This window comes from Taudactylus pleione, unplaced genomic scaffold (genome assembly GCF_031769625.1).
Source record: "Taudactylus pleione unplaced genomic scaffold, aTauple2 ptg001031l, whole genome shotgun sequence".
Classification (NCBI taxonomy): Eukaryota; Metazoa; Chordata; class Amphibia; order Anura; family Myobatrachidae; genus Taudactylus; species Taudactylus pleione.
Genome location: NW_028285432.1, coordinates 119,356 through 407,713, shown reverse-complemented (window position 1 = coordinate 407,713; position 288,358 = coordinate 119,356). Strand labels below are relative to the sequence as shown.

General features: G+C 44.8%; 3 protein-coding genes across 5 annotated transcripts; 1 reads left to right on the top strand and 2 right to left on the bottom strand.

The window, feature by feature from the left end:
• Positions 1 to 90,412: 90,412 nt before the first annotated feature.
• CDC42 (cell division cycle 42) lies at positions 90,413 to 159,576 on the bottom strand. Of its 2 annotated transcripts, none has more exons than XM_088461238.1 (6): positions 159,476 to 159,576; positions 114,046 to 114,199; positions 103,104 to 103,176; positions 102,792 to 102,901; positions 100,155 to 100,352; positions 90,413 to 91,733 (listed from the first exon to the last, which is right to left on the bottom strand). In XM_088461238.1, exons 2-6 carry the CDS (start codon positions 114,148 to 114,150, stop codon positions 91,644 to 91,646), a joined length of 576 nt encoding a protein of 191 aa, XP_088317364.1. In that variant the 5' UTR covers positions 114,151 to 114,199; positions 159,476 to 159,576; the 3' UTR covers positions 90,413 to 91,643. The 2 variants fall into 2 exon arrangements, with proteins under 2 accessions (XP_088317364.1, XP_088317365.1); XM_088461239.1 differs by lacking the exon at positions 90,413 to 91,733 and adding an exon at positions 91,946 to 93,331.
• AP5B1 (adaptor related protein complex 5 subunit beta 1) lies at positions 159,341 to 224,805 on the top strand. 2 transcript variants are annotated; one of them, XM_088461236.1, is made up of 3 exons: positions 159,341 to 159,991; positions 161,778 to 161,967; positions 220,791 to 224,804. In XM_088461236.1, the coding sequence occupies exons 2-3, from the start codon at positions 161,818 to 161,820 to the stop codon at positions 223,416 to 223,418; spliced, it is 2,778 nt and encodes a 925-aa protein (XP_088317362.1). In that variant the 5' UTR covers positions 159,341 to 159,991; positions 161,778 to 161,817; the 3' UTR covers positions 223,419 to 224,804. The 2 variants fall into 2 exon arrangements, with proteins under 2 accessions (XP_088317362.1, XP_088317363.1); XM_088461237.1 differs by lacking the exons at positions 159,341 to 159,991; positions 161,778 to 161,967 and adding an exon at positions 178,876 to 178,938 and having other exon boundaries at positions 220,791 to 224,805.
• A 23,153-nt stretch (positions 224,806 to 247,958) lies between these two features.
• CUNH1orf50 (chromosome unknown C1orf50 homolog) lies at positions 247,959 to 268,429 on the bottom strand. The gene is made up of 5 exons (XM_088461240.1): positions 268,295 to 268,429; positions 265,169 to 265,284; positions 253,097 to 253,183; positions 252,273 to 252,404; positions 247,959 to 249,933 (listed from the first exon to the last, which is right to left on the bottom strand). Exons 1-5 carry the CDS (start codon positions 268,326 to 268,328, stop codon positions 249,748 to 249,750), a joined length of 555 nt encoding a protein of 184 aa, XP_088317366.1. The 5' UTR covers positions 268,329 to 268,429; the 3' UTR covers positions 247,959 to 249,747.
• Between the last annotated feature and the right edge of the window lie 19,929 nt (positions 268,430 to 288,358).

The following is a 288,358-nucleotide window of genomic DNA, read 5'->3' as shown; positions in this document are numbered from 1 at the left end:
CGGTGGGAAGGTCCGTACCAGGTGCTGCTGACGAGTACTACATCTTTGAAGGTGGCTGAGAGAGATACCTGGGTCCATTCCACTCACTGCAAAAAGGTCTATCAACCGGTGGAGAAACAAGTCGGAGACAAAGCTAATAGCGTGGACCTGTCGCTCGCGAGCTTGTTCCGGGAGGATTGAACAGGTCGTAGTAAGATACCTGAACTGAGAGAAATTTGCAGGTCTTGTTGTGACAATGGACGGGCCTGCTGTGTTCATTTTCATATTCTCTTTTAGAGTGTTCACCATCCTGGTCAGTCTGGGGATGTCCAGTGTCTGTGATGGGGGACCGATTGAGGAAACAGGAGCTGATGGCAGTGCTGATGGAGTGGAATCAGGAGGAGTGCAATGCCAATCAGGGGAGTGTCTTTCCAATCTTAGTACTGTTATTGTTAAAAGAGCTGTCATTCCGGATACTCGGGGAAGGTGTGGAGGGTTATCGTCTGAAGATTCCTGTATTTGTGAGCTTTGTGGGTCCCTAGTTGATGAGAACTGTATCCAACGGTGCCAACCGAAATATAATCCGTACTGGGGTGGGTATCCTCTAGAGGATTATCATAGCATGGTAGGCAAAGTGTTAAATCAAACTGATTGCTGGGTGTGTTCACATGTGCCCCAGGGACAGCATAAGGTAGGGTTGGTGCCATTCCCGCTGAATATCACGGAAATTTTAGAATTGCAAAAAGGGAAAACATTGGATGGAAAATTCCTCTCATCCAAACCACCTCATTTCAAACTCTATCAATTCCAAGTAGATAGATCACTTTTGTGTTTAAACATAACCAACCCCAATAAACCCGGGAGTTGGGAAGTGACGGGGAATAATCAGACAATGACCTTCTCACAAAGAGCTGATAATGAGTCCATAAACCATGATCTGCTGCACTCCACTAAGTCTGGTGGGAAACATTTTAGGTATCGGTATACATTGAGTTCCACCAAAGAAATTATTGGTAAGGTGCCAAATGGTTATTGTGCTAAAATAATACAGCCAGAAACTTGCATGTACCAGATGGAAGAACCAGAAATAGGATTGTTTGCAAGGGAAATGTGCTTAATGATAATGATGCATACCATTCCTTATGTTCTCCCTGATAATGTATATTTCATCTGTGGAAGAAAAGCGTATAAATGGCTCTCCCCGAGTTCCGAAGGTTTGTGTTACCTGGGAAGAGTAGTCCCAGAAGTTATGACCCTCACACATGTTGAAATGCTGGGTATACATAAAAACACACCGTCACCATATCTTCACACAATATGAACACAGAGGCAAAAGAAATATGGTACCTGGTGATATACACAAAGCCACTCAGTTAATCAGTGAGACAACTGGCTTTCAAGTTCTGGTCGCATTGGACCCCACCAGGATCACTCAGGGTACATTAAATTTCAGATATATCCAGGAACTTGCTAAATTAATAGATAATATCACCGAGATGTACGATGACACATTCAGGTATACAGGGAGAGAATTGCAAGCATACAAGAAAGAACTGGTGCAACACAGGCTAGTGTTGAATTATTTAACTGCTGTTACTGGAGGGTATTGTGTAACATTGGCCACCCAATTTGGAGTCAAATGTTGCACCTATGTCACCAATGATACCAGCGTCCCTAAGGAGGTGATAGACCGGAAGATGGATGAAATTCTGCAGCTAAAGTGGGAATTTCGCAAGAACCATAACGCTTCAGTGGCTGAAATAGGGGAGAAGACAGAAGGATGGGTTTCATGGCTGAACCCAGTGAAATGGTTCTCAGGTCTAGGGGAATGGGTCCAGGAAGTGATCGCCAGCGTAGGCAAATTCTTAATCCTTATACTAAATGTCATCATAATAATTGGCATATGTGTCCGGTGTGTTCCTATTGTGTTGAAGTGTGGAAAATGTAAAAATAGAGTAAAACGAAAGAATGAAATCATGATGGTGGCCAGTATGAATACCGAGGTAAATACAGAACTGCATTACAACCCTGAGCTAGGAAACACCATTATTTAATGTATTATATTTAGACATGCATAGAATGTATTATTGAAATGTTATTCAAAGAACACCTCAGATAATGTAAAGTCTCAATTCCCCTTCAAGACTGCTTTTATAAGACTGGTGCATTCCCACACCTTTCACATGATCTTCCAAGATCCGCGGTGTGCGTATAATAGTAGTTTTATGTCCCCACTCAGAGACACATTATTGTATTGATGGATTAAGAACCACCTTGTGCCATCCCATAATAACACCAAATAATATGTAAATGTAAGCCTAAATTAAATTCTAATAGCAGATTGTGATAGCATGTTGTTTGCTATCAAAGGGTGGACTATCGAAGCTGAATAATTGGCTGAGACAAGTTCAGTTTAAAATTTAATCGCGGCGACGCCATCTTGCGACTGGCCGCAAGATGCCATCTTGAAAATGAGATCGCAAGGTGCCATTTTGCGAATGGCCGCCTAAGCGCCATTTTAGATAAACTCACATTTTAGTACATGTGGCGATGATACTATTAGCACCATGCGATTGCATTTTTCACCATTTCTCATACACACATTAATACGCACAATTGCGCTGTTAACTAGTCGCATATTAGCGAATGCATAGGACTTTGCATGAAACCGCTGTTTTATTAGCTTTATGCGCATGCATCTGCCCCAAGTTAACTAGCATCCTTATATCAAACCCTCAATACCCACACATTACATATTCACACATAAGGTTCAATAAGCTTTAAAGTGTATGATTTAAGTTGGTTCAGTTACTTTAAATGCAGAGAAATAAAGAGATTTGATAACTAAGGTATTATACATGCTAAACAAGTCATGTTTGGTCTTGTACTGATGCGTACTCTTTTTACAGTATTCCAGTGTTATTGGTGGGGAGGTCGCATCATGCAAACTCAAGTTATGGATCGCAGAGCCTACAAGCAACAAAATGTATATTTCATGAACAACTGTTAGAATGTTGCAGGGGGCATGAAGAGGAAGATCCCCAGCTGTTAGAGGCAGGGAGAGTCTATTTGAACCAGCCTGTTAAATGTGCTGTAACAGATGCTTCTCCCCTAGGAACCAATGACATCAGCAACTAACTTCCCTATTGTCCTGTTTATTCTGGGGGGGTATAAATATGGGTGCACGAACGCTGGTTCTCAGTCTTCGTGCTGAATGCTGTATGACTAGGGGTCTCTTGTTGATGCCCATCTCTGGGTCCGGAAGCGCCTGCGTATGTATACTGTACTTGGGTCTGTATAATTTTCCTTTTGCACCTAAATTGTGTCTAGATCAATTGCGTGTAACTGTCTGAACTTTTACCTAAAAGTCTTTATTTATGGTATGACTGCATACGCAAATTAGCATCATCCTTAGAAGGTATAGGCAGGATATTAGAAGGTATAGGCAGGACATTAGAAGGTATAGGAAGGTGTGCATAGAGGTTCTGATCCAGTATCGTTACCTGCCATGCACAGCACCGCAGCCCCCCCAACACAACACAACCGTCTCTGGCTCCGCCCTTGTCATGACAGCCCGGGCTGTTTGGACCCAAAAGCTGAAGCCTCCGGGACCCAGCAGGTAGCCCCAACCTCTCCGAACACACAAATTGCCACCCACTATGTCCCTCCCCCCATTCCTATATAATGCTACATAAAAAATGGATCAGCAATCACTTTGATGTATGTAAGGGGGGGGTGTTGGCCAATAATGTTGTGTCTAGGTGTGGCATGACCCTTAAATTCAACACCAATTAAAATGCATATTGCCACCATGAACTGGGAGAGATTGAAGCTGAGGGCCTGATTCAGAGATGGACACAATACTGATGCTTACCCAGTTGAGCGATTATCGGTAATCAGCGCATGCATCTGAGTTGCACTGCGTATGCATCAAGTTTAACTTTCCTTGTCGCTCACTGTGAGGATTTATTTGTAAACTGATTGACAGATAGATACCTTTTATGGGCACCAATGGGGGGGTGGAAACTCAACAGGGCATGTCTCAGCCTGTGAGTGCGATCCCATATGCAGTAAAGATGGCTCTGGTTTCTCATTTCCTGTGGCCATTCTGCGCGACCATAGGATTACGCACAGTGCCGATTATCTGCGACTGATGCTGCATCTTTTGTATGCAGTCACTTGGATATATGAAGCCGCCGGTTGGGGTGTCAATAAAAGTTCAGACGGCTGCAACATTTGCATATATTTGCACAACTGTTGCGCATGGAATTGCAGTGGAGACGGCATTTGCATCAGGCCCTGGGGACGTTCTTGGTCATTATTGCATGTGAGCATTACATGATGGTCTCACATTCACTAAAATGAATCTGTAATCGGCAGGTTGAGTCCATCACCTTTAAATAACCCTTTTTGGCCATGTGAAATGTTGTCTTCAGCTACTGGATAGTTACTGGCTATAGCTACACTATGTAGACGAAAGTGATTGGACACCCCCGCGCGCTCGAAATGCATACCATGTGCACAAGTTCCAAATGGTCACTAATGTGGCGGTTTTGACAAGAACACTTCATAGGGAGACCCATGCACTTGCAGTTCTAGGGAAACAACAAATATTTTTATCAGGACAACAATGCCACCTGTCATTTTTCCAGGGAGACACTGGACTGGTATACAGAAGATTCGATAACCCGGATTGACTGGCCAGCTCACAGTCCAGAACTTAATCCCATTGAGAACCTCTTGGACGAATTGGAGCGATGGGTGCGTTCTAGGCCGACTCAACCTTCTTAAGTGTCACTGTACTTTAGGCGAAGTGTCAAAACTTACAGCCTGATGTTGTCCAGGAACTTGTGGACAGTTTGCCAAGAAGGGTGTCTGCAGTAATCACACCACGTGGTTAACCTACAAAGTACTGACATAAAAAAAATCGCATTGATTTATTTGCTGTCAGTGTCCAATCACTTTTGTCTACATACCCTGTAATCAAAGGCCTTCTAGACGTTTTTAACTCAGGTCCCTTGATTTTTTGGTAGCCAAAGGAAACTTTGCCTGTGAGCGGTTAAGTCATCACACGCCTGCTTTGTAAGTAAGCTGTCTCTCGACTACAATCATTATTATTGTTTGTTTGTGGAAATTTATATATTATTATATAATTCTGAATATTGGACACAATGCTAAAGGTACTGTTTTATTTTTTGAGTTCTATAAATAACATTTACGTGGATAATTTAAAATGCATGTAATATAAAAAAAAAATACAAGTACAGTAAACATGTCATTGTGGGAAATGTAGTGCAATATAGCCACCATGCTGCCCTTGACATGCTTAAGTGCATCCACTCAGTATATAAGTGTCTCTGTAATCATATAAAAATGCACATACTACATCATCACATGGTGCAATCACATTGCTGGTATCAGAGCCGTACTAGGTATTTTGGTGCCCTGTGCCAGAAAGATCATTGGTGCTCCCTCTATATTGTAAACAAGGATAGTGCGTGGTGAAGACGTGCACGAAAAATAAAGGGGCGTGGTCTCACAGGGAAGGTACATGGCCACACAACAGAACCAATTCACATTACACTGCACAGTAGTGTCCACAGGGGCGTATCCATAATGGGGGCCCCACACCACACACCCTGCACCCATATTTTTACTTACCTCTCCAGAGTCCCACATCGGTGTGGGGGACCAGCGCTGTAAAAATGACTGGAAAATGGCCACCGTGGCCATTTTCCTGTCATTTGTGCATGCACAGTACAAGGAAAAAGGCCACTGCCCAGCGCATACTCTATAGACTCTGGGCGCACTCTAGTTCCCAGAGTCTATAACTCCGGCGCTGGCCGCGCACAGCTCAGTGCGCTGCTGGCCACCGGACAGAGAGGAGGTAGCACGTGTCGGAGGCTGCACACGGGCCCCCTCCTCTCTAGAAACGCCCTTGAGTGTCCGTTATTCACATTACACCGCACAGTAGTGTTTGTTATTCACATTACATCACAAATTAGTACCCCAAACCCCTTATACACGTTATGCCACACAGTAGTATTCCTGATACACGTTACGCCACACAGTAGTACGCCTGATACATGTTAAGCCACACAGTAGCACGCCTGATACACATTATGCTACACAGTAGTACACCTGATACACATTACGCCACACAGTAGCACGCCTGATACACGTTAAGCCACACAGTAGCACGCCTGATACACGTTAAGCCACACAGTAGTACGCCTGATACACATTATGCTACACAGTAGTAGTGCTCTAAGGGGATTCTCATATATTTAACTCATAATTCAATATTAATAATCCTCCCCTCAATCCCCCACCCAACCCCCTCATATGCTTGCACTGTGACTAGTCTGACTGCCAGGGATCAAACACTCTCCCCACTCTCACTGTCACACACCTGCTGGTGCTGCTGTCCGCCGCTGCCTGTCTGTTTAGGACTTGCTGCAGACAGACCTTACTGATGGACATCGCGTCGCCGCCTATCATACTATATCCCTGAGCACCAAACCCTAGGAACTGTTGGAGCAGAGGAGACGTCTAGCGACAGGCGTCAAGAGACAGTGCGCAGTGGGACCGGGTTGGGAGGGAGGCTGAGACTAGGGTGCATGAGTGACGTGCCCCTTCAGTGGAAGAGCCAGCGGTTAGAAATTGCGGTGGGCATCCGGATCCACCCTCAGAGTTGTTGCGCTCTGTGTGGTGGCATCGGCCGCATCACCATAGTTATGGACCTGCCTGAAATAGTCAATTATATTGCAGTAAGGAAAGGGGCAATGGAGTGACACTGCAGTACCCATCCTGCCAGATGGCACCACAAGACCAGCTGAACTCTTGCTCTTTCCTGTGATCTAAGCTATGGGCCATTCATTTATCCACTGCTGGCTATATGTACTATGTGACTGATTACTCTTTAATTCATATGCTTCATTCTCCGGAACATTGATTCAACCCACAATATGGCAGCCTCCATGTGTGGGCACTTGGTATACTTTAATGATGTCATGTTTTCAAGTGCCATGTCATTGGTGTCTGCTCTAGAAATGAATGGGTTAAATCATCAGTCTATTGTGTTTGTCTTTGTATCCTTAAATCCCCTTTGTCTCCCAAAATAGATTTTGCTATCCTTTGAACTTATTTATGGTATTTCCTTCATTAAGCAGCTAACGTTTTCAATATGCCTTCAACTACATGTTCTATTTGCTTTTAGCCTTCCAATTTATGTCAGCGAACAGAACATCTTTTTCTGTTATCTTTAGATTACAAAGACCTTTCATGGTTTTAAATGTGTGTATCAAAGAGAATCGGCTGCTTCATCTTTAATACAGGAATTATCCGAGACTGGAGGGAGCTGCACTATACAAGTGACTTCACATGTCACAACCTCACTGTGAGTCATTGACATGTGGTACTATTCCATGCAGAGTACACCCCACTAAAGCGCTTGGTGAAAGCAACACTGCATTTAGCAATAGCTGGCTTATCAAACGCTGTTAAAGGGGAATGGTCATTTGTTTATAAATGGTATATATTGGGGACTTTGAGATTGATAAAATCATTATTAATATGTACCTGACATGTAGATATGTAAATTTCAAGTATTGATATCAAAGTCCAAAAAAAAAAACCATAATTGCACACCCTTTTCACATTATTTTAGTATCACCTACAGTTACTATAGGGCAATTGGAGTAGAATTCATAAAATTCTACTACAACCCCTAAGTATCACTTATTTTTAGTAAGCAGATCGCATTTCCCATAATTGTAATGGGAAATATGTTCCGACCGAAGTTACTAAAAATAAATTGTAAAAAAATACTGTGATAATAACGCTACCTGGAGGTGACGTTATCCAGGGTCTCCCCTGGTTACCGGACTCCTGCTCTGCTCTAACGGGGAGAGCAGAGCCGGGAGTCGGTCCCAGTAATCAGCTGTGTGGTCTAAACAGACCGCAAGCTGATTACTGTAAAAAAAAGAAAAAAAAATTGTCAAAGATTTTTTTTTACTTACCTGACTCAAGGGACCGGTGATCGGGCCTCCGGAGATATCTCCCCTCCGGTCAGCTGATCTCCCATAGTGCACTGCGGCCCGGTCATCAGGTGATCGGGTCCCAGTGCAGTATGGGATATCACCTGACGGATGGAGGACATCACCGGAGGCACGGATCATGCAGGTAAGTGCTATTAAGGGAGGGGGGGTCGCGGAGCGTCAGCAATCATGCAGGGCAGGGCTTAGCGCCAGGGCCGTGGCTTGGCGCCGAGCGGGGGTAGCAGCGGTGGCCAGTCGGCGCATGCGTGGGAACTTTGTCACAGTATTTTTTGCGAAAATACTGTGACTAGTGTGCGGATGGGATTCACAGGGACAGAGCTTTAACGCAAGCTCTGTCCCTGCAAGGGATTTGTAGTAAATCCCTGTGATATTGCCTGAATTCACAATGCGAATTCAGTCGATAATATCACACTACAATCTGCATTCAATATGCGAATTGTAGTAAATAGAGCCCATAGACATTTCAGATCACTGCACTTTAGTGGGACCTGGACAAAAATGTAGGGATGTTGTCACGCCCTGTTGTGAATGCTGGGCTCTCCATGCTTTGGCTATATGTTGTCTCCTGTACTCTTTAAAATGAATATCCCAGACTTATACGCAAATTAATTATTTGGTCACATAGTTTATCTGTACAACTGACAACAATGATCCCTATGTGAACTCTGTCACCTCCCTGAACTAAAGGCTGTCATGATAGAGATAGATTCTGTATGCTGTAAAATACTATCTGGATCTAGCAAACCTTGTATATCCTGTTACCCGAGCCGTAACTAGAATTTTTGGTGCCCTGTGCCAGAAAGAGCATTGGCGACCCCCCTCACATTTCAAAGGGACATAATGCACCCAAAAAATGGGGAAGGGCCAGGGAAGAGATAGGGGTGGTCAGGAAATGCTGGGGATGAAATATTTGGAAGCTACAAGCAAGATTGATAATAAAAGAAATTTGATAGGCCCAAACAGCGCCCCCTGACCTGCGGTGCCCTGTGCGATGGCATCGGCCGCACTACCCTAACTATGGCCCTGCCTGTTACCACACTTTTCCAGTATTAGTCCAAAGATGGGTTGGTCTAAATATCTGAGATTCTAGTTGAGGGCATAATGGGAAAATAATGACTATTTCCTTTCAGAAAGAAGCGCTGACAGAACAGTAGCAGTTTCTGACAGGTTTTAGGCCTGGGCTTGCAGATAAAGGGAGATAGAGGGAGTGCGAGCAGCTCTGCAGTAAAAGCCTTTTATTGCACTTCCCCGTCTGTACATAGAGGGAGTAGTGACTAGGGGATCTATTCATCATTACTTAAAATTAGGGATGAGCGGGTTCGGATTTCTGAAATCCGAGCCCGAGCCCCCCCGATCCGAGCCGGATCCGAGTCAGGTTCGAGTTTTCCCGCCTGACTCGGATGTGAAATCGAGGCAAAACGTCATCATCCCGCTGTCGGATGTCGCGGGTTTTGGATTCTATAAAAGGTCCCCGCCTCGGTGCCATTTTTCACTCCGGCTGTGGACAGTGAAGAGGGAGGGTGGGAGTTGTGCTGCTGTTGTCCATAGGGGCTGTGTCCACTCCAAAGTCCATAGGGGCTGGCTGGCTGTGTTGTGCAGTGTCCCATAAAGGTTGTAGTCCTAAAGGGGTGCTGTAGTGTTATCCAGGGGGTGCTCTGTCCATCAGGGGTGCTCCACCCAAGTGCAAAAAAAAACAATTCTTTTTTTTCTGTTTGTGTGTGCTGTAACCGCACGTGCATCAACAAAGTAGCAGCGCCAAGCGTGTGCCTGTGTCATAAATCAATGCCGGCTGGCTCATCTGTTGAAGGGTGGTGTAACCCCCAAAGTGCGCTAAAAAAAAAAATGTTTTTCTGTGTTTGTGACTTGTGTGCGCTGTAGCCGCACATGCATCAACAAAGTAGCTCCATGCGTGCGCCTGTGTCATAAGTCAAGGGCCGGCTGGCTCATCTGTTGAAGGGTGATGTAACCCCCAAAGTGCCTGAAAAAAAATAAAAAAAACTTTTTCTGTTTGTGTGCACCGTAGCCACACGTGCATCAATATCACATAAATGGAAGACAAAAATTTGTCCGATAAAAATAAAATAGGGAAAGATCAAGAACCACTTCCTCCTAGTGCTGAAGTTGCTGCCACTAGTCATGACATAGACAATGAAATGCCATCAACGTTGTCTGCTAAAGCCGATGCCCAATGTCATAGTAGAGGGCATATAAAATCCCAAATGTCACACGGTCATGCTAGGGCAGAAGATCAAACATTCCATTTGGTCTGGAAATATTTCTATCCAAATCCGGACAACAACTGTCTTGCCATATGTACCATATGTAAAGGTGCAATAAGTAGGGGTAGGGACGTTAACCACCTAGGAACATCCTCCCTTATACGTCACCTGCAGCGCGTTCATAAAAAGTTACTGTCAAGTTCAGAAACTGTGGCTAAGACCGTAAGCAGTCCAGGGACACCTAAATCCCTTTTTCCTGTTGTGTCCAAGCACCTGCAAACCACACCGTCAACTCCCTCCTCGTCAATTTCCTCCTCAGTCAGTAGTCCTGCAGGCCATGACACTAGCATGACTGACTCTCCTATCCAGGATTCCTCCTAGAGGATGCTGCATTGCTATGCCTACTGCTGCTGCTGTTGCTGCTGGGAATCATTCATCATCCCAGAAAGGAAGTTGGAACACCACCACTTCTTTTACTAAGCAATTGACCCTCCAACAGTCCTAAGTGAGGAGGATGAAGTACGACAGCAGTCTTCCTGAAGCACAGTGGATAACTGAGGCCTTGACAGCTTTGTTGGTGTTAGACGTGCATCTGGTATCCACCATTAGTACAGTGGGATTTAGACAATTGATGGAGGTAGTGTGTCCCCGGTACCAAATCCCATCTAGATTCCACTTCACTAGGCAGGCGATACCGAGAATGTACAGAGACGTCAGAAAAAGTGTCCTCAGTGTCCTAAAAAAGGCGGTTGTATCTAATGTCCACTTAACCACGGACATGTGGACAAGTGGAACAGGGCAGACTAAGGACTATATGACTGTGACAGCCCACTGGGTAGATGTATCGCCTTATGCAGCAACAACAGCAGCGTCACCATTAGCAGCATCTCAGAAACGCCAGCTCGCTCCAAGGCAGACTACGCTGTGTATCACCGGCACACCGCCGACAACCTCTTAGAGAAACTGAGGGAAATCATCGCCCAATGGCTTACCCCACTTGACTCTCCTGGTGATTTGTGATATGTGACAACACCACCAATATTGTGCAAGCATTACATCTGGGCAAATTCCAACACATCCCATGTTTTACTCACACAATAAATTTGGTGGTGCAGAATTTTCTGAAAAACGACAGGGGCATGCAGGAGACTCTTTGGGTGGGCCGAAAGATTTCTAACCACTTTCGCCATTCAGCGACTGCGTGCCGAAGACTGGAGCACCAGCAAACACTCTTGAACCTGCCCTGCCATCACCTGAAGCAAGAGCGGTGGAACTCAACCCTCTCTATGCTTCAGAGGATGGAGGAGCAGCAAAAGGCCATTCAAGCCTATACATCCACCTATGACATAGGCAAAGAAGGGGGTATGCACCTGACTCAAGTGCAGTGGAAAATGATTTCTGTGTTGTGCAAGGTTCTCCAGCCCTTCGAACTTGCCATACATGAAGTCAGTTCAGACACTGTCAGCTTGAGTCAGGCTTTTGCAGAAGCAGCTGGAGAAAGTGAAGGAGGAGCTAAGACGGAGCGATTCTGTTCAGTATGTGGGACTTGTGGATGTTGAAATCAGACCACTACATTTTGGCCACCGTGCTCAATCCTAGGTTTAAAGCCTACGTGGTGTTTCTCTTTCGGCCGACACAAGCCTGCAGAGTTGCAAAGACCTGCTGGGTGAAAACACTGTCAGCTGAAGTGGAACGTGACATGTCAACAGCTCCTTCTTCATTTTCTCCCACAACTGGGGCTGCCAGGAAACAACTTAGGTATTCTAAGCAACCCGCTGACGGTGTGTGATGCAGGGCAGACAGGACCAAGTTTGGACATCTGGTCCGGACTGAAGGACCTGGCAACAATTTCTGACATGTCTACTATCACTGCATATGATACTGTCACCATTGACAGAATGGTGGAGGATTACATCGGTGACAGCATCCAAGTAGGCATGTCAGACAGTCCGTACCTGTACTGGCATGAAAAAGAGGCAATTTGGAGGCCCCTGTGCAAACTGGCTCTATTTTACCTAAGTTGCCCCCCCCTCCAGAGTGTACTCCGAAAGAGTGTTTAGTGCAGCCGGGAACCTTGTCAACGAAAGGCGTAGGGAGTTGCTTCCACAAAATGTGGGAGATGATGTTCATCAAAATGAATTATCATTTCAATTAATCAATTCTTCCAGGGAACCAGCCTCCAGAAAGTACAGAGGGACCTGTGGTGGTGGATTCCAGCGGGGACGAATTAATACTGTGGGGATGAGGATGTACACAACCCTGAAGAGAGTGAGAATCGGTGGATGAAGAGGATGAGGACGACATCTTGCCTCCGTAGAGCCAGTTTGTGGAGGGACAGATTCATTGCCAGCTTGTTTTGTGGGGGCCCAAACGAACCAACCATTTCAGCCACAGTCGTGTGGCAGACCCTGGCGCTGAAATGATTGGTTTGTTAAAGTGTGCATGTCCTGTTTATACAACATAAGGGTGGGTGGGAGGGCCCAAGGACAATTCCTCTTTTTTTTCTTTGCATTATGTACTGTTTGGGGCCTAGTTTTTCAAACTGCCATCCTGTCTGCCACTGCAGTGTCATTCCTAGATGGGCCACGTGTTTGTGCCGCCCACTTTGTGTCTCTTAGCTTAGTCATCCAGCTACCTCGGTGTAACCTTTTGGCCTAAAAACAATATTGTGAGGTGTTAGGTGTTCAGAATAAACTGGAAATGAGTGGAAATTCATGTTATTGAGGTTAATAATAGCATAGGAACAGCTGTTTTTATGCTTTTATCCATAAAAATACAGATCCAAAACACAAAACCCAGACCCAAAACACGGAATGGTGGTTTTGGCAAAACCAATCAAGATCCAAAACACAAAGCAAAAAAACAGCTAAAATCACAGAATTTGTAGGTTTTTCTGCTCTTATGCTATTATTAACCTCAATAACCTTAATTTCCACTCATTTCCAGTCTATTCTGAACACCTCACACCTCACAATAGTGTTTTTATGTCCAAAAGGTTGCACTGAGGTAGCTGGATGACTATGCTAAGCGACACGAGTGGGCGGCACAAACACGTGGCCATCTAGGAGTGACACTGCAGTGGCAGACAGGATGGCAGGTTTGAAAAACTAGGCCCCAAACAGTACATAATGAAAAGAAAAAAAAGAGGTGCAAAATGGAATTGTCCTTGGGCCCTCCCACCCACCCTTATGTTGTATAAACAGGACATGCACACTTTAACAAACCAATCATTTCAGCGCCAGGGTCTGCCACACGACTGTGGCTGAAATGATTGGTTCGTTTGGGCCCCCACAAAACAAGCTGGCAATTAATCTGTCCCTGCACAAACTGGCTCTACGGAGGCAAGATGTCGTCCTCATCCTCCTCATTCACCGATTCCTCACCCTCTTCAGTGTTGTGTACATCCTCATCCTCACAGAGTATTAATTCGTCCCCGCTAGAATCCACTACCACAGGTCCCCCTGTACGTTATGGAGGCTGGTCTCCCTGGAAGAGTTGATAATTCATTTTTATGAACATCATCTTCTCCACATTTTGTGGAAGCAACCTCCTACGCCTTTCGCTGACAAGGTTCCCGGCTGCACGAAACACTCTTTCGGAGTACACACTGGAGGGGGGGCAACTCAGGTAAAATAGAGCCAGTTTGTACAGGGGCCTCCAAATTGCCTCTCTTTCCTGCCAGTACATGTACGGACTGTCTGACATGCCTACTTGGATGCTGTCGGCGGATGCAGGTGCGGCTACAGCCCACACAATTCACAAAGACAGAAAAGAAAATAATTTTTTATTTTTTGTGGAGTTCACTTTGGGGGTTACACCACCCTTTAACAGACAGACGCACGCTTGTCGCTGATGCTTTAAGGATGCAGGTGCAGCTACAGCCAACACAATTCACAAAGACAGAAATTTTTTTTTTTTTATTGTTTGTGGAGCGCACTTTGAGGGTTACACCACCCTTTAACAGACAGATGCACGCTTGTCGCTGCTGCTTTGAGGATGCAGGTGCGGCTACAGCCCACACAATTCACAAAGACAGATAAAAAAAGAATTTTTTTATTGTTTGTGGAGCGCACTTTGAGGGTTACACCACCCTTTAACAGACAGACGCATGCTTGTCGCTGCTGCTTTGAGGACAGTATCATATGCAGTGACAGTAGACTTGTCAGAAATTGTTGGCACGTCCTTCAGTCCGGACCAGATGTCCAAACCGGCCCTTGACTTATGACACAGGCGCACGCTTGGCGCTGCTACTGTGTTGATGCACGTGTGGCTACATCGCACACAAGTCACAAACAGAAAAAAAATAGTTTTTTATTTTTTGGAGCACTTTGGGGGTTACACCACCCTTTAACAGACTTATGGGACACAGGCGCACGCTTGGCGCTGCTCCTTTGTTGATGCACGTGCAGCTACAGTGCACACAATTCACAAAGACAGAAAAAAAAGAATTATTTATTTTTTGTGGAGCGCACTTTGAGGGTTACACCACCCTTTAACAGACAGACGCACGCTTGTCGTTGCTGCTTTGAGGATGTAGGTGGAATCTAGACGGGATTTGGAACCGGGGACACACTACCTCCATCAATTGTCTAAATCCCATTGTACTAATGGCGGATACCGGACGCACGTCTAACACCTACTTCCTCTCTGGGATGATGAACAACTCCCAGCAGCAGCAACAGCACTAGGAGGAAATGGTTCTTGATCTTTCCCTATTTTATTTTTATCGGAGAAAGTTTGGTCCTCCATTTATGTTATATTGATATATACATGCGGCTAAGGCGCACACAAACACAGAAAATTATTTTTTATTTTTGTTGGAGACTAGTGCACTTTGTGGGTGACACCACCCTTTAAGAAATGAGCCAGCCGGCCCTTTACTTATGGGACACAGGCGCACGCTTGGCGCTGCTCCTTTGTTGATGCACGTGCAGCCACATTGCACAAAATTCACAAACACAGAAAATATTTTTTTATTTTGTTTGGAGTGTACTTTGGGGGTTACAGCACCCTTTAATGGACAAGCCAGCCGGCCCTTTACTTATGGGACACAGGCGCATGCTTGGCGCTGCTCCTTTGTTGATGCAAGTGCAGCCACAGTGCACACAATTCACAAACACAGAAAATATTTTTTTATTTTGTTTGGAGTGCACTTTGGGGGTTACAGCACCCTTTAACGGTCAAGTCAGCCGGCCCTTTACTAATGGGACACAGGCGCACGCTTGGCGCTGCTCCTTTTTTGATGCACGTGCAGCCACAGTGCACACAATTCACAAACACAGAAAAAAAAAAATATATTTTTTGCACTTGGGGGGAGCACCCCTGATGGACAGAGCACCCCCTGGACAACACTACACCACCCCTTTAGGACTGGGACACTGCACAGGACTTTGGAGTGGACATAGCCCCTATGGACAACTGACTGCACAACACAGTCCAGACAGCCCCTATGGACTTTGAAGGAGTGAACACAGCCCCTATGGACAACAGCAGCACAGCACTACACTACACAGCCCAGCCAGCCCTAACTCCCACCCTCCCTCTTCACTGTCCACAGCCGAGTGAGAAAATGGCGCCGACGCGGGTACCTTATATAGGATCCAAAACCCGCGAGACCCGGAAGGCGGGATGATGACGTTTTGCCTTGATTTCAGATCCGTGTCAGGCGGGAAAAGTCGAGCCTGACTCGGATCGGCCTCGGATCAGGGGGGTTCGGATTTCAGAAATCCGAACCCGCTCGCCCCTAAAATATATATATATATATATATATATATGCACACTATACATATTTGGGAGTTTAAAATATATATATCTTATAATTACTATCCTTTGAAAAGACATTACACTGCGTAATTAAACAAAACACTTTATATAGTGCACCCCTCTCCCCCCTTCTACTTCCCCCCTTCCCAAAGGCCACAATGTCCTCCTGGATCTAAGGCAGTGACAGGCAGCATGACAGGTGAGTGATCACTGCTCACTTTGATTTCTACTGTAAGTAACATGTGGGCGTCCTACGCAGTGGAGGGCTGGGCCGGGGAGCAGGGTGCCATGTGCCCCCTGGGCCGCAGCGTCATGCGGGCCATGGGCCGCCTGTGTCTCTGTGACCCAGGCTGCACCGCGTTTGTAGTGCTGACCGGACGGAGTTCGGTCAGTGCTACACAAGTGACAAACACATAGCCACCAGCACCGGCAGCTGTGTGTTTGTTTTGATCAGCAGCCAATGAGAGTCTGACACTACAAGGGGGAGACCACTACTGGGGGCACTACAAAGGGGGGGACTACTACTACTGGGGGCACTACAAGGAGGGGACTACTACTACTGGGGGCACTACAAGGGGGGGACTACTACTACTGAGGGCACTACAAGGGGGGACTACTACTACTGGGGGCACTACAAGGGGGGGACTACTACTACTGAGGGCACTACAAGGGGGGACTACTACTGCTGGGGACTACTACAAGGGGGGCACTACAAGGGGGGGACTACTACTACTGGGGGCACTACAAGGGGGGCTACTACTACTGTGGACTACTACTACTGGGGGCACTACAAGGGGGGGGCTACTACTACTGGGGACTACTACTACTTGGGGCACTACAAGTGGGGGACTACTGCTGCTGGGGGCACTACAAGGGGAGGGGACTACTACTAGGGGCACTGCATAGGGGGGAGGGGACTACTACTAGGGGAACTACATAGGGGGGCGGGGACTACCACTGGGGACACTGCATCGAGGGACCACTGCTGGGGGCTCTATATAAAGGGCAATACTGGGGGCACTGCATGTGGGGTACCACTATTGGGGGCACTATATAAGGGGCTTACTACTGGGGGCACAAGGGGCACTGCACAGGGGGGACCACTACTACTGGGGGCACTATATAAGGGGCTTACTACTGGGGGCACAAGGGGCACTGCACCTGGAGGACCACTACTGGGGGCACTGTATAAGGGGCACTGCATAGGGGGGATCACTACTGGGGGCACTATTGGAGGCCTGCATAAGGGGGACTTCTCCTGGGGCACAGGGGGGCACTGCATATGGGCACTATGACAGGGGGCTGCCCCTAATCTTTATATTTACTTTACATTAATCCCATATGGTCCCGCCTCCTCCCTGGAACACTTCAGGGGGGGGTGCCGTAGCATGCACGTTCTTTGGGCACCCTGGCTACACGCTACTCCTCTGCCAGGGCCACCTGCATGCATTTTCCCCCCAGGCTAAAAGTTGCCAGCCAGCCCCTGGTCCTAGGCGGGGCATCAGTGTGCAGCTCCTCATCACCGGCACAGTGACATCGGTGATGCTCAAGCAGCAGGAGAGCAGGTGGGTGGCGCCGGTGTGACGTCACCACGCCACATTGCACAGCCAGAGGAGGCAGAGCTGCAAAGTTAAAAGGAAGCCATAGGCCTCCCGGTCAGTAAATCTATTCCTGACCGGGCGAACGGACCGGCAGTCTGTGCTCCGGACCACCCATTAGTTCCACTTCAGTATCTGGGGTCACGTCGGGAATGGAACTGCGGCCCGGTGGCTTCACGGTGCCCTCTGCCCACTGGTGCTCTACTCGCTTGCGTATTTGGCGTAACGGGTGGGCCGGCCCTGTCCAAAAGGACTGAGTGGCACCCACTAAGTATATACAGAAATTGGATCTTTCACTTTACAACTATACCCCATACACAGGTTTAGGTATACTTGCCTACTCTCCCGGGAGTTGTGGGAAGCTCACGACTTTTTGGGTAACCCCCCACACCCCCGGAATAGTAGGCAGATCTCCCACATCCGGCCCACTTCCTAGTGAAGAGGGCAGGATGTGGAGATTCTCAGATAAATCTGCGGGTCTGTAGGGAGGGAGCCGGGCTAAAACCGCCCCCTCCGTACAGACCCGCGAATCATACAGTTTTCCTGTAAAAGGGACGGGGCCTAATGACAACTATAGTCTGGCCCCCAAATCCCTCCCCCCCCCCCTGAACTGGGAGCAGCCGGACCTCTCCAGCTGCTCCCAGAAAAAAATACAGAAAAGTAGGTATGTTTGTAGGTTTATCATCATTCCTATGATTGTATATTGTATATGTGCCTGCTGAATGTATTTTAGATTGCACATTGTGCTTATTAAATCTACTGTTTGAATTATTAGTTTGCCCACACAGTCTTTATTATAACACATTTGTACAAAATGTAGATAAAGAAAGCAACCGCACCAGTCTGTGATATACCCTCCAGAAATATTTACTTCTATTATTTAATATTACAAATAGGAGGGGTGCTACCCACTATGGTTTAGTATCTGATATAGAAAAAGAGAGATAGTTGTATGGAGCACCAATCACATTTATATGAACTCATAAAATATAACTTTTACTAATTCTTAAATAAAAACTTATTAAAAAAAATGTGGTGAAATATTTTTATTACTGTTTTAAATCTTATATATAAAAGATCTGTAATGAGGTTTGTGTATTCAATACTTCAGAGATTGAAAATTATATGTTGCAGTAATTTCATGTATCATAACATTACTATCCACTACTGCACAGATACTCAAAATATATTTTCTGTGGCTAAAGCCATCCTTACTTTATTTAGTATCTGATTACAGTGTGTTCATTAAATATTGATATGACAAATCTCTGTATTGAACTGCTCAAAGAACGTGCACTTTATTTTCTATACCGTGGAATAAAATGTATATTGTGTATCATATACATCATCTATGTCTATTATATTTTTCCCGGATACAAATGTGATCTCTTATCACTAAAGTAGATTGTATTTTTGACTCAATTTCTCACTCGAAGAATGATTCAATTGCTCACTTGTGGAGAGTCTATTGCAAATGTGTCTAATAGTCAATGATATAAATTATGTGGTTACAATTATTTATTGTGCTTATTTATTAACAGCGTAATGTTGAATATTAACCACTGATTTGCCACATTCAAAACTGTTAGTTGCTCCCATCAGGAGATTTGTATGGGCACAAATTAATTTATTGTCACTGTGGATATATGAGGTAATTATTCCTTGATTCAATTTGTATATTATACTTTACAAGTCCTCAAAATAATCCTGGATAATGATCATGCATTTGCTTTGATAATTATTTATAGTACCACCAGTCATTCCATTGTGACTGAATAACTCTGCATAAATACTAGTTTATGTTTGCTGCAGCATACATTCAGCCTAATTGTGTGGTAGTTTAACAGAGCAGGTGAGTAATCAATGGCACAAATGCATGTGTTAGCAATTTGTAACATAACATGGAATCGATCACAGGAACACTTCTCTGCTTTTAAAATTGCATCAGTCTTGTCTAAGTTGCGGCATACATTCAGCCAGATAAATGCGATGATAGACAAGATTGATTTAATTATAGACACAGTAAAGATAGGTTAAGGGGCAACTGTTAATGCTAGATGAAACACATCCCCAGCAGGCTCCTCCAATGTACGTTTCACCTAAGCTTCCATGAGTTATTATTACATATTTTTGTATATCATTATCATCCACACTGTTTATGCAGAAAGCACTGATCTCTCTCCATTCAATTTTTTTATTGAGTCTTGTTCCATGCTACAGTATGTGGTCAGTTGCAGAAATAATTTATTATAACAAAGGGCCTGATATATTGTACTACACTGATCACCAGATATCATGTATGTATGTTCTTCTGCTTGGCTTTGCTGCCCTCTGCTGTTGCATTTTGAATAATACTTTTTCCTTTAGAAGAATGTATGCATATTTGTACATAAGTAAATAGAATGAATGGGCAAGCCAAAACACTAATTAACAGCAGTGAGTTATGCTGGTCCTACATTTTTACCAAATTGGCCCACAACTGTATTTCCCAACATTTTAAATGAGAGACACAGAAATTTTAATATAATATATAACTCTTTTCTTCCTACTATTACAGTTTTTTTCATGCTTATAATATATAATTTGGAATGTAGTTATGAGACCGGCGGACAAAAAATTTGGCACTCTGGATAGTGAAATAATTCGGGATGCCTTCCTAAATAAATGTACAGCAGATTTTTCCTATCATGATGCCCTGCAGCACCACAATAATAAGAAAAGAGAGAGGCGGCACTCCCAATTGGAAAACAAATCAAAGAGTGTTTAAATAAGAAAATGCATGGGTACAGATAATACCAACGTTTCAAGACCCTAAGGTCTTTTCATCAGGACTGTACATACCAACAAAGGTGTAAAAACAGGTGCTTACCTTTATAAAGAAAGTGCTGAAATCAGAATGCTGCAGCTCGGCGTGCCCCAGCAGCACTGCCAGCGGGGCATCCGGCGGAAGGCAGGAACTCCAAGCTCGTTGCCTAGCAACTGCGACGCCTGGCAGGTCGCGTCATCGGGGAACCCTGCTCAGCAACTATGTGTCGTGCATAGTGGGAGAAGTGTCAAAACGAGTGGTGCAGTGTCTGTGCTGTGTGTGTGGAAGATGTGAAAGATATATAGGAGAATATAGAGTGCCATGTCGGATCCTGCAGCATAAGGTGGAGAAGAGAATCTCTTAGATAGTAATAAAAAGCTTAGTGATAATAAATAACATATAAATAAATTTAAATGAAAGTACTGAAAGAGGACCAAAAGCATCTACAGAACAAAGAAACTAACTAATAAGTCACCTAAAATTGGATCACATAGAGAATAATGTACAATGGATAATATGTATATACAGTCTGGTGCATAAATATTGGGACATTGACCGAATTTTCATATTTTGGCCTCTATTCACCACCACAATGGCTTTTAAGTGAAACAAACAAGATGTGCTTTAACTGCAGACTTTCAGATTTAATTTGAGGGTAATTACATCCAAATCAGGTGAACGGTGTAGGAATTACAACGGTTTCTATATGTGCCTCCCACTTTTTAAGGGGCCAAAAGTAATGGGACTATCAACTCAAAAGCTGTTTCATGGACAGGTGTGGGCTATTCCCTCGTTATTTAATTATCAATTAAGCAGGTAAAAGGTCTGGAGTTGATTCTAGGTGTGACATTTGCATTTGGAATCAGTTGCTATCGACTCTCAATATGAGATCCAAAGAGCTGTCACTATCAGGGAAGCAAACCATCATTACGCTGAAAAATCAAAACAAACCCATCAGAGAAATAGCAAAAACATTAGGTGTGGCCAAATCAACTGTTTGGAACATTCTTAAAAAGAAAGAATACACAGCAGAGCTCAGCAACACCAAAAGACCCGGAAGACCACCGAAAACAATTGTGGTGGATGGCAGTAGAATTATTTCCCTGGTGAAGAAAAATCCCTTCACAACAGTTGGCAAATCAAGAACACTCTCCAGGAGGTAGGTGTATATGTGTCAAAGTCAACAATCAAGAGAAGACTTCACAAGAGTGAATATAGAGGGTTCACCACAAGATGTAAACCATTGGGGAGCCTCAAAAACAGGAAGACCAGATTAGAGTTTGCCAAACAACATCTAAAAAAGCCATTACAGTTCTGGAACAACATCCTATGGACAGATGAGACAAAGATTAACTTGTACAAGAGTGAAAAGTATGGAGAAGGAAAGGAACTGCTCATGATCCAAAATATACCACCTCATCAGTGAAGCATGGTGGTGGTAGTGTCATGGCGTGGGCATGTATGGCTGCCAATGGAACTGGTTCCCTTGTATTTATTGATGATGTGACTGCTGACAAAAGCAGCAGAATGAATTCTGAAGTGTTTCAGGCAATATTATATGCTCATATTCAGTCAAATGCTTCAGAACTCATTGGACGGCGCTTCACAGTGCAGATGGACTATGACCCGAAGCATACTGCAAAAGCAACCAAATAGTTTTTTAAGGCTAAAAAGTGGAATGTTATGCAATGGCCAAGTCAATCCCCTGACCTGAATCCGATTGAGCAGGCATTTCACTTGATGAAGATAAAACTGAAGGGAAAATGCCCCAAGAACAAGCAGGAACTGAAGACATTTGCAGTAGAGGCCTGGCAGAGCATCACCAGGGATGAAACCCAGCGTCTGCTGATGTTTATGCGTTCCAGACTTCAGGCTGTAATTGCCTGCAAAGGATTTGCAACAAAGTATTAAAAAGTGAAAGTTAGATTTAGGATTGTTTAGTTTGTCCCATTACTTTTGGCCCCTTAAAAAGTGGGAGGCACATATAGAAACCATTGTAATTCCTACACCGTTCACCTGATTTAGATGTAATTACCCTCAAATTAAATCTGAAAGTCTGCAGTTAAAGCACATTTTGTTTGTTTCATTTCAAAGCCATTGTGGTGGTGAATAGAGGCCAAAATATGAAAATTCTGTCAATGTCCCAATATTTATGCAGCTGACTGTAGATTAACTGAAAATGACAATGGGAATAGGAAAAGAGGGGGGGAAGAGGGAGGGAGAAAAGGGAAGACCGGGGAAGGGGACAAATAAGGGGAGGAAACGAAGGGGAAGGGGGAAAAAACGGGAAGGAAACAGAAGGGGATAGGAGGGGAAAAAGAGGGGAAAAGGTAAAAGAACATAAAATATAAAAGAAAAAATGGTCAAAATCTGAAAAAATGTTTCAGAAATTGCTTCAAAAAAATAAAAAATAGTTATAAAAAAATGTTCCATCAAAAATTTTCATTGTGCCCCCTGGGGCTAATGTTGTCCAGTTTGTGAATCCATTTTGCTTCTCGTTGGCTTAGCTTCTTAGCTCGATCTCCCCCACGGATATCAATGGGAATATGGTCCACAATTTTGTATCTTAAACTTGAAAGTTGATGGTTTGCATGTTTGAAGTGTCAAGCAACGGGTTGATCCATCTCTTTCCCATTTAGAGCAGCCCGAATAGCAGGCCTGTGAAGGGCCATCCGTTCACGAAATGTGTGCGTGGTTTGTCCCACGTAGTACAAACCACAAGGGCACATGATAATGTAAATGATGAATTGAGACGTGCATGTTAAAACATGACTAATGGTGAATTTTCTTCCAGTATGTGGATGTTTGAAGTAATGGCCACTTTCCATATAATTGCATGTTGTGCAACTGGCACATTTGTAACAACCATGTTTCCTTGTCTGAATGAAGGGAGTCAAACCCGCCGGTTGTATTATAACATTGGTTTTGACCAGAATGTCTTTTAAATTTCTGCCTCTGTTGTATGCAGGCATCAATCTTTTGTCACCAAACATAGCTTCTATCATACTACCAAAAAGGCAGCTGACACAGGATAATATAAATGAGTTTGCACAGGGGTGCATGAGAAAACTGTGATCACAAAAAGGTTAATTAAAAGTAGAGAACCGACCTCACCCGAACTTAGCAGATACGAGGCAGATCCGAGCCGGCTCGGGTTTTCCTGCCTGACTCGGACCTCAAACGAGGCAAAACGTCATCATCCCGCTGTCGAATTCTCATGGGTTTTGGATTGCATAAAGGTCCCGCGATCGCCGCCATTTTTCATTCCAGCTGTGGAGTGTGAAGAGGGAGGGAGCTGGGAGCTGTGCATAATTGTGAGGTTATTCTGTCCATAGGGGCTGGCTGGCTGTTGTCCATAATCCATACCATATATGGGTTGGCGGGCTGTTGTCCTGTCCATAGGGGCTGGCTGTAGTCCATAGGGGCTGGCTGTTTTGAGGTTGTCCTGTCCATAGGGGCTGGCTGTTGTCCATAGGAGCTGGCTGGCTGTTGTCCATAATCCATGTAGAGGCTGGCTGTTGTCCTGTCCATAGTGGCTGGCTGTAGTCCATAGGGACTGGCTGGCTGTTCTGCTGTGTTGTCCAGGGGGTGCTCTGTCCATCAGGGGTGCTCTTCTTCATCCCCAGTGTGTAAATAAAAACAATTTTTTTGGTGTGTGCTGTTAGCCTGCCACACCACCAGTGTGAAAATAAAAACAATTTTTTTGGTGTTAGCCTGTCACACCACCAGTGTGAAAATAAAAACAATGTTTTGTGTGTGCGTGTTAGCCTGTCACACCACCAGTGTGAAAATAAAAACAATGTTTTGTGTGTGCGTGTTAGCCTGTCACACCACCAGTGTTAAAATAAAAACAGTTTTTTGTGTGTGTGGGTGGTTGTGTGCGTTACCCTTAACTTAGCTGCGCTATAATTGCTTGGTGACACTGCTGTAAGACCGCAGTGAGTATGGAGGACAGTCACATGACAGGAGAGCAGGATCCACATACCAGTATTGTAGCTGCCAGCAGCAGTCATGATGATGATGCAAGGCCGCCAACATCATCTATGAAGGCCGATGTACCAGGGCTTAAGTCAGGCCAAAAAGTCAGGCTAAAAAAAATCAACTTTTACACCGTTAAAGAAAAAAAAATCTAAAGCTAAGTCAGCTTTTGAGAGACAAAAAATTGGCACTATGCCATTCACTACACAAAGTGGCAAGGAAAGGATAAGGCCTTGGCCTTTATTTATGATTGGTGGTTCTAGTGATGATTTAAGCCCCTCTGCTTGTAGGAGAGGTACAAAAAATTAATTAATAATTAAGATGAGTAAGACACTGAAACGAACTGTGTGCTCTGGAAAATCACAAATCCCTGAGGAGAGTCCAAGTGTGTCCGCGGTTGCCATGTATGAGCCTGACCTTTTGGATCCTCCTTCCACCATTTGTGTGCCCTCTGCAAATGTGAGGATGAGCAGCACAAGTCAACATGCTGAAATCGAGGATGCTTCTGTGGAATTGCACGAGGAGGAGGAGGATATTTATGTAGTTGGCGATAACAACAAGGATGATGAGGATGTTGATGTTTGTGTAAAACTGTAAATCAGGCAACAGTTGTTGCCATTCCTGGGCAAAGGACCAAAAAATCCACATCTCATGTGTGGAATAATTTCCACCTATATCCGGACAACCTTTGCCAAGCCATTTGTAACCATTGCCATGTAACAGTGAGTAGAGGTAAGGACCTTAACCATCTTGGAAACTCCTCCCTATTACATCACTTGCAGCGCATTCATCAAATTGGAAAGGGTATAGAAACTTTTGGGACAAAAAAACGAACAACAAACAGTCCATTGTCACCTAGCTGCTCTCTTCTATCTGGATCCAAGCTCCTGCAATCTCCACCACCAACACCTGCATCATCATCAATATCCTCATTCGTGATCGGAAGTAGTCCTGCATCCAATATCATAAGGACTGACTCCTCTCCTATCCAATTGTTCCTCAGAAAGATCCTTGAGTGTTACGCCTGCTGCTGCTGTTGCTATGAGTGGATCTTCATCCCAGAAAGGGACCAGGAAGAAGACTACTTTTAGTAGTTCAAGTTCAACCAAACAATTGACTGTCACACAATCCTTTGCATTGATGAACAAGTATGACAGCAAACACCGAGTTGCACAGTTTATTACTGATGCCATAACAACTATACTGGTATTAGATGTGTGTCCAGTGTCTGCCATTAATGCAGTGGGTTTTAGACAGTTAATGGAGGTCCTGTGTCCATGCTACCATGTCCGTTCTAGACTCCACTTCTCTAGAATAGCAATTCCCAATCTGTACAAGGACATTAAAAAAAACCTTATTAATGTCCTCCAAAATACCATTGTGCACACTGTCACTTAACCACAGATATGTGGACAAGTAGGACAGGACAAACTAAAGATTGCATGATTGTGACAGTCCACTGAGTAGGTGTATTGCCTCCAACAGTGCAAACAGCAGCAGCATTTAACAAATGCCAGCTCATTCAGAGGCAGGCTACTCTGTGTATCACCGGTTTCACTAAGAGGCATACAGCTGGGAACCTCTTAAAGAAACTCAGGGAAATCATTGCAAAATGGCTTACCCCACTTGGATTCTCCTCAGGATTTGTGATTTCTGACAATGCCAGCAATATTGTGTGAGCATTACATGTGGGCGAATTCAAACACGTTTTGCTTACACAATTAATTTGGTGATGCAACATTTTTTAAAAATGACAGTGGCGTGCAGGAGAAGCTCTCGATGGCCTGTAAGATTTCTGGACATTTTTGACATTCAACAACTGCGTGTCGAAGATTGAAGCACCAGCAAGAACTGTTGAATTTGCCCTGCCATCAGCTGAAGCAAGAGGTAGTAACTAGGTGGAATTCTACCATCTACTGTATATGCTTCAGCAGATGGAGGAGCAGCAAAAGGCCATCCAAGGCTAAACTACAGCTTATGACATAGGGAGAGGAGCGAGAATGCACCTTAGTCAAGTGCAGTGGAGAATAATTTCCGTGTTGTGCAAGGTTCTCAACCCTTTGAACTTGCCACATGTGAAGTTGGTTCAGACACTGCCAGCTTGAGTCAGGTCATTCCCCTAATCATACTTTTGCAAAAGCAGCTGGAAAAACTGAAGGAAGAGCTGAAAAGAAGTGATTCCGCTAGGTATGTCGGACTGGTAGATCAAGCCCTTCACTCGCTTTGCCAGGATCCAAGGGTCGTCAATCTCTTGAAATCAGATCACTATATTTTGGCGACCATACTTGATCCTAAGTTTAAGTCATACCTTGTGTCTTTCTTTCCAACTGACATAAATCTGAAAAGATGTAAAGAGCTGTTGTTGAAAAAATTGTCAGCTCAAGCGGCACGTGACACGGCATCTTCTCCTTCAGTTTCTGCAGCTGTCAGGAAAAAACTACATTTTCCTAAGACACCCACTGCTGGTGGTGATGCAGATCAGTCAGCAAAAACTAACGACATCTGGTTGGGTCTGAAAGAACTGCCTACAATGAGTGACATGTCTACCATGACTTTGTCTGATACGGTCACCATTCAGAGAATGGTGGATGACTATTTTAGGGATAGCATCCAAATAAGCATGTCAGACAGTCTGTTTCACTACTGGCAGGAAAAAGTGGCAATTTGGCGTCCCTTACACAAACTGGCTTTGCTGTACTTAAGTTGCCCACCCTCCAGTGTGTACTCTGAAAGAGTTTTCAGCGCAGACGGGAACCTTGTCAGTGATCGGCATAGAAGATTACTTCTCCAGAATGTGGAAAAGATGATGTTCATCAAAAATTACAAATTCCACAAGGAAGACCTTTACCAGCAATTAAGTAAAAAACTACAGAAGCATCTGTAATGGTGGATTCCAGCAGGGATAAATTAATATTGTGTGAAGAAGAGGATGTACACACTGATGGGGATGATGATGACGACATCTTACCTATGTTGTAAAGCCAGTTTGTGTATGGGATCATTGCCACCAATGACCACTGCACATTGGCAGCTTGTTTTGTGGGGGGTCCAAACAAACCAATAATTTCAGCCACAAGTGGCAGTCCCTGTTGCTGAAGCGGTTGGTTTGTTAAATTGTGAATGTCCTGTTTCAAATATACAACATAAGGGTGGGTTGGAGGGCCCAAGGACAATTCCATCTTGCACCTTTTTCCTTTCCATTATGTGCTGTTTGGGGCATTGCTGCCAGACATTTTTATTGTTATGGTATATGAATGTCCAGAAATTGTAATGGCCACAGACAGCATCTCCTGTATGCCCCTTTCATTTTTTTAAAGAAAATTCTGAACCAACTGCTGCTTGTTGTGTCAACCCGGCAGCACAAGTCACACAACAGTGACATTCCTCCAAGGGTTCTCAGCCCTCAAGGCTGCTTCACAGCCCTCAAGGCTGCTTCACCTATCGTCACTCCTCACCAGCCCTCAAAGCTGTAACGGGCGCAACTTGCCAAAAGTTCCAGCCATCAAGGCTGTTGCAGGACTGGTTCCATCCTAATTATAGCTCTGTATTCCACTACTACTCAGCCCGGAGGCTGCATCAACAATTAACTATCAACTATCAATTCTTCAGCCAGTGGCTGCACCAATTATCAAGTATCAACTCTTCTTTCTTCAACCAGTGGCTGCACCAATTATCAAGTATCAACTCTACTTGCTTCAGTCAGTGGCTACACCAATTATCGAGTATCAACTCTTCTTACTTCAGCCAGTGGCTGCACTAATTATCAAGTATCAACTCTTCTTACTTCAGCCAGTGGCTGCGCCAACTATCAATTCTCTAGCCAGTGGCTGTACCAATTATCAAGTATCAACTCTTCTTACTTCAGCCAGTGGCTGCACCAATTATAAAGTATCAACTCTTCTTACTTCAGCCAGTGGCTGCGTCAACTATCAATTTTCAGCCAGTGGCTGCGCCAATTATCAAGTATTAACTATTCTTACTTCAGCCAGTGATTGTGTCATTTATCAACTATCAATTCTTCAATCCTCAAGGGGTACCCCAACCATCATCTTTGCACAGTCCTCAACTCTATGTATCACTCAGTTTTGATTCTGCCTAGTAATCGTGACAGCCAGCTAGCATCCTTTTGTCCCTTAACTAGATGAAAAAATCAATATTGTGAGCTTTGAGGTGGTCAAAATTGACTGTAAATGAGTGGAAATAAATGTTATTGAGGTTAATAATACTGTAGGAACAAATGCAGGCCCATTTTATGTGATTTTAGCTATTTTTATGATTTTTTAAGAAAAAATTCAGGTCCAAAACCAAAACCGAAAAACAAAACACGGAGGTGAGGTTTTGGCAAAACCAATCCAGATCCAAAACCATGGGAGATCGATCCAAAACCAAAACACAGGGGTCGGCGCATGTCTTTAATTAAAAGTTAGCCAAATAAACAAAGTCCGATATCCACTGCACTCGCCACTCCCAGATTTGGTGTGCAAACATGAACTCGCCATTCCCAGGCCCGGGGAGCAAAGTGGAGAATGGGACAAATGGGGTCCTGTGATGTGGGCTGCAGGCTTAAATGCATTAATCAATCCATGAACCAAAACCCCATTATTTATGTATTATTATGGTGAGTGATTTAACAATGGCAAGTGCTGAGTTTTGTGTTTTTATTTATTTAAGCAATCTGGTCAAAGGCCACTTTGCCCCCCAGACCTGGGAATGGCAAGTGCAGGTTTGCACCCCAAATCTGGGCGCGGCGAGTGCAGTGAATTTCTGACTCTATATATATATATAGGTGTGTATATACTGTATATATATATATATATATATATATATATATATATAGGGGCGGATACAGGAAAATATGACAGGGGGGGCACCATGATTGACGTGCATGGCTGGGAGTGTGTGGCCCATGTGCTCGCTGTGAATAAACCATCTGTCTGTAGTTAATTGTGTATAATATAGCATATGATCTATAGTTGTATTTTTATTTTGAGCAGCTCAATGGAATAAGTGGGAAAGTAGATATGCTGGTTTGGAAATTTAAAGTAAAGGGCCGGGGTCTGGGGGCCACCTTGGTCCCCAGAAACTTAGGAATGTTGATAGTGTGAAATTAAGTTTAAATGTTATTTTTTACATTCTGTCCAGCAGCTGCAGCTCAAATATTAGGCTACTTAAAAATAAATAAAGCTACCTGCTTTTATTAGTCTGTTACCCTCTGCAAAAGACATGGGGCTATATTTACTTACTATATTATTTTACAGTAGCTGTCATTGCAGTCTGGCTCCACCCCTGCTGTGTTAGGGGGCGATGCTATTTTGATGCCTAGTAGCTGCTGTGGAAGATTCGGTACTGTAGATTAAAATCATGGGTGCTTGGTGGGCAGGGGCTGGCTGTCAACGTTTAGTCTGGTATTTATATAATGAGGACTTTTAATAGTGTTCTATTGCATGGGAATCGCACAACGCTAATAATAACATCGCCGTATGTACTGATATTGTGAGATTCGCTAAAATGGCGCTGGGTTGCCATTCGCATAATGGCGTCTTGTTGCCATTCGCAAAATGGCGTCGTGCAGATTTTAATTTTAACAGATTCTATCTCGGCCAATCATCCGGCTTTGACAGTCCACCCTTTGATAGCAAACAATACGCTATCACACTCTGGTCTTAAATTTAATTTAGGCTTACACTATGACATATTATTCAATTTTATATTATGGGATGGCACAAGGTGGTTCATAAACCATCAATAATGTGTCTCTTGGAGGGACATAAAACTACCCTTATATGCACACTGCGGATCTCGGGAGATCATGGGAGAGATGTGGGGATGCATATAACCTATAAAGGAAGTCTTGAAGGGGATATGGACTTACATTATTTAAGATGTTCTAAAATAACATTTAATAACACATTTCATGCATGGCTAAATTTATACATCATCCGATGATACATTCCAGTTCAGTGTTGTAATGCAGTTCTTCATTTACCTTGGTATTCATACTGTTACTACTGACCACCTTCATATTTTCATTCCTTCGATTTACCTTATCTTTACATTTTCCACATTTCAACACAGTAGGAACACATTTGACACATAAGCCAATTACTATGATGACAACCAATATGAGGATCAGGAGTTTACCTATGCTAGCAACTATTTCCTGGACCCACTCTCCTAGGCCAGAGAACCATTTCACTGGGCTCAACCAAGAAACCCATTCTTCTACCTTCTCCTCTACTTCAGCCACTGACGCATTATGGTTCTTCCAAAATTCACATTTTAACTGCAGAATTTCGTCCATCTTCCGGTCTATTACCTCCTTGGGGTCACTAGTATCGTTTGTGATGTACGTGCAACACTTTACACCAAATTGGGTGGCCAAAGTTACACAATACCCTCCAGTGACAGGTGTTAGATAATTTAACACTAGTCTATGTTGCACAAGTTCTTTCTTATAAGCTTGCAACTCCCTACCTGTATACCTAAACGTGTCATAATACATCTCGGTGGTATTATCTATTAATTTAGCAAGATCTTGAATATATCTGAAAGTTAGAGTACCCCTAGCGATCCTGGTGGGATCCAATGCTGCCAAAATTTGAAAGCTAGTTGTTTCACTAATCAGTTGTGTGGCTTTATGTATATCACCAGGTATCATGTTACTCTTGTCACGGTGTTCATACTGTGTGTGAAGATATGGTGAGGGTGTGTTTTTATGAATACCCAGCATTTCACCATGTGTAAGGGTCATAACTTCTGGAACTACTCTTCCCAGGTAACACAAACCTTCAGAACTCCGAGAGAGACACTTATACGCTTTTCTACCACATATAAAATATACATCATCGGGGAGAACATAAGGAATAGTAAACATCATTATCGTCACACACATTTCCCTCACAAGTGATCCTATTTCAGGTTCTCCCATTTGACTCATGCAAGTTTCTGGTTGTAATATCTTGGCACAATATCCATCTGGTACCCTACCAACCATTTCTTTGGTGGAACTTAGTGTATATTTATACTGGAAGTGTCTTCCACCTAATATAATTGTGCGTAAAAGTTCAAGATTTATAGGTTCATTATCAGCTCTAAGGTCTCTATTTATTAACATTATTTTGACTAAAATAAAGTGAAAAAGGGTGTTTCACACCCTTTTCACATTATTTTAGTATCACCTATAGTTATTACAGGGCAATTGGAGTAGAATTCGTAAAATTCTACGCCAACCCCTAAGTATCACTTATTTTTAGTAATCAGATCGCATTTCCCATAATTGTAATGGGAAATGTGATCCGACCAGAGTTACTAAAAATAAATTGTAAAAAAATATCGGGGAAAGCCCTGTGATAATAACGCCACCTGGAGGTGGCGTTATCCAGGGTCTCTCCCGGTTACCGGCCTCCTACTCTGCTCTAACAGGGAGAGCAGAGCCGGGAGTCGGTCCCAGTAATCAGCTGTGTGGTCTAATCACCGGAGGCCCGGATCATGCAGGTAAGTGTAATAAAGGGAGAGGGGGGGTCGCGGGGGGTCCGCGATCGTAAGGGGATGAGCTTAGCGCCGGGGGGGCAGCAGTGACGGTCAGTCGACGCATGTGCGGGGCAATGGTCATGGTATTTTTTGCAAAAATACAGTGACTAGAGTGCGGAGGGGATTTGCAGGGAAAGAGCTTTCTCGCAAGCTCTGTCCCTGCAAGGGATTTGTAGTAAATCCCTGTGATATTGCCTGAATTCGCAATACAATATTATATGAGCTGCATTCAATATGCGGATTCTAGTAAATAGAGCCCTTAGTGAGAAGGTCATCGTCTGGTTATTCCCCGTCACCTCCCAACTTCCTGGTTTATTGAAGTTGGTGAGGTTCATACATAAAAGTGATCTATCTACTTGGTACTGGTGGAGTTTAAAATGAGGTGGTTTGGACTTTAGAAATGTTCCATCCAGTGCATCCCCTCTTTGTAATTCTAAAACCTCAGAGACATTTAATGGAAATGGCACTAACCCTACATTATGCTGTTCTTGAGGCACGTGAGAGCACACCCAACAGTCAGTTTGGTTTAAAACTTTGTCCACCATGATATGATAATCCTCTAAAGGATACCCACCCCAATACAGGTTATACTTAGGTTGACACCGTTGGATGTAATTCTCATCAATTTGGGACCCACAAAACTCACACATACAATAATCCTCAGACGATAGACCTTCACACTGTCTCCGAGTTTCCAAAATAACAGATCTCTTAACAATTACTGTACTGGGTTTGGGCAGATACCGCCCTTGTGACTGTATTGCTCCTACTCCCAACACCACTCCATCGATATCACCATCAGCTCCCCTCTCCGTCCTCTGTCCTCAGTAACCAGAGATCCCGAAACAACCCAAGATGATGAAAACTCTGGGAGAAAACACAAAGATAACCACAGCAGGCCACTCCATTGCTGAAAACAATGATCTACAAATATCTTTAGCTCAGGTATCTCACTGTAACCTTTAAGCCTCCCGGAACAGAATCACAATTGACAGGTCTACGTTATCTGCCTCGATTCCGCCTTGTCTCTCCACCGGTTGGTTGACCTTCTTACAGTGAGTGGAATGGACCCAGGTATCTCTCTCTGCCACTTTCAAGGAAGTTGTACTTGTCAGCAACACCTGATACGGACTTCCCACCGATTTGTCCGACAACCTGAATGCAAGAAATTCCTGATCACAACAAATTCCCCAGGTTCAACATCATGACAGTTTGTTTCTGGCATATCATGTGACAACAATTTCAGTTTCTGCTGTTGCTGCTTTAACTGTTTACTCATTGTTATAAGATACCTTACAGTAACCTCGTTATTACTTTTCAAATCTTCCTGCAGACTTATAATCAAATGAGGTCGTCTACCAAACAGTATTTCAAAGGTGGACAGATTGAGAGGGGGTCTAGGAGTTGTCCTGATACTGTGGAGGACAAGTGGTAGTGCTTCTGGCCACCCCAGTCCAGTTTCTACCATGACCTTACTTAATTTATTCTTAATAGTACCGTTCATCCTCTCCACCTTTGCACTGGCTTGCGGTCGGTAGGGGATGTGAAGTCTACTATTAATACCTATCAACTTACACATGTTTTGGAAGACAACACCTGTGAAATGAGTACCCCTATCACTTTCAATAATTCTAGGGATACCGTATCTGCATACCAACTCCTGTACTATTTTCTTAGCAGTAAACGCAGCAGTATTAGTGGCAGCCGAGTATGCCTCAACCCAGTTAGAAAACACATCAGTGCACACTAATACATACTTGAGATTCCTGCAGGGTGGTAATTGGATGAAATCAATTTGTATTACCTGAAAAGGTCTGTAGGTCGGAGGAATGTGGGATGGCTCGGTAGGGATTGTTTTCCCAATGCTTTTCCTCAAGCAGGTCAAACAGGACATTGCTCTCTTTTCCGCTGGGGAACAAAAACCCAGTGCACACCAATATGCTCTCACCAATTTGCACATACCTTGTTTTCCCAAGTGAGTCAGACCGTGCGCTGCCTCAGCCAGGCTTGGGCAGTACGCCTTGGGAGCCACTGGCTTACCTTGTCCACTTCTCCAGAGTCCAGAGGACTCTTGCCCACATCCCTTGGTCCTCCAGACTGTCTTTTCCTGAATAGAACACAAATTTTGCATCTCAATTAATTTATGCATATCAATCATTTGAAACATCATTTGGTTAATTGGCATGTTCACTTTTAAACCTACTGCCCATTTGGCAGCTTCGTCTACCCTGTTATTGCCCAGTGACACCAGATCATCCTCACATGTATGGGCTTTACACTTAATTACTGCCACTTCCTTAGGCAATTGGATTGCTGTCAGTAGTCCTTTTATATGTCTGGAATGTGTGACTGGTGTGCCTGCTGCTGTCATAAAATTTCTCAGACGCCAGAGACCACCAAAATCATGTACTACCCCGAAGGCGTACCTAGAGTCAGTGTAGATATTAGCAGATTTGCCTTTTGCTAATTCACACGCTCTTCTTAGTGCCACCAGCTCCGCCACTTGGGCCAAGTGAGGTGGACCTAGAGGCTCGGCTTCTATGATGTCTTCGTCATTTACAACAGTATAACCTGTACATTACTCTCCAGTGTCAGTTTGTCTATGACAACTCCCATTCCATGTAAAATGTCACATCTACATTTTCTAAAGGTGTATCCCGTATGTCAGGTCTTGCAGTAAAGGTCTGATTTAAATATTCCATACAATCATGTGCATCAGTATACCTGCAGAACTCACCTTCCACCAGCGACTCACCTCTCTGCACCCTTTGTGCATCCTGAGGCAAGACTGTGTACTTTCCTCTACAGTCACCATTAGCCACGGTGTACCCCCTCTGTAGCTGCCCTGGACACTGTACCTCCCTCTACAGTCACCATTAGGCACAGTGTACCCCCTCTGTAGCTGCTCTGGACACTGTGTACCTCCCTCTACAGTCACCATTAGGCACGGTGTACCCCCTCTGTAGCTGCCCTGGACACTGTGTACCTCCTTCTACAGTCACCATTAGGCACGGTGTACCCCCTCTGTAGCTACCCTGGACACTGTGTACCTCCCTCTACTGTCACCATTAGGCACGGTGTACCCCCTCTGTAGCTGCATTGGAAACTGTGTACCTCCCTCTACAGTCACCATTAGGCATGGTGTACCCCCTCTGTAGCTGCCCTGGACACTGTGTACCTCCTTCTACAGTCACCATTAGACATGGTGTACCCCCTCTGTAGCTGCCCTGGACACTGTGTACCTCCCTCTACAGTCACCATTAGGCACGGTGTACCCCCTCTGTAGCTGTCCTGGACACTGTGTACCTCCCTCTACAGTCACTATTAGGCATGGAGTAACCCCTTTGTAGCTGCCCTGGACACTGTGTACCTCCCTCTACAGTCACCATTAGGCACGGTGTACCCCCTCTGTAGCTGTCGTGGACACTGTGTACCTCCCTCTACAGTCACTATTAGGCATGGAGTAATCCCTTTGTAGCTGCCCTGGACACTGTGTACCTCCCTTTACAGTCACTATTAGGCATGGTGTACCCCCTCTGTAGCTGTCCTGGACACTGTGTACCTCCCTCTACAGTCACCAACTTTGTTATAGGTTTTGAAACCTTGGGGGTCATTCAGACCCGCTCGCGAGCAAAGTTCGCTCGCTAGTGGGTCGATGTTGTTAGACTGCGCATGCGCATGACGGAGTGGGCTCCGTTTGTGCGCATGCGCGAGACCCGGCGAGCGACGAGAAATACTTCGCTCGGGTTCTCGCACCAAAGGGGGCGTGCTGTCGATGGTGACTGACATGGCGTGGCGGCCAGACGGAGGCGTTCCCATGGCAACGCCTACCGTCTGAGTCCGGCCCCACTGACATCAGTAATGATATCAGTGGGAGTCACTTTGGCTCTGATAGAGCCAAAATCACTCCTGGGCTTGCGGCACTGAATAGGGAGGACCACTACAGGGGGCACTGTTTAAGGGGCACTGCATAAGGAGGATCACTACTGGGGGCATGCATAAGGGGGACCACTACTGGGGCACTGTATAAGGGGCACTACTGGGGGCCTGCATAAGGGGAATCACTATTGGGGGCACTATATAAGGGGAAGTAATGGGGGGCTGCATAAGGGGGACCACTACTGGGGGTACTGTATAAGGGGCACCACTACTGGGGGCATTGCATACTGGGGGTACTATATAAGGGGCACTACTGGGAGCCTGCATAAGGGGAACCACTATGGGGGCACTGCATAGGCTGGACTGTATAAGGGGTTCTGCATTAAGGTGCATTTGGAATGGAAAGGAATGTTCCCAGAGTGAGGAAAAAGGGGTCATGTTGACACACCCCATTTTCCACGCCCCTTGTGACCACGCCCATTTTCGGCACACGCTGCACATAGGGGGGGGGGCGCTCCATTTTGCAATTTGCCCTGGGCTCCAAATACCCTAGTTATGCCACTGCTTTAGTGTGTGTTCTGTAAATAGTGTGATATTTGAATGTTACAATTACTGATGTCAGGTGACTGGCCGTTGTGTCATGTGACGTCCATTCGTTTTTTGTCCTGTTTTGTAGTTAAAGAAACAAGTCGGTATGTGGCTTAGTTACTAAAATAAAGGGTGAAACGTAAAAAATACTGTACTATTTTGTTTTTATTGACAGCTTACCTGCAGCATATTTTCTGCTGTAATTAGTGGATCAATTTGTGGCATGTGCTAGCTCTGCCTCCATCAACACGCAGAAGGGACATACACACCTACTTTTGAAAAAGCATTTCAGGGAGATTGTAAAAACAACACCTACAGTATGGGCGTGCATTAAAGTGGGCGTGTACTGCTACATTTGACAGGTGTGTCATAAAATTGACTTACATTCACATGTAAATGAGCCCAAAAGCAGACTTGCCTACTTTTGAAAAAATATTTCAGGGAGATTGTGAAGCAAAGACCTATAAGCACGCTGTAAAGTGGGCGTGTACTGCTACATCTGAGAGGCGTGTCATAAAATTAATTTACATACAAATGTAAATGAGCCCCAAAGCTGCAGAAAATGCATGTAGCCGTAGGGATCATTGTGCCTTCTAAACAACGCAGGGAAATTATACTAATTATCCCATTTCAATGTATATATCTCTGTTTTTTTTGTATATAACAGCTTCATAATAGGGGTAATCTTCAGGGAATCAGGGAGATCAATACTATTTCAGGGAGTCTCCCTGACAATGAGGGAGAGTTGGCAAGTGTGAGAAGGCAGCATCATTATCTTATAGAAATTCATTACGTAAACCTGTTTATTTTAATCACTATGTGGCATACTTGCCTACCCTCCCGATTTGGCAGGGAGCCTCCCGAAAATCGGGTGCCGCTCCAGGCCCCCCGGAAAGGCAGGCAAGTCTCCCGGCCCCCAGCGACGTGTCCGCACCCCCCCACAGTTGTAAGTTTAAACCCCGGCAGCGGGGGGCCGGGTGATGCGATTTGCGCTGAATCGAGTCATCGTGGCTCCGCCCCCGGCTGCACAATGCCATTAATCATGGCATTCTGAAAAGGGGGCAGAGCCACTATGACGCTGTCACGCCCCCATGCTTCGCCCCCAATGACGCGTCACCGGCCGGGCCCCGCCCCCTTTCACCGCATCACACCCCCAGCAGTGTAAGCCCGACAGCTCCCTCCCGGAAGGAGGGAGCTAAATGTCGGCAAGCCTGCTATGTGGACCCTGGTAATACACACCTGTATACACCTCAAAGCCATTGTACTGTGGCATCACTTATGCAACATGGTGTTCAACTGGCATTTAAAAGGTATGCAACAAAGCAAGGGAAACAGGAATCAATGAAGTAGGAATAAGTTGGTTTCTAAAGGCTCTATTTACTACAATCCGCATTTAAGATGCAGTTGTAGTGTGATATTTCCAACTAAATTCAAACATTCACATGCAGGGACAGAGCTTCAGAGCTTGCGATAAAGCTCTGTCACTGCAAACCCCTTCACATACATTTCACTGTATTTTCTGTAAACAATAGAGTGAAAATGTGTCCGCGCATGCGCAGCGGGCTGCCACTACAACCCACCCCCACCCCCCGCAACCAACCCCCTCCAGAGATCTGTAATATCCTCTGGGGCTCCGGTCAGCTGGTCTCCCGGCCTGCCCTGTGACCCTGGTCAGCTGTTCTATGCAGCAGCTGACCAGGGTCACAGTGCAGGAGCTGGAAGGCCAGCTGACCAGAGCCCCAGAGGACATCACCGTAGCACCGATCACTGGCAGAGGCGTTTCTATAATGGGTGCAGGGTGTGCCCACACCACACACCTGGCACCCATACTTTCTAATACTCACCTCCCTCAAGTCCCACATCAGCTTGAGAGGTGCTACACAAAACGCCTGGAAAATTACAGCCGCGGCCATTTTCTCGGCGTTCTGCGCATGCGCAGTAGGGAAATCATCGTAAAAAAAAATTCCCGCTGTACTGCGCATGCGCAGTAGACTCCGGGCACAGACTAGTGCCCGGAGTCTACTGAACCTGTCAGTGCACTGCAGCCACTGGAGAGAGAAGAGGTGGCCCCGTATGGTGAGTGAACACAGGCCCCCTCCTCTCTTAATGCGCCCCTGGGCCCTGGACTCAGGTAAGTGGGGGTTTTTTACTTTTTTTTTTTTTTTTTCCTGTGATCAGCTGATCACTGTAGCCCGGCTCCTGTTAGAGCAGAGCAGGAGTCTGGGAACCGGATACCCTGGATAATGCCATCTCCAGGTGCTGTTATTATCACAGGGCTTCCCCCGGTATTTTTTCACAATATATTTTTAGTAAATCTGTCCAGATCACATTTCCCATTACAATTATGGGAAATGTGATGTGCTTACTAAAAATATGTGATAATTAGGGTTTGGAGTAGAATTTTACGAATTCTACTCCAATTGCCTTTTAGTAAATTTATGTGGTACTAAAATAATGTGAAAAGGGTGTGAAAATACCCTTTTTCACTTTATTTTAGTAAATATAATGTTAAAGGTGCATACACACACACAACGATTTTTTGAACGATTATCGTTAAACAATATCGTTTAACGATAATCGTTTGTAAAAATCGTTCACTTTCTGAGTCAAACGATGAACGATTTTCGTTCATGCGCATTCACGTTTGTAATTTGTAGTTCAGTCAGACTTGTCAACTCAACGATTTTCAGTAAGGGAATATGCAAAAATCGTTTGTAGTTCTAAAAAATCGTTCATTACATTTAAATGAACATAGTAAATGAACAACTTTAGTAAACGATTTTAGTTAATTTTTTCAAGGGAGAAAATAGTTTACTAAAATCGTTCATTAACTAAATCATTGTGTGTGTATGCAGCTTTAGGGGTAAATTTACTAAAGTGAGAGTTTTTAGAAGTGAGTTTTAAAAGAGATGTTGCCTATAGCAACCAATCAGATTCTAGCTATTATCTTCTAGAAAGTGCTAGTTAAATGTTAAGTAGAATCTGACTGGTTGCTATGGCAACATCACTTCTAAAAACTCTCACTTTAGTAAATTTACCCCTAACACTGTATGTCCTGAAATCTAAATTCAATACTGCTCTCTAGTGACAGAAATTTCTATTGAATTATTTCAGCATTAGTAGAAAAACTATGGCCCTGATTCAGACCCGGACGCAAGTGGCCGTTCGTTCGGCGTACGAGCGAAAAAATGTAAATTCAAGCGCTCGCTCGTATGTTCGCTCGCAGCTAATCTTCCGCCCCATAGTCTTCCAACCCCTCCTCTAGCTAGCGAACGTTCAAAATAGTGACCGTCCGTCTCCTCTTTGGTTGCAGGGAACGCACGCACAAGTCAAATCCGGAAGTGGGCCTGTCAGTTTTCGATTGCCTGCTTTCATTCAGCAAACATACTTGAATCGATTAATAGCAATCAGTATATTCATTAGCTTAATTGGTATTCACATCTTTGCAATCCGTTTTTTTTTACACTGTCAATAAACTTTATTATTGTTCGTGTGTGTCATTCCTTCTGCAGAATACGTACGTTTGTACCAAGGGGATGGTTTTTCAAATTTTAAAGTTTGTTTGAATGCTACTATTGTTTTGAGTTTGTTTATATGCAGATTTTTCATCTTTAGTAATAATATTTAAATTAGCTTATGCATGTCACTGCATCAAGCCTATCATATTACTCGCATTATATTTGTGAGGGTGTAGGTCACATGACTCATACAATAACCAATAGAATGCTTTCTGTTAATTTTCAAAGTACATTAGCCAATCAAATTTTTTCTGGGACCTTTATTAAAACTGTTTTGTGTTGAAAAAATCATTGCCATCATGAGAGCCGCAGCATTTTGTCGTCGCGAACTCCTGGTCCTCACAGATGTGATGGACCGGAGAATAACAGATCATCCGGCCCCCATCACTAACTGCCACAAGCGGCAAGCCTATGCGGAGGTGCGGCGCCGGCTGCGTGCGTTGGGCTACCGCCACAATATCGGCCAGCTCGAAAAGGCGATGGTCAGATCTACGCCGCAGATCCCCACGCCTTTTGGCCAATTTGCGTCAGCAAATTCAGGAAAGTAAGTGTATTTTTTTTACATTTTAAATGTAAGCATACCTGCGTGTGCATGTTTTCCGTGTAGCCCTGTTTCTTTATTTAGGACATACCTGCGTGTGCATGTTTTCTGTCTAGCCCTGTTTCTTTATTTAGGACATACCTGAGTGTGCATGTTTTCCGTCTAGCCCTGTTTCTTTATTTAGGACATACCTGCGTGAGCCTGTTTTCCGTCTAGCCCTTTTTCTTTATTTAAGACATACCTGCGTGTGCCTGTTTTCCGTCTAGCCCTGTTTCTTTTTTTGGACATACCTGCGTGTGCATGTTTTCCGTATCGCGCTTTTTTTTTTGGGGGGGGGGTGTAAATTTAAAAAAAAAAAAAAAAAAATATTTAATAATATAAATTTTTATTCATCATTTAGGGGCTGAGCGCAGACTACGACGTCGGGCTCGTCCCCTATCCCCCACTCCCGCCCAAACCTCCTCTCCCCAACCTTCCCCCTCCAACCCAGACCTGGCAGACCGTGATGCCCCTCCCTCTCATCACATTCCCATCCCTCAAAATTCACCCTCCCCTCCACCCCCCCCTCTCTTTTCATCACCCTCCCCTCCACCCACCCCTCTTTTTTACTCACCCTCCACTTCCAGCCAAATCACCCCTCCTCCATCCGACCAGCACTGGCCCACCTCTGACGAGGACGATGTCGGGGCTCCAGGCCCAGTCATCATTATGACCGGTATGTTTCCCTTTTAAACTATGGTTGCTTTTGCATTATTTTGTTTTTGGTTGATGTTGTTCTTTTGCCTGTGCATTTCCAATTTGTTAAGTATTTCTAATGTTTGGGATATATATCTTTGTCAAACAATGTCTAGGATGTTTTCCCCTTACACATAAGACACATGTCCAAACACTCATACTTGTGTCTTTCTTGTTTACGGTACCAACAAATGTAGTATTTTTGCGTAGTTCTCCCTATTTTTTGTTGTATTTTTATGTTTAATTTTTTTTTATTATTTATACACTTTGCGTTTGGCATTACTTTGGTGTTGTTGTTTTTCTTTCTCTTTTTTTTAAGTATAGTCTGATTTTTAAGTTGTTCGGTAACATAAATTAAGGTGTCATTTTAGTAATCCACACATTTTTTTAACCCACAGAGGACCAGAGGCGGAACCAAGAACTGTTTTCCGGCTTGCAGAGCTTGAGGGGCCATGTAGTAGGCATGCTAGTGGCCCTGGATCATTTGTTGGTGCTCCAGCGCCACTAATTTTTTTTTTTTTCGCCCTAAAAATGTTTAAAAAAATAAAATATATTTTGATTTATTAAAGTCTCATTCCTTGTCTGTAAATATTAGATTGTTGAACCTTACATAAGTCGACTATTGTAGCATGTTTTTTTAAGTAATGTAAATTAGATTGTAGAAAGCTCAAGTAAGTATGTAAGCTGGCACATTAAACACCTAACAATACCAATAGGTTTGTCGAATTAACAGCAATTTTTGTTAAAATTTTTTTGTGGGTAATGTAAAAATGAAATCAAACCTGCTTAGGCCTAGATTAGAAAACATACTGATTCACCATCATACCTTTGGTGTTTGTTTTTAGCCACAAAGCAGGGTAAAATACTTTACAATTTAACACATTACAGGATTAGCCAATAAGCAAGTTTGCCTTTTTTGGACCAGGTTACACTTGCTTATAATTTACCAAGGAAATGTTTAACGTTAAACAAAAATTTAATGCACACAAATAATAAACACAAAGCGAATTGTCACAATCAATTCACACAGTGAAAACACACTCAAAAATACAACCAACACCAAAAAGAACAAAATAACAACAACAATCAAGAACAGTTTGAAGAAGTAGCATGCCAACATGAATCCACAAATGAGGCGAAGAAATCATTGTTCCAGAAGTTATATCCAATGTGGCCACATGAAGTCAATTTTTTGGATCAGGTAGTAGGCATCGTTTTTTAGGTTAATTTTATGGAATAAAAGACAAAAAAATATAAAACACAAATTAAAATTGGCCATTAAAATCTTACATGTCTACATTGTGTCAATTAACTTAATTTTTTTAAATAACTACCTAAAAAATCTGGCCACCACATCATCGCGTATGGCCCCCCCACATACTGACCTCCGACCAACCTTGGGGGGGCCATCCTCAGGCAAGGCATCCTCTGGCTGCATTGGGACACCACTCCTTATGGCGATGTTGTGAAATATCCCACACAGGACCACAACTTTCAAAACCATATCCGGCAAATACATGAGCTCGCCACCAGAGCGGTGGAGGCATCTGAATCAGGCCTTTTAAAAGGCCGATACAGCGCTCCACCACCTGCCTGGTGGCTGTAAGTGCGGAATTATACTCACTTTATGGCCCTGGTGTGGGAACCAAATAAGGAGTGAGCAGCCAGGACGTGCAAGGGTAACCACTGTCTCCTGTGAAAATATAAAAACAAACATCAGAACCATTGTGTAACAAGCTTTGCATTGGTTTCAACAGAAGGTTTCAACTTACCCAGAAGCCACGCATCACCAGCTTGTAGGTTGTTTAATTTGTGCCAAATCCCTGATTGCCGGATGACGAAGGAATCATGTGCACTGCCGGGGAATTTGGCATTCAGGGACAGGATCTGGAGGGAGGCATCACATACCACCATTACATTCAGTGAATGAAAGTGCCCGCGGTTCCTAAAAATAGCCTCCAGCCTTGCTGGAGGCTGAAGTGGTATGTGAGTGCCATCCACAACCCCTATGATGTGTGGGAAGCCAGCTATTTGGTAAAAATTGTCCTTCGCCACATTAAGGGTACCCATATCCAATGGCATTTTAATAAAATGATGGAGGTGTATAAAAGGGCCTCCATCACTGCCCTCAGGATCCTTGAAAAGCAGGATTGGGATATTCCCGCAACTATTCCCACATTGGTTTGAAAGGATCCTGAGGCACAAAAATGTAACACCGACATTAATTGAGTAAGTGGTGGTATTGCTGTAGGACTTTCAATTTGCCGTTCAAGATCACTCTCTATTAATGAGAGAGTGTCTATGATGATTTGTGGCGGCAGACGGTATCGCCTTAATACCTCATCATCTGGCATTCCAAAAAGGGTGACACGTGTTCTATATATCTGGGGCCTTGCACGCCTACGAGGCCTACGCCTGGGACGAAGTTGAGGTTGGTCGGGTTCTGGAACCATGGCCAATATAATACGACCAACATCAACCTGAAATTGTAAGCCAGGTAGTTATTGTTTTAGACAAATGTGTTAAGAAAAATATACTTATCTTTTCTCAGAAATCCAAAGATGCTTACAGGCCTGGGACGTGTCATGTGCAGAACACCCTACATTTCAAAAGTAGAAAATATGTTTAAGATTCATTAAATAAAATATGATTGTAAACAAATTGTTTTCGTGAAAAAATAAAGAAGGGAGCACACATTAGTTCAGAAAATACTACGCTACATTTAGTGTTAAGACAAGATTTTACCCTGAAAATTTAATAAAAAATTACAATATAAAATTCTTTAAAGTGACACTAGCGCTTAAGGTTAAAAAATATATTTAATGATTATAGAATAAATAAAACAAAAATTTCCCACATTGCTTAAGTGAAAATTAATAAAAAACAAATAGCAGCAGAGTATACAGTGAATGTACAGTACATGTAGATAAAGCAGCAGAATATGCAATGAATGTAAAGAACGAAGTAGTCCATAAACTTAAGTCCAATATGTGATACAATGCATACCGTGTGACGTAGGTGAGTGTCTATTTAGGTGGGGAAACAGGGGATCCGGATAGCACCCTGGTCCAGACACTCACAGGCTTAAATGATTTTACAAAAAGATTCAGTTTTATCTACGGTTTTACCTTCCAACCCTGTTTTTATATATAAGAAAGCTGATAACCTAAAAAGCAAACTGGTTAGAAGTGCTCTTGACCAAAATAGCATTAACCCCATAAGAATGAAGGAGTTCCATCGTTGTGGATCATGCATCATGTGCAAAACAGTACCAAGAAAAGAAAACAAGTTTACTAGTTTTACTGTAAAAGGAAAGAATTATTCAATTAATGACTTTATTACTTGTCATACAACCAATGTTGTTTATTGCATTGAATGTAAATGCGGATTATTTTACATAGGCCGCACCTCCAGAGCCCTTAAGACAAGAATGGCTGAACATACACGTAATATTAAAAAAGGCCTTGATACACATGCATTATCATGTCATTTTAAAAATAAACATGCATGTTCTACAAATGACATTGTTAATTTTATGGGAATAGAAAATGTGAAAAATAACTGGAAAAACAGAGATAAGGAAACAAGATTAGCACAAAGAGAAATGGAGTGGATTTACAAACGTAAAACTTTAATCCCTCATGGTCTTAACAAAGATTTCGAACTCAAATGGTTTTTATAGTTATTATTTCCCTACTTATGTCTCTTTTTAAAAAAGAAGTCTGCATATTATCTGTTTCATATTTTAACCTTTTAGCCTATTTTTTAACTATTAATAACAATTTTCTTCTTTCCTTTATTATATGGCAATTCATCCTAAAATGTCCCTGAAAAAATCCTCCAAGAAAATGGCCGCCAAGACACTTCCTGTATCTATACACCAAAACCGGAAGTGATCGGCCGCGCACTTCCGGTTTTTGCAGACAAATGAATAGAGCCAATAAGAGAGAGTTTCAAGTTCTACCAGTAGTGGGAAGTATATGGACACCAACAAAGAGGTGTGGGAGGCTTCTCACACGTTTTCCACTGAAATCGCGGAACCGGAAGTGAAATCGCGGAACTGGAAGTGACGCAGGAACCACTTCCGGCGGCAAAATTAAGACACACTATAAAAGGAGAACTCATGCTGACCTGCACACAGCCTTGATAAAGAGCTTCCAGCTCGAAACGCGTCGGCGCTAGTCTGCAGGATCATATCCTTTAAGCCTGTGAGTGTCTGGACCAGGGTGCTATCCGGATCCCCTGTTTCCCCACCTAAATAGACACTCACCTACGTCACACGGTATGCATTGTATCACATATTGGACTTAAGTTTATGGACTACTTCGTTCTTTACATTCATTGCATTTTCTGCTGCTTTATCTACATGTACTGTACATTCACTGTATACTCTGCTGCTGTTTGTTTTTTATTCATTTTCCCTTAAGCAATGTGGGACATTTTTGTCTTATTTATTCTATATTCATTAAATATATTGTTTAACCTTAAGCGCTAGTGTCACTTTAAAGAATTTTATATTGTGTTTTCTATTCCTGGGGAAAGGGATTACCCCATTTTAAAGTGTCTAAGCTGCTGAGGTTTTTTGCGCTAAGCGATCCACCTTCTCACCTATTAATAAAAAATTAGTTCGTAAAATACTACGCTACTTTTACAGTTAAAACAAGACACATTAGTTCGTAAAATAGTACGCTACTTTTACAGTTAAATCAAGACAATTAGTTCGTAAAATAGTACGCAACTTTTACAGTTAAATCAAGACACATTAGTTCACAAAAGAGTACGCTACTTTTACAGTTAAAACAAGACACATTACTTCGCAAAATAGTACGCTACTTTTACAGTTAAATCAAGACACATTAGTTCGTAAAATAGTACGCTACTTTTACAGTTAAAACAAGACACATTCGTTCGCAAAATAGTACGCTACTTTTACAGTTAAATCAAGACACATTAGTTCGCAAAATAGTACCCTACTTTTACAGTTAAAACCACTCAAACATTATTTCGCTAAATAGTATGCTACACTTAGTGGTAAGACATGATTGTTCCCCGAAAAAAAAAAAACATTACTTTGCAAAACATATGCGAAGAACAACACATCTAATTTGTCAAATCATGAAAACAAAAACACTTACCAAAAACAGACAAATATCCCAAAGTTCAAAAACTTCACTGGGGCAATGCCAAACTAACTGTAAACCCAAATAAAAAAATATTAAAAACATTTGAAAACTATTTACTATTTTTTTACGGTGGTTTTTTACAATACTTACTCCAAAAATCACCAAAAAATAGCCAAACAATAAAAAAAAAACAACGGAAAAGAAAGAAGCTAGAAAAAAACCAAAATATCACAACGAAAATGTCCTCCTTCTACTCAATAAGCCAACAATCCACTCCAACGCCAAACCTCCAAGAAACAACATGCCACATCGACTCCAGTCACACCACGCCATAAATAGTCTTTATTTTCCTGCTCAAATTAAGGACGGACAATAGGAGCGCACAGTCAATGATGCGGCCGAATAATGCTGACGCATGTATATCCCACCCCTGTGTCACTGGAGCTCACAGATTTGGAGGAGATGGCCCAGGGGTGTGTGCAGTATGAGGAGGTGTTTGGCGTGTCGAACATGGATTAAAACGGATCAGCAGACCGAGATTCTGCTGAGGATGGACGCCAGTCTGCTACGGGTGGCAGATGCCCTGGAGAAAAGTGCTGCGGCCAATGTGACCATTGCTAAGGCCCTGGCAGAAAATACTGGGGCCAACGTGTGAATAGCAAATGCCCTGGAGCAGCTCGCTCGCCAGCACATGTTGGAGCCAGCCTCCCTTCCTGCCGGAACATCAGGACCCTCCACCTCTGGCACAACAACAGCCATCCCTCCAAATGTGCCTAGCCCTATGCCTAGTCCAGAGGCCACAACATCTGCCTCTGGCCAGGCCAGCAGAAGGACATCCCGGACCCGTTCAGGCTCCCTCCCTACCCCGGCCAAACGGGCCAAAAGGCGATGACAGCACTGGCTAATTTTCCCACAATCCTTCTCAGTGTTTGCCCCATATTCCTTATTGCCCAAAATCTCCCTCTCCTTTCTTGTGAATTTTTTATTAATTGTGTTTGTTTGTAGATTTCAAATGCCACTTATTTTGTTTGTGTGTTTCTAAAATCATTTGTTATTTGTTTTTACGTTATCAAGTTTTTTTTAGTTCCCCAAAATTTTTTTACAAAAAAAAATTAAGTTGAAAATCTGCACAATTCTATTGTTAATTTATTCAAAAACTGGTTAAAAGGTAATCCCGCAAACAACATTACAAACAATAAAATGGAAATCTAAACATTATTTTTGATTAAAAAAAACAAGGGTTAAAAACAATTTATGAGTTTGAATTAACACTTAGCAAAAAACAAAAAGGACGATTGTTTTCTTGGCCCCTAAAAAATGAAGAAAAACAACAAACCTGCGTACTATATTGTTGCCCTAGAAAAAAAATAAAAAAAATTAGGCAACACACAAATGTAAAATAAATTTGAAAGCTAATTGATTGTCTAACCCAGAAATTAGCAGCTGAGTAGTTCACCTGCGTACGGTTTTTTGCTACTAAAAAAAGGCTATTGGCTAAACACCTTACAAGCATTTTTGCAATTTAAAACTGATTGTTTTTGAGGCCTCAATTGATAAATCGGAAAACCATCGATGAGCCTCAGGAAGAACGAAGAGACCATCGTCATTGCAGTAGAGAATACCAGACCACAAGCTGAGCGAGCAGTTTGAATGGAAAGTGGATCAGGCAGTGACGTAACCCTTGTTCCGTTCACATTGGCCGTTCGCATCAGATAATTTATGTACGCCCAAAAAATGCCTCGGCACGCCTGCGTTTTCCCATCTCCACCCCCGTCACCGCCCCAAAACGGACAGTTCTGTCAATCACATTTGACATGTCACTTCCTGTTCGCTATTCGACGAACGACTGAAAAAATGATCGCAATTAGCCGTACGCATATGTGCACTGTTACACCGACGCATGCGTGGTTTAACAACATCGGATGACTACGAGCGTACGACCGCTGACGAGCGGCTCTGAATGAGGGCCTATATACCATCCACAACCAACACTGGCACTCACTATATATGACTTGCTAACTCACAGACACAGGGCCTGATTCAGTAAGGATCGCTATTGCGATTGCAACAGCGATTATGCACGCAGTCTCACTGCGAAGATATGCTAATGATTGCAATCGCAATGCCATCGCAGCCTAACTTAAGGACGCCCACTTTACCTTACATCCGTAATACTTAGCAAGTCTGCAAAACAATTGGGAACATTGAGTACAATCGGAGCCTCACGCACACTTGCACAAGGTCTGACCTTACTCAGGAATTGCTAACCTCATCTCACACAGTGAAAGCCCAAGCTGCGTATGGCATAGCAGTGGCTAATTTATGCATGCCCCTGTAACGGCGTTCAAACGCATTGGCACACCTGCGTTCCGCTGACCACGTCGCCCCCCCCCTCCTGTAACAACCCACTAATGGTCACTTCTTGTCAATCGCAGAGTGGATGGTCTGTGTCTATTCACAATCGCAGTGGAGTCTTCGTGCACACACTCTGATGCATATTCATGCGCAGAACACAACAGTCGGCCGATCACTAATGAATCAGACCCACAGTCACACTTCATTGGAAAAATAAATTAAACTGAAATATGTATTTTATGTGGATCTAGCTTTTTCAATGTATTATATGCAGATCTGGCTTTTTCAATGTATTATATGCAGATCTGGCTATTTCAATGTATTTTATGCAGATATGGCTTTTTCGGCACTTAACGCTTTATGCTATGCAGCAAGAAGGAAAAATGTTAAGCAAACTCTTGGCATTATATAAAGAAAATTCCAAAACTGCAGGGTCAGATGGATATTTTCCCATCAGTCCCTGCAACTCTTCCCTATCAAACTTTGGACTAATAAAACCAGTTTCTTACCGCTCTGGTGCCTGTTCAGGCTAGTGCTGAGGTTCGTTTGCGCTGTGCATCACTGCAGGATAACACAGAGGTCCGCTCACGCTGCACATCGCTCCCGGCTGGTGCTGAGGTATGTCTGTGCTGCTCCTGCCCCATCCGCTCAATGTCCTGTTACTGAGCATGGAGATGGATTTCTGTAGCTCCTTGCTCACACCGTGTCTTCCCAGCATGATGGCCCACAGGCTGCACGCCAGAGTTCCCTCCTAAACCACAGTATGGGCACAGCCATGTTGGCTCTTCCTCCACTCAGAGCGTTGCTCCCAGACTAGCTCATCGCAGCAGAGTGACTTCTGTTGGAAGTACAACGTTGTTTCTTACTGAAGTTACAGCTCAGTGCTAAGCTCCCAGGTACTCTGTATCTGAATGATCCCAGGGACTGATTCAGTAAGGATAGCTATTGCGATCGCAATAGTAATTACGCACGCAGTGTCACTGTGAAGACACGCTAATGATTGCAATCACAATGCCAAACGCAGCCTAACATAAGGACGCCCCCTTTACCTTACACACATCCGTAATATTTAGCAAGTCTGCAAAACAATCGGGAACATCGAGTACAATTGGAGCCTCATGCCCACTTGCACAAGCTCTGACCTTACTCAGCAATTGCTAACCTCATCGTACGCAGTGTAAGCTCAAGTTGCATATGGCATCGCAGTGGCTAATTTATGCATGCCCCTGTAACGGCATTCAAACGCACTGGAACGCCTGCGTTTCGTCAACAAATCCCCTTCACCACCCCCAAACGGTACTTCCTGTCAAGCTCTCTGCGATGGTCTTCTTAGTCAGTGAGATCACAGTCCCGATCGCAATGGAGTCTTTACGCATGCACAGAACGCAACAATCAGCCGATTGTGTGAGTTATCGCAGTTGCGATCGGTAGTGAATCAGGCACCCAGTCCGCTATATACAGTTCCTGAATCTGGTAAACAAGTCTCCTATACCATCTTCCACACCAGTCTGTTTTTACCACAGAGGGCCTGATTCAGCTTGGATCGCTATTTGCTGCCGCAGCACTGCATAAGGACGCCCACTTCATCTTACACATATGCGTTATGTTTAGCAAGACTGCAAAAACATCGGTACAATCGAGTACCATCGCAGCCTCACGCATACTTGCACAAGCTCTGACCTTTCTCATGATGCGTAGGGCTTCGCAGTGGCTAATTTATGCACGCCCATGCAATGGCATTCAAACACCCTTGCACGCCTGCATTTCTCCGACCATCCCCCCCCATCACCACCCACAAACGGCACTTCCTGTCAGTCACTCTGCGATGGGTCTGTGTAGTCACTGCGATCGCAGTCCCGATCAAAGTGGCTAGTTCGCGCACACGCACTACAATGCATACACAGTATGCAACAATTGGCCGATTGCATGCGTATTAGCAACTGAGGGCCTGATTCAGCAAGGGACGCAAGGGAGAGAACGTACGCACTCAGCCGATGTTTTTGCATTGCACATGTATCGCACTGCGCATGTGCAAACTAGCCAGTGCGATCGGGTAAGGGTATGCAGACTACATGCAGTGTGTACACAGATGATATTAATTGACAGGAAGTGCTGTTTGTGGGTTTTGACAAGGGTGTGGTTGGGCGAACACAGGCATGCCTGTGCGTTGGGATGCTGTTATACTGGCGTACATAATTGTGGCGGCATACGCAGCCTGATGACTCAATGCACGCAGAAAGTGGCCAAAATCCTGCACCAGGTCAGGTCATCCTCCATTGTGCATCTGGATCCAATGGTTCTTGATGTTACCGATGTTTCCGCTATCCTGTGTACTGATTGAGCATTGAGTAAAGGGAGATGGGCGGCACTATGTATTGCTGGGCGTCTGCATCCTTGTGCTGCAGATGCCATGCGTATGCATTGATTAGCATATACACGTAGCGACTGAGTGCGTGTGATCTCTCACTTGTGTCCCTTGCTGAATCAGGCCCTGAGACTTGGGTGTAAATTTACTAACATTCGATTTTGCATTTTTAGTGATTTGACATTCGATTTGCATTCGATTTTGCATTTGATTTTGCATTTGATTTTGCATTTGATTTTGCATTTGGGTATTTACTAAAGGCCAAATCAAATGTAAAATCGAATTTAAAAACGAATTTTACTCAAATCGAACATCGGAAAAACATCGGTACTTTTACATAGACCAACACACAAATCCATTATTTACTATCATTCGATTTGAAATTGAGCACTAAATCGATCAACAAATCTAACTTCAAATCGCAAAATGAATAGACCTGCTTCATGCTTTCGATTTGAGCATGAGCAGGTCGGATTGACACAGATACATGCATATATCAGTGAGATGCATGCATGTATCTTATTGTAAAATGCTAAGAAAGTTAATTTCTTGAAAAAAATGTTGTGGGGTGACCCCCTAAAACAGAACCAGCCCCGGACTTTTCATAGCCAGTCCTGGTTGTTTAAGTACAGGGAAAAAATACATATGGTTCCACGGTACTTAATACAACCAGCACTGGGCTCTGGGAACCGTCCTGGTTCTGGATTTACAGGAACAAATTGTGCAGGGTTCCCCTGTAAGATCCAGAACTAACACCGGACCCTTTCTAGCGGGGGACTGATGCCACAGCCATGGGAGCCCTATCACCGGGCCCCCCAGCCGCAGCATCAGCCCTGACAGCCCAAGTCAGCCCAGGCCAGGGATCTCCTGGGAGTTAGGAACCCCCCAATAAAGGGATCCCCCTCTCCAGGGCACACCTAGCCTAGGCTGGATAGCCCGGGGCTATCCCCACCACCCCTTGGCGGTGGGTGGCGGGTTGATAGTGTAAATGTAGTGCATTTTATATAGTTTTAAATATTGTCTTTTGCTGTTGAACTGCAGGTCCCAGCAAGCCTCCCCCGCATGCTGGTACTTGGAGAACCACAAGTACCAGCATGCAGGGCATTACGGGCCCGCTTGTACCTGTAGTTCCACTGCAAAAGCAATATTACAAAAAAAGATAAACACACCGTACACAGTATAATTTTATTAAACATACATGCACTCACACATGTACACACACATGCACACACACATGTATTCATACTCACTTATGTATCCCTGTGGCATCGGTCCACTTGTCCCGTAGAATTTCCATACGGTACCTGTGGAAAAAAAAACATACTCACCTTCTACTATGCGTGGTTGTGTCCTCTTTGTTCCAAAGTAGGTATCCAAGGTCTTCTTAAAATAAAAATACGAAAAATGCGATCCACGCAACTGATAACAACCAAGTTGGTTGTTATCTCCCGAATGAAGAGCTCAGATGGCTCTAGCCTTTGTAGAGCCTTATCTGATAGTTCATTGGCTAAGAGAGGTGAGTACAGTGTACAGCATACCTCCCAACTGTCCCGATTTCAGCAGAACAGTCCCGTTTTACAGGCGGTGGAGATGTTAGGGAGGACACCCTCACACCGCTGCTCTGCATATGGTGCGTGCAAATGTCCCTCCTCACCAGGTTAAAAAAAGTTGCGAGGTATGTGCACAGTATGTAATGTGTCGTTGCTGTGATGTATGGTAGTGCTGTACATTATATATAGCAATGTTTTATACTTTCTACAAAATTAATACTTACTGTTTAGTGTGAGTAGGAACATGCGTTTGGTTTGTATGCCACTGTGGTTTCTCCCTCAATTACAAATTGATAATTCACTGTCAGAGAAGACTAAGGGTCTGATTCAGCAAGGAACACAGTTGCGTATATGCACGCAATCGGTTGATTAATTCACACTGCGCATGTGTATACATCGCAGTGCGCGAGCTAGGCGCTGCATTAGGAATTGCATTCGCACTTATTATTCAGACCCATGGCAGAGTGATTGACAGGAAGTGCCATTTGTGGGTGGTGACGGGGGGTGGTCGGGTGAACACAGGCATGCCAGTGCTTTTCAATGCCACTGCATGGGCATGTATAAATTATCTACTGCAATACTAGATGCCGCCTGAGGTCTCATAGCGTGCGCAGAAGTTAGCAATTTTTGAGTAAGGTGAGGGCTTCATTAACTGTCCGATGTTACTCGATGTTACCGATTGTTTCCCTATTTTGTCAAAGTATACGGATGTGAGTAAGGGGAAGTGGGCATCCTTATGTCAGGCTGTGATCGCAATGCGAATGCAAACATTTACATATCACCGCTGATATTAGCAACGCAGTTGCGTGTGTATTAGCAGAATAGCGATCCGTAGCGAATCAGGCCCTAAGAGAATATATATATATGGGTATATTAGGGGAAAGTTTATACTGCGTAGTAGTGATCTAGTACTGGCTTGTTGAAAAAGTTTATACAGGTAGATCTATATAGAAGAAGGGTTACAGCAGGTTGGTGAAGCATGCACAATATGCGGCATAGGAAGCCAGTCTTTTTATGAAAAGAATGTTGGTGGGGACTTCGCAGGGTCAGCGTGTTACACAAACGCTATCCCTGAAAATATGTTTGCTGCAAGGCAGAATAAAGTAAAAAATGCCATTAACCGCAATGATATTGTACAAAAATATTTGAGCCAAGATCATAATTATTGCTAAATAGACCCCTGTGTGTCCCCAGCTTGTGTGGGGCTGCCAGCAGCGGCACAGCTGGCCCTAACCAATTTGATGCCCTAGGCAAGATTTGGGCTGGTACCTCCTAGCACCACCGCTAGTTCCGCCTCTGACCCAGCACCCCTCTCTCATGAGTACAGATCACAGCAGCAGCCAGCAACACCCATCACCCTTCACCCACAGCAATCCTCATCCAGCACCCCTTCTCCAGCATACCTCATCCAGCACAGCTGCCCTCACCCAGCAGCACAAATCAAAGCAGCAGCACTCATCGCCCCTCACTCGGCCAGCATACAGCACACTTCACAGCAGTCAGGTCGGCCCTCTCACTCATACATGCTGAGGTGACTAAGGACTTCATTCAGACCCGGACGCAAGTGGCCATTCGTTCGTTCAGCGTACAAGCGAAAAAATGTAAAATCAAGCGCTCGCTCGTATGTTCGCTCGCAGCTAATCTTCCGCCCCATAGTCTCCCAACCCCTCCTCTAGCTAATGAACGTTAAAAATAGCGACCGTCCGTCTCCTCTTTGGTTGCAGGGAACGCACGCACAAGTCAAATCCGGAAGTGGGCCTGTCAGTTTTCGATTGCCTGATATTTCATTCAGCAAACATACTTGAATCGATTAATAGCAATCAGTATATTAAATAGCTTAATTGTTATTCACATCTTTGCAATCTGTTTATTTTTACAATGTCAATAGACTTTAATATTGTTCGTGTGTGTCATGCCTTCCGCAGAATACGTACGTTTGTACCAAGGGGATGGTTTTTCAAATTTGAAAGTTTGTTTGAATGCTACTATTGTTTTGAGTTTGTTTATATGCAGATTTTTCATCTTTATTAATAACATTTAAATTAGCTTACGCATGTCACTGCATCAAGCCTATCATAACTCACATTATATTTGTGAGGGTGTAGGTCACATGACTCATACAATAACCAATAGAATGCTTTCTGTTAATTTTCAAAGTACATTAGCAATCAAATTTTTTCTGGGACATTTATTAAAACTGTTTTGTGTTGAAAAAATCATTGCAATCATGAGAGCCGCAGCATTTTGTCGCCGCGAACTCCTGGTCCTCACAGATGTGATGGACCGGAGAATAACAGAACATCCGGCCCCCATCACTAACTTCCGCAAGCGGAAAGCCTATGCGGAGGTGCGGCGCCGGCTGCATACATTGGGCTACCGCCGCAATATCGGCCAGCTCCAAAGGCGATGGTCCGATCTACGCCGCAGATCCCCACGCCTTTTGGCCAGTTTGCGTCTGCAAATTGTTGAAAGTGTTTTTTTTTTTAAACATTTTAAATGTAAGCATACCTGCGTGTGCATGTTTTCCGTATAGCCCTGTTTCTTTATTTAGGACATACCTGCGTGTGCATGTTTTCCATATAGCCCTGTTTCTTTATTTAGGACATACCTGCGTGTGCATGTTTTCCGTATCGCCCTGTTTCTTTATTTAGGACATACCTGCGTGTGCATGTTTTCCGTATAGCGCTTTTTTTTTTTTTTTGGGGTGTGTAAATTTTTAAATTAAAAAATAAAATATTTAATAATATTAATTTTTATCCATCATTTAGGGGCTGAGCGCAGACTACGATGTCTACGATGTCAACGACGTCGGGCTCGTCCCCTATCCCCCACTCCCACCCAAACCTCCTCTCCCCAACCTTCCCCAAATTCCCCCTCCAACCCAGACCTGGCAGACCGTGATGACCCTCCCTCTCATCACATTGTCATCCCTCAAAATTCACCCTCCCCTCCACCCCCCCTCTCTTTTCATCACCCTCCCCTCCACCCACCCCTCTCTTTTCCTCACCCTCCACTTCCAGCCAAATCACCCCTCCTCCATCCGACCAGCACTGGCCCACCTCTGAGGAGGAAGATGTCGGGGCTCCAGGCCCAGTCATCATTATGACCGGTATGTTTCCCTTTTAAACTAAGGTTGCTTTTGCATTATTTTGTTTTTGGTTGATGTTGTCCTTTTGCCTGTGCATTTACAATTTGTTAAGTATTTCTAATGTTTTGGATATATATCTTTGTCAAACAATGTCTAGGATGTTTTTCCCTTACACATATGACATGTCCAAACACTCATACTTGTGTCTTTCTCGTTTACGGTAACAACAAATGTTGTATTTTTGCGTAGTTCTCCCTATTTTTTGTTGGTTTTTTTTGTTTTTGTTTTTTAATTTTACAATCTTTGCGTTTGGCATTACTTTGGTGTTTGTTTGTTTTTTCGCTTTTTTAAGTATAGTCTGATTTTTAAGTTGTTTGGAAACATATAAATTAAGGTGTCATTTTAGTAATCCACACAATTTTTTTAACCCACAGAGGACCAGAGGCGGAACCAAGAACTGTTTTTTGGCTTGCAGAGCTTGAGGGGCCATGTAGTAGGCATGCTAGTGGTCCTGGATCATTTGTTGGCGCTCCAGCACCACTAATTTTTTATTTTTTTGCCCTAAAAATGTTTAAACAAAAAATATATATTTTGATTTATTAAAGTCTCATTCCTTGTCTGTAAATATTAGATTGTTGAACCTTACATAAGTCGACTATTGTAGCATGTTTTTTTAAGTAATGTAAATTAGTTGTAGAAAGCTCAAGTAAGTATGTAAGCTGGCACCTTAAACACCTAACAATACCAATAGGTTTGTCGAATTAACAGCAATTTTTTTTTTTTTAATTTTGAGGGGTAATGTAAAAATTAAATCAAACCTGTTTAGGCTTAGATTAGAAAACATACTGATTCGCCATAATACCTTTGGTGTTTGTTTTTAGCCACAAAGCAGGGTAAAATACTTTACAATTTAACACATTACAGGATTAGCCATTAAGCAAGTTTGCCTTTTTGGGACCAGGTTACACTTGCTTGTAATTTACCAAGGAAATGTTTGTTTAATGTTAAACAAAAATTTAATGCACACAAATAATAAACACAAAGTGAATTGTCACAATCAATTCACACAGTGAAAACACACTCAAAAATACAACCAACACCAAAAAGAACAAAATAACAACAATCAAGAACAGTTTGAAGAAGTAGCATGCCAACATGAATCCACAAATGAGGCGAAGAAATCATTGTTCTAGAAGTTATATCCAATGTGGCCACATGAAGTAAATTTTTTGGATCAGGTAGTAGGCATCGTTTTTTCGGGTAATTTTATGGAAAAAAAGACCAAAAAAGATAAAACACAAATTAAAATTGGCCATTAAAATCTTACATGTCTACATTGTGTCAATTAACTTAATTTTTTTAAATAATTACCTAAAAAATCTGGCCACCACATCATCGCGTATGGCCCCCCCACATACTGACCTCCGACCAACCTTGGGGGGGCCATCCTCAGGCAAGGCATCCTCTGGCTGCATTGGGACACCACTCCTTATGGCGATGTTGTGAAATATCCCACACAGGACCACAACTTTCAAAACCATATCCGGCAAATACATGAGCTCGCCACCAGAGCGGTGGAGGCATCTGAATCAGGCCTTTTAAAAGGCCGATACAGTGCTCCACCACCTGCCTGGTGGCTGTAAGTGCGGAATTATACTCACTTTGTGGCCCTGGTGTGGGAACCAAATAAGGAGTGAGCAGCCAGGACGTGCAAGGGTAACCACTGTCTCCTGTGAAAATATAAAATCAAACATCAGAACCATTGTGTAACAAGCTTTGCATTGGTTTCAACAAAAGGTTTCAACTTACCCAGAAGCCACGCATCACCAGCTTGTAGGTTGTTTAATTTGTGCCAAATCCCTGATTGCCGGATGACGAAGGAATCATGTGCACTGCCGGGGAATTTGGCATTCAGGGACAGGATCTGGAGGGAGGCATCACATACCACCATTACATTCAGTGAATGAAAGTGCTTGCAGTTCCTAAAAATAGCCTCCAGCCTTGCTGGAGGCTGAAGTGGTATGTGAGTGCCATCCACAACCCCTATGATGTGTGGGAAGCCAGCTATTTGGTAAAAATTGGCCTTCGCCACATTAAGGGTACCCATATCCAATGGCATTTTAATAAAATGATGGAGGTGTTTAAAAAGGGCCTCCATCACTGCCCTCAGGATCCTTGAAAAGGAGGATTTGGATATTCCCGCAACTATTCCCACAGTGGTTTGAAAGGATCCTGAGGCACAAAAATGTAACACCGACATTAATTGAGTAAGTGGTGGTATTGCTGTAGGACTTTCAATTTGCCGTTCAAGATCACTCTCTATTAATGAGAGAGTGTCTATGATGATTTGTGGCGGCAGACGGTATCGCCTTAATACCTCATCATCTGGCATTCCAAAAAGGGTGACACGTGATCTATATATCTGGGGCCTTGCACGCCTATGAGGCCTACGCCTGGGACGAAGTTGAGGTTGGTCGGGTTCTGGAACCATGGCCAATATAATACGACCAACATCAACCTGAAATGGTAAGCCAGGTAATTATTGTTTTAGACAAATGTGTTAAGAAAAATATACTTATCTTTTCTCAGAAATCCAAAGATGCTTACAGGCCTGGGACGTGTCATGTGCAGAACACCCTACATTTCAAAAGTAGAAAATATGTTTAAGATTCAATACAGAAAATATGATTGTAAACAAATTGATTTTGTGAAAAAATAAAGAAGGGCGCACACATTAGTTCAGAAAATACTACGCTACATTTAGTGTTAAGACAAGATTTTACCCTGAAAATTTAGTAAAAAATTAGTTCGCTAAATAGTACGCTACTTTTACAATTAAAACAAGACACATTAGTTCGTAAAATAGTACGCTACTTTTACAGTTAAAACCACTCAAACATTAGTTCCCTAAATAGTACGCTACATTTAGTGGTAAGACATGATTGTGCCCAGAAAATAAACAACATTACTTTGCGAAACATATGCTAAGAACAACACATCTAATTTGTAAAATCATGAAAACAAAAACACTTACCAAAAACAGACAAATATCCCAAAGTTCAAAAACTTCACTGGGGCAATGCCAAACTAACTGTAAACCAAAAAAAAAAATATTAAAAACATTTGTAAACTATTAACCTTTTTTTTTTTTACGGTGGTTTTTTAAAATACTTACTCAAAAAATCACAAAAAAATAGCCAAACAATAAAAAAACAAACAACGGAACAGAAATAAGCTAGAAAAAAAAAAAAAAACGCTCCGAAAATGTCCTTCTACTCACTAAACCACAAAACCTCAAAACCACTCCAACGCCAAACCTCCAACAAACAACATGCCACATCGACTCCAGTCACACCAAGCCATAAATAGTCTTTATTTTCCCGCTCAAATTAAGGACGGACAACAGGAGCGCACAGTCAATGATGCGGCCGAATAATGCTGACGCATGTATAAAAACGTCACTGAAAAGCCAAATCGGTCTGCTGTAGTGAGACCTGAAAGTCCAAAATTACTACAGAGCAGCAAAGCACTGGCCAAGAGGCGCCAGGTAAGTATTTCTATTTTTTGGGCAAAAGGATTCTGTTTAGCAATAATTTTGGGAACATTTTACATTATACATTTTAATCCCATTTTAAAAAAAGGTGTTGAGGATGCCATGGAAGAGGCTGCTGGGCCTAGTAGGCCAACTAAATTCCCCCAAAAAAGGCAGCCACAATTCACAAGAAAGGAGATGGAGGTTTTGGTGCAAATGTGCAATGACAACCTGCCACAGGCAGCAAGGAATATGGGTGCAAGCCAGAAATGGAAAATGTGGGATGACATAGCCAGTGGTGTCAATAGGGTGGGTGATTTTGAACGTTCAACCCGGGAGGTCAAACACCGGTACGTAAAAACTACATTTTAGTAAAAAGTGTTTACAGGTCCAAATACTGCAGGAATAATGCCAACTTTTTACCCCACAGATGGAGCGACTTCAAATATCGTCTTAAGCAAAAACTGGCTGATAGGGCTAGGCATGCAGGGGGGACAGGTGGGGGTCCCACCCGTGTCAATGGAGCTCACAGATTTGGAGATGGCCCAGGGGTGTGTGTGCAGGATGAGGTGGTGTTTGGCGTGTCGAACATGGATACCGACATGCCAGACTTTGCGGCTCCTCATGTTGCCCCAGGTAAACGTTGTAATGTTAACAACTCAGAAATGTGTTTGGGCCAATATCTAGATTATAATGTTACTCTTTTCTCTTTTTTCTCACAGAGACACAGGCGGATGAGTCTGCTCCAGAGGGGAGCTTTGGCCGCAGAATTTCTGCTGGCTCTGCAGGGGAGGAAGCAGTAGATCCGGCTGGGGACCCTGTGGCAGACAGTCCAGGGCATTCCCCCTTGCAGGCAGTGGGCCTCCTCACTGATCTCAATATTAAAACGGATCAGCAGACCGAGATTCTGCTGAGGATGGACGCCAATCTGCTACGGGTGGCGGACGCCCTGGAGCAGCTCGTTCGCCAGCACATGTTGGAGCCGGCATCCCTTCCTGCCGGAACATCAGGACCCTCCACCTCTGGCACAACAACAGCCATCCCTCCAAATGTGCCTAGCCCTATGCCGAGTCCAGAGGCCACAACATCTGCCTCTGGCCAGGCCAGCAGAAGGACATCCCGGACCCGTTCAGGCTCCCTCCCTACCCCGGCCAAACAGGCCAAAAGGCAATGACAGCACTGGCTAATTTTCCCACAATCCTTCTCAGTGTTTGCCCCATATTCCTTAATGCCCAAAACCTCCCTCTCCTTTCTTGTGATTTTTTTATTAATTGTGTTTGTTTGTGGATTTCAAATGCCACTTATTTTGTTTGTGTGTTCCTAAAATCATTTGTTATTTGTTTTTACGTTATCAAGTTTTTTTTTTTTCCCCCAAATTTTTTTGAAAAAAAAAAAAATAAATAAATAAAATAATGTTGAAAATCTGCACAATTCTCTTGTTAATTTATTCAAAAACTGGTTAAAAGGTAATCCCGCAAACAACATTACAACGGAAATCTAAACATTATTTGTGTTAAAAAAAAACAAGGGTTAAAAACAATTTATGAGTTTTAATTAACACTTAGCAAAAAACAAAAGGACGATTGTTTTCTTGGCCCCTAAAAAATGAAGAAAAACAACAAACCTGCGTACAATATTGTTGCCCTAAAAAAAATAGCAAACAAATTTGGCAAAAACACGCAAATGTAAAATATATTTGTAAGCTAATTGATTGTGTAACCCAGAAATTAGCAGCTGAGTAGTTCACCTGCGTACGTTTTTTTGCTACTAAAAAAAGGCTATTGGCTAAACACCTTACAGGCATTTTTGCAATTCAAAACTGATTGTTGTTGAGGCCTCAATTGATAAATCGGAAAACCATCGATGAGCCTCGGGAAGAACGAAGAGACCATCGTCATTGCGGTAGAGAATACCAGACAACAAGCTGAGCGAGCAGTTTGAATGGAAAGTGGATCAGACAGTGACGTAACCCTTGTTCCGTTCACATTGGCCGTTCGCATCAGATAATTTATGTACGCCCAAAAATCGCCTCGACACGCCTGCGTTTTCCCATCTCCACCCCCGTCACCGCCCCAAAACGGACAGTTCTGTCAATCGCATTTGACATGTCACTTCCTGTTCGCTATTCGACGAACGACTGAAAAAATGATCGCAATCAGCCGTACGCACATGCGCACTGTTACACCGACGCATGCGTGGTTTTACAATATCGGATGACTACGAGCGTATGACCGCTTACGAGCGGTTCTGAATGAGGGCCTAAGAGCCTGATTTATAGATGTAACCCGATGGTCGCTTATCTCTCCACAGCATGATTGACATGCTGCACCTTTTGGGGTGCACAATGGAGGCGTGGCTGACTGCCAGTCCCGGAAAAGCTTCTGGGAGAGACGAGGCCAGGGTCTGCGTCAGTAGGTGCAGATTTCCTGGTCTCGCAACTGCCTGGACCTGCCCAGGCAGCGGTAAGCTTCAGCCACCACAGACTGGCTAAAGGGGCAACCATCGCAACCAATGGTCACAATGGTGATCCCAGGCTGTGGCCTCGGTCGCAGCGCTGGGATCGCAGATGCAGCAAGGAGGTGTCTGACACCTCCTGCTGCATTTACATTTTAGATGGATGGAATTGTACAATCTGCAATTCCATCCATCTCCGAATCAGATCAAAAACTCACTCGGGGCCTGATTCAGAGCCGGACGCTCTGAAAGGGTGCTCACTATGAATCAGGGCATTTTGTTTTGTGCGGCCTCCTGACCGCCCGCTTAGTTGTGGGTGACCACCCACAGCTATTGTGAGTGGCCAGGTGATGGTCGCGATGGTCTCGACCATCGTGACCATCGGCACTTGCGACGAGACCGTTGTGGTAGGGTCCCGTTCCCGCAAGCCCCAGTGAGCTTTCGGCTCTATTAGAGCCAGAAGCTCACCCACGGACCTCTACAGCCAATCCACCTTTAGGGAAACTGCACATGAAGATATTCCCTAATAATGAATCCATAATCTCTTCATCCTCTGGTAACATGCTGCTGTTAATGTTCCATCAATGTAGAATGGACCGACAATATGGGTACCCCACAAAGCACACCGTACCAACTGTTTTGCTGAGGCTACAATCCTACAGGCACCCATCTAATGAGGGTTTGTCTCTGACCAGTACCTGTGGTTCTGTTTGTTTATCTAACTACTATCAAAGAAATTTGCTTCATCACTAAACAATACCTGGTGTGGAAAATGGGGGCTAAGTTGAAGTTGCTGTGTTACCCAGTGTGCAAACTCCACCCGATAGTCTGGTCATCCTCATTCAGGTGTTGCAACATCTGAATGTTGTAGGGGTGCCATTTATGCGTAGACAAAATTCTCAAAATGGCCGTACGACTAACCCCACATTTACGAGACAGACGACGAGTGTTACATTGTTGGCTCTTTGAAAATGATGCCAGCACAACAGTTGTTGTTGCTTCACCTGTTACAGTTTTTGGTTGTCCACTTTTTGAATTATCTGCAACTGATCCGCTTTTTTTTTTAATTTGGCAAGGGGTTTAGCAACTGCACTGTGAGTAATGGGTGGCCTATTTGGGTGACGTTGGTTGAAATAATTTGCAATAGCACGTGTGTTTCATTCTCCAAATATCAGCACAATCTTAACACGTCCTGTTTGTGTTAGTGCCATTGTCATTAATGTCACTACCTGCAAAACAAAGAATACCATTGTTTTTTAAATTCTGCATCTGTTACATGAATATTTATTCATATATATAGATATATATCTATCTCTATATATGCACACACACAAATACAGTATAAATATATAATTTACAAGGAGCAGCCAAGACAGGATAGGCTCGGCTGTGCTGGGCTGGGTCTCTCGTCTCCTTTCTGGTTTTTTTTTTTTAGAACCAGGGACAGTCACAAAACGTCAGATCCCCAGCGGAAACTGTAGGAGAAGACCCACTCGGAGAGGCGGCGCCAGGGGAGAGATGACCAGAGGTGAGGGGCCCTAATTATGAGTCAATCTGACTCATTATTAGTACCTGGCTAGTGCGGCCGGCTTCATATCGGCAGGCCCCAGTGCAATGCACCAGCTGTACCACCGCTAGTTCCGCCGGACCAGCAGTCATTTTAGTTGCTGTCGGCTGCATGATAGCCTGAGCCACCATCCAAGTGCCCCATCTTCTGCTGGCCGTAGGCTTGGAATGCCCCGAGGCATTTGCCTAGGTTACCTATACCTAGGGCCGACTCTGAGCAGCGACATGGGATGGTAGTCCCAGGTTTCTATATCCTCTATTGTGTGAACCTCCTTGGACTGGGCTGTTGCCAAGTGGCTGCATTGTGTGTGTCTCATTCATAGAAGGGTAGGGTGCATTTCACAATTTAAAAAACTGACATGGCACAGCTCACCGTTAAAAGTGCCTAGCTGGAAAGGGTGGGGGCGTGGTATGGCTGGTAGACAGAACAGAAGTGCCCTCTGCCTCTGGCTGCTTCTGTGACTTAGCCCCTACCCGAGTACCTCTCCGTCGGTGTCCTCCTAAGTCCGGCAACACCTGAGTCCGGCATTATCCGTGGAGGACCTCTCCTGACTACCCATGCTGAGGCCTATATCTGGCTGAAACGTGGACTCAAGATGCAGGCCGTGGCCACCGAGCATCTCGTGACCAGTGGTGATCCTGCCTGCGATTCTCCCTGCCTGGGTCCTGCTGTGCATCCTCTAGAGCCTGCTAGACTACCTGGGCCACTAGACGAGGGACTCCCTGAGGCTAGGGCCTGGCGTCCCTGCACCTGGCCCTCAAAATGCCCGCCATCTTGAAATTCACTGGAGGCTTCAGGTACATGCTGCAGAGCCTGCTGTGGATATCCCTCCGTCATTCTCCCATACTGTACTCCCCATTGAGAGTTTACTTCAGAAGCTTTGACTCTCCTTCCCTCTGTGTGCTGTCTGGATGCAGCTGGCTCTGCTTGGCTGCTGAGAGAGACCAGGAGTAGGCAACCATTTTACAGCTTACCCTTTGCACCATCTCTCAGCTTGCTGCTTCCCTCCCCCTGTCCCTGTATCAGTTAGTGGCCATATTACTACATTCTCAGCCGCTTGTTCTTCTGCACAGCGGCATTGCTTCAGTGGAACTGGGTGTACTGTTCTGATTGCTTGTACACAGCTGAGAAGTTCTGCTGCTGGAATTAACTAAGGAGTTTCGTTTCACAGAGACTGTCCCTCTTCTGGTATGCAGCACAGTGGCATTCCAATACAGAGATATAGTGGACTGCCTTACTACATTGCCCTACCCTGACTCTGTCCACTCGACACTAGTTGCAGGGTCTGATGCAGTGGCGTATTATAATTTCGTGACCCCCCCCCTAGTCACAGCCTCTGACTGTAATATAGCAATTCGCATGCAATCAATAGCTATAGATAGACAAAGGCAGCAGCTGATGGTCTGACATGGAGCTCTCCACTAGTGTATGGTGGCTTCTCAGGTGCCGGGATGAAGTGCCATGTATTGGGCGGCTGTGACGGTACACTCTGGGTACATAGTTACAGACCTAAGTGGGATGAATATGTTGTGGACAATGGAGGAGGTGCCCCTTCACAGCTGGAGCCCAGCGACAGGCGCCTCCATTGTCTCCCATAGTTCTGCCCCTGGTCTGAAGCTCATCCCCCTTCTACACTAGCCACCCATATAATGCTGACACCAGTGGCCTCATGTAGGTGCTGAATGTGACCTTTGTCATTCACTCTGTCAACAATACTACCTTCATATATAACTTCCCTTATCACATTTTCCTAATGAAATGAAAAGACAGTTCTGGTGCTTCCTCTTTCTTGTGTTTGGTCAAGGTATTCTCAAATGGAATTAGTATGATTAGCCAGCGGCTATGAATCCCGACAGCGGAAGACAGGGTGGATCAGAATGCCGGCAGCGGTGAGTAAGTAGGCTAACCTACCCCTACCCCCCTAACCCTCACTTAGTTGTTCCTTACCCTAACCTCCTTTAGGGGGTACCTAACCCTAACCCCCCTCCCCGCACCCTAAACCTAACCCTCATAGGGGGGTGCCTAACCCTAACCTCCCCCCAGTGGGGCCTAACCCTAACCCTACTTCGTCTAGCCTAACCCTCCCGGGGGGTGCCTAACCCCCCCCAGTAGTGCCTAAACTTAACCCCCTCTTCCTCTGGGAATTTGCCATTACTTACCCGTCTGGACGATCAGGATTCTGCTGCTTCGAGATGCCGGCGTTGGTATTCCTTTTACTGTGGGGATATCAGCGTCGGTATATTGCTGGGTGGCATTCCATCCGCCGGCAATGTGACTGCATACCTTCTCAAATGATCATATATAGAAGAAGTGTAAAAAAACAACATATACTGTAGTGTGTAACATATTACAGCGGAAGATTCTATTCAGGAAAAAAATGCACTCACCCTTTAGAAGTGAGTAGTACGAGTTGGACACAATTTACACCATGGTCCTACGGTGGTTGTAAATTCAATGTCCCAAATGTTTTAGAAGAACTACTATTACTATTTTTCACTTTATTTTATCCATTCAAATTCAGGTTAATAGGTCCTGTCAATCTTCATTACACACATTGTTTCCAATTTAAGGATCAGGTTGTTCATTCCACAGTCACCAGCCTGAGGAAGCAGACGTTGGTTCTGTGAAGTATGTTGCTATATACTTACCTATTAACATCATCCATTCATTCATTTATTCCTTTTTATATTTTTATATTTGTATGTTTACAAAAAAAAACATTACATTTTTTTTTTTACACAAAATATTTTATTGGAGAACATCATGAAAATGCAAAAAACAAAAACAAAACAATACATTGTCTTGAATATGAAATAGATTGAAACACATTCAAACTGTATAATTTTACAGAAGTAAATATACAGTAACAGCATAAATATCTTGGTGGTTAACATATTAGCCGAAATCAGCAAAAGTAACACCGATCATTTACTGAATATTATAATCCATGTCGCCCCAAAAATTTTATATTATAACAGAAAAGATAAGAAGAAAAACAAATAGAAAGGGAGAAAAAAAAAAAGTGAGGGGGGGGGAATTCAGAGGGAGGGGAAGGAAGAGGGTTTTAGGGTAGAGTAATCAACGGATTCCAGGAGTAGAGCGGGCCTGAGAATGGAACCATGGCAACCAAATCAAATTATATTTTGGCACCAAGTTATTTTGTAAGCTGGAAATATATTCCATTTTATTTATTAAACAAGCAGTGCAGTGCAGTACACTTGGGTACGGTGTACCGTTAAGAATTTGGCTGACGGTACACCATACCACCCGCACACTTTGTAGTGCCCATGGCCATTACTGCCAGCTGCCAGACTGCGCCAGTGAGCAAGACCATGGTGCTCGGCGGTGTGTGGCAGGCATGAGAGCACCTCCGCTCTTACTATTCCAGGGACCTTCTAAGAGGAGCGTGAAGGTGACGTCATAACGGCGCATCAAGCTCAGAAGTTCCAACCGCCTAGTGCGAAGAGAGGAGCCCTGGGGGGCTGGGGCCGGAGGATGCACTTCTCATGTCCCTCCCTTGCTGGATTCACCGCTCCTGTCTCCTCCTCAAAATGACAGAGCGATGGATGTTGGTTGTTATTTAAGCTGGGAGTAGTGGGTGGGTGGAGAGGGCTGTGTGGTTGTTAGTGATGTAGGGATTAGTGGGGGGAGTTGTTAGTGATGCAGGGGGTAGTGGAAGGGGGGTTGTTAGTGAAGCAGGGAGTAGTGAAGGAGGTTAGTGGTGCTGGAAGTAGTGGAGGGTTGCTAGTGATGCTGGGAGTAGTGGGGAGGTTGTTAGTGATGCTGGGAGTAGTGGGGGGTTGCCAGTGATGCTGGGAGTAGTGGGGAGGTGTTAGTGATGCTGGGAGTAGTGGGGGGTTGCTAGTGATGCTGGGAGTAGTGGGGGGGTTGCTAGTGATGCTGGGAGTAGTGGGGGGTTGCTTGTGATGCTGGGAGTAGTGGGGTGGTTGTTAGTGATGCTGGGAGTAGTGGGGGGTTGCTAGTGATGTTGGGAGTAGTGGGGGGTTGCTAGTGATGCTGGGAGTAGTGGGGAGGTTGTTAGTGATGCTGGGAGTAGTTGGGAGGTTGTTAGTGGTGCTGGGAGTAGTGGAGAAGAGGGGATTGTTAGTGTTGCTGGTAGTAGTGGGGGAAGTCCCAGGAGGTGTCCCCAGGGATGTGCAGCCTACAGATGGGCTCTTTGCATATCAGGAACCTGCATGATAAGCCTGCTGATGGTGAAATCAATATTATTTCCACGTGACAGGGAGAAGCCTGTCAGCAGGAGGAGGAGAGAGTGCAGGAGACAGGGAAATAAGGCAAGGATTGTAGACAGGACTGACTCGCCAGACTCTCCCACTAGAAGACACACTGGACCTCTGGATCAGGCTGCAGGTCAGTCCCTTGCTTTCAATCCCTATTGCACTCACACTACACTATAGACACTGACCTGCTAGAAGTGTGCGGAGACTGGGCACAGGGGGCTGTACACTGCCAGCCAACTTCTCCCATCATCATAATTGACTACTGTCATTATAATGGCTGCATTTGCCTGACCACCCCCCGTCACCACCCACAAACGGCACTTCCTATCAATATCGGAAGGGTCTGCGTACACACTGCGTGTAGTCTGCGTACCATAACCAGAACACACTGGCTGGTTCGCACACGCAAAAACATCGGCCAAGTGCATGCATTCTCTCCTTTGCGTTCCTTGCTAAATCAGGCCCATAGTGCAGATCGCATAGTGTGTACCCCAGGAAAGGGGTTTGTAGCAGCACTAGCATGAAGTCGCAGACGCCACTGCAGCAAAAGAGGCAAGGATGGGCGTGACTCCGTCTCAGAATGAGGCCCTATGAGGAAGTATCCCACCCCCTACACACATCCCGCCTCCATTAGGGCTGGTTCCAGAAATTTCCCAGATTGGTTTTACATCCCAATATATCACTGCCGTCACTCACTTGAACTAGCGGAATTAACTATACTGGGTATCTTCCAAATGATGCCGCAGTTGCTGCAGCTTCATAAGTAATTTAATAGACGGCAGCACTCTGGACAAATCAATGGAGACTCACCACAGAATTTTCAACACCCTTTATTTAGTGCATTTGTCAGGAATAGTAGTTTGCTATATTTATACATACATACAGAAACCTTTCTGCAGCACTGGGTCTCCTGTATTTCCAGTAACGTTCATTTATTCTAAGTTCCGGAGTGCCGCCAAAAGATACCTGTTTTTTTGCATGCTCCAACATATGGTTCATGGCGGAAGGCACCCTGGCACTACTGTATATGCATACCAAGTGCCGGACATTGTATCATTGTGTGTGTGTATATATATAGCTATTTATATATACACAAAATAATAGTGAAGGCTATTCAGTTTCCTCAATGCACAATGGGACAGCCTTAGTTGTGGATAAGCAGTAGGCGGGGCAAGTATGGGATCAGGGAGGTTGGGGGGGGGGGTCTGAGCTGTAATGTAACACATAATCATATCTGGTGGTGCCAGGTGAACAAACTGCCTGTGTTTGAGAAGTGCAGATATTTCCATCAGCCAATCAGCAAGAGAAAGGATCTCGTTAAGTGTGCAGGTAGCGCAGAGCTGTGATCGGAGGGATGGGGAGAGATGGGGGGGGGGGGGGTCAGGTAGACACCAGAATGGGAGAATTGGGTACTGGACAGAACCGTAGGGGAGGGTGAGATAGAGCAGCAACAGTGGGGGGAGGGGGATCAGGATGGATATAATTATATATATATCACAACAAGTAAGAAAACTATAATTAGCAACATTTTCAGTCAGGATCAGTGAGACAATGAGCACAATGAGCATACCTTCCTCCGGGGCACTGCAGGACACGGGCACCCCGTCCACGACCAGCAGCAGCAGCCGCCGGCAGGCTGCCCCCGATCATCATAAACAGCCCTTCAATAGTTGGCTGGCTCAGTCACGAATCCGATCACCTGGCTGCCTTCCCAGCGCTAAGCTTGTATGCTGCAGCCATTTTGCACGGCGGTAGGGCAGCACTTGCATCATGCCACACATGACGTCATGGCACAGGTGAGGCACAGAGAAACTGTGCGCCGCAGGGAGGGCTTGTGCCGCATTCCACTGCACCGCCATTAGCAAATTTGTTATGCCAGCATTGCCCAGTACATTCAACACCGGGCAGAAGGTGGTGGAGGGAGGGGTTAGGGGTTGCGGTTAGAGTGGGTGGGTCCTCTGGCGGCTGCTGCCAAACTGTAACAGGAGAAAATTTTTTCCTGTTTCCAATGCAGCACAGCAGTTGTTCTGGGCCTATTTTCTTAGAGGGCCTAGAGCTGCAGCTCCACCCACCCCATTGTTAATCCGGCCCTGACCTTGAAGGTGTGGAATTAATGGTACCCATCTACAGATCCTCCAGGACCTCCTGTGGTGGAGGCTCCAGTAGCGGAGATTGCTGAAACCTCTTACGCAAGCGCTCCGCAAATGGGATCTGAAATACCGATGGGGATTTCCGCGTTTCATTCAGGTTTCTCATGCTGGCAAGCTTCTTACTCGCCAAGCTCCCTCGGATCTTCCCGACTTCTGGTCTGCTTTGGATCTGAATAACATAGCCCTTCCGGATTGATAGGCCCTTTCCCTTCCAAACACCTTGCATTCTAGTACTCTACATGAACTGAGGCTGTTTTGCTATTTGTTCTAGTTTTGTGACTCTGATGTTTTATTTCGGAGTTTTATAATTAACCTACTGAGAGTCATCATGTCCTCTCACTGGGACATCCCTAGCCGTAATGGTTAGTTTCACTCAAATTTTCCCACAGTATTAGTCTGCCAGAGGATATATTAGGTCCCTCTGTTCTATTGTCAGCGATACTCATGCCGTTTTCTATAGTTTCCTATGCCTTTGTTTCACAATGTATGTCTTAATCTTGTTAGCATGGAATGCTTAAATAGATTATTAAATGCTCTATCTATGTGTATGTCGCTTTAAGAGTGATTTTAAAAGTTACATAAGTTTGAAGTTTCAGAAAAACATGTTATTCACCATACAGTCTGGAGTAGAGAAGATAAAGTACTATCAGGGGTGGAGACCCTTCGACAGTCTGAAGATAACAAGATAGAAGATGTTGACCAAGACGGCAGGCGAGGAACACAACAAGAATATGCATCATAATGTCTTATGTTTATCTTATCTATATGTCCAGCCAGTATTGGGGGGTACAAACAAGTTGTTTGTGCCCATGCATAAAGCTGACTCATGGTGACTGACCTTTTCAAGACCCCTATAAATAAAGCCAGCACTCGTACTGTTCCCCAGAATGGTCTACGCAGTGCTATGATGTGTAACTACATCGTTGTCTGTGTCTGATTTGTTCTCCAGCCATGGTTGTCTGTTTGTCTGCTTGCTTTGTCTTGTAACGTAAGCTACTGCTGATTCCAGATACATTGAAGGAAGTAGTACAGCTCTCAAAACTACGCTCACAACTTGGTGTGTTGGCCGGGAAACCTCAACATCTGGAAACCACTGACAGATCATCTCCTGGGATGCCGAGGACGAACTGAAATCCAAATCCGCGGTAAGTGAAAGATATGCATTTGCATCTCCTTACTCTATTCGGTTCTTCCTTGGGATCTCTGGGAGCGTTCAGTTGGTCCGGATAAGCAGGTATTCCAAAAAGAACCTGATGTGTTTGGAATCTACTGTTTTATGTGTGTGTGTACGCTTAAACTATCTTTTTTCCTGCTCACTCTCACATTTCCTCATCCAGTATCCTTATCTTACCCCTTTGCAGACGGGGTTTTTGTAGGTAACTAAAGATTAAAAGTGCCAATTTGTGGCATTTTTCCAGTATAACCTCTCATATTGCACATATTACAATCTTTAATTAGACATATTTTTAAGCATTATAATAGCACCATCTTGCGGTATTTACAGAAGTAAATTAAAATGTAATGCATTAGAGATCTTTATAAGTCTAATTAAATGGCATAACAGAAATACAGTAAAATAACTAGGATTGTTACAAGGGACATAAAGAACTGTGTGCATGTTGTAGTGAACATTTTAAAGTTATGATTGGGAATATTTTTTATGGGGAAATGGTGAGCAGAATGGTTAGAGATAACTTGTAGAAAGTGTACATGAAATGTTTCGATGTTTATGTTTTTAAATGAGAACTGCTAGAGAATATAGTTTAAGTATTAAACAGTAATTAAAAGGAAACAATTGACATTAATGCTTGTTAAATGTTATGTAGGCATTAGAAATTGAAGTATTGATAAAATGTTTTGTTTAAATTTCATTGCACCAAATGTACATATTGCTGGGTAATGTTAGCCAGAACAGACGCACTAGGAAAACTCACAATGCGTATTGTAAAGAGAAGACAGTACCACCACCAAAGCAAGGTGAAAAGGAGCTTTCAGTGGTCATATAGTGTGTTCATACACTGACCTCAGAAGCAGGATAGCTGCTCACATAGAAGCTAGTCTTTTGTCATAATAGTAGCACCAACTAAAGTTAACCAAAGTACACTACATTAGAAGTGGGGTGTGGCATACCTCTAGATAGGTGCCTTCCTTGAATTGTGCACAAGTAAAGAATATAGATATATATATATATATATATATATATATCTCATAATGACACTGCGACTATCCAGACGTGGGAGCACAGATACAGACATGCCGGTTAAAGTAAGGATGATCACTGGCCCAGTGGCGACTGTTACAGTATATTGTGGCTGTTGATTTGTTCTGAAACAGTATACGCTAGCAAAGGCGGCCAGTGTATTGCTGTCTAAAAATAATTGGCAGCATTCGGTGGGTTGCTTACATACACCTCCTACCAAGACCTCCAGTAAATAGGGAGCTTTCACACAAAGTCCCTGCATACATTCACATACAATACACATACACTTACGAAATAGTAAGAAATCAGATGAACCGCTACAGATCATGACAGATAAGGAAGGCACCAGACGCCTATAGGAGGAATACTGGTCATATTCCTGCAGGCAGGCTTCACAGATGCTAGAACGTGGCAAGTTTTAGCAGGTTAGCTCAGGTAGAGAGGCATGAATATCACAGTGTGGCAGACTGTGAGGTAAATGCTCCATATACCCCTTCACCACAATGCATTCACACCACCAGCAAGACACCCAGATGTACAGCGATACATGCGTTACATAGAATTCCCCCCCAACATGACTGTGCGCAAAGTCAGAGAGGGGAGGTAAGATACAGCTTACGCAATGGGAAATTGAGAACCACAAGAAAGGACACTTAGAACAGGCATTATACACAATTAAAAGTAATAGTTGTGTTAGATAACGTAAACAGTAATTAACAAAGGTTTAATGTATATTTATTTGGCAGTGCTTTATATGTATAAGAAGGTACCTTTTAGTTTAGATGCAATTGCATAATGTTGAATGATCCTGCGAGCAAGTGGTAGTCTGTCTCCTCCAAATGCTGCTAAAGAAATTGACTAGAAGAAGCGGCTAGCAGAAAGAGAGGGGGGGAGTGACTAAGTCACGTCAACTACCAAGCTGTTGATATAAGATAAGAAATTATTAAAAGTTTTTGTGGCTGTGTACATCATATATAATAAGTGAATGCACGACCACAAATAAGGAAGGTATGTCACTTTTTGCATTCTTTTATGGATAGCACAGTTAATGCAGGTTTATGACAGGAATACAGAATAAGAAAAATGTTTTAAGTATATAAAATGTAAAGTACGTACAGGATTAATGTTTTATTAAAGAATGGTCGACCAAAAAGAAAGTAAACGTTTATAAAGTTAATGGTCAAGGTTTAAAAATATTAGAAATTTATTTAGGATATATTGTACAGATGATAGCTATGGTTTGTTTAGCTGTGTGCTGCTAAAGGATGTTTCAGATGATCGCAAAGTCACATTATGAGTTATATCTTAGAAGCTCATTGTATTTTTTTAGGACTTGTTGAATTGATAATCTGAGATATAGAGAGAACAGCTACATCCGACAATATCAGTAAGCAAGAGATTGCAACCAGAGCTAATGGCAGGGTCAGAGAAAGCTCTAGCTGATATGACAGCAATAAGCACGGGCACCCCAGAACCACCACCAGATGAAGTGCCTCCAATATGTCCTACCCAACACTAATGTGTTGTTGACGAAGCAGGACACTTGGAAGGAACACAAGAGCAACGCAGACCCTGGGCATTGTCCGGTATGCAAGATATAGTGGCTTTGTTCGCGCCAGACCTCCGTAACAAGAATAACCAACTGATAGAGGCAACGAACAACATAGAAACCACAATTGATACAGGAGCTAGAACAGCAAAGCAAAAAGGGAATCTCGTTCCAACAGCACCTAACATCGAGCAAAATTTAAAGCAATACTGTAACCAGTCTACACGAACACCTGAAGATTTCTTCATGACAGATCCACAACGTGAAAAGAAGTATAAGACTTGATTATTGAAACTATATGGACAATCATATCCAATAGAACCAGAAGCAGGAATAATGGGAGTTCCCTCTTTACTTCAAGTAGTGGAAAATATAGATACAGAGAGCAAGAGAAGAATAGTAGACAAAGAGAAAAGACTACAGCACAGAAGATAACAGTGCATGTGGTACAAGACAAGACAAGATGGAAAGATCGTGCAGAAAATACCAAGGGGAAGACTCCTTTGGATACTGAGAAAATTATGAAGCTGGGCTTATGTTTCTTCTGCAAGCAAAGAGGTCACATGAAAAGAAATTGTGACAAATACAAGAGATGGCAGAAGAAGCAAAACAAGACCCAGGCATAGGATGTAGGTGCTCCCTTGTACCTCCCACTTTATACTGCTGACCAATTTAATCAAGACAAGAATGAAGCAAAGAGAAATGAAGCAATGACTTTACCCACTGGTCAGCAGTGTGAATGTTTAATGAAGAGCGGAGCAAAGTGAACTAGCCTATGATGAAGAGGAGGTACCAAACAATCTATTATCCAATAAAGTTTTATCAGCAACTGGACTTGAAGGAAGAGAAGTCAACTTACAAGAAAGTAAGCCTGTATTAATGAAGATAGGATCTGAGCAACTATAGGTCCCAATTAAGTTTTTGATTTCACCTAAATGTCCAGTTAACCTACTGGGAGCAGATGTAATATTCAAGTTAAGAAGTATGCATTAAGGGGGTCATTCAGACCCACTCGCGAGCGGCAGTACGCTCGCAAGTGGGTCGATGTTCCCCACTGCGCATACGCACGACGGAGGGAGCTCCGTCGTGCGCATGCGCGAGACCCGATGAGCGAAGGACTTTCCTTCGCTCGGAGTGTCTCATCAAAGGGGGTGTGCTGTCGATGGTGACTGACAGCACGCCCCCTTTGGTGGGCGTGCCGGGGGCGTGCCTGCCAGATGGAGGCGTTCCCAAGGGAACGCCTACCGTCTGAAGCCGGCCCCACTGACATCACTAGTGATGTCAGTGGGAGCGATTTTGGCTCTGATAGAGCCAAAATCACTCCTGGCCTTGCGGTTGAAAAACCCAACCGCAGGCTTTTACTCGCAGTTCCGATGGTCGCGATGGTCAAGACCATTGTGACCATCATTTTGCACGCTCGTATATGCTGTGGGTGGTGACCCACAGCTATACGAGCGTCCAGGAGGACGCTCCATATTAATGGAGGTGGGCCCTGATTCAGAGCGAGCGCTCTGGTCAGAGCGTCCGGCTCTGAATCAGGGCCTAAGTACACTCCGGACAGAGTGGTACTAACTTCAGGTCTCACAAAAGAACAGAACAAACAGTTGACCGCAGCTATTTATTATTCTCAGCAGAGAACCCCACAAGTTACATTATTATCAGAATGGATGTCCAAGCTACCTGATAAGCTATTGTCCAAAGGAAAGAAGATGTGGGACGTCTAGCAGTACAGCCGGTTCAACTTACCCTGAAGCCAAATACTCTCCCAGTACCAATAAGATAGTATCCACTGACTCAAATACAGAATGAAGAAAATGAACCATGCAAATTCTAAGTTGAAAAATGTAGGAGTATTTCCAGTAAAACTGAAGAAGCTGAATTCAAGACCTTATACAGTAATTGGTCAAGAAAGAACCAAGCACCTGTCCGCTGCAAGATTAACCAGGTATGCAGTGGCTTTGTTAAGCACATCTCATATAACCATCTTAAGGTACACAAGTTCCCAATCCAGTAACTCATCTTCCTATCAATGATTCATGAGAGGGGAAATGAGCCTGTGAAATAATCCCTCAAACAGGAAAAAGTACAGATGAATTTGAATCATGGGGATAAGGAAGAAGGTACTGAGATTACAGATGAAGACAGATCATATAATAAGGAGGAAGAAGTTGTCAGTAAAGGTAGTAAAGAAAATATACATACTTTTTTCCCTCATCATGATTGTTTAGCTCTTATGTAAGTTAAAGTCAGGGCTCTTCATCATGTAATGGACACTCCTTTACAGAATCCTGAATGCAGATGGCTCCAGATACTATGTTAATGAGAGCATACACACTGGATATGCAGACACTTCAAATACAGACACCTTAACTTATACAGCACTACCTCCATAGTGCTCAGCACAAGAAGAAGAATTGTGTGCACTCAAGGAAGCTTGAATCTTGGCAGAAGGACAAGCAGCCAAACCTCTACAGAAATCCCAGAAAGAAGCAATTGTAAAGATACAGGCCCCTACCAAGAAACAGCCACCAGAAGTAAAAGGTAACGCTATTGCAGATACAGCAGCAAAGGAAGCAGTTCAAGTACAATAAGCTCCAGTCCATGAGGACACCTTACAGCACTTCCAGGAACAGGTTTCCAAGGGAGAGAAGGAATCGTGGATAAAACATAGGAGCCGTAAAAGAAAGAACAAGGTATATGGGTAAAAAGAACAACAAGGGTGTCTACCAAGGGCTTGGCATCTAATCATGTTACAGATAACGTTCAAAAGCCAAATTGTGAGGCAGCAATGGATGGCAGCAGAATTTGATGCAGCAGGTGCATGTATGAAATATGTAATCCAGGATAAAGAAAATAAAGATTTTCCAGAAACAGATTCCAAGGCCACTCTAACCTTTTCAGAAGCTGCAGAAAGATTACCTACAGCTATTTAAGAGAGGGCCTTACACACCAGTATAAAAAGTAATAGGAACAGGTAGGCCCTGATTACAATGTCTACCAACAGTTTTGTTCTCTATTAGAAACACCTCTATAAAGACACACAAGCTTTGATACAGTACCTAAAACAGGGTGTTACTTCCCTCAGCAGTTACAGCATAATTATGAAGATTTAACTGCCTATGGGCCTGATTCAGACCCACTCGCGAGCGGCTGTCCGCTCGCAAGTGGGTCGATGTTCTGGACTGAGCATGCGCACGACGGAGGGAGCTCCGTCGTGCGCATGCGCCAGACGCGACGAGCGAAGGAAAGTCCTTCGCTCGTTGTGTCCGATCAAAGGGGGCGTGCTGTCAATGTTGATTGACAGCACGCCCCCTTTGGTAGGCGTGCCTCCCTGACGGGGGCGTTCCCACGGGAACGCCTCCCGTCAAAAGCCGGCCCACTGACATCACTAGTGATGTCAGTAGGAGTGATTTTGGCTCTGATAGAGCCAAAATCACTCCGGAGCTTGCGGTTGAAAACCTCAACCGCAGGCTCCGGCTCGCAATTTCGATGGTCGCGATGGTCACGACCATCGAGGCCATCAAAATGCACGCTCGTATAGCCTGTGGGTGGTGACCCACAGCTATACGAGCGTCCAGAAGGACGCTCCATTTTCATGGAGGCCGGCCCTCATTCAGAGCGTGCGCTCTGCTCAGAGCGTACGGCTCTGAATGAGGGCCCATGTACAAGCAATGTGTAAAGTTTTAACTAACCTCCATTGTCAAGTATTCTCTTCCCTTCCAGATCCAGACTCTGATGACAGTACTCATTCATTGAGTCCAGGGGACTGGATCTATTTCAAGAGACATGTGAGAAGGGCACTTAAACCTCGATACGATGGCCCATTTCAGGTGTTGCTGACTACACCTACTGCAGTAAAGCTGGAAGGAAGAGACACTTGGGTTCACAGCATCGCACCATAACAAGTGAACAATGGAGATAGAGATCAAGCAACTGTCCGGTTGTGCATGACACTGTCTATATTTTATTGTATCTTATCTTGTATTTCATATTTATTAAACATTAAGAACATACACACACTGTATACCAATTATTAATCATATGTTGCGCTAACAAATAGACACACAACTTCTTTTACTTTATATTATATTCTTGGTGATAATGGGGAAATCACCAGTGTCTATAGCTGCAGCATAAACCCAATCAATTTTCCATATCCTACTCCCAAGTAGCGCATTACACCACTATATACATTTATTGGTGTACTATTGTTTCTTACCACAGAAATTTGGGGGGCTTTTTGGAGTTGTTGAAAGGCAAATAGATTGATGTGATGTGATTACGCTATCGTTGACACTAGAAGGCTATATTCAGATTGTGTGGATGCCAAATTTTCTGCAATGACACCTCTTGGCCGAATGTAATCACTGAGATTCATTGATCTATATGGTAAATGCAGTGTCAGTATATTCTAATAACTTATCTGTATAAATAAGTCAGTTTGGCATAGAGGGGTTTTTACTTGCTGTACAGTGTAATCGGTTAGTTTGAGTTACTAGGCTTTTTATTATTTTTAGTCATTATTAATCATTCTAAACAAATTAGCACTAGTGGACATTATAAATAACTATGTACGGTTTTGTGTATGTTTTTCGGTGGACCCATTAGTAAAAAAAAAAAAAATTCTTGTATTATTTACTATATGAGTTATTGATATTTTTAATAACACATTAGGAACATTATTTTTACATTAGGCTCAATGTAACTAATACATAATAATAAATACTAATAAAATAAAAGTAAAAAACTAAAACTAGTAACAATTTAAACCTTGTAGCAACATGTATTATTGGGAAGAATGAAAATAGAAAAAATAATTGGCATGTGTGGGTTTTGAACCCACAACCTTCTGCTGATTGTGGAAGACTATAAGGGCCTATGTACAAACAATCACAGGAGTGCTGCAATATTTGTACAACGCAGCAGGTATATTTTTTAACATCATTATCCCCACTATGTACAAAAGTTAACTTGCAAGGACAGCAGTAGCGATAACCTCTGTCCCTGCGAGTTACTGTACATCTCCGGCATATCAGAGGAGCCTTTCCCATTTTTTAAAGATTCCTACAGGGAATCTGACATTGTGCATGCACACAGTGCCAGTTTCTGTTGCTGGATGGAGGCTGCAGGAGAGGGATCAGAAGCTACATCCCCTGTGAGATTGCCTCCATAGGCTTAAAGTGGTTTACTCTATCTGGGTATGGCGTACACCAAAGGGGCCAAACTCCAAATAGCTTTGCTTTTGTACATAGGGGTCATATCGCATTTGCCATTGGTGATGACTGCGATTTGCACGGATAGTTAGCCTTTTGCAGATTTCTGTGAAAATTCCAGCATTAGGCTATTAGTACATAGTACTGATACACAGTACTATATTTTCTGCATTATTTTATGGAAAAACTCTTGATAAATAGGCCGTTTATTCCTTTGCGCCATCAGGCTTTTCCTTTTTTTTAAAGTGTGGAGTGTCCTGTCTATTTAAACTTTAAGGGAGAATTGTTTGAAGAACAAATCCATGTAACCTTGCGAGAGCAGTAAATTGAAACAGTTAAAATGAGAAGTATGCATATTTGTAGATAATTAGAGTTATGGCTGACTTACCTAGATAACTCATTTTCTTCGAGGTCCATAGGGTCCACAGGGATACCATGGGGATATTATGGTTGGAGAGATCCTGAGCAGAAAGGAGAACACGTCCCCCAAAGGAAGCATCCTGAAAGGCAAAAGTATCAAAGGCATAGAACCTAAGAAAAGTGTGGACAGAAAAACATGTAGCTGCCTTGCACAATTGTTCAGAAGAGGCACCATGACTAAATGCCCACAGACCAAGTAGAATGTGCTGTCACCGGGCTTGGGACAGCCTGTGTGTACACCTGCGAGATAGCTGGCCATCCTCGTTTGTGAAAACCATATAATACAAAAAAGCATCTGATTTTCTAACAGAGGGCCTGATTCAGAGCCGCTCGTTCGTTCCGAGCGATGTTCGCACATCTGCGCATGGGTCATAATGTGCATGCGCCAACCAGTCAGTGCGTTCGGAAAACGTGTGTTCGCAAAATTGCGAGTGCCTGCTAATTTGAGTGACAGGATGAGGCGTTTGTGGGTGGTAACAGGGGAAGGTGCTTGAAAACGGGAAGTGGAGATCCGAATGCAGGCATGCCAAACGGTCAAAACGGGCGTTTTAAGGGTGTGCATAATTAACAAAGCAGCGTCATCAACCGCGTCACTTGGTTGTTTCTTAGCCTGAACTGTTCGCATGATGCTGACGGAATAGGCAATGTATAGTAGTATTTCTGATTAAGTGCATTACATGAGCATACACAGTAGGAGGTACCTCCCGCTTAGTACATACAGAAGCTGGGAAAGGATACAATATTTTTTTATTCACATAAAATAGTTTATCCAGGTTACGCCATGCCTCATCCATAAACTCTGTGAGCTGTTCAGATACAGGAAACTCCGTTTTGGCCACCTTCCGTTTGTGATTAAACATTTGAGCCTTCTTACTATGAGCTGGTTCATCATCCTGAATATCTAGGACTGAGTCAACCGCCCTCACCAAAGAAGGAACATTCACTGTGGACGGATGGTCCTCTTCCCCCAAGCTAGACCCTGGAGAGGAATCCTGCACATAATCTGATTCCTCTGATGATGCGTCTGAATCCATATGTTGACCAGACTGATAAAAAGATAACTTGCGCTTAGGCGCCTTAGTAACTACCGGTCTGTTTTCAACATTAGATGGTGCCATACTCTGACTAGAATGGCCATAAACATCCTTCCAGGAAGGATGCATAGGAGGTGCAAACATAGCATGCTGTGGACACCCCATCCAAGGAGGCATCGTGGGAGCAGCCATACAATCCACAAACTGCTTCATTACCTGGGACAAAGAGGATACCCAATATGGCTCTTGTCCAGAGACAGGTAAACTGGTGAGGTGGCTCTTTCTAACAGACAACACACAAACCATCCTTTACGTCATGAGGACACATAAACCATACATGATTTACATGAAACCAGCACAGGGGGCTCCCCCTCCGGTTTCCCTTTATCTTTTGACATGTTCAATAAAGGTAATAAATGCAATGCTATGTGACAGCCTTCACAAAATCTTAAATGAATGCGAAGTACTCAAAGAAAAACCTCCACCCAAAAGGATGAAGATAAAAAATAGTGATAATTGTAATTGACAGACAGAAATAAAAGAGTGTCAATAGCAGCTAGCAAACAGTCACATACAATGCATATGTAATAGATTTACAATGGACTCTAAATCAACTATACAAACACCAGGAATGGTAGGATATAGAGCCCAATATACCTTAACCATGGGAGACTGACCCAAACCCTCGAGATCAACAACTACAGCAGCGCACTGTTAGTGGACCGTGAGCGTCTCATATACACATGGAGGTTAGGCGGAGCAACCCAGATGCACAATACCCTTCTTAGGGTCCGGGTCGGGGGAGCGCCTACCTCCTCTAAGCTGCATCAACCAACCGGTACGCAGGCCTCATGGCAGAAGCCTCTGCTGCCGAACCCCAGAGTCAGACGATAAGGCCTCGGCGGTCTAGTGAGGAGCCGGACAATCACGGCCAGCAGCAGCGGCTTCTGGTGCGTCACTGACACCAGAAGTACTGCTGCATGCGATTTCCCGTAAGCGAAGAACCACCTTATCTGACATCTCCGTGCGTCCGGTTGCAGTCCGGGTCGTAGCATTGTTGCTAGCGAGCTAAGCCGCGACCCGCCGGAATCACCAGCCAGCCAGTTACCGGTGTTGCGGCCCAGCGGAGGTAGATGGAGTCGCAGTACATGCTTAGTACTGCCAACCCAAAAACATAAAATAAAAGTTTAGGACTGCCTGAGCAGTCCCGTTACAAAGGTGCATCTTGATCTTGCCACACCAAACAAACTAAAGGCCTATGGCTAGGGGTGGGGTATATATGGAGGAGAATCCGAGGCATCCTGGGAGCTGAAGCTTTAACTGTTTGGTGCCTGGATCTCTCCAACCATAATATCCCCATGGTATCCCTGTGGATCCCTACTGACCCTGAAGAAGAAATTTATTTTTATGTTTATTTTACTTATATTGGTACTACATTTAATGGTAATGCTGTTTTAGATACTAAGGGGCCTATGTATTAACCACTTGCCTGGCACGGTTGTATCAGATACGACCATACTAGACTGGGCTTTACCTGACATAGTCGTATCTGATACGACCAGTCAGAAATGACCACTGGGCGGCTGCGGGAAGCTAATCTTCCCACAGCCGCCAACATCAGAGGGACCTGCTATTCCCTCTGCACCCGTAGCTGCACCTCCAGTGTGTCCCGATCACTGCTGGCCACAGTGATCGGGCATCCAGCGGCTCCAATGTATCCCGATCACTGTGGCCAGCAGTGATCGGGCAGCCAGCGCCATTTTATCTTCTCCCGGCATGGCTGGGTCCCCTTCCCCCGGCGCTGCAGTGTCCTCGGGCAGGCCCATGCTCTTCCGGCGCTGCAGTGACTCCCCGCACTGGCGCTACTCCACCCTCTTCCCCCGGCGCTGCAATGTCCCCCAGGCCGGCCCACTCTTCTACAGCGCTGCTATCCCTGAGCCAGAAGACCCTCCACCTCCTCCTCCCGTCAGCAGCTACTGGGTGTCCGTCGGCAGCTGCTGCTCTGTGTGCTTCTCCTCACGGCCCGGCAGCTGCTGCTGATGTGTGCCGGTGCCCTCCTTCCCCTTCCGGGCCAGTGGCTGCTGCTGCTGTGGGCCAGTGCCCTCCTTCTCCTTCCGGGCGGCGGCTGCTGATGTGTGCCGGTGCCCTCCTTCTCCTTCCGGCCCAGAGGCTGCTGCTGATGTCTGCCGGACCTGCCGGTGTTCTTCTTCTCCTTCCGACCCGGCGACTTTGTATCCAGCAACCACCCCCTTCTCCTCGGCGCAGGATATAGATATATATGATATATGTATATATATATATATATATATATATTCATATACATATATATGTGTATATAGATTGCATGTGCAGCCCCCCAAAGGATGTTAAGGAAACATCGGCAGCTGCGGTCTCAATCGATTGTTTCTATCAATGTTTTAACTCATCGGCCATCGAAGGTACAGCTGTCAATGGCCATCACTACAGTATACCATAAAAAAAATATTTTTATGGTATATGGTGTTTAAAAAAAAAAATAAAAAAATTTGCGTTGGAATAGTTTTAAAAAGATGTTCTTGACCTAATTCAATCATAAAAAACCCCCCGACAATTTTGGAACAGTTTTTGGAAAAAAATAATCGTCAGCTAAGTGGTTAATAATCACAGAACTGCAGCAAATGATCAAGGTACTGTATCGCAGAAGATAGTTTCAGTGAAAATATCCCCACAATATACTAAGGGAAATTTGCTGGAACAGCACTTGCGGTAACGTTTGTGAAAGACTTCTCCAGGGGAAGCTAACACTATGCATGTGCACATAGGCCCTGATTGTGAGCCTGACGCTCTGAAAGAGGGCGGTTTTTTTTTGGGAGCGGCCAGGATGATGGGCGCAATGGTTAAAACCATCGGGCTTGCGACGACACCCTTGTGGTAGGGTCTCGTGGCCACAAACCTCAGAGAGCTTCTGGCTCTAATAGAGCCGGACGCTCTCCCACTGACATCACTGGTGATGTCAGTGGGGCCGCCCACAAGCGGCAGGCGTTCCGCCTCCATTTGTGAAGCCACCCCCACGACACGCCTCCAAAATGGTGCGAGCTGTCGATCAAAATCAACAGCTGCCCCCATTTGGTGCGAGACCCGGAGCGACAGAGCACCCGTCGCTAGGCGGGTCTCGTGCATGCGCACGTCGGAGCCGGCACCGGCGTGCGCAGTGGCCTAACATCGACCTGCTCGTGAGCGCATAGTGCTTGCGAGCGGGTCTGAATCAGGCCCATAGTCCGTTTCCGCTGGAGGCTGCGAGAGAAAGAACGGAAGATCTCTCTCCTGCTTGTAAAGCCACCGTAGGCTTACAACAGTTTACACCATCGGAAGATGGTATAAACTAAATGGGCGAATTAGGATGAATATTTCCCTCTGAAGAAGCCGCCACTAATTACAGCAGAGAAACACGTTAGGGTGCACACTGGACCTCACATACTGTATGGTGATTTAAGCCAATACAGACTTCCAAGCTACTGAAAGATTGCTGTTGTAATTGTTTACAGCTTCTCCAGCATCTGGCACCTACCAGCGCTCGCAAACAGACTGAGGCTATAGATCTCTGCATTGCCTAGATGAACAGCAGTTCCAGCAGCTCATTTCATCAGTGAACATAAGCGTACTGAGGCTTCTTGTGCAAGATTCCACACTATTACATTAGTAGGAAACCAGTGCACTAACATCTAACCAGCGGCCTAATATCCAGATAAAGACCTGCGGCTCTGGGGACCGCAGTAACTACTATTGGGATCACAGCAGTACGATATCAGGCTGTTATTTCCAACCCTGGTAGAGCTGTGCTAACATTGTGGGTAAGCTTGGTTGGAACTCCAAGTTGACTAGTATATGGTAAGAAGTGCTTTGAGATTCCCTTTCATCTATATCATCTCCTATTGAAGAGATCATCAAATACATTACGGATCTTTACTAAGACCACTATCAGGTGCTGTCTCAATATACTTTGGATACAAGTTACCTGTATACTGTATGTTACCATTGAGGAGATTTGATTAATATTTTACATTATCCAACAGCAGTCAAATTAACATTTCAACCATTTGCAGGAATGTGGAGCATGTTGTTTTATAACAAACAAGTATCCACTGCACTGATTATGCAGAGATTGTACCTAAACCCTCCTAAATGATCAAATCTGTATATTAGGTGATATATTCTAACTGTTGATTGATCATACAGCAGGGGGTGCTACCTAAGACAATATGCAAATAGGTACCACATAAGGAGGATGGGAAAGAAGAAGTCTATCACTGGTGCACACTGCAAACAGTACAAATTCTTTATTAAAACTTAACTTATTATATTCATAATTAAAAATGATTTGGTCGCTTTGTTTCCTAAATAAAAACAAAATAAAGTGTGAAGGAAAATAACATGTTTAAAAATGAGTTTGCTGGTGTGCTTTATTGATGCTTTTATTTTATATATTGTGTTTTAGTATAGGGGTAGACTATTTCTAAAACAGCATTAAAGATATTTATAATAATTATTCTTCTAATGTTCAAATATGAGGTATGTCTACTAAATATTTAAATTTACTTTTTTTTATAGCTAGGTCTTAAATAAATGTATGATCATCATTACTATTTCTCAGTCTCCCATTCTACAGTATTTGCGCTCTTAGGATTATTGACTTTTACAGTGTCACTATAGAATGACATTTTGTACCAAGGACTGAAAATACAAAAATATACCAAACCTAAAGAGGTGTTCAGCACCTACTAAAGTGCATTAGGACTGCAGTTAACATAGAAATAAACATAGCTAAATGGTTACATTGGTCCAAACTAGTCACTTGAAAGAAAAAAGGTTCATGCAATCAGATCAGGAACTAGCGCCAAGATCGCAAAACTGAGTCTAAAGCTGCATATACATGTAAAGATTTTCTGTCCAACCATCCAACTGATCGGTTGGAATGAAAATCTGGTAACTTACTGTATGGGAGTAACTGATGATCAGCAATTTGCTCCTAAATGCCAGAAAACAGATGAAAATGGTCGTCAGACACGTTTGTTAAATGTTTGATCTAAACAACAGTTTTTGTCCATTTTCCGGCATTTGAAAGCAAATTACTCTTGATGTGCTGCTTTATTTGAATTACATATTTAGGTAATCAGCAATTGTGATCTGAAGTTTGCTGCAGGCTTATAATATTTTATTGTATATAACTTGCCATAAGTACTATTTCCAGTCTTTAGATTTAGTGCAGGCATGATTGATCTGAAGTCCTAAATGTTTGGTATGTTCTAAGGGCCGATGCTAGACTTCTAGGCACCCTAGGCAAAACTTCTGCATGCGCTCCCCCCCCGTACTCCTTTAGCCCCTCAGGTGAAAATGACTATGCACAGGTGGAGTGGCGGATAAGTTTTGCGTTAAAAATAAATATATATAACACAAAACTTATCCGCCACTCCACCTGTGCAAAGTCATTTTCACCTGAGGGGCTAAAGGAGTACGAAGAGGGGGGCACAGGCAGATATATATATACACACAGTATCAGGGGCATAACTTGAACTTTTTGAGCCCCATAGCAACATTTTCAAGGTGCCCCCCCCTAACTTAGGTCTTACACAAAGCCCACAGTAGTAGTTCCCCTAAAACACTAAATGCCCCAGTAGTAAGCCCCCCCTCCCCCACACTCATATAAAAACCCAGAAAACAACACTTACCTTAAACCCCGTTCCAGTGCCTGCTGCCGTCCATCCCCAGTGCCCGCTCCTCGGAACTATGGGAGTGACATCATGACGTCACTCCCATAATTCACTGCAGGACCCCGTAAGACGGAGCTTAGGAGTGAGCTCCGTCCTCCACAGCCTTGGCTGTAGGTTGCAGATTCCTAAGTGCAGAATCACAAGTGCAAAATAGATTTTAGGGAAAATGTCAGCGTTAGGCCGAAGGAAGCAGAATGAGAACATTTCAACAAACACAACTAAACTGCTATCAATACTGCATGGCCGGCGGTTCAAATCCCGACAGGACCATCCCGGCAGCACTGAAAATCCTGATCGTCCCCAGGTGCCTAACCCTAGCCTCCCCCCTAAGTGCCTAACCCTAATCCCCCTTCCCCGCTGCCTAAAGCTAAGTCCCGCGTGGAGGTGCCTAACCCTAAGTCCCCCCAGGAACCCTAAACCGTCCAACTGCTTTTTTGAGTGTTATGATCGCTGCAGCAATGTTTATAAACTATGCTCTTATTCTGTATTGTCTTGTACTGTAAGTCACTGTTTTAAGAGTTTGCTCATTTGTTAATGTACTTAGTGAGGCGCTGCAGAACCTTGTGCCGCCATATAAAGGATAATAATAAATTGCTGATTGACATTTGCTTTCATACCTTAAAGATTTTCATTCCAACCAATCAACTAGTTGAAAATCTTTAAGTGTGTACCCAGCCTCGGGATCGAATCGGTATTTAATGCCAGCGGCTGAAAAGCGGACAGATCAAATACCGACAGCAGAACCCCGACGGACCTAATTCCTGACTGGGGCTGGTAAGTAACCTAACCCTCCCTTAGTGGTGCCTACTCTAACTTCCTTCCCACCCTCTTCCCTACTCTAACCCTCCCGGGGTCCCTAAAACCCTGCGGCTAGATGCTAAGACACCCGGCTTACCTTTGTTTGGTATGCCGGGTGTCGGTATTTTGTAGTGGGGCCAATGATAGGCGTCAGGATTTCGACGCCTATCTTTAGTCATCTGTCGGGCTGTTAGTGCCAGGATATCGGCAGGCGGGTATCCTGACTGCGTCCCCTAAGGATGACAAGTAAGCACAAATTACCCAATTTCATTTTTTTCTGAAGAAAATGTTTGGGGGTGCGTGAAGAAAAATGCTGATACTCAACCACTGCACTACTACATAATACTCTTTTACTACCCTACACATTAGTGAACTTATCCACTAGATGATTAAAATGAGCGATTGAACGATTACAACATTGGTATCGTTCATAAATCGTGCATTAAAAGACAAAAACATCCAGCGATGCGCACTCCCGCTGGTCATCTTCTACTTCAATCATAGCCTGAACATGTAGACCAACCCTCCGATAACGACAGGTAGTGCATGCTCGGGGATGAGGTAGGGTGTCTGCACTGAACTACATATCGTTCAGTGTAGGCACATTATTCACTGCATAGGATGGGGAACAATTTCATGATTACAATGTTGTAATCGTAGTCGTTCCTCTCTCGTCTAATGGATAAGGGGGTCTACTTACTAAGCCTTGGAAGTGAACTGAGAAAAAGTCCCAGTCAATCAGCTCGTCGTTCTAAAAACACAGCCTGTAACATGGCAGTTATTTATTTATTAACAGTTTCTTACAGAGTGCAGCATATTCCAGTTAGGAGCTGATTGGCTGGTACTTTATCTTCGTTCACTTTATTTCCATCCAAGGCTTATTACATAGACACCTAAATTCTAGAAGTAGTGCTTTCAGGATTGGACAATAATGCTGCTCAGATTATATTCTCTAACCAGTGTTGATTGTGAATGCTGCAGTTTCTGCACTTCTTAAACACTGATAGTAAGCTAAACAAGAACATAGACCATTTTTTACGGGGTCCATAGTGCCAGTTTACCTACCAGCAATAATGGATTAGAATGTGCTAAACAGATCATATTATATTATGCAGATTATATTCCGTATACGTTTCAGTGGAGTCACAACCTTGAAATTCCAGCAACGGTTGTAAATACCAAGATGCATTGCTCAGGGGAGTTGTGCAAGGAGCACTAAGTGTGGGAAGCACTAATTCACTCACTACATACCTTAAACACTAAATCTGGACACACAGCATTCCCGGAATAATGGGCAGTTATTATGTAAGCATTTATTCTCTAAGATACTCAGTGTTTCCAAAACTCCGCCATTACAGTCCAGGTTTTTAGGATATACATGCTTGAGTCTAGATGGTTAAATAAAATTGACCGAGATATATTAAGTTACGTGTGCTCAAGCATAGATATCCTTTAAACCTGGACTGTAATGGAGGAGTTTGAAAACCTCTGTGCTACTCTATAAACATTTTTTTATAATGAAAGTTCAAATACTCTAATTGGTTTTGTGTCTGTGCAATTGACTTGGTTGGTTACAAGCAGACTTCAGTCTGTTTTGGATTAGAGGACTGGGTCAGGAAGAAGGAAAAAATTTAATCAAAAAAATTTACAAATGTTATCAAGGAAACAGATTACAAATGATTGACCATGTGAAATTACACTTTTTTTTTTTTGGAAGCTCTGAAAATAGGTCTCGGCATCTGGCCTATTCTTAAATCAGAGAACCACATATACAATGATGCACTGCAGTATGGATGGAGATGTTACAGTTAGGGATGCCAATCCCAGAATTTTGGCGTGATTTGAATCCCGGGATTTTGGGATTGAGAGCATGCGCCGGGCCGTCTACGCGATTAAAAATAATTTTTATGCCGGGCATCACTGAGCAATGCACAGCGTGAAGTCAGAAGTCACGCTGCACAGCCCCACACCAACCCTCCCCTTCAGCCGTGCCTGCCCACCTGTAGTCTGCTGTGTGGGCGGCCTTCTGGGGGTATGGGCGAGGGAAGCCACAGAACCAGCTACACACACAGTCACCTTAGGGCCAGGCACCGGAGCGCACTCCATCCTGCCCTATGTGCCTCCATCCATGGGACTCCACACCCTCCACTACTAGCTCTGTTTAATGTGGCCATGCAAGTACATACTAAAAAACATACTCCCAGTCTACTCACTGCCTTTGTTCATGCCATTGCCCCCACACTCATGCACCTAATCTGTCTTTCTACTTTTTGCAAGGGTATTAACCAATGTAAGCACCTGCTCCCCCATGTGTGCCCATTCCCACTCTGCACTCCATAAGTGCCTCTGCCTGTCGCTTTCATTATTTCTCTTTGACCCATTATCCCATCTGTTCCCCCTCCTTCTCAAATCTTCTTCCACCATTTTTTTTTTTTCCCCTTGGGGCCTATTTTCATTAATCAACTCAATCCAGAGTACATCGGGAACCCTGGGATTGAGATTAATTCAATCCCGAATACCAGGATTGAAAAAAATGAGGCAGGATTGGCTTCTTTAGTTACAGTAAATCATACATGGACTTTACCAGCTGCAGAAAATGTAACATAATGGAGTTTGAAGTTGGAGGTAGTTGGCCAGACAGTGCTCACACGCATTGAGAAACAAAAATAAACAGGATTACTCCTGTTTATTAACACAGGTAGGTGTTGTATCTTTTAAACATAATCTTGATAACTACCATATTGTATTGGCAGATAAGCAAGCTTGGGGCTAATACATTTAACAGGTCATTTGTTTTAGAAAATAAATATTTCATGGAGTTTTTCCTTTCCAATAGCCACAACAATCTCAAATTTGTTGGCATCTCTTAATTATTGCCTTAAGAAAAAAAAAAAAAAAAAAAAAAAAGTCTAACAAATTAAATCTGGTTATCTCAGATTGTTTCAAGACTACATCTGTGCTTTGCACCAAGCCTATCTGAACACACCTAGGATACTGAAAATTAGACAGAAGTTGTGTGTATCAGAACTGCTCCAGTGCACATACATACCTTAATAAAGCAATTGTTCTTGTAATTATATTTTACACAAAACCACAAGCTTTTTCCATAGTTTATTCAAACATTAACACTTCCAAAAGCTCATAAAGGCACCTGTAGATTATACTAGTGCTTAGTGTCATGAGGCCTTGGGTCCGATTACAAAACAGGTGTCAAGTGCCTGATCGCCATACTTTCATCAATAGCCCCCCAAAAATACTATTTTGACTGGCTTCTGACACAATAGTGCCTGTGGTAGAGAATTTAGACTAAGATCTAGAGGGGTATGGCTGTGTTGTTCTAAATATTAAGATGTGACTGTACTAGGCCAGACAACTGGGGAACAGAATGATAAAAAAAAAATAAGTTAACAAAAAATAGAATTAAATAGAACTCAAAATTATGGATGCATTCCCAAATTCAATAGTAAAGTTCAATTGTACGCTACAAAAAAGGAAACATTTTGGATGTTATTTTTCAATGATCAGCGTTGAAATTTAAAGGCAATTCTCCAGCGTCAGTCAGGGATTAAGCCAATACAGTACCTTTTAAACAGAGGGTGTATAGTAGGTTTTTATAAACCAAGTGTTTGGTATATTAAAGGACATGATACAAGATGCATGACCAAGGCAAAAATAAGTATCTAGTGTAGACTGCAATGACAAGATCTTGCAGAAAAAAAGAATACAGATTTTAAAAGGAAATACTTAAGATGCCTTTACCTTAACTAAATATGCATTAAGAAATGTGCAAAAGGAACAAGCTATCCAGTAGAAGAAAACAGCTAAGCAGATATGTGAAGGTATTTTTATGTTTAATACATCTGAAAAGTATGCATATACAAAGAACTGAAACATGAAACAAAGCAATGGTTCAACACTAATGAGTCTACAGTTATTAATTTGGGAAGCTGGAATATATTCCCTAAGTATTAAAAAAAAAAAAAAAAGACTGGGGGAAAAAAAGTGGGTGTGGTAAAATCATTATTAACACTGGTGTCTACATTTTTTTACACTATATTTAGACTGGAATCCTATCCAGAGAATTCAGGGGTATATTTGCATGCAAAATACATAAAAAGGGGCAATATCTTAACTGGTCCCTTAAGTGTCAAACTAGAAGGAAAAAAAATAATTTAAAGAAAAAAAAATAAAATAAAAATATATATATAATAGCACTCCCTCTTTATAACAAACTCTTGGGCACTAATAAGCTTGACCAGGGTTTTAGGCAACATGCATTTATTAGTGATTAAATAAAATCAAACCCATTAATTGAAAAAATGGGGTGGGGATCAGATTTAGACTAAATATTGGCCAATATGAATATCTACCCTGCTTTGGAAAAGGCGCCAATGACACACAAATGATCTTATAACAGAAAATGAATTAAAGTAACCTGTTAGAATATTAAACTTATTAGTGGGTCATTTCAGTTGAATCTTTTGCAACAATCCCTGAACTGAGGGCTCGGAAAAAAAGACAATACCCTTAAGCCAAATAGTTCAGCAACGGAGCAGGAGAAAATATTGCATGGGACACTCCTTGCAGGATGGACCACACAGGTAGGTTTCTGGTCATTTATATGAGAGCCTCAATCTAGTTTGCCTACTTTGTGGTCAACTAAGAAGAAATTTCCCTATGTCCTACCACTTTGATGAAGAAATGGGCTGATAAAACACATTTAAAATGAATCTGTTATTTATGAAGCATGCCTTGTTCTTAATATAAGACATTAGAAACGGTAATTACACATAAAAAAAAAATAATAAAAAAAAAAAAAAGATCAGTGTTTGCTTTTTCTCTGTAGAAACACAACGGTTCAACTAATTTTTATGTGGAATTTACTATTTTGCTGGACTTATTTTTCAGAAATTGTCCAGTGCTTGAGGGTTGATGAATGTAGGGCCTGGTTATTGCAGTAATTTGTTTTAAGTTTATATTTAATCTTTAGTTGATTTAAACTTTTTTTTTTTCGTTTTGACGCCGACACCAGCTTTGGAGAAAAGGGGACCACCGACGAGTGTTCATAGAAGCACACACTTGCGTTTCTTCTTGGGCTCAGGAGGCTCCAATGCGGCCAATATCGCCTCGTCAAATACATTCTTTAGGCCTTTCTGGAAAGGGTTAAAGAGAGAGATGGGCAATCTCATTTTAGATTTTTATAACAAATATTGAAAAAGATAAAAATTTCTAAAGTTAACATCACCTTAAACATAAAACAGAGGCACTCCTAACGTGTACCTTATTATACCAGTTTTTATTCTAGGACAAGTCTGGTATCTTATTGTACTCATGAGTTACTTTGCGCATAGTCAGAGGCCACAACAGATTTTAACTTAAATATATTTTCAGAAGGGATTAGCAGATAACAGTAATGTTCATGTCAATGTCAGAGGAAACACAAAGCAGAATGGGCAACCTATTGGGAGGGAGTCCAGCAGACTGAGGACAGAGTCAAGTGAAGAATACTGGCAGTCTTTTCTTGTGTGTAATAGGAAAGTCCTTTGCTTGATAATCATTTCACGTTTTCAGCTTCTCCTCGACCATGTCCTCAATGGCGTTCAGTATGACGTAGAAGCTGAACACACAGCGACTTAGAAGATGTACGTGGAAAGCGCACCAACACATTTAGCAGCCATTTATACAAGTAGCGAGGAGATTTTACAGAGATTACAAAAAAAGGTAAGCTCTCCCTGTCACACCTACCAAAATCTACTATAAAGAACAAAAAGGTCCATCAAGCAGACTAATCTAAGAAAAGCACACCCCCACCTCCGCAAATGGTTTAATACACACACAATGCATTGCCACCAAATAAAAAAAATAAAAACTTTTCCCAATGATACAATATTAAAACAGGGATTACATTATATTGTCATCATTCCACATAGCTATTTGACACTATACACTACAATGCACAGTGCGATGATTGGCACATTTGACAAGGGCTCTAACTGACCCTTACCAACTGAGTAAAATTACTAGGAAAGAAAGCACACATTTTAACACCTAAATATGCCCAACATCAAGACCCTCTTCTCGACCTCCAGCACGATCATGCTAGGAGTCTTTAATACTTCAAAGGTTGAAGTGTTTCAGTCACTTACACACAAGATTAGACAGCCAACCAGTACACTAGGAACAACTGTGCCTCATGCCTCTGATATCAGAAATTACTAGCGAAGCGATAAGCTGCCTTCTCATGGAAATAGGTTCAGTACACAACATGGCTGCCCCCACCGTAAGTATGTGACTGAGACACTAACCAATTTAACGATTTCAGTATATATATGCAAATCTGCATTATATAAAACTAAATGGCAGATCAAGACACATTTCACCTTTTTACAAAATATTTCACATTTTTTTTATTAGCTGTTAAAAAGTTTAGGCAACCCAAGAAACAGTTAAGAGAGTCCAATTTTTGCCTAGTGATCAGGAAAGCAGGAAAACAAATGCAGGTCAGGTTGGGGTTTGTAAGGAAAGACGCACAGGTTTTGTCAATATCTTGGTTTTATTAGGTTTTTATTTTATTGTTCTTGTTAGATTGAATTGCTACAATAGATGGAGATAGTAAGCAGCATCAAGAGGGGGGAGAAGGAAGAGGAAACGGTTAAACAGTTTAGAATATACAGCACTTCCTTTTTGGCTGAGTTTCCGGAGGCTCCAGGGCAGCAAGGATAGCCTCATCAAACACATTCTTCAGACCTCTCTACAAGACAGAGGGAAGGAAAGAAAAGAGCAGCCAGGTTAGAGGGTTAGAAAGAAATTAACACCAGATATAAAAAAAATTAAAACAGCACTTAGGAAAGTTAGCTGAATTCACAGCAGTAATTCCTAGTCACCAGAAATATGGCAGAGAGAAGACATGCTTTTGTTAGTATGGTTAGAGAATCAAAGACGGGGTAATTATAAAAAAAAAACAAAAAAAAAAAAAAACACACAGGCAATCACCCCCCCGCCCCCCAGACTCCCCACCCCCCGACTCAATTTAGAGAATATGAAGCTTCCCACACATCTTTCTTGGCTGCAGAAGGCACATTTTAAAGGCCAATTGGGGTAAGGTCACCTGCCAAAGCACGAAATGGTCAGCCATTTATTGTTTATGCATTTGCAGCCACAAACAAGAATTACAGAGATACTATCAAACATATTGCCCAAGCTAGCAGCGTTTATGCTGCCATTAGCCCTCCTTCTGCAACAATAAAATGCATCTGGTCACCAGGATTACCAGAGAGAAGAATGAACAGATCTCTTGGTGTGAAAAATGACACATTAAAGATTGCATTATCAGCATAAAGGAGTTCCCCAAAACAGAAGGGACCTGGCAGATATCCCATGGTTCCACTCGTGGTGCAGTTTAGGTGGAATTACTCTGAAAGGCTAAAAGACTGGCCAGGATGTTGGAGATGTAACTCAGAGCTTAGCACCTTCTGAAAAATGAAATTCTATACAATCCATATATGCAGGGTAATTCGCTTGTGAATACCCAGCCACCCTGCCACTCCCACCACTATCTACCATTCTTTTCCACCTCATCCCTTTGTTTTATAGTGTTTGTTCATGTTGGCGAGTAATATTGTGAACAATCACACCAGGAGGATGTAATTGTAAAATGTAACAAGCATGCACAATGGAGGACCAATTATTACGGATATATAATTATGCTGCTACCTCCGGATGTAAGGCTTTACAAAACAAAAAAAGGTATGGTAAATGTAAAAGGGATACTAATAAACAATACAAAATAATGTGTTGAATAGCCCATACATTAACAGAACTTAATATATTTGCCATTTTATTTTTGACTTAGGAGGTGCTTGAAGTTTCATGCCTTGGCTGACCTCAGGCTCCAAAGCTCCATAAGAAAATTATTATTAGAGAACACAGCAACTACAGCAATGTTAGGAATACATTGTTTTTTTGTCTTTTTTATTTAAGGCTGAAATGTGTTTTTAAAATAAATAAAAAAAGCGAAGAGGAAAAAAAGCAATATTCAAAAGACGGGAAAAAAATAAAATTTTACATTTAACGGGAATGCCGCAAAACGTGAATAAAAAGCAATAAAGTAAATTATGTAGAAATTGTGGCTTCTCAGACAGCATGTGAAGCAGAGACGTGGTCTGGTGTTTAGAGCATGCAATTCACTGCCTGAATAAGCAAAACAATAACAAAGCAAAAGTTTAGAGACAGAGGAAAAAGCATGACATAATTCAGAAAGGTGCTAACTGGACTCTCCTAAATACATTTTCAAGTGGTTGCCTTTTGCTTACAGGAAATGATGCTCAGTTAAGCTGGGTACACACCCCAAACTTTAGGAGTTGCTCATAATAGACTACTGTCTCTCTACATTAGATTTCCCCCAAACTACCATAGATCATGATGAATTTGTAACAGAGTGACATCTTGCCATCCATTCTAATACTGAAGAGAATTACTGTGAAAACCAAGGCATGAGGCTATATAAACACATTCAGTCCCTGTTATCACAATGGATTTCATCATCGCTTCTGAAACCTCAGCTGTTCCCTACACTACAAGTGTCAACGTAAATGGACTTCATATCTCAGCAACTTACTTCTGTTTTTACAGGTGCTGGCACAGCAGCGTGACGTGTGTGTGTGTGTGTGTGTGTGTGCGCACGCGTGTCCAAAAGTTAGGAAAGAACTTTTTCTTTAACAGAAGAAAATGGGGATCAGATGCTGCAACTACAAACTAATGCAATACATGACCAATGCCAGGAGTACGTACCAGCATTAGGCAACTTGTGTCTTAGCTGTTTGTATACAAATCACTAGCATACTGGGATTTGTAGGTTCAGGTAGCAGGAGAGCCTGCACCATACTGTACTTACAGAGCTGCTAACAGTAAATGCTAGAAATAAAACTATACCAAAACAAAAAATGTGTCATGATCGGACATCATCCGGCACCCATCAACACTGGGGAGGACATTACACAGTCATTACACTGCATTTCACTCATTCGCTGTATATCTATAAAAGAGTTCAACAACTTACACCTAGGTGCATTGTTCACATTGTGACCCAGAGGCAAGTAATACAGATTTAACCAATGGTGCTCAATCTTGTTTTCTTGGGCAAAAAGTGCCTGTGTCATTGTTCTGTGACTAAGAGGCATAGTACCCAGAATAAACTATTTCAGATTTGCCAATCACATTCCCAAAAAGTGGCTATGCACCTGTGGTCTAGAGGAAGGGGACACTGATTAAATTTAGAAATGACAGTTATGTAGACAAGCAGAATGTAATATAAAGTCATATAAAATGTACACACTCTTACACAGCTGCTTTTTTTTTTACCATATTAGAGCATAATTACCAATCATCTAGTTCGCACCAAGTTCTAAGTTTTATAAATGTAATCTCACGTGACTACCGATAATAATGATAAGGTAAAAATCTGTTATTAGATCATTAAAACATGGAGAAAATGTGCAAGAAGGTACACACTTACCTTTTCCACATTAAGGAACGTCATCTAAGCCTTGTGTAGCTAATAATGTGTACTGTAGGATTTTATCCAGTATATGCATAATGCAGGAACCTTAGGCAGTTTGGTAAGGAACATTAATTTTTGTGTTATCATACAAGAACAATTACCTGCCATGATCTCAAAGCAATAAATGGTGCCACTTACCACCACGGAGAGGATTACAAGGCAATTTCCAAATATTTTGTAGTCAATGGGGGGAATTCAATTGAACGTGATGCTGAATAGCACCTGGAATGAGTTCCTAGAGCTATTCAATTATCCCCATCGCTCCTAGCACTTAATTCGGCAGATGCAGGTAACGGCGCCTAATACTAAGTGCTTAGTCGCAGTAATCTGCATTCTCTTAATTGCTGGCCGCGATGCTGTTAGCGCAAGTACTATCCTGAAAGCAACATCGCTGTCATAGCTTAGACAGATTTTGGAGGGTGAGAGCAGAAAACCTCTACCTCCAGGAACTCATTCCCGGCGCTATTCAACATTGCATTTCTACAGCGTAAAGGTCGCATAGACCCTTGTTTTTAAGTATTTTTTGGATCCATTTACCATTAGGTTTCAAAAACGTACACTACTCTCCATCACATGTAAACAAAAAAATCAAATATACATATATACACACGCTCTGACCATGTAGGAATGGCCTGAAGACTTCTGAAGGTGTCCTGTGATATCTGGCACCAAGACGTTAGCAGCAGATACTTATAGTCCAGGTAGTTATGAAATGGGGTCTCCATGGCTCAAACCTGTTTTTAGGGCACATTATTTGTATACTTTATTTATATAGCACCAGAAGTGTTCCACAGGCACATCCCACAGATGCTCATATGGATTCAGATCTGAGGAATTTGGAGGCCAAGTCAACACCTTGAACTCTTTGCAAATATGAATGGTTTGAGGGACATGGCAGTCTGGCACAGCGCATTATGCTGCTGAAAGAGGCCTCGGCTATTAGAGAATGCCATACGTGGTCTGAAACAATGTTTAGGTAGGTGGTCGTTGGCAGCATAATATCTATATGTCAGGACCCAAGGTCTCCCAGCAGAACATTGCTCAGAACATCACAATGTTTCCGCAAGCTTGCCTTCTTAGTGCATCTTGATGCCAGCTCTTCCCCAGGTAAAATGACGCACATGCACCCAGGTCATCCACATAATGTAATTAAAAAAAAAAGTGATTAATCAGACCTGGCCACCTTCTCCCGTTGCGCCATAGTCCAGGTCTGACACTCACGTGCAGATTGTAGTAGGCACTTTCGGCTGTATGCAGGGGTCAGCTCAAGACCGGTCTGCTGCTATGCACTGTGTGTTCTGACAGCTTTCTGTAATAGCGAATATTAACTTTTCAGCAATTTGTTCTCTAGGGGATAGGACCATACGGGCTAGCCTTCACTTCCCATGCGCATTAATGAGCCTTGAGGGCCCATGACCTTGTCGCCGGTTTACAGCTTGTCCTTCAATGGACCACTTTTGATCGGTACTAACCACTGCATTCCAGGGACACCCCACAAGACCTGACGTTTTAGAGATAATCTGACCAAGTCATCTAGCCATCACAATTTGGCCCTAGTCAAAAGGCTCCCATACATCTGAAGGGGGATTGCACGATCCTGAGATCGGATGTGCCGATCGGAAATGCCGACCAGCGGCCATCGATGTTCCATGATCTGTCGCAGGATCGGTGACATTTTACATGTTAAATTTCACCAATCTGACAATAAAGATCATTTTTCGATCGTGATCGGCATATCTGTGAAAGCCAACATGTTGGATTTCAGCAGACCTGCGATGCCGGGTTGCAGCGATCAGTCACTGATGTATGGGGGCCTAAAGTCGCTTAGATCCTTAACGAGGTAATCAATGTAAAATCCTGTAAGTGGTTTTAAGGTTATGACTGATCAGTTGAAGGGTGTGTGCATGCTGTGTGTGTTTTTGCTTAAACATGCACAAGTATATTTTAGATATGCATGAGTGGCAAAAGAAAGCATCTATTAGCGTCAAAAGTTGTTCACTAGTATAGGAGACCATAATCAATGTAAGGGTGTATGTGAACCTGCCCTTAACCTTCTGCAAACTCTCTACTTATATATTTGCAAACCACCCCTAACTGTCTTTGGCCTAGGTTAAAACACTGCTCCCTTCCCACCTCACCACTTACAACTGAGTGAAAGATTCAAAATTGTACAAATCTGATTGAACACGTTCGTGTGGTCGGCTTCTGGGCATGTGCATAACAGTTTTACAATAAACAAACTGGCATAGAAATCTATATGCATTAGCCCCAAAGTCTTCTGGATGAAGAAAGCGGATCAATTTGGGTTTAATACATAATGCAGTGTTTCGAAAAGTTCAAACCCCACCATATCACAAGAGGGGCGATTCAATTCAATGCGATGTTAAATAGCCTCGTTGGGGGAGCTCCCGAGGCTATTCAATGCGATGTTTGGGAGGGCTAAAGGATTTCTTCTCGCACCCTCCTGGGAAGAAAGGAGAAAACTGACAGAAGTGCCGGCCGCGCAGCTGTTTTCCGGCTTAGCGAGGCACTAACAGCCACACAGATAATGGGGGGTATCCACTTAGCAATATACAAACGAGAGCACGATTGCGACATTGCAATCATGCTGTCGTTTATATAGCTAGTGATGTGCCTAGACTGAACGTTCACTCGTTCAGTCCCGGCACATCCCTCATCCCCGCTCATGCAGAACCTGACGAGATCGTCAGGTTGACCTGCATGTACGGGCGATGTCGGAAGCGACCCGCGGGTACGCGCATCGCGGGTCGCTTCCGTCCAAAACATGCACGATGCATGCGCGATTTGCAAGCGATTGCAAGATAAATCGCTAAGTGGATACCGCCCTTTACACTTTACTCAGAGGATGCCAGTTCTCGCGACTAAACACCCAGGTTAAGTCGCAAGAACCAGCATTCTTCAACTTAACAGCGCGCTGAATTGAATAGCTCCGGGAACTCTCTCCCGCGGGTTTTTCAACAACGCACTGAGTTGAATTGCGCTCCTTGAGGACCTTTTAGAACATGTAAAGTAAGGTGGTGAAGGTGTGATAATTTGGTTTTATTCTGCAGCCGCAGGACTGCACAATAATTTCAGTCCACCATGAACCAGTCTTGGACAATGTGAACCTATCTTTGGAAACTGAATCAAAGCAGAAATTGGATCATGCATCAGGACAATGCACACTAGTATATATACAGCTAAATGGCTGAAAAAGAAAAGAATCAAGATTTGGGAACAGCCAAGACAGTCCAGGTCTTAACCCATTAATTGCCTTCAAACATCAATTCATTGAAGCAATATTTTAAGGAGATGTGGGCTCAAATACGAAGAAATAGATATCCTCAAGTTACTGCTAAAGGTGGCACTGAATAGCTATTAAATCAGGGTGTGTACTTAATATTTTACACACAGCTTTGTTAAGTTGCTTTATTTTGGTAAAATAGAAAATAGAATTAGATGGCAGATAAGAACCACTTGGCCCATCTAGTCTGCCCCATTTTTAAACATATTGTTACCTCAACCCTTATTGATCCTTACTTTTTCTGAAGGATATCCTTATGTCTATCCTATGCATGTTTAAATTGCTATACTGTCTTCGCCTCTACCACCTCTGATGGGAGGCTATTCCACTTGTCCACTACCCTTCTGTGAAGTAAATTTCCTATAATTTCCCCTGAACCTACCACCCTCCAGTTTCAGAACATGTCCCCCCTTGTTCTAATACTTCTTTCTTTGAAGAATGTCTCCTTCCTTTACCTTGTTAAAACCCTTTATATATTTGAATGTTTCTATCATGTCCCCCTTTCCCTTTCCTGCTCCGAACTATACATATTAAGATCTATAGTCTGGAGGAGAGAAGGAAAAGGGGGAACATTTTATGTAACATTAGATTTTAGGACTTGGTGAGGACTGGTGATTGTTAATTTTCACCCAATCTGTATAAACTGATCTGAAAAAGTGTACTCTCTTTGACAAGCCCATAGACATTGGGTTCCAGGTAAAGTACCCATACCTGTGTCAGTGCAGAACACTCCACGTACTTAACCGCCTTCAAGTCTCGGGCCAGTTTCTCGGCTGTCTCTGGAGTGATTGGTTTCTGTTTATTTTTTGCAAGTTTCTCAATTGTGGAGGGGTCATCCCTTAAGTCAATCTGTGTCCCAACGAGCAAGAACGGAGTCTTAGGACAGTGATGAGTGATTTCAGGTACCCACTAGAAAAAAAAAAAAAGGGTCATGTCAGGGTGCAATATGGAAGTTTCTCACAGCCAGAAAAAAAATGTTGTATATGCTTGCATACATTTAGGAAAGAAATAAAATAAAAAAAACACAGAAGATACAGAAATAGTTACAGTGGATATCTTGTCCCCACATTAACACAGTGATGTTGCAAAACAAAAAAGGGTCTTGCCTACCTACCAAAACAATCAAAAAAGCTTTTCTAATAACAGGTGTGTTGTTCTTCCTGATACTAGTGTCATTAGTAGTATTTTGTTTTATTAAAGCACTCGGATGTCTACACCTATTAGAGGCTGCTATTTTGTGAGCTGAACCAAATCAATACTGAAATCCCAGCCCATCAAATTATTAATATCTAGCACTATTAGGCTACAATATTGACATTTGAACAAAATAAACTACCTCCAAGCGTTTAAGTGAATTGTGCATTTTAGGCTGTAATAAAAAAATATAGCTCTACCTACGATCTTATTAGCGCAAATGACAGAAGTGAATGGTAAATTAACATCTATGGGAGCAATTCAATTGCCTGCACGGAGATGTAACTCCCGGGGATGAGCGCCCGACGCTACTCACTTGGCAGTGCTGTAAATTCACGACTAGGGGATTGTGCTTGTTCCTGAGGTACATAATTAGTTGCGGTAAATTTACCGTGACTAATTACCGCACCCGGGGTTATCCAATTAGCCCCCAATTCAGACAGACATCGGCACTTATTGTTTTGTTTTTTTCGGGACCTGATGTGTCCCAAAAAATAATCCACAATAAGTGCCGTTTTCTCACCAAAAAAAAGGCGAAAAACACAAAGGAGCCGTAAAAAGCTCGTGGACCTGTGCGTTTATAGGAGAACTCTCTCATTTCAACCGAAATAATAGGATACGGTGAAAAAAAAACATCGTAGAAAATTGGGCAGAAATCGGCGAAAAAACTCTGTTTTTCGCCTATCAATTAGCGGCCGAACAATGGGGATAATTGGATACTGCTTAGTCTGTATAGAGTTAGCGCAGTATAGTGTTCGGCATTTAAGTTGGATAATGCAGTTTAGAGTGACTAATCCCCGGGCATTAGTCGAGGTAAACTTCATCTAATTAAATGTAGGGTGCAATGTGGGCAATTGAATAGCTCAGAGCACTCATCCTGGGAGCTACATTGCTGAGTTGGGAATTGAATTGCCCCCCAACATCATGAACTGGGAAACAAACATTGTAGCCATTTGTTTAAACAAAAAAATAAAATTTTTTTTTTTACTTTTTATGAAGTCTGGATTACAGACATGAAATAAGTAACAAGATGACGTGCACGACATGGAATTACAAAAAGAATCAGAGAATAAGCCTGTTATACAGTTGTAGCAATTGATAAATAAGGTAATGCTAATAAAACCTCCAGGCTATTGGAAAGGGGATGGGAATGGGAAGAAAATGTAAGGAAGGGAGGGGCAACTTAATCATGAGTTGGCATTGTACAGAGCAAGGTGGGAGCACGTTATGTGCGCTGATACGGCTTCTCCCCCTTGTATTACTGAGGGGTTTGGGCGGTAATTGATAGGGGCGCTGTGGAGGACAATATATGAATGGTCAGTTGACCTTTCCGACAACTGCAGCTATCGCTTTGAACAGCTGCTACTGTCATTGCCCTATCACTACAGCACGGCGGCTGCATGCGGGATGTCGTGATGCTTGAGAGATCCTGCAAATGCCCAGTGGGACCGGCCGGGAGCGAGACTAGGCTGACGCGCAGTGAGCTCAGCCTGGGATCGCCGGGTGGGGGAGTTTTCACTCCCCAACTAACGGGAGATGAGATGTTAGTGCTTCCTGAGTCGCCTCGGTAAAGAGGCGTAGCAGGGAGAGTTATAGTGGCACCATCTGTGCTGCTATAATACATCTACCCCCCTTTCCCAGAAGGAGAAAATCTTGGGGCACATGCAAACAAATTAGGAGGGATATATTTTGGTCTGTTTGTCAAGACTATGATACCATTTATAATAAAACTTTCTATGCATTCTCTTTCATTGGAGTGGATATTGAGTTGGGGGGACCTTTTCTATGATTGTTTCCCAGTAGTCGTCCTCTAGTCAAACAGTTTGGTTTTGCCATACAACCCAAGTACTAAATGTTATTTCCTATTGAACATTTATTTAAACAAATTATATCAAATCAATTTATGTAGTGCTGCAGGATGAAAGGCTAACATTATGATAAATGCATTTAAAAGAGAACCTGTCAAGTTCTATTTTATTACTGTGCTAAATAGTGTCTAGGGCACAATGTGATAGCAAAAAAGCAGATACACCCAGGGTTCCCTCCTCACCAAGGTCAGCTTCCTATGGACCTCATGGCAGAAAAGAGTTCACTCAACAGTTTAGGTAATATTCTAATTCGAAAAATAAAAACCTTATACAAAATAGCAAGTACCTTTTCTTTCACATTTTCAAATGAAGATGGAGAAACCACTGAGAAGCAAACAAGGAACACATCGGTCTGTGGATAACTAAGGGGTCGTAATCTATCATAATCTTCCTGTCCTGTAAGCAGAATAAGTCTTCATTATGTACAAGAAATCCAAATACAGTACTTTGCTATAGAAATATAAAATTACGTTTTTAAAGCACACCACAGCAACATACAGCTTGGATCAGCATTACTTAACTTAATAATGAAGCTTAAAATGTAAGTAACTTACTATTGCAATGTCAGTAACACATTTTAGTGGAAAAAGTTACATACCTGCTGTATCAAATAGTCCTAGGGTGTACGGCTCCCCACCGATCATAACTGTGACAGCATAGTTGTCAAATACCTGAGAAGCAGAAGGTTATTACTGTAGGCTCAGGAGGATTGTATTTTAGTAAAAACAAAGTGGTTACAGCCATGTGGCATACAGCATCTACAACAGGGGAACCTATTGTGCATTTTGAATGTTGTAATTGCAAATACAGGAATGACCTGTGTGGTCAACATGTAAAAACAATCACAAAAAGGAGTAATTAGCCCTTCCCAGGAAAACGGGTAGTTTGAACCTTTTCTGCCTTGAGTGGTGCAAGACATTATTGCACTGCAGAAATAACATTGGAGAGCTCTCTCCATCCATTTACACTGTCCAACATAAAAAGTATTGTATTAAAGTGTTTCAGGATCTTACAAACACTAGCTAAACTTTTTATTGTTTTTTCGTGCCAGAAAGCAAGGAGAAGACAAAAAAATGGCTTTTTGGGGCACACTTAAACATAGTAATTCAAACAATATGATGAGTATATTAAAACAAATTTTATTGGATACTACCCCTTTAATATATTCCCGTGCTCAAAATGGGGGTATATCAAAGAAAATATAATTAAAAATAAGTATTAAATATCAAGGGTTATGCGAAATATCAAATAAATTCCCTTCTGATACTAGAGAGTCTGGTTTATATGTATTCAATTAGGCAGTAGGTGTGTGACGACTAATATAAGTCTGATCACCTATGCTCTCCAACTAAAGAGGGATGTATCAAAATTCCACTCAGAGAACCTCCTTCACTAATTCTATTTGGTGTTCATCCACTATCTCTCATGTACAATCATCCATACAAAAAGGGGTGTGGATTTAATTATCAATCAATATGAAATAAGAAGGAATTAAGCAATAAGCATCAAGTGATGTCATTCCTCCTTGGTACCGTGATTCGGATACATAAATGTGCAAAACATATTAATATAGGACAGAGTATACTCTACACTCTTGGTATGACAAATGTCTTTGCTCCTAGAAATAAAAAAACAGATACAAACTGCTTGGATACAATTTTGATACAATAGAGACAACAGTGTCACTTCTATCCTTCGTGTCATGCAGCCGCTTCTGACACAATATAAGGGGGTGGAAGAACTATTAATAGTCATAAGGAAGATTTTAGAGACACGGCTCTACTGTTCTATCTGTTGGTAGGAGGTCTGTTGCTATCAGCATTACAGGGAAACTCAATTCATCCAGGTTAGCTGAGAGAGTCGTGTATTGAAATGAACAATGATAGGTCAAAAGGAAAAGAAAGTTAGAGGACAGTAGACATTGGAAAACATACAATTAGAGTAGGTAGATCTATATAACCCGGTCACTTCTGCTTTCTGACGTCATGCATCAAGTCTACCTGACAGAAATTACAGACAAAAATGCATTTCCACTGTCCACTGAAGAACACATAACTCCCCGGTACCCCAGTATTATAAGGGGGCTTGGAAAATCAATCGGATGAGAATATGCATAGAATAAATTAGAGAAGTATATCATAAATTTGGTCACTGTAATGACTTATTCTTATTATCAAAATAGCGTACTGTTTTTGGGCAGCATCAACAAGCAGTATAATCTGTGATAGGAGACAAAGGCCCTCATTCAGAGCCGCTCGCTAGCGGCAGTACGCTCGTTCCGAGCGATGTTTGCACATCTGCGCATGCGTACGGTTTTTAGTACGCATGCGCGAACCAGTCAGTGTGCCGAAAATAGTTTGTACGCTATATAGCGAGTGCCTGCTATTTTGAGTGACAGAATGAGGCGTATGTGGGTGGTAACAGGGGAAGGTGCTTGAAAACGGGGGAGTGGAATTCGAACGCAGGCGTACTTAAAGGTCAAAACGGGCGTTTTAAGGGAGTGCATAATTAATACAGCAGCGTCATTGACCACGTCACTTGGTTTTTTTTTAACTCAGAAGTGCTCGCAAAATAGCGGTTGAAAAAACCAACCACAAGAATAGCGAGCAGTTCATACGCTGTACGATGTACTCGATTAATCTAATAAATAGCGGACATGACGTATGGTGCGAGCGGCAAGGGGGCGTTTTTATCAAATAAACGAGCGTATGTTTTGCTCGCTCGTTCAGACTTAGAGGTGTGAACAGACTGCAATTTGCGAACGGATCATTTGAATAGCCACCCCTTGTTTTTGAACGAACGACCGCAAATAGCGAACGGCTCTGAATCAGGCCCAAAGATTTGTATTTTGTAACAAACTGTGTATAAAACCACTTAGTATACTGATAAATAAACCACGGAAATATACTATGTGACAGTTTTCACCACAGGCAAAGGTATAAATTCAATTGGAAAGCTTTAATGCACCAATAAACATATCAGTAATAATGTATCTTTACCTTTAATTGGTACCAACAGCTGCACATATCTATGAGACACTTGCAGTAAGAGTATAAACCGTATGGATGGTATAATGGTTCTAAATTAAATACAAACTTTCCAATAATTAACATAATTATATAAGATATGTATAGTTTTATCATCGGCTCATTCGGCAGCTACAATCCAGCATAGTGCTGGCAGAATAAATATCTATGCATGCATTAAACTGCAGTTTTTAGCGGTGTGCTGCGAATACAAGATCAAAATTATGTCCGCAATCATATGCACATTATGCCACGAGGTGGGGTTACTCACAGTGCCATATCAGTAACAATGTCTCTACCTATAATTGGTACCAGCAGCTGCACATATCTATATGACACTTGCAGTAAGAGTATAAACAGTATGGATGGTATAATGGTTCTAAATTAAAGACAAACTCTCCAGTAATTAACATAATTATATAAGATATGTATAGTTTTATAATCGGCTCATTCGGCAGCTGCAATCCAGCATAGTGTTGGCAGAATAAATGTCCAAGCACGCATTTATTAATTCAATTGCAGTTATTAGCAGTGTGCTGTGAGCATAAGATCAAAATTATGTCCATAATCATAGGAATATGCACATTATGCCACAAGGTGCGGTTACTCACAGTACCAGTGCAGAGCGTCTTGGGTCACGGCACACAGGAGGTACACAGTGGAAAAGAAACAGTCTCCTCTGAGACTGTAGTGGATATGACATACGTTTCGCCTTCCTACTTGGTCACATAATCACCCTTTGTATATATAAAAACCAAGCACCCAAACTCACATGTAAGTAAGTGGGGGAATTCCTATGTGGGTATCAGTCGTTCAATCTGAGGACAAGTGGGCAGAGCTGAGACTACTACCTCTGGTTCTCCACCCCTGGCTACCCCCTGAACAGCACTTTGGTATCTGCCTCACCCTCAACCATCATCCTCATAAAGGATGGGAATATTTAATTGTACATCTCCACATGAGAAGAAGTCTGGAGAATCTACCAAAGAAACCTTGATGAGCTTCATAATCTTCCTCCTGCCCATAAGTAGGGTATGCACCCACCTGTCTTTTACCATCTTTAAACGGCTGTCCTAAAACATACTGGGGAACGTGATTAGGAGGGAGGCTAATGATACCCAGATAGGAATTCCTCCACTTACTTACATGTGAGTTGGGGTGCGTGCTTTTTATATATACAAAGGATTCTTTATGACATTTGGAATTATTTCCTCAAGAATTACACCTAAAAGAGACTTTGTGTTTTGTTTTCCTTTTTGTCTTTTGGATACACATAACACTGAGGGACCCTAGATGAACGCCATCTTTTATGAAGAAAGAAACTAAAGACTGAACCAAAGGAGTTTAAGACATTTGGTGTTTATTGTTTTCCTCTTTGAATATTACCTTTAAATATTTTTATCCAGCACCATCTCATGTTCAGATTGATTTTGTTCTATAAAAACACTGCCAACGTATTTCGAGCTATGGCTCTTCAAGCCTTGAAGAGGCGCCATCGCTTGAAACGCATTGGAAGTGGAGGGTAGCATATTGGGTTACTTCTGGTAAAAGCCTCCATTCTATACCTATATGGAATGTGATTTCATGATTTGATGCGGTTATTAGTTGTTAATAAACACTTGTTAGAAAATATCCCAGACATCGTGTGATAAAATGTATCACTTATATTCTTTTTTTTCATATATTGAATAACTCCTGTGCAAAAAGGATATCCGACAGTTGTATGAACAAAAAAACTACAAAAATAAAACCTCTCATTCACGATCCTCTACACAAATACACTATATTTTTATTTGTTACCAATTATTCAAATAGCGCACATATTCTGCAGCGCTTTACAGAGACTATTTGGCCATTCACATCAGTCCATGGCCCAGTGGAGTTTACAATCTATATTTCCTACCACATACTAGGGTTGAATTTTTGTTGGGAGCAGATTAACCTACCAGTATATTTTTGGAATGTTGGAGGAAACCCACGCAAGCACAGGGAGAATATACAAACTAAATGGACAAAAAAGTATTCAGACGCCTGACCATTACACCAACAGGAACTGTAATGACACTGTATTCAAATATATATACTTTAATATGGCGTTGGTCCCCCTTGTGCAGCTATAAGCTTCCACTGTTCTTGGAAAGCTTTCCACAAGATTTTGGAGTGTTTCTGTGGGAATTTATGCCCATTCATTCTGTAGAGCATTTATGAGGTCAGGCACTGATATTGGGATGAGAATGCCTTGCTCGCAATCTCCGTTCCAGTTCATCCCAAAGGTGCTCGATGGGGTTGAGGTCAGGGCTCTGTGCTGGCCAGTCAAGTTCTTTCACACCAAAAACCCATCAAAACAAGTCTTTAAAGTTCTTGCTTTGTGCACAGTCATGTTGGAATAGAAAAGGACCTTCCCCAAACTGCTGAAAATAAGTTGGAAGCATAGCACTGTCCAAAATGTCTTGGTATGCTGAAGCATCAAGATTGCCCTTCACAGAAGATAAAGGGCCTAGCCCACACCCTGACAATCAGCCCCATACCATTATCCCTCCTCCACCAAACATCACAGTGGGCACAACGTAGTCAGGCAGGTAACAGTCTCCCGGCATACGCAAACCCAGACTCGCCCATCTGACTGCCAAACAGAGAAGCGTGATTAGTCACTGCAAAGAACAGGTGTCCACTCCTCCACAGACCAGTGTCGGTGTGCTTTACACCACTCCTTCCGACGCTTGGCATTGGACTTGGTGATATGAGGCTTGCATGCAGCTGCATGAAAACCCATTCCATTAAGCTCCCGTCGCACAGTTTTTGTGCTTACATTAATGCCAGTGGAAGTCTGTAACTCTTCAGCTATGGAATCAGTTGAGTGTTGGCGACCTTTACGCACCATGTGCCTTAGCAGTCGTTGACCGCGCTCTGTGATATACGTGGTCTTCTGCTTCGTGGCTGTTGTTCCTAAACGCCTCCATTTTCTAATAATATTACTTACAGTTGACCGTTGAATATCCAGCAGGGATGAAATTTCACAAACAGTCTTATTGCAAAGGTGGCATCTTATCACAGTACCACGCTTGAAGTCACTGAGGGCTTCAGAACGACCCATTTTGTATCACAAATGTTTGCAAATGGAGACTGCATGGCTAGGTGCTTGATTTTATACACCAGTGGCAAAGGGCTTGATTGAAACACCTCAATACAAGAATTAACAGGTGTGGCCAAATACTTTTGTCCATATAGTGTGTGATATAGATTGAGAAATTTCACTCTAGGTATAGCACCAGACCGAGAGAAAGAGCACATCCGCGCGTGCCTAAGGTGCAAATGTGCCCAAAAGGGGGTGTGGCCAACAAAATAGGGCATGATCAAGGAAAAGGGGGCGGGTCTTTAAGGTTCCCCCTTTTCGTTACACTTGGGGGCGTGCCCAGCACTTACGGACATGCCGGGCTACCCCCAAACGCTGCTGTCAGTGTGCATGGATGCTGGGTGCATGCACCCAGTATCCATTCACCGGCGGTGACTGCTACACCGCAGCTTGACCTGCGGGTGGGGATGGCACCGGCAGGCTGTTTCAGCAGGGTGCCGTGCCGGAGGGCAGGGTGCTTTTTGCCCTTTAGAAACAGGGCAGGGCACCCCACTAAAACAGCATAGCGGGAATATATATCCCCTCAGGGGTCTGCCTGAGGAAGGTGTCATTACACCAAAACAACTGTCGGGTTGGGACTCACAATCATGCTTCCCCCAGTGCCTGTGCTCTGCTAAGTATCATGTTTTTTTGCACTATTGTAGTACTTTATTTGCATTTGTTGCACATTTTTTGATGCTTCATTAAAATGCATTAGGATTTGACTTTTCAATCATGGAGTGCGGATCTACTTTTCCTGTTGAGCTGGAATTACGATATAGATTATATATATATATATATATATATATATATATATATATATATATATATATATATATATATAGAGAGAGAGAGAGAGAGAGAGAGAGAGAGAGAGAGAGAGAGAGAGAGAGAGAGAGAGAGAGAGAGAGAGAGAGAGAGAGAGAGAGAGAGAGAGAGAGAGAGAGAGAGAGAGAGAGAGAGAGAGAGAGAGAGAGAGAGAGAGAGAGAGATATATATATATATATATATATATATATATATACATACACACACACGGGATGTGCAGGTTCGGATAGGTTCGAGTTTGCACGCAGAGTTCGGATTTTTCCCTCCAAAAGACGGGACTCAGAAAGAGGCAAAACATCATCTTGCATGGACAATCATCATCATTCCTGGACTTATGAGGTCAGGCACTGATATTGGGATGAGAATGCCTTGCTCGCAATCTCCGTTCCAGTTCATCCCAAAGGTGCTCGATGCGGTTGAGGTCAGGGCTCTGTGCTGGCCAGTCAAGTTCTTTCACACCAAAAACCCATCAAAACAAGTCTTTATAGTTCTTGCTTTGTGCACAGTCATGTTGGAATAGAAAAGGGCCTTCCCCAAACTGCTGCCAATAAGTTGGAAGCATAGCATTGTCCAAAATTCCTTGGTATGCTGAAGCATCAAGATTGCCCTTCATTGAAGATAAAGAGACTAGCCCAAACCCTGACAATCAGCCCCATACCATTATCCCTCCTCCACCATACATCACAGTGGGCACAACTGTGACTTTGGTCCAGGAATGATGATGTTTGTCCATGCAAGATGACGTTTTGCCTCTTTCTGAGTTCCGTTTTTTGGAGGGAAAAATCCGAACTCGGCGTGCAAACTCTAACCTATCCGAGCCTGCACAACCCTAATATACACACACACTCGATATAGATATATTAAAAAAAAAAAAGGAAAGACATACATACACACACACACACTACCAGTCAAAAGTTTGGACACGTTCTTATTCAATGGTTTTTGTTTATTTAAATTATTTTCAACATAGTAGATTAATACTGAAGACATCAAAACTATGAAAGAACCCATATGGAATTATGTTGTAAACAAAAAAGTGTTTAACAAATCAAAATAGGTTTTATATTTTATATTCCTCAAAGTAGCCCTCTTTTGCTTTGATGACAACTTTGCACACTCTTGGCATTCTCTCAATCAGCTTCATGAGGTATGGTTTTGAATTAACAGGAATTACTTGCATTCTTAATGTGTTTGAGACCATCAGTTGTGTTGTGCAGCGGTAGGGTTAGTACACAGTGGACAACACTATTTGACTACTGTTGCAATCCATATTATGGCACCAACCACTCAACTCAGTATAGAGAAACGACAGTACGTCATTGCTTTAAGACATGAAGGTCAATCGATACATTCAAAGTTCTTGAAATTTTCCGTATCAAGTGCAGTTGCAAAAACCATCAAACGCTATGATGAAACTGGCTCTCATGAGGACCACCCCAGGAAGGCAAGACCAAGAGTTACCTCTGTTGCAGAGGATAAGTTCATTAGAGTTACCAGCCTCAGAAACCGCTACTTAACAGCACCTCATATTAGAGACCACAAAGTCTTCACAGAATTCAAGTAGCAGACAAATCTTAACATCAACTGTTCAGAGGAGAATGCAAGAATCAGGCCTTCATGGTCGTATTGCTGAGAAGAAGCCACTACTGAGGATGAACAACAAGGAGGAGAAGAATTGTTTGGGCCAAGAAACACAAGGAATGGACATTAGACCAGTGGAAATCTGTGCTTTGGTCTGATGAGTCCACATTTTTGGTTCCAACCGCCGTGTCTTTGTGAGACGCAGAGAAGGTGAGCGGATGGTTTCTGCATGTGTGGTTCCCACAGTGAAGCATGGAGGAGGTGTGATGGTGGGGGTGCTTTGCTAGTAACACCGTTGGTGATTTATTCAAAATTTAAGGCACACTTAACCAGCATGACTACCACAGCATTCTGCAGGACCATGCCATCCCATCTGGTTTGCGCTTACTGGGACAATCATTTGTTTTTCAACAAGACAAGGACCGCAAACACACCTCCAAGCTATGTAAGGGTTACTTGACCAAGAAGGAAAGCGATGGAATGCTGCGTCAGATGACCTGGCCTCTTCAATCACTCGACCTAAACCCAATTGAGCTGGGATGAGTGAAATAAAAGCAGCCAACAAGTGCTCAGCACCTCTGGGAACTCCTTCAAGACGGTTGGAAAACCATTCCAGGAAACTACCTCATGAAGCTGATTGAGACAATGCCAAGAGTGTGCAAAGCTGTAATCAAAGCAAAAAGGGGCTACTTTGAGGAATCTAAAATATAAAACCTATTTTGATTTGTTTAACAGTTTTTTGTTTACAACATAATTCCATATGTGTTCTTTCATAGTTTTGATGTCTTCAGTATTAATCTACTATGTTGAAAATAATTTAAATAAACAAAAACCATTGAATGAGAAGGTGTGTCCAAACTAGACTGGTACTGTACATACACACGCATATATACATATATTATATACATACACAAAAACAAATACACTACAGGAAAACAGCGATTCCCCTTTTTCAGCTGGGACTACACCTGTACTTTTAGTGTTAGAGCAGAAGTGGTTCACTTTTGCATCCATTCCAGCATTGTGCACAAGATGCAATGCTAGGTTTTCATTACAGCCTATACCAGTGTTTAAAAAACTTACCACTTCTATTTTTGTGTATCATTAATTGGAGTATTTAAAGCATGCAGAAGGAAGAAGGAAGTGGAAAAAATAAAAACAAAAATGTTACCTATGCCCTAGGGAGAGATTAATATAGTATGCTAGCTCTTTTTCACTGTGCAAGAGAGCAGACATAAAAGTGGTAGTAGGGGCAACAATTTACATGTTAGCATGAATCATCCACTGTTGCTCTCAGGAGAATGGACAAAATGGAGGTTTGCCATCTTAGAACAGCCCCATAGAGGACTTATATAATCTAATTGCACTAAATGTAAAATAGATTGCTTATGTAATCTATATACAGCTATGCTCTGTAGTGTTACACTAAAATAAGCTACATGTAACACTCAAGAATAAAATCACTGGTTACTCGTGTCTTATGAAGAGTACCTCCATAGTTACCCAACTTATGTGACTTATTGCGGCATGAATGAATACACTTAATAGAAGAATAAAGCTCAGATCTTACAGAGCATCAAGTGACTGGTGCAATGTTCCAATTTTCTCACCTGTAATGCTGCACTCCCTATACAAACAATCCTCTGCTACAAATTCATAATTACTAGTATCCCTGAAAGGGCTATTAAAATGCAAATTGATTCAATGGGGGAGATTCAACTCAGCGCAATGTTGAATAGCCCGAGGAAGGAGTTACCGAAGCTATACTTCAATTCACTGCGCTGTTAAGGCAGACTAGAACAACTCAAGTCAGAGAATGCCGGTTACCGCACCCAAAAGCTTGGTGTTTATTAACGCTAACAGACATTCTCCAACTAAAGTGCCGGCAGAGAGGCTGTTCGCACTGTGCAAAGCCGGAAAGCAGCATCGCGCCAGTCACTTAACTCGGATTTCTGCTTGCACCTCAAGAAGGTGTGAGAAGAAATCCTGTAGTCAGACTTCGCAGCACGGTCAGTTGAATAGCTCTGGGTACTCCTTTCTGGGGCTATTCAGCATCTCGCTGAATTAAATTGCCCCCAATATAAAGGGGCCAAATGGATTCTAGACGAAGTACTGTTTGGGAACACCACATTGCGGCCATCAATATTGCAAAAACACTTTTCTCACATCCCATAAAGGTGCACAGGAAAACGTGCAATGTTTTATTTACCGTAATAGTGACACACAGGCAAATATTTCAGGATGTTTGTCAGGCACATCACCCAGAATTTAAAGCAGTCCCAAACTGCACTCTTCATACTGTATATGTCAATATTTCCACACCACAACAGTTCTACATGGTGTGATGCCAGTAATATCACTCTCTTACCAAACATCTCAGAGCAGCTGCTTGCAGGGACAGAGGAAATTTAGTTAAAAAAAAAAAGCCCTTCCCTAAACAGGTTTAGGTCAAGTGTCTTCTGAACCGGCTTGATCAATCCTGGAAATTATCAGATAGAAAACAATGGAGGAATTCAATTAGCATCGCAGAGATGCAGCTCCTGTGTTAAGTACCCAGAACTATTCAACTGCTCGTGCGGTAAACCAGCGACTAGCGGATTTCTACTCACACGCTCCTGAGGGTGCAAGCAGAAATCTGCATTAACTAGTGCCTCAGGGATCATCGCTGTGTTACTGTGTAGTAATAGCATCGTGCCCGGCACTTAACATGGAAGATGCAGTCACAGTGTGGAGCATCATGGGTTAAGTGTCCGGGCTCGATGCAGTCAACTGAATAGCTCCAAGCACTTAACCCATGAGCTACATCCCCATGATGCTAATAGAAGTCCTCGCAATGTTTCGCACATTAAAAAAATATTTCATGCCGCACTCCATAGGATGAAGTAAGACTTGCACTCCTACAGCTTCATTAGATACTAGATATCTGTTCAGCCTCCCAAAATTAGAGCCAGTGGCATGTGACAGATAAACAGAGGTTATAGTACTGTACTTACCGTTGGTACATACTCTGAAGGAAACTTGTTTGTTGTATATGAAATTAAGAGGCATGTTTTACCAACAGCACCATCCCCAACGACCACACACTTAATAGTCTGCATGGCTGCTCTCTTGTGTTGTCAGTCTCAGCAACGCTGGTTTAATGCAGACCTGCAGAAAACAAACACACATTAGAAAATAAAACAGGGGACAAATCCTCCTCATCTTAATGTCATTTATTGGGAACCACTAGCAAAGTTCCCATGAAGCCATTTAACCTCTATCAGATGGATTTCCTCATTCTTAGATACAGCCAATGGTTTAGACCTCCCCATTCATTGGCTTGTCAGGACTTTATGCAGTGTTCTCCCCATGCATGAATTACAGAACAGTCCACCCGGCAAAAATCCCCTGCTGCTTGGGCAATGCAATGTCGTGCTGCATGGATGTTGCATATAGAAACTTCAGAGCAGCATGACTTATTTGCTGTGTCATAGTGCCGGTGAAGGGAGTGGTCCTCTTCCATCCACTCTCTGCATTTCGGCAGCCGCATGTTCGTTACTGAGCTTTCTGTGTAGCCCGCAAGTGGGACAGTATATAGGCTGACTATGATTCCAGCTAGAAAATGGGGGCTAAACCAGTCTAAAGTCCTGGTTAATGCACCAAAAACCAGGTCTTTTCACACACTCCTACTCGCCACTTCAGGAGTGTGCAAGTAGATGTGTCCTCCCACAGCATTCGCGTCCGAATGGAGCAACAATTGAATTGTTCTGTCGGGTGCCCGCTACTCACGACAGGTGAAAAATGGGATTTTGGTACATACCGGTAAATCCTTTTCTCTTATTCCACAGGGGACACTGGAGGTGCTTACGCTGGGGTATAGAGGCGTGGATAGCTGGAGCCGGCACTTTAAATAATTTAGAAGTGTGAAGCTCCTCCCCCTCTATTCCCCACAATCCCTCAGTTTAGAAAATGAAGACCGAGAGGAGATGGGAGAGCAGCAGGAGTGAAAAGGAGAGAAGATCACACAACAAAACCATACAACATATGGAACAAACTGAACAGGCAGGCTAAGAGCGCAGAGGTGGGCGTCCAGTGTCCCCTGTGGAATCAGAGAAAAGGATTTACCGGTAAGTACCAAAATCCCATTTTCTCTTTCATCCACTAGGGGACACTGGAGACGTCCCAAAGTTTCACCCACGGGCGGGAGCGCTCTGAGGAACCTGCAGAACAAGGCGGCCAAAAACTTGATGCAGAAGCCGCAAATGCACCATACCAGTAAAACATTATGAAAAAAAAAATGAACCGATTAACAACTGACCGTACGGCACAATTGTAAGAGAAGGCACACCTCCTAGGCGCCCACAACGCACCCACAGAATGTGTGGAATGAGTCAAAGGATAAAGGAGGCTGACTATCATCGTTGAAATAAGCTTGACGGATAGTCAGTATAATCCAATAAGCCAACGGCTGCGTGGATTCTGTTCAACCCTTCAGAACAGCAGCCGAGAAAAAAAAAACGATTCCGACTTGTGGAAGGACGCCGTCCGAGCAACAAATGCGGAGAGCTTGAACCACATCAAGAGTAGAAGAAACCCCCGAGGCCTCTACCAATAAGGCACCACAATAGGTTGGTTTATGTGGAAAAAACAGACACCACCATAGGAAGGAAAGCGGCTACCGTAGTGAGTTTAACCCCATCATCATGAAACACAAGGTAAGGCAGCTTATAGGACAGAGCCCCCCCATTCCGAAACTCTGCTAGCCGAAGCCAAGGTCAGGAGGAGGACTGTCTTCCAAGGTAATTAACTCAATACCAACCTCCTCAAGAGGTTCAAACATGGAAGACTGAAGAAATAAAAATACCAATTTTAAGTCCCAGGAAGTGTAGGTGGAACAAAAAAGGTATACAACTTAAAAATGAATAGAGGCGCCTGTGACCAGCTGCTGATTTAAAATGTTTACTCAATTAAAAAAACTCACAATAATATACAATCATAAATACACATAAAAATTGCCAATTCTTCTAAATTATATTAATGACAATAACAATAGCATATGCTTATTCTAAAATAATAATTTAAAGTTCCTGGTCTTCAACTGGAAATAATCCCAATAAAATTACCCATTTAGATTAATGGAACCTGATAAAATTTAAATTTATAGCAGCATTGAAGTTTGTTAATATAAGCAGGTTAGTGTCAGGAAGTATATTGCAGCAGATGGTTAGTAACCAAGGGATTGCAGAAACCAGCAACTGGTTATGGAGAAAGTTCATGCATTTGTTAGTTTGAATCCTCTACCTTTATTAAAGGGAGGGTATCTCCGGACAATCCGTACTTAGTGTATCGTAAGAAATGTGCCAAAGTAATAATCCTGGCATTCAAAAGCCCACGTGGTTGTGAGTGGTACGTTAGATACCTGATATGTTCCGCTGGTATATGTCTGGCGGCCGCTCACCCCATCTCCGGTGGCGCCGAGTCCCAATGCAAAGGGACCTCTTCTCCTGTGACGCAGCCCCTCCGCAGGCCTGGAATGAGAGTGATGCGGATATAATCCACCGCTTCCTTGTGCTAGTAAGTTCCGGATGCTGCTGTACAAACTTCCTGTATCTGCGTTCCACCTGCGTGTCAACGACAGCCAATCACCTGACGCGTTTCTCCGCCCACGAGACCGGCGGTTTCTTCAGAGGGATGGTCTTACAGCAATCGTGGCCTCCTTAAATACCTCATATGAGGTCTCCAATTAATCTGATTTTATACAGGTTATCTCATTTATTATCCACTTTGGCTCTTTCATGGTGGCTGCACAGTCAAAACCTCCTGAAGGACCGTCTGCACTTCAGGTATGAGGGCCAACTTGCACTGAAAGAAATTGGGAAGAGCAGAAAATCCCAAGCGCAGGCCCGACTCTTATCCGGTTAGGAGAAAAAACAAAAAACAGAAGTCCCCGACCTATACACCAAGTATTAAGAACGCCAGAGGCGATGATAATGCGCAGCCGAAACCAGGTTCCTGGCGCGAAGCATTGAGAGTATAACCAAGTATGGGAAGCCTCTGCGTCTTAAGATATTGCACAAGAGCCACCCCGTTAACACAGCTGTGCTAAGTTGGGATGTATGAAAAGACCCTGAAGCAGAAGGCCCAGGCGAAGAGGAAGAGGCCCGGAAAGTCTGTTAGGAGGGACCGAAGATCCGGGAACCAACTTCACCGAGGCCAGTTCGGAGCCACGAGAAGACACCAACTCATGATGTATTCTAGAAGACGAGGAAGTAAAGGAATCAGAGGAAACAGCTGAACCAAGTCGTAGTTCCACTGAACTGAGAGTGCGTCGACAGCCTCGGACTGTGGGTCCCGGGTTCTTGACACACATGCTGGGAGTTGCTGATTCAATCGAGCGCCATCAAGTCCACCTGAAAACGATCTCATTGACGTACTAATGCGTGGAACACGTCTGGATGAAGCTTCCCTGCTCCAGGATGGATATTCTGGCACCCTAGGAAATCTACTTCCATTCCAGAGATGAATACTGTCAACAGAATTACTGACTCTTGGCCTGCCGGAGTATCTGAGATACTGCCCGCATGGCCATGCGACTTGAGTTCCTCCCTGGCGGTTGATGTAAGCGACAGTCGTCGCGTTGTCTGACTGAAATTTTACCGGAAGAGACCTTAGCCACTGTGCTGCTTTTAACAGAGCATTGTAAAATACTCTGAGTGCTAACACATTTATGACCCACCGTCTCTATGGGGACCATTGACCCTGAAAATGATTGTTGAGGACCACTGCTCCCCATACCCATACTGGCGTCTATTGTCACTATTAAGCAATTCCACACTCCAAATGAGATTGTTCCCACCAGAGGAGAGCTACCCTGGTGGTCGGAGCTATCCCCTGTTATAGCAGGTCTAGCTGGAAACCTCGCAAGTGGAATCGTCTGAATTGCAGTGCCTCGAAAGCAGCCACCATCTTCCCCAAGAGATGCAGACAACGAGGCAAGGACACCCTCTTCAGTTTGAGGACTAGCTGAACCAGCAACCGGATATCCCGGCCTTGTCCTCCGGAAGGGAAATCCTCTGTATCGCTGTATCCAGAATCATCCCCAGAAAACGGAGTCTCTGGGCCGGACTGATATTAGATTTCTTGAAATTGATTTTACAACCGTCAGTATTAAAGTCTAATATGTCAGAGAGGTGGTCCAAGAGTAGAGATTCCAAATGTAACCTTGATTAACAGGTTGTCCAAGTAAGGAATTATGTTCACTCCTGACAACCGAAGGTGTGCAATCAGGACATAATCATTATGAAAATGCGGGGAGCTGAAGATAACCCGAACGGCAATGCCCGAAACTGATAGTGATTTAGCAAGATTGCAAAATGCAGGAAGGCCTGATGCGGTTCCCAAATGGAGACATGGAGATAGGCATCTTTTATATCCAGGTAAATTAGGAACTCCTCTGGCTCCAAGTTCGCAATGACAGAGCGAATTGACTCCATATTGAAACGATACATCTTCAGATACAGGTTTAAGGATTTCAGGTTTAAGATGTGCTTGTCTGATCCATCCGGATAGGGCACCACAGAGAGGTTTGAATAAAACCCCATACCTCAAAGATGCACTGGAACCGGAACTAGCACTGCCGATTATTGCAAGGACTGGATAGCTTCCAGAAGAATCCTGGCCCTGTATGTATTGGCAAACTTGTGGCGAAGAAACGATTTGGCTCCAAACTTGTTGAACAGTCTGTAAGCGTGCTCCCACCGCAGAAGATCCCAGGTGGGACAGAAGATTTGCATGCCACCTTGTCTTGCAACTGTATGAGAGCGACCCTACCTCTGCTGCCTCTTGTGGGAGCACCTCTGGGCCTACCACAAAAGGGCTGTGGTGTACGAACTAAAAGGAAATAGGAACCCATGTAAGTACTTGTGGGAGCCGGAGCAGTAGAAAAGGAGGAAAGAAGACTTACCCCCAATGGCCTGGGATATTCCTTTGTCCAATTCTAGGCCAAAAAGCATATCACCAGTGAACTGTAAACCCTCAACAGCACTTGTGAATACTGCGTCCGCCTGCCACGAACATACCAGAGAACTCTGCGGCCAGAAATGGTAGAAGCAGATATGCGCGCACTGATGTGACTGATATCCCTGAAAGCCTCGCCCAGGTAAACTGCTGACTCACAGATGTGTTCTGCTAGAGGACGTAATTCCGCTCTGGAAGCCAGAGTCCAAGCCTCAACTTATACCATCTGGAAAACAGACATTTTTGTGACCATGAATGTGTATAAATGGTTCATATTACCGTGAACATGAATGAGTAATTTTGTAGTATGCACTCAACCACATGGTCTAATCTCCCTGTGCGTAATCAACTGGACTGCCCAGCAAGTAACAGCTTTGCTAACCCAAGTGCTAACAAGTGTAGGTCTAAGTTGAGCTCCCGCTGCAGTATAAATAGATTGCAGTGTTGTCTCCAACTTAAGATCAGAAGGGTCCTTAAGCAACATTGCACCCAGCATAGGAAGCGTTGTATTCTTAGACGAGAAACAGACGCATCAACAGGAGGTGGTGTTTTCTACTTTTCCATCATGGATGACGGCAATGGATAAGGATGGGAAACTACGGGGAATCTCTTATCCGGTTGTTTCCCGGGCACTGACAGCTGTGAGAAAGGAAAAACAGCCAACCCATTCACTATGGTTGCAGGAACTATGTCCTCAGGTAGATTAAAAATCTGCCTGACCACCACAATTAAGGACTCCTTCCCTGTAGAGGTGGATTCCAAATCTTGGTGCGTATTATCGAAAACCTCCTTCAATTCCCCTTCCTCAGTATCCTCGTGCGAGGATCTACTCGTCCAACTCCTCTGACTGGAGGAATGTCGTGAGAGGCCGCTTATGAGAAGGCTTTGATAGGAAGCGTGAATAGCAGTAGCCCCATAACCTATACCAGGCCGTCTAGAGACTCAGCCCTGCCACCCAGAGGGGTTGAGACTTACATGTCCAAGTCTGCTATAACCCCTACCATGTCAACAGCCCCTGGCGGGGTGGGTGATGCAGTTATAGAATTATCTAAACAAGCATCCCATAACGTGGAGCCAGTTGCATGTGGCTAAGTTTGTTTGTTGTTACACTTGTAACAAACATCTTTAGTAAAGCCTTTGCTTGTCATTTATACAATCCAGCCACACAGACAACCTTATGCAGAAAAGGAGAGACAGTATACAGAAAAAACAGAAGGCTGATGTTGGGAACAGAGGAGGACAATGACACCACACTTTCCCCACAAATGAAAATTCCCTGCTCACTGTATATACACCCTAGTTGTCTCACAGCCCCCTTTGCCAAGGATTCTGCAGTATAGGGATGGGAGCAGTAGAACTCAGCCTTCTGTAAGTATGCTGCACTCTTCCTGCATAAAGGAAAGATGCAGGCATGTATTATCAATAAAAAACGGCAGCCACGCTGTTTTACACAGCCGCTTGCCGCGTAGAGGAGAGAGCCCGCGCTGCCTAGGCTCCGCTCCCTTCAAGGGCTGAAAAGATGGCTGTCTGTGGCCATTACCTCCCCCTCCACGCTACACCGCGTGCATCAGCGGGGTGCTGTAGCACTCTGCACTACTAGTTAGCCAGTGCAGACATGTGTTAGCACTGAACAGCGGTCGGGAGCCGGGGGATGCGCAGCTAAGTACTCACTGCGTGTCCCTTTGAAGTCTCTCTCGGCAGTGCAGCCTGTCGGCTTCAGCACACTCTTCTGTGTGTTAGAGATGTGCTGTGGCGATAAGGAGCTGTCAGTGCTTTTAGGATAAGAGCTGTGCACTCCTTCCTGATCCTAGCGATTCAGGGCGCCAGGTACCCGGACCCCACCTTTAGAGAGGTGGCGAAGGGTACCCAATTAGTGCAAAAAGATGCTTTAAAAAAAATGAAACTAAATAAAATAAATTTCAATGTATTGCTGGAGCACAGCAGATTGTGACCAGCTCCAAAGGGCACATTTTCTAAACTGAGGGATTGTGGGGAATAGAGGGGGAGGAGCTTCACACTTCTAAATTATTTAAAGTGCCGGCTCCAGCTATCCCCTAGTGGATGAAAGAGAAACAAATTGAATCACTGCCTTAGTGTCCAAAATGCAATTGGGCAGTAACTGGGTGCTGTTAGCTGGCTGAACACAGATTTGTTACCCATAATGAGTTAGAACAGAGGTTCCCAAACTGTCCTCAAGGCACCCTAACAGTCCTATCCATTAGCAGATGTTTTTCTCAGCGATGAAAGACAAAAGATATCCCTTGAAAAATACGGTGGCTGAGCTGAACGATATGTCATGTACATGACAGATTTTGGCAAATGACGAACGATATTGCATGACATCATTCAGGGAGGGGATTTTTTTTCTCTGCAGCGCTCTGTAGCTGCTGCTAATATCTTTCGTCGTTCACTGCATATAAACTGCCAGATATTTCTAAAGTCTGGCAGCGATATGCGATAATTGACCAACATGTTGGAGAGATGAAAGATTCAATTTATCGGCCACGGGAGTGCGCATCTGTCATCGTTCAGGGCCTATCCATAGCAGATAAATTTAACAACTAGACGATAAATCGTTCAATTTATCTGCTAATGGATAGGCCCCTTAAGTGGAACTGTTGACTCTTTGCTGTACAGGATTTGTAGTCAAATCAATGTGATTTGAATAGCGCCAGGAAGGAGTTCCAAGAGCTATTTAAATAACTGTATCCTACACCAGTAGGGAGATCCCAGTTATCGTGCATTTAGCCAGGTGTTAAGTCGCGGGAACAGTCATTCCCCGACTTAAGTACCGTCTACAATGCAGTTAGCGCATGCACTAAGTAGGAAAGCAGCATCGCACCCTAGTTTAGTCAGATTTCTGCATGCACCGCAGGAGGGTCGGGAGTTTACAGCGCAGTCAATTGAATAGCTACGGGAACTCTTTCCTGGAGCTATTCAACATCGCACTGAATTAAAATTGCCCACTTCAAAGGGAATCCTTGGCAAGTCATTGCTATACTGGAAACAGGCCACGTGAACAAAATTATAATCACAGCTGAAGGTTTAAATAGACATATGAGGACATAATTTTATAGCTTCACTTATGATTCTTTCCGATGTGCTGCCTCATTTGTCTGAAGTTTGGCAAAGGCAAGTTGTTAAATTAACAGAAATAAGGGTCGATTCAATTTAGTGCTGATCTATTCAATTGACCGCGCTGTTAACCACTGTGCCACGGCGCGAGAGGCAAGAACCATCGATAACATAACAGAACGGACTGGGCAGCACTGCCACTGAGCTCCTCTGGGAGGCTCAGACTCGCACCCGGGTCGTGCCTAAATGCGGCGGCGTGACATCACAGGTCGCGCGCGCCACGTTGCGTGTCTGCCCCGCCAGTCACCCAGACCAGCGGAGGTGCTCTGACAGTGAAGGAGGAGCAGAGAAGAGGTAAGTGGAGGGGGTGGGGGACACAATAACAGACACTGATGAGTACGAAGGGGGGGGGGTGAGGAGAGCAGAACAGACAGATGAGGATGAGAGGGGAGCACAATAACAGATGGGGAGTAGGGGTATGTGTACAATAACAGATTAGGAGGACGGGGGAGCACAACAACACAGATGGGGAGGAGGGAGGACTCAATAACAGATGAGGAAGGGGGTAGCATAATAACACAGATGGAAAGAAGGGGACGGGGCGGGACACAACAACAAAGATGAGGAGGGGGAAGCACAATCACACAGGTGGGGAGGAGTGGGGAGCAGAATAACAGACAGGGAAGTGAACTAGACCAGGGACTATACGGCGGCACCCAGTGGCCCCTTTCCTCTTCACAGAGTGTCATTATTCTCTGGGGCCGATGTGTGTTTTATTCTTGAGGAGGCCAATGTAGTGTGTTTTATTCCTGAGGAGGCCAATGTGTGTGTATTATTCCTGTGGAGGCCAATGTAGTGAGTTTTATTCCTGTGGAGGCCAATGTAGTGAGTTTTATTCCTGTGGAGGCCAATGTAGTGAGTTTTATTCCTGTGGAGGCCAATGTAGTGTTTTATACCTGTGGAGGCCAATATAGTGAGTTGTATTCCTGTGGAGGCCAATGTGTGCGTTTTATTCCTGTAGAGGCCAATGTAGTGTTTTATACCTGTGGAGGCCAATGTAGTGTGTTTTATTCCTGTGGAGGACGGCCGGTGTGTTTTTTTATGTGGGAGCCAATGCGTATGTTTTTTTCATAGGTCGCGCAAGCCGTATCGCCGGATAGTGTGCCTTGGCAAGTTTAAAATCTTGCGTAGTGTGCCTCGATTTGAAAATCACTGGACTACAGTATTTTTGCTCGCACCCTCTTGAGGTGCCGGTTGCGTTGCTGTTTTCTGACTTAGCGTGGCACTGTCAAATTCACGGCGGGCACTTAAGTCGCAGAATGCCATTTACCACTACTGAACACCCAGCTTAAGGCGCAGAAACCAGCATTCTCGGACTTAAGTGGTTCTGGTCGGTCAAAATAGTAGCTCCAGGAACTCCTTCCCGTGGCTATCCAACATCGTGCCGAAATGAAATCGCCCCCGGATCCCCTGGTCTCTGGGGGAGATTCATTTCAGCGTGATGTTGAATAGCCCCAGGAAGGAGTTCCTGGAGCTACTAATTTGACCGACTAGAACCACTTAAGGGGGGGAATTCAATTAAGGTGCGTACACGGTCCGATATCTATATCGTTCAACGATATACGTTCATTGTTAATTTTTATGCAGTGAACGACCAACGATGTGAAAAACCCCTGTTTTGAGGTACTTTCAGGGGCTTTCTTTTCAGAACCCTTTGGCCTGCCCCCCTAATGATACTTTAGCTTAAAAAAAAATTTTGTAAGTTGCGTACTTTGACAAAAAATGGCCGCTGAAATTTCGGTCAAATTTTTTTTTTTTTTTAGAAAAAAAAAGTATCATTAGTGGGGCTGTCCACAGGGTTCTGAAAGAAACCCCCACACTTACCCAAAAATAGGGATTTTGCACATTTTGCAACTTTTTTCAAAATGGAGAAAAGTTTACTCCATTTTTCAATGAAAAATTGGCAATATCACGGATGAGATAATATCGCCAGTAACTGAATTCGCCCCTAAGTCTTAAAAGTTACAAAACTATGCACTAAGCATGAAAGCAATTTAAACACCTGCTACTCATTTTAAAGGCTTCATCTACATCTTATTGGATAATGGTCAGACCTTCAAATAAATTGTTTTGATGCTAATGTTACTGCTTTTAAGATTATATATATATATACATACATACATACACACACCCCGCAGTGGTCCCCAAAAACTCAGGTCCTCAAGGAATCCTAACAGTACATGTTTTCAGGATATCCATACTTAAGCACAGGACACTTAATTAGTACCTATGTCAGTATGATTATACCATTAATGTACAGGCATGGATATCCTTAAAAGCCTGTACTGTTATAGTGTTCCCTCTAGCTCCGGCGGCAGGCAGGGCGCCGGAGCTAGAGAGGGCATGACCGTGCGCGCGCCGAAGTCGCACGCGCGGCCGAGAAGGGGGCGTGGTCATCGGAAAAGGGGGCGTGTCTATAAGACGCGTCCCCTTTTCATCACTCTTGGGGGCGTGCCCGGCACTTACGGACACGCCGGGCAGCCCCCAAGCCCTGCAGACAGGGAGAATAGATGCCGGGCGCATGCGCCCGGCGTCTATTCTCCGGCGGTGAGGGTCACCGCATGTTTCTCCACCCGCGGGACGCTGCGTCCCGCGGGTGAGAACGGCTCCCACAGGCTGTGAGGGCAGGGTGCTTTTTGCCCTCCAGAAGGAGGGCAGGGCGCAGCGCCCCGCTAAAACAGCCTAGCGGGAACGCTACGGTTACGGTGCCTTGAGGACCAAGTTTGGGAACCCTTGATCTGTGGTAAATAGACGCAGTTATTAACTACCAAGGACCATATACAATTGTGCACAAGATTTTTGCCACAAAACTTTACGCTGTTATGTGTGCCCCAGATTCTCTATATCCAATTGGAAAAAAATTTGGTGCAATCTTTATTTACAATAATTTGCGTGAAAAATGCGCGATAAAGCATGGGCGCGCCCAAAAACAATTGAGTATTGCCCCCCAATCGCCCATCACTTTAGACAGGAGATAGTGGATGATAAAACAATTGCATCGCCCCCTAGATTTTTGTTGGATTCCAATTCAAAACAATTTTGATGCAACTCCCCACTCTAGTTTACCATTTTCAATGTTTAGGAATGCAGGACTTCCATTTTTAGAAGGTTAAAAAGAATCTCACAACATTATTTCTGCTCACACCCTCCCGAGGTGGCAAAAAGAAATCAGTTGGGCTTTTGGGTGCCCAAACTCATTGGGGGATATTCAATTCAGAGGGAGTTGAATAGCACTGGGAAGTTGGTCCCAAAGGTATTCACTTCAGCGAGCTATTTAGTCTTACATAAGTTAAGCCGGAAAATGCCGGTTCTTGCGACTTAATAGCTCCTTCCAGGTGCTATTCAACTCCTGCTGAATTGAATCGCCCCCCAAGTTTGATGGCGTACCCCATTTGTCTAATATTGCATCGGTAACCTGCTGTAAAATTCCATACATTGCTCTTTGTGCCTCTTTCCATCACTAGGTGTGAATATGAGGAGCAGTCATTGTGTACACAAAAGAACAGGGAGGTGTGACATTCACAGTATAATTCTATGCTGAAATGACTTCTAGGTCTCCTGCTTACACAAACATTTGCTCTCTCCTCACAGACAATAAAACCAGAAATATACGCATATATAACCGAGGTTTGCTGAAAAGCTGCACAGTACAAGGACATTCCCACACCTTACATACAGAAAGCAGGAATCCACAAAGCATTACTGACGCTTTAAATCTATAGCCTAAATTGTCAGATTTGCACTAGTTCCTGCAACCCGCAGACTATTTAATTACATATGAGCCTATATATTCATTGGGGGTGATTCAATTCAGTGTGATGTTGAATAGCCTCAGGAAGGAGTTTGCAGACCACACTGTTAAGAATGACTAGAACCACTTAAATGTTTAGACTTCTTTTCGGAGACTAGTGACAAATATGAAAGAACTATAAAAAGTTGTGTAGTGGTCTTAGCACTAATGGTATAATATAAATATCAAAATATTCCAAAACAGGTATACCAAGCATTTCAAAGTCCTTGCTATAATATTGCTAAAAAACATGACCATGTGAGTGGGCCTGAACAGCCAGTGTATTAAGTATGAGGGGAAGGCACATTCATTTTCAAAAGAACATTTCTGGGGGTGGAGGTCTTTTAAAAGTAGTAACTAGGTTAATGTACTTTAGACATTTGTTTGGAAATAACTAGTGGCGATGTAGCATCACTTCTAACAGTGATAATTGGCTGATTGTGAGAATCTGTATATAATGAATAAATCATACTGCCTACAGTGTGTAAGATTTAGTGGGAGATTTATAAAGTAGTACAAAGAGTGGAGAAGGTGCTGATCGTAACCAGTCAGCTTCTATCATTTTATAAAACGTACTTGATAAATGCTACCTCTCAAAGCTGAATGGTTGCTATGGGCACCTTCTTGATACATCTCCCACATGATTTTTCCTATGGAGTAAGCTACTTCCGAAGACACCTGGGACAAAAATATGCCTGTGATTCAGGTTTATTACCAATTTTCTCATATAAAATGTACTTTATTTTATTTACGGTTTATTACATTTGGGGATGAAAAGAAGCGTCTGTCCTAGGACAGACGTTCAGGCTCATTTTCAACTAGAACAGATTTACTGCTGTGGGGGCGATTCAATAGTTTCGCCAGCGGCTGGTAGTGCTGGGCGCCCAACAAAGCAATTCAATTGTTGCTCCAAGGCGCATATCCACTACACTGCTAATGAACTGTACGACATTGTTATCGTTCATTATACTGTGCAGTGGATATTGTGCCCACACTGAATAATATGTTGTTCAGTGCAGGCACCCTCCCTCATCCTGATATCATCATCCGGTTTGATAGTATGTTCAGGCGATGACAGATGCAGACAATGACCAGCAGGAGCACGCACCGCTGGTCGTTGCCGGCATATTCACTGCACGATTAATGAACGATATCGATGTCGTTATCGTTCTATCGTCCATTTCTATCATGTAGTGGATATGCGCCTTTAGGGTACGAACAGCAGCTGGTCGCCAGCATTTAATTGATGTTGGACGCCCAAAGCAATTGAACAACATTGGGCGCCCATTAATTACTGCGTTGTAAAGAAAATGCCTATAAGAATACACGCTTCCTCTTACAGCAGTCTCTAGAGAAAGACATTTGGTACTCATTACAGCTCTTAGAGCAGGGATGGGGAACCTCAGGCCCGGGGGCCATATAAGGCCACTGGAATAATTTGGTCTGGCCCTCTGAGCTTTTTTCTGCTAGCCTCATCTGGATAGCAGTTGCCTAGAATTTCACCCTGCAGCCAGAATCTATGCAGCAGAACCGCCTGGAGCATCCTTAGGAGGCTTTAGACGGTCACACTGCTGACCTTACAGCATCCCCGGAGCATCCTCTTGATGCTACGGGCATTGCTGTAATCACCGGCGATTGTGGTATCGTCCCCATGTGACATCACACGGAGGTGGCATGGCCTGCACCGGGCCCGCGAATAATATTATATATATCAGAATGGCCCTCGGCAAAAAAAAGGTTCCCCACCTTTGTCCTAGAGTAACTAAACCAAAACTAGGGTGGCCAAATAAATGTGTGAATCCTACATAACAATTCTTAGTAAGGATGGAAAAAGTTACTATTTGAATTTAAAAAATAAAATATCGATATTTAAAAGGAAGCTAAAAACAGGATTTTGGTACTTACCGATAAATCCCTTTCTCAGATTTCATAAGGGACACTAGAGGCTTCAGACAGTGGGGTATAGACGGTGCTAAGTGGGAGCTGGCACTTTAAAATTTTTTGGTGCAACTAGCTCCGCCCCCTCTATATCCCCTACAAGCCCAGTCTTAGGAAACTGTGCCAGAGGGGAGCTGAGAAAAAGACAAACGGAAGAGGAGAAAAACAAAAGTACACAGAACTTTTTAGAAGGTTGAAATACAGTAACACAACAAGAGATGAGATTTCAAACAGTTCTCTAACAGTCATAACATGAAATGACCACAACCCTGGCAGGAAGAAACAGCGCAGGGTGGGTGTCCAATGTCCCCTAATGGTAATCTACAAAAAACTAATAAGGGTAAGCTGGCCAACCAGGACGAGCAGCATCCTACCAAACGGTATTTGTTCTACTTATGGCTGCAGTCCTCTAAACATAGATACAAAGAGCCCTAACAACATCCAATGGTCTTGATGAAGGTGGATCCTGTGGAAAAAAACGGTACCACACTAGGTTGTTTATTTGGAAAGCCGAAACCACCTTAGAAAGAAAATCCATTCCTTTACGGAGGTCTGCTCTATCCTCATGAAATACCAAGTATGGAGGACGACAGGATAGAGTTCCTAGATCAGACACCCTGCAGGCTGAGGCCAGTGCGAGAAGAAGTGTTACCATCTACGAAATGGATCTTAACTGTATGGACTCCAAAGTTTTGAACATAGAAGACTATAAGCCGGAAAGGACGAGATCCAAATCCCCTGGAGCCGTGACGCAGGGTGGTCGTAACAGTATCATACCCCGCAGAAAAGTCTGCACCTCAGGTATGAATACCATCTTCTTTTGAAAGAAAATTGTCAGAGTTGAAAAATTAATTAACTATTAGAGAACCCAAAAAGCTGAAAAACCTGCTTGTAGAGAAAAAAAAAAAAAAAGCAGAAGTCTAGCTGGGTTGAATTCAGTAGGAGGAGACCCTCTACGTTCACCCCCTGAAACATAAACCTTCCAAATACGGTGGTAATGTTTCGAAGTAACTTCTTACCGGGTTCCCAGCATAGTAGGGATTACCCTGGGTAAGATCCTTTTACGTTGTAAGAAGGCCCTTTCAACAACCATACCGCCAAAACTAGCCGCTTTAAGTTTGAATAGACTTAAGAACCCTGTAATAAGAGATCTTCCCTTAGATGTAGGGGCCACGGATTGTCGATCCACAGAAATTGAATGATGGAATAACAAACTCTGCGAGGCCAATCCAGAGCCACCAATAAAACCTTGGCCTTCTCTTTTGATGTGTAGAATCTAGGGAGAAGATGGAACGGAGCGAACAGAGACAAATTTAAACGGTTACGGCGCTGACAATGTGACCACTGCCACTGCCTCCTGGTCTCTCGTCCGAGAGCAGTAGAGAGGCAGTTGATTTTGTCTGGATGCCGTGAGGTAAACCTGTGGAAGACCCCACCATTGGACAAGCTGGTGAAAAACCTGAGGATGTAGTACCAATTGCCATGGATGCATGTCCTGCCGATCGCGATTTCTTCTGCGCAGATTAGAATCCAGTTTACTTCTTTCATAGCCGGCCGACCTTTGGTTTGTTTATGCATGTCGTAGCGCTGTCTGACTGGACCCTGACTACTCGGCCTCACCACAGGTGATCTGCTGCCTAATTCCAATATGTTCATCGGCAGACTTGCTTCTTGTGCTGCCCAGCGGCCTTGGAAGTAGCGTTCCTGGATGATAGCCCCCCAGCCTCACAAGTCACACATCTGTGGTGAGAAGATGCCAACTGCACACTCCGAATCTCTTCCCCTCCATGTAGGTGTACAGAGTACAACCACCAGAGAAAAGGATATCAGAGTTCTGGGACCTAACCTTACCCGTTGGTGAAAGAAAAGATGGGATCCTGTCCATTTTGAGAAGAGGTCTAGCTGAAACATCCTTCCTTAAGGAAATGCGGCAACCAGCTTCACCAGGAATCGAATGCAAACATGCACCGATACCTGACTGATGTCGAAGGACCGTTCTTACCATCTCCTGAACAGAAGTTGCCTCTTCCTAAGGGAGGAACACCCGCTGACATAATGTCCATGATCATTCCCAAAAACTGTAGCCTTTGCGTCGTTGCAGATGGGACTAGGGAAAGATCAAGATCCACCCTTGACAAATGAGTGCTGTGAGTCACTGTGATGTGCAATAATTTGTCCCTGGAATGTGTCTTCAGAGATCATGCAGGTAAAAGGAGAATAGTGATCCCGTGTTTCCGAAGGAGACTCATCATCACAGCCATGACTGTGAATACCCTGGGGGCTGATAAACCGAAGGGAAAAGGCCTGAAAACGGAAGTGTGAATTTCGAACTGCGAATCTCAAAAACGCTTGATGAGGTGGCCGGATAGGTATGTGAAGGTAGGCATCCTTGCTATCTAGAGATATCATGAATTTGCCTTCCTCTAGGTCCGCAAACACCTACTGAAGGAACTCAAACCTGAACTTGAAAATCCTTAGGGATGGATTGAGATCCATGAAGTTCAGAATAGGTCTGACCAAGCCGTCCGGCTTCGGAACCACAAAGACTGGAGTGTAAATATAGTCAGATTATAAGCTTGCGAGCAGGGCCCTCTTACCCTTATGTATGTCTTGTATGTCTGGTCTTTTACAACCCAGTATAATGTTAATTCAAATTGAAAAGCGCTACAGAATTTGCTGCGCTATATAAGAAACTTAATAAATAAAAATCCTTTCTGGTGCGATTTCTTGGACCACGACTCTCGTGAATAGAAGCAGGTCTATTGCTTCATGTAAAACGACAGTCCTGTCGTTGGAAACTGGTAAAAAACCTAGGTGTAGGTTGAAGTTGAAAAATGAGCTTGTCCCAAAGACGCGTTCCCATTCTGATGTCCCCCAGGAGAGAGGGAAGCCAGTCATGCACAAGACTTGGTAGTGGACCGGTTGAGCAGAGGTTATTGCAGCTTTGTCATGTCCTCTGGAACCACGGGAAGTTGACGGTCCTTCTCAGAAGCGACCACGTGAACATCCCCGAGCACGAAAGTATCGAAACGAATGCTGGTATTTCTAGAGCCGCTGACCTGGAGACCGCTCTTTCTTGCCGAGAAGCCTCCAGCTCAGCAGAGAGATGGGACATACAATTAAATTTGCTCCAGGTACTGCACTTAAAGCAAATCACACAACTAGCTTTGGTGGAAATCGAACAGTGTGTGGGGCAGTAATGCTGCCACTGGAGCACATTGTAACCTGCACCGTTCAAGGCGGTGAATCTGACGTCCCTGGCGATTGTAATTCAGGATTGCCACACATTAGGGAGTTCGTATGAATTTACAAGGGCAGTCCTCTGTTTGCAGGTAAATAACTTTTGGGACGCCTTAGTGCGCCTTTCAGTCATGATACATACAGACCCCACACAAAAACAGTAAAGTGTAGTAAAAAAAGGTCAGAAGAAAAAACGGATATACAGAGAGGCAGGAAAGAGCCACACTTTTCCTAATAGCGCTCCTAGCAGTGCCAGAAACGCTAGGCATAGAAGGAAGCAACCAATGCAAGTAGTATTGCCTTAAATGCTCTCCTGAGCAGCCTAAACCAGACTGTCTCCTTACAGTCAGGGTAGGCTTTCAGTTTCATGTAGCAGCGTTTATTCTTTATGCAGCAGGCTGTCCCTCTGTGTTAATGGCCGCCAGCACCCTCGAGGGAAGAGCTGATGGCTGCTATGAGGAAGGGGCAGGACTCTGGAGTTAGGCTCTGCTCCCCCGCTATGGCACCTAAACTGAGTTATATGAGCGCCATATCTGCTTCACTTGCTGTTGCTAGTGATCTCTTTTGTTTGCCCCGCTAATAGGAGCAGCCTGCTGCAAATGCCGCTCTTATGTTAACCTGGCTACCCCACTAGCCTGGGAGCCAGGGCATAGGTACGATGCTGCTCCGCTGCCGGTAGCGACTGACTAATGGAGGTCTGCTATGCGCACTGCAAGCATCGGCATGCGGACCTCCTATATGGCTGTAGGAGGTTAGAGACAACTACCGTTTCTCTGTAGTCGGGGCCCCCAGGCGAACTGCGTGCAGTTGTGAGCGGGTCCCCCCGGAAGCTCCATCGGTGCAGACAGGTAGTGCAGCTGTGCTCTATTTATTAAAACCCTGATGAGAATGAACACACCAGCTCCCCTCAGGCACAAACGGAGACTGGGCTTGTAGGGAGGTATAGAGGGGGAGGAACTAGTCACACAAAAAAAATGTAAGTGCCAGCTCCCACTTAGCACTGTCTATACCCTCCAGTGTCCCCTAGTGGATGGAGAAGAAGCAGTTTAGAAGTGTAAAAATAAATTAATTTGCTCAGGAAAGGAAACCTTAAGATAGCAGTACCACCTTAGAGGCAGAAAATTTAGGGGGCGATTCAATTGTTTGAGAGAATTACACCCCCCCATCTAAAGTGGCCAGTGAGCTAATTCGATTGTTTGCGCGCATTCTTGTGCCCTAAAGATGGGTACACTTTGGGTGATATTTCGGCCGTTCAATCAAACAGCCAAAAGCGTCAGCAGATGTGTACCCTCGATATGACTGAATGATGTAGTTCAGACATATAAAATTGCCCCTGTAGCACAGCAGATATCGGTTCATCTGCATGGGGGGTACAGGCGACCTATCGATCACCTGTACACATGCTGCAGGGGACCCATTAAGATTGACATCTTAATCTCTAGGCTGAATTCAATTAGCTACTCGGCCACTTTAGACAAGGGTTAATTCCCTCAAACAACTAAATCACCCACATAAAGTTCAACACATCTTTTATAGCTGTAGACAGGATGTGCAAGCAGCTCCAGACTGGTACTTCAATCTCCTCCTCTACCGCATCACATTTGGAAGGTATTCGGTTGTAAGGGGCGACGATTATCAATGGCAAGCAAATGAGAAGTCTAATTAACATTATGTTTCTCCCAAATATAAAAACATGAATGTACCATTAAATCAAATCGGGAACAGGATTGGAGATCAGAGAAATAAGTCTTCTAAATATGTTTTTCTAGCTATATTGATAAATAAAATGACAAAACATAAGAGGCAACCTTTAAAAAAAATAAATTAACAAAATTGGAAACAAAAACTTAGTGGGCAATTCAATTGTTTATTAGACGGCTATTTTTTTTAGGGCGCCCGACGGAGCAATTCAATTGTTGCGCCACTCATGCAGGATAGCCGCTGGCATCAGCATTTCTGCTCGCACCCAGGACAGCTGAATTGTAACACTGGGCACCCATTAACACCGCCCACAAACAATTGACTTGCCACCACAGACCTGTGTCTCCCACTTCAGGGTAAAATTAAGTGATTAAAGAGATTGGTACTTAATGAAACTAGAATATCTGCAATCACAATGAACAAATAAGATTGGTCATTTTATGAGTTGGTAAGATCCACAGAACCCTGAATGACAGACCAGTGAGGCATGTCTTGTATATCTGCTAAGAAGGAGAAAGCCTCCCCTTACTGTGATGTAAGTCACTTTTTATTGTTCCAATCACACTACAGTTTTGTTCACTGCGCAATAGTCCAGATTCATTTAATTTAAAAAAGCAAAATGAATGCATTTTTAGAACACCCAATTGTCAAGCACTGCTTAAACTTGCAGATCTAAAGACACGATTTAAAAAACCGCACCCCTCACCCTGGCACCATCTCTATATACCAGCCCTTAGTGCCTCTACAGGAGAGAAAGCTTCCTACACACTAGACGACTCGCAAAAGATGCAATGTCGTCAAAGATTTCCCTTGAACTCCCCTGCACTCCCAGACAAACAATGTCTTGTATAAATTGTCCAATCCGACCTGAATCTTGTTAACGAGATTGGCAGATCTTGCCTGCTGTAGGCAAGAGACTGAAGTTGCGATGTACGACCCACAGGGACGCGCATCATGAGTGGTCTCTCATGATTTGGACATATTTCACACGATTTGTCGCTCCAAAATGTCAAAATCGAACAAATCGTGCAAAATATCGTCTAGTGTATACGCACCTTAACAGTCTCAATGCTGTGCCAATCGCAGCTGGTGCTAGACATCTGCTTCAATGAAATGCCATAATGCATATAAACCTAATCTGAAAATATATACAATAAGCAGCTTCTACACATTTCTCTGACGCAGATAAAAAGGAAGATAAATCTAGCATTTCCTGTATCCATTTCCTACATAAATGATTGTGTCACAGCTTCCTCTTTCACACCTAACATACAGCTGCAGTATTACTAATACACAAGGGAGCACAGTCACCAAACATGACAATATATAATCAAATACTGTATTATGAGAGCTGAATATTTATGAAACAGCTGGTCTAAATCGGTCCAGCGTGCCCTGCTTCTCTAACAAAATAGGATATTAGTGAATGGCAGACAGACAGACAGACAGACATGCTGGCAGTGTGGGTAAGTTTATTCAAACTAAGGACCAGAGAAGTGATGTTAAGGTGGGTACACACTAGACGAAATGTCGCCCGATCGTGCCGGCATAACTTCCACATCGGCAAGTATGTATCCACTATGAGCAACCATACGCGCTCCCACGGGGTCATTCATCGCATTGAAAAAGCGAGCCTACATGCGGCTCAATCTGTCAATTTGATAAACAACCCCATGCTTGTGGATGCGGCTGCTTAAGGACATAGGGCACAATTCAATTGTTTTAGCGCACCGGATCTCCCGTCTAAAGTGACAGGAGATTGCGAGGCGCTATTCAATTGATGTCAACCTTCGCAACGATTGTACCCAAAGAGGTCAGGTGTAGCCACGTAATACGGTTACACCCAAAGTGCTGGGCGCGATCTCGAAAAAGTGGTGTTTGGGCACCCAAACGGGTCAGTTTTCGCGCTGGGGGTGCAAGCTGAAATGCCGGCGCCGGCATCTGTTCACGCCCAACAGGAGAAACAATTGAATAGCTCCGTCTGGCACAAGGAGGGGCCAAAACAATTGAATTGTGCCCATAGTGCGGTCGTTCATCAGATCGTGCGGTGTCAAATGACCGCGTATGTCATGCGCTGCATTGTGATTCAGTGGGGTACACACAGTGTAATGTGTAGCCAGCTTTACTGTAACTCAAACCACACTTAGATACCAATAGAATTCAAACTGATCAACCGCTTACTATAACAGAATGCAGATTATATTTCATTTTATTTCTATTAGAAATAAAAAAAATCAGTGGAGGGCATGACCATTACTATTCCTCTGCATGGTGCAGATTAGACACCATTTTTAAGTATGGTTGTGGAAATGTAACTTAAAAAGGTGCACTACATCAAACCCACCCCCCCCCCCTCTGTTCTTTTCAGTCTGTGAGGTGGGGAGAGTGCTGGATTAGGGGTATACCACAGTGGAAATGGGAGCGTGAGGAGAACAAATTTCAAGCTTTAATTAAAAGGTTAAGGCTTAGATTGGTCTTCATGGGCACAATCACTTGGGCCTTGTAACGGTGGCAAGCAGAGCTCATTTTCTAGTTCTCTGCAAAGAGCTTGCAAGTTAGACCTATATAATACCATTCAACAAAAACAGCACATGGGCTCTATACCATAGAAACAAAGTAATTAATGTAAAATGAGCAATATACTAAAACCTATTTTGTCATAGGTTGCTGGTTGTTTATTTTATATACAGGGCTTGACAAATCCCAGGGGCCAGGTTGCCATGGTTACCAGATTTTGCTGTGAGGGAGGAAGCAGATCCTCATCATCCCCGTGGAGATTCGTGCCTATAGTATTGCGACGTTCATTTCATGCACAGGAGTGCATGTGCTGAGTGTCGCCTGCAGTGACTGCTGTCCGTCCCATTCTGCACTGACTATTCCTCTCTATCTTGCCTTGCTGTCTGTCTCAGTCTACGCTGGTCCTCCTGTACATCCCGGCTGTCTACTGTCTCCTATATCTGGCTGCATAGAGCTCCCCGGTAGTAGGGTCTATGCGAGCACCATTGTTTTATGTGAAATGTGGTCCATTATTACTGGAGGTTGGGGGGGGGGGGGTATGGGACACTTTCATCCTGGCTCCTAGATTTTAGAAAAAAAATTGTCAAACCCTATTTATATACATCTTGACTCTAACCAGGATAGCACCATGCTGTAAGCCAGGGTTTAACAAAGTTTCTTGAATCACGGCGCACCATATAGTCTTTTTTCATGTCACCCCCAGTTCGAAAGATTCTTATTAATAAAAAAATATTAAATTACTTAAAATGTGCTCACCTGTCATTCTTAGGTTCAGTTATGTGCTGGTGTCCAGGGCTGCCCTTCTGTTTGTCACATATATTACGAGTAGCAGTCACCAGCACTGGTTTTGCCCATCACATTGACTATAAATTAATTGATTTGATCCTAGGGCACAAACCCATGGCACCCAGACAAGTGCCCCATGGCACCCAGTTAGAGTTCCATTTTTATAAGCAGCTTCTACATATATACCATTTGGCATCAAAATCAAACCAAATAGAATTCTTACTAATCACTATACTATGACTATCTAATAAGGCATTACAAAGATCCATTCCAGATGCTTACTACAGTCTTCCTGATGACTGTGTCACTCATAACTGGCTATTACTCAGTTATGAAAATAATTAGTCTAAACAGAGCTAACTCAAAAGCAATCATGCACTTACATTTCCAGTGTTTATCTAATATGGATATAAACTAGTTTTCTAACTAATCAAAACATCTGTTCAACCACAAGAAAAACACACATTTTAGTTGGATATGTGCTCCCAGCGGTCAGAATAACGACAGCAGCATCCCGGCACTAGAAGGTAAGCTCCCCAACACTAACTATTATCCTGCCCGGTGCCTAAAACTAATCTCCCCCTGATACTTACCTTAGGGATCCTGGAGCCATTCCGGTGCCAGTATCTAGACTGTCTGCATCCTGCACAACAGGATATAGATATATATATATATATATATATATATATTTTTTTTTTTTTCAATTCAGTGCAATGAATAGCCGCGGGAGGGAGCTCCTACAGCTATTCAATACTACGCGCTGTGTGCCTGGTCGGGAATTGGTTAAGTCAGAGAATGCCGGTTCTCGAGACAACCTGGGTGTTAAGGCGTGGAAACCGGCATTCTCTGACTAAAGTGCCGGGCGCGTAGCTGTTAGCACCGCACTAAGCCGGCAAACAGCTGCACGCCCAGCACTTTTGTCGGATTTCTCCTCACCTTCCCAGAAGGGTGTGAAAAGAAATCCTTTATGTGAACAGGATTGGTTCGCGATACAAAAATTGAAAGAGAGACAGCACTAGTGAATCAGTAGCAAGCTAAAATATTCAAATTTCACAAAGCACTGTATAAAATAGATGTTTATTCTATACAAATGAAAGAAAAGCATTCACTATATAATATACACTAAAAAAATTTACCGGCCAGTGTATCCGTACATACATAAACCCCAAATATGAGAATATAAAACTCAAATTTGACTGAGGTACTAATTAAGCCACCTGTGTTCAAGAATAGATAGCCTTAAAACATGGACTGTTAAGCTGGCTGCCAGTCCGCGAACTCTGATTGGCTCGCGACCGCCGCCTATTTGAATGACAGAAACGGTGTCCATTGTTTCCCTCTGCTGAGTGGCTGTCAGGGATTGGCTGCAGCACAGTGCATCCCCGGCACTTTTCTTAAAGGGAGTTCCCGGTTCTCAATACCGGATAAAATACGCGCCATAGTGCATATTTGTGATCCCTGCACTGAATACTGCAGATGGCTAAATAGGAGCGATTCAACTGTTTTGGGCACCCGCCTCTTGGGGGTTTATACGAACAGGTGCCCGGTGCAGCTAAAAGCTCCAGTTTTAACCACGCAAAGCACGTCTTAAGAAGTGGTTAGGGCGCCCAGAACAACGGACTTTGCACACATCTTCTCGCACCTGAGGAGGTTGTGAGAAATAATGTGTCCCCATTCAACTTTAGGCGTCCGAACGGAGCACCAATTGAATTGCTCCGTCAGGCGCCCAATCGTATAGCATCCAAAACAATTGAATTCTCCCTCCTATAGACTATCTAGTTTATTGACATTGTATACCAGACTCTGCTGGTATTGTTACGGGTTTACATATCGGCTACCTGCTGTTCTAGAAGGTTCCACTAGTTTTTATATTTAATCTTAATCGATAGCCAACAGCACCAATTATGCGTTGCAGAAGTGCCAGTGTAGAGCCTGGATGGTACAGAGTGGTGTATATGGATCATTAGGACAATAGCTTTTTTGATTAACGTACAATGAACAAATAACCTCTAATTTTATTTTTCTTTTAGCAAAAAAGTCAGAATTCCAAATTCTGACTGTCTGGAGATCTTACAGGTGACAGTCTCCTAAGCTTTGCGGAATGTAATGACATGACAGCTAGTCTTCACCTGATACAGAGGATTATGAAGCCATTGATGGTTTAGACTGAGAACTAGTCAGATCATTGATGAAATCATATTTTTGACCTTTTGTTTGGTTTGAAAACTATTTGCTCAGGGAGTTTTGTTTAGCATTTTATTACATACGTCATACACTGAATTGTTGCCAGGCCTAAATTGTGATCTCAGTCTGTGCTATTTCTGATATACCTGTATACATATCTTTTACCGTATATACTCGAGTATAAGCCGAGTTTTTCAGCACATTTTTTGTGCTGAAAAAGTACCCCCTCGGCTTATACTCGGCTGCTGCTGCTCCCACTGCGGGAGCCATCTTCCGACTCCCACAGTGGGTAATGGGAGACACGTCGACATGACGACGTCTCCCCCATGCAAAGCGGCCGGAGGAGCGGATAGCGGCGGGAGCGGGAGTTTCAGGTAAGTGATTTTTTTTTTTTATTCTTATCACATCTCTCTCTACTGGGGGGGGGGGGGGGGGGAGACTACAGGGGGCACTACCAGGAGGCCATTACTACAGGGGGCACTAAAAGGGGGGATTGCCACTGGGGGAACTACCAGGGGAGGATTACTACAGGGGGCACTACCAGGGGGGGGATTACTGCAGGGGGCACTACCAGGGGGGGGGATTACTACAGGGGGCGATTACTACTGGAGGCACTGAAAGGGGGGGGGGGGGGGGATTACTATTGGAGGCACTGAAAGGGGGGGGGGATTACCACTGGAGGCACTGAAAGGGGGGGGGGATTACCACTGGAGGCACTGAAAGGGGGGGGGGATTACCACTGGAGGCACTGAAAGGGGGGGGGGGGATTACCACTGGAGGCACTGAAAGGGGGGGGGGATTACCACTGGAGGCACTGAAAGGGGGGGGGATTACCACTGGAGGCACTGAAAGGGGGGGGGGATTACCACTGGAGGCACTGAAAGGGGGGGGGGATTACCACTGGAGGCACTGAAAGGGGGGGGGGATTACTATTGGAGGCACTGAAAGGGGGGGGGGGATTACTATTGGAGGCACTGAAAGGGGGGGGGGGATTACTATTGGAGGCACTGAAAGGGGGGGGGGATTACCACTGGAGGCACTGAAAGGGGGGGGGGATTACCACTGGAGGCACTGAAAGGGGGGGGGGGGGATTACCACTGGAGGCACTGAAAGGGGGGGGGGGGGATTACCACTGGAGGCACTGAAGCAAGCCCCAGCTAGCGACGGGCAAGCCATCGCTATGGGTCTCGCTACAAAGGGGGCATGCTGTCAATGGTGAGTGACAGCACGCGCCCTTTGGTGGGCGTGCCGGGGGCTTGGCTGGCCAGGAGGCGTTCACATGGGAACGCCTACCGTCTGGGGCCGGCCCCACTGATATCACAAGTGAGGTCAGTGGGAGTACTTTCGGCTCTGATAGAGCCAAACGCACTCCAGGGCTTGCGCCAACTAGACCCTACCACAAGGATCTTGTCGCAAGCCCGATGGTAGCGATGGTCTTGACCATCGCGACCATCTTCCTGGCCGCAAGTTATAGCTGTGGGTGGTCACCCACAGCTATGCGAGCGGCCAGGAGGCCGCTCTAAAATTCAGAAGGACGGCCCTGATTCAGAGCGAGCCCTCTGTCAGAGTGTCCGGCTCTGAATCTGGGCCAGAGGCTCCCTGTCGGCACTCTCAGTCTAGCAGGAAAACTAATTTATTTTTTAAAATAGAATAAAAAGTTGCTAGTTTTAAACAATTATGTTTACAACTACAAATCCTACCATATTGAATGTAGAGGTAAAGTCTGATTTGCTCTATATAAAGGACAATAATAAGGCAAGTGTAAATCCCTAACTTTACAGGCTGTCCTACCAGATGTCCTGGAACCATGAACAAGTGAAGTTGCACAGAATTACTGACAGATCAGAGTCTCAAAACCACAATTTCTTCCACCACTGTTACCCTGTGATAGTCACTCGCTATTTTAGGAGTATAACCATTTGCTAAACTGTACTCCATTGTTATGGGGGGTATCTACTTAGCGATATACAAACGACAGCACGATTGCGACATTGCAATTGTGCTGTCGTTTGTATAGCTAGTGATGTGCCTAGACTGAACGTTCACTCGTTCAGTCCCGGCACATCCCTCATCCCCGCACATGCTGCACCTGACGAGATCGTCAGGTTGACCTGCATGTACGGGCGATGTCGGAAGCGACCAGCGGGCACGCGCATCGCGGGTCACTTCCTTCCAAAACATACCCGATGCATGCACGATTTGCAAGCGATTGCACGATAACGACATTGTTCTAATGCAATCGCTTGTTTAAATCGCTTAGTGGATAGCCTCCATTATAAAATAGCACATCTTTATTGTTCTTCCAAAGGTTGTCCTAACAAGTTTTCTATAGTGAGCTACATTCTTGCCATTTGTTACATACCAAGAAGTGTTTATAATTGGATTACATGACCAACATATTAGGAATTTAATCTGGAGAGAATATTACGGTGTTCAGTTTATTGACAAGTGAAACTAACAACAAGACGCATGCCAATGCAGATACTGCATCACACACTTCCACATCAGGAAGTAAACCAGCAGTAGTGTCCCCCCCACAATTGCCAAGATGTACATCAACAGGGGAAATTAAATTGTATCTCGCTACCTGCAGACTCCAGTCTAAAGTGATGGGAGCTATTCAATTGTTTATGCTAATGAGCATGAGTGCCACAAGCGCCCATTATATCTGCTCGACCCTACTGAGCTGGCAAACAGAAACAGGCAAAGTCAGGCGCTTGGGAAGAGCGCCCATTGCTTTGCACAAGTTTAGCCGGTGTAGGGGGCAGATTCAATTGCTTGCGCATGCAGCTATTTCTTTTGAGCACCCGACGGAGCAATTCAATTGTGGCTCTGTTTGGGCATGAATAGCCGAGGGAGCACATATTTCTGCTTGCCGCCTCCAAAAGTGGCGAGCAGAAATGTGCGATAAGCCAGCACTTTGGGTGCCCAAAAGCACTTTAGATGGGTTTAGACACTTGGGGACAATTCAATGCATTTCGTTGTGAATAGCGCAGGAAAGTTGGTCCTGGAACTATTCAATTCACAGCGATGTTAACTCTGAGTAAAAGCACTTAAGTCGTAGAATGCCGGTTCTCGCGACTCAAGCTGGGTGTTGAGTCGCGAGAACTGGCATTTTCCTACTAAAGTGCCGGGCGCAAAGCTGTTAGTGCCGCACTAAGCCAGCAAACAGCCTTGTGGCAGGCACTTTAGTCTGATTTCTCCGTGCAACTTCAGGAGGGTGCTAGAAGAAATCCTTTTTCTCTTTCATCCACTAGGGGACACTGGAGGTGCTTACGCTGGGGTATAGAGGCGTGGATAACTGGAGCCGGCACTTTAAATAATTTAGAAGTGTGAAGCTGCTCACAATCTAAGCCCCAACAACACCCAGTTTAGAAAATGTGCCCTTTGGAGCTGGTCACAATCTGCTGTGATCCAGCAATACATTAATTATTTTTTATAGGTTTTTTTTATTTTATACATCTTTTACATAGGTAACCTTCGTCACCTCTTCAAAGTTGGGGTCCGGGTACCTGGCACCCTGTCTTATTAGAAGCAGGAAGGAGTGCACAGTGCTTACATTAAAAGCACTGACAGCTCCTTATTGCCACAGCAAGTGCTGAAGCCGATTGCAGAGAGAGACCTCAGCGGGGACACGCGCTGCACATCCCCTGGCTCCCGCCCCGCTACCCAGCGCTATCTCTGCACTTAGTAACAAGTGCCCGCGCTGGGTTAGGAAGAGTAGCGCTACAGCGCGGCTTTCTGCTTCTCCCTCTCCCCACTGACAACACGCGCGTAGCGGGGAGGATATTATGAGCAGCCATCTTTGAAGCCCTCGAGGCAGAAAAGGGGCGGAGCTTAGGCAGCACGGGCTCTCTCTCTCCTCTAAGCGGCTGTATAAAACAGCGTGGCTGCCGTTTGTTATTTCTAATGCTGCATCTCTCCTTCAAACAGGAAGTGTGCAGTTTTTTAACAGGAGATCACACAGAAGGCTGACCTGACTGCATCCCTGGTACAGAGGCTGTGAGTATCACTGGGGTGTAAGCAGGGATTCTGATCTGTGGGATGGGAGTGGGGTGTACTCCTCCTCTGTGTCCCAAACTAGCCTTCAGTTTATTCTGTCTATACTCTGTCCTTCTGTGTGGAGTGACTGTATCCATGTCAAACAGAACTAAAGCTTCTCAAAAAATGTTTGTCTGTTCAAAGTGTAACAACTAACCAAGCCGCATGCCGCTGGGTCCACGTTATGTGATGCTTGTATAGCAATGGATCCATCTATAGCTATTACTGCCTCACCTGCTCCTCCATGGGCCGCTGACATGGTAGGAGTTATATCAGACGTAGCTGAGGCACTTAAGTCTCAACCTCCCTGGGTGGCGAGGCTAACCAAGTCTCTAGACACCTTGGTACAGGTTATGGGTACAGCGGCATCTGCACCCTCCACTTCCTGCCAGAGACCGACACAAAAGCGTACTCTTGACGACTGTTCTCCAGTCAGAGGAGTCGGACGAAGAATTTTTCGCTATGGAGGACACCGAAGAAGGGGAATTGGAGGAAGCTTTACAGGACGAAACCCCTCAGGAGTTAGAGTCCACCTCTCCCGGCGTGGAATCTCTAATTTTGGCGATCAGAAGGACCCCGAATTTACCCGAGGATATAATTCCTGCACCACAGGAGCTTGAATTATTTCAAGAACAACCTAAGAGCTCTGCGGCTTTTCCGTTCTCACAGCAACTTCAGCAACAGCTCTCGGTGGAAAGGAAACAGCCGGATAAGCGGTTCCAGATTCCGCGACGGTTTTCGTCTAGCTACCCTTTTCCATCATCCATGATGGAGAAGTGGGAAACACCTCCTCCAGTAGATGCTTCTGTCTCCCGTCTCTCAAAGAAAACAGCACTCCCAGTACCAGGAGCTACAGTACTAAAAGATCCGTCGGATCATAAGTTGGAGACAACGCTAAGATCTATTTATACTGCAGCGGGTGCTCAACTTAGGCCCACTCTGGTTAATGCTTGGGTTAACAAAGCGGTGGTTTGCTGGGCTGACCAGTTGGTTACAGGTTTGGACTCCCAGAGCAGAGTTACGTCTACTAGCAGAACACATACGTGAGTCTGCAGTTTACACGGTAGAAGCTTCTAAAGATCAGTCAGATTAGTGCTCGCCTATCTGCTTCGGCAATTTCGGGCCGCAGAGCGCTCTGGCTGCGTGCTTGGCAAGCGGACGCAGAATCCAAGCGTGCGGTGGAGGGTTTACCATTCAATGGCGATATGCTCTTTGGCCCGGAATTAGACAAATGGATATCCCAGGCCACGGGGGGTAAGTCTTCCTTCCTCCCGTCAACTACACCGGCTCCTAGAAAAGCTTACACAGGACCTTCGTTTCATTCCTTTCGTGTGCCACATTCCTTTCGTGGTAGAGCCAGAGGGGCTCCCTCCCAAGCAAGAGGCGGCAGAGGTAAAGGCCGCCCACACACGGTTGCACGCAGACAGGAGCCTAAACCAGCTGAAAAACAGGTGGCATGACGGTATTCTGTCCCACCTGGGACCACCTACAGTGGGTGCCCGGCTGCAAGGATTTCAACATGTTTGGAAGCAGACGTCTCCGGAACCGTGGATCCGCAGACTAATTTCCCTGGGGTACCGAATAGACTTCGAGGCCCCCTCTCTGCCTCTGTTCTCCACTACAAGTCTGCCAATACCTGCAGACAAGGCCAGAGTTCTACAGGAGGCTATCCAGTCTCTAGTAGTATCATCTGTGCTCGTTCTGGTTCCAGAACATCAATGAGGTATGGGGTTCTACTCAAACCTGTTTGTAGTACCCAAACCGGATGGATCGGTCAGGCCAATCTTGAACCTCAAGTCATTGAACCTGTATTTGAAGATGTATCGATTCAAAATGGAGTCTCTGCAGTCCGTTATTGCGAGCTTGGAACCAGGAGAGTACCTATTATCCCTGGATATCAAGGATGCCTATCTCCATGTTCCCATCTGGGAACCACACCAAGCCTTTCTGCGTTTCGCAATATTGAAGGATCATGATCAGTTTCGGGCATTGCCGTTCGGGTTATCCTCGGCTCCCCGCATCTTCACCAAACTCATGTCAGTCATGATTGCTCTCCTTCGGTCATCGGGAGTGAACATAATCCCTTATTTGGATGACCTGTTGCTCAAGGCGCAATCGGTATCTCTTATTACAAGTCATGCCCTACTGACATATCAGACTCTAACCCAACATGGTTGGATAATCAACTTCAAGAAATCAAATCTCAATCCGTCCCAGAGGCTCCTGTTTCTGGGCATGATCTTAGATATGGCATCACAGAGAATCTTTCTTCCACTAGACAAAGCCCGGAATATACGGTTGTTAGTTCAGCTGGTCCTCAGGCCAAAGAAGGTGTCCCTCCTTCTTTGTCTGCGTCTCCTGGGGAAGATGGTAGCTGCTTTCGAGGCACTACAGTTCGGCCGGTTCCACTCCAGGGTGTTTCAGCTGGACCTATTGACACAGGGGTCAGGGTCTCATCTGCTTCTACATCGACAGATCCGTCTGAGCACAACTACCAGAGTGGCCCTTCTCTGGTGGACACAATCCAACAATCTTTTAGCGGGCCGGAGATTCGGGGTGTGGGACTGGATCATCGCAACAACGGATGCCAGCCTTCGAGGATGGGGAGCAGTGGTCCTCGATTATCACTTTCAGGGTCGATGGTCCCCTCTAGAACAAAAGTGGCCCATAAATGTGTTGGAACTCAGAGCAATTTACAATGCTCTGACAGAAGCAACAGAGTTTCTAAGGAATCGTCCGGTAAGAGTTCAGTCCGACAACGCGACGGCCGTCGCGTACATCAACCGCCAAGGAGGGACTCGGAGTCGCATGGCCATGCGAGAAGTAACTCAGGTCCTCAGGTGGGCCGAGAGCCAGTCAGTAATCCTGTCGGCAGTATTCATCTCAGGTGTGGACAACTGGGAAGCAGATTACCTAAGCCGCAAGGATATCTATCCCGGGGAATGGAAGCTTCATCCAGACGTGTTCAACGCACTGATACGTCGATGGGGATGTCCTCAGGTGGACCTCATGGCGTCACGATTGAATCGTCAGCTCCCGGTATACGTGTCAAGAACTCGAGATCCGCAGGCGGTGGCAGTAGACGCTCTAACAGTTCCGTGGAACGTCGACTTCGTTTACCTCTTTCCTCCGATTCCACTTCTTCCTCGACTACTAGAAAGAATAAAACACGAGTCAGCCTCTGTCATTCTCGTGGCTCCAAACTGGCCTCGGAGAAGTTGGTTCGCGGACCTTCGGTCCCTATTGGCAGACGATCCGTGGCCCCTTCCTCTGTGCCCGGATCTGCTACAGCAGGGTCCTTTCGTACACCCCAACCTAGCGCAGCTGCATTTAACGGGGTGGCTCTTGAAATCGATATCCTAAGACGCAGAGGAATCCCAGACTGTCATTCCCACCATGCTACGTGCCAGGAAACCAGTTTCGGCTGCGCATTATCATCGTATCTGGCGTTCTTATATCTCATGGTGTTCCAGTCGGGATCTTCCATCTAGGACTTTTCGGTTGTCCCGGTTTCTGCTTTTTCTTCAGACTGGTCTGGATTCTGGCCTTCGTCTTGGAACTTTAAAGGTGCAGGTTTCTGCCCTTTCCATTTTCTTTCAACGGAAATTGGCTCTCATTCCTGAGGTGCAGACGTTTCTTCAGGGGGTCTTGCGTGTGCAGCCTCCTTTTGTACCTCCGATGGCTCCCTGGGACTTGAACTTAGTGCTTTTGTTTCTTCAGTCGTCCATGTTTGAACCTTTGGAAGAGGTTGATATTAAGTATTTGTCTTGGAAAACGGTCCTCCTCCTGGCTCTAGCTTCGGCTCGTAGAGTTTCGGAATTGAGTGCTCTGTCCTATAAGCCACCTTACCTTGTGTTTCATGCTGATAGGGCGGAACTCCGCACGGTAGCCGCCTTCCTTCTCAAGGTAGTGTCGGCTTTTCATATTAATCAGCCTATTGTAGTACCGTCTTTGGTGGAGGACTCTGGTGGTTCTTCTACCTTGGATGTGGTTAGAGCTCTCCGCATCTATGTTGACAGGACTGCTTCCCTCCGTAAGTCTGAGTCGCTTTTTGTCCTCTATGATGCGGTTCGGTTGGCCAGCGTCTAAGCAGACGCTGGCACGTTGGATTCCGCTGACTATTCATCAGGCTTATGTTGGTGCCGACCGCCGGCCTCCTTCGTCCATTTCGGCTCATTCCACGCGTTAAGTGGGTGCGTCATGGGCGGCCGGTAGAGGAGCCTCCATGTCACAATTGTGCCGTGCGGCAACTTGGTCTTCAGTTCACACGTTTGTCAAGTTTTACAAATTTGATACGTTTGCTACTTCGGCATCCCGTTTTGGCCGTCTTGTTCTGCAGGTGCCGCAGAGCGCTGCCGCCCGTGGGGAAAACTTTGGGACATCCCCAGCGTAAGCACCTCCAGTGTCCCCTAGTGGATGAAAGAGAAAATGGGATTTGGTACCTACCGGTAAATCCTTTTCTCTGATTCCACAGGGGACACTGGACGCCCACCTCTGCGCTCTTAGCCTGCCAGTTTGGTTTGTTACATATGTTGTATGTTTTGCTTGTGTGTTCTCTCCCTTTTACTCCGCTTGTTCACCATCTCCTCTCGGTCTCCATTTTCTAAACTGGGGGCTGATGGGGCATAGAGGGGGAGGAGCTTCACACTTCTAAATTATTTAAAGTGCCGGCTCCAGTTATCCAAGCCTCTAGACCGCAGCGTAAGCACCTCCAGTGTCCCCTGTGGAATCAGAGAAAAGGATTTACCGGTAGGTACCAAAATCCCATTATTAGGCTTAACAGTGCGGTCAATTGAATAGCTCCGGGAACTCCTTGTAGCGTTCCCACTAGGCTGTTTTAGTGGGGCGCTGCGCCATGCCCTCACAGCCTGCAGGTGCCGTCTTCACCCGCGGGTCGCAGTGTCCCGTGGGTGGGGAAAACAAGAGATATGGTAAGAACTTACCTTTGTTATCTGTTTCTACGAAGTCCATAGGGTCCACAGGGTTGACCTTGGGGTATAGCTGGATCTGGATCCATGGGTACCACGCAGTTAAAGCTTTAGCTGCTCCCAGGATGCACTTGGGTCCGTCCTCCTCTATACCCCGCCCCCGAGCCACAGCACCTCAGTTGGTAAGCAGCCAAGGCCGGAGGAGGAGACTAAACAGAGAGAAGGAAGACTGGAACACACAAGAAACCATACTCACAGAAATGGGAGACGGAAAACCGGTGACCAGCCACACAGCCCATTTGAAGCCAGGTGCGTCAGGGCGGGCGCCCTGTGGACCCTATGGACTTCGTAGAAACAGAGATAACAAAGGTAAGTTCTTACCATATCTCTTGTTTTCTACTTCAGGGTCCATAGGGGGTCCACAGGGTTGACCTTGGGGATGTCCCAAAGCAGTACAACTAAGGGCGGGGACGCTCCTGTGCTGAAAGGAGTACCCGGCGCCCAAAGGATGCATCCTGAGAGGCAAAGGTGTCAAACGCATAGAACCTCCTCAAAAACGTCTGAATTGAAGACCAAGTGGCCGCCTTACACAGCTGAACAGCAGAAGCGCCACGTCTAGCAGCCCAAGAGGGACCCACAGAACGAGTGGAATGAGCCTTAACAGAGGCTGGCACAGGTAAGCCCTCCTGTGCATAAGCCTCACAAATAACGGAACGAAGCCAACGGGCTAACGTTTGTTTGTTGGCAGGCCAACCCCTCTTGTGAAAACCAAAGAGGATAAACAAGGAATCAGACTTCCTAACCGAAGCCGTCCGGTCTACATAAATTCTAAGCGCCCGGACCACATCTAAGGAAGTCTCACCAGCTGAAAGATCAGGGGACTGAAAAGCTGGCACAACAAGTTCCTGATTAATATGGAACTTCGAGACCACTTTGGGCAAAAACTCAGGACGAGTGCGGAGCACCGCTCTGTCCTGGTGAAAAATCAGGAAAGGAGGGCGACAGGAAAGCGCCCCCAATTCAGACACCCTCCTGGCCGAAGCAATTGCCAGGAGAAAAACCGTCTTAAATGTCAGCCACTTGAGCTCCACCGCCTCAAGAGGCTCAAACGGAGGACCCTGCAGGACCCGTAGCACCACCGCCAAGTCCCAAGGAGCCACAGGAGGCACAAAGGGAGGCTGGATCCTGAGAACACCTTGGAAAAAGGTGTGAACGTCTGGTAGTATTGCAATCCGCCGTTGAAACCACACGGACAAGGCGGACACATGAACCTTCAGAGATGCAAGGCGTAAGCCGAGATCCAATCCTGACTGAAGAAATTCCAAGATCCTAGAAACTCGGAACACCTGAGGATCATAATGTCTGGACTCACACCACTGAAAGTAAGTGTGCCACACTCTGTGATAAATCCGTGCTGAAGCAGGCTTGCGTGCCCTGAGCATGGTACCAATAACCGAACTGGAGAAGCCCCGAGACCTCAAGACGGCTGTCTCAAGAGCCACGCCGTCAAAGACAGCCGACCCAGATCCGGGTAAAGGCAGGGCCCCTGAGACAGCAGGTCCCGACGCTGAGGAAGAAGGTACGGAGCGTCGATGGAGAGGCTCCTGAGATCGGAGTACCAAGGACGTCTGGGCCACGCCGGAGCTACCAGCACGAGCATGCCGCCGTCCTGCTTGAATTTCCGCAGAACCCGAGGAAGCAGGGATATCGGAGGAAACAGATACGCCAGGTGAAACGTCCATGTCACCGACAGCGCGTCCACCAGACTTGCACCTGCGTCTCTTGTCCTTGACCCGTAAACGGGCAACTTGTGATTGTGACGGGAGGCCATCAAGTCCAGCTCCGGCAGTCCCCACCTGTCCACGAGTAGCTGAAACACCTCTGGGTGAAGCGACCATTCCCCGGGATGCACGTCGTGACGGCTGAGGAAGTCCGCCTCCCAATTGAGGACTCCGGGGATGAAGACCGCCGAGATCGCTGGAATGTGACCCTCCGCCCAAGTCAGGATACGAGACACCTCCGACATCGCTGCCTGACTGCGAGTTCCGCCTTGGTGATTGATATACGCCACCGTGGTGGCGTTGTCGGACTGCACCTGTACCGCCCTTCCGTGAAGAGCGGGGCCGGACGACTGCAGGGCCCTGAATACTGCCCGCAGTTCCAGGATGTTGATGGGGAGAAGTGCTTCTTCCGCTGACCAACGACCCTGAAGCGACAAAGAGCCGGTCACTGCCCCCCAACCCCGGAGACTGGCATCCGTCGTGAGCAGGACCCAGTCCGGGATCCAAAATGGGCGCCCCTCGACCAGATGAGCTGTCTGAAGCCACCAAGCCAAAGATAGCCGAACGTCCGGAGACAACACCAGCACCTGAGAGCGGATCCGGTGAGGTAACCCGTTCCATTCTGATAGAATCAGCCCCTGCAGGGGCCGGGAATGGAACTGGGCAAATTCCACCATGTCGAATGTCGACACCATGGACCCCAGAACTCTCATAGCCGAATGGACCGACAGGCGGCAACGGCTCAGGCAACTGCGTATCCGCAGCTGTAGGGAGGCGACCTTCTCCGGAGTCAGGAAGATCCTTTGCTGACGCGAATCCAGCAGGGCTCCCAAATGAACCATCCGCTGTGATGGAATCAGGGAGGACTTTTTCCAATTTATCAACCACCCGTGTGCTTGCAGGCAAGCGATCGTCAGGTGGAGATGTTGAAGCAGTACCTCCGGGGAGCTCGCCAGCAACAGGAGGTCGTCCAGGTACGGCAGCAGCCGTACATTCTGGTTCCGAAGATGTGCGGCCATGACCGCCATAATCTTCGTGAACACCCTCGGTGCCGTGGAGAGACCAAAGGGTAGCGCCCGGAACTGATAGTGGTGTTGAAGGATAGCGAACCTCAGATACCGCTGGTGTGAAGATGCTATCGGAACATGGAGGTAGGCGTCCTGGATGTCCAGGGACACCATGTAATCCCCCGGTTCCATCGCCAGAATGATGGAACGTAACGTTTCCATCCTGAACTTGGGAACTCTGAGGAATTTGTTCAGAGACTTCAAGTTGAGGATAGGGCGATGAGAACCATTGGGTTTCTGCACCAGAAACAGAGACGAATAATACCCCGTCCCTCGTTGTGATAGAGGAACGGGAACAATGACCCCTGCTTTCAGCAAGGACTCTATAGCCTCCTGAACCTGTAACGCCTTGGTCTTGTCCTGAGAAGGACTTGTGCAGAAAAACTGGTGGGGTGGTCTGTGCCGAAAAGACAGGGCGTACCCCTGGGAGACCACTTCTCGAACCCAGGCATCCGTGGTGGTATTGTGCCAGCACTGGGCAAATAGAAGAAGTCGGCCTCCCACTCTGAGGTCCCCCAGAGGGAGGCCCGTCCCATCAGGCCGCAGGTTTATCTTCCTGCTTGGAAGAAGGGCGCCGAGCACTCCAGGCTTGCTTCTTGAGTTTAGAGGCCGTCTTACTCGCAGTCTGTCTCGGGAAGGACTGACCTTTCGCCTTAGCCTGAACCCGAAAGGAACGAAAAGCCGAACTCCGAACCTTAGCAGGCAGTGCCACAGAAAGGAGGAAGGCCGACTTGGATTTAGCCAGGGTGTCCACTATTTTGTCCAAGTCCGGACCAAATAGTAATTCCCCATTGAAAGGTAAGGCCTCCAGACCTTTCTTTGAATCAGAGTCCGCTCTCCAGGACCGCAACCATAAGGATTGGCGGGCAGACACCGCTGCAGCCGATACCCGCGAGGTCAGCAGACTAGCATCTAAAGAAGCTTCTCCAATGTAAGAAGCAGCGTCCCTCATTTGTCCCAACAACGCCCGCTGGACATCCGGAGCGTCGTCTGGGAAGGTATCTGGATGGGCCAGGAGCCACCTGGCATCGACTACACAGGCCATCCTGTGACAAATCCTCCCTATCTACTCCTGCAGAACAGCGTCCGCAGGAGGCCAACACCGGAGCCACTGAGCGCTCAACCTCCTCGTCTGACATGACAGGATATATTATATATCTGGCACCAGGGTAGAAGTAAAACGCACTCACCGGTGTGCTGAACAACAGCCCACAATATGGCACTGAGTAGCACACAACTGTATGTGACGGACCTCACAAATACGTGATCTATATAAGTGAGGTCAGTAGAAACGCCCCTCCCCCACACACCTGTAGGGCTTGTAGGAGAAGTAAAGGGATAGGTATAAGCTGACAGTAAGTAGAAAATAAGCACAGACAGGCAGCACTAGCAAAAGTCACATACCATGCAGGAAGATATACTCACTGCACCTTTCCACTACAATCAACCTGCCCAGATTCAGTGTCTGGGAGGGCTATAGTGCTGTGTACGCTGTCCTTTATCAGGGGAGAGGTACACAGGGGGACCGGTCCGCGTGCTCCCTGAAGATCTGCGCTGCCACTGTGAGAAAATGGCCGCTGGAGACCTCAGAGGAGGAGTGGCCGAGTAGCTGCAGCTCAGCGACGCCAGACTCCGTGCTGAAAGGCGCGCTGAGCTGAGGGGAGGAGCCGCTGACAGGGAAGGCTTCCTCCCCTGGCTAGCATATTAACCCCAGGGCTTGCCGGCATCCCGCTTGCCATATATCCCTGGTGGTCTAGTGGTCCCACGGGTTATTCCTCCTCAGAGGGGGAGCCCGCCGCCACCGCTAGCGGCCCCCGGTCTGTCCCCTAGGACCGGGGGCAAAGGACTGCATGTGCAGGCAAAACCCGCGAGCCGCCGCTAATCTGCGACTCGCGGCTTACCTTGTCCCCGGCGACTCCGGCAGCAGTCCAGGGAGGGACCCAGAGTCCGGCTAGTACGGACTCTGGCCTCCTGCCGCGATCCCCAGTGCAGTACTGGTGTCGCGGCGCCAGCGGGGAAGGAGAGCGGCAGCGTGGGCATCTGCATAGACAGCCCGTCGCTGCCACACTAGAGCCTCTGTTTTAAAATAAAAATCTTTTTTTTTTTTTAAATAGAAAGCTTTTGGGGGCTGCTCCTGCAGCCCCCCTGCGCAGGTGACCCTACTCCAGCCGGGCACCAACTCAAACTGAGGTGCTGTGGCCGGGGGCGGGGTATAGAGGAGGACGGACCCAAGTGCATCCTGGGAGCAGCTAAAGCTTTAACTGCGTGGTGCCCATGGATCCAGATCCAGCTATACCCCAAGGTCAACCCTGTGGACCCCCTATGGACCCTGAAGTAGAAATGTGTGGTGATCCGTCACTACCAGTTAATAGACGCTGGGCGTATGCGCCCGGTATCTATTCTCCCTGTCAGCAGCACTGGGGGCTGCCCAGCGTGTCCGTAAGTGCCGGGCACGCCCCCAAGAGTGACGAAAAGGTGACGTGTCTTATAGACACCCCCCTTTTCAATGGCCACGCCCCCTTTTCGCAAGTGCCTTCTCTAGTTCCGGCGCCCTGCCTGCCGCCGGAGCTAGAGTGAACACTATCCTTGTGCTGAATTGAATCACCCCCATTGAAAGATACATCACTATTTTCTAAACATTTTCTTATATTCATATGGAAAGGTAATATAGACAAGCTGTGTACACAAGGTCTGAATAATATTTAAAGGAAAGAACATTGTGCTAATTTAATTTGGTTTAGCAATTGGCGTGTACATAATGGTTTTGCATATGATTGGTTTATATGCCAGATAAATAAGGAAATATATGTACTAATACCAAATAAAAGTGTCTAGATTTAACACAGTGACCATAATGGATGTATGTCATTAGTTGGGTCACCAAACATGGATAATAAGTAAGACAGGATATACAGTAATATGAACTATGAGGAAAACAGGAAAGGGGTTGTCAACTAACACCCCCCTGGGATGTGTCACTAACTGATGATGCTTTATGCACAAGTACAGTTATTACATAAGGTAAACATGTCAAGGTTACAAATAGGCATGCTTCTTATTGTAAGGAAAGAATTTATTTTCAGAGATGGACGTGACTTGGCATTCTGGAACAGCAGATCGCATTCATTTACATTGCAAGTTTTTCCCTGGACCAAATAGAGATGCATACAGATAATGCTATTAGAACCTAACATTATAGGTAGATACCAATGCTTTAAAGAACTTGTTCCTTCCTCAAATTTCCCAAGGCAAACCTAAAATTTAATCTGATACATTAAGAAAACTCATATCCACTAATGCAGGGGTGGGCAATAAACTGCCATCCAGCCGTTGTTGAACTACAAATACAAGCATGCCTTTAAACAGTTTTAGTATGGCCAAATAGCAAAACTGTGGCAAGGCATGCCAGGATGTGTAGTTCTACAACAGCTGGGAGGGCCACTTATTGCCCACCTCTACACTAATGTCTAGATCAGGGGCAGGCAATTTCTCTCTCTCTGGGCGGAATTCAATTGTTTCCAGCCCCCATCGCGCCCAGAGCTATTCAATTGTCGGGCGAGATCAGCTGCCAGTGCTCTATTTCAGCTCGCAGCCCCAGAGGGGTGCGAGCTGAAATCGGCAAAAAGTGACATGTTTGGGCGCCCAAACGGCACTTTTTGTGATTGCGCCCAGCACTTTGGTCTGGGTTAACAGATTTACGCGGCTAAACCCTACCACTTTGGGCGCGATCAGAGCGAAAAGCTGGAACAATTGAATAGCGGCCCGCGATCTCCCCTCACTTTAGACAGGAGATCCGGGCCGCAAAAACAATTGAATTCCACCCTTCGGGTGCCAGACATTCAATATTACAAGGCAAAACAAATTTTGGCACTCCGCAACCATTACAATAAATACAAATATTTACGAAAATAATAGACTGTTACAGCTAATTTTCTCAGGTTAGACTGATAAATTTCTTTTTGTACGGTTATTGGATAGGGTCACGCAGGCTTCGCTAGACATGCAGGTAATGTTTGGGTTCTCTGGTCTGAAGAGGGTTTAGCATACCAAAAAGTTTTGAGCCATGAGGAAGGGAGGCGAGCATAGCTGACCCAGTGCATACCTAGTGTTCACTTTAGGAAAAGGGGCATGGCCAAGGAAACGGGGGCGTATATTTATGGCACGTCCCCTTTTCGTCACTCTTGGGGGCATGTATGGGACTTACGGACATGCCGGGCTGCCCCCAAGCGCTGCTGTCAGTGTGACTAGATGCCGGATGTAGGCGCTCTGCATAGATTCACAGGCGGTGACCGCTACACCGCAGTTTTCCCCTCCCACGAGACACTGCGACCCATGGGTGGGGACGGCACCCACAGGCTGTTTTAGCGGGGCAGGGTGCTTTCTGTCCTAGAAATAGGGCAGGGCACCCCGCTAAAAACAGTCTTGCGGGAACACTAGATACCACTCAAAGATTCCATGTGCTACCTTGTGACATAAGTGCTAAGGGTTGCATAACCCTGGTCTAGATTACGACATTATCATTGATGCAGTTTCTCCATATATGTTCAACTACAGTCTGCTTTGTACTGTCACCTGCAATTTATTCTTTACCTCTATGTCAATTATATAATGCTGGGCATAAATTGTCAGATCAAGGGGCATAACCCATTAGCCACAGGGCTTACCACGTGGCTAATTGTTGGCTCAGACCTATTCAATAGGTTCCTGCAGCCCCGCGCGTTACGCCCCAGGGGGGTGCACTTTTCCTCACTGCTTCAGGTGCTGCGAGGAAAAGTCTGTTAAAATGCACCCTCTAGGATTTAACGCGCAGGGAAACCCATAGGTTCAAGCATTTTACATGGAATCTATTGGTTAGGGAAAATGCAGAATTGAAATGCTGCATGGATGGTCGATATCGATTAGGTAAGCCTGTTTGTTCTAGGGACCCGCGGGATCGTTAGAGGGTTGAAGCATGTTGCTGGATTTTCGATATCAAACATCCAGCACATGCAGGACGATCAGACGATATCTGATAGCTGTCTGATCGACCTGTGTATACGGGCCATTACTGATACTTTTGCAATTATCTAAATGGTGATTCCCTGGGTATTCTTCCTTAAAAATATGTAAAATGGGCAGTTTATATAGCCAGTACTCCCCTCGATGTTTAGATGGAGAGTAAGAAAAGAGATAGCCTGTCATGACAGAAATTATGGTTGCTGTTAGATTGACCAGGCCTAATTAGTATATAACAGTTCTGCTGTTTGAACAGCCCAAAATACTGACCAGTATCACCCCAGCTTGTCTGCTGTTAAGAAGTAAATAAGCAGATGAGTGGAGGGGGACTTGTCGGTGCCTATCGCTGGCTATCCGTACCCGATGCTGTACCTGTATGGTGACGTCACAGCGCTAGCGTTTCCGCTAGGCTGTTTTAGTAGGGCGCGGCGCCCTGCCCTCTTTCTGGAAGGCAAAAAGCGCCCTGCCCTCCAGAAGGAGGGCAAAAAGCGCCCTGCCCTAACAGCCTACGGGAACCGTCTTCACCCGCGGGTCGCAGTGTCCCGCGGGTGAAGAAATGTGTGGTGACCCGGTCACCACCGGAGAATAGACGCCGGGCGCATGCGCCCGGCATCTATTCTCCGTCTGCAGGGCTTGGGGGCTGCCCGGCGTGTCCGTAAGTGCCGGGCACGCCCCCAAGAGTGGCAAAAAGGGGACGCGTCTTATAGACACGCCCCTTTTCAATGACCACGCCCCCTTCTCGGTCGCGCGCGCACGAACATGCCCTCTCTAGCTCCGGCGCCCTGCCTCGCGCCGGAGCTAGAGGGAACACTACAGCGCTGGAGGGCGGCTCGATATATCAGGACTCCGCAGTCACAGGCAGCGTCTGTCTCCATATTGTCCTTTAACCGACAAGCTGAAACCCATCAGATATGGTGGCCATACACAGATATTCCACAGTGTATGGTCACTATATCGGATTTCCACCCCTGTGAAGGAACAAGGTAAAATGTTGGGTGGTCAGCCGCAGCAATGCATACACTGCCATATGTGTCCGACCAATTATCAGGTCAGGCATACTGGAAGATTTTTTTTATACCCAACCATACGATAATCGCTGATCGGTCACAGCAATACACTATGCAATTATCGTCTCGATCCAACGATTCCTGTGGATCAGTGCTTTAGGCCCACTGCATTCTCATCCCGTAACGATTAAAATTATGGGGGAAAAAAAAAAAAGTTATTCTTGAGCATTTCTGGTAAGCAGACATTGATGAAAATAATTGAATAATTTAATTCTGCAAACCTCTGAATGAAATTCCTATTTCCTTAAAACAACAATACATGGGGTCAATACAATTAGGTGCACATATCAAGTTTGTTTCATGAAACTGGCAGACTTTGCACGAATGCGCGCACCCGAGAATTCTCCAATCTAATTAAAAAAGCCTATTCGCGATACATGAAAAAGTGGGGTGACCATCCAAAATGGATAATTTTGTTAGCAGGACTGTATAGAAGGCTGTTTGAGGGCATAAGGAAAGTTCTGTAGGTTGTTTAAATTGTGTTAAATGGCTGATTTGTGCTTTATTTAAAAAAATGAGATTATAAAAAGCTAACTTTTCACTTAATCTCAAACGATTTAAACAAGAAATACAAAAAAAGATGGGAATAAAAATTGCTTTCTGGTAAACTAGTATTAATCATAAAGAACAAAATGGTGTACAGTGGCTGGAAAATAGCAATATATTATATCACATAAGTATATGACAATGAAAAGTTTGGAAAGACAGTCTTAATTGTGACTGATTAAAGAAGACGACATTGTAAAAGGGAGTGCTTAATGGCATCTATATGGCAAGTATATACATGCATTAAGGATGTAGCAAAGTAAAAATCCATCTCAACTACAATCTAATATTAACTCTCACATACAAAGTAATTTGAAAGGCTGACAACTTAAGTAAAACGATAGTTTATTCAGTGACATCTCTGAAAAGAGTGCGGACAGGTACAGCAACACAAGTGCTCATTTACAAATGAAAGCATTAACACCTGAACTGCCACAGAGAATAACTACTCCAATTGCTAAACAAATATTTGAAGTTATGACACATGAAAAGTAAAACTACATTCCCACTGGAAAAACAGTGGTGACACTGGGCATGGCTTGGAAAAATTACATTCTTACTTTAGATACTGTACATAAATGCAAGACTTGTCCCGTAGTCTCTGACTATATCAGAGCATCCATTAAAGACTGAGCAAGAACAGAATGCTTTAAGGGGAGATGACAAATGTTCAGTAAAGAATTCAATCTGATATTATGTGTAGTTTGTTATGTCCTACACAGCAAAAGATGCAGTACACACTTACAATATAACATACTTGGACACTAACACTACAGCAATGCACATTAAGACAGGAACATGCCAAAGTCACTGCCACACAGTTTTCCTACAAAGAGCAGTGAAATGAACAACCGTTGATCAAAGCATAATATATATCAAGGAAACAGTTTAGATTTAGTAAATCTGTGGATGCTAGATGACAGCTTTTCAATAGGACACCGCCCCTCCTTCCCCCCACCAGCCTCCTCCCTGCTGCATTTCCGCCCTGCTTCCCATCCCCCTAGAAGCTCCTTCATTCACCAAACAGATCATCATAGATCACAAAAATATCTGATCAAAATGGGATCAGTTATAGTTATACCCATTATCATAAATAACAGCAGTACACCTACATATAATAAGACAGTCAAATAACTGCTTGTTCCTCCTGCCAGGGGCAGCCTGCGCAACCCCCCAACCACCTCATGCCAGGGGCAGCCTGTGCAACCATCTCATGCCTTGGGCAGCCAGCATACCCCCCCCCCCCCAACCGCCTCATGCCAGGGGCAGCTCGAGAATCCACCACCCAACCGCCTCATGCCAGGAGCAGCCCGAGTGCTCCCTCCTCATGCCAGGGCCAGGTCGGGCACTCTCCCGTCCCCCCATGCCAGGGGCAGGTTGCGCAGTCTGCCCATCCCCCCATGCCAGGTTGCGCACTCTCCCCGTCCCCCCATGCCAGGGGCGGGTTGCGCACTCTCCCCGTCCCCCCATGCCAGGGGCGGGTTGCGCACTCTCCCCGTCCCCCCATGCCAGGGGCGGGTTGCGCACTCTCCCCGTCCCCCCATGCCAGGGGCGGGTTGCGCACTCTCCCCGTCCCCCCATGCCAGGGGCGGGTTGCGCACTCTCCCCGTCCCCCCATGCCAGGGGCGGGTTGCGCACTCTCCCCGTCCCCCCATGCCAGGGGCGGGTTGCGCACTCTCCCCGTCCCCCCATGCCAGGGGCGGGTTGCGCACTCTCCCCGTCCCCCCATGCCAGGGGCGGGTTGCGCACTCTCCCCGTCCCCCCATGCCAGGGGCAGGTTGCGCACTCTCCCCGTCCCCCCATGCCAGGGGCAGGTTGCGCACTCTCCCCGTCCCCCCATGCCAGGGGCAGGTTGCGCACTCTCCCCGTCCCCCCATGCCAGGGGCAGGTTGCGCACTCTCCCCGTCCCCCCCATGCCAGGGGCAGGTTGCGCACTCTCCCCTCCCCCCCCCTCATGCAGGGGCAGGTTGCACACTCCCCTCCCCCCCCCTCATGCAGGGGCAGGTTGCTCACTCCCCTCCCTCCCCTCATGCAGGGGCAGGTTGTGCACTCCCCAAAAGACAGCTTCATGCCGGGGGAAACCTGTACACCCCCCCCCCCCCTAAAACCTCATGCCAGACTGTACCCCAAACCCCCAGTTTATGGGAGAGCCCATTTAAAAAAAAATCAATGTTGGCCTGTACCAGACATCTAACTGCCGATTATCTAGATACCAGGGACAAGGCAATAAACTCCCTGATCGACGGAAATAGGGACAGAACACCCTAATCCAGACTCAAGTGAGTCGCGCACTATTTCTTTAGCCAAGGTAACAACTAGCTGGCCGTGAGTGCACAGAAATATCGGGCAGAGGAGCGGGTATAGTATGTAACACATGACTGTCTCAGAAGCGCCGATCTGCTGGATACCAGGGAGCACAGCACCCAGGACGTAGGGCACATCCCCAACATCGAAAACCACGACAGTTCCCTAGGTACATAGGAAGCCTGCAGATGTACAGGGCACACCCCGGCAGCATAGGACGGCTCCATCGTCATCTCCGCCATAGAGTCGGTTGTACCGGGCCACTGACACCGACCGTACGTGGTGCTGTGCGGCACATCACCGAACACCAGCCACCCTCACCCGCCTAAATACCCCTACCCTACCCCCCTGCCGGGGATGGGGTCGGTCACCCCCCGCTGCTAGAGCTCAGGCGAAGAGCCCACTTACCTCACTCTCTCCCCGTCTCTCCACCGGGCGTTGGCAGCTCTACACAGGGTTTCTTGGACTGATGGGCAGGGGCAAACACGACGTCATTACGCCACCGCGCTCGTATGGGTTGATGTCTGAGAGGTGCAGTTGAACGCCGAAGGAGCTCGAGCTGCCATCTTTACTCTGGTCACTTATCGCGATCTCCAATGACTCAACGGGCTTACTAACACCCTATTATCCTTTACATATTCATCATGACTCTAAGCAGAATACTGTATTTTTCCCATTTTTTTTGATTATTGCTTTTATTGGGGTGTTGTATATTTCACCTACATGAAATCGGGAAGGGGTTGTCCATGTCAAAGATGGCAGCCAGGCGTGCGTCATTTCTGGTCAGCTGTATCTAGCTTCCTCTTTCATAGTTTCATGCTGATTTCCAACATCAGAGGAAGAGAAATGTGCAGCCCATCTCTGGCTTTACGTTAAGTGCCCCCAGGTTGTGGTTTCACCTGCATGGTATAGGCATAGAAGCAGGTAATGGCTTTATGGGTGATGTTATAGTATATAGATTGTCTGTTGTACTCTGCGTATGGGGAGTTTCTATTTGTTTTGTCTGCTCCCCGTTTTATTAACATGCATACAATAGCAGCGCACTTTGTTTTGCTTTGGATGGAGGAGTGTACCTTTTAAAAAAGGTTACGTACTTGTTTAGAACACAATTAAATGCTCTTAAATTAGACATGATTATAGATTGATTTATTTATTTATTTATTAACAGTTTCTTATATAGCGCAGCATATTCCGTTGCGCTTTACAATTGGAATCATTGTAAATCTTAATTATGGTCCAGGCTCTTAAAAATGTTGTAGAGCACATAGGGGGAGAATTGCAGTCAGTTGAGTCGGACCCACCAAGTTAAAAGCTCGTGGTACTCTGTGTGTATGGGGCAACTATATCTGTGATATGGGTGTATTCTATGTGCTTTGCATATAGAGGTCCTTTATCTAGATACCAAGATATTTGGTGCACAGAATAACATTGGGTGTGGAAGTTTGTAGTCTTTACAGCTGTCACCAGATGCATTACTAAGTACTTTAACAGCATGTAATATATCAACAGCCTCTATTGCCACAAGAAATGCACCACAAGAGTTAGGAGACCTGTCACTGTAGAGTCAGTCATTCTGTTCTGCCTAAGGCCAGTGTTAAATTGTGGGAACCTTATTTAAGTTACTAGTGAATTTATAGGCTGCATATATAGGGCGGAATTCAATTGTTTTCATCCCCTATCGTGCCCGACGGAGCTATTCTATTCTTGCTCCTGTCGGGCGCGATCAGCTGCCAAGCGCTACATTTCAGCTCGCAGCCCCTGGAGGATGAGAGCTGAAATGTGCGAAAAGTGACATGTTTGGGCGCCCAAACATCACTTCTCGCGATCGCGCCCAGCTTTACGCGGCTAAACCTGACCTCTATGGGCGCGATCAGCGTGAAAAGCTGGCACAATTGCATAGCGGCCCGCAATTTCCTGTCACTTTAGACGGGAGATGCGGGCCGCGAAATCAATTGAATTCCGCCCATTGTGTTCATTCTAGTACCCTGCACCTCTCGCAACCCGTGCAGTTCCTCTCTCCTGCCTGGAGTGTCGCTCTATGCTCTGATGCTTCTAGCTCACTCTGGTCTGTATCTCAAAAGTTTGTTGTATCAGCTGAGTGTGCTAGAAGCACCAGAGCAGAGAGGTACACCCCATGCAGGAAAGAGGAACTGCACAGGTTGTGACAGGTGCAGGGTGCTGGAATGAACTCTACATACATGAATAGTGTGATCATATTCCATAGTTAGTCTTGAGTTTTTTTCATACAGTTATCTATATAGTAATCCGCTAAACTCTGTACTGTCTATGGCTCCCACTGCAGTGAGCCATGGGACAGACTTGGACACAGGACCACGCTGCGCCTGGAAGGGGTAAGTATACAGCAAGAAGGGGGCAGGACAGAGCGGGGAACAGGGCAGAGCAGCGGGCGTACAGATGGTTCCTTTACTAGTCTATAATAATCCTGGATGATCTGTCCCATCTCCATCATTCACATTAGGAGCCTCTGCACACGTACTCCCTTCCATCCAGCCACTGCTGCGATGGAGATGGGACAAGTTTTTGGCTGGAGGAAAGAGAAGAGCCCAGGGTAAGTATATAGCAGCAGTCCAGGAGTAGGGCTGGGTATGCCAGGTCCAGATTACTAGTATAGAGTACTTGTCTAAACATTGTTTGGTTTTTACTTTTCAGTATGTTGTGTTGCATATTTTTTGACACTTTATTGTTACAGGTCCCACCTGGCTTTCTGATTTGGTTACTTCTTTAGCATCATGGCATTGAGAAACAATGTCAGCTGGACCAAGAATGTGTCATCCCTTTGTTCCAATCCTAAATCCTATTTATCCAACACAGCAGCTGAAAGTTTTCTGGATGAACTGTTAAAAGATCTTAAAAGTGAAAGTTTGAATGACCAAACAAAGGTATGGCATTTTACACTATCTGCAAACCATTAGTCAGGGAATTTATTGTGTTCGACAATGGCAATTTAAACAGAGAAAATGTGAGCTGACTGAGAGTTTTATTTTATTATTTGTTAAGGTATTACTTTTACAGTGTCCATAGGCTCCACATGGAGATCTTGGGGTGTAGGTGATGGGAACCAATCTGGGCACCACACTTTAGCTCCCAGGATGCACTGGGTCCTTATACCCCGCCCTCTAGCCAGAGCCACCTCAGTTTCGTTGGTGCCCGGCCGAAGTCGGGTCACTACTTTGCAAAGGGGCTGTTCATCAGCCCCTAAAGCTTTTTTCTTTATTTTAGTTACTTCTACAAGCGACTAGAGCACACTGCAGAAGACTGTCCATGGGACGTAAGTGCTGAGCTCCACCACCCTTCAGTTGTCGCAATGCCAGGACTGATCTGTGGATCTCGGCGGGCGTTCCGGGGGTCAGCGCTAGCCAGGGCCCCCGGAGAGGACCCAGACTGCACCCGAACATCAGGGGACAGGTAAGGCGGGTCGCCACTCGTGGTGACCCGCGTATAATAGCAGTCAATACCACCGGTCTCGGGACAGACCGGAGGTGCTGGGTGTGGACACAGGCTACGGCCATCACGCTCCAACTTGACCACGAGGGACATATTGGTTGCGGAAACCAGCATCCCAGGGGTCAATAACCGGCCAGGAGAGACAGCTTCCCAGTTTAAGCTGCTCCTCAGCTCAGCGCGCCTTTCCACTGCGGTCTGGCTTCCCTGAACTGCTCTCCTCCTCCGGACACGCCTCCTCTGAGGTCTCTGGCAGCCATTTTCTAAGTGTGCAGTCGCAGTTCTCCCAGGACAGTGCGTGGTATGGTCCCCCTGCATACCTCTCCCCAGGGTCAGCGTACTCTCCAGGGTCAGCGTATGTAGCGCTATTTCCTACCAAGACACTGCGTCTGTGTAGTTGATTATAGTGCAGCTTTGCAGCGTCTTTCCTGCATTGCATGTGACTTGTGCTAGCGCTATCTCTGTGTCTTTCTTCTATTTTTCAGCTTATGGCTATACTCTCATTCTGCCCTAAATACAGGTGTTGTTAATGGTAGCTTTTACCTGACCTCAGAGATGGATATCTATCTGATTCAATATTTATGAGGTCTGTCACATACTGTTGTGTGCTGCACTTGTGCCATATTTAGGCAACAGGATCCTGCAGCTTGCATAAGACAGGACCAGTATATTGCTCTCTGTTAGTATTTATACATACTAGTGGTTGCTTTGTACACAGTGCTCTATTGTGCGTCATTTACCCTGCAGACATGTCTGACGAGGGTAATGGACACATACCTGTACTTTTGTCGCAAACTTACAGACTATGTACTGCGGTTTTGAGTGAGGAGGATGTGGTTTGGGAGTTATGTATGAGATGTTATAACTCGCCATGTGACCCGAACCCTCCGACATCAGTACAGGAACCTCCTTGGGCATTTTTTTTCTCAGATGCTGGCCTCTATTGTGGATCGCGTGGCGATCCTCACTGTTGTTTCCCCCTATGGGGGTACCACAGCAGCCCGTCCCTCACATGGACTTCCACTGATTGTGCAGAACCCTCCTGTACTACAGCAGGCGGTCATTCCCACAGTGGGATTATTACAGGGTGGTCCTCCACCATGGGTGGATGTGTTCTCTACTTCAGGGCCTAATTCATACCCGCTCGCGTGCACTCACAAGCGGGTCGATGTTGGCCAAGTGCGCATGCGTGAGACCCGGATAGCGACGGGCAAGCCGTCGCTCCGGGTCTCGCTACAAAGGGGGCGTGCTGTAAGATGGTGAGTGACAGCACGCCCTCTTTGGTGGGCGTGCCGGGGGCGTGGCTGCCCAGACGGAGGTGTTCCCATGGGAACGCCTACGTCTGGGGCCAGCCCCACTGACATCACAAGTGATGTCAGTGGGAGTGCTTTTGGCTCTGATAGAGCCAAAAGCACTCCAGGGCTTGCGGCAACGAGACCCTACTACAAGGGTCTCGTCGGAAGCCCGATGTTCGCGATGGTATTGACCATCGCGACCATCTTTTTGGCGCTCACTATAGCTGTGGGTGGTAACCCACAGCTATGCGAGCAGCCAGGAGGCCGCTCTAAAATTTCAGCAGGACAGCCCTGATTCAGAGTGAGCGCTCTGTCAGAGCGTCCGGCTCTGAATCAGGGCCTCAGTACAGAGTCTGGCTACGACCTCTACGATTTTTCAGACCATGTTGCAGAGTGAGAAACTTGTAAGTCCAGCTAAGCGTCCTGTGTTGTCCTCTCAATCCACACAGAATCTGAGATGTCATCTGATGACGGAGAGGTGGCTGATTCCTCTAACCCTGGCTTTCCTCGGCAAGAGACGGAGCCCAAGTCCAGAATTAATATTCCTGCCTTGGTGCGTGCGGTCAGGTCCGCATTGGTTATAGAGGATGACGAACCAGCCCCTAAATCCAAACACCCTCTGTTTAAACAGAGAGAGGGAATACTACCAAAGACACCTCAGAAACATTTGACCCCATGTTACCAATTACCTGAGGCTCATTGTAAGAAGTGGGAATCTCCCCCTGCAGTGGATTCACACATTACATGATTAATTCAAAGTGCCTATGCCTTCCATTTCTTCCTACGGATAGGAAGGTGGAAACTTTCCTAAAGTCTATATATACTCTCTTTCAGGAGCTGTTGCCCGGCCGTCCATGGCTATCTCGTGGGTAGCTAAGGCTATAGAGAGTTGGGCTGATACACTTGAGGACTCCTTGGAAGTTCCAGAGAATCAGGTATCACTTTTCGGCCATATTAGGGATGCGGCTGCATATATCGGTGAAGCCGCTCTGGATGCTAGTCTACTGACATCTAGGGTCTCGGCTGTGGCCGTGTCTGCTCGCCATTCCCTGTGGCTACGCTATTGGAGTGCGGATGCCAATTCTAAGAAAGGCCTGGAGACCTTTTACGGGGAAATTTTGAGTAAGAGAAGTGGTCTTAGGGGTACGCCCTCTCATTCCATCGATGGCCTTCCCACCATTTTTTTTCTGCACAGGCCCTCCTTTAGAGAAGACCAAGACCTTGAAGATCCAGAAAGCCTTACAGTCCTTGCTGCTGGAAGGAGAGATTGTACCAGTTCCACTATCTCAATGAAGGACTGGTTACTATTGTACTCTTTCTGGTTCAGAAACCGAATGGGTCTCGTCGGCCTATCCTCAACCTCAAAGCTCTGAACAAGTTCCTCAAGGTGCCCAGGTTCAGGATGGAAACCTTACCATCCATCATACTGGCTATGGAACCTGGGGATTACATGGTATCGCTGGACATTCAGAATACATACCTTTTATGCTCCCATAATGCCTTCTCACCAGCGTTATCTGCGGTTTGCTATACTGCAGCAACACTTCCAGTTTCAGATGCTGCCCTTTGGCCTATCCAGGTCTCCGAGGGCATTTACCAAAATTATGGCTGTCATGGCAGCCCACCTGCTGAGTCAGGGTATTCGGCTCCTACCATATCTGGACGACCTCCTCTAGCTGGCGAGTTCTCCAGAAGTGCTTCACCACCACCTGCAACTAACAGTTGCTTGTCTACAAACACATGGGTAGTTGATCAACTGGAAAAAGTCCTCCCTAATTCCCTCACTGAGGATGGTTCATTTGGGAGTCCTTCTGGACTCTCACCAGCAGAGAATCTTTCTGACTCCAGAAAAGATCTCTACACTGCAGCTGCGAGTATGCAGATGTCTCCGCAGTCGCTGGGTGTCAGTCCACTCGGCAATACAGGTTCTGGGATCCATGGTAACCACATTTTTTTACTGTCTTGTTATCAATTTTAAAGCGTAATGAAATAAGGCTCTCCTGAGGTGCATCTGTCCCTCTCTTGGTGGCTACAGACATCTAATCTCACCAATGGTCGCCCCATTTGGATCCCGGACTGGATACTCCTAACAACGGATGCCAGTCTCCGGGGATGGGGCGCAGTGACTGGTCCTCACTCCTTTTCGGGCCGGTGGACAACGGTAGAGGCATCCCTGCCCATCAACATATTGGCACTTCGGGCTGTGTACAGGGCCCTCATGATGGCAAGGCACATTTTTCACTGGAAGCCCGTGCAGGTTCACAGTGGCGTACCTCAACCTCAGTGGCGTACCTCAACCATCAAGGAGGCACTCTAAGTCGGGCAGCAATGACAGATCTGTCACGCATTCTGACATGGGCAGGATCTCATCTCCTGGCCATTTCAGCAGTGTTCATTCCCGGAGTTCTCAATTATGAAGCGGACTTCCTCAGCCGTCACGACGTGCATCCAGGGAAATGGTCTCTTCACCAAGAGGTGTTTCAACTCCTAGTGGACAAATGGGGTCTTCCAGAGGTGGACCTCATGGCCTCCCAACACAATCACAAGTTACCAGTGTTCGGGTCCAGAACAAGAGATGCCGAAGCAAGCCTGGTGGATGATCTGTAAGTAAAATGGATCTTTCCGGTTTGCGTACCTATTTCCTCCTGTCTCCCTGCTTTCTCGAGTTCTTCGGAAGTTCAAGAAAGACTGAGGCACTGTCCTGCTGGTGGTTCCAGCTTGGCCCAGACGTCTCATTGGTAATCAGATCTTCGGAGTCTCTCCATCGACACTCTGTTCCTGCTGCCTCAACGTCCGGACTTGTTGTCTCGGGTTCCTTGTCTTTATCCGGACCTGGATCGTCTGTCTTTGACGGCATGGCTCTTGAGACATCTCTCCTAAGGTCTAAAGGATTCTCTAGCTCCATCATAAACACGATGCTTAGAGCGCGTAAACCTGCCTCTGCCAGGATCTACTAACAGAGTGTGGCATACATATTTCCAGTGGTGTCATACAAAGGCTTACGACCCTCAGGTGTGTTGAATTTCCAGAATACTGGCATTCCTTCTAGCTGGGTTGGACCTTGGCCTGCGCCTGGCCTCGTTGAAAGTGCATGTCTCTGCACTGTCAGCGTGGTTCCAACGAAGAATTGCTCCACTTCCGGATATCCGCACCTTCCTCCATGGTGTCCTCCGCATTAAACCTCCCTTTGTCCCACCAGTGGCTCCTTGGATTTGGCAGTAGTTCTTCAGGCCCTTCAGGGTCCTCCATTTGAACCACTAGATTCAGTGGAACTTAAGTGGTTAACAGCTAAAACTTTTTTTCTTCTGGCTATTGCATCTGCTAGAAAGGTGTGAGAATTGGGAGCGCTCTCCTGTCGTCCTCCTTTTCTGATATTTCACCAGGACAGGGCGATGCTTCGTACTCGCCTTGAGTTCCTTCCTAAGGTTGTTTCTAGTTTACATATTAATCAGGAAATTCTAGTATCGGCCTTTCTGTCTTCAGACCTCTCGGCAGGAGAGGCCTCATTGGATGTGGTCCGCGCCCTCAGAATTTATGTGGACCGTACCTGTTCTCTTTGGAAATCAGACTCCTTGTTTGTGCTCTATGGATTTCACAAGAAGGGATGGCCAGCCAATAAGCAAACATTGGCTAGATGGCTGCGTATCACTATCTCAGAAGCTTACACGCAGGCAGGCCTGCCTGTTCAGTCTTCTTGTTAAGGCTCATTCTACTCTGTCTGTGGGTTCGTGGGCAGCTCGCCGTGGCGCCTCAGCTATTCAGCTTTGTAAGGCGGGCCACATGGTCTTCTGTCCAGACCTTTATAAGGTTCTATGCATTCTCAGGATGTTTCCTTTGGGCGCCAGATTCTCCCCTCAGCACAGGAGCGTCCCCACCCTTAAAAGGACTGCTTTGGGACATCCCCAAGGTCTCCCTGTGGAGCCTATAGACCCTGAAGAAGAAAATGAGTTATGGTAAGAACTTGCCTTTTGTTAACTCTTTCTTCGAAGTCCACAGGGCACCCGCCCTAACACACCTGGCTTTATATGGGCGATATTGCTGGTCACCGGTTTCCCGTCTCCTTTTCTGTGAGAGTGTGTCTTGAGTGTACCCGTCTTCCTTCTCTCTTATCCTCCTCCAGCCTTTGGCTTATTACCAACTGAGGTGCCTCTGGCTCGGGGGCGGGGTATAGGGAGCTAAAGCTTTAACTGCGTGGTGCCCAGATTGGTTCAGATCACCTACACCCCAAGGTCTCCCTGTGGACCCTATGGACTTCGAAGAAAGAGAGTTAACAAAGGTAGTTCTTACCATAACTCATTTTATATAACGCCAGCATATTTCATTACGCTTTAAAATTGATAACTAAACAGTAAAAAAAAAATTACCATGGTAGCAGCTGCGATAGCACTACTATGGTAATACAGCAGGAGACCTCTCGCCTCCTGCATGCATTACTGTTCCAAGCTGTGTCCATGGATGCAGCATCGGAACATCTGCGTGATCTTCTGCCGCCTGAGTGACCCATGGGGTCGCAGTAGTAGTAGTAGTTAGTTGTACTACTGCACAGTAGCTCAAAAGAGGCCAGGAAATCTCTGTCACCTGACGGAGATCCTGGCCTCTTCCCTTACCCAACCCCCCCCCCCCCCAAAAGGCGGCGACACGCCTCCATTTGGGGAAACTGAGGCCGTCACCGCCCAGATACGGTCACTGACAGTCTGCTGCCACTCTGCTTGCAATCACACAGGACCTGTACTGCACATGCGCAGTACGGGTCTTGTGCCGGTGCAGACCGGCACAATCTGAGATATGTGCTAACCACCGGGTTAGTTCACATCTGAATTAGCCCCATTGTACCCAGCAATAGCTGGTTTGAAGTTACGAGCACAAATATATTTTTGAGATGGTGATGTCAAGTTTGCTGACATCAGGTAGATGATATGGCAGTAGAACATTTTTTTTGTCTGCAGCTCACTGTGGGTGTGTTTCTATTTTGAAGAAGAGAAGCTTCACTGCAGGTAACAGTAGACTCACTCTCTAGAGAGTGATAAAGGGTAGGCAGGTCATTTGTGGACAGAGTAGACCTGTTAGTATATTAAGTTCAAAATAAAACATGATGCAGTTGCTGCACTTTCATGCTGCAAATCTCCTATTCCACCACATGCCAAAGGTGTGGTGAGATCTGGTGTTTGTGGAAGCCATGAGCATATATTAAACTTGTGATTTGTGGAACCTGCTTGAGATAAATTGTGTTTTGTGACAGAGCGCGTTATAATGCTGGAGGTAGACTGCCCATAAAAGCATGCACAGGGTCAGCAGCATTACTTAGGTAGTGTTCATTCTTGCACCCTGCACCTGTCACAACCCATGCCGTTCCTCTTTCCTGCCTGGGGTGTCGCTCATTTCTCTGGTGCTTCTAGCACACTCAGCTGATGGAGCAAGCTGCTGAGATACATACCAGAATGTGCTAGACATCTGACTGCTTCAAAGTTTCTATATTTTTACCATAAAATGGGTATTTCCCAGTAGACATTCTTGCAACTGAAGACTACCAGTCGTCCACCATGTTGTAAGGGAATTACAGAAGCCCTTCTGGTGCCAAAGACAGCTATCTAACTTTGCCACAGATAGATTTTACCATTAAACATTCCCTCTACTGCGAGGTCAAAGTCAATTTTTGTGTGTCCATCTTAGTCCAGCATTGTGTTGCCTGGTTTAATGGACAATTCCTCTTGGAGGTAGATATTGCAGGCCACAAACCACTTCTGCCAATGACATGGCCAATCTCCAGGTTGCTTATCTTCTATATGTGCTCTCTACAGGCTCCCACCACATAGATGTTCCATGGAAATAGTCCTCAATGTTAGACTTGTTTGCAGAATGCATGTGAAGAAGAAAGTATTCCAACTAGTTAATACCAAATCATTATGCAGCCTGTATTCTCACCATACAGTTCTTTTAGCTTTTCACTGCTACATATTTATTGTAGCCAGGGATTAAGGCTAGTACTACCTTTCCGAAGCCCAGCCCCTTCCCGGTACAGCATGGACCTCATAGTTGCTTATGCAGATAGCAGATGGTTTTAGAGTACTGGCTCTCCTCCACATAACTTCTTTTCTTGTTCTTGCCCTCCTCATTCTCTGATTGTGATCTAATCTTCTTTTTTTTTTTTTCCATTATCTGATGTTTACAGAACACTTCTAGCTATGTGTACAGGGTATTGTCTACTTGTCGCAAATTGTATCATTGTTGGGAAACAACATCTGGACCTTGGGATGACCATGGTTTTCTAAAATATCCACTTAGTCAGTCATTGGCAGTAATTCAGCCCTTGATAATAATTCTAGGACCAGCGGAATACCAAGATATTGCTGTCCAAATCATCACTGATCCATCACCATGTTTCACAGTTGGACCAGGCATTGAGGTTTATAGGCATCTTTGAGTGTTCTCCTCATATAAATCAGTCCTGGTTTATGGAACAGTGTGAAGGATAAATCTTCAAATCATATTACGTGTATCCAAGCATCAGACACAGATATTATTATAATCCTGACGCAATTGTTTCACCTTTTAGCATTGTTGTCAATAGTCAGAGCTTTTGCTATTGCAGTTTTAATATCTATGTTGTGTTTGTGAAACTGTGTAGGGGTCTTCAAGAATGAACGTTGAGTTCTGAAGTCATATTTGCAGCAGTAGCTCTATGACTTTTAGTCACAATCCTCTTCAGTATTTGGCTCTCAAGTTCACTTTGCATTGGTTTGCGGACGATATTCTTTGGCAAGTGTTGCTTTGAATATAGAAGTGGCCATTTTTGTTACAGATGCTCCAGCTAAACACGCAAACAATCTGCCTTTGTTGAAAATCTGACAGGTCTACCATTTTGAAAGGGGGGCCCTAGACTGCACACCCTGAATATATATATATATATATATATATATATATAATGGGAGGTGCTACCTGTGGAGACTCTTGTTGCAAACACAAGAAAGAAAGTGCACAACTCCAACATTACTAATTATATATAATAAATGATGCAATAGAATTTTGCAATACATAGAGGTTTTAGCATAATCATGGCTATGGGCCTACCCACCACGCCCAGGTAACCTCTGAGGGTAGGTCCCTAACCTACTGAGGTTGAAATCCAGAGCACAGGACACCAACAAACAGGCCCAGCTGAGCCACCCCAGGGCATCACTAATTTACCTACCATTTTACCATACTATACAGATGTGTTCACATACATCTTACCTCTGTGCGCTACAAGTCGTGTCAAATATAACATGTGAGCACCGTGTGACTCTATGGCACCAAGCATTTTTTCGTGTGACTGTATAATTTAAAATGCATCTTATTCACAAAACAAATAGAACGCATAAGCAGCTTCTGCTGATTTAAAATGGTATGTGCAATGCCTATATTCTGTGTGTGACTGTGGTTATTTCTACTTCAGGGTCCATAGGGTATCCACAGGATACCTTGGGTATAGGTGTGACGTCAGTCGCCGGGCACCATAGAGTTAAGCTTTTCAGCCTCCCAGGATGCACTAGGGTCCCCCTCCTATACCCCGCCCCCGAGCCAAGGCACCTCAGTTTAGTTTGGTGCCCGGCCGGAGTCGGGTGCACCTGTCGGAGTGGGGGCTAGTAGAGCCCCTGAAGCTTTCTTCTATGCAGCTGTGGCTGCACATCTGGATGTACAGCATGGACAGTCAGTCCTGACGTCCATGCTGTCTTCCCTACACCCCCGCCGGTACCAGAACGCCGGTACCGATCCGGGGATGCTGGTGAGCATCTGGGGTCACAGCTAGCGGTGACCCTAGATGTTCCGGACCATGGCCGGATTCAAGGGGGACAAAGGTAAGCAGTGGGGTCCCGCGGTGGGTCCCCGCTGGTCACATGGTCCTAAGTCCCCAGGCAGGGGGCTCCCTGGGGACTGGCTGCAGCGTGGAACCAGGCGACCAACCTGCGCTTCCACTACCCCCTGGGACAGCGGACCGCAGCAGAGCGGTAGCGCTGCGGCGTCCCAGGGGTTAAATGCATGCCAGGGGAGTGCGCCTTCCCTGTCTCACAGCCGGCGCCTCCCCCGCTGCACACAGCCCTCTCTGCACGCTGCCGACTGGTCCTGTGGCAGCGCTCCTCCCCCAGGCCAGCCTCCTCTCTGCTCCTCGGCGGCCATCTTCTTCTGAACGCATGGTGAACGCTGCTGGGAGCCTGGAAAGAAGCATCGTGGTCTGGGTCCCCCTGCATACCTCTCCTCCGCTGTGGTCAGGTCTGTGTATGCAGCGCTGTGTCCTACCAGGCCCTGTGTCTGCGTAGTTGAGTGATCAGCGCTGTTAGTGCAGGAATTGATTTTCTTTGCATTGTATGTGACTGTGCTAGCGCTGCTGCCTGTAACTTTTCTTCTAAACTGTCAGCTTTATTCTGTCCCTGTTCTTTCTGCTAAGCCCTTGCGGTGCGGTGCGGTGCTGCAGGGTAGTCTCTCGCCTATTTACTGTATAATTGGTGAGAGGGGTCACATACTTGGTGCCATCATGTCTGAAAGTGATTTTCCTCTCCGGCTACAGTGTACTACGTGTAAAGTACCGTTAGCGGAGGGGGAGGGTAGCGCGGAGGGCCTTTGCCGGCAGTGTTTGTCCATGGCACGGCCGCTTACGGTTACAGCACCGGTACAGGAGCCGCCCTGGGCTTGTTTCGCTCAGGCGCTTACAGCCTTAGTGGGCCAGTTAGCTCCGCAGCCCGCGTTTACACCGATGGGTTTGTCCCAGCAGTCAGTGGTGTCGTCACCCATGCAGGGTTTCCCACGACAATTGGTGGTACCCCACAGTCTCCCTATTTTCCGGTTTCTCAGGAGCCAGCGTGGGTTAACTCCCTGACGAGTTCTGTACAGCACTTGTCGGATGTGTTGCAAGGGGAGTCTGTGATGCGGCCGCATAAACGGCCGGTGGCGTCTGTCTGCTCCTTATGAGGATGACGAGGGGACGTCTGATGATGGGGAGATTCTGGATCCTTACGATCAGGAACCTCTCCACACTAAGGACGCTGATGCTAAGTCCAAAGTATATATTCCTGGACTTATTCGGGCGGTCCGCACAGCCTTGGTGATTGAGGACGAAGTTCCCCCAGCGGATAAATCTAAGTATGCCTTTTTCAAAGATGTGAAGGGCGATGCCACAGTCTTTCCTCTTTCGGGTCAGTTAGTGGACCATTTAGAGGAGGCGTGGAAACAGCCTGGCAAAAGATACCAGCCGCAGAGACGCCTGGCGGTGGCTTATCCGTTTGCGGATAATTATTTTGCAAAGTGGGAATCCCCTCCACAGGTAGATTCTCACGTGACCCGTCTTGTCCGTAGTGCCACATTGCCGATGCCATCCATGTCCTCCCTTAAGGATGCTACGGACCGCAAGGTGGAGATCTGCCTGAAGTCCGCTTATTCCCTTGCGGGGGGGAGGGGCAGCACGGCCGGCTATGGCCATTTGCTGGGTTGCCAGAGCGATGGAGCGCTGGGCGGATTCATTAGAGGCTTCTTTTGATTCTGACTGTCTGGCCGAACAGGCGGAGTTGATTGGTAATCTCCGTGATTCGGCCACTTATATCAACGAGGCGGCCCTAGACATTAGTACTCTGGTGTCTAGAATTTCTTCAGCAGCGGTGGCTGCTCGTCGCACCTTGTGGCTGCGATCCTGGAAGGCGGACGCAGATTCCAAAAAGGGTCTGGAGGCGTTGCCGTTTACCGGAGAAGTTCTCTTCGGTCCGGATCTGGATAAGATTGTGGCCACGCTGGCGGCAGCCAAATCGGCTTTTCTCCCGTCGGCCGCTGCTCCTTCTGGTTCTGGACCATCGTCCTTTCGGTCATCTAGGGCCCAGGGCAGGCCCAAACCACAGTCGTTTCCTCGACAGGCTGGCCCTAAGAAATCGGCCAAGCCCCGGAAGCAGGCATGGAGTACCAGACGTCCGGCCCCCAAGCCAGATGACAAGCCTGCGGCCTGACGGTCCGGGCCTCCCTTTGGGGGATCCCAGGGTGGGAGGCCGCCTGCTGCAGTTCGCCCAGTGTTGGTCGGCCACTACGACAGACACTTGGGTTCTCGAGGTGGTCTCCCACGGGTACGCCCTCTCCTTCCGGCACAGACCCCCGGCACGATTCTTCACCACGGGTCTTCCATCAGACCGGAACAAGGCTACGGAGCTGCGGAGGGTATTGCACACTATGCTCCAGGCTGGAGTTATAGTGCCTGTTCCATTATCCCAGAGGGGCCAGGGTTTCTATTCAAATCTTTTTTTGGTACAGAAACCCAATGGGTCGTATCGTCCGATTCTCAACCTCAAAGCACTCAACAAGTCTTTGCGGGTTCAGAAGTTTCGGATGGAGACCCTACGGTCCATCATTCTGGCGCTGGAACCTGGGGACTACATGGTGTCATTGGACATACAGGACGCTTACCTGCATGTCCCTATTCTTATGCGCCATCAACAGTTCCTCAAGTTTGCAATCCGCAGCGACCACTTCCAGTTTCGGGCGTTACCTTTTGGCCTGGCGACAGCACCACGTGTTTTCACCAAGGTGATGGCGGTCATGGCGGCTTCTCTGCGGCTGCAGGGAGTCCGCATGTTGCCGTACTTGGACGACCTGTTATTGGTGGCAGGATCTCCAGAGCTCCTGTTACACCACTTGGACCTGACCATTGCACTGCTGCAACGGCACAGCTGGCTAATCAACTGGCAGAAGTCCACTCTAATCCCGTCTCGGAGGATTCTGCATCTTGGAGCCTTATTGGACTCGGGACAGCAAAGGATCTTCGTGACGGAGGACAAGATCTCTGCTTTACAGTCAAGGGTGCGCAGTTGCCTGCACAGCCGCCGGGTGTCCCTACACTCGGCGATGAGGTTACTGGGCTCCATGGTGTCGGTGTTCGACATGGTGGAATTCGCCCAGTTTCACTTCAGACCTCTGCAGCATCTGATCCTGTCCAAGTGGAACGGGCTGCCTCAGTCTCTGAAGTCCCAGACGATTGTGATCACCCCGGAGGTTCGCCTGTCCCTTGCTTGGTGGTTACAGACTACTCACCTCAATAAGGGACGTCCGTTTTGGGTTCCAAATTGGGTCCTGTTGACAACGGACGCCAGTCTTCGGGGCTGGGGAGCAGTTTCAGGTCCACACTTGTTCCAGGGCAGGTGGACGCCGACAGAAGCGGAGCTTCCAATAAATATCTTGGAACTCCGTGCGGTCTTCAATGCTTTCCAGCAGGTACATCGGTTTCTCCAGGGTCACCCGGTGCAGGTCCAGTCGGACAACGCTACCACCGTGGCCTACATAAACAGGCAAGGAGGAACTCGCAGTCGGGCGGCTCTCGTAGAGGTCTCTCGGATCCTGGTTTGGGCGGAGTGCAATCTTCCAGCCATATCAGCGGTCTTCATCCCGGGAGTGCTAAATTGGGAGGCGGACTTTCTAAGTCGTCAGGACGTTCATCCGGGGGAATGGTCCCTGCACCCGGACGTTTTTCAACTGCTGGTGGACAGATGGGGTCTTCCAGAGATCGACCTTATGGCGTCCCGGCACAACAACAAGTTGCCAGTGTACGGGTCTCGCACAAGAGACGTAGGGGCGTCTCTGGTGGATGCTCTGTCCGTCTGGTGGACGTTCCAGCTTGCATACCTGTTCCCTCCGGTCTCCCTTCTTCCACGGGTAATCCGGAAATTCAAACAGGAAGGAGGGACGCTCCTGTTGATAGCTCCCGCGTGGCCCAGATGGCACTGGTTCTCAGACCTTCAGGGTCTGTCCGTGGACAGTCCTCTGCGGTTGCCGCTACGACCGGACCTTCTGTCACAGGGTCCTTGTCTTCACCCGGACCTGACTCTGCTGTCTTTGACGGCGTGGCTGTGGAGACGGCCATGCTGAGGTCCCGGGGGTTTTCCAGCTCTGTAGTGCGTACCATGTTGCAAGCTCGGAAACCGTCTTCAGCGAGGATATACCATCGCGTGTGGCATACGTTCTTCCAGTGGTGTCGACCGAGAGGTTATGCACCGCGGGAGTTTCGTCTGTCTCGGATTCTCGCCTTCCTGCAAGCGGGACTAGATCATGGGCTTCGCCTTGCTTCTTTGAAGGTACAGGTTTCGGCCCTATCTGTCTTGTTTCACCGTAGGATTGCTACAATCCCAGATGTGCGCACCTTTATGCAAGGTGTTCTCCGCATTCAGCCGCCCTTTGTTCCACCTGTTGCGCCTTGGGATTTGGCTGTGGTCCTGAGGGCTCTCCAAGGACCACCGTTTGAACCACTGGGCTCAGTGGATCTTAAATGGCTAACAGCTAAGACTGTTTTCCTTCTGGCTATTGCTTCGGCCAGACGTGTTTCTGATTTAGGGGCTCTTTCTTGTAAACCCCCTTTCTTGGTTTTTCATGGGAACAGGGCAGTGCTCCGCACTCGGCCCGAGTTTCTTCCCAAAGTTGTTTCCCAGTTTCATGTTAACGAGGAAATCGTTGTTCCGGCCTTTAACTCACCGGGTCTTTCCGTGGGTGAGGCCTCTTTGGATGTTGTGCGGGCCTTAAGGACTTATGTTGACCGCAATTCTTCGTTTAGGAGGTCGGACGCTTTGTTTGTCCTCTATGGCTTCCGTAAAAAGGGTTGGCCTGCTTCAAAGCAAACTTTGGCAGCCTGGATCTGTATGGCTATTTCTGAAGCTTATCTTCATGAAGGCCTACCAGTTCCTCCTTCTCTGAAGGCTCATTCCACTAGGTCTGTGGGTCCTTCGTGGGCAGCTTGACGTGGTGCCTCTGCAGTCCAGATCTGCAAGGCTGCTACGTGGTCTTCTGTCCATACCTTCGTGAGGTATTACAGGTTTGACACCTTCGCCTCTCAGGATGCTTCCTTCGGGCGGCGGATTCTCCTTTCTGCACAGGAGCGTCCCCACCCTTAAAGGATACTGCTTTGGGACATCCCCAAGGTGTCCTGTGTATACCCTATGGACCCTGAAGTAGAAAATATGAGATATGGTAAGAACTTACCCTTGTTATCTCTATTTCTACGAAGTCCATAGGGTTCCACAGGACTCCCGCCCTGTCGCTCCTGTGCTGCAGATGGGCTTTGCTCTGGTCACCGGTTTTCCGTCTCCCTCTGGTGAGAATGTGATTCTTGTATGTGTCCAGATCTTTGTTCTCTCTCTTCCTTCTCCTCCTCCGGCCTATGGCTTGATAACTAACTGAGGTGCCTTGGCTCGGGGGCGGGGCATAGGAGGGGGACCCTAGTGCATCCTGGGAGGCTGAAAAGCTTAACTCTATGGTGCCCGGTGACTGACGTCACACCTATACCCAAGGTATCCTGTGGAACCCTATGGACTTCGTAGAAATAGAGATAACAAGGGTAAGTTCTTACCATATCTCATATTATCTGCATGCAAAATGCTACATTACAGTGTCGCTTTGCGAATAAGATACATTTAAAGCTAAAAGTTGCCCGAAAAGACGCTCGGCGCTACCGAGTCACGCCACGGTACAGCACAACTAGAAGGGCTGTTTAACACGCTAGTAAGATGTATGTGGACTCAGCTGTACTTCCATTAACAGTATATAAAATCTAAATCAAAGTATCTATATATAACTATATGTTAAATTCAGTGCATAAGACTGACCGGAAAGAGCACATGCAGAGATGCATAAGTCACACATGAGATGGACACAGATGTGGTCACACAACAGACAAGGGGATTACAGATGTGTTTTTCTAGCAGCTCCCCCCATCCTGTGCCTTATGATGACTTCATGACTGTACATTACATGTTGTCCAGACCTATTGACATGTATGTGCTAGATAGAAATAAATAGTGCTGGGCAATTCACCAGGGGCAGATGTCTGCCCTCAAGTATTCAACAGTTTTTTGATGTATGACAGTGCTTGAAAGCTGAACTTAGGGCAGTATTCTTAAAAACTGATTTGCTGCCATAATAAAACATTACAGGACTAATTCAAGACTGCCTCAATTACTATAAAAACTGATAAATTAGGGGACAGGTTAGGGTTGTACAACACTTGCACAAATGTAACTAGCCACTCCATGGCATCCTAATAATCTGATAGCCACCCAGTAGAATGTGACTTTTGGGGTATAGGTGACTCAGATTTCTGTGCAATAGTAATAAGGGATGTGCATGTTCCCGCCAAATTCGTCTTTTTCCGCAAAAAATCGGGTCTCAGAAAGAGGCAAAACGTCATCTTTCATGGATTAAACATCATCATTCCTGGACAAAAGTCCATGAAAGATGACATTTTGCCTCTTTCCGACACCCGATTTTTGCCGGGAAAAATCTGAATTTGGCAGGAAAATCCGAACTAATCCGGGCCTGCACATTCCTACTAGTAATGTGCTTGTACTAATACCCCCTGTGGCATTATAGTCACCAGCATTTCCACCAGTTTACTGTTGGAGTTCCTCTTAATGGAGTGCTGTCTGTAGTTTGGCCTAAGGCTGGTTTCATAGATGAACAAAGCTAGAGATATCAGAGAGTGAAGCTAGGCTACTGTAGTACATAACATAGTGGCGTTGCTCACAGTAATTCTGAACCAATAACAAAATAGTAACATTAGTATCGTGCTGTGTTCTATATGTACATAATGACATACTTTATGTGCATAATGACAACAAATACCATTTTCTTTTGTTGATTTTTCTTGGTCAGGACCATCACTTAGGAGACCAGTTCTGCAAAACGTTGTCATCAGAAGGCATTCACTCTCTCATTAATTGGCAAGTTCACCTGTAAATACTTCTGTATAAAGCATCCTCCTTGTTAGCAGACCTGTAACTGAGACACAAGAGGATCAGGGAGGAGAGATTCTAGGACCATATCCTGAGGATAATACAGAGCACCGTCATTATTTCAGTAGAGTAGAGAATAGGGCCAGATTAGAGACCACAGCCACTGGAACTCTCCTCTCCAGCCAAAGTCACAACCCCACTATTCGCATTAATACAGCTTCTCAACACTGAGTAAAATCACAATCTCAAATCAATGTTTTTCTACTTCAGTGTCCGTAGGGTATCCTTGGGGGTATTGGTGATGACATCAGGCAACGGGAACCACAGAGTTAATTTTCAGCCTCCCAGGATGCACTGGGGTCCCTCTCCTATACCCCGCCCCCTAGCCAAGGTAATCTGTTTGCGGCGGTGCCGGCCAGGAGTCTGTTCACCTTCTACAGAGTGGGGCTGTTAACAGCCCCTGAAGATTTTTAAAGGCAGCTGTGGCTGCACATCTAGAGCAGTACAGCATGGACAGTCTGTACAGACGTCCATGCTGTCGCTCCTTCACCCCGCCGGACCAGAATGCTGGTACTGATCCGGGGATGCTGGTGGAGGTCTGGGGTCACGGCTAGCGGTGACCCCGGACTGTGGACGGATCCAAGGGGAACAGCTAAGCGGCAGGTCCCGCGGAGGGTACCTGCCGGAGAACACAGTCCTGAGTCCCCAGGCAGGGAGCTCCCTGGGGACTGGCTTGCAAGTGGAGCCAGGTATTAACCTGCGCTTCCATAAGCCCCAGGGCTGCAGCAGAAGCGGAAAGCTCCAGCGTCCCTGGGGTTAAATGCATGCCAGGGAAGCGCACCTTCCCTGTTTACAGCCGGTGCCTCCCCCGCTGCACAGTGCCTCTCCACTGCTGTTTGGCGAGCTGTGTCAGTGCTCCTCCCCGGGCCCGCCTCCACTCTGCTCCTCGGCGGCCATTTTCTCCATGGAGGTGACGAATGCTGCTGGATGATGGATACAGGTGGCATCAAATACCTCTCCTCCTATAAGGTCAGTGTATGCAGTGCTGTTTCCTACCAGGCCCTGTGTCTGAGTGTTACGGTCTCTAGCTATAACTTTAGGTAGCCGTTAGAGTCCAGATAGACAGGAAGTAGAAGTCAAAACTGGAGTTCCTAAGAAGGCCGGTGGTGGAACAAATGATGTGGGGAGAGATGAGAATCTGGTTGTTGCAGTTTTTAAGAACCGATAATGCGGCTAATGCCGATGGTGCAGCCACTGGGACGATGGTGTGGCTAATGAGCCGATGAAAGGGGCCAATGGGCCGATGTAGCGGCTGGTGAGCCGATGTTTTGACCAGTGGGTCGATGTGGCCAATGGGCCGATGATGCAGCTAATAAGCCGAAGATGACTGCCACTGGATCGATGGTACGGCTGATGGTACTGGAAAGCGATGGTACTGCGGCGACTGAATGCTGATGATGGAACCTGGTACAGACGGAGGCTGGAATGGCAGCGCTGCAGGAGTTGCCGGGGGAGTCAGTCAGGTAGCTGAGTATACCCTTAGTGTCAGCCGACAGCTGACAACAGCTGGTGCTGCAGCTAGGAGAGCTGGAGGCAGCACGAGGACGGCCAAGAGGAAGTGTGTCCTGGAGCGGCCAAGCAGTCGGAGGAGACACGGAGGACTTGTAGCAAGTAAGTAATGCTGACCATGCAGCAGAGCCGAGCGCTGAAGTAAACGCTGTAGCCGGCGAGGCAGCAAATGTTCAGTGAGTTTAAATAGAGGAAGGACTCATCAGGTGACATGGGAGGAACCCAGCCCAGGTCTCAGACATCCGGATCTCCTGGGGCAGGTCCAGTGGGAACAGGAGCAGGAGAATCTTGAGCCATGTAAAAGTCCCGGACTGGACTTGTAACAGTACCCCCCCTTGACGCTGGGTTGAAGAACCGTTAGAGCCTGGTTTAAATGGGAAGTCCCGGAAGAACACCTTCTTCAGCCTGGGAGCATGTAAGGTATGGATTCTAGCTAATCTGCTATACCAAATTGTCGCTTAATAGCGTAATGAGTCGCACAAGAAATAAATGCTTTCAGACTTTGAATGTGGTTCCAAAGCACAAAAATATATTATTCAATATAAAAACAGATGGTTATACGCTGTGATCTAAATACAATTAGCGCAAATAAATTTATACAATGACTAGGTACAGTTGCTATACATACGCATACAACAGTGATTAAACTTCAAAATACAACCATACAATGAGAGAGAGATGTCTGCTGAGAGCACATGTCCAAGATGGCTGGTGAGGGTGTGTGTGTGTGGGGGGGGGGGGTTGGGAATGACACATGCCCTATTTTCCAAACCGCATGGTCTCTAGACAAACTCCATTTTGAAAACTCACATTATGTTGTAACTCTGTAAATCATGTATCCATTAATGATCACAATTATAATAACTGCAACAACCTATTTGTACTATACAACAACAAAATTGGGTAGAATTATAACCATAATCACTAGACTATTAATTCACAACTTCCATAAATCAAGCACATGTTTCAATGGGGGGAGGGGAGTATCACATGTAATGCCATTGTCTAACCCACTTGCTGGTAACCATCTATAACAAAAACTGCATTCTCTGTCTTACACATGGTTATTACTTATACCATGCAAAGCTGTTATTAATTAAACTTCCATGATATAACACTGATACCAGCCTATGATTACATTCATGATATTATACAAACTTATTCAGATAGTAAGCACCATATAGTAGCCAAAATACCAGTACTCACAGTACACAATTCTATCATACAGTAACACTGAAATAACACAAAACCTATGCCAGTCTTATAGCCATGATCACACTACTAGTAATTCACCATTCCATTGAATCAAGTACTTGGTTCCAGGCCCTAACACAGCTCACCAGCGGATCTCAAACAATATCAACCAGCACCAATCATTACAAATACCATAGTTCTGTTTCACATATTACAAAAACTCCATAATCAATCACTTTCTTGCATGCTGATAATACAACCAGTATAAACAGACAATTGTACCTTCAGCATGGATGATAATCTTACAGGCTGGATTGCACTATATCATCCACTGTATGCTAACACAGACTTATGAGTTCCTTTAACTACAAACTTGTTACATACAATCTTTATAAGCTACATTACAGATTAACACACACCTAGCTACAGATACCCAAATAGACTGACTGCTGTACAGTTTAACAATATACTTAGCCATATTCCAGGAGTACAAAGTCCCATTTTTGGTTGTCTTGTGAGAGGGAGACCTCTCTTCCAGTTCCCTGCTCCAAGTGTGTCTGCTAGCATGTGTGTTCTCAGCCTATTTCTCTGTGAGTGTCCCCAGTGTGAATGCCATACTCCTGCCCCTCACCTGTGAGGCCGTTTCCATAAAAGGGCATCCCAAACCTCCACCTTGAAACTCCTGTCCCAACAGTGTGAGAGCAGGCCACTGGTATACAAATGCTAATTAGATTGTAGTTTCAGTTAGCCATCTCTTTTGATATGCTGTTTTTTTATGTAAACTTGTTCTGGAACCTGGCTCTGGGATGTGATTACACACATATATATATATATATATTTGGTTCTAGTTTTTATAAGGATTTGTTTTTAATATATATTGGTCCTAATATATTCTATATTAGATGGTGATATTGATATACCTCTGTACAAAATGCAAACAGGCAAACACAATCTCATTGGCTTTTGATAAGGGTCATAGTAGCATTCAACAGTTTCTTGGTCTTCTGTTGCTGCTTTGTTCTTGGTTTTCCCGCTCTTGGTATGCTAATCCAAAGGAAATACTACATACATAGTACATTTCTATCACCTAATAGCTTCATAATCCATAACTTGGAGACGCATGTTGCGATTTTCTCACCAATGTTAACCGGAAATCTGTTGAGACACAGTGGATCAGTACAACACCAAACAGTCTGCTTACCATGTACTAAACCTTAGATATCAAGTAATCTTTATTTCACAACATTAATAATTACTGAATAAACCTTGAATATTACACTTTAATACTAGGGAACCTTTTATGTAAGTCCAGTGTGTAAGTATTAGGGAATAGGGAAAAGACGCTAGTTAGCGCTGTGCGACTGTTTTGTGAAGTACATTATGGTACGTGTTTTGCAGGGATAATCGTTTTATATGTTTTAGTGACTCTGTATTTACATGGTGAGGACTTTTAACTTCTTTCTATTGCATGGGAATCGCACGACGCTAAATAATAGCATCGCCATATGTACTTATAATGACGAGTTTCACTAAAATGGCGCTGGGCGGCCAGTCGCAAAATGGAGTTGCGCATATCTAATTTTAAACTGATCCTGTCTCAGCCAATTATCCGGCTTTGACAGTCCACCCTTTGATAGCAACATGCTATACTCTGATTTTAAAATTCATTTAGGCTTACATTATGACATATTTTAATGTTATATTATGGGATGGCACAAGCTGGTTCTTAATCCATCAATAATGTGTCTCTAGGAGGGGGACATAAAACTACCCTTATATGCACATCGATCTTGGGAGCTCATGGGAAAGGATGTGGGGATGCACCAATCCTATAAAGGAAGTCTTGAGGGGGATAGGGACATGCATTATTTGAGATGTTTAAAATAACATTTTAATACATTTTATGCATATCTTAATCTTATACATCATCCGATGGTACCTTCTAGTTCAGGGTTGTAATGCAGCTCTACATTTACCTTGGTATCCATTCTACTATCAATTACCACTATCATAACCTCAATTTCTCTGTTTATTTTCCACACTTTATCATACTGTGTGTGAAGATATGGGGATAGTGTGTTTTTATGGATACCAAGCATTTCACCATGTGTAAGGGTCATAATCTCTGGAAGTATTCTTCCCAAATAACAAACAATTACTGTGTTGAGTTTGGTCAGATACCGCCCTTGTATCTGTATGGCTCCTTCTCCCAACTCCACTCCATCGATACCACTACCGACCTCTTTTCCCACCATCTGCCCTCCGATACAGAAACAGGACATCCCGAAACAAGCATGAGATGAACCCTGGAAGGAAACGCAAAAGTAATCACAACCTGCCACTCCATTACTGGAATAGTGGTCTGTTATATTCTCCCCATTCAAGCATTTCTACTGCAGTCGGTAACTCTCCCGGTTGGTTTAGCACTCCTCCCGACTCTTCTCCATTGATATCACCATCAGCTCCCCTCTCTGTCCTCTGTCACAGAAACCAAAGATCCCGAAAGAACCCAAGATAATTAGAACTCTGGGAGAAAACACGAAAGATAACCGCAGCAGGCCAAGCCATTTCTAAAACAAGGATCTACAAATTTCTTTAGCTCAGGTATCTCACTGTAATCTCTAACCTTCCCGGAACAGGTTTGCAATCGACAGGTCTGCATTATCTGCTTCGATTCCGCCTTGTCTCTCCACTGGTTGGTTGACCTTCTTACAGTGAGTGGAATGGATCCAGGTATGTCTCTCCGCCACCGTCGTACTCGTCAGTAACACCTGATACGGACCTTCCCACCGATCTGTCAGACAACCTGAACGTAGGAAATTTCTGATCATAACAAATTCTCCAGGTTCAACATCATGACAGTTTGTTTCAGGCATATCATGTGACAACAATTTCAGTTTCTGCTGTTGCTGTTTCAGCTGTTTACCCATTGTTATAAGATACCTTACAGTTACCTCGTTGTTACCTTTCAAATCTTCCTGCGGACTTATAGTCAAATGAGGTTGTCTACCAAACAATATTTCAACGGGGGACAGATAGAGAGGGGGCCTGGGGGTGGTCCTGGTGCTATTTTTACTCATCAACTTACACATGCTTCTGGATGACCACACCTGTGAAATGGGTACCCCTATCACTTTAAATAATTGTAGGGATACCGTGTCTGCATACAAAACTCCTGAACAATTTTCTTAGCAATGAACCCAGCAGTATTAGTGGCGGCTGTATATGCCTCAAACAAATTAGAAAACACATCAGTGCACGCTAATACATACTTGAGATTCCTGCAGGGTAGTAATTGGATGCTTCAAATTTGTATTACCTGAAATGGTCTGTCCGTCGGAGGGATGTGTGATGGCTCGGGTCGCATTGTTTTCCCAACGTTTTTCCTCAAGCCAGTCAGAGCCAGACCGTGCGCTGCCTCAACCAAGCTTGGGTAATATGCCTTGGGAGCCATTGGCTTACCTTGTCCATCTCTCCAGAGTCTAGAGGACTCCGGCTTACATCCCTTTTATCTCCAGACCACCTTTTCATGTATGGAACACAAATTTTGCATCTCAATTTCTGCATATCACCAGTTTGGAAAAGCCATCCTTTGATCAACCGTATGACTTATTTATTCTTAAACCTGCTGCCCCTTTTTTGCAGCTTCGTCTGTCCTGTTATTGGATCAGCTGTTCAATAGTTGTAACCCCTTGGTTAGGCAGTGTCCCAAATATTTAGAAGATACTGGGGCTGTCTATGAACCCCTTTGGTAACCGTGTCCATGTGTATAGCACCCCCCCCTGTGTGTAAATGCAATCTGAAATGGAAAAACTTTTTTTTTGGGGGGGGGGGGGGAGGGAGGAGTGTGGAACGGAACTGGCTGAGTGGTTGAATGTGTTTTACAGCCATATGTGATGTGTGTTAGGGTTGTGTAGTTTGTGACTGTGCAGGATGGTATGTATTGAGGACTTGTAGCTGCACTGGTGAGTAGGTGTCTGGTGGCTGCGAAGACACTGTTTCAAGAGCTTGAATACTGTCAGCCATTGGCTTCTTGCTCTGGGTCTCTCTCTTCTTGGGATGTTTTTTTTTCCTGTGACTATTCAAGAGAGGGTACATTTTACTTGTAAAAACTTTTTTTTATAAAAAAACGTAACATCAACTGTACCTACACCCCCATCTGCATACGGCGGTGGTGGTGCGTGTGAACTACCGACATTACCTTCCACAACGCTGCTTTCCTGTGCGTGCGCACTATTCAGTGGTGCACCCGCACCCCAATTTAGCGTCACGTGTGCGTTTCCCTGTACTGTGCCCACAACGCTGGCTTGCGCTGTGTGCAAACCCTTAAGCCACGTGTCTCCTTCGTGCAGCCACAGCTTTAAACAATCGTTATACTTTACCGTTTTCACTCGAGAACACACCAGACTGATGTGATCTCGGACATTGTTCAATACATCCTTATCAAAGCTACCAATTCCGGGAAACAGTCTAACACTCTTCATCGTCATCTTAAACCATACATCACGGTACCTAATTGCATAAGCACCGTACTTAGTATGCATAATACGGCGTGCCGACCCAAGTGGCGCTGCCATTAGCAGCACATCATTGTCGAACATCTCTACTGTTTGCGTGACTCCCATCCTGGGACAACCCCTATGTTTTTCAATAAAGATTTAAACCGGTGAAAGACACTCAAGACACTTTCATTTACCTGTGGACGTCTTTGAAACAGGGCGTATCCACAAACCTTATGGAAGACCTCTAGACGCCTCTACTCACCTAATGGAAGAAGCTGCTTCCACGCAGAAATCCCTTTTTGACTACCTTTCAACTGCTAGGGGTTAATACTTACCTTTTTTTTTCCAGTTGATTTCGTCCACCCTCTCATCAGTTCACAATCACAGTTTAGCCAAAACTATGTGGTTCAATTACAGTGCTCAAATAAGCCTAACCGATTTACTGAATACTGTAATCACACTGAGAGCCGAACCCTAACACAAATAACAACCCATACACCTGCTTTGTGTATAGTAAATGGTAAGCTGCTACCGAGTCACTAGGCCGCTCCTTACGCCTCGCACTTAAGGGTCCTATGATACCCTTAACATGTAGGAACCGTGTTACACCCTAAACCAACAAATACTCACTGTTACATACTTTTTTCCTGCGCAGAAAAAGAATACACGTTCACCCAGCTATTGGCAACACTGATAATGCAATTCAACGGCTTTGTTTAAAACACGTGGCAGCAATACAGGAAATACGTATACGCACACACAGTAATGTGACTACTACACAACACGTATTATGACTTTTACGCTATAATGCGACTTCCCCTTTTTAACAAACAAAAAAAAAAAACCTATCGATGAAGAAAAACAAACTTTTTCCTCCCTCGTCCCTGGATTCTCAATCACTGCTCCTAAAGCCACAATAGCAGGTAGCGCACTCTCAGCAACAACAGTGGTAACAGATTCCAAAAGCACAATGCGTTCTCCTGCTAGGCGCCTCCACCCTTTTGCTGAGAGATCGATACCGAGTGTTACCGAGTGACCGGTGGCATGATTAACACTGCGAGCCCCCATCTATGGATTCTAGCTAATCCGCTATACAAAATTGTCGCTTAATAGCATAATGAGTCGCACAAGAAATAAATGCTTTCAGACTTTGAATGTGGTTCCAAAGCACAAAAAGATACTGGGGCAGGTCCAGTGGGAACAGGAGCAGGAGAATCTTGAGCCATGTAAAAGTCCTGGACTGGACTTGTAACAGTACCCCCCCTTGACGCTGGGTTGAAGAACCGTTAGAGCCTGGTTTAAATGGGAAGTCCCGGAAGAACACCACCTTCAGCCTGGGAGCATGTAAGGTATGGATTCTAGCTAATCCGCTATACCAAATTGTCGCTTAATAGCGTAATGAGTCGCACAAGAAATAAATGCTTTCAGACTTTGAATGTAGTTCCAAAGCACAAAAATATATTATTCAATATAAAAACAGATGGTTACACGCTGTGAACTAAATATAATTAGCGCAAATAAATTTATACAATAACTAGGTACAGTTGCTATACATACGCATAAAACAGTGATTAAACTTCAAAATACAACCATACAATGAGAGAGAGATGTCTGCTGAGAGCACATGTCCAAGATGGCTGGTGAGGGGGTGTGTGTATGGGGGGGTTGGGAATGATACACATGCCATATTGTCCAAACCGCATGGTCTCTAGACAAACTCCATTTTGAAAACTCATATTATGTTGTAACTCTGTAAATCATGTATCCATTAATGATCACAATTATAATAACTGCAACAACCTATTTGTACTATACAACAACAAAACTGGGTAGAATTATAACTATAATCACTAGACTATTAATTCACAACTTCAATGAATCAAGCACATATTTCAATGGGGGAAGGGGAGTATCACATGTAATGCCATTGTCTAACCCACTTGCTGGTAACCATCTTTAACAAAAACTGCAGTCTCTATCTTACACACGGTTATTACTTATACCATTCAAAGCTGTTATTAATTAAACTTCCATGATATAACACTGATACCAGCCTATGATTACATTCATGATACTATACAAAATTATTCAAATAGTAAGCACCATATAGTAGCCAGGAACTCACGAAGGATGTCATTGATCAGGTCCTGAAAAACAGCCGGAGTGTTGGATAATCCAAAGGGCATAACCAGGTACTTGTAATGCCCAGAATGAGTACTGAAAGCCATTTTCCATTCATCCCCTTCTTTGATACGAATTAGGTTGTACGCCCCACGAAGATCAATTTTGGAGAAGATACTAGCTTGACGTAGCTGATCAAATAGCACCGGAATGAGAGGTAAAGGATATGAATTTTTTACTGTGATATTATTGAGTCCTCGATAGTCAATGCAGGGACGTAGAGATCCATCTCGTTTCCCTACAAAGAAGAACCCAGCTCCTACAGGTGATCTGGAAGGGCGTATAAAACCTTTAGCCAAATCGTCCTCGATGTATTCTCTCATCACTTTCTCCTCGGGTACTGAAAGAAAGTACAACCGTCCTTTGGGTAGTTTAGCATTTGGTACTAAGTTGATCGCACAGTCATAGGACCTATGTGGAGGAAGAACGTTCGCAAGTTTTTTGGAAAAAACATCAGCATAATCTTGGTATTGAGACAGAATAGCTGAGTGATCTTCCATAACTGTAGAAAGAACAGACCGCAATGGAATGGTCAAGGAGCGATTCTGACAGGTCTGATTCCATTGTAGGATTGTGATCCCTTAGCCATGGGAACCCAAGCACAACTGGAGCTAAGGGACAATGAAGGAGGTAAAATGACAAAGTCTCGGAGTGCAAAATCCCAACAGAAAAACGGAGAGGGGGTGTTTTAAATTTGACATGTCCTGGAGCGATTAATCCTCTGTCTAAACTGCAGATAGAAATCTTTTGTACCAGAGGAATAGCTGGAACACCCAAAGTGCGGAAGAAGAGAATATCCATGAAATTTCCGGCTGCCCCGCTATCCAGAAAAGCCGAAGTAGTGAGGATGGAATCAGCAAGTTGAATGGTAGCTGGAACTAAAATTTAATTTTTGGAGGAAATGGATGCTAGGCCTAAGTGCAGATCCTCCCGAACACCTAGGCTTTGTTTTTTACTGGTTTTCAGTGGACAACAGTTAACAGAGTGCCCCTTGTCACCACAGTACATACAAAGACCTAAGGACCTTCTTCAGCATCTCTCTTCTGATGACAGACGAGAAGCCCCGATCTGCATGGGCTCTTCTGTATCTGAAGGTGGAATCCACGAAAGAGCACGAGGTGACTTGGTCGGAAGGTTATGTTCACGCCGACGTTCCCGTAGACACCGATCAATCCTAATGGCTTGCTGCATTAGATCATCCAAAGATTCAGAAGGTGAATGTTGGACAAGGATGTCCTTGATGGCGTCCGAAAGACCAAGGCGGTATTGGCTGCGTAGAGTTGAGTCGGTAGTCCATCTGGAATTCTGAGGAATAATCCTCCGTTGCTTTCTGACCCTGTTTGAGGGCACGCAATTTAGACTCCGCCAAAGCAGGGCGGTCCGGGTCATCATATAATAGGCCTAAAGCCGTAAAGAAAGCATCCACTGTCTTTAATGCAGCATGTGAAAATCCGAAAGCCCGAGTCTGTGGATCCCCCTGAAGGGGAGAGATGACTAATCCCACTCGTTGTAATTGCGTGCCAGAGGAGACGGGAACAAGTAGAAAATAAAGGTTACAACTTTCACGAAAGTTTAAAAATTGTCGACGATCACCAGAAAATCAATCCGGTAAATTCATTTTAGGTTCTTGAGGAGGAACCGGATGTACTGGTGAATGATTCTCTTCAAACTTTACCTGCTGGTTAAGAATTTGGATTTGTGCGGCCAGCACTTGGGCCAGATTCTGTCCTTGCTCCATAGTGAAGGATGGGTACGGCCGATGACAAGCCCCAGGTTCTTCCTACAATGTATTTAAGGCCGGCTATAATGTTACGGTCTCTAACGGCTACCTTAAAAGATATAGCTAGAGTCCAGATAGACAGGAAGTAGAAGTCAAAACTGGAGTTCCTAAGAAGGCCGGTGGTGGAACAAATGATGCGGGGAGAGATGAGAATCTGGTTGTTGCGGTCTTTAAGAACCGATAATGCGGCTAATGCCGATGGTGTGGCCACTAGGCCGATGGGGCTAATGAGCTGATTTTGTGACCAGTGGGTCAATGATGCGGCTTAACAAGCCGATGATGAAGGCCAACGGGCCGATGAGGCGGCTAATAAGCTGATGATGACTGCCACTGGACCGATGGTACGGCTGATGGTACTGGCAAGCGATGGGTGCTGCAGCTTAAGGAGCCGATGACCGCACGAGGATGCAGGAGATGTGATGATAGCCGATGTCCTGGAGGTGCTGCTGGTACTGCGGCGGCTGAGTGCCGATGATGTAACCGGGTACAGATGGAGGCTGGAATGGCAGCACTGCAGGAGTTGCCGGGGGAGTCAGTCAGGAAGCAGAGTACACCCTTAGTGTCAGCCGACAGCAGACAACAGCTGGTGCTGCAGCTAGGAGAGCTGGAGGCAGCACGAGGGCGGCCGAGCAGTCGGAGGAGACACGGAGGACTTGTAGCAAGTAAGTAATGCTGACCATGCAGCAGAGCTGAGCGCTGAAGTAAACGCTATAGCCGGCGAGGCAGCAAATGTTCAGTGAGTTTAAATAGAGGAAAGACTCATCAGTTGACATGGGAGGAACCCAGCCCAGGTCTCAGACGTCCGGATCTTCTGGGGGCAGGTCCAGTGGGAACAGGAGCAGGATAATCTTGAGCCATGTACAAGTCCTGGACTGGACTTGTAACACTGAATAGTTGATCACAGAGCTAATAGTGCAGGGCTTGTTTCTGCATTGTATGTGACTTAATGCTAGCGCTGTCTGCCTGTACTTTCACTTCTGTCTGTCAGCCATTTTACTATCCTTGTTCTTTTTCTGCTAAAGCCCTTGCGGGCGGTCTTGCAGGGTATTCATTGCCTCACAGTAAAAATATTTGTCTGTGAGGGGAGTCACATTACACTCACCATGTCTGGGAGTGAATGTGATTTTCCTCTTCAGCTAAAGTGTACCACATGTAATGTACCAATAGGAGGGTGATGGAAACACTGAGGGTTTATGTAGGGCATGTTATTTACAGTCACGCCCAATTTGTCACTGCTCCAGTACAGGAACCGCCCTGGGCTTGTTTTGCTAAGGCACTTACAACCTTTGTGGGCCAGCTGGCGACGCCCCCTGTGTTCCCCCATACGGGATTATCACAGTTGGTGGTGTCATCACCCATGCAAGGGTTCCCCAGGCAGCTAATGGTACCCCAGTGTCTCCCACTTTCGTCCCCCCAAGTCTCACAAGAGCCTGCGTGGGTGAATTCACTGTCCAATACTGTACAGCACCTAACGGACGTTTTGCGGGGGAAGTCATCATTGCAGCCTGCTAAGCGGCCTTTAGTGTCTCAGACGGCTAAGGATGATATGACGTCTGATGACTGGCAGATTTTTGACTTTTCAGACCAGGAGCCCGCCCCCCCCCGTACTAAGGAGGTAGAGTCTAAGGCTAAAATATATATATACCAGGCCTAATACGGGCAGTCCGTGTGGCCTTGGTTATTGAAGATGACAATCCCCCCGGTGCCAAATCCAAATATGCCTCCTTTAAGGATATTAAAGGTAATGCCACTGTATTTCCTCTATCTGGTCAGTTAGTGGCTCATTTAGAGGAGGCGTGGAAAAATCCAGGTAAGCGCTACCAACCTCAGAAACTCTTGGCCTTTGCATACCCCTTTGCGGATAATTATTTTTCCAAATGGGAAACCCCTCCGCAAGTGGGTTCTCATGTCACACGCCTGGTGAGGAGTACTACATTGCCCATGCCCTCCATGTCCTCCTTAAAGGATGCTACGGATCGCAAGGTTGAAATATGCCTGAAATCCATTTATTCCCTTGGGGGGGGGGGGGGGGACATCCAGACCCGGCTATGGCCGTGTGCTGGGAGGCCAGAGCCATAAAGCGCAGGGCTGATAGCTTGGAGACCTCTCTAGACACTGACTCGTCATCTGAGCAGGTGCAGTTAGTGGGTAATAAGGATACTGGCTATATACCTTTTATACGCACCTACCTATACCTTCTAAACCGTGCCTATAAACCTCTAAAATTGACGCTATTTGCGTACGCAGTCATACAGTAAAATAAAGACTTTAGACCTTGAACATGTGTTCCAAAGCACAAAGTATTATTCAAGTAAAGTACAGTCAGTTACACGCTGTGATCTAAGTACAATTTAGTGCAAAGAATTATACAGACCCAAGATAGTCATACATACGCACGCGCTCTGGACCAGATACAGGCATCAGCAAGAAACCTTTGTCAATCAGCTAGAAGACTAGAAACCCAGGGTCAGAGCACATACAGTCAGGTCCATAAATATTGGGACATTGTCAGAATTTTCATATTTTGGCCTCTATTCACCACCACAATGGCTTTGAAGTGAAACAAACAAGATGTAATTTAACTGCAGACTTTCAGATTTAATTAGAGGGGAATTACATCCAAATTAGGTGAACGGTGTAGGAATTTACAACGGTTTCTATATGTGCCTTCCACTTTTTAAGGGGCCAAAAGTAATGGGACAAACTAGACAATCCTAAATCTAACTTTCACTTTTTAATACTTTGTTGCAAATCCTTTGCAGGCAATTAAAGCCTGAAGTCTGGAACGCATAGACATCACCAGACGCTGGGTTCCATCCCTGGTGATGCTCTGCCAGGCCTCTACTGCAAATGTCTTCAGTTCCTGCATGTTCTTGGGACATTTTCCCTTCAGTTTTGTCTTCATCAAGTGAAATGCATGCTCAATCGGATTCAGGTCAGGGGATTGACTTGGCCATTGCATAACATTCCACTTTTTAGCCTTAAAAAACTCTTTGGTTGCTTTTGCAGTATGCTTCGGGTCATTGTCCATCTGCACTGTGAAGCGCTGTCCAATGAGTTCTGAAGCATTTGACTGAATATGACCATATAATATTGCCCGAAACACTTCAGAATTCATTCTGCTGCTTTTGTCAGCAGTCACATCATCAATAAATACAAGGGAACCAGTTCCATTGGCAGCCATACATGCCCACGCCATGACACTACCACCACCATGCTTCACTGATGAGGTGGTATGTTTTGGATCATGAGCAGTTCCTTTCCTTCTCTTCTCATCACTCTGGTACAAGTTGATCTTTGTCTCATCTGTCAATAGGATGTTGTTCCAGAACTGTAATGGCTTTTTTAGATGTTTGGCAAACTCTAATCTGGTCTTCCTGTTTTTGTGGCTCACCAATGGTTTGCATCTTGTGGTGAACCCTCTATATTTACTCTTGTGAAGTCTTCTCTTGATTGTTGACTTTGACACATATACATCTACCTCCTGGAGAGTGTTCTTGATTTGACCAACTGTTGTGAAGGGGTTTTCTTCACTAGGGAAATAATTCTTCTGTCATGCGCCACAGTTGTTTTCCGTGGTCTTCCGGGTCTTTTGGTGTTGCTGAGCTCTCACGTGCGTTCTTTCTTTTTAAAAATGTTCCAAACAGTTGATTTGGCCACACGTAATGTTTTTGCTATCACTCTGATGGGTTTGTTTTGATTTTTCAGCCTAATGATGGCTTGCTTCACTAATAGTGACAGCTCTTTGGATCTCATATTGAGAGTTGACAGCAACTGATTCCAAATGCAAATGTCACACCTAGAATCAACTCCAGACCTTTTACATGCTTAATTGATAATGAAATAACGAGGGAATAGCCCACACCTGTCCATGAAATAGCTTTTGAGTTGATAGTAAAAGTGGGAGGCACATATTGAAACTGTTGTAATTCCTACACCGTTCACCCAATTTGGATGTAATTACCCTCAAATTAAATCTGAAAGTCTGCAGTTAAAGCACATCTTGTTAGTTTAATTTCAAAGCCATTGTGGTGGTGAATAGAGGCCAAAATATGAAAATTCTGTCAATGTCCCAATATTTATGCACCTGACTGTACGTTGCCATTGTGTGACTACTATTGGGAGATTGTGGAACAATTTAATTTAAAAACTTACAGCAAGATAGATGGGACTGAGGGCCTGATTCTGACCCGCTTGCGAGCGCTGAAAGCTCGCAAGCGGGTCGATGGTGCCCTAGTGCGCACGACGGAGGGAGCTCCGTCATGCGAATGCTCGAGACCCGAATAGTGACGGCCAAGCCGTCGCTATGTGTCTCGCTACAAAGGGGGCGTGCTGTCGATGGTGAGTGACAGCACGCCCCCTTTGGTGGGCGTGGCTGCCCAGACGGAGGTGTTCCCATGGGAACGCCTACCGTCTGGGGCCGGCCCCACTGACATCACTAGTGATGTCAGTGGGAGTGCTTTTGGCTCTGATAGAGCCAAAAGCACTGCTGGGCAAGCGGCAGCGAGACCCTACCACAGGGTGTCATCGCAAGCCCGATGGTTGCGATGGTCTTGACCATCGCGACCATCTTTTTGGCCGCTCGCATAAGCTGTGGGTGGTCACCCACAGCTATGCGAGCAGCCAGGAGACCGCTCCAATAACAGGTAGGAGGGCCTTGATTCAGAGCGAGCGCTCTTGTCAGAGCGTCCGGCTCTGAATCAGGCCCTGAATCCGCATCTCTCTTATACTTATAGCATTTAGCAATAACATTATTATATTGGTGTATTACACACAGCAGGACAATTTCTTTTAATTAACACTTTTTTGTCAAACTCACACGTTATATGTGGTCTATTGTCTATTAATATTTTGTCTATTTAATATTTCGCTGCTTATTCCTTTCCGTATGGATTTATTTAATTTATATTGATTAATAAAAGTTATGTTTGTTTCATTTCAAAACCATTGTGGTGGTGAATAGAGGCCAAAATCTGAAAATTCTGTCAATGTCCCAATATTTATGGACCTGACTGTATATTTATACCCCCCAGAAATAGACAACACAATAAAGGAGTTTGTTGCTGATCCCATTGGTTCCCAGTGCGGGTGCATTTGTTACAGGGCATTTAACAGGTTGATTCAAATGGCCACAGTCCAGCCTCCAACAGCTAGTTGCCTTCGTTTTCCCACCTCATGCAAATCTAGACTGTTGGTTTTACAAAGTACATTTTGGTTCTTTGTCTTTACGGTCCATAAGTTGCGAACGCATGTTCCGATCTTCACACCAATGATACCGGAAAGCTGTGGATAAAGTGCGTATCAGTATAATATCAAACACGGCTTACTTATCACGTATTAAACCTTAGATACCAAAATAGTCTTTATTTCACAGCATTTGTAATATTTGAATAAAACTTGGATCTTTTACTTTATAGCTATGGAACTTTTTGTGTAAGTGTGCATTATGTAAGTATTAGGGATATGGGAAAAGACGCTAGTTAGGTTTATCTGATTGGGGGCAGATGTGCACGCATGCAGGATATTGTGCATTCGCTACTGTGCGTCATGTGCGGTGTTTATGCATGAGATTCTATTTATGATGGATTTAACATATATATATATATATATATATATATATAATATACACACACATATCTCATTCCTTACTAACAGTTTCAAACTGCAATGCAAATGTGTTATGGACAGTGAGCTTCACGTCTCAAACAAGGTGGAGACCCCCAGCTGTGAAGCTGGGGCCATTCTGTCTGGGAGTGAGACTAAATTCTGTTTAGGACTCAGACAAAATCAATTGTGTAGATCAATGTCTGGGTTATATTACAATTGCCACAACTATACTTGTCTATATACAGGGATTCCCAATTTGTATGTAAAACACTCACAGTATTCTAGTGTATTGTCTATTCTATTTACTTTTCTCAGGAGGCTGTTTTTCTAGTTGTTTTGGTATTTCTGTATGCAAGGTTGTCCCCAGAATGGGCCTGTCATGGCTTCTAAACAGATTAATCAAAAACATTGCCATCTGTACTTAGCTCGTGAGTTGTAACTTAAAATGGCGCTGGTCGCAAAATGGCATCTTGCAGATTCTTGTTTCTAAAATGGAGTCTAGCTGCCATTCGCAAGATGGTGTCGCGCACGCAAATTTTTACGCTGATTCCGTCTCAGCTACTAATCCAGCTTCGACAGTCCACCCTTTGATAGCGAACAACCTGCTATCACATCCTGATGTTAAAATTTATTTTAGGCATACATACATATATTAATGTTATTAGGGGATGGCACAAGGTGGTTCTTAATCCATCAATAATGTGTCTCTAGGAGGGGACATAAAACTACCATTATACGCACACCGCGGACCTTGGGAGATCATGTGAAAGATGTGGGGATGCACCAGTCCTATAAAGGAAGTTTTGATGGGGAATTAGGGACTTACATTATTTGAGGTGTTTTTAAAATAACATTTTGATAATACTTTTTATGCACATCTAAATATAATACATTATATGATGGTATTTCGAGTTCAGGGTTGTAATGCAGTTCTACATTTACCTGAGTATTCGTATGGGTACTACTAACAACCATCATAATTTCGCTCTTCCGATTTACCTTATTTTTACATTTTCCACACTTCAACACATTAGGAACACACTTGACACATATGCCAATTACTATGATGACAACCAATATAAGGATCAGGAGTTTACCTGTGCTTGCGATCATTTCCTGGACCCACTCCCCTAGACCTGAGAACCACTTCATGGGGTTCAACCATGATACCCATTCCTCTACCTTTTCCTCTACTTCAGCCACTGAAGCATTATGGTTCTTCCGAAATTCCCATTTTAGCTGCAGAATTTCATCCATCTTCCGGTCTATTACCTCCTTGGGGTCACTGGTGTTATTAGTAATATATGTGCAACACTTTACTCCAAACTGGGTGGCCAAAGTTACACAATACCCTCTGGTGACAGCTGTTAAATAATTTAGCACTAGTTTGTGTTGCTCCAGTTCTTTCTTGTACGCTTGCAATTCCCTACCTGTATACCTGAATGTATCATCATACAGCTCGGTGATATTATCTATTAATTTAGTAAGATCTTGGATATATCTAAAATTTAGCATACCCGAGCGATCCTGGTGGGATCCAATGCGACTAAAACTTGAAAGCCAGTTGTCTCACTAATTATCATATTTCTTTGGTCTCTGTGTTTATACTGCGTGTGAAGATATGGTGATGGTGTGTATTTATAAATACCAAGCATTTCACCATGTGTAAGGGTCATAATTTCTGGAAGCAGTCTTCCCAAATTACATAACAATTACGGTACTAAGATTGGTCAGACACTCCCCTGATTTGGCATAGCACTCCTCCTCCTGACTCCACTCCATCAGCACTGCCATCAGCTCCCATCTCCTCTATCGGTCCTCCATCACAGGAACTGGGTATCCCCAAACAAACCAATATTACGGAAACTCTGGAAGAAGAATACAAAAATGAACACAGCAGAACAATCCCTTGCTGCGACACTGATCTACAGTTTTCTTTTAGCTCAGGTTTCTCACTGTCACCTTTTTAATCCTCCCGGCACAAGCTCGCGATCGACAGGTCCACGTTATCGGCCTCGTCTCTGCCTTGTATCTCCACCGTTTGGTTAACCTCCCTATAGTGAGTGGAATGGACCCACGTATCTTCCCCAGCCACCCTTTGAGGATGTGGTACTTTGTCAACAACGTCAGATACGGACCTTTCCACCGATCAGTCAGGCAAGCTGAACATAAGAAATTATTGGATCATAATGGATTCTCCAGGTTTAACATTATGAGAGTTTGCTTCAATCATGTTAGTTAATAACATTTTCATTTTCAGTTGTTCTTACTCATCTTCGTGAGACACTGCACAGTAACCTCATTATCATATTCTCACATGAGGCTGCCTGTTAAACAGTATCTCAAAGGGGGACAGGTAGACAGATGGTCTGGGATGATCTTGATATTAATACCCATCACCTTACACAGGTTATAGAAGACATTACTTTGTGAAATGGGTATCCCTCCTTTATTAAATTATTCTAGGGATACTGTATTTGTACACAAATTCCTGCAATTTAAATTCTGTTATCAATATCTACTGTTCTAAATATTGCCTGGGCCCCTGGGTTGGACAGTATTCCGAGTATTTGACCTTAGCCTGGCAAGGCTGCCGTTTGTCCTTAGCGACCTTGTGTCCTGTGTGTGAGAGAGAGAGCACAACAGTTTTTAATATCACCATTTAAACATAACCTAAATACAACAATAAATCGTCCACATTTTACATTAGAACAGATCCATTGTCAGGTTGAAAAGATTGTAAACAGTCATATAAGGCCTGGGAGAAGATACTGGGGTTGTCTATGAACCCATGGGACACTCTTTTCCCACCTCCCCCTAGGTGGGAAAAGAAAAATACTGACAATCAGGGTGTTAGGGCACAGGGAAGAAAGCAGAACAGAGATTGGGTATCAGTTACATCAATTACCATTACCAGTTTTTCCCTAGTACTTCCCGTCAACCTGTCTATCTGCAGACCACAAGTATGACCCGACTCCTAGCATAGGCTCCCACTCTCCAATAAAGCATTAACTGCCACAATTGGAGCTGGTGCCTGTTGGACATTTGCTGGTCTCTGTGCATATCCTTTATGGGGATATCCAGGTACTCCCTAGTTTGGGGGTCCTACCCTCTTTGCCGTGCAGCTCTTACTTATGTGTCCTGGCTGGTTGCAATTAAAACACTTTCGTGGGAAGGATTGTTGTGTGGGTTGAGCAGGAGAGAAAGGTGGTGGGTATGGGTAAGAATATTTTGGGAGGTATGGAGCTTGTGGGTAGTATGGGACTTGTGGTTGTGTAGGATAAGTGGGATAAGGCTGTGTTTGCTGTGGTGTAGGATTAGTGAGGGCGTATAACTGTTCAGGTGCAGGTGTGTCTGCTGGCTGTGATGTTACCGTCATTCTTTACAGCGCTTGAATACTGACAGCCATTAGTTTCTCACTCTGTGTCTCTCTCTTCTTTGAGATGTTTTTATCATGTTCTATGGCGGATTCTATGAGTGTATCTATTGTGATGTGATGTGTGGTGTCGCATCTAACATGTGCACAGCATGGGAAACGGCAGACGGTTACTTAAGAGAGGGTACAAATTGCTTGTTACATTTTTGTGTTTTTTCAATACCTGTACCCCCATCCACATAAGGTGGCGGTGGTGCGCGTGAACTACTGACAATACGTTCCGCAACGCAATCCAGCGCCGTGGGTGTATTTGCTGGCAATGCGCTCGCAATGCTAGTTTGTGTGGCTTGCACATTTTTAAACCACGCATCCCCTTCATGCTGCCACAACTTTAAACATTCATAATATTTTACTTTTTTCTCTCGAGAACGCATCAGATTGATGTGATCCCGGACATTATCCTATACATCTTTATCAAAACTACCAATCCTGGGAAACGGTCTAACACTCTTCATCGTTATTTTAAACCATAAGTCACAATACCTTATTGCATAAGTACCGTACTTAGTATGCATAATACGACGGGCCGATCCAAACGGCGCTTCCATTAGCAGCACATCATTGTCTAACATTTCTATTGTTTGCGTGGCTCCCATCTTGGGACAACTCCTACGTTTTTCAATAAAAAATTAAACTGGTGAAAGACAATTAAGATACTTTCACTTACCTGCGGACGCCTTTGAAAAACGGTGTATCCGCAAACCCTAAGGAGGATTTCTAGACGCTTCCACTCACCTACGGAAGTAAAGGCCGTTTCCGCTCGGCAATTCCTTTTTGACTACCTTTCAACTGCTAGGGGGCAGCAAAGTACCCTTTGTGTTCCAGTTGATTTTGTCCACCCTCCCACCAACTCACAATCACAATTTAACCAAAATTATGCGGTTCAATTATAGTGTTCAAATAAGCCTAACAGATCACACACATTGATTACTGAACGCTATAATCATGCTGGGGGCCGAACCCTAACAAAAATAACCCATACACCTGCTTTGTGTAAAGTAAACGGTAAGCTGCTACCGAGTCACTAGGCCAACTCCTGCGCCTAGCACTTAAGGGTCCTACGATACCCTTAACATTTAGGTCCCGTGTTACACCCTAAACAAATGCTTACTGATGCACACTTTTTTTCCTGTGCAGAAAAATACACGTTAACCCAGATATTAGCAACAATTGATAATGTAAACTCAATGGCTTTGTTTAAACACGTGGCAGCACAACCGGAAAATGCGTATACGCTATTGTGCGACTAGTCGCATACATAATGATGCGACTACCACACAACCGTATTACGTACCCTTAGCTGCGTACGCAAAAGTGCATCCCTATTGCGCGCAAAAATGCGACTTAGCCGAGTGCGCAATACTGCGACACCCCTTTTAAACGCAAAATACTATCAACAAAGGAAAACAAACTTCTTCCTCTCTTGTCCCTGGATTCTAGTCAGCGTCTCTTGGTCACACAATAACGGGTAGCGATCTCTCAGCATCGAATGGTTGCAGGTAAGACTGCTTGTGGCCACTATCCACCCTTTGCTGAGATATAGATATCCGTGTATATATCATGTGATTAGGTACGTGACTTCACTATGAGCCCCCAACTAAGTGTACTGGCTATATACCTTTATACGCACCTACCTATACCTTCTAAACCCTGCCTATAAACATCTAAAATTTACGCTATTTGCGTACGCAGTCATACAGTAAAATAAAGACTTTAGACCTTGAACATGTTCCAAAGCACAAAATATTATTTAAGTAAAGTACAGTCAGTTACACGCTGTGATCTAAGTACAATTTAGCGCAAAGAATTATACAGACCCAAGATAGTCATACATACGCACGCGCTCTGGACCAGATACCGGCATCAGCAAGAAACCTCTGTCAATCAGCAATTAGCTAGAAGACTTGAAACCCAGGGTCAGAGCACATATATTTATACCCCCCCAGAAATAGACAACATAATAGAGGAGTTTGTTGCTGATCCCATTGGTTCCCAGTGTGGGTGCATTTGTTACAGGGCATTTAAGAGGTTGATTCAAATGGCCACAGTCCAGCCTCCAACAGCTGGTTGCCTTCGTTTTCCCACCTCATGCAAATCTAGACTGTTGGTTTTACAAAGTACATTTTGGTTCTTTGTCTTTACGGTCCATAAGTTGCGAACGCATGTTCCGATCTTCATACCAATGATACCGGAAAGCTGTGGATAAAGTGCGGATCAGTATAATATCAAACACGGCTTACTTATCACGTATTAAACCTTAGATGCCAAAATAGTCTTTATTTCACAGCATTTGTAATAAATTAATAAAACTTGGATCTTTTACTTTATAGCTATGGAACCTTTTGTGTAAGTGTGCATTATGTAAGTATTAGGGATATGGGAAAAGACGCTAGTTAGGTTTATCTGATTTGGGGCAGATGTGCACGCATGCGCTAATAAACAGCGTTTGCATGCAGGATATTGTGCATTTGCTACTGTGCGTCATGTGCGGTGTTTATGCATGAGATTCTATTTATGATGGATTTAACACATATATATATATATACACACACACACACACATCTCATTCCTTACTAACAGTTTCAAACTGCAATGCAAATGTGTTATGGGCAGTGAGCTTCACGTCTCATACAGGGATTCCCAATTTGTATGTAAAACACTCACAGTATTCTGGTGTATTGTCTATTCTATTTACTTTTCTCAGGAGGCTGTTTTTCTAGTTGTTTTGGTATTTCTCTATGCAAGGTTGTCCCCAGAATGGGCCTGTCATGGCTTCTAAAAAGATTATCAAAAACATTGCCATCTGTACTTAGCTCGTGAGTTGTAACTTAAAATGGCGCTGGTCGCAAAATGGCATCTTGCAGCTTCTTGTTTCTAAAATGGAGTCTAGCTGCCATTCGCAAAATGGTGTCGCTCACGCTAATTTTTACGCTGATTCCATCTCAGCCACTAATCAAGCTTCGACAGTAATCTCAGAGACTCAGCCACGTACATTAATGAGGCAGCCTTGGACATAGGGCTTCTCACTTCCAGGATCTCCTCAGCAGCAGCGTCGGCTGCCGCACCCTATGGTTGCGCTCTTGGAAAGCGGACGCAGATTCCAAAAAGGGATTGGAATGCTTTCCCTTTAATGGACAGGTCCTGTTTGGCCCTGATCTGGACAAAATTGTGGCCACTCTGGCAGCAGCTAAGTCTGCGTGTCTGACATCGGCTACAGTCCCATCAGGATCTGGTATTTCTGCCCTATAGGGCCCAGGGTAAGTTCAAAGTGCAGTCCTTTCCGATGCAGGTAGGGGCCAAGAAATCGGCAAAGAAGCAGGCTTGGAGTGCAAGACGTCCTACTCCCAAGTCGGACGATAAGCCTTTGGCCCTTGTGGGACGGGCCTCCCCTTGGGGGATCCCAAAGTGGGAGGCTGGCTTCTTCAGTTTGCACAGTGCTGGTGTCTCACAACCGTGGACACTTGGGTAAGAAAAGTGGTCTCTCAGGGGTACGCCCTCTCCTTCCGGCGGAGGCCTCCCAGCCGTTTTTTTCACCACGGGCCTTCAGTTGGATCTAGACATTTCTGACTTTATTTCTTAAATATCTCTCTAACATATTCAATGAGATCATGTAAATAAGTATTTTATTTGTCAGGAATGTGGTGTACTGATTCTGGTTTCCTGAGATATTTATCCTAAATAATTTATCTGACTATATGATCATACAAGGGAACTGTGAAATAATATTTTCGCCTATTATTAAGTTAATGTTGTTGTGATGTGTAATTTATGATTATTCGTTGTCTGTTTTTGTGATCCCGGGTAATAATTAATATACACTCTTTTATTGAATAACTATTAAAGGTTAAGTATTAATATAGATAATTGATCATTCCTATTTCCTTTTCCTTTTTTGGGGGGATTTTTTTTACTTTTTCTTCCTATTGATTAAGAGTGCACCAGTAAGACTACATTTGTTCTTTTTGCTTCTCTACAAATATATAGTTATTACTGTGTTTTCACAAATTTATCTGGTGCACCACCAACCAAGTAATAGTCTTACTGTATTTTCTCAACTAAGACCAGTATGTTGGTTTATACATTATATTCTCAGTAATTGTGTGTTAATGATTCTGATTGACTAGTGCGGATTCTACCCAATTTTTTCTATAGATCTAGACAAGGCACTGGAATTCCGGAAGGTGATTCATTCTATGCTGCAGGTATTACTCCAATCTCTTTCTGGTACAGAAACCCAATAGATCTTACAGGCCCATCCTCAACCTTACATCACTCAACAAATTTTTGAAGGCTCCTCGGTTCAGGATGGAGACCCTGCGTTCCATCATTTTGGTGATGGAGCCTGGGGATTTTATGGTGTCGCTAGATATTCAGCATGCCCACCTGCATATCCCCATTATCTCGGCACACCAGTGTTTCCTCAGGTTTGCAGTAGTCGACCAACACTTCCAATTTCAGGCACTGCCCTTTGGTTAGGCCACGGCACCTCGAGTGTTTACCAAAGTCATGGCAGTTATGGCAGCCCACCTGCGGTTGCAGGGGGTCCACTTGTTGCCCTATCTGGACGACCTCCTGTTGTTGGCAAGGTCTCCAGAGATCCTTCAGCACCATCTGCAACTGACAGTCTCTGTGTTGCAGGCTCACGGCTGGCTGATAAACTGGAAGAAGTCCTCTCTGGTTCCCTCACAGAGGATGCTCCATCTCTGAGCCCTGTTGGACTCCCAACATCAGAGGATCTTTGTGACAGAGGAAAAGATCTCTGCATTGCAGGCGAAAGTACGCAGTTGCCTGCAGAGTTGCCGGGTGTCTATTCACTCGGCGATGAGGATACTGGGATCCATGGTATCTATGTCCGACATGGTGGAGTACGCCCAGTTTCACTCCAGACCTATGCAGAAGTTCATCCTCTCCAGATGGAATGGGTTGCCCCACCGGATAAAGACACAGACAATGGTGCTTTCACCGGAGGTACGTCTGTCTCTGGCCTGGTGGCTGCAGACTACTCACCTGAACAGGGGGTGCCCCTTTTGGATTGCGGACTGGGTCCATCTTGGAACTTTAGGCAGTATTCAAAGCTCTCCAACAAGCAAGACATATCCTCCATGGAAAACCCGTGCAGGTACAGTCGGACAACGCCACCATGGTGGCTTACATAAACTGCCAAGGAGGAACCCGCAGTCAGGCGGCCCTGACAGAGGTGTCCCGCATTCTAGCATGGGCGAAAGGCAATCTCCCTGCTATCTCTGCAGTTTTCAGGAGTCGTCAACTGGGAAGCAGACTTTCTCAGCCATGAAGACGTGCATCCAGGAGAATGGTCTCTTCACCAGGAGGTGTTTCAGCAACTGGTGAACAAGTGGGGTCTTCCAGAGATAGACCACATGGCCTCCCGACACAACAACAAGCTTCCTGTGTACGGATCAAGAACAAGAGACACAGATGCGCTTCTGGTAGACGCTCTGTCGGTCCGGCGGACCTTCCAGTTTGCGTACCTCTTCCCTCCGTTCTCCCTTCTTCTTAGAGTGATTCGCAAATTCAAGCAAGAAGGCGGCACGCTCCTGCTGATAGTTCCAGCGTGGCCTAGACGGCACTGGTACTTGGATCTCCAGAGTCTATCCATAGACGCTCCGATGCCGTTGCCTCTACATCCGGACCTGTTGTCTCAAGGTCCTTGCCATCACCCAGACCTTGGTCGTCTGTCTTTGATGGCATGGCTGTTGAAACTGCCCTCTTGAGGTCCAGGGGTTTTTCCAGCTCTGTGGTTAACACCATGCTCAGAGCTCGGAAGCCGGCTTCTGCAAGAATTTACCACCGAGTGTGGCATACTTTCTTTGAATGGTGTTGCCCTAGAGGCTATGAGCCTCAGGTTTTTAGGATATCCAGGGTTTTGGTTTTCCTACAGGTGGGCTTAGATCACGGTCTTCGCCTTGCTTCCCTCAAGGTGCAGGTTTCTGCCCTCAGTGTGGTTTCAGCGTAGGATTGCTACACTTCCAGATGTCCGCACTTTTTATGCAAGTTGTACTTCACATACAGCCTCCCTTTGTTCCACCTGTGGCTCCTTGGGACTTGGCTGTGGTCCTGAAGGCTCTCCCAGGACCGCCATTTGAACCACTGAGCTCAGTGGACTTAAAATGGCTTACAGCTAAAACTGTGTTTCTTCTGGCCATTGCTTTGGCCAGAAGGGTATCAGAGTTGGGGGCTTTCTCATGTCTCCCTCCCTTTCTGATTTTATTTAGGGACAGGGCAGTGCTTCACACTCGCCCTGGGTTCCTACCTAAGGTTGTATTTAGTTTCCACATGAATGAGGAAATCGTAGTACCGGCCTTTAATTCCCCAGACCTTTCTACTGGTGAGGCCTACTTGGAGGTGGTGCGGGCTTTACGGATTTATGTTGACCGTACCAATTTATGAATACCCCTTTATCTATATACCCAAAATGTCGCTATTTAGAGCTACAAGTAAGAAATAATTGCTTTCCAATCCAATTGTGGTTCCAAAACACAAAACGTTATATTGCAATAAAAAACGAAAGTTACACGTTTAGATCTAACACAATTAGTGCAAAAAGCAAGTAAATACAAAGGTACAAACAGATACATATGCTAGCGCTGTGGAATCCAGTACTCAGCCATCAATCCTGAAGCCTGCAGTCATCTAGTAAGGGAGAATGACTCCCTTACAGTTCAGAGCCCTAGCATATATACCACACAGATCACATATAAAATAGAGACGAGCTGGCATGATTCCATTGGTTCTTGCTTCTTGTCATTCTGTTCATTGGTTAGTTCATATGGTGTCATCAGAGCTATGGATTAGCTTTCCAACTGCTTCTTTGTGTAGGTTTCTTTCCGAAGAACTAATAAAAAAAACACTACATACAGAGATACAGTCAGGTGCATAAATATTGGAACATTGACAGAATTTTCATATTTTGGCCTCTATTCACCACCACAATGGCTTTGAAATGAAACAAACAAGATGTGCTTTAACTGCAGACTTTCAGATTTAATTTGAGGGTAATTACATCCAAATCAGGTGAACGGTGTAGGAATTACAACAGTTTCTATATGTGCCTCCCTCTTTTTAGGGGCCAAAAGTAATAGGACAAACTAAACCAAGCCTAAATCTAACTTTCACTTTTTAATACTTTGTTGCATATCCTTTGCAGGCAATTACAGCCTGAAGTCTGGAACGCATAGACATCACCAGACGCTGGGTTTCATCCCTGGTGATGCTCTGCCAGGCCTCTACTGCAAATGTCTTCAGTTCCTGCTTGTTCTTGGGGCATTTTCCCTTCAGTTTTGTCTTCATCAAGTGAAATGCATGCTCAATTGGATTCAGGTCAGGGGATTGACTTGGCCATTGCATAACAGTCCACTTTTTAGCCTTAAAAAAACTCTTTGGTTGCTTTTGCAGTATGCTTCGGGTCATTGTCCATCTGCACTGTGAAGCGCCGTCCAATGAGTCCTGAAGCATTTGACTGAATATGAGCATATAATATTGCCCGAAACACTTCAGAATTCATTCTGCTGCTTTTGAGAGCAGTCACATCATCAATAAATACAAGGGAACCAGTTCCATTGGCAGCCATACATGCCCACGCCATGACACTACCACCACCATGCTTCACTGATGAGGTGGTATGTTTTGGATCATGAGCAGTTCCTTTCCTTCTCCATACTCTTCTCTTCCCATCACTCTGGTACAAGTTGATCTTTGTCTCATCTGTCCATAGGATGTTGTTCATGAACTGTAATGGCTTTTTTAGATGTTGTTTGGCAAAATCTAATCTGGTCTTCCTGTTTTTGAGGCTCACCAATGGTTTATATCATGTGGTGAACCCTCTATATTCACTCTTGTGAAGTCTTCTCTTGATTGTTGACTTTGACACATATACACCTACCTCCTGGAGAGTGTTCTTGATTTGGCCAACTGCTGTAAATGGGTTTTTCTTCACCAGGGAAATAATTCTTCTGTCATCCACCATAGTTGTTTTCCATGGTCTTCCGGGTCTTTTGGTGTTGCTGAGCTCTCCGGTGCATTCTTTCTTTTTAAGAATGTTCCAAAAAGTTGATTTGGCCACACTTAATGTTTTTGCTATCTCTCTGATTGGTTTGTTTTGATTTTTCAGCCTAATGATGGCTTGCTTCACTGATAGTGACAGCTCTTTGGATCTCATATTGAGAGTCGACAGAAACTGATTCCAAATGCAAATATCACACCTAGAATCAACTCCAGACCTTTTATCTGCTTAATTGATAATAAAATAACGAGGGAATAGCCCTTGAGTTGATAGTCTTATTAATTTTTCACCCCTTAAAAAGTGGGAGGCATATATAGAAACCGTTGTAATTCCTACACCGTTCACCTGATTTGGATGTAATTACCCTCAAATTAAATCTGAAAGTCTGCAGTTAAAGCACATCTTGTTTGTTTCAATTCAAAGCCATTGTGGTGGTGAATAGAGACCAAAATATGAAAATTCTGTCAATGTCCCAATATTTATGCACCTGACTGTACATTGTAACCTATAATTCATATCTTGTGAACACCTGCTGCGATCTCCTTGCCGATTAGAACCGAAGATCTGCAAATATACAGGGGTTTAGAATGGTATCAAACATGACATGTCTACTAGCTTCTATACCTTAAATATCATATACATACATTTCACAACATAATTATTCGCTAATAAAACCTCTAATATCACGTTTAATGTGAAGGAAACTTTTTATAAGTTATTGTATGTGTCTATCTACAGAAGCTACTCTGTCTGGGTCATCATAAAAACCTCCAAGGGCTGTAAATAATTCTTCAACAGAGCTTAGAGAAGATGATGTGGGAACCACCCCAAAAGCCCAGGTCTGGGGATCACCCTGTAAAAGTGATGAAACTTTTCCCACTTTTTACTGTTCTGTCCCAGATGACATGGGTCTCAAGCAAATATATATAATTTACATCTTTCCCTGAAATTGAATAACAGTCGTGAACAGGTAAAATTTAATTTAGGTTCAGTGGAAATGCCAGCATTAAACTCTCCACTCTTCTTTTGTGTGGCCAATCATTGAGACAAATCCTGGGCAGGCTGTGAAAAGACTTGTGTTTGTTTAGAAAAAATTTGTGTGGGAGTAATGGACTCTGATTCCATTGTGTCAGGTTTTATATGTATTTTGCCGGTGATGATGATACGAATAATGCCATATACACGTGATAAATTATTGGAACCAGAACCCATATCTTCACCGATAACAGATGCTATTCCCTTATTTCCGTTTACCAGTACTTGGATCTAGCTTAGACTTTAGCGTGGTACAATGCAGGAAAAAGAAAATGCAGGTGCACACTGGGGTATATTTACTAAAGTGCAGATTTTTAGAAATGGAGATGTTGCCCATAGCAACCAATCAGTTCTACTTAACATGTAACCAGCACCTTCTAGACGATAATAGCTAGAAACTGGTTGCTATGAGCAACATTCCCCACTTTTAAAAAAAACGCACTTTAGTAAATATACCCCTCTAAGTACTAAGAAAAATGATGCTCAAAATAATCCTGAAAAACTTTACAATTAATAGGGAGTATAAGTGATGTTCTTAGTACTTGTTTGGTCAAAAATGTTTGCCCATCCACCACGTCAAGGTGAACCCCATTAGATGGGTCCCTAATATTAATACATTGGGGGTGATTCAATTAATTGTGATGCTAAATAGCCCCATGAAGGTGTTCCCGGAGCTATTCAATTCACTGTGCTGAAAGACCGGCTAAAGGATTTTTTCTTGCGCCCTCCTGAGGGTGTATGCAGAAATCTGACTGAAGTGCCGGCAGCGATGCTGGTTTCAGGCTTATCGAGGTGCTAACTGCCTCGCGGACGGTATATTAGTAAGAGAATGCCTGTTAGCATGACAAAACAACCTGCTTTAGTCACGCTAACCAGCATTCTCCGACTTAAGTGGCTTTAATCGGCCTTAACAGCGCTGTGAATTGAATAGCTCCGGGAACTCATTCCAGGAACTATTCACATTGCGCTGAATTAAATCGCCCCAATTATGTCAATTTATCCAGGACTTGCGTATAATACTGTCCATTCCAATATGTAGACCGCAGGAACCTGTGCTGATTTCAAACACTGGAATAAAAACATAACTTTTATTAATCAATATAAATTAAATAAATCCATACGGAAAGGAATAAGCAGCGAAATATTAAAGAGACAAAATATTAATAGACAATAGACCACATATAACGTGTGAGTTTGACAAAAAAGTGTTAATTAAAAGAAATTGTCCTGCTGTGTGTAATACACCAATATAATAATGTTATTGCTAAATGCTATAAGTATAAGAGAGATGCGGATTCAGGGCCTGATTCAGAGCCGGACGCTCTGACAAGAGCGCTCGCTCTGAATCAAGGCCCTCCTACCTGTTTATTGGAGCGGTCTCCTGGCTGCTCGCATAGCTGTGGGTGACCACCCACAGCTTATGCGAGCGGCCAAAAAGATGGTCGCGTTGGTCAAGACCATCGCGACCATCGGGCTTGCGACGACACCCTGCGGTAGGGTCTCGCTGCCGCTTGCCCAGCAGTGCTTTTGGCTCTATCAGAGCCAAAAGCACTCCCACTGACATCACTAGTGATGTCAGTGGGGCCGGCCCCAGACGGTAGGCGTTCCCATGGGAACACCTCCGTCTGGGCAGCCACGCCCACCAAAGGGGGCGTGCTGTCACTCACCATCGACAGCACGCCCCCTTTGTAGCGAGACACATAGCGACGGCTTGGCCGTCACTATTCGGGTCTCGAGCATTCGCATGACGGAGCTCCCTCCGTCGTGCGCATGCGCACTAGGGCACCATCGACCCGCTTGCGAGCTTTCAGCGCTCGCGAGCGGGTCAGAATCAGGCCCTCAGTCCCATCTATCTTGCTGTAAGTTTTTAAATTAAATTGTTCCACAATCTCCCAATAGTAGTCACACAATGGCAACGTACAGTCAGGTGCATAAATATTGGGACATTGACACAATTTTCATATTTTGGCCTCTATTCACCACCACAATGGCTTTGAAATTAAACTAACAAGATGTGCTTTAACTGCAGACTTTCAGATTTAATTTGAGGGTAATTACATCCAAATCAGGTGAACGGTGTAGGAATTACAACGGTTTCTATATGTGCCTCCCACTTTTTAAGGGGCCAAAAGTAATGGGACTATCAACTCAAAAGTTATTTAATTGACAGGTGTGGGCTATTCCTTCGTTATTTAATTATCAATTAAGCAGGTAAACGGTCTGGAGTTGATTCTAGGTGTGATATTTGCATTTGGAATCAGTTGCTGTCGACTCCCAATATGAGATCCAAAGAGCTGTCACTATCAGTGAAGCAAGCCATCATTAGGCTGAAAAATCAAAACAAACCAATCAGAGAGATAGCAAAAACATTAGGTGTGGCCAAATCAACTGTTTGGAACATTCTTAAAAAGAAAGAATATACCGGAGAGCTCAGCAACACCAAAAGACCCGGAAGACCACGGAAAACAACTGTGGTGGATGACAGAAGAATTATTTCCCTAGTGAAGACAAATCCCTTGACAACAGTTGGCCAAATTAAGAACACTCTCCAGGAGGTAGGTGTATATGTGTCAAAGTCGACAATCAAGAGAAGACTTCACAAGAGTGAATATAGAGGGTTCACCACATGATGTAAACCATTGGTGAGCCTCAAAAACAGGAAGACCAGATTAGAGTTTGCCAAACAACATCTAAAAAAGCCATTACAGTTCTGGAACAACATCCTATGGAGAGATGAGACAAATATCAACTTGTACAAGAGTGATGGGAAGAGAAGAGTATGGAGAAGGAAAGGAACTGCTCATGATCCAAAACATACCACCTCATCAGTGAAGCATGGTGGTGGTAGTGTCATGGCGTGGGCATGTATGGCTGCCAATGGAACTGGTTCCCTTGTATTTATTGATGATGTGACTGCTCTCAAAAGCAGCAGAATGAATTCTGAAGTGTTTCGGGCAATATTATATGCTCATATTCAGTCAAATGCTTCAGGACTCATTGGACGGTGCTTCACAGTGCAGATGGACAATGACCCGAAGCATACTGCAAAAGCAACCAAAGAGTTTTTTAAGGCTAAAAAGTGGACTGTTATGCAATGGCCAAGTCAATCCCCTGACCTGAATCCGATTGAGCATGCATTTCACTTGATGAAGACAAAACTGAAGGGAAAATGCCCCAAGAACAAGCAGCAACTGAAGACATTTGCAGTAGAGGCCTGGCAGAGCATCACCAGGGATGAAACCCAGCATCTGGTGATGTCTATGCGTTCCAGACTTCAGGCTGTAATTGCCTGCAAAGGATTTGCAACAGAGTATTAAAAAGTGAAAGATAGATTTAGGCTTTGTTTAGTTTGTCCCATTACTTTTGGCCCCTAAAAAGTGGGAGGCACATATAGAAACTGTTGTAATTCCTACACCGTTCACCTGATTTGGATGTAATTACCCTCAAATTAAATCTGAAAGTCTGCAGTTAAAGCACATCTTGTTTGTTTCATTTCAAAGCCATTGTGGTGGTGAACAGAGGCCAAAATATGAAAGTTCTGTCAATGTCCCAATATTTATGCACCTGACTGTATGTTGCTAAATCGTTTATGTGATCCAGGCTGTTGCAACTTGCTCTGAAAGTAGCTGACTCATACAGTGAATATAGTATTGTCACTGTTTATTCTCTGTGAAATTATTCCACTATATCTGATCAGATAGTATAGTGGCTCTTAATTCAGCTACGATATTGCTGCTATCTTATAATATAATAAGGGTCTCCCTTTATCCACTATGGGAGAATCCATCATACATGGGTAGAAATACAGTATGTTATATCAAGCTCTCCTCTCTCACAAAATACCTGTAACATGCAGAAAGTAATTAATGTGTAGGTTGTACTATACTGCAGCGCATACAGTGTTACACATATACACAGTCACGCTATTGACAATGCTGTTTGTATATTAGTACCAGCTAAACTCTTACAGTACATTAGGCACATTAGTCAGATCATTATTCCTTAGTAACTGTTATTATACTATATAGTATTAAGTTGTTGATCTGCCATGTAGGGATATTAGTGAAATATTACATTGGGCTTAATAATCTGTGTCTAACGTATCCCGACTGTAGCGGTAGCCGCACTACAGTCAGGATACGTTAAGTGCAGATTATTAAGCCCAATTTAATATTGGGCTGCAGTTTAGTACAACCTACACATTAATTGCTCTCTGCATGTTACAGGTATTTTGTGAGAGAGGACAGCTTGATATAACATACTGTCTGTCTACCCATGTATGATGGATTGTCCCATAGTGGATAAAGGGAGACCCTAATTATATTATAAGATAGCAGCAATATCGTAGCTGAATTAATACTATATGATCAGATATAGTGGAATGATTTCACAGAGAATAAACAGTGACAATACTATATTCACTGTATGAGTCAGCTACTTTCAGAGCAAGTTGCAACAGCCTGTATCACATAAACTATTTAGCAACATATGTTGCCATTGTGTGACTACTATTGGGAGATTGTGGAACAATTTAATTTAAAAACTTACAGCAAGATAGATTGGACTGTATCCGCATCTCTCTTATACTTGTAGCATTTAGCAATAACATTATTATATTGGTGTATTACACACAGCGGGACAATTTCTTTTAATTAACACTTTTTTGTCAAACTCACACGTTACTTATATGTGGTCTATTGTCTATGAATATTTTGTCTCTTGTTTTTAATATTTCGCTGCTTATTCCTTTCCGTATGGATTTATTTAATTTATATTGATTAATAAAAGTTATGTTTTAATTTAGTGCGCCTTGATCTTAAGACAACCTCTTGCTGTCTTAGTTTATTTCATTGTATGTACAGTTGTTAACAGGCTGCACTCCCATCACTTAACATTATATTTGAAATTTGTGTACATTATTTGATAGTGGCATTTTGGGTTCTTCTGCTTAATTTTGCATAATTACAAGAACTGGTGCAGTAGCCCTTCCCTTCCCCTTTCCCTTGTGAAACACTGATTTCAAACACCTAAGGCCAGATGGGAGGGGTACTAATACCAAGCAGAAGGAGTCACAGCCTTCAAGTGTACAATATATACACAAAATTAGAGGAAAGGGGGAGGGGTCTTGGACTGCACACCCAAATTTTAAGCATAAGAAGAAGTGCTACCATGCTGAGACTTGTACTAGGTGTTTCACTCGCTATTGGCCCCAAAGTTTTTCTTATAACTTTTGAAGTAATTTAGTGAAATTTGGACATGCAATAATATTCCAGTGGTTTCCAGTTTTGTTCCCTAGATACTGAATTGTGAATTTTGCTGGTGGTTTCTCTGTCTTTTGGCACAGTACACAACTCCACTGTCAGAAGCACGAATACCTACTAACTAGCAGTGGAGGTTCCAAAGGTGGGGCTGCAGCGCAGTCCAAAAGGTGAACCACACCAAGTGCCATCCTCACTGGCTCCCCTATTTGAATTTTGGACTGCGCTGCTGACTAGGGTGATGAAAAGCTGGCCTTCACTTCGCGCATACATGAATAGCTGGCCTGGATGCTAATGGTGAACACTTTCAACACTTGCTAGGACTTCCTTATGTTTCTCTTTGACGAAGGTATGTCTGTGTCAAATTGCACTAAATTACATCATTTACTTTAAAAGTTGTAAGAAAAACTTGGGGCCAATAGCGAGTGAAACACCCTGTAGTACAATGCAGGAAAAAGAAAATGCAGGTGCACATTCTAAGAACAATGATAAAAAAAATAATCCTGATAAACTGTACTATTAACATGGAGTATAATGAGGTTCTTAGGGGTCTATTTACTAAGCCGTGTTAGGAGACAGAGTGAAAAGTGATAAGGTGCCAGCCAATCCGCTCCCAACTGTCATTTTTCAAACACAGCCTGTGAGATGGCAGTTGAGAGCAAATTGGCTGGCACCTTATCACTTTATCACTTTTCACTCTGTCTGCTAACACTAAATAGACCCCTTAGTATTGATTATCTTTGTTCTTGGTACTTAAAGCAGGTGTTCCCAAACTCAGTCCTCAAGGCTCCCTAACAGTCCAGGTTTAAAGGATATCCATACTTGTACATAGATGGTATAATCAAACCGACTGAGGTACTAATTACGCCACCTGTGCTTAAGTATGGATATCCACAAAAACCTGGACTTTTAGGGTGCCTTGAGGACAGAGTTTGGAAAACACTGACTTAAAGTGTACACCTGCATTTTCTTTTCCTGTATTGTACTAAAAGTATCAGCATGGTAGCACCTTTTATTATGTTTAGAATTTGGGTGTGCAGTCCAAGTCCCCTCCTACTTTAGCTTGGTAGTAAGAATTTATCATGGACTGGTATCACTGAGCGAATAAACAGGACACTAATCGGGTTTATCATAATTCCTCAAAAGTACTAGACAATAGAGATGGCTAGTGAGTGAGTGTGTCAACACACTGACTCGAATCATTCAGATGTGCAAATGATTCGAGTCACTCAGTGTTTGGTGTGTCGAGACACCCACCTCTCTAGTCTCTGTCAGTGGGAGCCAGAGTGAGTGGCAGCTCCGCCCCCTACACTGCTGATCCGAACTGAACTCAGGGGGCAGAGCTGTTAGTGACTCACTCGGAGTCGCGCTGCTACTGCCAGGGCTCAACTCAGTACAGTGAGTCGATCTGCCCTAGACAATATAAACCAATATGATATCACACTCTGAAATAACCTCCAGCATGTTTCATCAGTACTTCAAATAATAAAAATATATAATATCTTATTTACTGCTTCAGATAGAAACCACTGGCAGGTGGTTTTGCAGTATTATATCTATAGCCAAAAGAAAGGACTGCATTCTTTATCCATTAGAAATCTAAAAGTATATTTATTAGGTCCGCACATGTTCGTCTCTCTATATTGCATGATGTGATTTTATGCATTACCCTGAAGACACTGCAATGTGGGTCTATTAAATATACTTTTTGTGAATTATATCCGTTAAAGTACCAGAGTACCATCCTTTTTTTTTTTTAATATGTACACAAAGATATTGTGTTGGACAGCACACTACGGCAGTATACATTGGGGACGATTCAATTCAGCGTGAGATGAATAGCGCCGGGAAGTTGGTCCTACTGCTGTTCAATTCAGCCCGCTGTTTAGTCTGACTGTTGGACTTACTGCCAGATAATACAGTTGCTATATATATATATATATATATATATATATATATATATATATATATATATATATGTGTATATATATATATGTATATGTGTATATGTCTAGATTTCAACTCTAGCTTAAATTCTAAATCCAAATTGTCAAAAATATCATATACTGTAATAGCAGCCAATCCTCCCCTGACCTGCTCCAGATCTAAGTCAATCCCTAAAAATGAGGAGACTATTTATTAGTGTAGTATAGTGATTTTCAACCTTTTTAAAAAAAAATAAAAAATTTAAGCAAGATTTTAAAATTGTCAAGGAACACAATCCGTCGATGCAACGTGTGCAACCTATGAAAATGGACAATTCCTCTTGGAGGTAGATATTGGCTCCCACATAAAAACCCCCCCACAACATTGGCCTCCACAGGAATAAAACATACATACATTGGCCCCAGAGAAATAAAATGAACATAAATTGGCCTCAAAGAAATAAAATGCACATACATTGGCCCCCATAGGAATAAAACGCATACACTGGCCCCCATAGGAATAAAATGCATACACTGGCCCCAGAGAAATAAAACACATACATTGCCCCCCACAGAAAAAAAATAACATTGGCTGGCCCCCATAGAGACAAAAAAAAACAAAACTCATTACTCCCCTCAGGAAAAACAATCACATTGGCTGGCCACACAGAAAAATATAAAACCACACTGCTCCCCACAAAAAAAGAAAAAAAACATTGGATGATCCCCACAGACAAATATAAACCATATTGCCCCTCACAAATTTATAAAACCATTGGCTGCCCTCACAGAAAAATATCACTGGCTCCCACATACCTACCTGTCCCTCATACACAGTGCAGAGCTGTCAGTGGTGTTGGGGGGGGGGGAGGAAGAGCGGGCTGCCTGGCTGGCTTGTGGCTTGCTTGACCTGTGATGTCATGCTGCAGTGTCTAGGCAGGTCACGGGCAGAGCATGCCTGAGCCTCCCAGAGTTGCTCAGCGGCAGCACTGCCCAGTCCGCAGTTCTATAATGTGATGGGAATCTCTGACCTCCGATTCTGACCATGCCGTGGCACACTTCACAACCATGGCGGCTGAAAACCGCTGGTGTAGTATGTACAGCCTCTTATCCCTTAAATAAATTGACAAATTACTGTGTACATTTAATAAAGGAAATTGGACTTATCTGATAACACTTTCCAATCATCCAAATCCAGATACACAAAAAAAAAGCTGGTCACTGGGAGCATAATCCTACAATAAACATATAATGCACTATGTTGCAATACCATAAAACAATATAAATTTTTATTCAAAAGGGGAGGGACCCCCAATTAAAATATGCTCCCAAGAAAAAAACAATATAGGCTTATCTGAATCCACTTCACGTCTAGATGGATCTCCAAAATTGCTTCCCTATATCGCCATAAGAATCACTGCATCATAGAATGGATATAAAGTCCTTTAAAATCCAGGTAAAACTCTCCAAATATTAGAAACACAGTGGGAGGCCACCCACTATGTTTTGTTTAGCCAAACTAGACTGTTAAGTAGTTTTACATATAATATCAAATCATTTATACACCACATTCCTCTGGCAGATGATCAAAAGGAAATAATAATGTATGTTACCCAGAGTAGATTTATGGTTCTAACAGGATCTGCAAAGTAATTGAGTGAATAATACACAAAGTAATGGGTGTCATGACTCCAACTAGAGATCTGTCTCATACCCCGCTGCTTACCTGTCGGGGCGCTGTCGGGTCTTCTCCGCTGCGCATCGGGAATCCAGAGGCGCCTGGTCTCCATGGTCACGGCTTTCGGTTCAGCGGCGGCCGCTACTGCACTCCAGTGATGCTGGCGTACTAGGTTCGATCTCACTTTTTGGGCGCAGCCAACTGCAAAGAAGTCACCTGACACTGGAACTACCAATGAGAGGGTAACTCCTGATTCCTTTCCACTCACAGCCAATCAGAAACAGTTATCTATAAAAAGGACTCCCTGTATTGCCAGCTGATTGCCAGTGCGACATTCCTCACAGCCTTCAGCCTTCAAACACAATCCCAAAGGTCAGGGCAGGCAGCATACAATTGTAATAAATAAACCAATCGAAGGTCAAATAAATAGCAGTATATGGAACCAAATCCAGGAAGCGCAGATAGAGACCACAGTAATAGAAGCTGTAACTGACAAGAAGACTAATCCTACCTTGCCTTTCAAACTGCCAGAACCCAATAAACAATCGAACAGAAGTGTTTAGCTGAGCAATCAGTTTATGTGACAGCTGCAGCGTCTAAGTTGTTAAGCGCCAGGTGGATGAGATTTGGAAGTGTAGCAGCAGCTCTCTGCTCACAAGCCACAGACAATATGATTCAAACGACTGAAAATAGATTACATCAGTTACCTATGTTACAAAAAAAAATGTTTCCATTACTTCAAGCAACAACTCAAGGAAGCCAGATCCTAGCATACTGGCTGACAATACATCAAACCATTTTTTTAGGTAATTCATCCAGGCAATTATTTCCATTATGAGAGAGAAGAAAGTCAAACAAGAAATCCACAATGGCTATATATTCACATGACCTTCAGCAATTCTAGTGGGGAAAATGATTTCCAGGTATGTGTAGGCTTGGATGCTTTCTACAAAGGACCTTTAGGTCCTGGACAATGGTATTTGGAATTCTATTTTGTATTCATTCTTTAAAAGAGATGTTTGAGAAGTCATGATCTTCACAGTCGCAGGTGCAAAGAATACCATTATGCAACCACATGAAAACACTGTTGGAGAAGCATTGGTGAATTGATTTCCAGAGTGCATGCTTACCTGAAGAGAATAGGCTTTTATCCCAAAGTTTGTCTGATGGAGAACCTGTCAGGAGAATTTCTCACTAACATATCTCTGTATACTCCATAAGTTTGTAAAGACAAAACATGGGAATCCAGGTGGACAAATCTAGATACAAAAACATCAATCCAAGAGATTCAAGAATTGTCTAAACCATCTCACAGCGATCTCAATGAAGGAATGTCTCATACTTTTCGAAATGTTTTCCTCTTCATGTAGGCAAGTTGTAATATGATAAATATATCACTCAAAGTATACAAACAATGGGATCACAATCTAGGATCTCTGGATCAAACTCCTGAGACTGGTGCAAGTCGCAAGAAATTAACTGGACTGGTGGGAGGATCAAGAGAGAAAGAAATAGGAGTTTCCCTCACTGTACAAGGTAGGGCTGTTTTAACAACCGATTCAAGCGTCATGGATTGAGTCAAAAGGAAAATACACTTCATTCATCTATCTTGGATGCAGGAGGAGTGTGGTGTGCAAAACAACAGTTTGCAGCTCAACTACAGCTAAAACATCAAATGTTTTTTTCAGCAAACTTGACTGGTACGCTTCATAAAAAGACAAGGATGCACTAAAAGAAGGCACATGATGATTGTGAGAACAACATTCATGCCATGGTCAATGACAATCTAAACTCTCTAATGGCACTTCATGTAGCAGGAAAAGACAACAAGGTCACAGATTACTCCAGTCAATTTCAACATATACGGTGTGTAGACAAGTAAAGCAAATGGGGAATCCTACAAAAATATTTGCCTTCTAGGAAGAACTTGGAAAGGGGAAAACCTAGTTGCAAAAGTTCAAAAAATAATGGGAGAGGACGGGATAACAGAGAGATCAAAACATGGTTGTAAGTACCAGACTATAAGACTCCACATATATGAGAATTTTCTGGAAGTAAGAGAGAGTCCTATAGTCCAGTTAACAAAGCATATAAGTACCTGTAATAACATCCTCTAGGATGCTGATTAATTGTACTCTCCGTCAATCAAATATACTTTCTTTTAACTTCTGAGGTTTCTAACAGAAGTCTCCCAAGCCTTTTAACTTTTGCCTTGCTATCAAGTTGGAGATATTTCTGCTAGGTTTTTTTTTTTTTAGTCCTACTGAAATGTTATTTAGTAAAGGCACAGATAGTAGATAACAGGATGGCTTCCTCACAATTCTGAAAGATTACAGAGAAGAATGAATAAACAACTAACCATTAAATGATATGTCGCCTGATCTGGCTGATCGAGCCGGCATATAGTCGACATCGGCAAGTGTGGATGCAGTATATCGGCTCATGCGCGCTCCCGCAGGGTCGTTCACCGCATCGACAGATCTGCCGCACATGCTACTCATCTGTCAGTGTGATGAACGACCCCATGCATTTGGATGCGGCTGGTGAACGACCTATCGTACGGTGTGTACGGACCACTCGATATGTCGTTTGTCGTATTGGGGGTTGGCCGGGTGCACAGGTCGTCTAATGTGTACCCAGCTTAAGATATAAAAAAATAAAAAGCATCCATGCCTTTAGGATTGGTTCTTTTATATTTTTGGGGATTGTCTGACAGTACAGTATTTTCCAGACTGTGCTCCTGAAAGGGAGCGGAAACAGCTCTTAGGTTCCTTTGCTGTATTTTAGGCCCAAGCCTGCCTATACTTTCTGACCCAAAAGTGATGTGTGAGCTTTGCTGTATGTAGAGAGGCACACACTCAAGGCGAAAAAGCCAGGCCCTGCATTTCCTACACATTATTTTAGCAACTAGCATCCCCAGGGAGCCACCCCTGTCCCTGCTTGTTTTGCCAAACGTGCATCCCAGGGATATCCCCCCACGGATCAAACACTAACCGTACCATAATATAATCACACTATGCTTACTCAGATGAGAGATGGAGGGAAAAACAGCAGTGAAAGGAGGACAAACTATATACCTTCCAGATGTCTTTTTTATGGTCTCTACTCCACTTACCAGCAAGTTACCCCATTTGTGATGGCTGCTATGGAGCATTTAAAAGGTAATAATTCTCTTACCTCTGTTTCCATAGTAGTATTAACAAATGCCTGAAAGACGGACACTTGTAGTTTTCTATTGAACGCAGCTCATTACAACACTGGACAGATGTTAAACGATCCATGGAATTGTACTCTTACAGCTTCTGATTTGTTGCACCAGTTTTAGAAGGACGCAGTCAGGAAGTCGACAGTGACAATGTTGACACCAGAAGGCTGACATTCATGGACATGGTTAAAATGTGGACATCATCGATGCTGACACCTGGAAAATGTCGACATTGACAAAATGCCTACATATGAAATTGTGAAATTTTATGTGTTAGTGGTAGCATTAGGGTTAGATTGATATGATCAACATGATGAATAGAGTCAAAATATACCGAACCCCGTTTAACCCATGTGATGGAAATACAGTATTTCATAGTAAGGATATTTCCAATTTTAGAGTTCTTTCTCCTCCTTCATGCTCGGCATATCTCTATTCTCCTGTGTCAGTGGTTTGCTCCACTCTTTGTAGGAGTTTCCAGCAGATACAGGACTTCAAAGAATAACTGTAGAAATCACTTATACTTGACAAGTCCATTGTCACCTGCCACAAATGTGGGGTCAGATGTAATAGGGTGAGAGTTTAGAAAATGTCACATTTTTAAACTCAGCCAATGTAATAAAGTCACAGAACATGCAAACTTGCATGTTTTTCAGAATAAAAAAACTCAATATTTAATCTCTCATCCTGGTGTTTCCAGTTTTAAAAGTACAACTCGATCAATGTATTAGTGTGAGAGTTTTACTGCTAAACTCTCACCCTATTACATTTGGTCTGTGGTGTTGGATTTTCTTGTAATTTGTTTTTTAAACTTGTTTAGCTTGCATTTTATAACCATTTTTTTTTCTTTCAGATTTTAATGGTGAATCTGCTTATAGAGTTCCCTACATTCCTATGCCCGGACAAGACAGCAGGGGAAATTACCACAGAAATTCTAATGAATATTTTTCAACAGATGTCAACTTCTATCAAAAGTATAACTTTAAAATGTCACCTCTTATTAGCAGTTGAAACCATTTTAATTACAACTGATAACTTCAATTGGAATTGCAAAGCAGCACAAGAGTTTGCTTCTCTGCTAATGCACATTATATCTGACATTAATGACAAGAAGCAAGGCGCAGCCAACAGGCCCTTGCGTGTTACAGCGTGTGAATGTCTGCGAGAATTGGAAAATTGCTATCCTGGGCTCCTCTCTCAGAGACTGGAACAGTTATACTCTATGCAACAACAAGAGGTTACCAGTGCGCATCAGTCATATACATTACTCTACAGCATAACATTAAAGGATGCAATTCAGCTTTTAGCACAGAAAGAGGGTCCATCTCAGGGAACCCTTAAGCAAATGCTTATGAGCAATGGTAGCTTTGTATGGAATGCTACTAAAGACATGAGGGAACTACAACCTGCATCAGGAGAACAACTTTTCCTGCTCCCATCCAATAACGAGACAAAAGATTTAAAATCTATTCTGGCTTTATTATTAGAGGACTCCTATCTATTCACAGCTGTGTGCCAAAACACTCTGTTTTGGCAAATAATACAGATTGTGGCCCTAGTTCGCACCATATCACCCGTGATTTTTAAATCGCAGCTTGTACGCTTGTTTGGCACAAAGGATATATCATGTTTTCACAGTATTCTTCAAATGAAAGCTGTGTTTACAGACAGTCTCTTTACAGCAGAGGATGAACACTTCCTCCTTCAGAGGCTGGTGGGGATGACCCAGCACCCACTTCTCTGTACACCAGTCAAACTATTTTACTTGGACTGTCTGCTACATTTTCCAGAGAACAGACCTCTTAATTCCAACCCCGGTGAGAACCTACCTGTTCTACTTACTGTCCAAATGACTTCGTCTTTGTTCCCCAACATTTTTAACGATAGCAGTACAATGCTTTGCAGGCAGAACTTATTAAGCATGGTTTATCTGGAAAATGAGGGATTTCATGCTGAGAGGGGCATAGGATACTTGTTTGACCATCTATTTTCCCTGTATCGCATGGTTGACAAAAATATGGACAGAGCGATCACTGCAACCTTTTTCCGTGCTGTATATCTGTTCGTTCAATACTTTCATTATTGTGAGCAGCACATGGATAATCTAACAGAAAGCCTTTTAGAGTTATATAAGCGCAATAGTTGCTTGGCACCTTATTTTATTAACCTAATTAATCAGACGCAGACTTTACTTGAATTTCAGGCTTGGCCAATCTCCTTGTCAATGGCATTACAAAGACAAATTGTTGCTCTTTGTATGGACAGGTTGAACATGAAGTATCTTCAGTGGCATCTCAAAATTCTTTCAAGAGTAGCCCAGGAGAATACAATTCCACAGAGAAGTACCGTAGTGTTCTTGAGGCATGTGGTGCTTCATTCTGATCTGTGTCAAAAAGGAGACTGGAGTTTGGGTAACGCTCTCTTGTCCGTGTGTAAGTATGTGCTCCAACACGAACATCTTGATATTGTATTCATGGACTTGGCAAATCTCTTTCAATATCTGATGCATCATTTTGAAGACATTGATATCAAAGACCATGCACGTTTGTATTACATTCTCCTTACCAATGTGTCCAGTGAGAAACTTTGGAAAATTCTGAACATGTCTCCAACAAGTGGTCAAACTAAAGCCAGATCCCTGTCTTCGATTATGACAGAAAGTGAGAATTTCTCCACCTTATTGACCATTCACAACACAGAAAAAACAGTTCTCCACTTGTGTCCAGTTCTGGCTAATGCAAGTATTTTTCCGCCTAGTGCAGAAGCATCTAGAGAGGAAAGTACATTAACCAAATGCTCTCTTAAAGAATACTATCAGCAACTTGCTGATCACCGTACCTTTATGCTTACCTTACAGTACAATTTGACTTTCAAAGGAGACATTGAAGAAAAGTACCACAAATTATTCTGTATTGTACTTCAGTTTGATCTGACAGACAGCCATTATGAACCAATAGGTGACATTAAAGTTCCATGCCTGTACACTGATCGAAATCCACCTGTTATCACTGTTAATTTGGTACCCAAGGACCCCTATCCATCTGTCCTGTTGGTGAATGCCACATATAGTACTCAGGATGGATTAACTTATCATACAAGGCTTGATCCACTACACATAACATTTCCCAAACTTTTTGTCCCATTGCCAGCTACTTCCCCACTGGGTGCTCGGTGCCAACTATTTGGCAAGCTGTGGGATGCCTTGAATCCAGATGAACAGAACCAGTGTGCAGACAGCATATTCTGCTATAAGATGTCAGACTCCTCTCTCCATACTATTGTGCAGTCTCATTTCTCCCGATTTCTGGTCTCTTCTCATAATCATGAATACAAAATTGGTATACTTCTACCCCCACAGTTTCATATATTAATGCAAACTTGCATATATAAGGACATTGCTCGCTTTGAGATTAGAACTGATAACTGGAAAGCACTGCTGCATCTGAACACTCACCTACGAGATGTGTCGTGTAAGACATGATTAGAGCGATTCCTTGGAATGTTACGTATGTAAATATACTGATGACTGATTCAGAGTTGTTTAAAGCTCTAACCTATAGAAAAATCTCATAATAAATGTGATGTATGGATAAAGGAGGGGACAACAAATTTGTAAATATATTTTCAGTAAAAGTTGTACTAATTCTATTTTAAATATAAAATCAGTATCACAAAATGAAAAATTTATGTATTTATTAGCAAGTATGTCTAACCATTCCTTTCCTATTGATGTACTGTATGTATGCATGCATCCTGTTTGGATCTTCCTCTTAGTGCTGTGTGACCTTGGTTTGGTAGAAAACAGAAGATTGCTAGCGTGCCAAGCTATTGTACAAGGCAGCATGAAGTGCTGTGGGTGACCGTAGAAAGGGAATTTTGCTTTAAAAAATTATTAGCAAAATGTTGCTGTATTTTGTTCATACTTTATATATTTCCTTTGTCCAGCTTTTATTAACAAAAAAGCTAACTTCTTGCTCTTGTTTATTATTCAAATAATGTTATTTTCTAAAACCTTTGTACATGTGCAGCATGGATCACTTGTTCCTCATGATTTTTTTATCAGATGACTGATCTATAAAGTGATTTTATGTTCTTAAACTCCTCTTTATAGACATTATTGTATACAATGCAAAATGTATAGTTTTAGGGTAATGGTATATTTTCTCTGACAGAATGGATTAAACTTCCTGTAATTATTTTAGTCATAAATCACCAGTGCGCGATGCTTGTACATGCTCCCAATTTCATCCTCTTCCTGGACACAGATTCTGTAAATAATGGTATATGGAGGCTTCCCTGGGGGCTAGTAGCTGGGTTTGCATTATTTATGAGTGTGTTCAATACAATAAAATGACCAGGGCACTTGGGAGACAGTTTATGAGCAGCTGAGTAAAGAGGATATTGGACCTGCTTCATGTCCTTTTAGTGCTCCCATATTTTTGGTTAAAACACCAGATGGTGCATAGCTTATGATGGTGGACTACAGGGACCTAAATAAACAGGCACTGCTGTTTACAACATCTGTCCCAAAGGTGTCTATTGTAGAGACAATAGAACAATTGTTAGAATGATGTCGTGAGAGAAAAGACTTCTTGCTTTCCTTTCAATACCCATAGACCAGTGATGGTAACTGGCAGTGCCAGGCTGGCACCTTACTAAGCAGTCACTTGCTGCCCTCAGCTACTTCCCCATCAGCTTCAGCTCTAACTTATTATTGAGAAGTGAGGGTAATGTGTGTCCCTAGTGCAGTGTATCAGCTATGGCAGCACTGCTATTGACCCTTCCTCACAAGGCCAGTTTGACTTAAAATGCAATGAGCATCAGTGCTTTATCAGTATCATTACAGAGTTATCTTCATTATTATTATCATCATTCATTTATGTGGCTACAAAGGCCAGAGACTTGTGGCTTGATGCTTTTAAACTTATTTTAAATAATTTTTTTAAGTCGAGTATATTTTTAATCTTTTTGAACATCTAAATAGCGACAAACAAACCCAAACAAAAGAATATTGATTAAGGGGGTTAAGGGAGGTTCCAAAATCACTCTCACCCACCAACAATAAAGAAAAAAAAATCAATATTGATATAAAGCCAGGATAAACATTAAAACTGTAGTTAGACATCTGAATCTGACAACAAATGAATTAATATTTTAATATGGTTTAGAGCATTGTCCAGCATACAGAGGTATACATCATAGGGGCAGATCACACTCCTCCTTTCTCCAAGAGCCAGAGTACTTCCTAAACACTGGATTAGTCCAAAATGACCAGATTTTTAGAACTATAGGATATAGGGTGTTATAATTAAACAAGTCTTGAGATCATGTAGCAGCTAAATCCAAACTGTAATGACCTTTACTAGTGTGTAATATATAGTGATTGCAGTTGCGTTTACCTTGCTTGGATAAGTTAGGAACTATAAAAGCTGGTTGTTTAGAGCATTGTGAGGACATGAGATGTGTGTTACAAATGTACTGGCAGCATCTCAGTCCTTGCAGAGATCAATTTACTTTTAAGTCCTTTTGTGTTCCCCCATCGTCTAAGTGTATGTGTGATCATTCTCAGGACACACATTTCCATTAGCATGTATATTATGTACTGTAATAATGTAAGTTATTGTAATGTTTAATACTGGATAAGCCTTGATGTTAGCCTGGTCAATATGTCTGTTATTCGTAACCACTAGAGCAAGGTGACACCTCCCAGAACAAAAGACCCTCTAAGTTAATTCCCACCTCCCCAGGGGACGCTCAGGATTTACTCCTCCTTCCATTTGCCTGTTTTGTGCCTCATGTGAATCTGGTAGACTGAATGGAACCATTCCAGCAGGTGTTCGTCAGGGAAGTAATACCCGGAGGAGGTAGGAGAAAGTGACAGCATAAGGGACTCGCACCAATCAGGAAACGGTGCAATTAAGCTGGGAGGTCACAGTATCGTGGGAAATTGGAAGATTTCAAAACAAGTCACCGAAGGCAATGCCACATGTTGGTGGCTGACTTTGGCTAAGAGGTCTCGCTCTGCCAAGGTGCTAGTGGAACGCATCACCAGTTCTGTGGATTTATAATTTGGAAATTCTGCAAGGACCTATACGCTATTCATTGCTGTGTGTTCTGTGATTAGCTTCTACTGTATGGGGTCCTGGAAACTGTGAGTGGACCCAGGGACTATCACTGCTGTGTGGTCTCTGTTCGTTTCTATGTGTGGGGTCCTGGAAGCGATTGAGTGGGCATACGCTATTCACTGCAAGTGTGATCAGTGATAGTTTCTACTGTGGGGACTGAGGTTCTCTAGCTATTTTGTGGAATTGTTCTGGGACGTTATACTCTACTGGGACTGCCTCTGTCTGGACTGCTACCTGTTTATTGCCTGTTCACTGTATTTACCGCTTGTCCTGACATTATCTATTTCTGTGTGCTGTGGAAAAATAAACCATCACATTGGTTTCATCTGCTCGGTGTCTGGGTGATTGAGAGAACCCCGTATCCTCACATTTGGCGGCAGCGACAGTGGGATCATTCAGACATCAATCAAGGAGCAGTGAAAGCGTGAAGTCACTCACAATAGAGAAGAGAGGATCAGGCCATATGTAAGGAATTTGCAGTAAAGTGGTCCCAGCAACTGAGTTGTCGTCAGCACCATTTTACCTTTAACAGGACTAAGGAAAGAAAGTCAGTGCCTCAAGTCTCCCAGGGTAGTGAAGCTCGTGGATGGAGGTACGTCGGCATGTCGAGAGGCTAGGAAGCCGGATATATTATTTATTATAAGGATGCAGTACATATGGGCATACTGGAATGATGCTCGGAGGATGATTAACGGGTGGAGAGTATCCAGCTTAACAGACAAATTGTGTTATCTGGGAGATGCTTTCATGCACTGCAGAAGTGAAGCAGTCACATGGCAGATGCTGGATGAACCAGAGTTTGAAGAATTCACAGAGAAAGTGAAGGCTACAATGGCCCAAATGATACAAGGAAGCCACTGTACAAAGACAGAAGGGCAGGTCCAGGAGAAGTTGTCCTCCTGGACAGACCCAGAGGAAAGATCCGAAATAGGACTACTGAAACCCGGCCAGACAACCGAGGGGGTTGCCCCAAAATTAACTGTTACCGGTGGAGCGGGGTCATTGTCAGGGGGGCCCCTAAGCCCTCTGGAAGAAATGAACATAGAGGAGTTGATAGCAGAATGCCAGCTGCGGGGTATCCCTGGCCAATTTCGGCACACGCAGGGAAATCCTTCAGTGTATACTCCAGGACCAGGGGGACCCCACCAAAGCGTTCACTGATTATAGGACATTTCTCCTCCATCTCGGCCCACGGGTGAGTGTGGGGGTACAGCTGGAGTGTCTGGAGTCGTGCTCTGTTGTGGCAGAGGAAGAGGCCTCAGATCGTGGTCTCCTGGATACCCCAGGCTGGCAGGACCAGCGTTGCAAGGTGGATGCGGAAAGGCACCGCCTGCAACAGCTTCTCCCACTCCAAAAGGACACAGCTGCCCAGTGTACTATACTGGGAGAGGCTAGCCTCCAAATGAAGGAAGCAGTACCCATAATACAGGCACCCCAGGAGGAGTCGCATTACACCTACCCTTTTGCTGAGGTGGAAGATGGAGACCTATTAACCAGCTGCCAGGGGATCTATGAGGACGGTGTCCGAGAGGAGATCACCAAGGTTGGGGGAGTACCGTCTCACTTCCCGACCACAAGCATACCAGTCGCAGATGGCATAGTGTTCCAGGCTGTTCAGCATACTCAGCTGGTAGAAGGCCCATCATGATGAACTGGCAATGGCAGACTCTTTTATTTTATCGGGGGAGGCTGAGTAGAAAATGCCCCATGTATATCCTGCTATCCTAACTCCCCCTGAAGGATATGAAAGATTGTACCCGATCCCCTATTTGGAAACTGAGGAATTGCAGGCAAAATGTTGGTACGTACCCTGTGATTTAGACGGAACATGGGTAGCAAAGACTGTTAACCTAACATCAGATCATAAATCAGAAGAGGATTTGTTATCACCCTGTAATAACTCGGACAGTGGTGTGGACTGTAACTATGTGCCAGGGGATATGCCTGCCGTTGGTAAGATTCCAGCAAGTACAGACCACGTGGTTGTCAGGAGACAGCGCTTGCAACCCCTTCTCCCAGGGAGAATGCACTGCACAACCCGGCCCCCTGCATCTCACAGAACACGAGACATTCAAGGAGATAAGTTTGGAGTGTTCAGCGGTTAAAAGCCTGAGTGGTACCCAACCAGTTATCCAGCCACCCGGGCTAGTAGAGGGAGTTACCAAGGAGGAGGACAGTCCAGAAGAAGTTCCAGGTGAGACAGGCTTTTGAGGGGGGAGGGCTGGGACAGGACCAGCCTGTCCTGGTGGCTCCCCTGCAACCACTAACTGCATTGTTCCATATACAAGGTTCATCCTGGGGCCCGAGCCGTGAGCCCACATGTTGCACTGAAAGTTATCAGCCCCCCAGTTGGTGTTTGGTGGAGGAAGGAATGGACACTGCCACAGAAGTGCCATGTAAAGAGACCCAATATTTGCCTGCCCCTGGGCAACCGTTACTTGTACAAGGTGGTGAGGGGGAAGGTACCCACTGCCCCTGTGTTCCAGAAGTGAGGGTATTAGGGCGCCTGATTGGTATGCTTTTGGGAAAGGGATGTGATAATGTGAAGGGGGAACACCGAACGCCTGACTTGAGGGAATTGCTAAATCCTCTGGTGGTAAAAGGGGACATGTTATATTGTAATTATGTACTTGCGGATTGTCTAACTAGACTGATTCTTACAGCCTGGGTCTTATGTTACATTACTCTGTGGGACACTGGTGGTACACTCACCCACAAGATGCTTTACCCTGCACCCCACCTCGCCCAGTCAGTAGTGGTTCTGGTTCCCCCCCGGGGAACAAGGCCTAAAAAGTGGGAGAGGAATGTGAGGACATGAGATGTGTGTTACAAATGTACTGGCAGCATCTCAGTTCTTGCAGAGATCAATTTACTTTTAAGTGCTTTTGTGTTCCCCCATCGTCTCCTAAGTGTATGTGTAATCATTCTCAGGACACACATTTCCATTAGCATGTATATTATGTACTGTAATAATGTAAGTTATTGTAATGTTTAATACTGGATAAGCCTTGATGTTAGCCTGGTCAATATGTCTGTTATTCGTAACCACTAGAGCAAGGTGACACCTCCCAGAACAAAAGACCCTCTAAGTTAATTCCCACCTCCCCAGGGGACGCTCAGGATTTACCCCTCCTTCCATTTGCCTGTTTTGTGCCTCATGTGACTCTAGTAGACTGAATGGAACCATCCCAGCAGGTGTTCGTCAGGGAAGTAATACCCGGAGGAGGTAGGAGAAAGTGACAGCATAAGGAACTCGCACCAATCAGGAAACGGTGCAATTAAGCTGGGAGGTCACAATATCGTGGGAAATTGGAAGATTTCAAAACAAGTCACCGAAGGCAACGCCACATGTTGGTCGCTGACTTTGGCTAAGAGGTCTCACTCTGCCAAGGTGCTAGTGGAACGCATCACCAGTTCTGTGGATTTATACTTTGGAAATTCTGCAAGGACCTATACGCTATTCATTGCTGTGTGTTCTGTGATTAGCTTCTACTGTGTGGGGTCCTGGAAACGCTTGAGTGGACCCAGGGACTATCACTGCTGTGTGATCTCTGATAGTTTCTATGTGTGGGGTCCTGGAAGCGATTGAGTGGACATACGCTATTCACTGCAAGTGTAATCAGTGATAGTTTCTACTGTGGGGACTGAGGGTCTCTAGCTATTTTGTGGAATTGTTCTGGGACGTTATACTCTACTGAGACTGCCTCTGTCTGGACTGCTACATGTTTATTGCCTGTTCACTGTATTTACCGCTTGTCCTGACATATTATCTATTTCTGTGTGCTGTGGAAAAATAAACCATCACGTTGGTTTCATCTGCTCGGTGTCTGGGTGATTGAGAGAACCCCGTATCCTCACAAGCATGTATTAATGTATTATGGCAGACCCCTGAAGAAGCTGGTGACACACCAAAACAGCTGTGGACTGGGACCTGATGCCATTTACCCACTCTCTATGCATTAAAACTATACAAGTATTGAACTTGTATACTTTAGTTGGGTGGCTTTCCTAGCCCACTAATAAATGTATTTACTTTTTTTTCCAACATATTGCAGTGCTGGGCTTTGCTATTTCAAGGATCTCTGGTGGAGTTGGAAAAGTGACTGCTATTATTACTTGACCGGGCATCCTCCTACATTGTGTGATTTTTTTTTTTTTGTAATAGATTATAATCCCCAAAGTAAATGCATCATCTTCCACACCTCCCTTACTTAACCAATAATTGGAGCAAACATCGTTGCCACTTCACCTACAAGTAGAACTTGAAAGGGAGGAAAAGAAAACCATGTTACCCCAGAAAGTCTACAAGTCAATTATGTGATTGGGCATTGCTAAGCCACCAATGTCTCTTGCCCTTCACTTAATGCCCAATTTACGTTTGGTCCTTCGTTACCACATACAAAGGAAAAGACACATGAGTAGGGATAGATTATAAGGGCACATGATTTGGGAGTAATCTAAAGCTCCAAATGTCAGTTTTTTCAGACACTCAGGACCACTTTTCTGCTGTTCTCTATGGGGGATTTTTGGGAAGGCATAACTCAGGGTAGGGGCCAAATTTGGGGTTCATTTTATTAGGTAGCTATTGTTCCAGAATAGAGCCTTTTGGGGCTCAGGTAATTGAGAAAGTTACAGTTTTTAAACTATTACCTCACTATTCTGCCATTTTTAGAGATAGGAAGTTTCAATTCATTGCGCAACCTCAGTAGGAGCCTCAAGCAGGTATACTCAATGTGGCTTCACCTGCGTGCACCAAGATGGCTGTCGTTTGCAGGTGGTGGGGGTTAGGACCGTGGGGAAGGAAGCCTGCGTTTGCTGTGGCCAGGACCCGGGGGAGGTGGGTAACGGGAGTTAGCTGCAATCTGGAACCAAGGGCGGTGCGGTCAGCGGTGGTGCAGGCGTTAGGACCCCGGGGAGGTAGCAGCACACAGATGCAGGCTCGGATCTGAAAGATCCGTGATACCTGCATCTGTGTGTAAATAAAAAGAAGCAGAGACTGGATCAGTGACACCCGTCTGTGCTTCTGTGTTTGAAAAAAAAAAAAAGGTGTGCCCCCCCCCCCCCCCCCTGCTTGTGATAAATACAGGGGACAAACGACATTGGGGTCCCCCGTATGAAGCACAACCAGCACCAGGCTTTTCTGAACCAGTCATAGTTGCCAAAATATGGGGTACAAATTACATAGGGGTCCCCCATATTCAGTGAACCAGCACTGGGCTCTGAGCCGGTCCTGGTTCTGGAAATACAGGGGAACATATGAATAGGGTCCCATTGTATTTACCAGAACCAGCACGGGAGACTTTCTAGCGGGGGGTGATGACACAGCCAGGGGAGCCCTTTCACTGGGCCCCCAAACCAAAGAATCACCTCTGACCGCTAGTCAGCCCAGGCCAGGGATCCCTGGGGAGTTGGGGACCCCCACCAATAAAGGGGTCCCCCACTCCGGGGCACCTCAGGCTGATAGCCCGAGGCTATCCCGGCACACCTGGCCGGTGGGTGTCAGGTTGATGTAAAGTGTGGTGCAAGTAAAGAGTTAAAATATTGTCTTTTGCTGTGGAACTATCGTTTCCAGCAAGCCTCCCCCGCATGCTGGTACTTGGAGAACTGCAAGTATCAGCATGCGGGGCATTATGGGCCTGCTGGTACCTGTAGTTCCACAGCAAAAGCAATATTAAAAAGCCACAGAACACACACACACACCATACAAAGTAAAATGTAATTAAAACATGTACACACATGCACACGCTGGGGCAGATTCAATTAGTGGCAGGGTTTTCTTCGCAGCTAATTGCCATGCTGGACCAATTCAATTGCCAGGGAGTCCCCGCAGTCGGACTTTACCTCGCAGCTCATGGAGGTGCGAGGTAAAATCCACATTAAAACAACCAAATCGGCCTCGCGCATGGGGAATAAACACATTGATTCCGCAGATTACGTGGAATCAATGATTTTACGGTGCTGGAAAAAGTCTATTTAATTCTATAGCTTTTCACCGTGCTGCGGGGATTTTGGAAGGCACTTAGTCAAGGGGAGAACCGTGCAGCTACTTGAATCTGCCCCACCATCTCACATACAGTGATCACACTCAGCTAAAAAGATTGTGGGTCCCAGGGATCCCTCACTTTAACAAATTGGGGTCCTACTCCAGAGTTTCTGGGTCCCATCACATATTATGCTTTTGAGCTCGCCATATACAGTAGCATCAGACCACCCCACATGCCCTACACATAGATCATTGGAAGTCACTCATATTACAGTACTGATAAAGCTTATAATTACATTGCCTTGATCTTGCATGGCCAACAGGTGCAGTGCTGTGGGCAGAGAGGGGGTGAGGGCAGGCAGCAGTTGAAACAGTACTGGGGGCAGGTATCAGTTGGAGTAGAGGAGGTTAAGTGTAGGAAGCAGTTGGGATAGAGCTGGGGGTAGAGGGGGTTAAGGGCAGACAGTGATGTGGGTAGGGAGAGAGGGGGGTGAGGGCAGGAAGCAGTTGGAACAGTGCTGGGCACAAATAACAGTTTGAGTAGAGTGGTGTAAGGGCAGGGAGCAGTTGGTGCAGGGAGGGGTTAGAGGGGGGTACAAGCATGTTGCAGTTGGGGTAGGAAGGGTGTTAAGTGTAGATAGCAGTTGGATCAGTACTGGGGGGCAAAGAGGGAGTTAGGGGCACGCCGTGCTGGGGATAGGGTGGGGATAAGTGTAGATAGCTGGGGCAGTACTAGGGGGCAAAGAAGAGTTTAGGGGCATGTAGTGGTGGGGATAGGATGGGGATAAGGGTAGATAGCTGGGGTAGTACTAGGGGGTAAGGAAGAGGTTAGGGGCACGCAGTACTGGAAGTATGGGGATAAGGGTAGATAGCAGATGGGGCAGTACTACGGGGCAAGGAGGGTATTAGCGGCATGCAGTGCTGGGGATAGGACGGGGTTAAGGTGTACTGGTGCACAACCTTGCATCACAGGTAAGGGAGGAGGGGTTGAGTAGTGCACTGCCTAGCATCACAGGGGGGTGAGAGGCACAGCCTGGCATTGCAGGGCACGAGTGGGGCACAGCCTGGCATTGCAGGGGGTGAGGGAAGCATCGTGGTGAACCTCCTGGTCTTCCTCGGGGGGGGGGCACAGCTGGTACAGATGTAAGTATATTATGGCAGCACACGGTATCAGTCACCTGGGTATTGGTTCCTCCCTGGCACTGTCCTCCTGCAGTCCCGGACACCATGATCACATCTCTGCCGGAGGGGACGCACCGGCCCCTGGGCCAGCAAGCTGAGGTTACTGGCTGCTGCTGCACAGGGTAGGTGGTCACATGTACACACAGCCTGTGACGCTCCCGCCTCTGATTGGCTGCTCCATTTGCGAGTGATTCAATTCAAAGACCGGCTGGGGATAGGGGGGGACCACTGGCAGCTCCCTCTCCTTTCTCACCTGAGCGGCCTGCAGCAGGTTCCCCTGCTCAGGCATTGCCCAGCTCCCCGGCTTCCACTCCGCCACACTCCCTGCTTTCCTCTTCCTCAGCACCACATTCCTGCTCTGCTGCTGCCTGCCCAGGGACAAGGGCCGCACCTCAGCCGCCCGCTTGGTGGAATCCCCTGAAGAGAAGAGCGCCACCTTGGCTTTGCTCCAGCTCAGCCGCAGGACCTCTGAAGGCTTCTTGCAGCTAGGGGACTAGCCCGGGGGGGCAGCGCGGACGTGGCAACGTCTGCGGTCTACCACCTGCGTTTTGCTCCTCCCTGGGGTAACCAGCCTCTGCTCGTCAACCCCGCCCATCAGCAATAGGGAGTACCTGCTGCTGGGCCAGGGAGCTGTCAATCAATTTACAAATAGCCAATCCCTGTGGAGCGCGTCCCCGGGGACCCACCCCTTTTGAAAAAGTGAGTACCGTGTCCATTTCCAAGTAAAATACGCACTATAGCGCGTATTTGCGAACACTGTACTCACCTATGTATCCCTGTAGCCCATATGTCCTCTTCTCCAGTAGATTATCCATAGCGTACCTGTAATAAAAAATCCATGCTCACCTTACCTCCTATGCGTGGATCGGTCCTCTTCTTTCCAAAGTAGGCAATCAAAAAAAAAAACAGAAATTTCCGGACCCACGAACATTAGTAGTGTCCTCTAAGGACACTACTACTCAAATGACAACTCTGCTGTAGGATTTCAGTTCAGAAATCCCGGTGCGGAGCGCTCATTGGCTTAGAGGCAAACCTTCCGCCTCTCAGCCAATGAGCGGTTCTCACCATTGACTTCAATGGTGAGAACGAGCGTGCCCATTTAAAAAATGTGCTATTTTTGAAATTTAAAGATGGCCTGCCGCGAGCAAATCACGGCTCGCGACGTCATCGCTCCGCTCCCTCGGCTGGCTTATATAAAACCAGCTCAAGGCACCGTCCTGCTAGTCTGTCAGGTAGCAGCTGAGAAGACCTGCTGAAGCAAGAAGATGCCGGGGAAGTCCTGGATCGGCGGCGGCCATGCAAAAGAGCTCCAGGTGAAGACACCGTGGAAGTCCTGGGGAAAGCGGAAGCATGAAAAAGAGCTTAAAGGCTGCCGTCCCCCAGGTGAAGGTGCAGATAAATAAAATATTAAAAACAATAGTGTCTGTTTTATTTTAATATTTCTTTTATAGGTACTATAGGTACCAGCGGTCCCTTAATCACCCGCTTGCTGGTACTTGTGGTTCTCCAAGTACCAGTATGCGGGGAGGCCTGTTGGGACCTGTAGTACTACTGCAAAAGACAATATTTAAACTTTCATATGCACTAAACTATCAACCCAGCACACGCCTCCCAGGGGTGCTGGGGATAGCCTGGGGTACCCTGGAGGGGGACACCTTTACTGGGGGGGTCCCCAGGGATCCTTGGCCTGGGCTGACTAATGGTCAGGGTTAATGCTTCAGCTCGGGGGCCTGGTTAAAGGGCTTCCCTGGCTGTGGCATTAGCCCCCTGCTATAAAAAGTCCAGTGCTGGTTCTGGATAATACAGGGGGACCCTACAATTTTTTTTCCCCCCTGTATTTCCAGGACTGGATCAGAACCCAGTGCTAATTGCTCAAAGTACAGGGGACCCTTACGTCATTTGTTCCCTGTATTTTGGCAACCAGGGCTGCTTCTGACTAGCCTGGTGCTGGTTGTGCTTAAGTACAGGGGACCCCTACGTCATTTGTCTCCTGTATTTAAGCACAACCAGGACTGACCATGAAAAGCCCAGGGCTGGTTGGACTTTAGGGGGATGGGGGGTCACTTCACACAATCCCAGCACCCACCTCCCAAGGGTGCTGGGGATAGCCCGGGGCTTTCAGCCTGGGGTGCCTGGAGAAGGGGGCCTCTTTATTGGGGGGTCTCCAGGGATCCCTGACCTGGGCTGACTAGCAGTCAGGGTTAATGCTTTGGCTGGGGGGGGCCGGTGAAAGGGCTCCCCTGGCTGTGGCATTAGCCCCCCGCTAGAAAGTCCGGTGCTGGTTTTGGATAATACAGGGGACCCTACTCATTTTTCCCCCTGTATTTCCAGAACCAGATCAGAACCCAGTGCTGGTTGCGCAAAAAAAGGGGGAACCCTATTGTCGTTTGTCTCATGCATTTTCGCAACCAGGACTGGTACTGACTAGCCCGGTGCTGGTTGTGCTAGAGATGGGGGACCCCTACGACTTTTGTCCCCTGTATTTTCGCAACCAAGCTGGCCATCAAAAGTCAGGGGCTGGTTGTACTTTGGGGGGGGGGGGGGGGGCCGGCACCTTTTTTTTTTTTTATTTTATACATTAAATTTTTAACATAGGTGCATAGATGGATCTTACTGTTGCGTCTGTGCATCTGTGACTTTTTGATTTTATTTTCTGAGGTGCATGCCCAGTACCGGTGAGCCCTCTGATGCCCCTGTGCACTGCCCCATTGCTGCCGCTACCCCGCACCCTTCAAGCCCGCCCTCGCAGCCATCTTTCACTCTGCATCTCCCAAACCCAACTCCTGTGTGCCGACCCCTCTTCCACCTGTGCTATTGTATAATTTTGTTGTCCTTCTCCCTTGAGGGTGGTCCAGTTTGCTCCTCCAAATCCTGATAGTTAATACATTTTAAAATAGCAATGAAATTCCATAGACAGATAACCTTACGGTTTCACATGTCCCATTAAGGCTTCTTAGACATTATCTGAAATCTCACAAAACCTATTGAATTTCTACCACTCAAACATCAAAAAGCAATGAAATTACGATCATTAAGGCTGACACCTTAATGGACATGTTCCTTGTGTAATACAGATATGGTATGCCATGACATCATGTGGTTAACTGCAGATTCAGCACTCTCACAAAGCGCGATTGCTGTCACTCACAAAATGGTGGAGCTGCTAATTCACAGAATTGTGTGCGCATTGGAATACACGCATGCAGTCTATGCATGTGTGTATCCCATACAGGATTAAAGTAGAGAAGTAAAAATAAAGAATAGGGGCAGCCCCCTGTAGTGGTGCCCAAATGCAGTTCCCCCTGTTGTAGTGCCCATATGCAGTTCCCCCTGTAGTAGTGCCCCTTAAAGTAGTGCCCCTGTACTGCCCCCCCATGATGTATGCTGTGCCCCCAGGAGTAGTGCCCATAAGCAATGCCCCTTGTTGTGCCCATATGCAGTGCCCCTTAAAGTAGTGCTGCCTCCCCATTCTGTGTACTGTGCCCCCAGTAGTAGTGCCCATAAGCAATGCCCCCTGTAGTTGTGCCCCCCATGCTGTGTTCCCAGTAGTAGTGCCCATAAGCAATGCCCCCTGTAGTGGTGCCCATATGCAGTACCCCCTGTAAAGGTGCCCCTATAGTCCTGCCCCTGTAGTTCTGTTCCCCACCAGCACTTACCTCATCCATCGCAGCCGTCGTCCAGGGTATCATTGCCGCTGCCGCCCTGACTGGTTCTCAGTAGATCCAGCTGGCGCGGCCGCACCGGCTCCTCAGCGCGCGGGTGATGTCATGACGTCACCCGCGCACTGCATCACTGGGAACGCTGGCCTCTGAAGCGATCAGAGGCTTCCTTAGCCTCCGGTCGCTTCAGAGGCCAGAGTTCACAGTGCAATGCTGGCACCTGGCAGGCTGTCAGCTTAGACAGCTGCCGGGTACACAGCGTGCGGCGCCTTCTGACAAATTCGGCACCTGGAGCTTTCGCTCCACTGGTACCGCCTTCCCTACGCCCCTGTCTGCCACACGCTGTAAAGGGAAATTATTTTCCATGCCTTTGATTTTAATTTGAAGTAGTCTATGAGGGGTCAATATTTAATTTAATGATAAGCAGAGCAGGAAACGCAGACTCCCAGCTATGTGAATATACGAATATTCATATGAGCATGACGCAGACACGCCGAGGGCTCTATAGTCCATGAAAACAGTGTTGGCGACAGTGGGCATTGTTATCTAGTGCCTCTAATAGGTCAAAGGGTACTTTTTTTTTTTTTTTACCAGTGATACAAACTCTAGCTGCTGTGGCACAGTAAAACAACTGGATCCACCCCTGATTACATGGGTTTGTTTTTCTGCTATGCTTGGACCTTTGGGAGTTAGGGAGAATTCAACTAACCATGATAAGCCACTTTTCTGCGAAAAACAGCTTATTGTGCATCCTATTAGACATTCTCCATACCATTTGCCGCAAATAGTTTTCCCCACCTTCTTAGAAGGGGAAAAGTGCAATTTTTTTGGGGTTAAAAATGTCGGGACGTGGTTCTGAATCACCGGGACATCCTCTTTAATAACTCATTGGGCAAAATAAATGTTTAATGCTTAATTTGGCCAATTATGACATAATTTTTGGGGTGACAGGCAGAGAGAGGAGACTGCTGCTGCTTAGTGACAGCAGCCTCTCTCCCCAGCCCATGCTGCATTGATGTTACACAATGAGCCTGACTGAGTGTATGCAATTGCCACCGCAGCTGCGATCCTGTACACAGCCGCCAGGATATGCATTGAGATGCCCAACGGCATCTTTGCAAATCCAAACATTTGCATACAAAGATGCAGCATCGGTCGCAGATCATTCGATGTTAGAAGTTCTGAGTAACTCTACGATTGCGCAGAATGGCTGTTGGAAACTAGATGCCGTAGCCATGTTTACTGCTTACTGGATCTCAGACACGCCTGCATTTTTAGCCGGCACTCCATTGCCACCCCCAAACGCTCTTGTCAATCACCCTACAAATAAATACTCGCTGCAAGCAACTATACGAATGGTTCTTGACACATGCACAGATGACCATTTTTGTGAATACATCATTTTAAATCTAGGTAAATATCATAAATTAGATAACAAGGCCGTAACTAGGGCAGTGCAGCCGGTGCCCAAGCACAGGCTGCCCTGTGGGCAGAATCGGCCACCACAATGTCCATATGCCGAGTGCCCACTGCAATGTTTTTATAAGCAGTTCACCCAGCTCATTCTCTGCTGTCTCCTTACGGACTGTCAGAATTCCAGGAGAGGGAGAGTGATGTCTGAGCATAGAGGCGGTGGCTTCATGCAGGGGCGTCAAAACGATTTTATGTTGGGGCGGGGACAATATAATCGTTCTGACGCCCCCCCCCCACCTCCGCTCCCCTCCATCCAACTTACTGTTGCTGGGTCGCCGCAGCCTCTACGGGGTGGTCGATGCAACGCGATCGGCAGCTGCAGCTGAGTCCATGTCATGATGCAGTCCCAAACACCTTCTGGTGTCATGGCCGTCCAGGAGTCCACGAGACTCCACCGATCGCTGACGCTGCTCTCTGATTGAGCGGAGTTGCTGCTGCTGCTCCTGCCCTGAGTGTGGGAGCTCAGGATTGTAGGCGCTGGATGCTGCAGACAGTGCAGAGTGTACAGCTGTCAGAGCCCCAGTTCCCAGCTGCCAGCAGCACACCACCGTTCTAGCTAGTGCACCAGTCCCCCCCCCTGGCGCTTTTCAAATGTTTAGGGGGGGACGAGCCGCTCCTTGCCCCCCTCCCCCTATTCCGACGCCCTTGGCTACACAGACTGAGCAACAGCTGTCAGACTCACAGAGAGGGGGAGCTACACCCAGTAAGACTCACTGTTTTCTGAAGTAAGTGTGTGTGATTGCTGGGGTAGAATTAGTGTAAGTGGGAGGGGGGGAGCAATTGAGGTGCTGAGTTTAATAAGGGTAGTGGGAGAAATGATTTCTTGGGTGTTTCCCAACATAACAATTGCTTTGCGCATTTTCCTTAGTTTGCCAGCATCTGTTGCTTCTGGTGTGTTGTAGAACATAATAAACTATCATCGCTTAACTATGGGTCAAGTTCCATTGAACAGGCTGACAATGCTCAATAGTAACTGTGATCTGCATTTGCAGGAAAAAAAAAAAGATAGAAAAGCTCTTTGAAATCTCCAGTACATCAGTATATGCATATAGTATTTTATTTGTCATTTTTAATAAAGGTAAGCTTTCAAATCAATTTAAATGCATTTTTAATTTTTTTTTTTTTTTAGAGGGGGCCTCTTAATTTAGGTCTCTTATGAATCTCTGAAAGGGCCTAGGTGTACCAGAGGTACTGCACTAAGCTTTTACCTTGAAATTAGGACTTTCTGCCACATTTCACTTAATAAGGGAGGTGCTCATAAAAACAAGAGATAGATATGGTAAGAACTTACCTTTGTTATCTGTTTCTACAAAGTCCATAGGGTCCACAGGGTTGACCTTGTGGTATATCTGGATCCACAGGCACCACATAGTAAAAGCTTTGCTGCTCCCAGGATGCACTGGGTCCATCCTCTATACCCCGCCCCAGCCATAGGCACATCAGTTGGTAAGTAGCCAAGGCCAGAGGAGATAAACACAGAGAGAAGGAAGACTGGAACACACAAGAACCATACTAACGGAAAGGGAGACAGGAAACCGGTGACCAACCACATAGCCCATATGAAGCCAGGTGCGTCAGGGCGGGCGCCTTGTGGATCCTATGGACCGCGTGGAAACAGAGATATCAAAGGTAAGTTCTTGCCATATCTCTTGTTTTCTACTTCAGGTTCCATAGGGGGTTGACCTTGGGGATATCCCAAAGCAGTACAACTAAGGGCGGGGACGTTCCTGCGCTGAAAGGAGAATCCGGCGCCCGAAGGATGCATCCTGAGAGGGCGAAGGTGTCAAACTTATAGAACCGTAGAAAAGTCTGTGTGGAAGACCAGGTGGCCGCCTTACACAGCTGAATAGCTGAGGCGCCACGGGCAGCAGCCCACAGGGAACCCACAGACCGAGTGGAATGAGCCTTAACAGAGGCCGGAACAGGTAAACTCTCCTGTGAATAAGCATCACAAATAACCAAACAAAGCCAACGGGCCAAAGTTTGTTTGGTTTTCACATGAGAGGTTGGCCTGCCAACAAAGAGGACGAACAAAGAATCAGACTGCCGAATGGAACTAGGTCTTGTCCACCTAAACTTTGAGAGCCCGGACAACATCTAAGGAAGCCTCACCAGCCAAGAGATCAGGTGACTGAAATGGTGGCACAACTATTTCCTGCTTAATGTGGAACTTAGAGACCACCTTAGGAAGAAAATCCGGACGGGTGCAAAGCACTGCCTTGTCCAGGTGAAAAATTTGAAAAGGAGAATGGCAAGAAAGCGCGCCTAATTCTGACACTCTCCTGGCCGAAGCAATTGCCAGGAGAAAAACAGTCTTAAGTGCCATCCACTTGAGTTCCACCGACTCAAGGGGTTCAAATGGAGGACCTTGCAGTGACCGAAGCACCACTGCCAAATCCCAAGGAGCCACTGATGGAATAAAAGGAGGTTGAATCCTGAGAACACCCTGGAAAAAGGTGCAGACATCAGGCAGAGTAGCAATCCTACGCTGGAACCACACAGAAAGTGCAGACACATGAACTTTCAATGAAGCAAGGCGTAACCCTAGGTCCAATCCAGACTGAAGGAACGCCAAAAGCCTAGAAACACGAAACGATTGAGGATCGTAGTTTCTGGACTCACATCATTGAAAAGAAGTATGCCACACCCTGTGGTAAATCCTAGGGGAAGCAGGCTTGCGCGTCTGTAGCATTGTGCTGATGACTGAGCTGGAAAAACCTCAGGCCCTTAAGATGGATGTCTCAAGAGCCACGCCGTCAAAGACAGACGACCCAGATCCAGGTAAAGGCAGGGCCCCTGAGACAACAGGTCCTGACGTTGAGGCAGAAGAAACGGAACATCGATGAATAGGCCCCGAAGATCGGAGTACCAGGGACATTTGGGCCAAGCCGGTGCCACCAGCAGAAGCGTGCTGCCGTCCTGTTTGAATTTCTGAAGGACCCATGGCAGCAAGGCTATCGGAGGGAAAAGATATGCCAGCTGAAATGTCCATTTCACTGACAGCGCTTCCACCAGGCTTGCGCCGGCATCTCTTGTCCTGGAACCGTACACAGGCAATTTGCGATTGTGACGGGAGGCCATGAGGTCCACCTCCGGCAGTCCCCACTTGTCCATGAGCAGTTGAAATACATCTGGATGAAGGGACCATTCCCCGGGATGCACGTCGTGAACTCCTGGAATGAAGACTGCCGAGATGGCCGGAAGGTGGCACTCTGCCCAAGACAGGATGCGTGATACCTCCGACGTTGCTGCTCGACTGAGAGTCCCCCCTTGACGGTTGATGTACGCCACTGCAGTGGCATTGTCGGACTGAACTTGCACTGCCCTTCCATGAAGAGCGTGACCGGACAACTGGAAGGCCTTGTACAAGGCCCAAAGTTCCAGAATATTGATGGGAAGAAGCTCTTCTTCCGGCGTCCAACGGCCCTGAAGTGAAAGTGGACCCAACACTGCCCCCCAAACCCGGAGACTGGCATCCGTCATGAGCAGAACCCAGTCCGGAATCCAAAAGAGGCGGCCTTTGGTGAGATGAGATGAGATGTCTGAAGCCACCAAGCCATCGACAGGCGCACCTCCAGAGACAACACAAGCATCTGAGTCCTGATCCGGTGTGGTAACCCGTTCCATTTGGATAGAATCAGCCCCTGCAGGGGCCTGGAATGAAACTAGGCATACTCCACCATGTCGAACGTCGACACCATGGACCCCAGAACTCTCATTGCAAAGCGAACCGACACTTGGGGAGTCTTCAGACAACTGCTCACTCGTAGTTGTAGGGAGAAAACCTTTTCCGAAGTCAGAAAGATCCTTTGCTGACGAGAGTCTTGAAGGGCTCCCAAATGAACCATCCTCTGTGACGGATGAGGGAGGACTTCTTCCAGTTTATCAGCCACCAGTGCACTTGGAGACAAGCTTTTGTCAGGTGCAGATGTTGCAAAAGGGCCTCAGGAGAGCCTGGCAGAAATAGGAGGTCGTCCAGATACGGCAGAAGCCGTATACCCTGGCTGCGCAGATGGGCAGCCATGACAGCCATAACTTTGGTGAACACCCTTGGAGCCGTGGAAAGACCAAAGGGCAGAGCCTGAAACTGGAAGTGAAGCTGTTGTATAGCAAACCTCAGATACCACTGGTGGGAAGGGGCTATAGGAACATGGAGGTAGGCATCCTGGATGTCCAGGGAGACCATATAATCCCCCGGTTCCATAGACAGAATGATGGAACGCAAAGTTTCCATCCTGAAAGTGGGCTCTCTGAGGAACTTGTTCAATGATTTCAGGTTGAGAATGGGCCGATGGGTTTCGGAACTAGAAATAGAGAAGAGTAGTAACCCGTCCCGCATTGAGAAGGCGGAACAGGAACAACAACCCCTGCTTTCAGCAAGGACTTTGTGGCTCCCTGGATCTGCAAAGCCTTGGTCTCGTCTTGGAAAGACTTGTGCAGAAGACCTGTTGGGGGGGGGGGTCTGTAACGGAAGGACAGGGAGCACCCCTGGAGAGACCACTTCTCATACCCAAGCATCCGTGGTGGTATTGTACCAGCACTGGGTGAATTGAAGAAGTCGGCCCCCACTCTGTGATCCCCCAGAGAGAGGCAATTCCCATCAGGCTGAAGACTTATCTTCTGGCTTGGAAGCAGGGAATCTAGTGCTCCAGGCCTGCTTCTTTGGTTTAGGGGCAGTCTTGGTTGACGACTGCCTCGGGAAGGCCTGACCCTTGGACTTACCCAGAGTCCAAAAGGCTGAGGTCCTAGCTTTAGAAGGTGCAGCTGCTGATGGCAGAAACGCCGATTTAGACTTTGCCAGTCAACAATTTTGTCCAGGTCAGGGCCGAACAAAATCTCCCCATTAAAGGGTAAGGCCTCCAGGCCTTTCTTGGAATCCGCATCCGCTCTCCAAGAACGAAGCCACAAAGACCGGCGAGCAGAGACCGCTGCTGCCTAAACTCTAGAAGTTAGAAGACTGGCATCCAAAGATGCTTCCCCAACATAGGAAGCGACATCCCTCATCTGACCAACCAAAGCTCTCTGAACCTCCGGAGCTTCTTCAGGAAGCGTATCCTCTAGTACGTAGGCCTAGCTCTCAATGGCTTTAGCCACCCAAGAGAGGGCCATGGACGGACGGGCCACCGCCCCAGAGAGAGAATAAATGGACTTTGAACAAGTCTCCATTTTCCTGTCCATGGGATCCTTTAGGGATGAAATGGACGGCATTGGCAAGGTAGCACTCTTGATCAGGCGAGTAACGTGAGAATCCACCGCAGGCAGTGTTTCCCACTTCTTGCAATGACTAGCAGGAAACTGATATCTACTGCTTAAACGTTTCTGCGGCGGGAGCCTCTTACTAGGCGACTGCCAGGCTTCCGACATATGATCAGTAAGCTGGTCAGATAAAGGAAAAACAGCCGAAGTCACCTTTGCCCGTTTAAAATTTGGATACTTGGACTTAGGGGAGGGGGCGTCATCCTCTATATCAAGAATGGATCGCACAGCCCGCACATTAATGGTAGATTTAGTCTCCACTGCCGGAGCAGGGGAATCTGTATCAGAATCCTCATGCAATTCACCCTCATCCGAGGACACATCTGAGTCTGATAGCTGTGCATGCTGGGATGACGTAACAGTGCGTTTTGACGCCTTGTGAGGCTTGTCATTACGCAACATGGTTTGAAAAGCTGAAGAAGAGGCCGCCAAACTCTGGACAGAATTGGAGAACACATCCACCCACGGTGGGTTAGCTTGCGGGAGATCCTGGAAGGGAATGACTGACTGCTGCGTCATTGGAGGAGACTGAACATACATAGGGAACCCTGCATATGGATGAACTGTCTGAGGCCCAGGGGGAGACTGCAATAATTGCGGTACACCCAGAGAAGGGGGGATGGCTGGTTGGGGTAACCCCCTATGGGGGAGTGCAGTCGGGACCGCCAGACGGTCCACGATGGAGGCCAGCACCTGAGAAAATACCGCCTAAGGGGGTTTTCCTGTCCCGAAGATGGGGGGTTAGAGGGACCCGGTAACTGACGACTTCTCCCACACAACACATCCTGCGATAAATCCTCCATATTCCCCACTGCAGCGCAGGGTCTGCAGGTGAGCAGATTGGGAGCCGTAGAGCGCTCAACTTCCTCATCAGACATGCTAACAAATAAAATATATACACCTGAATATATATAGCAACACAACAGGGAAGCTCTTGGTGCGCCTAAAAGTATGCAGCACACAAACCCACAAATATGGCACCGTGTAGCACACCACAGTATGTGACCGACCTCACAAATACATGAATTTATATAACTGAGATACACACCTGCCAGGGCTGGAGGAGAAGGAAAGGGATAGTTATAGACTGACAGTAAAGAGAAATAAAGCAGACACAGTTAGCACTAGCAAAAGTCACATACAATGCAGAAAGTAAAACTCACTGCACCTTGTCACTACAATCAACTGCCCAGATTCAGTGTCTGGGAGGGCTATAGCGCTGTGTACACTGACCTTTTGCCGGGGAGAGGTACACAGGGGGATCCGACCACACACTGCCTGGAGAGACCTGCGCTGCCCACCCAAGAAAAGATGGCCGCTGGAGACCTCAGAGGAGGAGTGGCCGCAGGAGGAAGCAGCTCAGCGTCGCCAGACCTAAGCGGAAAGGCGCGCTGAGGGGAGAAGCCGCTAAACAGGGAAGGCTCTCTCCCGTGGCTAGCATTTAACCCCCGGGACGCCGGTTCCCGCTGCCAGCATTTTACTCCCTGGTGGTCCAGTGGCCCCCACTGGGTATGCCTCGTGAAGAGGGGGAGCCCACAGCCACTAGCTAGCACCTCTGGTCTATCCCCAGAGACCGGAAGCACGCGACTGCATAAGCTACACGCGGGTCAACGCAAGAAGTGACCCGTGGCTTACCTAATTCACGGCGCTGCGGCAGCAGTCGAGGGAGAGCCCGTGCTAGTACAGACTCTGGGGTCCCGCCGCGATCCCCATATCTGTACTGGCGTCGCGGCGCCAGCGGGGTGTAGGAGCGGCAGCTTAGACGTCCAATGAACAGTCTGAAGCTGCCACTGTGAAGAGTCAAAATAAAAATAATAATAAAAAAAAAGCCTCTAAAAATATGCTTAGGGGCTGCCAAGCAGCTCCCCTGCGCTAAGGTGACCCGACTCCGGCGAGGCACCAACTAAAACTGTTGTGCCTGTGGCTGGGTATAGAGATGGATGGACCCAGTGCATCCTGGGAGCAGCAAACTTTAACTGCGTTGTGTCCGTGGATCCAGATCCAGCTATATCCCAAGGTTAACCCTGTGGACCCCCTATGGAACCTGAAGTAGAAAATATATTTTCCCACGTTAACTGATTGAGAAGTTTTAATTGCATTGCAAAATATTGTGGACAGATTGAACAATAGCAATTTGTGCAACCTAATTTAGTCCTAAATTGTATTGCCCCCTACATTTGTAAAAGCAGAAAGCAGCAGGCCAGTGTCAGTCTCTCCACTACTAGATTCAAAGCCGTGGAGACATCCACAGGTCCCGGGTATTGAGGGAGTGTGTCCAAATGTAGGAGGTGTGGTTGCGCCCCCTCCCAAAAAAAAAAAAAAAAAATCCCTGTAAAATACTATGCGCTGTAAAAGGACATTTTGTGTCCCTCGGCAGCTGGCCTGAGCCCCAACAGACCTCAAAAGTAGGCCCGACCCAGAAAATTAGTACCTCCTCACCCGATTAGGCTTACTCGTCTAAAAACAAATTGTCAAATTAGTTTTCATATGCTTGCTAATTTCTATATACATATATATATATATATATATATATATATATATATATATATATATATATATATATATATATATATATATATATATATATATAGTGTTCCCGCTAGGCTGTTTTAGCAGGGCGCGGCGCCCTGCCCTCCTTCTGGAGGGCAAAAAGCGCCCTGCCCTAACAGCCTGCGGGAGCCGTTCTCACCCGCGGGACGCAGTGTCCCGCGGGTGGACAAACATGCGGTGACCCGGTCACCGCCGGGATATAGACGCTGGGCGCATGCGCCCGGCGTCTATTCTCCCTTTCTGCAGCGCTTGGGGGGCTGCCCGGCATGTCCGTAAGCGCCGGGCACGCCCCCAAGTATGACGAAAAGGGGGACGCGTCTTATAGACACGCCCCCTTTTCGTAACCACGCCCCCTTTTCGGGCGCGCGCACAACATTGCCCTCTCTAGCTCCGGCGCCCTGCCTGCCGCCGGAGCTAGAGGGAACACTATATATATATATATATATATATATATATATATATATATATATATATATATATACATACACATATATACACACACACATCTATATATAAATCACAGGGGCTCTGCACTCACCATAATAACAATAATAATAAACATAATAAACAGTGAGGTTTTGGTTCATGAATTCATCAATGCATTTAAGCTTGCAGCCCCCGTCACGGGACCCCACTTTACTGCAAGTCCCTACTCTATTGCCCAGAATTATAACAGGGACATAGCCATCACATTAGTGTTAAACTCAGGGTATGCTATCAAGGTTTAAAGCTCACGGCAACTTTGCTTTTAAATGTGAGACAGTTACCAAGCACACCTGTTGCAAAGCACCTAGGAAAACAGCTGACACAAGTTAGATAACTAGTTAAAAAAGGTGCATGAGAAAATGTGATCACAAAAATGATTAATTATAAAAATTAATCATAATAAACAAAAAGCACTAATCCACGGCACTCACCATTCCTAGATTTGGGGTGCAACATGGTATGTGACCACATTGTTTAAATAGAAATCACAGGGTATACACAACATGGTATATGGTATATTTTCTCATGCACCCCTTTTAAACTAGTTATCTAACTTGTGTCAGCTGTTTTCCTAGGTGCTTTGCAACAGGTGTGCTTGCTAATTCTGAGCAATAGAGTATGGACTTGCAGTAAAGTGGGGTCCCGTGACGGGGGCTGCAAGCTTAAATGCATTGATGAATTCATGAACCAAAACCCCACTGTTTATTATTATTATTATTGTTAGTTATTATGGTGAGTGCAGAGCCCCTGTGATTTCTATTTAAACAATGATGCTGTGTGTGTCAACCTGTTGACTCTGATATCTCTCTTTAATGTTTGCACATAAGAACAGTGGTATTTGTTTAATGTATAATTTTGTTTATATGTGTTAATCAAAGATTCTCCTTGGAGTGATGAAGGTATGGTTGTGTCGATTATATCATACTAGAGAACACTATTGATAGGTAGCTGATAGCTATAGTAATTTGAGATGTTTCAATGTAGCATGCACAGTGTAAAGGAGGGTTACATTTCCAGTTCAACAATAAGGAACTGCTACTGTTTGTTTAGTGGATAATATATACATCATTTGGGAGAAAATATGGTCCAATTGCGTGTTGTGTTTATGCCACATAATGGAGTAACATACCTCTGATACAGCAGCAAGGAATACTGACATATGCATTCCAAGCTTGGACTCAAAAAGAATGCACACAGCACATTGAATTACAGCACATGAGGCTAGTTTGCAGTGCATTACCTGGTATGCTCCAGTAAGTACCTCATGATTATTAAATAATGATTCATTTGGTGCTTTGATTATTCCTATATTAAATATAGTATAGTCACGTCACGTCTGGACAAACTGCCAGCAGGCCAGGTGTACATTATTCATTGCTAATTCCTATAGATGAACGGCATATGGTAAGTACCACTACCCTTTCCATTCAGCTGTGAAGCTTATGAAGTTACTATCTTGCTAAAGGGGCCAGCAGTTGTCCAAAACGTTGATGTAATAATCTATTTCCTGATGAAGTGAAGAATAAAATAATTTTCTGCTTCATATTGGAGAGTGCCATTCTTACATCGATATTCTCCTAAGATTCTTAAATTTTAATTAATTGCTCTGGGAAAACAACAACAACAACATGTACTCCAAAACGACTCTGCAGATGGACAGAAGATATAGAAATTTGTGCAGTTCCTTTTGCCAAACAATTGATCCTAAACAACATACCACCGCCTTAAGCTGGGTACACACTGAGCGATGTGTACCCAGACGATATGACAGGCCGACATATCAAATCATGGGTACACATCAGAACGAGGTAATGAACGATACCTTGTTCCGTCCCTCATTACCTGCAACGGGGCCGCTTGTGATATCGTCCGATTGGACGTGCAGTGTGGCTGACCGGACAATGTCACAAGTGTCTGCGGGAGCGAGCATATTGGCCATACACACTGAGCAATGTGGCTGATATGTTGTTCCGATTCAACCGGAAACTACATATCGTGCCGACATCACTCCAGTGGGTACCCGGCTTTATACATTTCATGAACAAAGCTGATAACAGCCAGTGCAGGAGTACCGAGCATCTGGGTATATAAAGTATTTAGAGACATGTCACTCTGGTACCACAGACGTGATTGTTACTTCACAGTGACCTTCCACACTGAAAAGGTATTTGATTGGTTATTTGTCTTCAGACTAAACAGACCCTTGTACTTGTGTGTCTGGGGTGGGGTAGGGTAGATTTAGATTCACTAGAGTGTCTAAATCAACAGTTGCTGTACAATATGCATTCATTATATAAAGGATAATACATTATCTTTAATAATGTACTCCCTACTGTCAATTATGTAAATATTAGTAGTCAGAGAGCAGGAGGCTGTACAAACATGGGTACATACCCACTTTGTGAATACCGCAGTGCATGACCATTTGAGTGACTGCACTCTATTCGAAATGTACATGTCCGTTACAAAGTACAGACTTCCCAATCCACTCTTTCTATCCTTTTTGGATCATTAATTAGCTATGGACCCAACATATCATCATTTTTATCCTAATGAGGTTGTGAAAAGGACATCATGCCTGTCTTGATTATGTCCGGTATTTTTTCTTTTTAATTAGTGTAAACGTCGGGCCTGTAAACTTGCTTTCACCTACTATAAAGGGAATCTATCGACTGCTCAAACTTGTCTCCAGCTCAGTCCTGCTCAGTGAAGGGGTTAAAAAAGGAAAAAAACTCACTAAACTTAGTATGCAGAGTAACATGCGAAATCTCCATCCCTTGAAGCTCATTTTAATAGGTCATCCTAAAAAATAAAATCTTATATTGGCATGTATGTATTGCAAGGCACATCCTTCCAGCTCTTTTATTAATAAAAGAGCCAACATTGTGCAAGAGCCACAGCCTTCACGGACAAAGCCTTTACCTTGTTATTAATAACCACAAAGGAGATACCTAGATCCCGATGCTGCCAAGTAATAAATGTCCACATGTCAGGGTAAAAGACAACTCATTGAGCAGACAAATCAGCCAGACATGGGCAGTCCTCTGAGTACAGCGTTTTGGAATCATATACATGGCTTGTAAGGACCAGGTAGGTTTAATTTGTCAATCCCCTGAAGTTGGGCTCGGCGCATGATGGAAGTGCAACTTGCTCATTCAGTAATTTATCAATGATGTTAATTTCTGCATCGCGCTTCTCAATGTTCTCAAAGGGAGTCCAGGACATGTCATGTTGAAGTTTATATGCAGCAAGAAATTCATGTGGGCAACTCGAGCCCCATTCCTAAACAGGATAAAAACAATGCTGTTACTTGCTCCACACAACATGGTTTTCAGCATTTATGTAACTAGAACATAATCTGCAACCACATTTGGCCTTAATGCTAATGTTTGGGGCAACGCAATAATCCAAGAACAGTATCCCTACCATAAAGCATGGAGTCATCAGCCTAATGCCATGAGGATGCTTCTCTGCTTCACAAACCGGTAATCTTGCCAAAATAGAGGGCAAAACGTATAAAGCAAAGCTCGGAGGCATACCAGATGCAATTTGAGAAAGATTAGATGATATATTTACCAAAGTTCGATTTTGCATTCAATTTTGATCAAAGATTTATCAAAATCGAATATAAAACCAAATCCCTTTCAAAAATCAAATATCGTCTAAACATCAGTACTTTAACATAGACCAACATAGGGTCCCCTGATATACTAATATTCAAAATTGAGATCGAACACAAAATACCCCTCTCCCCCAAAAGCACAACCAGCACCGTGCTCCTGAGCCGGTCCTGGTTGAGAAAATAAGGGAGGTAATAAAGGCATAGGGGTCCCCTGTATTTTCAACAACCAGTACCAGGCACTTAGTAGCAAGGGTGTAATGCCACAGCAGAGGGACACGCTTCATGGGGTTCCCCTGCCAAAGCATTCAGCACCCCACACTAGTCAGTTCAGGCCAAGGATTACTGGAGAAGTGGGAATCCCCCTCTCCAGGTAACCCTGGGCTAGGGCTATTCCCCGCACCCCTGGGCAGTGGATGCAGGGGTTCATAGGTGTAAAAAATAGAATAAAACTAATATTGTCTTTTACATGGGGAGTATAGGTACCAGCAAGCCTCCCCCACATACAGATACTTGGAAAACCACAAGTACCAGCATGCAGGGAATTGAGGGGCCACTCGTTCCAATATTCCCACTGTAAAGGAGATATTAAAATAAAGACAGTACACACAGACTGCTGAAATTTACATTTTATTACATACACTCACACTATACTCACCTTGCCCAGTAGATACCCTGATATTAAAAATAACTGCATGGTTCCAAGCCTTAACGGACACAGAAGAGCTGTATGTTTCCACAAGATTTCCAGCACTTGTAGGGGTGCCAGCCAATCAGCGGGACAATGCGGTTTGTTATTTTTAATGCTCAGGAGACGAGGACCAACCTGCGCCAACAGTTAGACGAGTATTTTTTTTTAATTCAAAACAGCAGGATTCTACTGGACAAGAGGACCGAGGACAAGGAAAGTATAGTGTGAGTGTATGTAATAAAATTTAACTTTCAACGGTGTGCGGGTACTGTCTTTATTTTAATATTTCCTTTAAAGGAAATGTTGTGTTCGATATGTGATTCTATGTTCGATTTTGAAATGGACATCCAAATCCGAACAAGAAGTCACTAGTCAAAATCAAGCAACATCAAATTCGATTTTGAAATAGAAGTAAAAAAAAATAAAAATCTAATTTTAGTAAATGTGGGATATTGACAGGGATATCTAAATTCGATTTGATTCGGTTTCAGGTGACTTAAAATCAAAACATAAAATCATATACAAAAATCTAACTTTTGTAAATATACCCCCTTGAACATTTTGTTCCAACAAGACAATAACTCAGATCATACAAGAAAAGTCCACATTGGAGTGACTTAAACCCCACCTAAAATCTAATGAATCCCACTGAGAATCTGAGGAATGATTTACAAATGTGCTGCAGCCCCCATTTGGCCTGGTCCATATTGTCCAATACTGCACAGAAGTGTGAGAACTGCAGTGTACGCATGTGAAAGGCTGGCCAAGTTTCACTCAAATCGACGCACCATTAAGCTGCAATTACAGCTGGGAATCTATACAGTATTAAAACATAAGGCAAAAAAACTTATATCTTAATTTTTTATTATTATTATTTAACATTGCATCATATTTTGTGGTGATAAGTGGAGAGAATTTGGACTAAAGGCATAGTAATTTCATATGTCTGAGTTTCCCCAACTCTGCCATTACAGTGCAGGTTTAAGGATATCCATGCTTGAGTCCAGATGGTTAAATCAAATTTACTGAGGTACTAATTAAGTCAACTGTGCTCAAGCATGGATATCCTTAAAACCTGGACTGTAGCAGCAGACTTTGGGAAACTCTGCCATATAGTGGAAATAAGAAAAGAAAATGTGGACTTTATAGCTACTGCATACGCATGTTTATAGGATAATATCCCCATCTGTACTTTCCTTGGTTGTGCATAGGTACTGTATATGTGTGGTGATTTACAAACACAGTAGATCAAGAGTTAAAAAGCAAACTGTTCTGCAAAATTGTTACATTAAGCTGGAGACAATATCTTACCTTAGGGGAGAGTATGGAAAAATACCTCTGCCCACTTTCCCGTTTATAGAGGTAATAAATATTCCCTGGTTTCTTCACAACATTACACGCTGCATGGTGTAAATCAGCATCTCTCTTGGCATCTTCTAACACCTGCATACAATGGAGACCATGCGATGAATGTCAGATGATCAGAGAAGCGTTTCCAAATAGAGTGATGACAAAGTCTTTGGAAAACTGGGTATTTTAGAAAGATTGTATAATAAAGGTCATGAAAAGTTTAGCATATATCCTTTGCCAAACATGAACCTCTTGTTTCCATGAGCATAATGCACTTTCCTTTAACGCAAGGTGCAAAATGCATCCCACTAAAATGACAGTACAATACCCGATCTCTGACACCTTCCAGGTACTAGCAAAAGGTTATTTTGTAGGGAAAAAAAAGTGTGTTATCCAGCAAAACAGGGGAGCACCCTTGTAACTGCAGTTTCTCCACCCTTTTAGCTCATAAAATAAAGTCACAAAATCAGATTTTTGCAAGTTGGTTGGAAAGCAAACATGTGCCTACTCTGTACTGTAATGGATTGCCCCAGTGCTTGTAGCAGACCGTATGCTCCCAAAGTCACTGCAGTCATGGCACCAATTACTGCCCCATAAAGTAAAAGTAGGGTGCGATTGTGGAAAAGTAGGCGCATTAGGTTACAAAAGATCACTTCAGGTTTACACCTTAATATTTGATTTACGAAGAAAGAAGAAATCATTAATATGCTGTCTTGTAGCAAGAATATTACCATTTGTGCATCATTCATTCTATAAATTGTACGAGAACATATTCCAATACTTACCCTTCTTGCCTGCTCCTGTAACACGCGGATCTGCTCTGCGATAACCGTTAAGCGATTACATGCATTGGCTCTTATGAAATCATCAGCCTATGGGTAAAATACACTGAATTAAAACCTCTCCATGGGACACACAATACGACACTCCAGTAATTAGAGACACTTTATTTCCCATTATGAAGTTTTACCAACCAACCAAATACAGAAAGGCTGGAAGATTACTTATTAAGAGAAATGTAATCTGATGTCTACAAAACAGAGTTCATAAAGAAAAATATAGCAGTGCTACATGTTATAGGAGGTACAATAACTGATTGGTCACTTGCTCTAGACACCCTTGTGGGAGATGTATCAAACCTTCCAGAGACAAAGTGGAGAAGTTGCCTATAGCAACCAATCGGCTTCAACCTATTATTTATATTGCACCGTCTTTGAAATGACAGTTAGCAGCAGATTGGTTGCTATGGGCAACTTCACTTTCTCTCTCTCGAATGTTTGATGTATTGGGCAGATCAAGTCAATCGGAGACCGAGTAAACTGACTACATGGGGACCAATAGTACAAACTCTGGCTGACCAGGTTTTCAGTCAGTCTCAGTTGACATCTGATCACAAACGTAGTGATTTTTTTTTTTTGCCATTTAAACTAGAAATACAAAAGGAAGATACTCGGCACTAAATGAACACAACATCTGGAGGATTTGTTACACGGTCTCTTCTCCTAGGTAAAGTGCCCGGAACTATTCAATCAGCCTGCAAGAAGCCCAGATGCAGCAGTTAGTACTAATTTTGGTGGAGGGTAAGAACTAGGTGAAGTACATGGTAAGTTCATGTAGGAGTTAGGTACTATTAGTACTGGTATGCCTCTCTAGCGGCATCTATCCATATAGCATACCTCCCAACTGTCCCGATTTCAGCAGGACAGTCCCGTTTTAGAGGCACTATCCCGCTGTCACACCCACGTGCTGCAGTGTCCTGTGGGCAGGTGGGGAAGAAAGGGAGGACTCGCTAACACCGCTGCGGTAAATGGATGACGCACGTCTGCACGCATCATCCATTTACACAGTGCCTTCACTTCAGGAGGCTGGGGGCCTGTCCAGCAGCTCCTGGAGCGCTGGGCAAGCCTCAAGCATGACGAAAACGGGGACGTGGCTCGCGGGTGCAGCATTTCCTGTGAGGTCATGCCCCTATCTTCGGGCGTGCGCAACTGTCCCTCCTGGCTGGACTTAAATGTTGGAAGGTATGCTATAGTAGCAATATATCAACATGAATACAAATGCAGTGTTGTATAATATGGTACAAATGCTATAGCTTGTGAAATAAGTTTAAATCAGTGGTTCCCAAACTGGCTGCAGCGGGGCACATGCCACGGCTTGGTGGTCCAGGAGCAAATCAAATTATCTATGATCAAGGTGATAAGCAAAACTAGTGCTGGTGGCTGCCAATCAGAATATATGTGGACCCTGTCCACCACCACGTAACTGAACCCAAGAATAGCAAATAAGCACAATTTACTTAATGGAATGTTTGCTGCTTAATTTCTCAATAAGAAAGTTTTGGCCTAAAAGTGCCATGAAAAAAAATGCTGATACTCTAAGGAAGGGGTGGGCAGGATGCGGCCCGCAGCACAGCGGCTGATCCTGCATCTAAACTACAGCTCCCATCAGCCCTTGTGCCGGAAGCTAAACAGCCAAATACAAAGTGTTCTCGGGGGGCGAAGCCAAGCCCAGCTGCAAGCACTGCAGACTACAGAGCATATTGGCAAAGTCAAATTATTGGTTACAATCGTTGTCCAATTATTATCTGACGATCTAATCGTCTATGGCCTGACGATGTGTTTCCACAACGCTACTTTGCGTCGCGCAGTTCGATGCGCTAAACTGCATATTAACACAGATACACTGATGCACACACATATAAATGTATATATACTTATATACACGGACACTCATATGCGTATGCACATACTTACACATGGACGCTCATTTGTATATAGTTGCTATTTCAACACATAGATGCACATATGCGGACGCATATGTGCAAGATGGTTCCCACACATTATAGTTAATAACCAGTGTTAGTAAAGGTATTTTTAGCTAATAATTATGATGTAATATGTACTTAAACAAAATCTAAGGTTTAGAATATAGTGGACATGTCATGTTTAGCATCATACTAAATCCCTGTTTAATTGCAGACATCCGTATCCATCGGCAAGGAAGTCGCTTAGAATGTAAGCTCCTGTGAGCAGGGCCCTCTACCCTCTTGTGCTTCTCCTTACTCTACCTTCATCTACTTCTTACTCTCTACCAGGTCACCTAACACTTGGTTGCCTTGTATTGTTGCTTATCTGGGTGTTATGGTCGCGAATGCAGCAATGTATAATATCCATGCCCTGTATTATATTGTACTGTAAATCAATCTATTTATGTACTTTGTAAGGGGCTGCGGAACAATTGTGGCGCCATATAAATAAACGATAATAATAATAATGGATGATAGGGAGTTATTGGATAGAAATGTTATAACATGCATGTAGTGTTGTAGCCAGCATTAACCAGTTGTTCGGCGGGAAGCTACACAAAGAGACCGTTGGAGAACTGAGCCATGCCCCTGATGACACCGTATGAACCGACCAATGACCAGATTATCCAGAAGCAAGGACCAATGGAAACTTGTCAACTAAGCGCCCGCTCTGAAGGAGCGCCCGCTCTGAATCAGGGCGTTTTTTTTTTTTTTGGTGCGTCCTCCTGGACGCTCGCATAGCTGTGGGTTACCACCCACAGCTTATGCGAGCGTCCATGAAGATGGACTTGCGACGAGACCCTGCGGTAGGGTCTTGCTTCCGCAAGCCCTGGAGTGATTTTGGCTCTATCAGAGCCAAAATCACTCCCACTGACATCACTAGTGATGTCAGTGGGGCCGGACCCAGACGGTAGGCGTTCCCATGGGAACGCCTCCGTCTGGGGAGCCACGCCCCGGCACGCCCACCAAAGGGGGCGTGCTGTCACTCACCATCGACAGCACGCCCCCTTGGTGCGAGACCCCAAGCGACAGCTTCCCCGTAGCTCGCCGGGTCGTGCGCATGCGCATTTGGGTACCATCAACCCGCTTGCGAGCGTCCTGCGCTCGCGAGCGGGTCTGAATGAGACCCTCTGTAAGGTATATAAGCAGAGGCCCGATCCCAGTGTTCAGACATCCTCTTTGATGATCACAGGCTTCTGGATTGATGACTGTATGCTGGGACCAGTGCGCATGCATCGGCTTGTACTTTATTATTGCTTTTTACTCTAATTATTAAATCTTTCACCGTGTTACTTTTTCTTTACATAAATAACTTTTTGTGCTTTGGAACCACACGATTGGACTGGAAAGCAATTCTTTCTTAAGCGACTTGCAACGCTAAATAGCGACTAGCGACTATTAGGTATCAATAGATGGGGGCTCGGCCTTGAGGTCACGCTACCGGAAATTACTCAAAGCGACGACCGGATTTCGACTCCTCAACAAAGGGTGGACACATCACATACGGGTAAGAACACAACGTGTTTTGAACCTGTTTTATACTCAGTGTTGTGAAATCGAATATCCATTCTTTGGGTGATATAAGGAGCGCTGATTAGAATCCAGGGACAAGAGAGAAAAGTCAGTTTCTTTTATTGTCACATTTGCGCTACAGTAGGCAATTCGCAAATAGCGTATGCGTCTTCCCTTTATTACTGCCGTACGTTTAAACAATCGTTATAATAATTAGTCTTGTATCACTTGTTAAAATCCTCTGAATAGGTATTGCCACTAGGAAAAGCATTTTTCTGCGAAGAAAACAGAGGTATATGAATGTGAACGTATGCAAAATTGTGATGTGATAAAGGAAAAAAAATGGAAAAGGTTTTTTGATTGTTGAACTGTAATAGATAGGGCCGGCTAAGGTGTCCAAGAGGCGAACAGGGCAAGCTGAAGCAGTATTCATAGCAGGTATAACTGAGCGAGAAAACAAAAGGCGTTTTTCTCGGCCAAACCCCCAATAGTAATCGCAAAGTCCATTGATAAGCTGTAGTGTCTCTGGGCAATGTGATCGGACCGCACGGTAGTGGAAACCGTGATTGTGACTTGGGGGTCATGGGAGTAAGTCACTGGCAAGGCTAAGTGGTGAAATACTTAGATGCTACCAGTGGAGAGTAACTCAAAGTAGGAAGCGGTAGACGAAGCTTGGTATAATTCGTCTGGAAAGCAGGAGTATAGTATAGGCTAGATTCTGTTCCCTTATTTGTGCAAAACTGACAAAAGGCTTAGCGGTCATTTGTACAGTGGGTAGACGCAGCTTATTGTAATTTGTCCACTGGTCGAAATCTCTAGCGAAAGTAGCAAAGCGCTGTCCCAGATGGGTGCTAAGCAGTCGCTAGGGATGGTCGACTAGATACTGCTTATGAATGGGCCGTCCGAGTCAGCAAGGTATATAATGAATGTGAAGTATGGAGAGTACGCTACTGCATACTGCGACATATGGGTCAAGATGACCAAAAGATGTGTGAAACTCTTTCCTAAAGTTGGCAGTTTCGATTCGGAGGTACTAAATACAGTGAGAGATAACATATGTTTAGTCAAATCTTTGAAGAAAAGAGTAAAGTATAATGATTGTTTAAAGTTATGGCAGCACGAGGGGAACACGTGGCACGGTGGTGTATGTGTGTCGCAAAGCAGCGTACTCACACCGCTAGGCAGCGTGCACACGCCGCAAAGTAGCGCACTGTCGAAGTCAGATCATTGGATTTGATCAGTTGCAATTATTATCGGACGATCTAGTCGTCTGTTGTTTGATAAAGGGCAAATCGGACACTACTTTGCTTCGGCGCAATCCAATGCGCACAACTGCGAACCCACCACACACATACACTGATTCACATAACATACACATCCCCATGGGTACACAGACGCCCTCGTGCGTCCTCACATACATACATACATACATATGAACACTTCCTACACCAATGCACAGACGCACATATGCAAACATGTATATACAGTCAGGTCCATAAATATTGGGACATTGACAGAACTTTCATATTTTGGCCTCTATTCACCACCACCATGGCTTTGAAATGAAACAAACAAGATGTGCTTTAACTGCAGACTTTCAGATTTAATTTGAGGGTAATTACATCCAAATCAGGTGAACGGTGTAGGAATTACAACGGTTTCTATATGTGTCTCCCACTTTTTAAGGGGCCAAAAGTAATGGGACAAACTAAACAATCCTAAATCTAACTTTCACTTTTTAATATTTTGTTGCAAATCCTTTGCAGGCAATTACAGCCTGAAGTCTGGAACGCATAGACATCACCAGACGCTGGGTTTCATCCCTGGTGATGCTCTGCCAGGCCTCTACTGCAAATGTCTTCAGTTCCTGCTTGTTCTTTGGGCATTTTCCCTTCGGTTTTGTCTTCATCAAGTGAAATGCATGCTCAATCAGATTCAGGTCAGGGGATTGACTTGGCCATTGCATAACATTCCACTTTTTAGCCTTAAAAAACTCTTTGGTTGCTTTTGCAGTATGCTTTGGGTCATTGTCCATCTGCACTGTGAAGTGCCGTCCAATGACTTCTAAAGCATTTGACTGAATATGAGCATATAATATTGCCCAAAACACTTCAGAATTCATTCTGCTGCTTTTGTCAGCAGTCACATCATCAATAAACACAAGGGAACCAGTTCCATTGGCAGCCATACATGCCCACGCCATGACACTACCACCACCATGCTTCACTGATGAGGTGGTATGTTTTGGATCATGAGCAGTTCCTTTCCTTCTCCATACTCTTCTCTTCTCATCACTCTGGTACAAGTTGATCTTTGTCTCATCTGTCTATAGGATGTTGTTCCAGAACTGTAATGGCTTTTTTAGATGTGTTTGGCAAACTCTAATCTGGTCTTCCTGTTTTTGAGGCTCACCAATGGTTTACATCTTGTGGTGAACCCTCTATATTCACTCTTGTGAAGTCTTCTCTTGATTGTCGACTTTGACACATATACACCTACCTCCTGGAGAGTGTTCTTGATTTGGCCAACTGTTGTGAAGGGTTTTTCTTCACCAGGGAAATAATTATTCTGTCATCCATGGTCTTCCAGGTCTTTTGGTGTTGCTGAGCTCTCCGATGCATTCTTTCTTTTTAAGAATGTTCCAAACAGTTGATTTGGCCACACCTAATGTTTTTGCTATCTCTCTGATTGGTTTGTTTTGATTTTTCAGCCTAATGATGGCTTGCTTCACTGATAGTGACAGCTCTTTGGATCTCATATTGGGAGTCGACAGCAACTGATTCCAAATGCAAATGTCACACCTAGAATCAACTCCAGACCTCTTACCTGCTTAAGTGATAATGAAATAACGAGGTAATAGCCCACACCTGTCCATGAAATAGCTTTTGAGTTGATAGTCCCATTACTTTTGGCCCCTTAAAAAGTGGGAGGCGCATATAGAAACCGTTGTAATTCCTACACCGTTCACCTGATAAGGATGTAATTACACTCAAATTAAATCTGAAAGTCTGCAGTTAAAGCACATCTTGTTTGTTTCATTTCAAAGCCATTGTGGTGGTGAATAGAGGCCAAAATATGAAAATTCTGTCAATGTCCCAATATTTATGGACCTGACTCTGCGTGTGTGTGTGTGTGTGTGTGTGTGTGTGTGTGTGTGTGTGTGTGTGTGTGTGTGTGTGTGTGTGTGTGTGTGTGTGTGTGTGTGTGTGTGTGTGTATATATATATATATATATAAATAAAATGGTTCCTATTTACAATAAGTTATTAAAGGTCTTTTTAACAAGTAATTATGATGAAATGTGTACGTAAATAAGATCTAAGGTTTAGAACATAGTAGACATGTCATGTTTGGTATTATATTAAATCTCTGTTCATTTGCAGATCTCCAGTTCTATCGGCAAGGAGATCGCATCACGCGTCCGCAAGTTACGAACTAAAGAGAGTTATTGGTTAGCAGGTTAACTTTTTGTATGTAGTGTCTGTAGCCAGTTTAACCAGTTCTTCGGCGGGAAACTACACAAAGCAACTGTTGGAGAACCAAGACATACCCCTGATGACACCGTATGAACTATCCAATGACCAGAATGACCAGGAGCAAGGACCAATGGAATCATGCCAGCTTGTCTCTATTGTTCTATCTGTGACCTGTAAGTATATAGGCTAGTGCTCTAGACACCATAAGGGAGACATTTCCCTTCTTAGATGACCACAGGCTTCACGATTGATGACTGACAACTGGAATCGAGAGCGCTAGCGTATGTAGTGGCTGTACCTTTGTGTTTACTTGCTTTTTGCGCTAATTGTTTAGATCAAAGCGTGTTATACCCTTTCTTGTAAAAATATAACTTTTTGTGCTTTGGAACCACAATTGGATTGTTTACGCAATTATTTCAATTTATCAACTTGAGACGCAAAATAGCGACTATTAGGTATACCGATTAAGGGGTATCCATAGCACACACGTGGCATAGTAGCACGCCGCAAAATAGCATACTCACGCCGCAAAGCAAGACGTCACCCGGGAACGTACCCACGCTGCAAGGTAGTGTCACTGTGCAGCGCAAGCGCACCTCGGTCGCCATATGCGACCACAGGTGAAAGTACAACAGATACCAAATATAATAAAAAAATCGTAATAAGTAACTTGTATCCCGATTAAGTCCCCTCAAGGAAAATTATTTAGTAGAAGATGAACCTACTGTAATTTCAGCCATTACACATGCTATTAATATATTAGATGTTCCACAGAGAGGAAAGGCAGTGATCCAACCAGCAGGGCCAGCAGCTGAAGTTGGTGAGACTAGTGGAGACCGTACTAGGAGAGGTAATCCTTAACATAGTCATGTGGTAGGTGCACATCCTGGCCGTACAATTGCAGTTCCCAATGGAAAACCAGACAAAGATGGTGTAGTTCCCATAAGGAATGTAGAAATGCATTGTCCATGGACGAGAGCAGAATTACATTCAATTATGTCAGATTTTCCAGACCCTAGGAAAGAGTTAGCCAAATGCTAGAAATTTATTGAAGATTTAGGTAATGCTCATGAGCCAACTAATAAGGATTGGCGAGTGGTGTTAAGGGTCTGTCTCCCCTCCAATACTGATGTGCAGAAGTTTATTAAGGATTGTATATTGGAGGATGAATCCTTGACGGATGAGGATAACCAGGTAAATATAAAACGTACAATAACACAATTGGCTATATATTTCCCAGTGGTAGTTAACTGGAGTAAAATTTACACTATTAAACAAAAGGATAGTGAATCTGCAGCAGATTATTTCGCCAGAGTACTGCTAACAATAACCCAGTACACTGGGATAGCAGATATTAAAGATGATGTACACCACAGGGAAGTAGCTGTTACGGTACTTATGGATGGTCTCAAGGATAATCTAAAAACTAGAGTGCAAACCTCTCTACCTAACTGGAGAGGAATTACGGTAGATGCACTTAAGAGAGTCTGCCATAGAACATGACAAAAACATTGGCAGGAAGAAAGAGGCACTGAGTGAGAAGTTAATGGCAGTGAGCATTCAGGCTCTAGAGGGATCACATACACAGCCAGTCTTACAACACTCCTTACAAACACATACCAGCAATTTTGTAATACAGTAAGGTGTTTTAATTGTAATAAAGAAGGACACATACAGATGTTGTTGTATATTGAGAAATCGGGGGTCACCTGGCTTGCGGTCGGTAGGGGGTGTGAAGTCTACTATTAATACCCATAAGCTTACACATGTTCTGAAAAACATCACCAGTGAAATGAGTACCCCTATCGCTTTCTATGATTTTAGGGATACCATATCTGCATACAAACTCCTGAACAATCTTTTTAGCAGTAAAAACAGCAGTATTAGTGGCAGCTGGATATGCCTCTACCCAATTAGAAAATACATCAGTACAAACTAATACATACTTGAGGTTTGTGCAAGGTGGTAATTGAATGAAGTCAATTGTATTACCTGAAAAGGACCGTCTGTCGGAGGGATGTGGGATGGCTCGGCGGGGATTGTCTTCCCGACATTTTTCCTCAAACAAGTCAGACAGGACATTGCTATCTTTCCAGCTTGAGAAGAAAAGCCTGGTCCACACCAATATGCTCTGACCAACTTGCACATACCTTCTTTTCCAAGGTGAGTCAGACCATGCGCTGCCTCAGCCAAGCTTGGGTAGTATGCCTTGGGAGCAACAGGCCTACCTTGTCCATCTCTCCAGAGTCTGGCGGACTCCTGACCACATCCCTTCGATCTCCAGACTGCCTTTTCCTGTAGGGAACACAAATTTTGAATTTCAATTATTCTGCGTGTCTATTGTCTGGAAGTCCACTACTTTGTTAGTTGTTATATTTATGCGTAACCCTTCTGCCCATTTGGCAGCTTCATCTGCTCTGTTATTGCCCAGCGAGACCAGGTCTTCTTCGCATGTGTGGGCTTTGCATTTGATGACAGCTACTGCCTTTGGTTGCTGGATTGCTGTCAGAAGTCTTTTTATGTGATGTGAGTGTGCGACTGGTGTGCCTGCTGCTGTCATAAAATTCCTAAGATGCCAGAGAGCCCCAAAATCATGTACTACCCCGAAGGCGCACCTAGAGTCAGTGTATATGTATTGGCTGGTTTACCTTCTGCCAGCTCACACGCTCTCCCTAATGCCACCAGTTCAGCCACCTGGGCTGAGTGAGGTGGACCAAGTGGTTCAGCTTCTACAACATCCTCGTCATTTACAACAGCATAACCTGTGCATAATTCTCCTGTGTCCGTCTGCCTGTGACAACTCCCATCAGTGTAAAACGTCAAATCTACATTTTCTAATGGTGTATCACATATGTCTGGTCTTGCAGTAAAAGTCTGATTCAAATACTCCATACAATCATGTGTGTCAGTATACCTGCATGTAGAGCAATATACATACAATAAAAAAAAAAAAATACACACATACACACACACACACGTTGAGTCTCCCATATCCAAAAAGCTTGGGACCAGGGATATTTTGGATAACGGAATATTCCGTATTTTGGAATGGGACCCCAATATACAAACAGAATGCATTTGTGTGTTATATACACCTTATACACACAGCCTGCAGGTAATTTTATACAATATTTTCAATAATTTTGTGGCTCAAGCAAAGTTTGTGTACAGAAATGAAATTAATTTATGTGTCATATACAGGGCTGTAGCTAGGGTAGTGCGGCCGGTGCCATCGCACAGGGCACCACAGGTCAGGGGGCGCTGTTTGGACCTGTCAAATTTTTTTTTATTATCATTCTTGCTTGTAGCTTTCTCTTATTTCATCTCCAGCATATCCTGGCCTCTCCTATCTCTTCCCTGACCCTTCCCCATGAAGCCATGGCCCTTTTTTGGGTGCATTATGTCCCTTTGAAAAATTAAGGGGGCGCCAATGCTCTTTCTGGCACAGGGCACCAAAAAGTCTAGTTACGGCTCTGGTCATATACACACAGCCTTAAGGTAATTTTATACCTTAAATATTTGTAATAATTTGTGCTTTAGACAAAGTTTGTGTACATTGAACCATCAAAAATCAAAGGTTTCATTATCTCAGTCATGCCAAAATTATTCCGTATTGCGGAATATTTGGATATGGGAGACTCAACCTGTATAATTATATATATATATATATATATATATATATATACACATATATACACACACACACAGCAAAATGAACGGCACTCAGGAGACTAACGATGTTGTTAAAAAATGACAATAACTCCAGTCAGCGTGTAATCAACGTTTCAGGGACCTCTCCCTTTTATCAAGACTTACAAAGGGAGAGGTCCCTGAAACGTTGATTACACGCCGACTTGTGTTATGGTCATTTTTTTACAACATCGTTAGTCTCCTGAGTGCCATTCATTTTGCTGTTATTTATGGATCTTTATTGGACAGGTACCAGAGCAGTTGTATGTGTTACGGAGTGCCGGTGACTTTGGGCTATTATATAGATGTTAAGAAACAGCATAAAAAAAAAATAGAGGAATAAGAAGAATTGGAGGTATAAAAAAAGGAATGGCTTATCTGAGTGTATATAAAAGGTAAGTTCATGGAAGGTGGAACCAGGAGACTTTGTTTTAAATATTAACTTATTATACACTTGGATACCCTAATAGTACGGGTTGTTCCAAATTTTGAAGAAAAGGGATCCATTTCTCTCTGGCGCTGCAATCTCTCCTATGCCCCATATTTTATACATATATAATTTTTTTTTTACATACAGACACACATATGCTTGTGGCCCTCTTCACTTTGATAAAACCTGCCCGATGCCCCCCCCCCCCCCCACCCCGCTGAAATAATTGCCCGCCTCTGCCACTCCCCCCCACCCCCGGCGCCTTAATAAAGTTTGGGAACCACTCATTTAAAGTCTTCACTTTAAACCAGTGACCTGGACTGCGATGACCTGGAGTGCACTGCAAGCCGGCCGATTGGTCCGGCTTCAGTGGCGCTTGCAGAAGACGTCATTTCCAAGCATCCACTTTCACGCCGGCCTTCTTGTTTTTTAGAGCGGCCTCCTGGCTGCTCACATAGCTGTGGGTGACCACCCACAGCTATAGCGAGCGGCCAGGAAGATGGTCGCGATGGTCAAGACCATCGCGATCATCGGGCTTGCGACGAGACCCTTGTGGTAACAGAGCCGAAATCTCTCCGACTGACATCACTCGAGATGTCAGTGGGGCCGCCCCCAAACGGAGGCGTTCACATGGGAACGCCTCCGTTTGGGCAGCCACTCCCCCGGCCCGCCCACCAAAGGGGGCATGCCGTCACTCAACATCGACAGCATGCCCCCTCTGGTACGAGACCCAGAGCGACGGTTTGCCCGTCGCTATCAGGGTCTCGCGCATGCGCACTGGGCCACCATCAACCCGCTTGCGAGCGCATAGCGCTCACGTGCGGGTCTGAATCAGGCCCTCTGTTCCAACTCTGGGTCAGACCCAGAATTTTGGTGGAAGACGGGTATCATTCAACTTAGTTCAGTGTATAACAAGGGCACGGCTTATATACTGTGTCACTGACCTTCTGCACCTGTTGTGCCAGTTCCACGAGGCTGGAAGGATCCCCCATGCGATTGGTCTGATAGCTACTGACTAGCTGCAATCCTGAGGGATTTGAGTTGCTTTCTACAAGAGTCACTGAAAGATTAAAGATCCAATATTTTTAAATTAATAGTTGTTAGATTTGTTTACCCCCCGTTTTTAGTATCTACTTGCAAGGAATAGCAAAGATGTCTGCAACTGTGTTTGATTACTTAAAAATGTCCACACAAAACAAAAATACTTTTCCTGTACCATATAAAATCTACTAAAAACTCTGGAGTCCATATAGTCCCAAAAATAAGCTTCGGGACTACATGGTTATTGTTTGGGTACAGACAAAACAATACCCAGGAAACTCTAGAAAGTAACTGAATGCATTGTACAGCCTCCAAGCATACTTGATCACATAAGTAAATGCCCTTTACCAAAATTATAAGACAAGATTCAGAAATCCACTATTGGGTAAGTTACAAGCCACGCATCAAACCTGTCATACACTGATGAGTACTAAAAGGATGGAACTACATACAAGTGAAAATTTTGCATCAGCAATCTGCTGCCTAAAACACTAGGGGGTCTATTCAGGAATGATTTTTTTTACATAAAAAATACGGAAACTATGAATAATTGCGTTATTTTCTCCATTATCCCATTGCTGAATAGAGGATTTACATAAAAAATCCGGAAAGCATAGTTTCTGTATTTTATATGTAAATCCCCTATTCAGCAATGGGATAATGGAGGAGATAACGAAATTATCTTCTCCATTAATTCCCATCTCGCAGAGTACCGCACTGTAGGGATCAGCTATTGATCCCTACAGTGCTTTAAACGCTTTTTGCTATTCAGCAAAGCAAACAGTGTTAAGGAGGGTATCCACTTATAGATATACAAACGAGAGCACGATTGCGACATTGCATTTGTGCTCTCGTCTGTATATCTAGTGATGTGCCTAGATTGAACGTTCACTCGTTCAGTCCAGGCACATCCCTCATCCCCGCACATGCTGAACCTGACAAGATCGTCAGTTTGACCAGCATGTTGGAGAGATCAGAGATGTCTAAACGACCAGCGGGCACACGCATCGCTGGTCGTTTTAGACATTTCTGCAATAGATTTGTAAACGATTTATGAACGATTTGCAAACGATTTAACGATAGTTATCGTTCATAAAAATCGCTAAGTGGATACCCCCCTTTAAATCACTCGAAAAATATTGACTTTATATAATGCCATCTCAGAATGGCATTATATGAAGAAAATAACTATATATCCTGAAAACTGCAGGGACAGAGGGAAATTTTCCAACAAGTCCCTGCAGCATCTGGTAACTCCGCCCAGTCTCCGTCCCTGGTTTGCAGTGACCGTAGACAGGTAAGTCACTCTAGAGCCTGTTAAACCTGCCGAAAGTGATTGACATGTGTATACAGGCTTTATACTAGCCTGTATACATGTATATTTATGTGCCATTATATAAATGTTAAATATAAAAGCACATACATATACAGGCTAGTATAAAACCTATAATGCACATGTCAATCACTGTGGACAGGCTGGAGATTTACTTACCCCATTGGCAGTCACCGCAAGCAGGGACTGAGACTATTCCTGAGTGCATGACTGAGCATGCGCAGAAGAACAGACAGAAGGTATTGTTTTTGTAATCTCGAAAACAATGCCGTCTGTAATATCGCAGGGAGACAAAATATTGCTGAATAGCAGCAATAAATTTTCATAACTGATAAAAACTCTTGACGATGTTGCCGATAATATTCTGGGCAACATCGTCACTCGTGCTGAATAGACCCAGGTAAGGTAATGCATTAAAGGGTTGTCATGTACAAAAAGTAAATAAATTACATGAGACAATGGGGTCTATTTACTGAGCAGTGTTAGGAGACAGAGGCCCTGATTCAGAGCTGGACGCTCTGACAGAGCGCTCGCTCTGAATCAGGGCCGTCCTTATCTTTTTTAAGAGCGGCATCCCGGCCTCCTATAGCGAGCGGCCAAAAAGATGGTCGCAATGGTCAAGACCATCGCGACCATCGGGCTTGCGACGAGACCCTTGTGGTAGGGTCTCGTTGCCGCAAACCCTGGAGTGCTTTCGGCTCTATCAGAGCCGAGACCACTCCCACTGACATCACTTGTGATGTTAGTGGTGCCGGCTCCAGACAGCAGGCGTTCCCATGGGAACACCTCCGTCTGGGCAGCCACGCCCACCAAAGGGGGCGTGCTGTCACTCACCATCTACAGCACGCCCCCTTTGTAGCGAGACCCGGAGCGACGGCTTGGTCGTCGCTATCCGGGTCTCGCGCATGCACGCGTGACGGAGCCGGCTCCCTTGTGCGCATGCGCACTGGGTTAACATCGACCCGCATGCAAGCGCTCAGCGCTCGCGAGCGGGTCTGAATCAGGCCCAGAGTGAAAAGTGATGAGGTGCCAGCCAATCAGCTCCCAACTGTCATTTTTCAAACACAGCCTGTGAGATTACAGTTGGGAGCTGATTGGCTGGCACCTTATCACTTTTCACTCTGTCTCCTAACACTGCTTAGTAACTAGACCCCAATATACTTCTCTGAATGTAAACTATTAATGGCTATACAAGGGCTGTATTACCAGCTGCTCCAGAAATCTGAGTTCTGTAAACATAGCCTAAATATTTCTAAAGTAATAAAAAAGCGGTTCTGACAGAGTATAAGACAGTGCCTATATTACATCAGACCACCTCAGTATCATATATCTATATCATGTAAAACTACACTACACCTAGTAAAAGTAATGCAAATATGCACACGTTAGTTATCCTAGATTCAAGGAGATATACCGTACAGTAATTTTCAGCAGACTTTTTATCATTACACACTTTAGGTTCCATTTAGCTAATAGTTCACAACATGTATATATTAGATGCAAATTTACAAAGCCTCGCCCATGAATCTTATATGTTTGTAGCAATAGGCTCAGGTCCGTCCGTAGGAGCATACTGTGTAGTAGATTGTAGTGTGTACTCTGTAACAGATTGGAGGAATCCAGGTTGTGTACCATACGGTAGAAGTGTATATGCACACAGCTAACACACTGACAGATATGAGTCCGAATACTTTACCCGTTGTGATGTGTGCTTTATGTGTGCTGTCCATGTCACCCTCTGCCCGCAGTCTGACTATGATACCTGTGCAGTATGTATGCTATGACTGACCCGTGCAGCCTATATACAGCAGGCCGCTGTACGGACTGCTGGGAATGCCCGGCAGCCATCTTTGTTTCGGCAACAAGTCGATAAATTTTCATTTTCCGGTATAACTGGTTACTTTCTTTTGTGGACTAAAGTTGAACCTTTTCCTACAAATAGAAAAAATAATCCGTGCTCTAATCCGTCATTTCTCCGCAATATGGACTGCCCCTGTATTGAGGAGCTATTCATTTTGCCATCACTAAACATGGCTTCCTTGATTAGAACGATGTCCACTCCCCATTACGAGTTTGTCACATGAGCTTTGTGTGGTAGTTTAGTTAAATTGCACTTTGTGTTATAGGAAGAATAGTTTTATTTTAATATTTTGCCGAGCCTTTATGTGTAATGTGCGTGAGAAAAGTTAATGTAAACATTACATTTTAAAATATAAAGTATTATTAATCTGGATAATCCTGAACATTTTAAATTCTGTACAACTAGCAGCAGACCACTCAGGTGAAACTGTTTAGGGGCCATATTCAATATGGGGCGAAAAGTCAGTTCGCCTATGACATCATTTTCGCCTGTTTCAATTATCCCTATATTCAGTTTCAAAGACTTTTCGCAGGTGCGAAAAGTCTTACTTTAAAATATCAAGCAGTACTGATCTGGATAATCCTGAACACTTTAAATTCTGTACCGTTAGCAGCAGACCACTCAGGTGAAACTGTTTAGGGGCCATATTCAATACGGGGCAAAAAGTCAGTTCGCCTATGACATCATTTTCGCCTGTTTCAATTGTCCCTATATTCAGTTTCGAAGACTTTTCGCAGGTGCGAAAAGTCTTTGTTAAAAAACGGGGATAAGTTTTCACCATGTAATGGCGAAAGAAAGTGCAGAATTGTGGTTTTGGGGTGCAGAATTTAAAAAAGTAGCCTGCACCCCTTGTAATGTCCTCCAAAGGTTTTCTATGTCAAAACATTTTTCAAAATGTTCTCTGGTCACCCCAAAAAAATGTACTTTTATTTTAGGGGGTGATAAAAAAAATGGGGGACAAACTTCTAAAGTAGTGAAATTGATTCCTGAGGGGTTCCCAAGAATGTGGCAGGTATTTTCTAGAATGCGGGTGGTAGATGCAGGTGCATTTTTGAAGAATTTAAAAAAATGACTTTAGGGACTTATAAAAAATATGCTTACACCCATTTTCATGGGGTGTAGTAGGTATTACCGCCGGCGGTTCAACTCCCGACAGTGGAAGCCCGGCAGAGGTGAAAATCCTGAAAGTTAAATAAGGTAAATGCTGCTAACCCTACTCCCTACCTCAACCCTCCATTAGGGGTGCCTAAACCCTAACCTCCCCCCAAGTGCCTAACCCTAACTCCCCTCTAAGTGCCTAAACCTAACCCCCCCTTCCCCGCAGCCTAACCCTAAGTCTCCAAGGGGGTGTCTAACCCTATCCTCCCCCCAGAGGTGCATGACCCTAACCCCCCCTTCCCCTAGCCTAAACCTAACCCTCCCGGGGGGGGGTGCCTAACCCTAATTCCCCCCCGGGAGCCCTAAAACCTAACCTCCCCCCCCCCCCCGCGGCTGTCCGCGCCCGGCTTACCTTCATTCGGTATGCCGGGCGTCGGTGGCGTAGGTCTAATTACAGTTGTCGAGTTTTCGACGCCTGGCGGTCGGGATTTAGACCATTGGCTTCCTGACTACATCCCTTTTCCTGTACCCAAAATTTGATAGGCATAGTTATTTTTACCCCTCCGAAAAAGCTAAGTGCTATTCTTCACTATTTCTTCACAGGCGCATTTATGCACCTGCCACGGCTATTTAAAAACCCAGACTATCTTCAGCAGGCCAGTTCAGGGGTACCCAAAGTGATCCCCCATGTCAGAACATCTTTTGGGGGGGCGATAGTATGATTTCCCCAAAAACTGACAGCACTTTTTCGATACTTACCTTTCCGCCGGGTCCCATTTTCACCGGATCCAAATTGGATACAGGAATAAGCTGGCACGCAATAAACAAAAAGTAGCGCTAGAAATGTTAGAACATAAAAATTATAAAAACAAGGTATAGCAATCGTCTAGATATCAAAAATATACAATTTATTCATATACATAGATGATTGTGCCAAAGAATTAAAAATACAGAAAATTAATTTCTGTTTAGTAGAAAGGACACTGATCTCACCCACAACTTTTAGTCCATACTTTGCTTGAGTATGCACAGCTCCTGAAGGAAAAACACTTAGGATGTAAAAAACGGCTATGATGGCGAAAAGTCCGACTTTACTGTTGGCATGACACAGGACGAAGACTTTTGGAGGATGGCCTGGTGTAAAGAAGGGCAGCAAAGAAGCCACTTCTCTCCAGGAAAAACATCAGGAACAGACTGATATTCAACAAAAGGTACAGGGATTGGACTGCTGAGGACTGGGGTAAAGTTATTTTCTCTGATGAATCCTCTTTCAGATTGTTTGGGGCATCTGGAAAAATGCTTGTCCGGAGAAGGAAAGGTGAGCGCTATCATCAGTCCTGTGTTCTCATGCCAACAGTAAAGCATCCTGAGACCATTCATGTGTGGGGTTGCTTCTCAGCCAAGGGAGTGGGTTTACTCACAATTTTGCCTAAGAACACAGCCATGAATAAAGAATGGTACCAAAACATCCTCCAAGAGCAACTTCTCCCAACCATCCAAGAACAGTTTGGTGACGAACAATGCCTTTTCCAGCATGATGGAGCACCTTGCCATAAGGCAAAAGTGATAACTAAGTGGCTTGGGGAACAAAACATCGACATTTTGGATCCCTGGCCAGGAAACTCCCCAGACCTTAATCCCATTGACAACTTGTGGATAATCCTCAAGAGGCGGGTGGACAAACAAAAACCCACAATTCTGATAAACTCCTAGCACTGATTAGGCAAGAATGGGCTGCCATCAGTATGTGGCCCAGAAGTTGATTGACAGCATGCCAGGCAAATTGCAGAGGTCTTAAAAAAGAAGGGTCAACACTGCAAATATTGACTCCTTACATAAACTTAATGTAATTGACAATAAAAGCCTTTGAAACTTATGAAATGCTTGTAATTTTACTTCAGTATACCATAGTAACATCTGACAAAAAGGTCTAAAAACACTGAAGCAGCAAACTTTGTGTCATTCTTAAAACTTTTGGCCATGGCTGTACACTGATGGGATTGGGTATGAAATCCCGGTTGCTGTATAGCCACCAGGTGAAATGCAGACGCTGGAAGCCCAAAGCCGCAGAATCCCAATGGGGCAGGTAAGTAGGCTAACCCTACCCTTCCCCCCACTAACCCTCCCTTGGTGGTGCCTAAGGGGTGCCTAAACCTAAACCCCCCTCCCTGCACCCTAAACCTAACCCATTCCGGGGAAGTACCTAACCTTCACCTGATGGTGCCTAACCCTCCCCTTCCCCTAGCTTAACCCAAACCCTCCTCGGGGGGGTGCCTAACCCTAAGTCCCCCCCGATGTGGCTAAATGCTAATATTCCCCGCTTACCTTCATTCGGGAAGCCGTCTGTTGGGATTCCGGCAGCCGTCTGTTAGGATTCCAACGTCGGGCTAAAGATAGGCATCGGGATTTAGAAACCTATCTTTAGTACCAAGTAGGGATGTAGATGTCAGGATTTCATCAGACAATTTCCCGAGCATCAGCATTCTGACTACATCCCCACTGATGACCCAGACACAGGATACGTATTGGAGTGCAGTTTTGGAGATCAGCTCACAGACTAAGCGCAGAGGACTAGCTGGAGTATACACTGAAGAATCAGATGCAGAATAGCGACAGAGTAACACTATAGAAAGTGCTTAGGAGAAGACAGGGGAGTAAACACTAGTGAATATCACTGGGAGTAATCACTGGTAGATACAGCATGGAGCCTGGAACGATGCCACAGCAAACCATCACTGGAAGTAATGAAGTTGTTCAGGCAACTTCCTGTTCCTGGAGTCCGGCTATATATCCTTAGGTAGCTGTCCATTGGAGGAGAGAGTCAGCTGAGCTGCCAAGGCTACCGTTGGCTGAGACTGTAAGGTGATACAAGCAAACATAGCTACGCCAATGACCACTGCCGCAGGAACTCCAATAAGAAGGATTGCTTGAAAGTCACCTGGGCCCCGGACAGAATACTCAGTGTGTCACCTGCCGCCGCGCCAGGCATCTGACCGCACTGCTAATCAGGGGAAGCCGGTACCGTGGTGAGTAACAGCTGATTCCAGGCTGAACCCTGACAATACCCCCTCGTTTCAGGGGTGGACTCCGGACACCTAGAAGGCTTACCAGGAAATTTCCTATGAAAGGCACGAATAAGGTGTGGTGCATGGACATCAGAGGCTTTGATCCAGGTACGTTCTTCAGGTCCGTAACCTTTCCAGTCGATCAAATTCTGAAGGTGACCTAGGCGATAACTAGAATCAAGAATCTGTTCAACTTCAAACTCAACTCCCCGTTGAGTATGCACCAGTGGAGTCTTAGGCCGAGAATGTTGGAACTGATTCAGAATTAAAGGTCGGAATAAAGAGATATGAAATGCATTAGGTATTTTCAACTGGGGAGGTAACTCTATAAACCACTGGATTGATGATTCTCACGATACAATATGGTCCAATGAAACGTGGAGCAAATTTCATACTTGGAACTCTTAATCGCAAGTTCTTGGTAGAGAGCCAGACTCTATCCCCAACTTTTAGAAGTGGAACAGCAAGGCGTTTGCTGTCGCAAATTTGTTATAATTACTGGAAGTTTTCTTTAGTGAGGAATGAATCCTTTTCCATAATCCAGATTAAGACTCCAAGAGGTCAGAGACTGTGGGCACTTCCATTGGAGTGAGATCTTGGAACTCTGGAACACGAGGATGTCTACCGTAGACAATAAAAATGGAATCCATGGCAGTATGATATCTAAAATTGTGAGCAAACTCTGCCCAAGGTAACAAGTCTTGAGAGGAGGATACAAAGAACCTAATGAATGTCTCCAGTTCTTGATTGACTGTCTCAGTTTGCCCGTTTGTCTGTGGGTGATAGGCAGAGGAAAATTTTAGTTTTATACCACAAGAGGAGCATAGAGCTCGCCAGAATCTGGCTACGTATTGTACACCCTGGTCAGATACGATCTCTTTAGGTAGGCCGTGGAGGCGAGAGAATTCACGAATGAAGACCTTAGGTAATTGTGGAGAAGAAGGAAGTCCGACTAATGGAATAAAGTGCGCCATCTTAGAAAATTGGTCCACTAAGAGTGCAAACTCAACTTTAAAAAGCCTTTGGATACAGGAATGTGAGTCTGCCTCATTTTGTAAGAAAAAATGTGGGGTTGCTATATTATTTGGCAGAAACTTAGTTTATACTATTACGAGTATGCTGGTAGACCCTGAGGGCAGGTTTCTCTTGGTTCATGTCACAATCCAAGGTGAGAGCTTTACACTCTTTAATATATATGCTCCAAATTGTCCTAATTTTTCTTTTTATAAGCTTATTTCAGATAAACTTATGAAACATGATACACTTAACCTTATAATCGGCAGTGATTTTAATTCTCTACATAACATCATTCTGGACCACTCTTGTTCACCGATTAGACCTTCTGTTTCCCAACGGGAGAGTATTTCACTTCTCTGCTCTCATGATGCCCTGATCGAACCTTGAATTCTCCAGAATGCTTCTAGTCACGAATTCACTTTTCACTCTCGAGTACATGACTCCTTTACTAGAACCTATTATATTCTAGTTGCAGAAAGTTTATTATCCCGCATAGTACGGACTTATATTGATAATATAATTTCTGATCATGCCCCTGTTGTATTGGATTTGACGTGACTTAATCCTCTGAATACTTCCTGCCTTTGGCGCTTCCCTGCCTTCCTTTCACAAAATGAGGGCTTTCAAAAGTACCTGTTAGTCAAATGGCATGAATACGTGGATGATAACATTGATCACTGGGACAACCCAGTATTATTTTGGGAAGCGTCAAAGGCAGTCATGAGGGGTCATGTCATCGTATTTGGCAAAAAGTAATAAAGACCATTAGGATAAGTTGCACCTTTTAAATAATAGATGTTACATACCTCCTATAAGCATTATTTGGCCTTTACAACGGCTGAAAATAGATCCCTCTACCTTCAAAATAAACAATTATTGGAGGCTTTACTTTTGCTGTAGGCTAAGCTTAGGACAGATTATACTAAGAATCACTACTTTTTCGATGAGGTCATAAGACAGGTAGACTGTTAGTATTTATGGCCAGCTGACAAAAGAAAAGACATTACATCACTAGTTTTGTGACCCTACAATGGGAGCGAAGCATACTTCTCAGTCCGACATATCGAAGTATATTTTCAAAATTTATATGCAGCCAAAACACCTAATTTAGAAAATGCAAAGACCTTTCTTAATGAAGCTGTGTTACCAAACCTGACCACCCATCAGAGGGAATGTTTAGAAGATAAAATCACAGAGGAGGAAGTTGTCATGGCTATTGATTCGCTCAAATTGAATAAATCACCTGGCCCTGATGGCTTTACAGCAAATTATTATGAAATTCTAAAAGATGATATTTCACTCTGTCAAGAACTCCATATCCGGGTCCCGATGCAGAGTCTAGCCGCCAGTCGTCTTCACGGCAACGCTCCAGCTGCAGGGCGCAGATTCTCCTCTCCACACTAATGGGCGTCCCTCGGGCAGTGTGACGTCATCCTCCAGGTTTGCCGGCAGTGTCTCCAGTCCATGGGCGCGGCCATCTTGTTGTAGCCAATGATTTCTGGTTCACTAGTCAGCTGGAAGCCAATCACCAATCAGCAACAGGCATTGCATATATAAACCCTTCCTGGATGATCTTTCAGTGCCTGTACAACGTCTTTTCAAGTCCTAGTATTTGGCTCCTGATATCGTCTAGTCTTTGACTTCCTGTATATCACCGTGTTCTGCCCTTTGTACAAAGACGCTACTTTGGGTACATCCTGAAGCAACTCAAATGCTACTTTGGGTACAAACCTGAAAGAACCTAAAGACACTCCTCAGGGTACAAACCCAGAGCACCTATAGATGCACCCCTATGCATTCCGTCCATATCACCGTGACGCATTGCAGTGTACTACATCTGGAGTTCGACGCACCATTGTGTGCTCAAGACCCACATTCATCGCAAGCCAAAGTCTTCACAGTCTAGCTGGATATACCTCCATGCTGTTGACCTAGGATTCCCGTCTCGTCTTACTGGGTGAACCCCGGTGACTCGGACTCAGAATTCCTGCATCCGTTGATTGTGGATATTCAGCATTATCTGACTAGTGTCCTGCTTGTTGTGGAGTTCACGCACTTATAGCAGTCGTCTCATTCCTACTACACTGCTACATTCTCGTCACAGATTTCTCAAGATTCATGTTCTTATCGTTCTGGACTTTTTAGTGATTCTACCCATCATCCTCAATACCTCTCTGTTGTTCAATAAAACTTCGAATTCATAAAAAAAAACTATTAGGATTCAAGTCTTATTTCTCCTTTGAGGAAAAGCTATCTTAAATCTCCTCAGTTCTTGCTACCATGGTCTCGGCCCGCAGATTCTGATTCTTCACAGGAGGCCAATTTTCCCAGAGTTGTGACAGTTTGTATAGGCCTAATGAATCCTGAACAGGATCAGCCTTCTGGGGCTCAAGCCCCGCTTAACCTTGCGGTTCAACTGGAGACACAGGAGAATACACAAGTACTCCAATGCTTACAGGAACTTTCAGTTCATTTGGACCAGCTCTAGGTTGGTTCACCCCCTGCAGCAGCTGCTCCATCAGTTGCCCCAAAGACATCACCATTAAGAATAAATACCCCTTGCCCCTCATCACTGAGCTCTTTGACCGGGTTAAAGGAGCCCAAATCTTCTTTAAACTAGATCTCAGAGGAGCCTATAATTTAATAAGAATTTGAGAAGGTGATGAGTGGAAAATCGCATTTAACACCCGGGATGGACATTATGAATATCTAGTGATGCTCTTCGGTCTCTATAATGCTCCCACGGTATTTCATGAGTTTGTCAACGAGATCTTTCGGGATGTTTTATATCAGTTCGTCATTGTCTACTCGGACGATATCCTCATTTTTTCAAGTGATCTCCATACCCACCGACAACATGTCAAAGAAGTTTTGCTCTGTCTGCGTGCTAATCACCTATTTGGAAAATTACCACACAAACAAGGGAAACGGGAAATGGGGAAACACAGTTGCACAGGAGTAATAAATACCATCTAGTATCTCCAGAATATGGATGGAGAAAATCAGGGGGTGCTACCTGGAGTATATATAATGATATATAAAAAAAAAGACAAAAAGAACTCCTTGTATGATGCCTATTGGTCTATATTAGGTTTTAGAATTGGATCAATAAAGGTTATATTTTAATATAATTCCTTTTCTACATAGTTGATATCCTTTTGTTTTCTTTTTTTCTTTTTTCTGTATTATCAGGAGTGTGCATCATACAAGGAGTTCTTTTTGTCTGTATTTGGAAAATTGTCAGAATGTGTTTTCGAGGTTCCCAACATAGCATTTCTTGGATATGTGATCTCAGGTTCAGAATTGCGTATGGATCCTGAGAAACTCAAGGCTATCCAGGATTGGGTATTGCCCACCTCGTTGAAAGTTGTTCAGAGATTCCTGGCCTTTGCAAACTATTATAGGAAGTTCATCAAGTCTTTCTCCACCATTGCAGCGCCCATCACGTCTATGACCCGAAAGGGAGCAAACCCAGCTGATTGGTCTCTGGAAGCCCTCCTAGCTTTTCAGACTCTCAAGCAAGTCTTTTCCTCTGCACCAATTCTTTTAAAGCCGGACCTTGAGAAATCCTTCGTCTTGGAGGTGGATGCATCTGTTTACGGAGTGGGAGCAGTCTTTTCTCAGATATCTATGGATGGGAAGCTCGTGTCCTGTGAGTTCTTTTCCTGTAGATTCTCCCCAGCTGAGAAGAACTACTCCATCGGTGACCAGGAACTGTTGGCTAGAAGGAGCAAAACATACTATTACCATTGGTACAGACCACAAAAATCTCCTGTACTTAAAATCGGCTCACTGTTTGAATCCTCACCAGGCCCACTGGGCGCTCTTTTTCTCTCGTTTTGATTTTGTTTTTAAATACCGCCCAGGATCTTTAAATGTCAAAGCCGATGCCCTTTCCAGGTCTATGTTGGAAGAAAATGAGCAAACCTCCATGCAGGAGTATCCTATTGTCAACACTTTGGCCTTCACAATCAGTGATGCTTCCCCTACACCTCCTTGAGGAATAACTTTTGTTGCTCCAGAGTTACAGAACAAATTGCTATCCTGGGCTCATGACTCTTTCATTTCCGGACATTCAGGAGTACGTAAAACATATTCTTTTCTGCAACGGAAGTATTGGTGTCCCTCCATGAAAATCAACGTACAAGAATTTATACGATCTTGTTCTAAGTGTGTTTAGCATAAAAGTTCATGACAATCTCTTGCAGGTTACTCCACCCCTATCGATTCCAGTCAAATCCTGTACACATCTATCGATGGACTTTATTACTGATCTACCAGAGTCCAAGGGATTCACTGTCATCTGGGTCATAGTGGATTGGTTCACTAAAATGGCCCACTTTCACCCTCTGCCCAGAGCCGGCCCTAACCAATTTGGTGCCCTAGGCAGGATTTTGGATGGTGCCCCCTAGCAGATAATCCCACCACACTACACTCTAAAGACACTCTCCCCACCTCTTCATACATGATACTCAGTTTTCACTTACCTCTTAGGAGTTTCCTCCTTTTCTCTTCTTTCTTTCTTTAGTAGTCTGGCAGAGAACATAACTTGTGATTCATTTGCCCCCATTTTTACATATATATTACATCTCTCTCTCTCCATGTACACACACACAAACACACATATATACAGCACACACACTGATCCAGTTGCAGCCCACCTCACAGCACCACATACTACCCCTTCACTGCCCAACTCACAGAACAGCACCCCTCTCAACACAGCAGCCCTGGCCTCATCCAGCACCCCTTTCCCAGCACAGCACCCCTGGCCTCATCCAGCACCCCTTTCCCAGCACAGCACCCCTGGCCTCATCCAGCACCCCTTTCCCAGCACAGCACCACTGGCCTCATCCAGCACCCCTCTCCCAGCACAGCACCCCTGGCCTCATCCAGCACCCCTTTCCCAGCACAGCACACCTGGCCTCATCCAGCACCCCTTTCCCAGCACAGCACCCCTGGCCTCATCCAGCACCCCTTTCCCAGCACAGCACCCCTGGTCTCATCCAGCACCCCCTTTCCCAGCACAGCACCCCTGGCCTCATCCAGCACCCCTTTCCCAGCACAGCACCCCTGGCCTCATCCAGCACCCCCTTTCCCAGCACAGCACCCCTGGCCTCATCCAGCACCCCCTTTCCCAGCACAGCAGCCCTGGCCTCATTCAGCAACCCCTATCCCAGCACAGCAGCCCTGGCCTCATCCAGCACCCCCTTTCCCAGCACAGCAGCCCTGGCCTCATACAGCACCCCTTATCAAGCAGTCAGAACTCCTCATTCAGCATGGTAGTGGATAGATCCCTTTCAGTATTTGTACCCTGATGTCATCAGTTACTGTCCAAAGTCATTCCCTACTATCCACGTGGGCATAATGGGGGAATATAAACCTGTGGTGAGCAAACCCCATACATTGTGGAATGTATGGAAATGGAACTTCCACCCTCACTGCATGTCACTTCCAGGTACAAATATTGAAGGGGATCTATACACTACCCCACTACCCATTCAGCACAGCACCCCCTGTGCTCATTAATTATGCACCCCTTTCCCAGCACAGCACCCGTCAGTCATCCAGCACAGTCAGCACCCCTGGCCAGGCTGGCCTCTTTGCACCCCTTTCCCAGCACAGTTAACATCTCTCAGTTATCCAGCAGTGCCCCTCTACCAGCTGAGAGTTCAGCTGACTTACTTAGGGCCCCATTATCAATGATGCATAACACCTTTAGCGCTCACTAAAAGGGTTAGGTCATTCTTTCTGTATTTAACAAACAGCGATAATCTAAGATTACTGCTGTTTGTCACAGCATCGTTCCCGCCATCTTTAGATGGTAAGATCAATGCGGTCCCCTTTGCCGGCAATGGGTATCCAGCGCTGCCTTTCTGGCTTCCAGGCACTACCGGGTCCCCTCTGGGTTAAGTGGCATGCACATGTGCAGACGGACCGTCCCACATGCGCATTGCACAGAAGCCCCTAACTGGTAGCATTAGGCTGAGCGGAGGATGTGGCCAACAAGGAGGACTTTGCTGCAACTCGCCGGAGGGGCTTTTTCATTTGTGTCACTGCCACTCTAAATAAAATAATGCTTCTGGTGTTTAGCTTTGTTAATAAATGGGGGCCCTTATGCCGGCTACACACTAGATGGCGGATCGGACAACAAATTGTCCGCAATGGCCAGTGTGTACCCGCTATGTCACTGAAGACAGCAGGTGCCTGCGCATCGACAGCAACATCACCCATTGGACCTGGATGCAGGTTCTGTCAGGTGATATCGTCAGCAGGAGCTATACTGCGGAATGCATCATGGCCCTGCCGTTGCTCTGACGCTCCCGGCACCGGCAAGTGTGTATGCATTTGCCAATACTGGAACCCCTGCCGGGTCCCGCTGCTAGCGATTTCACGCTGGGTACACATCGTGAGTTTAGACTCACTCTCTTCAGGGCCGGGGAGGCAGTCGCACACACCCCTGCTTGTTTTTCCAGCTTCTGGCCTGTCCCTGCTGTACTTGGTGGGTGCTGGGCTATGGATGGAGAAGGAGCCGTGAGATGTGAGGGGTGGCTGTGGAGGACATTTGCAGAATACCCTCCCATGTCCATTTTACTTGCTGCAGCTCAGTGGAGGAACTAGTGAGTGGTGGCCTCACACCACATAGGGTATCAGTAGCGCCATATAATACAGAGTGCAATGCAGAGGAGTGTCACAGTGAGTGGCATATAATACAGAGAGCGTCGCAGTGAGCGCCATATAAAGCAGAAAGTTGCAATGAGCGCCATAAAATGCAGAGACATGCATTCAGCACTTTATAATGCAGTGGCGCCATATAATGCACAGAGTGTCACAGTAAGCGGCATATAATACAGAGAGTGTCACAGTGAGCGGCAAATAATATAGAGTGTCGCAGTGAGCACCATATAATGCAGAGAGTGTAACAGTAAGCGGCATATAATACAGAGTGTCACAATGAGCGGCATATAATGCAGAGAGTGTCGCAGTGAGCGGCATATAATATAGAGAGTGTTGCAGTGAGAGCCATATAATGCAGAGAGTGTCACAGTAAGCAGAATATAATATAGAGTGTTGCAGTGAGCACCATATAATGCACAGAGACCTGCAGTGAGAGCCATATAATGCAGAGAGTGTTGCAGTGAGCGGCATAAAATATATAGAGAGTGTCGCAGTGAGAGCCATATAATGCAGAGAGTGTCACAGTGAGCAGCGTATAATATAGAGAGTGTTGCAGTGAGAGCCATATAATGCAGAGAGTGTCACAGTGAGCAGCATATAATATAGAGTGTCACAATGAGCGCCATATAATGCACAGAGACCCGCAGTGAGAGCCATATAATGCAGAGAGTGTCACAGTGAGCAGCATATAATATAGAGTGTCACAGTGAGAGTCATATAATGCAGAGAGTGTCACAGTGAGCGGCATATAATATAGAGTGTCACAATGAGCGCCATATAATGCACAGAGACCCGCAGTGAGAGCCATATAATGCAGAGAGTGTCACAGTGAGCAGCATATAATATAGAGTGTCACAGTGAGAGTCATATAATGCAGAGAGTGTCACAGTGAGCGGCATATAATATAGAGTGTCACAATGAGCGCCATATAATGCACAGAGACCCGCAGTGAGAGCCATATAATGCAGAGTGTCGCAGTGAGAGCCATATAATATAGAAAGTGTTGCAGTGAGAGCTATATAATATAGACAGTGTCGCAGTGAGAGCCATATAATAGAGTGTCGCAGTGAGAAATATATAATATAGAGAGTCGCAGTGAGTGCCATATAATGCACAGAGACCCGCAGTGAGAGCCATATAATGCAGAGAGTGTCGCAGTGAGAGCCATATAATATAGAGAGTGTTGCAGTGACAGCCATATAATAGAGAGTGTCGCAGTAAGAGCCATATAATATAGTCGCAGTGAGCGCCATATAATATAGAGTGTCGCAGTGAGAGTCATATAATATAAAGAGTGGCGCAGTGAGAGCCGTATAATATAGAGAGTGTAGCAGTGAGCGCCGTATAATATAGAGAGTGTCGCAGTGAGCGCCGTATAATATAGAGAGTGTCGCAGTGATAGCCATATAATGCACAGAGACCCACATTGAGTGCCATATAATGCAGAGAGCATCACTGACCCTCATTATAGCACAGATAATATGAACAAACCCCTCACATGCATATAGCATTAATACAGCCCCCACCCCCCCACACTACATTAATACCCCACACTCACACACTACTACATTAATACTCCCCCACACTCACACACACTACATTAATACACCCCCACCACAGACAGTAAAACACACTCCAACCTCCCTCCCCCAAAAAACAATACACCTCTCCCCATTGCATGCAGATACCACCCCCTAGACTGGCATTTACCTGTCCTGGAAGAGGATGTGTGGTCCCTGCTGGGGCTGGTCTCCATGGCACATGATTACAGTCACAGGAGAGGAGAGGCTGTGACAGAGAGGGCTAGACTACAGGAAGGGACGGGGACCCGGGGTTAGGGGGCGGAGTCTCAGGCAGGGAAAGGACTGTAGGAATGTGGAACAGATGAAGAGGGGGCGGGGACTCTGGGGGCTGGGCTGGGTCTCAGGCACTCAGTCTAGTGACAGGCTGGCCATACAATGATGGTAAGAGAAGCCCCCCCTCCTCCTCCTTCCTCGGTACGGCCCCCTCCCCGCCACAGGCAGCGCAGAGAGAGTACTGTAATAATGAGTCAGTGTGACTCATTATTAGTACTGCTGGGCTGCTGAGCGGAGGGATGCCCCTTAGGCATTGCAAATGCCCTAGGCATTTGCTTGCTATGCCTATGCCTAGGGCCGGCTCTGCCTCTGCCACATCTTCCTACTTCTGCCACACTGGCACTACTGTTCATTAAAGAAGTATTTTGTTTACATAGACTGCCTCTGGAGATAGTGTCAGATCGTGGAGTTCAATTTGTGGCCCATTTCTTGAGAGCCCTATGTTCTGCTATACAGATTAAGTTACAGTTTTCCTCTGCCTACCACCCACAGTCGAATAGTCAAACCGAGAGGTTAAATCAAGATCTGGAAACTTTCCTCAGAATATATTTATACTCTTCTCTGGACGACTGGGCAGACTTGATACCATGGGTGGAGTTTGCCCACAATTTAAATTATCATTCAACTACAGGGGTGAGTCCTTTCTTCGACAACTACGGATTACATCCACGCATCCCTGAGTTCCAGTCTTTACCCACTGTGGAGGTTCCCGCTGCCAGTTCTGCCTTACAACATTTTGTGCAGATTTGGAGACAAGTTCAGCTGTTCCTTAAGAAAGCATCACATAACTACAAAGTCTTTGCTGACAGAAAACATTCCGCTGTGCCCAAGTTTTCCCCTGGTGATCGTGTGTGGCTTTCAACTAAGAATTTGAGACTCAGGGTGCCCACCGTGAAATTCGCCCCTCGGTTCACTGGACCTTTCCAGTTCGAATGGGTCCTCAATCCGGTGGCATGTAAATTACACCTTCCTCCTAATCTGCGAATTCCCAACACTTTTCATGTTTCCTTACTCAAGCCATTAATATTGAATCTTTTCCATGCCAAGACTCCTACAACACCACAGTGCAGACTGCTCTGGGAGTGGAGTTTGAGGTCATGAAGATTTTGGATTCTCATTGGTACCAAGGTCAATTACAATATCTTGTGGATTGGAAAGGGTATGGCCCAGAAGAAAGGTCCTGGATCAAGGCTACAGATCCTAGGTTGGTGCACAACTTCCATTCCAGATTTCCACAGAAACCTAAGGGGCATTCAGAGTCTGCCCTTTAAAGGGGGGGTACTTGCAGGAACTCCATGTCCCTGTCCCGATGCAGAGCCCAGCCAGCAGGGTTACTCACCTCCGTTCTCTGCTTTGTGGTCCTGGGCAGCCACCGGTCTTCTTCGCAGCAACGCTCCAGCTGCAGGCCGCAGGCTCTCCTCTCCACACTGATGGGCATCCCTCGGGCAGTGTGACGTCATCCTCCAGGGTTGTAGCCAGTGATTCCTGGTTCACTAGTCAGCTGGAAGCCAATCACCAATCAGCAACAGGCACTGCATATATAAACCCTTCCTTGATGATCATTCAGTGAATGTACAACGTCTTCTGAAGTCCTGGTATATGGCTCCTGATATTGTCTAGTCTTTGACTTCATGTATATCACCACGTTCTGCCCTTTGTCCTAAGATACTACTTTGGGAACAACATGAAGCACTTCAAACATTACTTTGGGTACAAACCTGAAAGCACCTAAAGATGCTACTCGGGGTACAAACCCGGAGCACCTATAGATCCACCCCCTACGCATTCCGTCCATAAAAAACCACCTCAGTTTTTGCTACCACGGTCCCAGCCCGCAGAGTCTGATACGTCACAGGAGGCCAACTTTCCCAGAGTCGTGACACTAACTAATTTACTGCAACAAATTTACTTGGATAACATTGCTTATCATTCATTTAACGAGGCAATGATCATATAGATATCCAAAAAAGATAGGAATAATTTCTTGTTGTCTTCATATAGACCCATCACTTTGCTTAACCAAGATTATAAAATCTTGGCAAAAACTACATCTATTAGATTGCATAATATGATGCCAATGTTCCTTACCCCGCATCAATTTGGGTTCACGAAAGGTCGTCATTCTATATTGGGCATTCGCTCAGCGATTGCAGTCTTGGCCTCCTCCCTAGCGGATCATAGATCTTCCACTATTGTACTGAGCCTGGATGCGCACAAGGCCTTTGACAAAATTATGTGTGACTATCTGTTCTTAGTACTGGATTCCAGGGAATTTGGAATGTCGGGACTATCTATTCTTAGTCCTGGATTCCAGGGAATTTGGAACATCTTTTATTAGCATTATAAGATATCTTTATTTGAATCCACGTACTAAGCTACTTGTCAGTGGCCTTCTCGGTAATACAATACACATGTTTACAGGTACGAGACAGGGATGTCCACTCTCGCCCCTTTTATTTAATCTTGCACTTGACCCGCTAATCCGTACTCTTCAGAATTGGTTGCTGTTGCGTGGCGCTTTTCTTGGAGAATACAAATTAAAGCTTTTGGCTTTTTGTGGATGACCTTCTGATTTTCATATCAAATCCGGAAATTAGTTTGACCCCCTTATTTGAAAAATTGGAACAGTTTGGCCATATTTCTGGGTTCACAATAAACTTTACCAAATCTATGGTACTAGCTTTGGGTAATAGATCTTTCAGACCTAGAGATAATGTAGGGGATTGCAGTGAGCTATGTCTAGTATACCTTACTTGGGCATACATTTACCCCAGAATATCCACAAGTTATACTCTTTGAACATCACCTCGATAATAAATAAGATTTTTGCGGAAATGGAAAGCTGGCAACATTTTCAGCTTTCATACTTGGGAAGGGCCAATCTAATAAAAATATAATAATAATTTTTCCTAAATTGCTGTATCCTCTGCAGGTCCTCCCGATACAGGATGCAGTCAGGAAGCAGACAGTCGTTATGCCAACCGCCGGCTTCCTGACTGTCTAATCCCAGCAAGGTACAAATGACAGGCGTCAAAATCCCGATGCCTGTCATTAGACCTAGGCCGGGAGCCCAACACCCTGCTTATTTATCGAAGGTAAGCTGGGCGCTGGGCATGGACAGCCTTTATGTTAGGGGCTCCCTGGAGGACTTAGGGTTAGGCATCTCCCCAGGAGGTTAGGGTTAGGCTAGGGGAAGGGCGGGTTAGGGTTAGGCACCCCCGGGGGGGAGGTTAGAGTTAGGCACCCCCCCGGGAGACCTATGGTGGGTACACACTATACAGATAGAACTGCAGATATATCTGCAGATGATGGTTGTTTGTACACACTGAACAACCATCATCTGTGTCTGCCCGCAGGTCCCGGCGACCGGGGGGCATGTCCCATCAGGCGGAGGGCGTGTCCTGCCCCCCTCCCCGCGGATGCCGCTGCATGTGTGCGGGCGGTCTGCAGACCTCTCGTACACACCTGCCGATGGACAGATATGTCTGCAGACATATATGTCCATCGCTGTGCAGCACAGCCAATGCAATATGTAGGTGAACGCTAGTGTTCACCGACATCGCGGGTACACACTGCCCGACAGGCAGCAGATACATTGGCCGATCAATTGATCGCCCAATGTATCTGTCAGTGTGTACCCAGCTTTAGGTTTAGGCTGCGGGAAAAGGGGGGGTTGGGTTTATGCACTTAGAGGGGGTTAGGGTTATGCACTTGGGGGAGGTTAGGCACCCCTAAAGGAGGGTTAGGGGGTAAAAAAAGGTTAGTTAATACTTACCTTTTGTAGCTTCGGGATCTTCACTCCTGCTGGGCTTCCGCTGTCAGGATTTGAACCATGCGGCCGGCGGTAAATCATACTGATTCCCCCAATACTTCTCACTTTAACGGATATTGAAAGATAGATGTCGCATTCCGGAAGTTTATCTGGAACAACAAAAAAACAAAACTTAGTTTAAAAATTCTTCAGTGCTCTAAGGAAGAGGGGGGAATTAATTTTCCCCATACTCTCCTTTACAATCAAGCTACATTCAGGATTGGATTTTACATAGAAATCATTTTGCTCATTACACATTAGAGAGACAATTACTATCTGGTTCGGACTTGGTCTACTTTTTACATATCTCTAAACATGATGTCGAAGCCGGATAATTGGCAGAGACAGGATCGGTGTAAAATTAGATCGGGGCGATACCATTTTGCGAATGGCAATGAGACACCATTTTGCGACTGGCCGCCCAGCGCCATTTTAGTGAAACTCCCCGTTATAAGTACATACGGCGATGCTATTATTTAGCGTTGTGCGATTCCCACGCAATAGAAAGAAGTTAAAGGTCCTCACCATACAAATACAGACAGTCATTAAAACATATAAAATGATTATCCCTGCAAAACACGTACCATGGTGTACTCCACAAAACACAGTCACACAACGCTAACTAGCGTCTTTTCCCTAGCATTAAAGTGTAATATCCAAGGTTTATGCAGTAATTATTAATGTTGTGTAATAAAGGTTATTTGATATCTAAGGTTTAGTACATGGTAAGCAGACCATGTTTGGTGTTGTACTGATCCACTGTGTCTCCACAGATTTCCGGTATCATCGGTGAGAAGATCGCAACATGCGTCTGCAAACTATGGACTATAGAGAGTTAAAACATTAAAATGTACTCTGTAATGTTAGCAGCTTAGATTAGCATGCAGCGGGAAAAAGGACACAAAGGGTTGTTAGAGGCTGTTTGTGTCCATTTGAATTGACCTATGAACTATCCTGTAACAGAAGCACCTTTAAGAAGAACCAATGGAATCATGTCAAACTTGTCTATTATATTGCCTATCCCTGTAAGAGTATATATGTGCGCTTTCTGACACCAGTCTTGAGTCTTCTTGCTGTGCTGTTGACGGAGGTTTCTAATGCTGATGCCGGTATCTGGGCCCAGAGCGTGTGCGTATATAACAACTGTACTTTGGGTCTGTATGATTTATTTGTGCTAATTGTCTTTAGATCACAGCATGTAACCATCTGTTTTTATATTGAATAATAACTTTTTGTGCTTTGGAACCACATTCAAAGTCTGAAAGCATTTATTTACTGTGCGACTCATTATGCTACATAGCGACAATTTTAGAAGGTATAGGCAGGATTTTAGAAGGTATAGACAGAATTGCATAGAGGTTTTAATTAGGTAACCATAGTTGGGGGCTCACAGTGTTAATCACGCTACCGGTCACTTGGTAACACTCGGTAGTGATCTCTCAGCAAAAGGGTGGAGGCGCCACAGCAGGAGAACGCATAGTGCCTTTGAAATCTGCTACCACTTTGTTGCTGAGAGTCCGCTACTTGTTATTGTGGCTTTAGGAGCGCTGATTAAGAATCCAGGGACGAGGGAGGAAAAAGTTTGTTTTCCTTCATCGATAGTTTTTTTGTGTTAAAAAGGGGAAGTCGCATTATTGTGTATGCGACCAGTCGCACTATAGCATAAAAATCATAATACGTGTTGTGTAGTAGTCACATTATTGTGTACACAATAGCGTATACGTATTTCCTGTATTGCTGCCACGTGTTATAAACAAAGCCGTTAAGAGTGCATGGTGATATTGATAGATAGCATTGTTGTAAATACATTGATCAGTGTTGCCGAAGTCTGGGAAAATGTGTATTTTCTGCGCAGGAAAAGGGTGTGTAACAGTGAGTATTTGTTGGTAGGACCAACAGTTCCCTAGTTAAGGGTATCGTAGGACCCTTAAAGATATTAAAATGAACCTCTATATACCCCTGCCTGTACCTTCTAAAATCCTTCCTATAAACCTCTAAGGATGACGCTAATTTGCATACGCAGTCATACAGTAAATAAAGACTTAGACCTGGAATCTGTGGTTCCAAAGCACAAGTGTTATTCAAGTAAAAGTTCAGACAGTTACACGCAATTGATCCAGACACAATTTAGGTGCAAAAGGAATTATACAGACCCAAGTACAGTATACATACGCAGCGCTTCTGGACCCGAAGATAGGCATCAGCAAGAGACCCCTCGTCATTCAGCATTCAGCACGAAGACTAAGAACCCAGCATTTGAGCACACATATTTATACCCCCCCAGAGTAGACAGGACAATAGAGAAGTTTGTTGCTGATGTCATTGGTTCCCAGGGGAGAAGCATCTGTTACAGAGCATTTAACAGGCTGGTTCA

What these genes read in the sequence shown, in the direction of transcription:
- CUNH1orf50 (XM_088461240.1), bottom strand. Translation starts at nt 268,328, where the DNA reads ATGGACAGCACACATAAAGCACACATCACAACGG. An exon ending in TAAAGCACACATCACAACGG is followed by an intron (nt 265,285 to 268,294) that starts GTAAAGTATTCG and finishes TTAATCTTTCAG; the next exon opens with TGACTCTTGTAGAAAGCAAC. An exon ending in TACAGGAGCAGGCAAGAAGG is followed by an intron (nt 252,405 to 253,096) that starts GTAAGTATTGGA and finishes CATTGTATGCAG; the next exon opens with GTGTTAGAAGATGCCAAGAG.
- CDC42 (XM_088461238.1), bottom strand. Translation starts at nt 114,150, where the DNA reads ATGCAGACTATTAAGTGTGTGGTCGTTGGGGATGGTGCTGTTGGTAAA. An exon ending in CTTCAGAGTATGTACCAACG is followed by an intron (nt 103,177 to 114,045) that starts GTAAGTACAGTA and finishes TCTGCTTCTCAG; the next exon opens with GTATTTGACAACTATGCTGT. An exon ending in AGTGTTCTGCACTGACACAG is followed by an intron (nt 91,734 to 100,154) that starts GTATGGGTACTT and finishes AACCCTTTCCAG; the next exon opens with AAAGGCCTAAAGAATGTATT.
- AP5B1 (XM_088461236.1), top strand. Translation starts at nt 161,818, where the DNA reads ATGGCATTGAGAAACAATGTCAGCTGGACCAAGAATGTGTCATCCCTT. An exon ending in GTTTGAATGACCAAACAAAG is followed by an intron (nt 161,968 to 220,790) that starts GTATGGCATTTT and finishes TTTTTCTTTCAG; the next exon opens with ATTTTAATGGTGAATCTGCT.